The sequence below is a fragment of the Perna viridis genome, chromosome 6, assembly GCF_037379345.1.
Source record: "Perna viridis isolate PV_CMFRI_1.1 ecotype Kerala chromosome 6, ASM3737934v1, whole genome shotgun sequence".
Taxonomy (NCBI): domain Eukaryota; kingdom Metazoa; phylum Mollusca; class Bivalvia; order Mytilida; family Mytilidae; genus Perna; species Perna viridis.
The window spans coordinates 26,016,293-26,278,128 of NC_142450.1; the positions used below are offsets into that span (position 1 = coordinate 26,016,293).

General features: G+C 32.2%; 7 protein-coding genes, 3 long non-coding RNA genes, 1 other non-coding gene and 1 pseudogene across 38 annotated transcripts; 6 read left to right on the plus strand and 6 right to left on the minus strand.

Annotated features, from left to right (window-relative positions):
- Window positions 1–7,149: 7,149 nt before the first annotated feature.
- Window positions 7,150–37,405, minus strand: LOC148614261 (baculoviral IAP repeat-containing protein 7-B-like). 7 transcript variants are annotated; one of them, XR_015923613.1, is made up of 17 exons: window positions 37,252–37,401; window positions 36,709–36,918; window positions 34,961–35,613; window positions 34,051–34,119; window positions 33,556–33,717; window positions 32,735–32,898; window positions 30,211–30,328; window positions 28,257–28,423; window positions 27,858–27,906; window positions 20,424–20,590; window positions 19,943–20,066; window positions 19,462–19,625; window positions 18,888–18,936; window positions 15,757–16,311; window positions 10,168–10,245; window positions 9,692–9,727; window positions 9,410–9,438 (listed from the first exon to the last, which is right to left on the minus strand). XR_015923613.1 is itself a non-coding variant. In XM_088588258.1 (16 exons), the coding sequence occupies exons 3-16, from the start codon at window positions 35,574–35,576 to the stop codon at window positions 9,242–9,244; spliced, it is 2,160 nt and encodes a 719-aa protein (XP_088444384.1). In that variant the 5' UTR covers window positions 35,577–35,613; window positions 36,709–36,918; window positions 37,252–37,400; the 3' UTR covers window positions 7,150–9,241. The 7 variants fall into 7 exon arrangements, 5 of the variants coding, with proteins under 5 accessions (XP_088444384.1, XP_088444385.1, XP_088444387.1 ...); XM_088588258.1 differs by lacking the exon at window positions 15,757–16,311 and having other exon boundaries at window positions 7,150–9,438; window positions 37,252–37,400; XM_088588259.1 differs by lacking the exon at window positions 15,757–16,311 and having other exon boundaries at window positions 7,150–9,438; window positions 36,709–36,824; window positions 37,252–37,392.
- On the plus strand, window positions 37,371–41,125 carry LOC148614262 (uncharacterized). The gene is made up of 3 exons (XR_015923615.1): window positions 37,371–37,527; window positions 37,829–38,006; window positions 39,973–41,125. It is a non-coding gene; the product is annotated as an uncharacterized LOC148614262 (long non-coding RNA).
- Window positions 41,126–58,037: 16,912 nt separating this feature from the next.
- LOC148614263 (putative inhibitor of apoptosis) lies at window positions 58,038–91,340 on the minus strand. 5 transcript variants are annotated; one of them, XM_088588264.1, is made up of 12 exons: window positions 91,320–91,340; window positions 90,651–90,867; window positions 84,559–84,605; window positions 81,464–82,327; window positions 80,765–80,931; window positions 80,409–80,532; window positions 79,408–79,568; window positions 77,276–77,324; window positions 68,649–68,744; window positions 60,238–60,318; window positions 59,922–59,957; window positions 58,038–59,496 (listed from the first exon to the last, which is right to left on the minus strand). In XM_088588264.1, exons 2-12 carry the CDS (start codon window positions 90,749–90,751, stop codon window positions 59,300–59,302), a joined length of 1,923 nt encoding a protein of 640 aa, XP_088444390.1. In that variant the 5' UTR covers window positions 90,752–90,867; window positions 91,320–91,340; the 3' UTR covers window positions 58,038–59,299. The 5 variants fall into 5 exon arrangements, with proteins under 5 accessions (XP_088444390.1, XP_088444389.1, XP_088444391.1 ...); XM_088588263.1 differs by having other exon boundaries at window positions 58,039–59,496; window positions 79,405–79,568; XM_088588265.1 differs by lacking the exon at window positions 91,320–91,340 and adding an exon at window positions 89,436–89,532 and having other exon boundaries at window positions 58,040–59,496; window positions 79,405–79,568; window positions 90,651–90,863.
- On the plus strand, window positions 70,389–75,406 carry LOC148614264 (uncharacterized; annotated as a pseudogene).
- Window positions 91,341–101,201: 9,861 nt separating the features above from the next.
- Window positions 101,202–118,738, minus strand: LOC148614265 (baculoviral IAP repeat-containing protein 7-like). Of its 3 annotated transcripts, none has more exons than XR_015923616.1 (8): window positions 116,121–118,738; window positions 114,236–114,402; window positions 113,291–113,409; window positions 112,881–113,044; window positions 106,118–107,880; window positions 105,142–105,238; window positions 104,510–104,624; window positions 101,202–102,004 (listed from the first exon to the last, which is right to left on the minus strand). XR_015923616.1 is itself a non-coding variant. In XM_088588276.1 (8 exons), the coding sequence occupies exons 2-4, from the start codon at window positions 113,379–113,381 to the stop codon at window positions 107,854–107,856; spliced, it is 282 nt and encodes a 93-aa protein (XP_088444402.1). In that variant the 5' UTR covers window positions 113,382–113,409; window positions 114,236–118,738; the 3' UTR covers window positions 101,202–102,004; window positions 104,510–104,624; window positions 105,142–105,238; window positions 106,118–106,181; window positions 107,741–107,853. The 3 variants fall into 3 exon arrangements, 2 of the variants coding, with proteins under 2 accessions (XP_088444402.1, XP_088444401.1); XM_088588276.1 differs by having other exon boundaries at window positions 106,118–106,181; window positions 107,741–107,880; window positions 114,236–118,738; XM_088588275.1 differs by having other exon boundaries at window positions 114,236–118,738.
- A 5,750-nt stretch (window positions 118,739–124,488) lies between these two features.
- Window positions 124,489–141,007, minus strand: LOC148614266 (putative inhibitor of apoptosis). Its single transcript, XM_088588269.1, has 11 exons — window positions 140,985–141,007; window positions 137,944–137,987; window positions 130,741–131,616; window positions 130,163–130,329; window positions 129,661–129,784; window positions 129,188–129,351; window positions 128,588–128,636; window positions 127,038–127,133; window positions 126,398–126,475; window positions 125,937–125,972; window positions 124,489–125,669 (listed from the first exon to the last, which is right to left on the minus strand). Exons 2-11 carry the CDS (start codon window positions 137,969–137,971, stop codon window positions 125,473–125,475), a joined length of 1,815 nt encoding a protein of 604 aa, XP_088444395.1. The 5' UTR covers window positions 137,972–137,987; window positions 140,985–141,007; the 3' UTR covers window positions 124,489–125,472.
- Window positions 141,008–141,199: 192 nt separating this feature from the next.
- On the plus strand, window positions 141,200–171,675 carry LOC148614267 (uncharacterized). 2 transcript variants are annotated; one of them, XR_015923617.1, is made up of 5 exons: window positions 141,200–141,653; window positions 142,203–142,430; window positions 163,371–163,415; window positions 164,252–164,311; window positions 169,927–171,675. It is a non-coding gene; the product is annotated as an uncharacterized LOC148614267 (long non-coding RNA). The 2 variants fall into 2 exon arrangements; XR_015923618.1 differs by lacking the exons at window positions 163,371–163,415; window positions 164,252–164,311; window positions 169,927–171,675 and adding an exon at window positions 146,856–147,298 and having other exon boundaries at window positions 141,215–141,653.
- On the minus strand, window positions 154,376–174,648 carry LOC148614268 (uncharacterized). 5 transcript variants are annotated; one of them, XM_088588271.1, is made up of 8 exons: window positions 171,078–171,205; window positions 167,757–167,832; window positions 167,180–167,285; window positions 162,691–162,899; window positions 161,725–161,795; window positions 158,029–158,119; window positions 157,391–157,431; window positions 154,376–155,619 (listed from the first exon to the last, which is right to left on the minus strand). In XM_088588271.1, the coding sequence occupies exons 4-8, from the start codon at window positions 162,869–162,871 to the stop codon at window positions 154,954–154,956; spliced, it is 1,050 nt and encodes a 349-aa protein (XP_088444397.1). In that variant the 5' UTR covers window positions 162,872–162,899; window positions 167,180–167,285; window positions 167,757–167,832; window positions 171,078–171,205; the 3' UTR covers window positions 154,376–154,953. The 5 variants fall into 5 exon arrangements, with proteins under 5 accessions (XP_088444397.1, XP_088444398.1, XP_088444400.1 ...); XM_088588272.1 differs by having other exon boundaries at window positions 167,180–167,296; XM_088588274.1 differs by lacking the exons at window positions 167,180–167,285; window positions 167,757–167,832; window positions 171,078–171,205 and adding exons at window positions 171,744–171,926; window positions 174,578–174,648.
- A 5,198-nt stretch (window positions 174,649–179,846) lies between these two features.
- On the minus strand, window positions 179,847–232,485 carry LOC148614269 (uncharacterized). Of its 9 annotated transcripts, none has more exons than XM_088588281.1 (14): window positions 232,368–232,485; window positions 218,602–218,711; window positions 216,503–216,628; window positions 210,761–210,838; window positions 203,101–203,184; window positions 201,188–201,247; window positions 200,524–200,639; window positions 199,648–199,811; window positions 191,298–191,356; window positions 189,596–189,635; window positions 187,571–187,650; window positions 186,998–187,043; window positions 183,828–183,895; window positions 179,847–182,070 (listed from the first exon to the last, which is right to left on the minus strand). In XM_088588281.1, the coding sequence occupies exons 2-14, from the start codon at window positions 218,692–218,694 to the stop codon at window positions 181,429–181,431; spliced, it is 1,656 nt and encodes a 551-aa protein (XP_088444407.1). In that variant the 5' UTR covers window positions 218,695–218,711; window positions 232,368–232,485; the 3' UTR covers window positions 179,847–181,428. The 9 variants fall into 9 exon arrangements, with proteins under 9 accessions (XP_088444407.1, XP_088444406.1, XP_088444405.1 ...); XM_088588280.1 differs by lacking the exon at window positions 232,368–232,485 and adding an exon at window positions 226,952–227,046; XM_088588279.1 differs by lacking the exons at window positions 218,602–218,711; window positions 232,368–232,485 and adding exons at window positions 218,231–218,340; window positions 226,952–227,040.
- On the plus strand, window positions 204,688–204,759 carry Trnam-cau (transfer RNA methionine (anticodon CAU)). The gene has a single exon. It is a non-coding gene; the product is annotated as a tRNA-Met (tRNA).
- On the plus strand, window positions 227,049–229,885 carry LOC148614271 (uncharacterized). Its single transcript, XR_015923619.1, has 3 exons — window positions 227,049–227,211; window positions 228,974–229,093; window positions 229,650–229,885. It is a non-coding gene; the product is annotated as an uncharacterized LOC148614271 (long non-coding RNA).
- A 24-nt stretch (window positions 232,486–232,509) lies between the features above and the next one.
- LOC148614272 (uncharacterized) lies at window positions 232,510–238,126 on the plus strand. 3 transcript variants are annotated; one of them, XM_088588287.1, is made up of 4 exons: window positions 232,510–233,248; window positions 234,130–235,303; window positions 236,039–236,153; window positions 236,618–238,126. In XM_088588287.1, the coding sequence occupies exons 2-4, from the start codon at window positions 235,096–235,098 to the stop codon at window positions 236,658–236,660; spliced, it is 366 nt and encodes a 121-aa protein (XP_088444413.1). In that variant the 5' UTR covers window positions 232,510–233,248; window positions 234,130–235,095; the 3' UTR covers window positions 236,661–238,126. The 3 variants fall into 3 exon arrangements, with proteins under 3 accessions (XP_088444413.1, XP_088444415.1, XP_088444414.1); XM_088588289.1 differs by having other exon boundaries at window positions 236,112–236,153; XM_088588288.1 differs by having other exon boundaries at window positions 234,300–235,303.
- The last annotated feature ends 23,710 nt before the right edge of the window (window positions 238,127–261,836 follow it).

Genomic DNA, 261,836 nt, shown 5'->3' on the forward strand with positions numbered 1-261,836 from the left:
GACAATCTTTTAACATGTGACTGATAAAAACGGCAAATGGTAAAAATCCATGTATTTTCAATTAACATTATAAAACAGAGAAAGTGAGAGAGAGGAGGACAAAAAAAATAATATTCTGCACATTCCATTTTAAAAGTTCAGAATATTTTCTTTTTGACCCTGTTGAAAAGAGAGAGAGAAAAAGAAGGAATAAATACCATACCCTTACCATTTTAACAGCTTGTTTTCCTTCTCAACCTCTATTTTAGGGAATTGTTATAAATGTAAGCACATCTGTAAAGCAAGTTTAGTTGTAGTAGTAATTATATCTAAGGCACATTTACTTATTACTAAAATTATTACATTAGCTTTCAATTTCTTGTTATGTATAAAAAGAACACCTTTTATACATAACTTTTTATAATCTTGAAACTTGTGGAGTTCCCAGTCATTTCATATCTACAAGTCTTTCCCTTTTTCCCATCTTGAATTTTGTATGATTGTAATATAATGAAATCTGTTAATATTTTACAGACTTTCTCTGTTTCCCCATCATGAATTTTGTATGGTTGTAACTTAATGATATCTGTTAATATTTTTTATGGTGAAATTCATTCAATATAAACAAAGTTGTTTCCTTTTAATTTCATTAAGAGTGAAGTAGAGTTTTGCTACACTTAGTACTTAGGGCTTATTCCAGAAAAATGTCTCTGGAGACCAAACTCAGTTGATTTATAAATTTGTTGGTGCAGGTTATTTGAAATTTTTCTTATAAGTCAAATGTATTGCATATTAATTTTAATTTGTTGTTGGTACCCCTAAATATCTTTTGTGTTCTGTCCCCCACCACCCCAGGGAATACACTTTTTTATGGAACCAGTCCTTATTACATACTAATGGTCACATGTCTGTTCTTTGCTTAACTACATTTACTGTAATATAGTAAAGGATCACCCAACCATATTGAAACCAGTTAAAATAAAAAGTTGGCAATTTTATTTTGATCCTTTTTTTTTTTTAATTAAAAATCCCTTTGCTTCAAAGAATTGTGTTTGATAAAGTTTTTGGCTCCAAATGTTTAAAATGAGGAGTGAGTGATAGACATTTATTGATCTAAACAAACAATGATTTCCTAGTAACTACTGATATTTGTAAGTTATGATATTAAATCTATTTTCTGTAACATATGATTTAATGCAATATTGTGATCACACTTCATTCACTGTGATATTAAATAATATTTATATTGAATAGCAGGTAATTTTCATGGGGGCATAGGTATAGTCAAACCTGTCTAGGCAAGCACCTGTAGTCAGCAATAATATGTCTGTAAAGAAAATACTATGATTAAAATGTCCTTAAGTAGTGCATTCTACAGCTGGTATTTACACTCCCTTAGAAGGTTGCATAAGACAGATTTGACTATATTGGTCGTTTCTTCTAAAATCAAAGAATTGATTTTAAGTCTATTTTAGATTCCTAAGTGATTTGAAGTTCAAGAAGTAAAAAAAGCATTTATTTTTGGCATAAGTTGAACATGAAAAAATGTTGAATATTAGAACTTTGTGAAAAATTACCTGCTGCACTGTACATGATGTGTATAAATTTATCGTAAACTACATATTATATTAAACTACATACTGAATATTGCATGCCAAAATCTGTATCACATGCCAAATCAACACGAGACCTCCACAGGCCCACTGGGTGATATAGTTCCAGGGTTGTAGATATTACATGTGATACATATTTTGACGATGTCATGTTCATTATATCATATTGTTTACCTATACATCTAGTGTGTTCTGTGTAGGGGTGTGATAAAGGTCTAGAGGTGTGATATAGATATGGTTTAAACAAACACTTGTAATGCATATACAAAAAAGGTAAATTTTAATCTAAATATATGGTATATTGTAAAAATATCCTAAGATCACAAAGTGATTTTTACTGTGATAGGGTATATTAAGTTCAATTTTATTTATAGATTTTTTAGGGTTAGATTATGTCTTCATGTACATGTATTAAATTAAGCATTTTAAATGCATAGATTTATAACCAAGTAGAATGTAAAATATGTGTCAAGAATATCCTGTTACATCTTCTTTCATTGCTTTGCTTTCATTTTTAAAATTGAGTTCTTCAAAAATATAATTGAGGGGTATGAGTCGTCATTTCTTTATTGAAAGTTCAACAGTTGTAATAAGAATTAGTGAAAGGAATGTAATGAGCAAATATCAAACATAATGATGAAGGTTTGATTAGAAAAAATGATGGTAAATTCTTATGTTAAATGTATGTGATTCATTATTAAAAATATGTTGAAAATCAATTTATTACAAATACATTTATCAGGTGTTGTCTACCTTTGTTCAGTAAGATAGTGCTGTGTTGAATCTTGTGTTATTTCCAAAAAAATGATAAATGTACAAACTGAATTTGAGACTGATAGGCATGCTATTGATATTACATGATATTTTATTTCACTTAAATTATATGAGACCTTTATTCTATCAACATTAAATATTTGCATGGGATATTTACAAGTTTAAGGTTGTTATTTATTATTGTCTACTGTTACTCTTAACATTTTTTGGACTGTTACTTGTGTTGTTTAAAAATTCTGGTTTGATGTCATGTATATTGCTAAGTTTTACAAATGTTGTCTAGTTGTCATTTTATTTTTCACTGGTGGTTTTTTAATTCTTCTACTTGAAATTCTTTTTACCTTTATGTCATGATGTAAAATATGCTTTCATAATAAAAAAATAAGTGTTAACATTGTTCACATTAATGTTTCTATTTATGCTAGAATTTGTGTGAGAAAAGTGTAATATCTTATTACAAAATATATATTCAACCAAACAATTTGCAGTCAAATAATGGTATGGCACTGACATCCCTGTAGTCTGTTCCATAGTCGTCTGTAGATACAGGATTTACATGCAATAACTCAAATACAAGTTTTACAGCAAGGTGCCAAACCACAAAAGAAGGCTGGTATGGAAATTTGGGTTATAGCCCAATTGTTTTGGATTCTGGGGCCAAAAGCAAGGATTTCATAGAATTTCCGTACAGAACTCAAGTATGAGCGTATGAAACTATGATATTGTAGCTAATGTTATATACCACAAATGTCAGTCTGGTATTGATAAAAAGGGTTATGACTTGCAATATTTTTAATTAGGGACTGTAAAGGACCATAAACGATTTTGACTTGATTCCAACAAGAGGATGAGTAAATGTGTGCATCTTTATTTTATTGTACCATTAGGTTCCATACCACAAAAGGAAAGTTCAATTGATTTTTTTTGGGTTATGACTTACTGGTTAGAAATAGGGATAACAAAGGGATCAAAACAATTGTTTTTAACCTTACTTCAAGCTTAAGTAAATGTATGAATCTCTATGCAATTGAATCACAATGTTCCATGCCAAATAAGTCGGGCTAGGACTGATTTTGGGTTTTTTTACAGTATCCATGAAGGTATTAGTGGCTAAAAACAATTATAACATATTTCTATGAATGCAAATTTCGTCTTACAGAAGGATTGTTTTGATGGATTCAAAGGGTTATAGCCCTCGCACTATAGGAATAAGGAACAAGAAGGGCTCTGAGATAAACATTTATTCAACTAACTGCAAACATTTAAGCTCTGTGACTACTTATTTATCTCATGTGTTGAGATCTGTATCAAGGTTTATTGTTGTGTCCATATTTGTCTTAATTGTTTGAGTCGGATTGACATTTGCGGTCCTACGAAGCTACGACCTGTAAAGCATTTTATTACTTTTAATTGTAATTGAGATAGTAAAAGAATATTAAATTATAAGCTCCCAGGTGACTGTCTATGATTATTTAGACAGTCAGTAGATTCTGTTGGGAGGGTGAGGCTTTATAAACCTTAAGTTGAAACTATCACTCTGGATGATGAGAAATTATACATCAATAGAAGTATTAAATATATGATGCACCAGTCGGTTCCAATCATATCCTAAACCTACACCAAACCAACTTGAAGCCACAATTTTTAATCATAAAAAGGTACTGCGCGTTCTCCAACTTGCCGATTTTAAATCCAAATCGCCTGACTGTATCGGCTCCTCTTCGTCCTTTAATTATAATTATCGTTGACAAAGCTGCTTACAAGATATTATTACAAAATGTCCTAAATACCGTGAACCCCAGCACATCAACTGGAAACAAAACATCAGAATTTTGATGGATGCTGTTGTGGAATATGCACGTAAATGGGCTAGGAAAAATGAAGAGTTTGAGAATCTCTCTAAGTGGTTAACTTCTATAAATTCTCTGATAGTCTCCCGAATTCGGCGCTTCAGAACGTCAATGAGTTCCAAAACCAGCTCTATTTTCTTTATTCATATGTCAAGAGAACTTTTTCGGATTTTCATGACGAATTCGTCACCGTTCCAGCAGACAAAACCCATAATAACACAATATATATGTGCAAAAGACACTATATTGACTGTCTGATTGAACAAATGGGTAAAAAAAGTAAAGTACTTTACCTCAGGAAGACATAATTAAAAATCTCATGATTGTACTAACGTCCTTTGGTATTTCTGTAGGTGATGATTATATGACTCTCCTTACTATTTATTTGATATCGTAGTGTCCTTACAAACAGAGTATATTGCTCGGTTTGCCAAATGTACTACTAAACCCCTATCAAAACTCCTTATAACTTTATTCACGACAGTTAAAGATGGACTAAAGAGCTACTATGATAAAGCCTACTATACAAATGGCGTGAACCATATGTGGATTCTCAAGAATTCAAAAGACATACAAGAGTGCCTTTCTTCCAGCAGCCTTATTTTTTTATACAAACTTTTGATTTTTCTACATTGTACACCACAATGCCATGTGACAAAAATTTCTACAAGTGATTTTATACAAAGCAGGGAACTAAATGATATGCTTATCTAGTACTCGACAGTGAAAAGTCGTATTGGTATTTTATGTTAAAAGGAACATACTAATTTTCGTAAGACTTAGCCCAACTGATGTTAAAATGCCGCAATTTCTGGTTGACAACATTATTGTGGAATTTGTGTTCCAGCATTAACATCTTCTGACGTCTTGTTTCCCTTGTATTCGTTTTTTTTTCATCATTTTTATTCGACTCGATACATTGTGTCTGTAGATCGTTCTGTTTCATGTGTTCACTTTGGATATTGACGTATTTGAATCACCCCACTGCTAACGCTTCAGTATTTTTTTTTTCGATTTTTAGAGGATACAGTTTTATTTTTATTGTGATGGGGAGCTTTCAAAGTGACCTAGTTTGAAAGTACGATTTCACAATTACTAATAATATGAAACATTTTGATCTTAGATTATGTTGTGGCCAGATTCACAATGGGACCAATTGTATACCACTTGTTGCGAACCTCTTTCTATATTATAACGAATCACAATTTATGACAAGGATAAACAAAGCCCTTACAAATAACATTTGGTAGAAAAGTATATTTAGACATAATTTTGTCGCTTAACAACAATGACTTCAGTATTTTGATTAAAGATATATAACCTGTTGACCTTTCTATGAACAAAGCAAATACTGCAAAATACACATATCCGTTTTCATATTAATAATGGTAAACTTAATACAAAATTGACAAAGAGGGATGATTTTTCATTCTCTATTGCTAACTATCCGATATTAAATGATGTCGACGTTCTCTTGTCACTATCATATGTGGTGTTTACATATTACAGTTGGTTCGATTTGCTCGTATTGGTAAAAATGCTTCGGATTTTGACGAAAGAAATCCTCATATAACAGAGAAATTACTTCATCCAGGTTTTTGATATCACCAGCTCGTAAACTATTCACAAAATTTATCAACCTTTACAAGATATTCACTCTAAAATACAGATGTACTTGTAAACAATTAATACGTGTAGGTATCTCCCACCCTATATTTTATGATAATATTCTTCACAAAGTATGGAAGCTCAATATTTACATAATAAGTTGACTAAACCGTTAAACAGACTCATTCGTAATGGATATATAGTTATGCAATCAAAACGTTTAAAATCTTTTCCTCTTTTATCATTCCGGAATTTTTATAAGCAAATCGGCGGGTGTTTCTAGAAAAGTAGAGGACGCTAATCCTACCGGTGCACCTAATCTATGCTCCAGTTTTGAGTGGAGTTCGAGTTGCTAATTTACTTTTGTTACTTTGTATGTATTTTTTTAGTGACTTAATGTTCTTTGTTGTGTTTGTCTGTTCTCCATATGCAGTCTTTGTCCTTGGATTACATTCTTTGATTTCCACTGGAATACTGGTGACATTGATTACTCTTTCATCTTTCTTATGGGAAATATACCAATATCACCAGCCTATGGAGTATAATGTCACTGTTAATCCGTAAGTGTAAAGCCTGTTAATGCATTACACGAACTCTTTTTTATAGAGCATGGATACTGTTTTGTTTAATCTACTGAGTCAGATGTATTTTCAGCCTTTGTTGGTTTAACCACTACTTAAGTTTTAATGTCGTAACAATATGATTGACCGACAATATCTTTTTTTTTCACAAATGAGACAACATGTAGTCAGTTAGATTTCCTCTAACTATATGTCAAAATTAAAAAGTAGATTAAAGAAACCCAACATTGATTTGTTGGAAATGGGAACACGAAAGATAGTTTTTTTTATTTGACAAATAAAGTTTTTTTAAAAACGATTTCTACTTTTTCTTTGCCCAGAAAATATTAATCGACTAAGCTGGTCATCCATTACATATCGGTCACAAGTCGAATAATCGAAGTCTTTAGAATTTGATAACACAAAGGTGACTTATTTTCATTAATAGTGATCGGTTATTACCTCATTTCGCACTTTTAAATACTTAGGAATGAAATTAAGATGTCATAAAAACATACTTTTTGTCCATTAAAACGCAGCATTAATTACCATTTGAATGGCAACCGACATGTGATCGACACTTATTTTGTATTATGTTCCTTCCCATCCAAATCTTTTTTATTTAACAAAATTAAAAAAAAAAAACGAAACCTGGAATATTAGCCCAAAAATATTCCATCCCATGTGTTGAAGTGTTGGAAACGACCTGTTACAGCAATGATCTTCGAGCGCTTATTGAAAACGCCCTGATTTAATGCAAGAAAAAACACTTCAAAATTTTTATTTTTGCCCTCGTTCGACAAAAATTACCTGTCCTGTAAAACAAGGCACAAAATTGTGAATACAAGAATATTTCTCACATAGTACAACTTTAAATTACTCAATGTATAATTCCAGATGGTATGCAAATGTAGAAATTCTTGCAACAGTTCCCATGTTAAAGGGATACTACATGTAATATGTATGAAATATGTTTATTTAGATCTTTTTTAAGCAAATGCTTTCATTTCAAATATATCTCGCGATTTTCAAGTGTTCAAGATTTAACTATAATCTGTTGTTTTGACGTTGAAATATGCAAGGTTGGTCGTTTGTTGAACCGGTTTAACGTTACAAAAACAGAGTATTGATAAAATGAATATCGAACGCAAAAGGTAGGAATTTCAAATTAATCCTTGCTTTATGTTTATGCCTAGTGTATTTCATTACAACGTTTTAGCTATAGTCATATTTAGGTGTTATTTCGTTGTCAACTTACATTTATATCGGAAATACAGGGTCGAATGAAATTATTTGACAGATTCAAGATACTTTAAATATTTCATTTCAGTTTTCTTTTCTGAGTTCCTTTATCCAATTCTTTTATTCAAATGGGGTTGAAATCAACCTATATTTTTTATTAAACTATTTTAGAAATAATGTAACGGAAATATATGTAAGTGCAGTGATTTGTGGGTCCGAAGTTGAATCACATGTGGAAACTTGTCACAAAAGGGATCAGGCGGATTTTCAGATTAAACAAATGCATGTAATCATAAATACAACACCTATTATTGTTAATTATATGACAGTGGTGACTTCATATACCATAAAAATTGATTTACAAATTGTAAATCTTCAGCCAACTACCTGAAAACATTACAGCCAGGAATATAACTAATTTGATTTGAATTATATATCTATTTGGCATTACAGTACAAGGTAACCTTTTCCTATCTTGGGAATACTATTACTTGTTGTAACATTTAAAATTCTATTTTTTTTTAAATTTACGATGGCCAATACTGCACGAGAATGATTTACTTTCTTGTATGCCTTTCTGATTAAGGAACAGAACAAGCGCATTTTTTCGATGTACCATGCCAACATGATTGTTACAACATTACCAAGGAAACCAGTAAGTGAAGACAACGATTAAGTACAGTCATGTATTTGGATAAGCTTTGAGTACGTTCTTATTTTACGTAAAAATTCCTTCTATCGCAGAAACTATTTGTTGAAATTGCATGCTATTGTAAGCGAAACATATAGATTATAACTGGTTGAATTAGATACTAATGCATTTGATGTATTTCACCATATCCGTTCTATATTCCAGTAAATAAGCCTGCCATCCATTCTGAATGGCTACAGGCGGACCAAAAACCAATGGTCAATCCATAGTTAAATATTTGTGATTTTCTTTAAGAGAAAATTGCACCACTACAGTCATTTCAATATGCCAAACATGAAGTCTACACTGTTAAATTTGGTTGATTGCTTCAAATTATCTTCATTGATGTGGTTTAATTTCTCTAACTGCTGTTAGAATTTTTGTTCAAGAGGTACACATTTTCGTTATTCGATCAAAAACGTATTTAAGGTCTCCACGAAATAATTTCCAAACAGATAAAAAAAAATTCAGGAATTACCACATCAAAGAAAAAAAAGAAAAAAAAACCAAAATTGATACCAATTAATTTTCAGAAAATATGTTGCATTTTTGCCCGTGTATGGGTAAAATTAAATTCGAATTAGCATAATGTCAAGACATTCTCTAATCAAACTGATATATACAAGTGTGGAACTGTTACAAATCTTTACGCTGTATTCACATTCGAAGAAGGAAAATAGCTTTTAAAACAGAGTTAAGAGTATATGTCTACTATTGGATTAATCGACAAAAACGGTACGCAATTATTACACTACATAGACTTAAAAAAACAAATGAACAAAGATATAATAGAGTGAAGCACTGATCGATCATATTTTCGAAACATAATATAATACAATGCACATCCATGTACATTGTATAAACAAAAGTAAAATAAAGTGGTAAAATTGAGTTTTAACATTCATATGCAACAAGTAATATTTTCTAAGACAGAAATGTTTTTGTTTTGATCTTGACCTTCTTGTTACAGTAAATACAGAAATCCATTTTATCTGCACATGTTTCACATGTTACAAGGTGGCCACAATTAACGAAGAGCATGCACACATCATTAGTCTTGCATCGCATACATTGTAGCCGTTCTTGCAATTTCTTGTTTGTTTCCAGAAGTTTTTGGGGATCTGAAAAAGTTCACGTTATAGAGGCGAATCTTTAGGGGGTACGTTTTCTCGAGAAATCATAAATTAACTTTTGCATAGTACGTGTTCATTTAAAAAAAACATTAATTGTATACAAAATACAAATTAGTAGGACCATTTAAAAGCAATGCATTATACCATGAAACTTCTTGTTCATGTATACAAAGATTACAAATAAGCATGTACCTATTATTGTTACGAGAACGCACAAACAACATATGACACAACATATTACCTTTTTCGCATGGTTGTTCAGCTTTGGTGTTTTCGACTGCAAATAAAACTGAATGTCTAAAATATCGCTAGACAAAGGAAGCAATTTAATATTGTATTAAAATCAAATGTTATTTGTAAACGTTGCGTCATGCAAAAATACTGAAACACGCCTTCAAAAACATAATGAATAAAAAAAAACAATAGAACGTTTTTTAATGTACCTGTACTGTCTCCCTTTTCTTGTCGCGAAAAAACACACACTTTTATCATTTAGCTCTCCGAATAATTTGAACTAAAACAATGTAGGACATAAAACTTAAGTACGAAGTCCAGAAAATCAATGACGCAATTTGATTTCTTATGAAACTCAAAATGCGGCTGCGGCTGTCATAGATAGTAAACAAAATATTTAAGTTATAGGAAACATATGTATGTTAGAGCATTAGTTGACTTTATAAACCATGAGTATTCTGGATTTCAAATACATTCATTTACCTGAAAATGGACTATTTTTCTTACGGTCACTGTCATATATAACAGGAATTGCCCATTCAACTGTCAACTCTTTAATTTCTGAAATTACATCATTGGGCAAAGTAAATGTATTTTGTTGCATACTACCGACAATTTACTGGTTTATGCACAAATACTTCTGAACTGATTTAAAATCTTCAGAGTTTTAACTTTTTTATTCGCAATGATTGTCTCAGATGAAAGGCTGTGTATAACACGTGTTGAATCTGTTTTTGTGATGTTCATGATATAGTATGTAATTTCAGTAAAAAGATATACAAATGCAAGCTGAAATTGCCTAATTCATTTTCCAGTGATTTACATTAACTCGTTTAGTTTAAAATAGATACAATATGTTTTCATTCCTGATCCGCGCTTGTCAACTACCCCAATTATTTTCAACGAATAGACATTTTCTTGAGTTTTTTTGTCAAGGAAAGCTATTTATAGCCTGAACTTGACTTAGAGATCGTCGGCAAGTGGGATTCAACAGGAAGTAGATATTGCCACAAGGAACTGCCTAAATATTTCGCCTATAATTTACATTAGTATATCGCTCCGCCGCCGATCAATATGTGATGCTTTATTTTTCGTAAGAGATGGAAGTATTACGACATCAAAGCTTTTGTAATATTTGTTGAATTGCAATATTTCTATGATTAGGTGCTTATCTTAAACTATTTGAATTTTGTCTTAGCGAGCTGGACTATTTTTTTTTCTAATTGACCTGACAAACACAGTACCTTCAATTACCGAAAACAATATGGCGTCGGAAGGACAAGTGACAAATTTCAAAGTACCCTCATTTTTATGGGAAAATTATAATTTTCATGTGTAAAATTGAGAAAAATGGCAAGTAATGTCCTAGTACCCCCTTTTTTCTGAGAAACCCAAGCTGCCACCCCTCATTTTCAAAGTGTGTGGATCAGCCTCTGCCAGATGGGTCCTGAAGGTTTGAGAAAGCGTTCCAGTGTTTGTAAATTACAGGTATTTTTGTGAACAATTTTGATAAAAAATATCTTTACATATGCTAAAAGGTTTCAAGTTGTTCTATATTTTATACACATTGTACTGTTAAATACATGTAAATCCTATATATATCATGTGTGTTTGATTTGATCCCAGGAATTTAAAATGCAAGCAATGTGTACATGTACATGAATAAACATACAAATGTACATGTAGCAAACAATATCAGTGGCGTAGCACCATTAAAGCAGTGTAAGCATGTGCTTTCAAATTTTTTTGACAATTTTTTTTGGAGTTTTTCACAACCTTGGCTTTACATTTACATTAATTTGCTTGTAACAAACACATCTGGAATTAATATTGATCTCCATTAAACATTCGATCATTTAAATGTAACTGTGATGTTTAACTTCGAATTCTATAGGTTCAAGATCGAGTTCTATTCAAGATCAGTTCAAATAAACAAGCGTCTGTGTATTGCTCGTGAACTTCATAAAACCTAAAAGGATGCCGTTGACGTGACAAACTCATAGAACCTCAAGTTTTGTCGGAGCCAGATATGTCTGCTCGGCATGCTCAACGTAGCACCGAATATGTAGACATGTAGACAATACGCTAGGGCCTAAATCATTACATCCACAAAACTTTGATATTGCATCATACAAGGGGAAGGTTGGCGACAAACAAAAGTTCTTTCTACTGAAAAAATAAATGGGTTGTTCCCGACTCATTTGTATTTCCTCTTACAGAAATTCGGGGACTGAAAAAAGGTTTTAATCGAACATGGCCCAATAAACATTCTTGGTTAACATATTCCGAGTCAGAAAATGCAGTGGTTTGTTTGTATTGTATTCAATAGTTCTGGTAATGCTTTTGTAAGAATCCCTGTAAATGATTGGGCAAATTTGACAACTTTGATAAAACGACACTTGGGCCAACCTGGTCATGACAAGTGTATTGAAATGAGTGAAAAGTTTATGAAAATTGCTGAAGGTAAAAGGGATGATGTTGTCTCAATGTTGATTTGCTCATTTCAAAATAAAATATTAAGAACAATAGCTATCTTGAAAAGTATTTTGAAGACTACTTATTTGTGTAGAAAGCAGAACATCCCCTACGTGGTCATACCGATATAAAAGTAATGCCGTTGCTGTTAACAAATTTAGGACAGAAAATGATAGGATTTTGTCTGACCATCTACAGTCCTCCAAACGCTATATATCTATCAAACCAGGTACAGAATGAGTTAATTCGTATTTGTGGCCAACAGTTAGGACAATATAACGTCGATGAGTGTAATTCTGCAAACTGTTTTAGCATAATTATAGATGAAACTACTGATGTTTCTACCGTCAAACAGGTTTCTTTATGCTTGCGTTATGTCGGTTCAATTTTTAAAGAGGGTTGACAAAAAAAAACAAACAAAAAAAAAAAAACAAACAAATCAGAAAAAAAAACGAAAACAAAAAGAAAACAAAAAGTAAGAAAAACGAGAAAAAAGAAAAAAAAACAAAGCTGGCTGTGATTCTTTTAACTTATACACCTTCCTCTAAACATTTAACAAGTTTTAAAATGGATGGTCAAAGCTGTTACCTTAATGAAAAAACGTTATTCGAATTCGAAAATTATGCTCAGCTTCTGATGGACTAACGCCCCAACCCCCTGCTTACATATCTTAAATTTCCGGCTACGCCGCTGAATATGAAATATTTAAACTAGAAAATAAACATTTGAATCATGGAATTGTTAAATTAATATGATTTCGAAAGCAGAAACATAAACAATGTCTGTTTCAAAGGTAAGAATGAAAGACAATGTAATTAAAATTAGATCGTAATTGCTTCCCCCTTTTTCCATGTCACATGAAGTCATGCGACAACGGAAAAAGGGGGAGCAATTAAAATCTAATCTGAATTAGATTGTGATGAAATGAAGCCATGTGGCATTTTTATCACATTGAGTAGTTGATCTTGATCTATCAAAAAGAGGGATATCTATTAAAAATTAGGTATTTATATGTAACAAACTTCTAGAGCATAAAGAGTCCCTGCTTTTGACATTACTGCTGAAAATTTTCCTAAATACATTAAAAACGATTTGATTACATTTTTGTTGTATTAGAAATTGCCCTATTCTAAAATTTCAACCACTATCATTGTGGATGACATGTGATTTAAAAACCCTATATCACACCCCTAGACTTATATTGCATACCCTAAATTACAAGCCTAAACCTATTTCGCGTACCCCTAGACCTATATTGCATACTGTACAAATGTATATCACACCCCTAGACCAATATGACATACTGTATTTCACACCCTTAGACCTACATGTATATAACATACCCTATATCACACTGCTGGACTATATCACACCCTTAGACCTACATGTATATCACATACCCTATATCACACTGCTGGACTATATCGCACCTTTACTAATAAATAATATGCACATTATATACTGTATATCACTCACCTAGACCTTCATATATTTGGCATACCCTATATCACAATTCTAGACCCATATGGCATACCATATACTACACCCTTAGACCTACCGGGTATATGGCATACCATACATGTATATCACACCCATAGACCTATATTGCATATCTTATATCACACCATACACAGAACACACTTGAAGTATAATAAAAATATATGTTTTGATGAACATGACTTGCCAAAATCTGTATCTGATGGGGTATCAATTCTCGACCTATATCACCCCGCGACCAATAGCCTTAAGTGGGTTGACATACATGTAGGAGACTTGTGTTGATATTGCATGTGATACAGATTTTGGCAGTTAAAAGTCTGAAAGTTAGATACAGGATTTTCATGACACACGAAGGACACAGTCAATGAGGTTAGAAATTGTATGTCCATGAAAGTGGATTGAAAATATGTTGGATATCAAGGCACCCAAAAGTAGACCTTTCCTAACAGCTGATTTTCAGGGACATTCATACATGTACAATGTATTAGGTAAGTGAAGGTATACATAAGTTTGTTCATATACTTCCAATGTACACAATGATTTAAAATTTTCAGAACTGGTGATAGGTCTACTGTAAACATTGCCAGTGTAGAACAGTTGTCATATGTCTTAGCAAAATTTGCAGTTTACATTTGTATGTCTTTGAACAGGAAATTTATACTGAAAACTTCAAAAATACATGTGCATGTACTCTAACAATGGTTACTGGCATATGCAGTACAGTATTAATTAAAGATTTCATGAAACTATGATATTTGTAATATAATAATACATTTATCAAATTTGTTATTTACTTTACAGTGTGACATTAATTGCTCATAAATAAATCAACATACAGGGATGGATCCAGATATTTTGAAATGGGGGGTGGGGGGATCCAGACATCATTATAAATCAACAGGTAACTAGAAACCGTACATGGGAGAAGCCCTAAAGTAATATCATTAGTAAACTTTCCAGTTTCTGTATTTAGAAGTTTTTGTCTAGTACATGAAATGGCTTTAATTTATTGTTTTAAACTCACCACTTCAAACCACTTTAATAATCTTCCTGGTTATGAAGGGATTTTGTTTTAACAATGACCACCTGTCAGTCAGGTGAAAAGTAGCCTATTCTACTCTTACTTATGTTACCTGTTATTAACAGTTATTGAAACAAAGATGTGCTCATGAAGTACACTGTACTACATTTGTGTAAAGTTTATGTTTTATTTAAGATAAACTTGAATTATTTTAGAGAAAGAAGTGTTTATTTTTTCTTAATTAAGAGAGCTGATAGAGATATTTTAAGAATAACATTTCAGAACACTAAAATATAATATATATTTATTTTATTAACTTTCTATAATGTAGGACAGTAATTATAATGCTATAGAAATACTGTTTGCAAAAATTTCAATCAACCAGTACTGACTAGGTGGCTAAAAACAGTAAAAACCTGGGACAATGATAACTGCCCATCCTCTATTTTGTCTGATTTTGCACACAATTATATGTACATGTAAGAATATTTCTCATCAAGAGGAGGTTTCTGTACTTCCATATGATGTGGCTAAAATACATGTATATTTTCACGCATTTACATTTTGTAACATTTTGCAATTATCAAAGGCACTGTTATCATCTTTTCCTTTATTTCTTTTCAGTGGTAATCCCTTTTAAAGTTTCACTAGATGTAGTGAGAAGAAAGCAAAGCAAAATGAACTATTTTTGTGCTGGGACAATGAAACAAAGTTCATGATTCTCAAGTGCTGGTACATGTCAACATTTCTTAATAAAAACTACAAATATGAAGTCTGATTTCGTAGCACTTATTTGGTGGCAAATCGTAAGAGTTACTTGTATTTTAATATAATACATATCGGTGAAACATTCATACAGGAAAAAATGAAAGAAATGCACATACATTATTGAAGGCAGACAGGTATAGAACACTCTGCTTAAGCGCAATAATGATTCATCATAAAAAGTGGTACTCATTGGGTACGGGTTTACTAGTAACCTTTTTGTTTTGGGAAGTAGAAAAGATGGATTTATATTCAATATAATATTTATATGTATTGGTTATAAAGAAAGATAAAATATTTCCTGTATTTACTACATCTCTTTATCCTTGACTTTCCATCTTGATTGGAATCTTCAAATGCTAAAATATATGAGGTGCAACCAACGTTTTTGTCCACAGCCAGAAACACCAAAAACAATAAAAGAAAAGAAGATCCATAGATGCATTAATAAACAAGCAGTATTGATATGCATTCTATTAAAACAGATGGTTTTCTTTAACATGACTAAGTTTTTTTTATCGTTTTTTTAGCTTGCAATTTGGCTACGTGAATATTTATGAGGTCTTCCTTGATGCAGTGCCTCAGCACATTGATTTCTCTACTAATCATGATAGTATTCTACAACTATATTGAAATAAACTAGACAAAGATACGGACAGTTGACATATAATGTATATGTCTTGACGAAATCTTAACATCATTCTGACGATAATATTCTTATATATAACAATACTTAGTTCATAATGTTAAAAGTTATCTTTAACTCTTATCATTTTGCTTTGAAAGCTGATCAATGGCGTAATTGATTTATTCCTTTGCCATACAAAGTTCCTTTAGTTGATCTCGAACGGATGTAAAGGAAATTTCTAAAAGAAAAAAAATAAGTAAAACTAGTTATTATTGTGTTGGACATCAACACAGATGTTCTCATTGTCACAGGAACTCGTAAAACCAATGTCTATGTGTCCATTTTTTTCTCGTTTTAAAAAAAAATCTTTTTAAATTGTCGACCGACAGCCATCTTGGATGGTGGCCATTTTTATTGTTTAATATAGCCGACCCAAAGCCATTGTGGTGACCTATTTGGAAATCGAGAATGAAGGCTCTACGACAAATCCCTATTTTTATGAATTTTGAAATGGTAGCCATGTTTAAAATTTTAAAATCTTTTTGCATGGTGCCCTATTTTTGGTGCCAAGTTAAGTTTAAATTCACTCATTCGTCTCAGAGGAGTTCTGCCGACAAAAGTATACAGGAAATAATTATTGTAAATGTAATGTTAATAAATAAATTAATCTGGTGAAATGGTTTCTTGAAAATAACATTTTTATTTGAGCTTGTATAATTATATTTTTAATATATAAATTTCATAATTAAAAGAGTTCAAAGTGGTCATGTTAATTTAATTCATAATATGCATACATTATTTCGAAGGAAGTTGACAATTTACGTCAATGATGTTTTTTAGAAAAAGAGAGGTCCTCGATTTTTACAAACGTTAACACCTGCATAAAAGACATTTGTAATTTAACAGTACCCTCTTGCTTATCTGTATGTTCAGCTAGTCCACTCATGCGCAGGAAATTGCGTTAGTTGTTGTTAGAAGATTTTGCTCAGTTAAGATTTTATTTTTTACTATTAAAAAGTGTTAATGTTTGTGATATTTTAGTGTTAGCAAAATCATTACAATTATTTATGGCCTTTTTTAATCATTTTTGAGGTTGTATATAAATGGGTTTTCTCTGAAAAAAAAAACCGTCTTGCGAATTATTTTATTCGTGTGTTAATCTGGATGTTGGATTTCTCTACTTAACCACTGGATATAATGCATCATTACTTTTTTTATGCGTAGAACAATTAAAGTTACCATGAATTGCCCATGTGCTTTTGTTACTTTGTATGTATGATTTTAGTTACTTCATGTTCTTTATTGTGTATGTCTGTTTTCCATGTCTGGTCTTTGTCCCCTGATTACATTCTTTTGAATTCCTTATTTTCCTTCTATTACTGTTGGATAACCTATGGGATGATATATACATGTATAATAAACGGTAAGTAATTTACCAATTGCAGTATTGAAAATTTAAGGTACTCTGTAAACTCATTTTTCTTCTTGTTTATAGGCAGTTTGATATGAATTTGGACTGCATATCCAGAATGTTAGTGTTATTGTATCTTCTGATGATAATCTCTACCTTAAAGTTGTGACATTTGATTCTTTCTATTTTGAAAAATGAGACTAAGACTGAATGGCATGTTTTAACCTTGGAACATGATTTTCCGTTTAACTCCCAAGTAGAAATTTAGTTTTTGAATCCATTTTCATGTCCTTTTTACTTCTATATTAAATTCAGCTATTTGCCGCATAGAAAATGTTTTGCATTAATTGTGATGGTCCTGGATGGTTTCATTATGATGAGCGACCTTTACATTAAATCTATTAAGAATATAAAATTGTCATAGGGAGCAACTGTTTTATTTTTAGGGGATAGAATCAAAACATGACAATAATAGATCCTGACTATTTATTTTTCCTCATGGCCTGTTTTGCTTTTTTTTTTACCAAATTTCAGTCCTGCCTTTTGATTTCAAATTTCATCCTACCTCCCATTTTTTACATTAAGAATCATATATCTCGGACACTGCTCTCTGATTAGAATTTGACAAAATTCGGTAAATGCATATTTAGCTCATGGGCTCATGGGTTCAAAAAAATTACAGAATAAATATTGTAAGAGTCTCTGCGGCCATCTTTAAAACGGCCACAAACGCGGTCAATAATTCAAAGTTGTCTATTTTCATTGGAAATTATAATATCTAGGCTGTCCTAATTTAAATATGCTGCTTAATAAATTTATAAAACTCCAATAGTGTCCATACTTGGCTCCAACTTACAGGGTGCAGCTTGTTGCCAGTCGAGGAATTGCTACGCTCGTCGTTTCCCTGGTTTGGGCCACAATATAGAAATATCTGTCCGTCAACGTTTTGTATGTCGTACCACAACTACTATGCTTTCAACGAATTATAATGAAATTTACACTCACCATTAAGCATTACTAGAGTAAGAGCCTAATCTTATTTTAAGTTTTCCGATTTTCCAAATTCAACCTTAACAGCAGATGCCCTTTTATGACGAATCATTTTCGAAGTTTGCCATGATTCTCAAGACTTTTAACATATCCCCTTAGAAGGAATTTAGTAATATTGCTATGTGTAAGCGAGCCCCTGCCCATTTCCCTCCTGGTAGCTTGCACACCTAATTAACATGTAACAACGAAGATAATAGAGAACAAAGGTATTTATGTACATATACGGTCAAACTTGGAATAATAATGATAATAAGAAACCTACCATTTCGTTCGGACAATCGTGTATTTTAACATTCTCATTCTCAGAACTTTTTAAAGTTCTGAACAAAAATCTACAAATAGATATGAGTTACCTCGTGATTCGTTATCGCGACTGGCTGAGACTTCTTCTTCTTGTCTTCGCTGGAGACAAAATGATGAGAAATCGTAGAAGAATAACATTGCAAATCAATCTTTAATGTGTACGAGGAATTTAAGTTCAATTTGATAAAATAAGGTAAGAAAGAATATCGTTCGTTACAGCTTAATTTCTTTTGGGAAACTATGGAGCAAAGAATTCACAGAACAAAAACACACAATCATACAAATTCACAATCCTATGACATCTAAACAACTGAATCCTGCAGTAAATTTATTGCAGAACCTTACTTGTTGAATAGACACTATCCATTTATTTAACACTATTAAACACTAAGTATTTCTACACAAAATCAAATACGAAATGCTTTTTGAAGATAATATAAAAAATGGGGGATTTTAAATTTCACATAAATACCTACCTGCTTATGAGAAGTTAAAACAAAAAAACAAAAAACAAACAAAACAAAACAAAACAAAAAACAAAACAAAACAAACTAAAAAGCAAAAAACAAAAACAAACAAACAAACAAACAAAACGAAACGAAACGAAAAATACACAAGACATACCATTGTCTGTCTCTTTATTTCATCGATGTGTTCTCGTCCTTTCATCTTGATAACATATTTACAGAAAGGAAACCATCTGCTGTGTTCCTCCCAAGGATCATCTTCAGGCTCCCAGTTTCGGAGGCCTCCATCACAGTAGTGGCATCGTACTATATCTTCCTCCCCTTAAGGAAAATGGCCAAATTCATCAATTTAGAATACTTCTAAATGCAAATATGTATTGCATGAAAGACAAAATTTACCGAATAATTTTTAATATACCATAACTACATAAATTTAGCGTTATTACAGTGATACAGAAGAGGAAGTTGAAAGATCTTCTTTGCAGACGAATTTGGTTCTTTTTATTTAATGAAACGTGCATCGTTTCATTAATTATTATCATAGGCGAATGCCGTTTCACAAAAAATATGACGCTTAAAACTCTAATAATAACAGATAAGTTATTCTAAACTGAAAACTTATCATTGTATTTAATTACCAGTGTAGAAAAAACCAGCTTCTGCTAAGAGGTCTGGAGTTTGAGAAATATCCTCTCTCCATCCATCAAATGTGTTTATACGTGACTCTTTGTCATCAAACGCAGCATGTTTTGGATTGTAGATCTACAATTAAAGAATTAGCAAAATAAGATGCCATTTTCTTGAACATAATCAGTATACCATTTAACAAAATGACTTAAACTAATATTACAATAACGTGTATAAAATCATTATTTTATCAAGAAATAACAATTTAAGGCCTAGCTAATTCGAACGCATGTCAATAAAATGTTTTGCTTTCAAAAGTTCTCATCTCATTTAGAAGAGTGGTATCTTATTAGTCGATGATCATGCACATTTTTTAAACAAAAACTCTTTCACGTGATATATGCTTTACTAATATTCACAGTCAGTTGTAACTTGCGAGAGTAATTCAGTAAGTTAAACGTTTAATACATATTAATAACAAAAGATGATTACCCGTTTCCAATCCTTTTGAATATCATGAACAAAACCGTTTCCTCTTACGTGTATGAGGAATCCACAGGTTGGACTATGTCGTGCATGTTCCGTCCAGGGGTCGTCTTTTGGGTCCCATTCAGCAAGTCCAAAGTCACAACAGAAACATCGGACGATGTCATTTTCTCCTAAAAAGATATTACAGAAACGTATTGACTCGAGAAACAGGTACGATAGCAATAAAAATAAAATAAGAATTTTTTTTCAAAGATCGTAACACAATGGTTTAAGAAAATTATTTTTAAAGATATTCAACAGGAGCGCTCTTCAAATTTCAATATATTTGAATGGAAAACAAATAAAGCTTTTTATAAGGGGACAATAAAAATGTACATCTTGCATTCTATATATTGATGTAAAAAGCACATTTGCTCACAATGGATTTCCTACAAAAACAAAAACAAAAACAAAAACAAAACAAAACAAAAAACAAAAAAACTAAATACACAAAAAAACCACGACTTGCCTTCAATATTATACGAACAAACACGTCAAAGAAACTGATCGAAAATGTTAACCTTTAAGGGCATTTATTTTTATACCTGTGTAAAAATATCCAGCTTCAGCTAAGTGCTTAGCCTTTTGCTTTGATTCAAACTTCATATTTTTCTTCCTCATTTTGGATTTTCCAAAATGATGGATCGAGGTTAGCTGGTTGATAACTCATTCGATTAGCCACCAATTTAGGCGAATGTAGCTTAATTAATTTGCCTGCATTTGTCTCCTGGGGTCTAGTTTTTAGAAAACTGCAATTTCTACATAGATAGATGTAATCGTTGCATAGGCAAAAGTTTAAATGTATGAATAATGAGACACAAAACTATCGGCGACAAACAATGAATCCAAAAACAGACCCGCAAAACAGTAAAATTTGCAGTTCCACTTATAAAACGTAAATGTTATTGATTATTATTATAATAATAATTATTATTATTATCTTTAGAAGTTTTGACAATACCAACAATATGGATATTTTGAAGGAAACCCAAGGTGTATATTTACCGTAACATAATAAATGGTTTTATCATTATACATTAGAAATCGTATGAAAAAAACACCTATGGGACTTGTACAAAGTAACTCCACCAGAATATACGGTCACAACATTCACATATGCCTGAAGTATGGGTATATTATGCTCCGAGGCGATCAAATACAAGTAACATGTAACAATACGAATAAAGAACATTCATGAAGCAATCAGAACAAAATTGTGTATGCTAGTAGCACAAAAAAAACTATACTTAACGCAGGAGTTTATCTGAAATACTGATTTTTATATACATTTTTGAAAAACAGTATTACGCAACATTAGAACTAAATTATCTTTGATCTAAAGTTGTTAAGAAGGGAACCAAGATTCTAACAGAATCCAAGATTGTGTTCAGGCGCAAAGACCAGGTATGCTAACAGATACATACATCAAATAATTTCTTTCGCTTCGTTCGTTATGAAAGTACATTTTCTCCACACTTTCAAACGAGTGATTTCAGTGGGGAGGAAGTATTGAAATGAGTCACTGGTTTTTAAAATTCTGTACTACTCACAAGTAGTCACATCAATACATTGAAAAAGGTGAAATGCAAAAACGTTGAAAATGTTAGATTGTTTGTTTGTTTGTTGGGGTTTAACGCCCGAGCAGCAATATTTCAGCTATATTCAGGCGATGAACATGAAGTGGATGATACAATGAACATGAAATGATGATGAAATGAAAAATGGGATGGGACACAAGGAAAATGGGGTCGACAAATTTAAATTGCCACTGGAAATAGTGAGAGGTGGGAAGGGTTGGGCAATTTAGCCTCCTGTGGCGGAGTCCTATGGTTCCTACTCCGGGAGAATACCACAGTAGGGTTCTTTAATGTGCGAGGAACGTGGCATCTTTCCCAACACGGTGCACCACTATGGTTTGCGGTCAGGTTTTCCGTATTATAGCCTGACAAGCCCAGCATGTAACACGCCAGGGGTACACCATTCCACCACCTGGGGCACACATCCCAGTTGCTCTTTGCTCTTTTACGACAAGCTTAGCGCTGCTGTTGTGGTATTCGATAGGAGTAGGAACGTTTGCGCTCCGCCAGAGGCCGCTAAATTGCCTGACCTTGAACATTCCCCTTTTATCTTGTGGCAATTAAAATTTGTCAACCATATTATCCTAGTGTCCCATCCTATTTTTCATTTCATCATCATCATTTCATGTTCATTTTATCATCCATTTCATGTTCGCTGCTCGGGCGTCAAACCCCAATAATCAATCAAATGTTTCCTATTGTAACTTTCCACATTCATGGAAAAAATATTTAACTCTTCTGTCGCTTTTTTAATGCAAGGAAAATTAATGGAAAAACTGGACATTAACAAATTATCATTTTGAGTTACCGCGTTTTGACCGTTCAATTATAATGATATCAGAAAAAATGAAATTCGCAGCATATAAGTAAATTGGTGAATTCGTTATATGTATTCTTGTGTCGAATATAAAACGAAGCATTAATGTCGATACGCAGAATTGTTGTAACGAGATAAAATTCAAGGGAAAGAAATGATGAATAAAATAATGACAAACATTCCACGAAGCAAAAACGTCGTAAAATGGAAAGTATTTGTAATTAGTTGCATATTAAAATTGTTTTACGTTTATATAGAGTAATCAAGGGAACCAAAGTTATAGCGGTAATCAAAAGAATGTAATCCAGGGACAAAGACCAGACATGGAAAACAGACATACACAAAAAAGAACATAAAGTAACTAAAATCATGCATACAAAGTAACAAAAGTAAATGAGCAACTCGGACTCCACTAAAAACTGGGAGCATTGACCGGATGCACCGGTAGGGTAAGCGTCCTCTGCTTTTCTAGAAACACCCGCTGAGTTGCTCATAAAAAGTCAAGTCTCTAGAAAACTAAGATGGAGGTGTATAACATTTACCAAAAATGATAAACACACCACAGCAAGTTCGTTGTATAGTATACAGTACCTAATATCGATTGACAGGTTTTCTATAAAAGTATTAGCTTTTCAAAAAAGCTACTCGTCTCTTAGCGTTAAAATAGAATACATGAATGTCCTTAAATGTTATATTTTTCTTATTTAAAAATTATAAATGATATAAATTTTTAAATATATACGGTAAATAATTCTCGATAAAAAATAAAACTTTTAAGGGCTGTTATGTTTCAAAACATTTTGGATTTTGATGTAATTTTGCAAGTGGGTAGACTTTTCAGTGCTCTACATCATGGCTTCTTAAATTGATTATCTATCTTGTATAGTTTCAGAGCTGCAGCTCTATCAAACTTTATGAATTGTGATGAAATTTTGTAGGAAGGTAGAGCTTTGAATGTTCTACATTAATGCTTCTTACATTGTTTATCTATCTTGATGCTGACAGACTCCCAAAGATATATTCCCACAACTCATTACATCATCCTAGGGTACATAGTTTCTTAGAAATTGACTTTGACATAAAACGTAACCAAAGTCAATCATGCATGATCAAACTTTCTTCTATGTTTACGACAAAATCATTCGTGCGCGAAAAGCCCGCGAAAATAAAACGGGAATACACGATAAATAATGTGGTGAATATTAAATAACATTGATAGTATCAAAACTTTCTTGAAATTATTGTTACATATCAATACCATATTGAATGTATATCGTAACTCTTTTTTTTAAAATTTGATCGTTGCCACTATTTACGAAGTTTACCGAATCTTCTGATTTAAGACTGATTTCCGCTCAGTCAGTATCAGTATAAAGAAGATGCTAAAATAATGATAATATACCGTAAGCCCATACGGTTCTACGTATTGGTTTTAGAGTGTGTTATGTTGACAGCCAATCATGAATAATCGGCGCTTCACTTCTGCGTTATTTGAGATTTTTATCCAATGAGATGATGGTTTTCAATTTCTTCGTGCATGTTATCTGCCTTCAATTTTTTATAATCGTCTCCACGGAGACGATTAATAAGTTAAAATTAAATAAAAGTTGAGTTATTGATTAGCAGTTTCAATAAATATTACATAAAATTTCTAAAAGAAAATACAACACGTTATCGCATTAGTTTCTCTTTTTTTGGTAAATTGTTCACGAGTTATAATTTCCTATCCAAATCTGAGATAAACACCAGGAAGTGTTTGTTTGTTTGTTTGTTTGTTGGGGTTTAACGTCAGAGCAGCAATATTTCAGCTATATATGGGTCACAAGGATAATAGGGTCGACAAATTTTGATTGCCACTGGAAAAAGGGGGGTGGGTAAGGTCGGGCAATTTAGCCTCCTGTGGCAGAGCGCAAAGGTTCCTACTCCTATCGAATACCACAGCAGGGTTCTTTAACGTGCGAGGAACGTGGCATCCTTCCCAACACGGTGCACCACTATGGTTTACGGTCAGGTTTTCCGTATTATAGCCTGACAAGCCCAGCATGTAACACGCCAGGGGTACCCCATTCCACCACCTGGGGCACACATCCCAGTTGCTCTGTGGGCAGAGCGCCTAGCCCCCGGCTAGGTTTCTGAGCACTATTTAGCGCTGCTGCAGGCCTATTCTTTTAACACCCGGACCTGCACGGGGCCACCAGGAAGTGGATAGTGGCCATAACAGTTGACAGAATGTTTATACCTTTTTGGACTTAACATTTTTTTCACCTCTATTTATTAAAATCTAGGAGGAGAAGAGGGAAGTTTTATTTTTGAAGAGAAGGAAATAACTCTGTAGCGAAACATGAGTTTTCTTAGCAGGGTAACTCTGTACCTTCTGAAGCTACACAGATTCATTTAGTATACAACTCAACTTGATTTCTCTCGAAACGACAAAGTCAAAATGTGGCGGAATAAAAAAAAATGATAATGATAGTCATACGAATAGTAGTAATGTTTTCCCTTGACAGGGAAAGAACTTAACTAGTAATAATTGTGTTGGACAACCTTTTTTGCATGGTGCCCTATTTTTGTGCCAAGTTAATTTTAAATCCATCCAGTTGTCTCAGCGGAGTGCTGTCGACAAAAGTATACAAGACAATATGATAATTATTGTAAATGTAATGTTAATAAATTAATCTGGTGAAATTTTTACTTGTGCTTGTATAATTATACATGTATTTTTAATATATAAATTTCATAATTAAAAGATGTCAAACTGATTATGTTGCTTTATTTCATACTATGCGTAAATTATGTCGAAGAAAGTTGACAATTTACGTCAATGAATTTTTTGAGTATTAAATAATCGTAACGTCTTATTTCCTATGAAGTTTTGCTAAAAGAAAAGTCCTCGATTTTTACAAACCTTAACACCTGCATAAAAAAATCTTCTAATTTTACACCTTAACATAAGTATCTAGGCCATGCAAGTTCTGAGCCTAGTTTATTGAAAGAGTCAAAACAATATTACATGTAATACGGGTGTTGGACATTTTAGGTAATTTAATTAGTAGTTATGTATGTTTTATTTCATTTTTTAATCAAAATTTGAAAATGATGCACTTAAAATCAAATTATCAATTAGGATTCTTAGGATTAGTGTAAATGCATTTTAAATTGTTGACATTTGTAATTTAACAGTAACCTCTTGGTTATCTGTATGCTCAGCTAATCAACCCATGCCCTGGAAATTGCGTTAGTTGTTAGAAGACTCTGCTCAGTTAAGAATTTTTTTGCTATTAAAAAGTGTTTAGCAATATAAATGTTTGTGGTATTTTAGTGTTAGCAAAGTCATTACAGTTATGTTTGGCCTTTTGTTATAATTTTTGAGGTTGTATATAAATGGTTTTCTCTGAAAACTGACTTGTGAATTATGTTATTCGTGTGTTAATATTGATGTTGAATTTCTCTTTAGTACTCTTGGATAGCCTATGGGATGACATATACAAAGTCATGTATAATAAACAGTAACTAATTTACCAATTGCAGTATTGAAAAATTAAAGTACTCTGTAAACTCATTTTTCTTCTTGCTTTTAAGCAGATAGGTATGAAATAGGACTGCATCTCCAGAATGTTAGTGTTATTGTATCTTGTGATGATCATTTCTTCCTTAAAGTTATGACATGTGATTCCATTTATTTTGAAAAATGAGACTAAGATCGAATGACATGTTTTACCTTGGAACATGATTTTCCGTTTAACTCCCAAGTAGAAAATTAGGTCTTGAATCCATTTTAAGTCCCTATTACTTCTGTGTTAAATTCGGCTATAAGCCTCATAGCAAATTTTGTATTACATGTAATTGTGATGGTCCTGGATGGTTTCATTATGATGGGCGACCTTTACATTAAATCTATTCGGAATACAAAAATGTCATAGGGAGCAATATATGGAATTTAAGGGGATAGAAACAAAACACGACAATAATGGATCCTGACTATTCAATTTTCCTCATGGCCTGCCTTGTTTTTTTTTTTACCAATTTCAAATTTGATCCTACCTCCCATAAAAATCAAATGGTATATCTTTATGTGCCCTCTAAAATATAGAAAAAGAACGGCAAAATGACGAAACAAGTTGAACAAAATATTGCTACCATTTTAGAGTAACTTAGAGTACCCATTTTTTTACATTAAGAATCATATATCTCGGACACTACTGTCTGATTAGAATTTGCCGAAATTCGGTAAATGCATATTCAGCTCATGGGTTCAAACAAATTTCAGAATGAACATTGTAAGAGTCTCTGCGGCCATCTTCAAAACGGCCGCCAACGCGGTCAATAATACAAAGTCTGTTTTCAGTGGAAATTGATATCTAAAATATGTAGGCTGTCCCAATTTAAATATGTTGCTCAATAACTTTTGAAAACTCCAATAATGTCCATACTTGTCCAACTTACAGGGTTCAACTAGTTGCCAGGCGAGGAATTACTACGTTCGTCGCTTTCCTGGTTTGGGCCACACCATAGAAATATCTGTCGGTCAACGTTTCGTAAGTCGTACCCCAACTAGTATGCTTTTAACGATTTAAATGAAATTTACACTTAACATTAAACATTACTAGAGTAAGAGACTTAACATTTTAGAAGTTTTCCGATTTTCCATATTCATAGAAATTCAACCTTAACAGCAGAGGCCCTTTTATAACGTATTTTCGAAGTTTGCCATGATTCTCAAGGCCTTTAACATACCCACTTAGAAGGAACTCAGTAAAATTGTTAGTAAAAATGTGTAAGCGAACCCCTACCCATTTTCCTCCCGGTAGCTTGCACACTTAATTAAAATATCACAATGAAGATAATCCAGAACAAGGTATTTATGTACATATACGGTCAAACTTGTAATAATAATGATAATAAGAAACCGACCACTTCGTTCGTAGAATAGTATATTTTTATATTCTCATTTTCAGAACTTTTTAAAGTCCGGAACAAAAATATACAAAAATATATTTGTGTTACCTCGTGATTCGTTACAGCGACTGGCTGAGTCTTCTTTTTCTTGTCTTCGCTAATGACAAAATGATGAGAAATTGTAGTAGAATAAAATTGAAAACATTTTTTATGTGTACGAGGAATTGAAGTTTAATTTGATAAAATAAAGTAAGAAAAAATATCGTTCTTTAAAGCTTAATTTGTTTTGGGAAAATATCATCTCCTCATTTATGAGAGAAGTATACCCCTGTGGTATCTTAATAGTCGATGATCATGCACATTTTTCATAAAAACCATCTGTCTTTCCCACTCTATTGATGCTTTACTAATGTTCACAATCAGTTGTAACGTGCAGTGTAAAGTGCCGCTAGAAAAGTATTTCAGTAACTTAATGTTTAATACATATTAATAACAAAAAATGATTACCCGCTCCCAATCCTTTTTTACATCATGAACAAAACCATTTCCTTTCATGTGTTTGAGGAACGCACAGGTTGGACTATGTCGTGCATGTTCCGTCCAGGGGTCGTCTGCTGGGTCCCATTCAGCAAGTCTTAAGTCACAACAGAAGCACCGGACGATGTCATTATCTCCTAAAACGATATAATTGAAACGACAGTCAATGTGACGTTCGTACAGAAACACAAATAATAAATTCGTGAACCCATCAGAAGCTTCATACATTAAATACAATTAAAGAGCAATAACGATTTAGCCTTTAGATGAAAAACTGCAACTATCTACTTAAGCTATTTCAAAATAGATTGTTTCGTATAAGATGAGCGGATGAAACGTATATTAAACGTATTGTTATTTTTCAAATAATAATTTTGAATATACTTTGCGCGTTGCTTATTTCAGAGCGATAATTAAGATTAAGAAAGATTATTTTTACTATTTAAAAGTGTTTAGCAATATTAATGATTGTGATATGTCAGTGATCAAAGTGAGTACAATTATTTATGGCCTTTAGTTATCATTTTTCATGCTTCGTATGCATGGATTTCTCTGAGAACTGATTTGTGATTTATTTTTATTCGTGTGTAAATCTGGATGTTGGATTTCTCAACTTAACCATTTGATATAATGCACCATATACTTTTTTAATGCGAAGAACAATTTCAAGTCACCAAAAAGGCTCAAAGGAAATTGTATGGGTACATGTACTTATAAATGCAAATACTTTTTATTAGCTCCAACATATGAATTGCTTTAGGGTTATGCATAATATAACCTATGGAATGACATACACATGTATAATAAACGGTAAGTAATTTACCAATTGCAGTATTGAAAATTGGTGTACTTTGTAAACTCATATTTTTTCTTGTTTATAAGCAGTTTGAAATTTAAATTGGACTGCATCTTCAGAATGTTAGTGTAATTGTATCTTGTGATGATCATTTCTTCCATAAAGTTATGACATTTGATTCTTTTTATTTTGGGAAATCAGACTAAGACCGAATGGCATGTTCTAACCTTGAAACAAGGTTTTCCGTTTACTCCCAAGTAGAAATTTAGCCCTTGGATCAATTTTCATGTCCTCATTAGCTTCTAAGTTAAATTTAGCTAAAAGTCTCTTGGTAAATTTTGCATTTATAGTGATGGTCCTAGATAGTTTCATTTTGCTGGGCGCCCATTACATTGAATCTTTTAAGAATATGAACAAGTCATAGGGAGCAACTATTTAATTTTAGGGAATAGAATCAAAACACGTCAATAATAGATCCTGACTATTCTTCACGATGGCCTTTTTTTTACCAATTTCAGTCCTGCCTTTTTATTTCTAATCTGATCATACCTCCATAAAAATCAAATGGAATTTTCTTTATGTGTCCTCAAAACATATATAAAAGAGAGGCAAAGTGACGAAGAAGTTATGAGACCACAATTAATTAAGTCGCTGACCATGCAGCAGATCGGAGAATTATTTATTTTACTGCGTATTTGAATTATAATTTTGACTCTCCTGTCCTAAGGATTCTCGAAAGTTCTAGTCTCCCCACGTTTTGGCGGAAGTGACTCATCGGATTGTGATGAAACTTCAAAATAAGTTCGATCTTCTCCTTGATGGACGTGAAGTTGAAAAAATATTGCTAACATATTTTCAAAATAGTTGCTCAATTTTTTTTTTACATAAAGACAAAAAATATTTTGGACACTGTTGTCTGATTAGAATTAGACGAAATACGGTAAGTGCATATTCTGCTCACGAAACAAATTTGTGAATAAAATTGTGAGAGTCTCAGCGGCCATCTTTAAAATGGCCGCCAACGCGGTCAATAATTCAAAGTCGTTTGATATCGAAGTGAAAATTGATATCTTTGATAATTAAAGATAACTTATTCAAAACTGAAAACGTATCATTGTATTTAATTACCAGTGAAGAAAAAACCAGCTTCTGATAAGAGATCTGGAGAAATATCCTGTCTCCATCCATCAAATGTGTTTAAACGTGACTCCCTGTCACCGAACGCAGCATGTTTTGGGTTGTAGATCTACAATTAAAAGAACTAGCAAAATAAGATGCCGTTTTCACGAAAATATACAGTAAATCATTTAACAAAATGACTTAATCTCATTTTATATTTACGTAAATACAAGAATTAATTTTAAACAATTACAAAGAGCGTCAAGTCTTAAAATTGCAATTGACAAGGATATCATTTAAAACAAAAATGAATATTACAGGACTAGCAGTAGTGAAGAGACAAAAGACGAAGCAAGCAAACTAAAATGAAATAAATAAATAAAATTAAATACAAAATATGAGATAACAGCTTGAATGTTAATTCGTACGCATGCCAATAACATATTTTGCTTTCGATAATTCTCATCTCATTTAGGAGAGAAGTAAACCCCTGTGGTATCTTAATAGTCGATGATCATGCATATATGAGAGTAAGATAAACCAGGAAACGAGATCGGTTACGCAAAAAAAAGTACTAAAATGGAATCGAGAACTAGACATAGCTAGATACAAAAAGCAGCGAAACAAAGTTAATAACATGAAAAAATCGCAAAAGGAAATTTTGAAAAAAAAATCGATAATTTTATAATCTAAAACATTTCAAAACCAAAAACTTATTGGAAAATAATAAAAATGCTAATTAAGTAAAATAAAGGGTCCTACGCTATCAAGCCACTTTCAGATATAATGTCGAACAACGAAACAGTAGATATTGTGTACAATGATAAACAAAAGTGTGAGCTATTGAAAAGATATTTCAGTTCAATTCATCAATTAATGACGACGGTATAGTGACACCAGAATTTGTTGCCAAAACTGCGAACCACCTTAGTAATATACTAATTACGGAGAATGAAATGAAAGACGTTGTTCAGATTTTAGACCCCAATAAAGCTACTGGTCCAGACAAAATCAGTCATCGTTTGCTTAAAACAACTTTACAATATGTGACAAAGCCACTTGGCAATATATCTAACTCATCCCTACGACAAGGGAAATTTTCCTTCCTCATTGAAATATAGTGACGTCATTCCTATATTTAAAAAAAGATGGAAATCCATCCCTTCAAATTACCGACCCATATCGCTGTTAAGTTGCATAGGGAAGATAATGGAGCAAGTAATATATAAATATGTGTATAACCATTTAATAAATTACGATCTTCTGTATGAATACCAATCAGGGTTTTTGCCAAAACGATCAACCGTACATCAACTAATCGAAATCTATAACACTGTTTTAAACTCGTTAGAAAAGAGAGACAGCTGCAGTTTTGTACTTGTGATTTTTCTAAAGCTTTTGACCAAGTTTTGCATAAAGGTGTGTTGCACATACTAAACGCATATATAACTATAGGCAATCTTCACAAATTGTTCAAAGATTATTTGAGTGACAGGAAACAAAAGTAATATGCAAATATTCTTCATCATCATTATTGAATATAAGTGGAGGTGTACCCCAGGGTTCGGTATTAGGGCCGCTTCTTTTTCTAATATACACACACACACACACACACACACATATATATATAAACGATATAGGAGAAAAGAATGTTTACAGATGACACTTCCTTAAACTATTCTAGTGATAATCCGCAGGAATACAGAATGTTATTAATAAGGATCTAGAAGCCCTAAATAAATGGTCACAACAGTGGCTTATGGAATTTAATCCAGAAAAAAAACAGAAGTAATGGTCTTTACTAACAAAGAGAAAGAAGATGAAGTATCATTCTCCCTCAACGACAGAACGAACTATACCTTTTTAACAAAATCATAAACATCTCGGAATAACTTTATCACAAGATTCAAAGTGGACGTCTCATATAAATGACATGATAAAAAATATTACAAAATATTCAAACACGTTGCGAAAATTAAAATATAGATTAAGTGGTCATAATATTTTTAAGCCTTATACCGTCTATATTCAGCCATTATGCGAATATACTTGTGAAGTCTGGGATACTTGCGGAGTAATAACTCAACACGTCTTTAGAAGTTACAACTTGAAGCCACAAGAATCATCACATAATTACCTACTTTTACACTCAGTGATAATCTTTATCGCGGGTCTGGCTTAGAACCATTAACAAATAGAAGACATCGAAGAAAACTACAACTTTTTTTTTATAATATTCAAAGCGGAAATGCCCCAAATTATCTCCAAAATTTATGTCCATCTGCAATTCAAAGTACTACTAGCTACCCATTAGGAAATGGTTCTGATCTGATTGTACCGACTGTCACTGACTGCGGATTCATTCGTCCCGTCAACTGTTCGCGAATGGAACATTCTTTATTTTCCACTTTATTGATGTTTTACATTGTACTAATATTCACAATCAGCAGTTGTAACACGCAGTGTAAAGTGCCATAAGAAGAGTTGTCAGTAACTTAAATGTTTAATACATATTAATAAAAAAAATGATTACCCGCTTCCAATCCTTCTGTATATCATGAACAAAACCATTTCCTGTCATGTGTGTGAGAAACGCACAGGTTGGACTATGTCGTGCATATTCCGTCCAGGGGTCGTCTGCTGGGTCCCATTCTGCAAGTCTTAGGTCACAACAGGAGCACTGGACGATGTCAGTATCTCATAAAACAATATAATTGAAAGAACAATTGATTCGCTCTTCTCAAACAGTCAGTTTGAGATTGGTAGAGAAATACAAATAATAAATTCGTGAACCCATCAGAAGCTTCATACATTAAATACAATTAAAGAGCAATAACGATTTAGCCTTTAGATGAAACACTGCAACTATCTACTTAAGCTATTTCAAAACAGATTGTATCGTACAAGATGAGCTGATGAAACGTATATTAAACGTATGGGTATTTTCAACATAATGATTTTAAATATATATGCGCGTTGCTTATTTCAGAGCCATACAGTGAAATGATATCAAATCATCCAGTTCCGATTGCTAAGCAATGGTTTGTTGTTCTAAAATTCCACAATATTTTGGCATATGAAATATCTAACATAATCAAACATAAACCTTCTATCGATAAAAGTTTTGCTTGGCTCATTTACATTGGAAAACAAAATTTAAACTAATTGAATTATTAGTCATTGTCTTGTAGGTGCTAACAAATATTTTACTGTTTTTGTAGCTTTGTATGCAAACCACAGATGCACATCCATATTCCAACAATATTGAATTTGCTGGAATGAATTGAGAGTTAAAGGTTGTTATCTAATACATAACGGAAAGATTCATTCCTTATGCTACAAATTGCACCATACCTATGATGGAAAGTTCGAGATTGTGTGTTCTGTCCGCTTCAATGTCTATACTCTGATCAACATAATTACTTGAGGTAGCTGATTGTTGTACCGACATTTGTCGGTTATTATCACTTTCTTGGCGAAGCATATTCTGTTGGTTTTGATTGTTAGATCGTCCACCTAAAGAAAATACACTTTTTTAATGCTTTTTGATAATTCTCAGACAATAAACACATGGCTATTCAACCCAGAACTTAAGACGGATAATTGTCAGAGAAATGTTCATTTATATTTCATTTACTCGAATGCATTAAATGTTAACAGAAACATGGCAGTAGGAGTTTTAAACAAAGAGTAACTTGAACGTTTTATGAAAAACCTTTCACGGTACATTTAGAGTTTTAAATTGTATCTGTTTTTTATCACGTGCATTTGTGTTTGAAACTGTGTTGAAATAAAATGTTTATCCTACCGTGATACAAAATTACAACTAATTTGTTGATGTTTACTAACAAAGTTTTCTTCCTCGGCTAGTTTCTTGAATTGATGAAGCATAACCATGTTGAGCAACTGCCTGTGATGCTGGAATTTAACGATGATAACACAATTTTAATTAAACATTCATTTTCTGGAATTTGTCATTTCATTTTACGCTCTACTTTTCTTTAACATAATATAACATTCATGTTTTACAGGTATTACCACACTATTTAAGTGTTTATAAAAAGACGACGTAGAAAGTGAAAAACAACAACAAATGGCAAACGAACAGATAAACAAAAGGAAACAAAATAGAACAAAATAAGTGAATAATACATAAGAAAAGATCAAACAACATGGATTTTGTAAATCATATCTACCCTTTGAAAAGATCATGAAAAATTGTTTCTTCCGTTTCTTCTACAGGTGAACGCGACCGTGTCATGGTTAAAATAGCCAATCGCAACCCGTAAAGTAAAAGTAAAATTCAGAGGGCCAATGAATACATTAATCCAACTTTCTGTACGCAGCTCCACATCTTTGTATGACAATGCAGGTTAATATACTTATTTCATATAAAAACTTAAGAATTACTATGTAACGGAATTTTTGGGTTAGTTAATGTAAATCGTGCGAGGTTAATCGGCGCCAAGTAATATGACACATTTTTATGCAAATTACTCAATTACTAAATTGACCTCTTCTTGTAATTCCACACGGAAGAAACGTTCTTATACTTGTCATTTATTGATGATCTTAGATTTCCTCCACTCGTGTGAGAAATGCTTCGTCTTTTCATTCGTTCCGGTGCCCTCCAACTCGGTAAAAGACGGAAATTCTCACACACGAGGAAGAAATCCAAGATCTCAAATAGAAACTCGTGTAAGATCCTTTCCCTTAGTACGTGTTTTATTTTACAGCTCAATCACAGTATTTCATTTACCTGATAACTCACGTTGAATGTGCATCGGAACATTTTCTAAGATAGATGTATTGTTTAAAAACGGACAAGATGGATTGCCTCTTCGATGCACTTCTAACACATCATTCCCCTCTGTCCAGTCTCCTTTTTCAAACCCACAAAAAGCACATCGGCATGTTTTTCGATTAGAATCATAGAAAAATCCATATTTAGCCAATTTTATGTAGTAAACGTTAAGACCAGGATTGCATGCGAAAGATTGCAATCTGTTTATTTCAAAAAGCATCGCGTAAGACTCTGTTTGATAGACAGGAAGGTTGCTAATTAGGCGTTCATAAAATTCATCGAATCCTCCAGGACAAACGATGAACGATTGTCCAAAGTTTCGAATACAAACACATCCAAAATTTAAAATGAACAATGATTTTCTCTTTTCCTTTGAGTACAAAAAGGCTTTTGCTATTCTTGATTCTATATAAGTAACTATTTTATCTAATAATCTCAATAAAGATAAAAACAACAGTTCTGTTGTCTTCTCTAGAACATGCAGTTCGTATTGGTTAGTCAAATACAGTATAACAAATACAAAATCCAAAAGTTGAAGTGCGTGAAAAATAAGATAAAGAATTATATTCATGATGTTGACGCTGCACTTTGTTTTTGTGACACTCAACCTGAAAAGCAAATGGAAATCTGATAATGATTGCGATTTACAAAAAAGGTCAAGGACCTAAAAACGACTCGAAATGAATGTGACATTATTACTGCACTGATCTGGTCATTCAAATAGTTTAATGCACAATTAGAGATAAAAAAAAGCACAACAAGGCTTCATATTTGTTAAACGATTTTTTAACAGTTGTTAACTGTGAATAGGCAGAGCATATGCAACTACAAGTTTTACTTTTGTGACACATATGAAAACATCTCCTGTACTACATCAAGCGCATGAAAACACTCGAACAGCCAGGTTCTATGAAATATAGTTTACACTTACTACATGGTTGCAATTTGTTGCCCATGATTTTATGTAGGAGTGTAACGAAGAATACAATTGATGGTAGTACAGGACAGTACATTTTTGTCATGTAAAATTGTAAGACAGACAATCAAAATAACCAAACGGCTCTGATTAACTAATCCAAATAGAGTAAAGAGCATATGTATAAGTAGGTCAGCATCCTATTTAATAGCTAAACACCCGCTTTCTTCAAACTCGAACTATTCTGTCGTCACATTCTGAGACGTTGCATAATATTGATTTGTTGTGACATGCGTCATTAATTTGATCCTCTATCCTACATAATAACACCTAAATGAACTGTCCTGTACTACCATACATCGTGTACTAAGTTACAGCCCTAGATTACTCCTACGGGGAGGAATGACCCAGCCAGCGAAAGCTATATTTTATATATAGCCTAGCTGGCCGAGTGGTCTAGGGCGCTGGATTTAGTGCAGGCGGTGTTGCCATAGATGTCACAGCGGTACGAGTTTTAGTCCCGCGGAGGGAACGACAAAAAATTTGCATCGCAAATTTGACAGTTCTAACATCGTTGGGAAATTTTTCAGACCTTTCTATACGTTTATATATCTTCCCTGTATCAATTTGATCCGATGGAGCAGAGTAGCAAATAGAGTCGTCACATTCTGAGACGTTGTATACATATATATACTTAGATATCACGTTTTGAGTGAAGAGAAAACGTACCTATGAGTTTTTTAAAGCGATCGTATTACAATTATGCAGATTCACCCATAGAACTTACTTCTTTCGATGTATTCTTTGGTAAACTGTAAATATATCTCTTGGTTAATAACTTTCGTTTCTAAATAATTTCCAAGTCAAACAAGCATGCGCATTACCACTGTCACTTGATATAACCTTTTTGAATAAAGGCAAGAATTTTGTCAATTTTCAGGATGTTGACAGAAAACCGATTAAAGAAACACTTTAGTACAAGGTACGGAAAACAAATCTGAAATATGAGGGAAGTAATATTACGTATTTCGACAACAACAAAAAAAATGTTTTTTTTTTAAATGTCGTTGTTTACTCAAAACTAATAATGCGTACATTTTTTGAAAAGCTGAAACAACTTAACGTGCTTTGATATAAAAATTAACCAAACAACTAAGGGTTGTATTCCTTTACTGAAATAAAAGAAAAAAAATACGCGGCAAAATAAGTTTGTAAACATAATGACCAAAACATTTTAATTCCGCAAATAGACACACATTTAACACTGTAAACAATAGATTACGTATTTTAACAAGATAGATACAACGTTTTGAGTAAGGAGAAAACTTACCTATGAGTCTTTTGAAGCGATCGAATTACAATTATGCAGATTCATCAATAGACCTTGCTTCTTTCGATGTATTCGTTGGTAAACTGTAAATACTTCTCTTGGTTGATCATGTTGATAACTTTCGTTTCTAAATAATTTCCGAGTCAAACAAGCATGCGCATTACCACGAAATGTGTATTTAATCATGTTTACGTGAAAGAGACATTTAGTTCAAATCTATTATTGTTTTTATTTAAACAATGCCGTGGTTGATGCGACAACTCGTTTAAACAAGAGGTTAGTTGAATAAATAGTTTTGTATACTTTATCTACAATCATAATTAAGTTATAGTTTCTTTTCATTGATATTTAATGTAGTGCCTTTCACGCTACCAATATTACGGGGCTGATACGACCCTCTAAAACGATAATATTTAATCTATTTTACCTGCAATTCATTTTGTTTGGATCATGTATATTTTCATGAAATGTCTTTCATGTCTTGATGAGCATAATTTGTTTTAGTAATTGTATAATTTGTTGAACCATTGGAGATTTTTCGACTGATATTGCCACAAGTTTGGAGGTTGTATTTCAGGCATTAGTTCTTGGATGAAAGTCAACTTACCAAAGCTAAACCAGGATAAAATCGAGCTTATCATATTTTCGCCAAAACATCGAGTGAAAGATCTACAAAAGTGTCCGGGGTAGACGAAAGAGAAAAGGAAAACTATGACACGTTGAAATATTGAATCCATTTAGAATTTAAAATTTCAGTAAGTAACGATGATTTCAAAAAGACTATATTTTTCAAATTGAACAAATTCCAAACAGAAGTAATTTGTAATTTTTATTTTTTTTTTTTAGTAGAAATACTAACTAAATTTAAAAAAAGGTATTTCCATTAGAACAAACACTTGCATGGTGAGTTTTTGTTTTGGTTTGACAAATCCGATTTGTGGAATAAATTGCAATACAGTTTATCTTTTAAGAAATAAATCACTTTAGCTCAATTTTATTATTGTTTAACCATGTTGCAGCTCATGGTAAAACAAGGATAAACGGAGTTTCCTTGACTTACTTTTATACTGATATGACTACTTCCTTTATATTTGTTAAAGGGAAATCAAGGGAACCAAGGCTATAGCGGTAATCAAAATAATGCAATCCTGGGAAAAAGACCAGACATGGAAAACAGACACACACAACAAAGAACACAGAACTAAAATCATACATACAAAGTAACAAAAGCAAATGAACAACTCGGACTCCACTAAAAACTAAGAATGGACGAGGTGCATCGGTATGGTAAGCGTCCTCTCTTTTTTTTTTAGAAACACCCGACGAGTTGCCCACCCTGTGTGTTGCACGAAATGGCAACCGTTATGGAGATAAAGTCTGTTGTGATGTCGATAAAATCGAGTACAAATTATCTATGACACTGAAAATAAGTTGTTATCACGGTGTTATCAGGGCTGTGGTCCAAAGCCCTTGAAGCAGAATTGTATATAATGACATGTTGTTGAGTGTGGATACTGACATTAATGAAGTGTACTATTAAGACTAAATATACGGAGAACACACTTATTTGCTCAATTTGCGTTTCGTTAGTAGATTTTCGAAGTATAACAATAACCGAGAAGATTACTTTTAAGGAAAAAAAAGGTATTTTATTTGGTCCCAAAGAAGTTTCATCTCGAGTTTCTGAGTCTTTAATTACACAATAGCTAAACTAAAACATTTGCTCTGTAAATAAATACATACACATGGAAGCAAAAATACGATTAATATTTGATTTCAATTATGTTTGAATTTGCAAAATATTCTATTGTGCATTATTTATTTCCTACTTTGAGCAGCCAGACGGTCCCCCTTTTAAACACAGCTGAACTTAAAAAAAGGCAGAAAACATTTATCGATATCTAGCATGACGCGTACAATTGTTACTTTTTGGTTCATTTCTTTGGAAACTACAAATATGAAACATTTAATGATCATGCTATCCTCAAGTTTGTCTGTTCCAAGGTTAAATCCGCTTATCCTATCAATTTCACAAACTCTTAATCACATGATGTTATTGTGCCCCTCCAATTGTGTTTAACCCGAATAACTCTCTTCGCATTTTTTATCATTGTCGACTAACAGGGAAGGGGCATCATTTAATCTGCAACTCTTTTCAATGTGCTCAACGGAATTCAATGAAACGTTCACACATTCTCCATCTTCTGAAGCAATTGTGTACGTTATCTTTTGATGTTTTTTTTACAGTGATTCGCTAGTATATTGAAGCAAAAGATAAAGGTCGACCGTTGCCTACTAAATTTTCAGCTCTTTTCTTAATAACAGGCTTTATATAGTAACTTTTCTTGATCGTAACAAAATTTTATCTGAGGAACAAAACAAATTTATTAAAGGAAAACGATGAAATTAGAAACATACGTGTGCTTCGCAGACTGATTCCGTCAACTATCTCTACATATGATATAAACTTAACATGAACTATACAAAGCATGTACTCTTATATACAAAGTTGTGTACGACTGAATAGAATAGCGATTTAACGGACTGGTTCTCGATTGAGTCTAAGGTTCGACAAGGAACTAGTATGGCACCTTCATTATTTGCAATTTTTATAAACGACCTCACAACCGAAATAAACTCACTACACTGTGGCGTAAGACTTAGTGACAATGTTTGATGTAAGCATTCTTTTATATACAGGCGATGTTGTTTTGATTGCAGATTCTGAGAAAAAAATATTAACACTGCATCGATGGTCATCGAAGTGGGAACTTTAAGTGAAGAAAGACAAGACTTAAGTAGTGCTTGTACGTAAGACTAACGGTGCCATATAAACTTGAGCAACAAACAATTGGATATACCACTATATATATTTCGGGCTAACCATAACGGAACAAAATAACTTAACTGATAGTGTCGAGGAATTAACAACGACCGGTAGGAGAACTTTCGATGCATTAACGTCGAAATATTAACAAATTTATGTTTTTGATTACAAAAATGTACAAAATTATTTATGAATGATGTGGTATCAGTGATGGGCTATTCGTCAGGAGTTTGTGGGTACAAATGTTACGACGTTATGGAACGACTTTAATACAAAAAAAATAAAATAAAAACAAAACTTATCTTGGAGTAGGAAAGTATGCTACGATTCCTGTAATTTTTGATGATATGAGATGAATTTCAGCATATATCCGACGACATTGTAATATTATTAGACTCTGGAATAATTTATACGGACTTAATTATAGACAATCGTAAAGAATCTGTAAATGGGTAAAATCTGTAAAAAAAATAGATGGTACGATGACTTGAAAGAGTAATCAAGGGAACCAAGGTTATAGCGGTAATCTACAGAATGTAATCCAGGGACAAAGACCAGATATGGAAAACAGACATACACAACAAAGAACATAAAGTAATTAAAATCATACATACAAAGTAATAAAAGCAAATGAACCCCACTTCAAACTAGGAGCATGGATTAGGTGCGCCGGTAGGGTAAGCGTCCTTTGCTTTTCTAACTAATAATGGAAAATTGTGGTTAACTGACTTGTTCAATTCCAAGTGAGAAGTTCTTAGAAACAGTTGTTGAATGCATTCTAATGGGCAATCACCGAGAAAAGTGGAAACGAGAAGTCGACACTATGCCTAAAATTAAACTTAACTTAAAGTAACAATACACAAACTTTTAAGTCTAACCATACGTCACAGCAAATTTAAATAGACAACTCCGATTAATGCTGGCGAAAATGATAGTTGGAACATTTCATTTGAGATAAAGAAAAGACGATATCCCGGCATCCCATCAGATAGACGATATTTTAAGCTTTGCAAAAATGGCTTAATCCAAAATGAAAATCTTTTCTGAGTTTGTTGTTCTTTTTATTGATAGACAGATGTTACAACATGATACAAACAAATTATGACGAACCAACAAAAAACCTAAGTAAGATAAAAATATCTCACGTTAACGAGCCATCTTACACCACAGAAACTTGAATTTTCACGCAGAATTATGTATAAACTGCTCAAAATTGATTTAATATTTGTAATGAGAAAAGTTTGTATTTGATTAATATAAAGATAACATCCACATAATTTAAGATAAAAGTTTCAAGAGTAAAACTTGTTAGACATTAAGGATAATCATTTGAAACATACATTAGTTGAAATCTAATGATCGTCTAAATATTGCCTGTCCATTTCGTGATAATAACCGAACTGTTAATGTATCAATCCTATGGTATATTTGTATTAATTAGATACCAGTTAATGATAGTACTTTTGACACTTCTATTCAAGAAAACAGTCCAAATAAAATTGAATACATAACAAACTGATGATAATGAAAACAAGATGGCACACAAATAAAACTTAATCACCGAAAATCAGGTCTTGAAGCCCTTTAAGCTTTCATTTTATTGAATTGCATGCTTATGAAAGAAATGTCTTTATACGCTTCTTGATTTTCGTATTGCAATAAAGGCAGAAGCCAAATTGCGTGCACATGATCCATATGTTACACGATGACCGCGGTATACAAATAACATACACGTTTCATTTTCTGTACATCGTGTTCAAGTGAATATTTCTTTCAATTTTTTTGTTTGTTTCAAGCAGCGTCTTTGGGTCTGAAAATGGAATCGGGAAAGGTTTTCTCTACACACAACCTTAAGAATTAAGTTTTAAGTACACAAAATACATTGTAAATTCCGGTATGACTGAAAGCAAAACGACACGAAATATCTAAATAGTTAAATTGTATTGGGACTTTGAAGGGACTAACGTGACTGACTTCCGATGACGGCTTTTGAAAAAAAAGTAACATTTTTCACTCAACAACGTTTTACGTTTAAAAGGGAAGAATCAATGACAGCTGTGTCTGGCGTAACACAACGGGAAAATATACAAGTTTTATCATATTACATCTCATTTTTCTTTTCCTAAATCCCCTACAATATCTAAATATTAATCTCTAATTTAGTAAGGACATTTTCCATATAAATTTCAGTACTTGAAACTGAACTGAAAACAAAACTTAATCTACATATCCGACTTCTCTCATTTTAAATATTTGATACTTTAAATTTATTTAAGGCTTTCTACTAGACATACAGAATGTCTTATTCAACTGTGTTTGTAAGTGATATATAAAACCTTAAAATCCAAACTGAACCACTGTTCATACCCTTGCAAATTGTAGGCGTTTCTGTCGAGTGAGAATTTGATTTTCTTAGTAGCACTTATTCATAAAAGTGAAGAATTATAAAAGAAATTATGAAGTATGACAAGACTAAATTATTGACAAGGTCCTTAAAATCAAGGAATAAAAAAAAAAATCATGAAACAAATGTATAACACTATATTTTGGACGAATTTGAAACTCGTGTGATATTGAAAATCTTTTTAGGGCAAGTTTTACAATAAAAAATACTCATTTAGTTTAAAATATTGATTGACTTTATTGAATGAATAAAGGTAGACTTTAATACTCAGTTCTTTATAATAGTACTATTTTCTTACTTTTACCATTCTTTTTTGATAAATTGTTTGAATTCATTCATATTTTTTTTGACATGATGTAAAAGTGAAAAAGTAATCAAGGAATCTAGATTCCAGTGAAAATCAGAAGAATATAACAAGGGGAAAACAGACACACAAAACAAAGAACACGAAATAACAAATAACCAATGTAACACCTACAAAGATACAGAAGAAACTGAGCAACTCAGACGCCCCTAAAACTGGGAGCATAGACCATGTGCATCGGTAAGGTAAGAGTTTTCTGCCTTTTCTAGAAACATAGGCCGAGTTGAAAAACATAGTGGTAGTTTACTTATTTAGTTAAAATGTTTTTGTCAATATACACACTAACATGGATAGCCGATTAAAAAAGATCTATCGAATAATATTTATCTTACCTCTTGCTTTGGATTTTTCCTCCTTTACATTTTCAACTGAAAATTGATAAATATTGGTTTTATTGTATGAAGGTAATTGGGAGTTTTGTTCATGCATTTAACATTCGACAAAATATCATTTGTATATCATGATACAATTTCATATGTGTACACATAATTAATATATATTTTGAAAATAATACTTTTAAAATTAAAAGCATACAGTATTACCGAGTGGAAGGTCTTAAGTTTGAAGCATGTTAAAAATGTGACAAATGTCGCATGTGATCAGTTAAATGCTAGCACTATAGATGGGGCTTTACCTGCAAATGGAATTTTAGTCCTCTCCATTTTATCAGAAACGATACTCACTGCCCATTCCACAGTCAGCTCTTTTGTTTCTGAAGTAACATGAACACATTTGTTTAATTTAACACTGAATATATTGTAAAAGTATTTCGTTTCCTACATTGCCGTCATTTTTATTCATTTCAATTTAAATATTTCTTTTAACAAAAAGGATTGCTCCAGATATTGTTATTGATAAATGTTTTTGATAAAAAAAATGGTATCAGTATCAAACTTTATTTAATTCCTTACTTCCTTAATTGTAGATATAAGCATTTTACATGACAGGTTTATTGATGTTACAAATCCAATGAATTAACATCACTTAACTTATTTAAATTATTGAAAGTGGTGTAAGAGCGTATCGTAACTAGACTTGCACTGCATAAATCTGTGTTGATGAACTTCATAATATGGATGATATTAACTTAGTGCGTTACCTATTTGTCTCCTAACAAATTGGTTTTTTTTAAAAGGTGCTACGACTCTTAAACTATTTATTTGAAATAATTTATAAGACAAAATGTCAACCTTATATAATAGTATTATTATTATATAGAACTGGAATAAACCGTGACGAAAAAGCCAGCTTTTGCTAGAACTTCTGGTGTCTGTTCTACATCAGTTCTCCATTCTACAAATGATCTGAGTCGGGACTGTTTATCAAGAGTGTTTTGGATTGTAAATCAGTAATAATATAATGAATAAGGTTTCAAAAAGAAAGGTGAAAATATGATGATTGATGTTCACTGTAAAGCATATTATTAGATTATTTGATATTTTTTTAAACGAGAATGAGTTTCTCATGCTTATCACGTCGAGCGGCTTAGCCGCGAAATGAGATGAGCATGAGAAACTCTGACGAGTTGAAAAAAAATGATAATCTGTTTATCGCTGTTTTACTGAAGTGGAGGGTATTAGTTTTTTTTTTCATTTTTATTTTCTTGACCTTACTATGTAACTCTTATAAGCGCTGCAAAGTTTCCTTTCGGGACAATATTTCGGCGACGTGCTGCGTGACGTCCCTATGTTGTGCAGCTGTGATACACATCATTCAGAAAAAAATAGGTTAACTATGACGGTTACGTTTAAAATTTGTGGAATAATTTAGGGATTTATTCATTCTTATCGGATTTTTTCCATTATAGGAAAAAAATAAAGCCATGAATTAGCCATTATTTCATACACAGTTAACAAACAGACGGTTATTTGGGTCGTTTTATTATCGTATAGCAAGATCAAAGAGATTTTAAACAAATTAGCGATAATTAAAATTTCTCCTTTTTTAGTGATGAAATTATTTTTAACATCAATCGGTAAAAGGAAATCGGAAAGGACATTAATATTTGAAAATAGCAGAACAAACACATGGGTTGTAAGAAAATAATTTCACAACAAAAAACTAAGCCGAGATAAATAGACACAATAATCTAGTTTAAAACGATAGTAAATGAAGATGGTTGTAGGATACACCAACGTGCTGTTTGGCAAACAGAGGAAAATGCTAGATGTAGATCCTTTGTTTATCATATTGAAAATGAATATATGAATTCACTCAAAATGGTCATGGTGACGGTCTTTTAAGTAAAGACATGTTATCAGTAAAAAAACTATTAATTTCTTACATATATTAGAGTAACACGATTGGAATGGAAAATGTGATATGTCCGACTTTATTGACAACTTCTGAATTTGAATTTTTTTCATGTTTAAGACACCTTAGTTATAAATTCGTCAACTCAAAATCTTTCAAAACAGCTTCAGTAGTCTTGGTAGCATGTTGATTCATTCATGGGAAGTTTTGAACTCGATCAAGGGCCAATTTATACATTATTCAAAAACAATTATAAATAGTAGCTTATACTTCTTAACTAAGCATTCGAAACAAGTAAATACCATAATTTCAATCACTGTCTTCCATTAATGGTACCCCACCTTTTCATGGAGATCTATATACGTTATTCTCAAAACAATGCCCGGACACTAAAATGAAAGCCTACTGCAAACACATTTATTCCCTCATATTTTTTAATTAAAACTCATACGTTCGCGCAAGTCGCATTTATTTTATGATAGTAGTTTTAGAACATTAAATTAATTTCTTTAAAAGAATAATCAAGCTTGGCTTTGTAATGTTTTTTTCTCCTCAAATTTTAATGAAAGTAAAGTAAACATTGTTCTTTTTTAGTGATATTAAACATTTTTATTTTGTCTTTTCAATTACCTTTTCTTCGTTTGGCCTATTCCTACCTTAAATGTATGTTTTACATTTTTGGTGTATTAAGAAAATATCAACCATTAAAATTATGATACACAGAGTATATGAATCAAAAACGTTTTACTCTAAAAAAAAATCCTAAATCGATTATACGAAAAACACTTTTTATTATATAAATAGCAATGATTTACTGAATGTTTTGAATAATTCACACTGTGATAAAATAAATTCTGTAATTTCACTCTCACCGCCAAACGTCACAAAACCTCAAAACACAAATATCAATTTGCCAATTTGCCGTACACAAACACTCGTGCCAGGAAAGCATTGCGATGTATCTCTTGCAGGGAACAAGCTTGCAAAACTAATAAAATAATCTATGATATATACAGTGTACGTATTTTGCTGACTGCTAACATCTTGCATGTAATTTTACATAAATGTTCAATATGCTATAATATACACATTTTCAATGGACTGGGAGTATGACAATTTTGATTTTCATAAAATTGGGGTAAAATATACTCACTTTTTAGACAAAAGAGTATTTTTGACTTATGCGATACCATCTTATTGTTCTAAATGTGAAAAGAAAGTAATTTTTATGTGAAAAATGTCCATATTTGTTGTATATCGATCATTGGGGACACATTTTCCTTGTTCCAGAAGAATAAAAATACCAAAATGTCATTAAGAATTGGTAAAAAATACTCTTTTTTTTTTTTTTTTTAAATAATTTGGTTATTTTAACCAATCCGATACAATATTATTTATATAAAAAAGAAAATATAGCATTGTTGATATGAAAACATTTTCATTTTTATTATACATGGTATAATGTGAAAACATTTTAACTGTTCTTGGAATAAGAAAATATTAAAATTTCATAAAATTGGGGTAAAATATACTCAATGCTTAGATACTAGAGTACTTTTGACTTATGCTATACCATCTTATTGCTCTTAATATGAAAAGAAAGTAATTTTATAAAAGAAAAAATGTCTATATTTTTGTATATGGATCATTGGGAACACATTTTCTTGGTTCTAGTAGAATAAAAATACTAAAATTTCATAAATTATTGGTGAAAAGTACTCTATTTTGAAATAATTTAACTATTTGAGGTAATGTGATACCATCTTATTATTCTAAAAAAGATAATATTGCATTGTTGATATGAAAAATGTCATATACATTATACATGGTATATTGTATTCACAGGTCTGGGAGTACGAAAATATTCCAATTTCATAAATTGGGGTTAAACATACTCAATTTGTATTCTCAAACTAAAAACAAAAAGCTATACGGGAAACTCTACCCTGACCATTTCGGATGGCCCTTCAAATTTCGGCAGTATTTCATTATCAGCTAATTATATGTTCAAATGATGTACGAATGCTTGAAACCAATTATTTCCAACATATATTGATTCCTGATTTTTTTTCAATGCAAAAGGAACACTGATTTTGACACAGAAAACAAAATTACAACGGTATTCCGTAAAATTGATCTAAAATAGGAGCTATTTTTATCATCCAATCAAAATACAGAACCGTTGAACGAAGAACAATGAACGATACTCGAGGAATTGAACATACATACGTTTTGTCCTGAAAGAGTAACCAATGGAACCAAGATTCTAGTGAAAATCAATGGAATGTAATCCAGGGACAAAGACCAGACATGGAAAACAGACAAACACAACAATGAACATTAAGTTACTAAAATAATACAAAGTGACAAAAGTAAATGAGCCACTGGGACTCTACTGAAAACTTGGAGCATGGACCAGGTGCTCCGGTAGGGTGAGCGTCTTCAGCTTTTCTAGAAACATCCGCCGAGTTGCACTTGAAAGGTGAAGTCCGGGGTAGACGAAAGAGGAAAGGAAAATAACCATGACACGTTGTACAAATCAGTTTTCGTGGTGAATATGAATATACCGTCGTAACAATCCACGAGTTCATGATGACGACCATAAAACTGTAGCATTGTGGCAACATAACCCTGTGAAAGAAGCCTAATTGGAAGAAATCTAGCGCGGTACAAAAAGACAACGTACTTTCTGCAAGCTCTGGCATAACGTTTGAGTTGTGACAAGAGAACTCCATACGCAGGTGCTGAAGGGATGTTGCCACATATGAAAGGAAAGTTGACAATTCTGAATAAAAAGTCATCATGTTTATCTTAAAGTTTGATCAATAACCTGTATTGATTTGTTCTTGAAATATGGTGGAAATTTGTCAGTTACGTCTTTGTGATGGAGGATGTTAACCACATTAATTGCGTCTATAGCTTTGTTGACAAACGGTGGTAGAATAAATGATTATTTTTTATCTTGACCTTTTACACAAACTGCTTAAGAGTGAGTGGAAACCTATATCCAAAATGATGGCAACAAGTTTGTAAAATGATGAGGTTAGTTCAGAAACAGGAGTGTCAAGACTTGTTTGGTAAAAAGAGTGTAGTAGAGTGAGAGGTATAGAATAAAGTTGAGTTCGAATGTGAAGTCCAAGATTTTTTTGTATGAAAGAAAGAAGACCATTCAGGGAGACCTCATGCATCTTATGTGACGTATAGTGGCGATGGCCATAACTCCGTTTCCTGTCTTGGAATTTTGTCACATTTATGCTATTGTTATATTGGTTTGAAAGGTTTTCTGTACTTTTTATGTTGCCACTGCATCCGTTATGTATGGCAGTACCTTGTTTTTACTTAGGACGGGACCACATGGGCTACGACAATTTCTAAGCGTTGTTTTAATAAACAAGGTTATTTGAAAAAAGGTTTCAGTTAAAATTTGTATTTTTGCATGCTTATATTACAAAAAAATCCTCAATATGCAATACACGCAACAATGTGAAAGGCTGAGTGTTCTTTACCCCAGACAACAAATTACTGTTATCTATACCAGCAGCAATATTTTTAAGCAGTTTTTTGTGAAGTAAAATTGAGAAATGAGTCAAACTAAGATACCACACGTTCACGTTTCTACAGGGGTCGTGGTCAATGATCATTCATGCTGCATCCCAGCTCATTTACATGTTTAATGTGACCATTGTTATGTAATCGATATAACTAAAGTGCAAAGGCAAGGTAAACATTATTATGCATTGTACCACAAAGAAATTCAGAGTTTATCGTTATATTATACAAAATTCCCGTGTAAGGTTACAAATAATATCCCTGTTTATTTGGATATTCAAACTTGTGAAGGGAAGTTGAATAAAATTCCTATACATGGATAGATTGAGACAACAACATTAGTTGAATACAATGATAATAGTGAATATGTAAATGATAACGGACCAGCTATGGATCAAGTTGATCCTGGTGAAGTAGAATATGAAACTGTATCTAGCATTTTACTGCCAGATCCAAGTATTGATTAAAGTGTAAAAGTTGATAAAGAAATAGATAGAATTGCAGATATCGGATACAACTTGGCAATTTGAAAAAAAATCCAGTGATACCCAGGGCTTCTTGTAAACAACAAGTCAATTCAGTACTTACGACTAATGATTTATTCCATATTTATTTCCTGATAGGAAAGGTTATTATCGCACAAAAAAGAATTAAAATATGATTTGGCAAATCACCTTATTTGGTACAAAGATTGTCGTTTTCTTAAACATGATTTATGGACAAATGCGATCATTTGTGCAAAACGGGAATGTTAATGGAAATGATCGAATATAACCGAATTCTCTAGTTTCAAGTGCACTTTTCTCGAGACATTAACAAGGTGAACTGTGAAGGCCTGGATCAGTAGTTTTCTTGAAACCGGACCCAAGAGGTACACAGAGTTGGCAGATCATCATCACCAGCTAATGTGATATCGGGAGTGCCACAGGGGTCAGTCCTTGACCCCTCTAATTTCCCCAGTACATCATCTATCTGCCTGTACGAATACAATCAATTGCCATTCTTTTTTACAGACGACAACCTACTGTACAGGATAATAAAATCATATGATGATCCAATTATCCAGTAAGACGACCTGCAAGAACTCGCGGAATGGACACAAGACTAGCAAATGTCCCTACCCCATCTAAATGCAAAGTATTAAGGATAACAAAGATGCGGAAACAAATAGGTACCACCTACAATATCCATATTGACAACCCCTTGCACTCTGTAATGAAAGGGAAATTTCTTGGCTTTACCATTTCAGAAAACCTCTCCTGGACCTGTCATGTGGATGCAACATCAAATAAGGCCAACAAATGTCCTTGATTCCTTCTACTCCTACTCCCCCTCCTTCTCTTCCTTCTCCTCCGCCGAAGAAGAAGAAAAAGAAGAAAAAGAAGAAAAAGATGTACTTTTTACTCAATCACTAGAGACAAATATTGAATAAAAAAGTTTTCGCACTCACACATTTTACAAGAACACGACATTTTAAAAGAGGTTTGACTGATATATATTCGTCGCAGTCACCCACATGATAATTATATTGAAACAAATCAAAGCACCCATTTACTGAATATTAATATCGATCGTTTGAACTTTATAGCCTCAACAAATCTTCAAATTGCATTATAATTACCTAGGACATACAAAAAACGCACACCAATTTCTAAATGCATGGTAGCAGTGTGCCAGTTTATAGTTTATAATATTCATGTTCGATGCAGGTTTACATGGAACAGCTCGATGAAAGAACACAAAACTCTCTGACATTATGCGTTATTGAAATACAAACTACTAATTGGCATTTCTAAGTTTCTGAATATTTTCAAGTCGAAATTCAATTTATCGACCTCCAGATTGAAACTGTCTATCAAATCATTCATACTTAGGCCGCCACAATCATTGAAATAAATCATGTCCTTAGATACATGTCCCTCTTAACCAGCTACAATTCTCAGTTGATACGCTTAATTGCTTAAGAGCTACAAGCTTATCTCATAGACACCTATGTGTCATTTAAAGTGCTTAGTTTCTAAGGCATCTAGTTCCGGATACACGTACATTTACAAAAAATGCAAAAGTCTTAGAATACAATTTCAACAATTATGTATGGTGCAGACAACACAATCATCCACTTTTTAGGCCAGCTCTATTGTCTTTACACATGGCCAAGATAGCCCACAAGAATGATTATCACAAAAAGCAAAATTGCAAGACCACAAACTGACACCATTCGCGAGAAATGCATTATCGAAATTCCAATGCCTTCGTCTATGCAAAATTATATTTTTATTTGTCAACTTCGGGCTTCTGATGTCTACGAGGCGGTAACCGAAATAAAAATACAAAATACAGTGAGTGATACATCGGGAGGGTTTCGGGAGTTATGCTAATCTTTTAAAACATTTGACAAAAAAAAGATGGCAAATGATAGCATGGAACCCTTTATTTATATAAGTTTCTTAATCGGTTCCACTACCCCCTTTTTGTAAATATTTGGATTCGCCATGGCCTTCATGAAATATCAGAAGACAGCTTCAGCATTCCGATCATGTATAGCCACGTACGATTTTCATTTCTATCTATATTTTGCGTCTATAAATAAATAGACAACTTGAATATATCGACATTGAACAACTGATTGCATAGAAATAAACAGGTACTGATAAGAGATTACAGGTCATTTATTTTTAATTGGATCGTGGTTGATACAAATATACAATCCTAAATAATCAGCATATTAAGTTCGCTGTAAAAGTTGTTTTTTTTGTTTGTTTATTGTCGTAAACAACATAGAATAAAACTTAATATATTAAAAATACATATAAAATGGACCATACACTCTGAATTTTATTCAATGATTTAATTCCCTTAATGAAATAAAAGTGCTTGCATTCATAAATTTGAAAAAAAATATTTAATTTTAGAAATTTCATAATTAAAAAAGCTTTAAAATTGACTGAAATAAGGTGTGTTGCATTATTGAAATTAAAAATGCTAGCAATGAAATGTTGCGCAAAAGTATGTCTTTTTTATAATTTTGACTGAAATATAGGTGTAAAAATCATTAATATGATAGTAATATTTATAGTTTCTACATTTTATACATTGTTTAAGGCCATAACGTAAGCTGACAGTGCTCACATGAATACATTTGGCAACAAATTGGCATTTGACTGAAATATATGTGTCGCAGTCATTTAAAGAAAAAAATGTGATTTGAGATCATAATGTAAATTAAAAAGAATGTTATTAAGAAATTACTTTATTAAACTTTAACTTTGTAAAAATTACTAAGCATCTGAAAGTTATTAAATACTGTTTTTACACTTTGAATAGAATCATAGACCTGTAATTGAATATAATTTAATATCAGGTCTACGACAGATTGTATAGAATTATAAATGTAAATAATGATTTTGAACGATGACTGACTGAGCTATGAGGGCCGAATGTTGGACAATGATCTACTATCGAGAGATTGTGGGGCGATGATTTCGATGAGGGCTATATATCTAGATATTTTTATGATTCATTGTAAATTTCAAAATAATTTTTTTCTAATCGGATTTATTATTTTAATTACGTCATACAAAAAAAGATTCCCTAATTAGAATTGTTTCCGTTATCAACCGGACTTCTGTTATAAATCACGCCACGCAGAATAGATAGAATTAATGTCAGGAACTGTCCAGTGGTATAAAAGTTTAGAATAGCTTTTTGTATTTATTTCTCACGACTTAGGTCAGTTTCTCTCGGGATCTGTCAGGGAAAAGGGAAAAACGTGTCCTGACCTACGACAGCCCCTGACAGTATTCCTGTTCATTTTGCTGTTATAGAATAGTGTTCCTGACACATTCTGACAGAGTGTAAGAGAGCTTAGAAGGGATTGCAACTGTGCATGGCTATGATCGAGGTTCTAGAGCTGATTGTTTGATATTGGGATTATACTGACAATACAGCAATAACAATTTATTGAGAAAAAATATTTATATGGCATAATGTCCAAATAGTGGCCCTTGAATGAGGTCAGTGGTCGTTTCGAGGGATGACTAATTAGACTTTCGAAAGGTATCACGTGTCATTTACAATACTTTTCCATCAAATAGAAGTCTGATTTTATTACTGGGAATATTTTTTGCTTTGCCTATCGTTTAACTTATATGTATGTGAATTGTATCTGATAATTTGACTCAAGAAACAATTTTAAGCATGTTTGTGACTTCATGTTTGCACCAGATTCGTTTTGCTTTAAGTTTGTTCCGTTTGTCTTCATCATGACCTTTTGACTTGGAAAACACTGTTTGTAAAAAATAATTACATTCCCTTTTTTCATGTGAAATTCGGTGCAACATGCGTGGCTTCGGTATATAGTGCAATCTTTTTCATGAATCTTTTTATTAGTGACATTGTAGCACGAACTATACTCTATACCCGTTATGTAACATGTTGTTGCCTCATGTGAAGTTTTATTTTGACTATCTCGACTGCATATTTGTGTAAAAGATCTCTCTTCCGCAAATATGCAATCGGAACATGGTTCGTATGCCTCATCTGACCCTCATCAATTGCCCCTGGATTTAGTGGATAAATACCACATGCTCGGAATCAGCCTTTTACATTCTTGGGTGTAACAGCATTATCTCAAGCGACTTGGAAATGTTCATTTAACAATATTATTATTAGGATTCTTACTCATGAACTCCGAACATTGTTTATCGTATGATTTGTTCATAGGTCGGTCCAAAAACTGACCTGTCAAGTGGTGAAGCCAATGAATTGTGTAAGAGGGTAATGCCATTAATTGTACTTTCTCCTTCTTTTGCAATATCTAACAAGTCAGTACTTTCATGTGAGGAATAACTGTCCAATAAACATAGTTAGGTCGGTCAGTTCGAACATTCGGCAAGCAAATTCGCCAAAATCACTTTACCATCTTCCATATTTACCTTTTGCTGACAAGTCTAGTATGCTCTATCGGGTCAATTTCTTGTTTTCCAACCCCATAGTGATTTAGATGTTTTCCCTTTAACGAAAACTAGTGGCGGCAATCGTTCCCGAGATCCATTCACTGTAGCTACAACTGCAACACTCTTACGATAATCACTTTCCCTACCCGGTACACCCCTTCTCCCAAGCTTTCCTAGTACATTAATTGGTTTATGTTCCAATTTAAGATGTTTTTCATCCATGTTCCAAATATTTTGTGGCTTAACTTTTAAATGTAAAACTGACATACCGTCTCTAAACCTGCAAATTACTTCTCAAATACAAGTTTGATTCGTTCAAAAGTTTGGTTTCGGAGGTGCTCACTTTCTCGGGTTTTCTGCTGGTTTATACAGAGTAATACCAGTCACGGCTAGGCAGTATTTTCTTTTAAAGTTTCAAAATTTATGAAGACCAAATACAACTTAATATTCCTTCAATTTGTACCATGCAGTAAGTCGGGCAATGAACGGGACATGATAGATTACGACCGGGTTTCATAAGCGGTACACATTATACAGGTTCATCAAAAGTTATGCATGCAAGCTAAACTTTGTAAACATCGACAGCATCTAAAGATGCAAATGTTTATGTGTCTAGGCCTTATAATACATAACTTTACATATTAAAACAATGTATATATGGTATTACATGTGTTAACTTGTTAACTATTGTGCAAGGTAAAAATGACATACGGTAAACAACTGTCCAAAGATTCCCTACATGTACAATTAAAAAGTGGCATATTTTGTACAACAAATTCAGTCGAAAACTTTTATTTAAAAAAAAAGTTTTCGGTGGAAAAGACTTTCAAAACAGCAATTGCATTTTTTTAGCCGTAATAAGCAAGATGCAATCAATTGCACATACGAAAATTCCGAATATCATATCTAATAGTGTTTTTGTAGTGCAGCAATTATGATCTGGTCAATCTGTGCAGACGAATTTTTCGTAAATATGGTGGAATATTTATCGCTATATTTTAAAAAAATTTTTTTTTTAACGTATGTATAGGCTGTAACTATAACTCCGAGATAGGCGTAAACAAAGAACAAAACACATTTATAAAATATTTTGAAAAATTCAAGCAAGAAATACACCAGCTGTCCGAAATAAACATTCCCCTATAGGAAATAGCTACATGCGTAGATTGAGAAATTTTTGTCGTTCCACCACATATCATACTAATTTAAGACTTTATCGTACTGTATTTAATATTCACTTTCGTTGCAAAGGAGGCCTTCCTGTGCCACAGTTAAATCACCAGCGACCAGACCTGTACAATATTTTATCTCCACCAGTTATCATGTTCCTTCAACTTTGTGGCAATGATATCTCCTGTAAATGAGCTGGTAACTGTTTGAAGTGCCATTTTGCATACATCTCACGCGGTAATATCTATTTTGATATAATCTTTATATCATATTTTTCATTGGCGTTTCGCTTATTTTTATGTCTTTTTCTTGTGGCACATGGTGCCTGACATGTACACGGTTCATGTTCTCATATTTGACAGACATCTGGTTACATGATACCCTTTTTTATTGGTACATGATGCCAGTTGTGTAGTGTCTTTGTTAATATGTTAATATGTACATATTATAATTTTTTAACTGCTTCTGGTTTATACTGTTGCTTTAGACATTATTTGCAACAGTATGTTTATATGTCAAGAACAACTTTTAGGAAAAGTTCAAATATATTTGTACATGAACATTTTCAAATACGGTACATGTAATTTTATTCACTTAAACCGCTGATTTTTACAATTTGATCACCCTATACATGTAGCTATATGTACATTTATTTTTATTTCATTTAGGATACTGTGCATCAATATATTTACCAATGTACACTTGCTGTATTGGTACAATGTACCTACCGTTGGCGGTTGTAATTTACTAGAATAATACACATATATCTGCTTACTTGATATAATTCATATTTTATTTTGCAACTTCATTAATTACTAAATTTCAAATGGGTCGGACAAAACGTTTTGACGTTTTGATGACCGTCCCTCTAGGTCTATATCATCCAAATATGTCAGGACCTCAATACCAGATTCAACAACTGTGAATCCTGACTCCCTTGAAGTAAAAAAAATATTAATGAACCATCATCATCTCAGATGTCTTATCAAATATTCTCAATTTACTATACAAGATTAGCAAAAGAAATCCTATATCAGCAAAAATTACAAGACTCATCATTTAAGACACCAAAAAATTCAAGAGATTCACAGAAAGACAGAACCCCCGTATAGACGGGAACATTCCAAAGCGACCTACAGATAAATGTAGCATGTCTCAACAGAACGCCAATACTTCTACAAAAGTATCTAATAACATAAATGCACTTATTAATAATAGTTTAGGTTCTGAACCCTCATCTAGAGAATAATATAACATAAATGCATCTGCACACACCCCAGTAATAAATTTTACAGCAGGTATGTCTATTGATGCCCATTTATCTCAAAATTTGATGATTTTATTGATTAATTTCAATTTTGCCAAAACAGTGAGAATGACTCTAGGGTAGTAACAGTAACACCAGGTCAAATTTCTGTATAGAATCTTTGAATTCCTTTAAGCCAAAACAATCACTGTCTTTCTTGTATTAGAATGAAACCTTACATATTTGTATGGCAATATATTTTAGAATAATACCTATGGAAGCCTTAAATTTACTCAAATACCTGAGTATCATAAAGGAAATACTTGAGAGTTCCATTATTATTATGATTCCTTACAAGTCTTGCGGAGGGTACATTAGCAACAATGGCAAAAAGTGGTAGATGATATATACTGGAAGGATATGTATATGAGGTCTTCTAAAGCCACTCCAAAACAGGGTAACCCATCTATATCCCAGAAAAATCAGCCTTTTTTTGGTACCTCTAGACATGACACATGCCATGTCTACAACAAATATGGTAGTTATGTACGAAAAAAACTGCAATTACACCCATGCATGCAGGCTGTGTAGAGGACCAACTCTGCATCAAAATGCAATTGAATTGTTGGATCAGAGCACAGGGACAATGCTCACCCCGTTCCAAACCTCTCCCAAGCCCAGTAAGCCATATGTAAGATATTGAATTGCAAATGATGTATTGAAAACAGATTTCAGGGTTAACATTTGGTTTCAAATTAGGAATTGGGGGTGTCCAATCATCAAGAATAGCAAAAAACAATAACTAAGCCTTAACCAACTCAAATATTGTTTATGAAAAATTAGCTAAGGAATCTTTGAATCAGAGAATTACAGGTCCCTTTTAAAACCCCCTTTACAAAATTTAGTTTGCTTTCCCTTTGGTTTAGTGCCAAAAAAATGTTCCTGGAAAATGTCGTCTTATTTGTGACTTTTCCTTTCACAGAGATAGTTCGGTAAACTGCAGTACACACAAAGATGCTGCATTTAATAAACAGTTTTGTCTGCTTACCTATATGTACAGGTCTATGTCATTAAAATAAGTGTTTTGAGGTCAGGATTTGCCTACACATGAAGTTATTAAATTTGTGTTGTACATGCTCATGTATGTTTATTTTATTCTCTGTGTACCAGTTTTTTGCTTCCATTTATGAATTTAACATTTCTGTTTGTGTTTTCAATTTCAAGTTGACAACATTTATTTATTTTTTTATTATATTGTATGTTTGAATGTTCTTTTCATATTAAATTATCAGGTGACTGAGGTCCTGCTCTTTGACATTATCTCTAGCTGAGGGTATTTTTTATCACACGTGTATATTTTGATTTTTTTGTTAGATTGTTCACATACATTTATCAAGTTGACACTCTAGCAGTTAGCCCATATAAGGAGGAAAACAAGTACAAAGAGGTATTCATCTTTTATAGCTCTTATTTTGCAACATAAATACAAACGACTATCTCTGTTAATATTTAACAAAAAACAACATTTTAAGATCAATACATATTTTTCTTTTGATCATATAATTTGATAACTAACTTAAAACTCTGCAGTTTATAAAAAACCATGGCCTTACATGCATGAATATTTATATATACTAGTTTACAATAATTTTAACGTCACAGAGAATTAACATTTTTTTATAGAAGTAAGTCACGGTTTAATATAATTACATAGTTCAAACTCATTACAACATGTATAAGGGAGAACTTGATATCCTTATATGATCAACCGGCACATACATAGTGTAATGAACTACATCGTACCTAGGTTCAATTGATTTTATCTTTAGTATGTGTAGTAATCGGACTATATTGGATTTTTCTGAGCTAAAGAATGTCAAATGTGACCAATTTTATTTGCCGGACGTTGTTACAAGACACACACACACACACACACACACACACACACACACACACACACAGATATATATATATATATATATATATATATATATATATATATATATATATATATATATATATATATATATATATATATATATATATATATATATATATATATATAACGTCTCAGAATGTGACGACTCTATTCGCTACACTGCTCCATCGGTTAAAAATTGGTACAGGGAAGATAACGTGTACTTATAGAAGGGTCTGAAAAATTCCCAACGATGTTAAAACTGTCAAATTTGCGAAGAAAAATCATATTATGCCTTACCCATTACATATCTTGTGGATTCGTTTTTTAACCAGGTACCATGCATACAAAAATATGCTAATGAGATTGGAAGAATAATAGCGGTAATCAAAAGAAAATAATCTAGGGACAAAAACTAGACATGGAAAACAAACACACATAACAAAGAACATAAGTAACTAACATCATACATACAAAGTAACAAAGGGAATGAGCAACTCGGACTCTACTAAAAACTGGGAGCATGGACCAGTTGCACCGGTAGGGTAAGCGTCCTTTGCTTTTCTAGAAACACTCGCCGAGTTGCTCATAAAAATTATTGCATATTGAACTGTAAATAAGCAAACTTTAACTGGATAAATTTGAATTATATCATATTGTATATACCTCGACTATGAATGATTGCACAAAACATCCGTCAGAATCTGGTCGAATAGCCGATCCATCCATAAACCGGGCCTGTTCGAATAGCTCACAGGCTATTCAACAGGATGCGGTCGGAAGACGTACACATTATAAATTTGCAATTAAGATAGATCACACCTATTACAAAAAAACTTTATTTTTCTAATATTTTGCAAAATCATATAGACGTAAATATTTCCATTAAATAATTATATTTGAAATGATATAAACATAGTACGTTTAAATTATTCAAAAAAATTATTTGTATGGTAAAATTACAAACAGTAATTCGGTGACCTAAGTTGTTTACATTTACATCAATATATCATCCCCAATTCTCCATTTCCCATTGTCCCATTCCCACTCCCCATTATAAAATTCCCATCCCCCATAGAATACCCATTGCATATTTTTCATCGAATATTTATATGATCAAATTGAATTGTATATTATTAAATTCTTAAACATTTAAGGTTTTAATTTTAACTTAATCTGATATATATTTTCTCATTGATAAATTGTTTAAAAATTATTGCCCCATCCTCCCCATAAAAATCCCCATCCCGCATACACAATCCCTATTCCCAATCCCCCATATATCATAAAATGGGAAGCTTCTTCCATACAAGTACTGTAGTACTATTTGCAATATTTTCAAATTCATCTAGCATCATTCGTCTAAGAAAGAAAGGTTTTCATTCGTTGTTTAACCTTCTTATTACAATAAAGACAAAAATCCATTTTTTCTGCACAAGATTCACATGTTACACGATGACCACAATTAACAAATAGCATACAAGCATCATTGGCCTTACAACGCATACATTTGAGCTGTTCTTTTAATTTTTTGTTAGTCTCAAGAAGTTTCTGTGGATCTAAAATAAATGAAACGTTTCTGAAGTAAATATACTGAAATTTGAAGCAAAAGATAAACTAAAACTCTGCACCTATTTGTTCAACGTGCAAAAGTTTTCCTTTCGTCTATACCGGGCTTGACTGTTTATGTTTCTTAGAAAGCAGAAGACAATCTGATGCATCTGGTGCAGTCCAGGTCGCTCATTTAATTATGTTTCTTTGTACGTATAATTTTGTTAACTATGTTCTTTGCTGTGTTTGTCTGTTTTTCCACGTCTGGTCTTTGTCCCTGGAATACCTTCTTTTAATTTCTGCTAGAATGTTGCTTGGTTCCCTTGAACACTCCACCATGCAATGCGCAGTGTGCAAATAATAATAAAGATTGGCGTCCTGGTTAGAGTAGAAACCAAAACAAACACAACTGACAAAAGGTTAATGATATTACCTTTTTCTACAGGTTTATCCTCAGTGTTGTGGTATACTGAAAGTAGAATGAATATCGCAATGTACAACACGTATTAAAATCAAAATGTTTTATCATTACATGAATTGTTTATATTGAAACCGGATGCCATTTACATGACATAACGAACCTACATATTCCTATAATTCAGACAAGGTTACAAAACTGCAACTATATTTGTCATTGTAAATCAGATCAATGAAAAATAATTGCAAAAAATTATGAAACGATGCCTAAGGAATAAGAACTGACTTTTCACACACTTATGGGAAACATTTTTTCGAATGCTATCACTTACCTGAAAATGGATTAGTCTTGAATTGGCCGTTAACGTCGTATATAATTTGCATCGCCCATTCAACAGTAAACTCTTTCACATCTGAGAAAACAACAAGGGTTTTTTTTTTTATTTTAATCGATGGATATGATTTTCAATTTGTTTTTTTTTTAAACCGTCCCAAACTTAGAGTAAAACGTTTAACGGTATTAAAGAGTTTGTGCAATCACTACCATTATGTTAAAGTGGTTTGTATCTATTAGCAGCATCAGTGTAAAATTCACCATCAAGATCTGCAAGATTAGTGTATGTGAAAGTCATTTCGTTTATTTAATTTTCCATCTCCAAAAATATAGCTGAAAATATTTGCACTGAAGACGAGTGAGATTAGGTTTTACATTGTGGCAATTCACTCAATTAATGTGTGAGATTTTATCCCCACTATCTTTCCTACATTTTCGTTCAAAATGATAAATAATTCTCATCGCTAAACGATCTCTGGAACATCGTGTTTTGGCACAGGTTTCAACATTTAATACAAGACGGGAAACCTGTGTTGGTGTTAAAACTAGATGTACAAGGCATTAGCAATTTGTATTTAATGTAAGTAAACAATTAAGCTAAAACATACAACACATAATAAAATTCTCTCAATAAAACATTCGATGTCTCCAATGGTATACCCAGCCAAACAGCATACAGACGGAAAGAGATATCCATAAAAAAAGATTGCTCGTAGTAACTTGAAGCTAGCTCAGAGTCTGTTACAGTCCGTTGACTATGACTTCGGACCTTCTTGAACTGGAATAGTTCAAGATAAATAACAGTTTTGCTAAGTAATTAGTAACAATGGAGCCTAAATTTTGTGATCATCTCTTTTTATACACATAAATCTGATTAATCTGATAAAGAAAGCATCTAATATTTGCAAATACATATGTGCTAGAATGGTTGTTTACAACGGTACATTCGATATACGAGAGGGCAACAATCGTATAAATATATTTAAAAGGGATGGAGAACATGGTTTCAGCAAATAAAGAGTCAAATCATCTCCATGCATAATTACCGAACATATGCTTGCAATCCATATTCAAAACAAGAAAATCAAATATTCATTTTAGCTAACATGGCCAAAGTCATGCTGACAATTCTTCAAGTTGCCCATTTACTTTTGTTACTTTGTATGTATTATTTTAGTTTTTTGCGTTTGTCTGTTTTCCCTGGATTACATGCTCTTGATTTCCACTAGAATCTCGGTTTCCTTTATTACCCTTTTAAAGTTATTCTCCCCGGAAACTGCTGTACATAACTCAAAGACACAATCGACAACCAAAATTCTTAGTTGGTAACAGCAAAGTAAGATAATGTTTAGCTCAACTGGCCGTCGAGTATGTGAGGTGTTGTAACACTTTACGTCCGTGTCGTCGTCGGTAACAATTTTTTTCAAACATCTTTGGTAACTACTGAATGGATTTGGATGAATATTGTTTGCATGTTTGTTTTTAATAGACCTAGGTGTCCTGCACAAAAAAAAATGACCGTTTTGAATTTTGGCCCCTTGAAAAAGTACGGCCGCCGTTTCTTAAAATAAAACGTAGGCGTCAGAAAAAAGTTGTTCGAATATATCTTCAAAATCGCTAGGTTTAACGAAATTCTGACACGGGGTGAAAGTGTTCAGCATGATGAGAGATCTATCTTTTTGGTGAAACTCTGTTGAGGTTTCACTAACGACTTCTAACGTCTCCATTATTTTACATGTTTAACGTGTAATTTTCATATGAATTCCCAGGACAAATGACAGCTTAAAATGTTGCAAAGATTGAAAAATAAGGCTTTCAAAATAATTATGCCAATGGTACGATGATTGTTATTTTTGTTTTCACAATTGACATAAATAAATAATACTGAAAATCCACATTATGACCTTTTTGCCAACTGACAGCATGGAAGCAAATTTATCACGTATGTTAACTATATTTATACAAGTTTATAGTTAATAACATATATAATTTTGAAATACACTTTCTAAGCTTTATCATGACTCATTTTGATCAACATACACACAGATTATGCTCTTACAATGCATAGATCTAGGTCCAGTGTATTTTGGTACTATATAGGGGTGACCATTTGACCCGGAAATGGCAAGTGAGACCTGACCTATGTTGGAGTTATTGTCCATTTATAAGTTATTTGCTGTTTTTTATGTTATTATTTTAAAAACATCACCTCCTCAGAACCTACTGTGCAGAACTAAATGAATGGTTGGTCCTGAAGATATCCTGCACAATATGACATTTGTGCATGAAAAAGTATGACCGCTTTAACAAGAAATTGTACATAGCTTATAAAAGCAGTCATGCATTTTCACGGCTAAAAATTCCCAAACTGTCATTTTGTGCAGGATATCATCCGGTTTGATAATTTATATTCAATATTCTCTTTGACTGCTTATTTTTTTTTTGCAAAAAATGGAATATAGCTTATCAAAGAAGGTGAGCAATGCAGACCTCCAGAGCCTCTAGTTTTACTTATTTGGAACTTGTACACATTTGGAAAACAAACTGAGAACACATACAAAATGTATTTCCTTTATCTTAACTTGGATGCCAAAAATAACTCAGAAAGTCGATTTAAAGTGTATTAAATTATGCAGTTTCCGTTTCTGATATAATTGAAGATATAACAAAATAAAACAATTTATGCAAATATATGCTTTAAAGTGTACACCATATAACAGGGCAATGTCGGTAGACTGCACGCTGGGTTAAAAAAACTTTTACAAAGGTCAGCTTAAGAAACCATAAAAAGTGCACAACGAACCACTTATCAGTTGTGAAGATTGACCCAAAACAGTCCACTACCAGTCAGAACAAAGATATGCCTGACTCACTCCGCCGTACCAAGGAATGTTTGTGAGGTAAGCGGAATGTCTTAAAGAGTACATAATTTAAGAGATCACCAAAAGAGCTGTACGCGAAGGCAAACAGAATTCAAAATGTGGAACCTTTAACAAATGATTCAACACTTAGCAGGCTTTACTGGCCTACCTAATGAGTGATGTGTGCCTTAGGTCATACATGTATAGATATAACCTCAAGAAGCATAAATTTCAACAACAAACAACGTTATCGTTTTCATGTTCAGTCTGTAATAAGGTGTTAAAAATGCAGTATTACATAAAGCAGCATACCTTATTACACATTGAACCGAAACATCAATGCCATATCTGTGAACTTTTAGGTGGCACACATATGTCCGTAAGCAATTGAAAAGTTGTGACAAGTAAATGACTATAAGTGACTGTTCATTAACATTGTTATAATTATACATTTGTAATATTTGTTGAATTTATTTTGTTAGTAAAAATAACCACAATGTATTAGTCACTTTTTTCTATTGCAAATCCCATTTTTGAGGACCATCAGATCTTTGATTCATTTACATTATATTTTGATCTAACAGGTTTGACGTCTCTTGGTGTATCAAAAGGACTCTTCACTGATCCCTAAATGGATTTTAAATGTCCTTGACATCAAGTATCAAATTCGTGATCGCATTTTGGTAATAATTCAGGTTGATATTTTTGTTCTGCCTTTTGTATCGTTTTCAAGTTTGTCTTTTGTTCAGACAAAATGTACTGCAAATAAATAAAAGTACAATACATTGTACACGTACATTATATCTATGTCCGTATCTTTCTTATTTTAATTTATACGATTGTAAACCTTCCAAATTGCATGTGTATCGAATAAAGTTGGCGAGAGGTTTATTGACATTTAAAACTTATTATATTTTAAAACTTCACAGGCCACAAGCATAAACCGAATCTAAGGAACCTTAGCAATTATATGTTGTGTTACAAATAATTGCCATATCTGTTTACCTAATCGAAGACCCACCCTTTTTTTGCAGATATGCAAGCTAATTAATAGAACGGAAACAGCTGAAATCAAACCACAAACGAATTTTGAACATAAAAACATTTATCTTTCGAATAAACATATTGTTTACAATAACTGAATGGCACAAATAAGACTTTTTTCTTATCTTTTCTGATCAGATTCCCATTGGTAACGTTCACATGTGACCGTATCAGTCAAATAAAAACCGATGCGTTTTGTTAAAGGGCGTGGTGATAGGAAAAAAATTATTTTCTGTAAAATCAGCGTTCAAATAACAAAGTGCACATGTTTCATAAGTTCTCTATAAATTTACACTATTTATAATCACAATTTCACTGAAGAAGATGGACACAAGACACTATGGATAATGTGACCAACCCGTTCCAATTTACAATGTAATAAAAGATGTGCCTAGTTTTTTTTCATATAAGCTGATACATTTCCAAAATCTTTTTGCATTCTATATTTTAAATTTCAACCAAACCTTTACATTTATTAGCCTAATGCGGATTGTACCAATACATTTGTTTGTTCTCAAGTTCGCACGCCAACAGAGTATATGATGTACAGTTATTTTGTAAATCTGATGAAACGTTGGATGCTTCTCATGTCAGCTGGCATATTCAAATATTTAGTGTATATATCGACAGTGTGGAAAAATATTTTGTGATTTATTACACATTTATTCCATTGAAAATGGCATCAACAATAGCAGCTATAGTATGTCAAGTAAAGTATGTCAAGTCACTATCGTTTTTATAACATATTTAGAGGGTTGAAAATTCACTTATTCCAAGTGGATCAAAAAGCTGTGGTAACTTTTTTGCCATTCGGGAACGATTAAAAGGACACTTATCCATGATAATAGTATCTCCGTAGAGGAATATAGCTTATTTTGAAATTTATTTTGGTTTACATCTATAGCCTCAGCACAAATGATCAGTTCAACGCTGTCTGAAGGACCATCAAGGACTTTGAAGTAATCCATATCATACCTAGAGTGCAACAAATTAACTGTGTAGTTTGAATTTGAGGCATAGCGTTGAAATTCAATAGCCTTCTTACCTATGACAGCACTTCCATAACTTTTTTTATTACAACACTTTCCTAAAAAAGGGCAAGGTGTTTTGGTTTTTTAAACAAGAATGCCATAAATTTTTCAAGTAGTACTTTAATATTGGCACTTTCAGTCTCTACATCTTCACGATTTTAACGAACATATTTCCTAACTGAAAGCTAAGTTTATGTACTTTTTTTTCTAGAAATACTTATGAGGAGATTTAACTTCAGTAACCTTTGCCTGATACAACAGTTTTTCTTGTGACATGTCTAAACCTGATGCTATTTTCTATTTTATTTGAATGAAATGAATCCTGATTTAAATTAACTAGTCCTGAAGAGCATTCGTACCAAGTTTGGCTGCACTTGGCAGAGTTGTGTCAGAGGAGAAGATTTTTGAAAGAAATAACATTAAAAATAGCAAAAAACGTTGAGAAAGAGCAATAACTCCAACATGGCTTTATGGATTAAAATAAAAAATTAACCGCTGATAGATCTCATCATGTTAAACACTACAACCTCGTCAGAATTTAGCTAAACCTAACGGTTTTGGAGACATATGTTGACAACTACTGTCTGACCACAATGTTCTATGTTTAGTAACGACGGCCATGTTTTTTGACGGATCAAAAATCCCGAAATTGATTCTATGCAGGATGCACTAAGGAACATTCATACTCATTTTGGTTCCAATTTGTCAAGAAGTTTTAGTAAAGAAGAGTTTAAAAAAATGTTCTTCGGCCAGGTGAGCAAAAAAAAGGAATAAATTGACAGTGATTAATTAAAGTTGTTCTGTAATAAAAATGCACCTACTTGCAAAATTGATTTAAAATGAAAAATCATGTAGATAATATACTTTTTATTTCTTTTAATAATATAATGGTAGAAGTGAGTGCCCTGATACCTAACTAGACCCTGAATTTGAGGCATATGCAGAAACATTTAAAAAAAATGGATCATATGTTACAACAATCTGCATCATGGGATTGTAAGAGTAGTAAACAACTATATATACATATAGGAACTATAAAAAACGATAAATGAAACAATTGCAAATCAAAGAGAGTGCATTACCTGAACCAGAGGGTCCTTACAAATCCCAAGCATCAAGTTCTGTTTGTCATATAAGAGGACATAGATCTGACGGTATTAAGAAATGCTCCTTTTGTGAAAAAAAATCCTTGCTTGTCCTTAAAATTTTTCGAGTACGTACTACCTTTTAAATCTTTACAGTTACTAGCAGAACATTTTTCTTCATTCTCAATATTTCAGAGATCTTTTTTGATAAACAAGTTGAACCAATTTTCATTTCTCTAGCTTTTGTAGGAGATAAATCTAAGATGCTGATTGGAATTTTTTTTTTTACATGTATATGTATTGATTTGTTTCTTTGTATTTTTTTTAATTTCATTTACATTGAAATATATAAACTTAAATAACTTTGAAGGAATTCACAAAAAAAAAAAAAAAAAAAAAAAAAAAATTTAGCCTGGTGTCGCACAAAGGGCGTGACAACTTCAATTATTATTCAAAACGTTGCAATCTGTTGTTCAATGCCTTAAATGGTTAACTGTAGAATTTTTTAAGAGCAAATCAATTGTTATAATCCTGCAAAAATAATTCCTGCAAAAATTTCATGATTAAACCATGAAATGTTATTCTGCATTAAAAAGACTATGACAATGAATTTGTATATTTCATAAGAAATTATAATTCATTCAAGCTCTTATCTAAGTTTATACATCAGTTATAACTTGAAAGCAAAGAGTGAAAAACAATGATAGGAAGACACTTCGAAACATGAGCGCGCGTTGCAGTGCTAAGAATCCCCCACTTGTACATGTTGTCAAAATCGTTTCAAATGTTCATATCGAACCACGTCATCTCAGGAATTATGAGGAGATGTCTCCTTTGAAGTTGACACGAACCAAGTTTGTTTTCGTGTAAGTAAAATATCTTATGCTGTAGGTAAAATTACCCTACATTGTATGAAACTTCTCCTTCATTCAGCTGTTCAACTGCACGAGAGAAGGTACCTACTTAAATGACCATAGAAATTAAGCTCCATTTTTACTATTGCAAAGGAGGAGTTCTAAAACAAGATTAGAAGTCAAAGTCAACCGATTGACAATACAATCAAAACTATCAGAATAAGTAATATTAAGTCATTGCAATTTGAGGGGATAAGGTTTGGAGTTAAAATGCTAAAAAAGCAAGAGTTGATGTAGTGAAATAAAATAAAAATTGATTTTGATAATAACATCGTTTATACCATGCGACTTTCAAGTGTAAGAGTAACAACTTATTGTGAAAATACTTTTGTTCGTAAGGTACCAATTGTCTTGGTTTTCGTGGGTAGGCAAAATTGCGAAATTTGGGTCTCAATGAAAAGGAGATTTTCATTGATGTGTATACTGAAACCTCAAAATCACGAATTTAAGAACTTGTAATCTTTTCTCTAATCCACGAATATTGGTATCTACGAAAAAAGTACTTTCACAGTATATTTGAAATAGCTCCCATGTTCTTGTTTATAAGGGAGATTACTCAAAAATGACTCGTCTACTTATACTGGAGGTAGCTCTTTATTTCAGATGATAATAGAAGTAAAAATATATCTAAACCGATATCCCATGTAAAAATAATATATTAAGTTTAGTAATTGAAACTAAATTAAAAGGTTTATTATAGGACATATTTTAACGGTAATTCTTATATCACTTGATACCCAAACTGTCACAGATAATTAATATGCTATTAATAAGTAAATATTATAAATAACGTCTCAACAGAATTCATTGTGTTTAAACATAACACGTCACATGATTAATTTAGGGATAGGATTTCACTTGTCCTTGTCAATTTATTTTCATAGTCTATATACACGATTATTTATCAATTTGAACATACATATTGTCAAAAACATAACACTACCAAAAATGGGGAAGAACTTATGCATTAATTCATCATCAAACAGTTCAACATTAAGTTCATATTTTTCCAAAGATGCAGAATGAAAATATGATATCCTACAAAACAGACCCTTTCTATATCGTCTCGTAGTAATTTCCAAATTTGAGCGATTTTGAACGGATCTTTGGGGGAGATATTTTTTACAATACAGGTAGTTTAGATTTTCAAAGAAATTATAAACCAGACGCTTGAGAACTAAACGTATTAATTTTTTTCTATACGCGTAATCGAGTACCTGTATGTTTTAACAGAAACTCAATTTTTAAGGAAACCAGGCAGATATGCGTTTTAATCAATTGTAGGAGAGTATTGTATCTACTAATTTTATAATTTGTTTTTAATGATAACCAAAAAAAAAAAAAAAAAAAAAAAAGAAAAAAAAGAAGCATAGTATATGAATAATAATAAAAATAATAAAAACACCAGAAATCGTTCTTTCTGTTTTCTGAACTTTCTAAAATATTAAAATTTCTTTTCTACAAACTATCTTACCTTGTTGCTTTGAAAACTGATCAAAAGCGTAATTGATATCTTTGCTTGGTATTGACAGTTCTTTCAGCTGATCTTTCACGTGTTTGTAAGAAATCTCTGAAAAAGATTCCCGATTGAAAATGTTCATCTTAGAGCAAAGATATCTAAAATACATTTATCAACTAATTTTATCTGAGTTTTTGTACTTTTCCTCTATATGATTTCTCACAAGCTGGTATTTTTAGTAATAGTTTTTTTCCTTATTAATACCATCGGACGTAAAAATGTTTTTTTTTTAAATCAGGCCTTACTTGTGGTCAGAATGTGAAACGTCAGTTGAAGTTGAATGCCAATATTTATTGATATTTTGAAAAAATGTCATCTTTTTTACTTTCTTTTGAATTCCAAAATGTACACATGACACAATTATTTCATTGATAAAAACATATCTTTTGCAAAGGATATTATTTTACTTATTTAACGACAAAGTTCAGTTCAAGGCACCGACCATTTTTAAACTCGGGGGGGGGGGGGGGGGGGGGACTGGGATATTCAATGTTGCTAAATATTTTTTCTGCTCTCCTTGAAATAATTGATTTTTTTTTATACCAATTGAATTATATTTTTTTTTCAGGAATATGGCAGGATTTTGATTTTTGGCTTGTCAAATTTACCACGAAGAACAAATGGAAAATATTATATAAATACCAAGGGAGGACATATGATAGTTAAGACTCACTCAGATATTTTGCTGTTGTAAAGACCAAATAAAATTAATTAAAAGGTTTACAACCCCTCTCGCTCCAAAAAAAAAATGACTTTTTTTAAAAATGGGACGGGAATTTCAAGATTTTTTTCACTTCAGTTTCTTATGTTTAGGCATTATAATACATAAATCTTTCAATTCATGGTGACCAAAATAATGTTTCTTCTCTGAAACTGATATGGCTATGGATTTAGGAAATGTCTATACAGCAAAAAGATAAAAAAAGGCTAGCATTTAATCTGGTAAGGAGTAAAAAATAAAAAAAAAATAAAATCCTCCCCACCACCTCATGCATTTGATGAGGGTTAGATAAAATTTACTTGGGCTAAGCAGGAAATGGCTTTGTCTTTAGCCAGAAATGATGAGGATTCTTTTTCTAAACCATACTGAGCATAAGAAAGTCTGGGACTCGTGCAGGCCGGGATTAGCTTTCCGTGTGATAGCACGAGAAAGTCTAGGACTTGTGAAGGGAAGCAGCCTGAGTCACAATCAATCATGCATAACCAATCTAGAGTCTATAGCCCTTTAGCATACCAAAATATGTCAATTAGACAAGAAGCAATCTATAAGTAAATTCATGATTGTATTTTATATCTAGTTAAAATTCTTGCACACTTATATAGAAAATAATGGGTGACAGGAGATAACCTTGGTGTATTTCTTGTATATTCATTGAAGGACGGCGGTGAGAGTGTTGAATTGTAAATGACTTGGCATTACGTTTTTGTCGAGTACTTGGATAATCTTTACAATTTGACAGGGATCCACAGTGTCTAAGTACCTCCTCCCAAAGTGCATTTTTTTTGCTAAAGCCTTCTTGAGGTCCACGAAGTTTATGTATCTGGCTGATTGCCATTCTATTCATTCCTATATGATGATCCCTAATTAATGTGGCCATTTGGTCAATACATGATTGACCACATCGGAATGTGGAGAGCAGCTAAATTCCTCTCCAGTTTTTGGCAGTTGCTCCGGTCACCCTCTTTGGAAGCATAATGATGAGGCTTAAACTCCTCAGCGATTTCCACTGTTTCCCAGATATTATCAAGCAGCCCATGCAAGGTACTGAAGGGCCCCGTGCAGGTCCAAGGGTACAACAATAGGTAAAATATTGCTGCTTGGGCGTTTAACCCCAACAATCAGTCAATAATTCGAGATGTAGTAGGTTTTTTTTCTGGTTTAAGCTTCAAGACCCAGGTGAAAATTTGATTCAGTCCTGTAACTTTTTCAGTCCTTATTCGTCGGGCTTTTATGATTTCATCCTCCGATATTGGGCCAGTATCAACATCAAGGTCTTCTCCAGGAGGTAGATCACGAGCCTCTGATATATCTTCTCCATTTAAAAGTGGTCAATCTAGGTTTGTGATCACGCCAGTTGGCGTGTGATGTTGTATGCAGTTTTTCGTGACATTTCTCCCATTGCATTTTTTGCCTTTGAAGCCACTTCGTTGTAGTTATTTTATCCTGTTTAGTCCTTTCACTTTACTTCTTTCCTAATGTTTATATGTTCGCTCGTCAATCATTCCTTCTGCAATCTTGTCTTGACCTGGTAAAGTTATACATGTATCTTGACAGACCTACTCTTCTCAGTTGTCTCGTTGTATCGTTAGATAACCATGACTTGTATTCCTTCTTTGAGAATCCAAATTCTTGGCATGTGATGTTAAATACGGATTTAACTCTTTTCCATTGTTTGTTTACTGCACCTTATGTTATACTTTCGCCGTCTAATCTGATATTCTCTAGTTGCCATGGATATCTTGATCTTAAATTTAGCCACCACAATTTGCCGATCGGATGCTGTATCAGCATCTCAATAAGCTCTAACGGCTGTCATACTCTTTCTCCATTTCCTGGCGACTGTAATGTGGTCTATCTTGTTTTTAGTTTTTAAATACCCGGGTTGTTTTGTAAATATCCTTGTGAAGGAGCTAGAATGTCGTATCTCCTAAGACCAGATCGTTCTGGGAGCAAAAATCTGCATTCTGAGTTTTTCGTTGAGGTTACGCATTCATTCTTTCACTGTGATGAGTTCTCTCTCTGTGTGTGATCTTTTCAAACTTTGGCATTTATGTCACCCATTACAATCAAGATGCCCCAAGTGTGGCTAAATCTAGGGTTGCTTGGAGTTGGTTTTAAAACCCTTCTTTGCCTTCTTTCTCTGCTACGTTGGTAGGAGCGAGCATTGAATGAGTATTACTTTTTTTTTATTTGACTAAAATCTTTCCGCGATACATCTTTCACTCACAGGATTCCGTTCGATGAATGATGATTTGGCCTTCATGTTTAAGTGAGATTTCTACTCCATGTTGATGGTTACCATCCTCGTTTGGCTGTCCAGAGTACAGCAGAGTTTGCCCTGAAGATAGCATGACCGCTCCGGATGATGTCCATCTAATTTCGTCCTAAAATATCAAATTTGTAGCGCTTCATTTCTATTGAAACCTGCGCAACTTTTCTGGTTTCGTATAATGTCTCCACACACGCTCCAACTTGCAATCATTGAGCAAGTATTAAGGGAGAAAAGTTTCATCAGCAGATAAAAAAATTATAGTTAGGTGAAATCGAATCTATTTTATAATACATATACACATATCACAAATATATTTCACGAATAGTGCATTGGCTTCAGATAATATAGTGAAAATATTTATTAGTTTCGTAATAAAATATTTTATGTAAATGATGCATATATATATATATATATATATATATATAACGTCTCAGAATGTGACGACTCTATTCGCTCCATCGGATCAAATTGATACAGGGAAGATAACGTAAACTTATAGAAGGGTCTGAAAAATTCCCAACGATGTTAGAACTGTCAAATTTGCCAAGCAAATTTGTGGTCGTTCCCTCCGCGGGACTCGAACTCGTACCGCTGTAACATCTATGGCAACACCGCCTGCACTAAGTCCAGCGCCCTAGACCACTCGGCCAGCTAGGCTATATAAAGATATAGCTTTCGCTAGCCGGGTCATTCCTCCTCGTAGGATTAATCTAGGGCTGTAACTTAGTACACGATGTATGGTGGTACGGGACAGTTCATTTAGATGTTAATATGTAGGATAGAGGATCAAATTAATGATGCATGTCACAACAAATCAATATTATACAACGTCTCAGAATGTGACGACTCTATTTGCTACACTGCACCACCATACATCGTGTACTAAGCTAATGTAGCGTCTGCATGTAGCATTCTACCAACGGAACGATTAAAACGGAAAAGGGACTGGATTTTGACGTTTGAAAATGTTGTCACCATTCGAGATAATTACGGCATTGTTCTTCCTGTTGGAACTCGTAAGTAGTCTTAGCTATGCCATTTTAATATTAAATTAAAGTTTTCTTAAACATTAGCATTAAACACATACATCTGGGAGTAATAAGACCGATAAAGGTTCCGAACATACATGTACTAATAAATATATATTATAATAAGAAAGGCCTAGGTAAAGTTCCAAGGTGGGCTGGTCTGGTAATAAAACATCTGAACATGACTGTACTACACAACACATCAGTACATGTTGGAGGAGGCTGGCAATGGTAGATTTTAGAAATAAATATTCTCTGAAAATAAATAATCTGGCCTGGGGTAGAAAATAAAAAAAAGATAAATACTCTTAATGTTGTCCAGATTCTTTTTTTCACCTGATAACAGAAAAAGAAAAATACATTTTGCCAGAAATAAATGTCTGACCAAAAACATTGTAGCAATTACCTTGATAACTGAAAATAAATTTTCTTACCTGAAAAAATGCCAGTCCCCTCCAAGAATCAAATGGTCAACTCCTACATGTAAATGTTCTGATATGCTTTACTTTCATGACTTTTCAAAAATGAATATTCTAATTTTATTTGGAACAAATACATGTAAAAATAATTTTTATCTGATTTACATACACATGTATGGGTATTACCATATTATATTCCTTGTCCTGCAATATATGTACATGTACATGTACATGTAAATTGGGTTCAGGGTGTATTTGTAGGGCTTACACAGTACAAAATGTACTCCATCTTATCACAGACACAGAGTTTTTCCAGAGTAAATAAAACATGTTGACAAACTAATTTGTATATGAATATATACATGTATCTTCCATTTCAAGAGTGTTTGCGTCTCTGAGGTTCATACACATTTGTCTCTAAGAGGAAGGGCGGTGTTGCAACCCTAGATTATGTATACCTTGATGCGCAGCACACTTGAAAAGAGTCTTTATTATACACGTACTTTAATGTTTTGAGTTTGTGTGTATGAGAAAAAGAAGTTGTGAATGAGTTTTGAAAATAATTGTTTTGACTCAAATTAATATTCCAAGCCCCCTCATACATGTCAGAGTCTAATGGTCGTCCTAGAAAGTTTCAATGATACAGCTGTTTATGTTCATGTAAAACGCCAGGCACAACTTAGTTTTGCAGTTTGATGATGATTGGATACATGACCATGTACATTTATGTTCATAGTATCATGTTTGTTTTTAGGATTTTTATAAATGTAAGCGGTCATGGATGTAAACCTTTTTAAATAATTTTACAAATCACTAAACAATAAAATAAAAGTTTATGATGACAAACTTCACTAGACATGTTATTATGCAAGGTTACAATTGTATATCACTCTAGTACTAATATTTACGAATTTGATAGGGCATAAAGTGATAGACCAAGCTCGGAATGAATGTACATTTAAACAAGTCAGGTAATTGTGAAATACATGTATGACTAAGTGAAAAGTTGTTGCCTGAACAACTTTCAGTTTAGTGAATCTGGAATTAGAGTATAGAAACATTACAAAATTGGGCCAATTCATTATAATTGATTAATGTACATGTATGTGTCAGTCTTAAATGGAGGTCCGATTCTAGGCTGAATTTTACATTATTAGATATTCAAGTAGTGAATTGTAGCAACTCATGTTTACCTAATCATGGGTATATCTATGGTAGTTTTCAGCTTCCACATGAAATCAAGTCAACATGTTATCCTTTCCAAATAGCATGAAGGTAATTAAGTTTGCCACCTGCTTTGGCAGGGAGACATTATTTTTGTCAGTCTATCAGTCACAAAGTTTGTCAGCGCAACTCCACATACACTACTGAACAGAAATTTACAAAACCAGGTATGTAGCAAGGATGTCATATGAAGTTTTGTATATTACCTGGAAATCTTAATTCACTGGTTTATGTGAGATTTATAATTATGACCCTTTGAACTTAGAAATGAGCAAGACAGTTTGAGACATATGTCTTTCTAAAAAAAAAATTAATTTGAGTTAACTCTTGTATTTTCATATAACATTGATTAATTTGGAAACAACATTTTCAGATAAATTGATACAACATTCCCAGGATGAGACACAAATCAGCCATCTCTGAAAGTTAGAGACACGAAAGAAGTGGTTGACTTCCACAGCATTAGTCATCCATCTTTCCAACAAAACCAGGGAATACATGTATTGACCTGTTCCAATAAAGGCTTTACATCGTCATCTAACACATTTACAGAACTGAATGACCATGCAATAGTTGATAAATGCGTCATTCAATCGGTACGTGTGAAAAAAAACTGACATACTAAAGACGGAGTATGTTAAAAAACTGTCTGATGCTCAAGTCCTTACAAAAGACATTATGATTACAAATTGTTCAGAACAGGAAAGCAACACAACGCTTACCCAAGGTTGGGGCATCAAATCAGAAAGAAAAAAAAGGTTCAATGAAAATCAAAAGACATGTTGATTGACCGTTTTAATATTGGGGTAATAAAAGGACGTAAAGAGGATCCTGAAAACGTCTCTGTATTGATGAGAAGTGTTCCGAAAGCTAGTGGTTCAAGACGATTGTCCATTTAAGAATTCCACAGCAGATTACTAGCTTTTTTTTCTAGTCACTGTCGCAAGAATGAGGCTGTGAGAGAGACGACAATTTCTGACATTCAGAACATTTACTTAGCAAGGCATAGAAAGTTGGATCATGTGGAGAGAAGAATACTATACACTTGATAGGAGTAAATGAGAGTTTGATCACTATGAGAAAGTTAAACATTGAAATGTGATAACAATGGTATCTTTTTATCTCATTTTTCTTATAAACAGTGATAAATGTACCATGTCTATCCAGAACTTGCATCTATATAGAATATAATATACTGTTAGCTGAACTGTATGTTTACTAAACTTCATTCAATGAACAATTATGGTTAGTTGCTAATGTTTTCCATAGTCATCAAGCTCTAATTTATTCTTGTCATAGAGGAGTGTAACACAAATTATCAATAGGCCATACAAAGCAAATTATGATTTGCTTTTAGACCTTTATTCTTAGAAAACTAGACTTTGTATAAACTGTAACTTATATCACATACACTTTCACAGTAATTTAAAAAAATATTAAACATGACAGATTACAGGTAATTTATTACTTAGTTCCGATAAGAGAGTAAGACAGACATTACTAAATTATTTCAATTTAATCAATAAGCAATCTTCTTCAAACACCTTTACCCCTCTCAAGAATCCCCCCCTAATTTCTCATTAATTTGTGGATTCTTTGGTGGTTACATAGAATTGCTCTTAAGTCTTAAGTGTCGTAAGGTTTCACCCTATTCCATTTGGATTTAATTGCTTTTTCTCTAAGAAATTTACCGAGGACTTAGATAACGTATAAGTAAATTTGAGTAGTTCAGGTTCTTATAAGCAATGCTAAATAACATTAGAAGTTGAAAGTGAACGTTTTCAGCCGTCTTAATTAGTTCATTACTGAACATGCTTGTATATATGCTTGACATAATTACATAGGAAATTTGTTGTCATTTAGAAGCTGTAAAAGTTCCCAGCTGTCTCGTTCATAAATCCTTGGTCTTTAACTTTAGGTTTAGGTAGCAAAAATAGTCACACAATGGGAAATAGTCGGACGGCATGGTATTCTTATCTTTTCTCTATTGTGGAAATAAAATTAAATTGGTTGTAATGTTTAGTGGTAGTTCATGTATTTTTCTTTGTATCTTTCTAATAGTTTGTTTAACATACTGGATTAATATAATACAACAGTTACTGGATATTGATATCCATTTAGTTGCTCACTATAACATTATGAATGAACATTTCGACTATAGACTGTAAAATGTTAATATTAAAGTTTGTTACAAACTTCGTCATACATAATTTAATATGTTGAATGACAGTTTATGGTACATTAATTATATGAACATGAGATTCCTCTCCTCTCCTCTCTTTTCTTTTTTTTTTTTTTTCGGTTTCCTTTCCGCCTAAACTTTTTTTTATGAAAAACAGAAAACATTGTTTTTTTTTCACCATCAGGGAACATAATTTATGTTTGTCTTGCAAAAATATTCTTTGCACTTTTCTTCAAAGTGAAATGAATATTTTTTTTTCAAAAATATTCTAGCCCCCCCCCCCACCCCCCTTCAATATAAAAATGGTCGGTGCCTAAGAAACAAGCACGTTTCTTTTACCCATAGATTTCTACGTGTTCAACTACCATTACACGCCTGTGTGTAAAATTACTTTGTGGATTGGTCAGGTTCAAATAAAAAAAAAGGCTTGAACCAGAGTTACCTGGGATGTCCTTTCAAGGTAATATACTCAATTTGACAAAATAAACCCTTTACTCACATCTCACCAACCGGTGCACTTGGTCAATGCTCCCAGTTTTAAGTGGAGTTCGAGTTTGTTTATGTTACTTTGTATGTATGATTTTAGTTACTTCATGTGCTTTGTTGTGTTTGTCTGTTTTCCATGTCTGGTCTTTTTGCCTGGATTACATTCTTTTGATTACCGCCATAACCTTGGTTCCCTTGATTATTCTACCGAACTGATTGGCGTATATTTTTATGTAAAAATTCATCCTACCTCTTGCTTCACTAGTTCGACGGGATGCGTCTTCTTCTAGTTGGCGTCGCTGCAACAAACACACACAATTGTAAAGTAAAATGTTCTAACACGGTTTGTTTGGTTAAAAAGTTATAAATATTAGTCAACAATCACTCGTACGGGGTGATTGATCGTTAAAAACGATGCGAAACATAACAATAAATTAAATAAACGTCTAAATATGTTTAACATCACCAGAAGATGGTAAAATTTACATTGAATATTTCGAATAACTGATATCCTTCTTTAGCATAAAACTCATAAAACTATATAGGAAGGATATCAGTTATCCGAAATTTTCAATTTTAGATTTTACCATCTTCTGGTGATGTTAAACATATTTAGACGTTTATTTAATTTATTGTTATGTTTCGCATATATATATATATATATATATATATATATATATATATATAGAAGGGTCTGAAAAATTCCCTACGATGTTAGAACTGTCAAATTTGCCAGACTCGGGACTCGAACTCATACCGCTGCGACATCTATGGCAACACCGCCTGCACTAAGTACAGCGCCCCAGACCACTCGGCCAGCTAGGCTATATAAAAATATAGCTTTCGCTGGCCGGGTCATTCCTCTTCGTAGGATTAATCTAGGGCTATAACGTAGTAGACGATGTATGGTAGTACGGGACAGTTCATCTAGGTGTTATTATGTAGGATAGAGGATCAAATTAATGATGCATGTCACAACACATCAATATTATACAACGTCTCAGAATGTGACGACTCTATTCACTATACTGCTCCATCGGATCAAATTGATACAGGGAAGATAACGTAAACTTATAGAGGGGTCTGAAAAATTTCCAACGATGTTAGAACTGTCAAATTTGCCAAGCAAATTTTTGTCGTTCCCTCCGCGGGACTCGAACTCATACCGCTGTGACATCTATGGCAACACCGCCTGCACTAAGTATAGCGCCCTAGACCACCCGGCCAGCTAGGCTATATAAAAATATAGCTTTCGCTAGCCAGGCAATTCCTCCTCATTTGATTAATCTAGGGCTCTAACTTAGTACACGATGTATGGTAGTACGGGTCAGTTCATCTACAACGGGCCAGTGTCGACCATGTGAAGATAAAAGACTTGTACCCAGATACTGCACACCAAAGCATTTAGAAGCTATTGCACTGGAAAGGAATTTGCCATTTTTTGCGACGTGACCATCGAAACCGAAAATACCATATAGAGTCCATGAACCGATCCGCGCAACGTTTTGACGGATTGATGACCAATGACTGGTGACCGATCTGATCGCAGTTTTGTAATGTAAAATGACGAATGAATCGTTAAAAATAAAACAAATGTAAAAAAGTTATTACATAATGTAAATATGTGTAAAATTGACAGGGAAAACACTGGAAATTGTAAAATATATTGACCGCTATGAGATCGGTTTGACGGATTGATGACTGATCGGAAACTGATCAGTGATAAATGACCGATCACAATTTTTGTTGCACGGATCGGTTCAGGTACTGTACCTTCTCCAGTGCCGATGTGGTATGCAGTACGTTGGCAAACCAGGCGCAAGAATGCAAACCTGATCTCCCTCTAAGTCCCCATCTTAGATCTGCCGGACACACCCAAGAGGATCTCCACAACATTGTTGTTATGATCATAGAACATAATAAAAACTTGTCAAAATGTAAAAGAGTGTCTCGGGAAAGCTTTTGGATGAAAAAATTACAAACAACTTCTAAACATAGAATAAACGAGAAAAAAATATTCATTTCTAGGTCTTGGTCTAAGGCTGGTACAACACTACATGCTATTCATCAATACGCCGTTCTACTAGATTTTGACTTTTCCTAATTGTATTCAACAATACATTCATTTCTTAATTTTGATTAAAACATCCACTTTGTTATTTTTATTCAGATTCCTTATCATTTGCCTATGTGTGCATTTGATAAAGGTACAATCACCCACAGCGTACGTGATTCAGCTTCTGAATCTATGTTTTGATCTTGAACTTTATTAGTTTCATGCTGAAGAAGGATATCGGTTATCCGAAATATTCAATGTTAATTTTACCATCTTTTGGTGATGTTAAATATATTTAGACGTTTATATATGATTAATATTACCACGGTCAGTCGTTTTATCTCTTCAATATATTCACGTCCTTTCATCTTTATAACAAATTTACAGAAAGGGAACCATCTTGTGTGTTCTTCCCAAGGATCATCTCCTGGTTCCCAGTTACGGAGACCCCCATCACAGTAGTGGCATCGCACAATATCTTCATCACCTGGAATATATTTTTGTCATGAAAAAAAAAAATTATATAGCCCCTATAACTGAAATACGATATCATTGAATAGGAAAGTTCAAACAGGTTGCCATGACCGACCAATATGAATTTTCCCTTTTTGAATATGATCCGACTGTCATAGATGTCCTCCCTTTTGAATGTCACAGAGAAGTAAGATTAGAAGTTCGTATCTTACACTAAGAAGTAACTGTTAATCGTTTCTAATTTTCCGAGTTTCTCCGAGTTAAATGGGTTTCATGCTCTTCGCTTTTCGGTTACAAAATTGGTAAAATATAGTAAACTGTGCAATCCAAATCTCCTGACCTACACAAAAAGTCGTAAATTATTGGTAAAATGAAAACTTTACCTCTGGCTATATGTTAATAAACCTTCGCACACATCGAGAAAACAGCTCTGCTGTTTCCTTCAAATTCACTCTACTCATTTATGGATGCTGCAGTCATAATTTTTTCCCCAAATGATTAACATATTCACTTTATCAGTCTGTTTTTTTTTTGGAAAAATTTGTATTAAATAAATGTTTGTAAATGTGAAAGGGTTGAAAAAGAATGTCACGTCGTTATAATTTCTAGTGTTGTCTTAATTCTTCTCTAAATTATGTAATCGTTTATACATTCAAATTTTGAGCGTACACATTTTTTTCCTGTTTGTCTCTATCATATGATGATATTTCCCCCAAAAATATAAACTATATTTTACTCTATAACACACCCAACCGTTTGTATGGTATTTCATTCTCACTCTCATTTTGCTATTTTGTTACAAATACAATGGTAAAGTTTCAAAAAGTACTCAATATATCAGTAATTTTCATACCAGTGAAGAAAAAACCAGCATCAGCTAGAATGTCTGGTGTTTGTTCAATATCTTCTCTCCAACCAATGAATGTACTCTTCCGAGATTTTTTGTCATCCAAAGCAGCATGTTTAGGATTATAAATCTACAAAGCAAAGATTTAATACAATCGTTGACTAAATAAATATTTATACATATTAAAATACCATCTTGTGTTCTATTCCAATTATGTAAACAAAACCAGACGTACTGTCCAAGCTGTACATAATTTTCCAAACTTTTTATCGTTTAAGATGAATTAACTAAATGCAGCAAAAATATTGATATGTAATGAAACTGGCAGAGGTAGAATGTTGTCCGTTAACTTATTTTATTACCCGTTTCCATTCCCTCTGAATCTCTTGAACAAATTGATCTCTTTTCATATGTAGAAGGAACCGACATGTTGGGCTATGTCGAGCATGTTCTGTCCATGGATCGTCTTTTGGATCCCACTCAGCAAGACCAAGGTCGCAACAGAAACATCGAACAATGTCATTCTCTCCTAGTAGATACGATAAATTTTAAAATGATTGACGTAAGTAAATACATGTATGAAGCATTAAAAAAATCTGCGAATTAAAAAGTTTGTTACGTTTAAATAAAGAATTCGACATTTCAAACTTTAAAAGCATTTGCATTAGCCGTTCTGTGCTTTGTCAGTATTTACAATACAATTCTAATATTGGCACTGTTTTTTATAGCATTAGCTGAAGTGATAAAATATTATGATTTCATATTAAAGCTCAATATTTAGTAAAGCACCGTAAATTTATTTATACTCTACTTATCGTTCTCATTCTCTTATTAAAATCATTGCCACTACTTACCTGTACATAATATAAATGCGAAGAACAACAAAAGGAACTAAAAAAAACGAAAAAAAAAAACAACAAAAAAAAAAAGCACACACACACACACACAACGAAAACAAATAAAGAAACAAAAGCATATTGACCATAAAGCATATGAACAACTTACTAACTGTTTAAAAAAAAGATTCAAGAAATAAGTAACGAATAAAATAATTTTAATACCTGTATAAAAGAAGCCAGCTTCGGCTAAGAAACTAGCTCTCTGTTTTGATTCATATTCCCACTTTGTGAACGTGAGTATACGTGACTGTAAGTCGGCGAAGTCCTTATACTTAATATTCTCACAATTAAAAGAAGGATCTGTTATTTGATTATTCATTGCATCGGTTGTGTCCAACGCAGACAAATTTGAAGGAAACTGGCTATTAGTCGCATTAACAGGAGAGTTTTGCATGGAGCTATTATCAGCTTCAATTTCTTTTTTTTCTGGCCGCGGTTCATCAATATTGTTATTTTTTGACTTCAAAAATATTTCTTCAGTACTAATGTTTTTTTTACTTTCTATGCCAATTGTAGGCATGAGCTTAAAGTTGTTATCTTTTACATACTGACAGTCTTTGTTTAGTCTCGCGTGAGCTTGATTTGGATTTTCTCCATCAAACCATTTCTCTACATCAGTTTCCAAACCACACTCAAAACAATGTACAATACTCTTTCTTCCTCGAAAATAGAATCCTGCATCTGCTAAAAACCTTGGATACTGTTTCTTGCATTTCCAATTTGAAAATGTAGGGATTCTTGAAATTGGGGTAAAAATGTTTAAAACATTTTCCCCTCTCTCATAATAATATTTTAATTTCGAAGGGTCAAGATGAAGTGGTTTATAGCTCATTAAGTTTGGTTTCAAGTCATACGAATGCAGATTTATTAATTTCCCAGCGCTAATTTCCTGTGGTCTAGTTGTTGGAAAATCATTTATGTAGGATAAGGAAATACAAATCAAGGAAACCTCATAATGCTCTGACTTATTTATATATCTGTTGTCCATCCCGGTATTTTTTGAAACGAAACTCGTCTTGTGTTTACCTGATAAGAAAGCAATGTCATGTACATTCATAATAAAAAGCGCAGAGCGCCGCATGATATGACACAATCATTTTGACTTCTGTTCACTGCGGGCAAGTGTGAGTTTTGACACGCTTAAGAATATGGATATATTAAAATTCAGTATGGACACAACAACTGCTATGACACATTATAGATCAAAATCATTAATTCAATTAAAGGTAAGACAAAGTTTTGCTTTACTGTAGAGGCCCCTTTAACCCCTTTTAACTCACAAACTGTAAGATGAATTCAATTGAAAAGCAGTATTTTTTTATTAGGAATTAAAAAACAAAAATTCGAAATCGAACAAAATATCAAAAAGTCGATCTGTAAAAGGTGTGACCCCATTCACCTGTTTTGACTCATAAGTTGTAAGAGATAACTGAAATCTGTTTGAAAAATGCGTTCTTTAAAGATTTTATTCAGAAATGCAATAAAAATGATTTTGAACCACAAATTAAAATTCATCTTCCAAATAAACAGACGAAGATGTGTACAAAATGCTGATTTTATAGCTGATCTGATCTGAAAGAAAGAATAGCGTCTAGCAAGATCTTTTTATCTCAGTTTTCGCTATATAGATGACGTATTATCTTTAAACAATCTTAATTTCGGGGATTTGATGCATCGCATCTACCCATAAGAACTAAAGAGATAAAGGATACTACAGACACTGTTAGGTCAGCTTCATATCTTGACCTACACTTTAAAATTGATGGTAAAGGAAAACTATTGACCAAACTGTACGACGAACGTGATGACTTTTCATTCAAAATTGTCAACTTTCTTTTCATCTGTGGCAACATCCCTTCAGCACATGCGTATGGAGTGTTCATTCCATAACTCGTACGATATACCAGAGCTTACCGAAACTACCCTGACTTTTTTGTATCGCGCTAGACTTCTAACAAATTGGCTTCTGGAACAGGGTACTGTTGCTACAAGATCGAAGTCATCAATACAGAAGTTTTATGGTAGTCATCATGAACTCGTAGATCGTTACAGTCTATCCATCTACGCCATGAACACTGATTTGTTTAACGTGTTATGGTTTTCGTGTCCTCTTTCATCTACCCCGAACTTTTTATGAACAACTCGGCGGATATTTCTAGAGAAGCAGAGGACGCTTATCCTACCAGTGCACTTGGTCCATAGTCCGAGTTGCTCATTTGCTTATGTTATTTTGTATGTATGGTTACTTTATTTTCTTTGTTGTGTATGTCTGTATACTATATCTGATCTTTGTCGATAGATAACATTCTTTTAATTACTGCTATAAGTTTGGTTGCCTTAATTACTCCTTCAAAAAGGAATATATAGACGAAGGGACTACAAGAAACTTTCCTTATGAATTCTAATGATAACACTAATTTTCCCCCTTTTAGCCCCGTATTTCCTAATAAAGGTGAGGCAGACTCAAATGTCCATAGAAATAATGTGTTGATATTTAAATAAAAAGATCGGATACGTTTTCTCAAGTTATTGTAAATAAACGAACGTTAGCGAACACAGACTTTTTTTGCGGTCGTATAAAATCGCCAAATGAAATAACGCCCTACAGATTTTTTTACTCATATCTTTTACTCTATTTACTACTTAATTACTCAGTTGAAAACCTGATTTGAATTGACAAAATTTCAAATCTGTATAATATAAAGGAGTTTTTCATGCAAGGGCAGAGTTTGTAAATGAAACGGGTAATGCCTAATAAATGTAGCTTCCAAAAAAACACTGTTCATCTTATCAATGCAAATTATGCATAACCTGTTTAAAATAACAAATAAAATTTTGGAAGTTTGATAAAGAACGAAAGAACGACATAAACAAAAAAGTTAACACAGAAAAAAAAACTCGTGTGCTTCTAAAATGTACGCAATTCTGCTTGTATTGATACATCTTGCGTGTTGCTCGTTGTAACACAAGTCTTATGGCAAAGAGAATGATAATTGATGACAGGTGGAATACGCAAGTCGTATTGTAACGGCCATGGGAATTTTTTTAAATGACCAATAAAATGAGATATATTTTTGTCCTAGTACCAATTTCCAGAGAAAAAGTGTTTGATCTGAGAAAAGAAAAAAATCTACTGAAGAAAAATACTGCAGAACCAAGGAAGGAGACATAATTTTATATTGCACTGATTAATCAAAACGTTTGAAGTACATATGTTATTTACTTTTCAAAATGATTTAGTATTTAAAACTACTAACCGTTTTGAATATCTACATCGGATGACATGGTTATTTCATACTTGTATCTGCAAAAATTCAAAAAACGAATTATTTTTTAAAACATAAAATGTAGTGTAGAAAAAGAACTGGTATAGTGAAATTTAACTAATGCACGAGAGTATAACCTAAATACAAAATATTAAATATCTTCAGAAATGACCAGAAGGCCCCGACAACAAAGTTATCAACGATGACAACTCTTAAAAATCAAACTGAAGAGTTATATAACGCGCAAAGATACATTAATGACCAACAGTTCCTTACTGAAGACAGGTGACGGGGTAAATCTAGTTTTATAAGACCTTCACAATCCTCCTTTAATATAAGGTCAAACATGAACAAAAACAACATACAAACACACCATAAAATTCATGCAATAAAACATCCAATTCTTTCTATGAAATATACCACAACATAAAGCATATAGACAAAATAATATATCCACTTAAAGAACGCTCTTAGTTACTGAAAACAAAATGTATTTACTTAAAGACCGCTCTTAGTTACTGAAAACAAAATATATCCACTTAAAGAACGCTCTTAGTAACTGAAAGCAAAAAAACGCTCTTAGTTACTGAAAACACAATTCCATTTAAAAACGCTCTTAGTTACTGAAAATAAAATGTATCCACTTAAAGAACGCTCTTAGTTACTGAAAACAAAATATATCCACTTAAAGAACGCTCTTAATTACTGAAAACAAAATGTATCTACATAAAGAACGCTCTTAGTTACTGAAAATAAAATGTATCCACTTAAAGAACGCTCTTAGTTACTGAAAACAAAATATATCCACTTAAAGAACGCTCTTGGTTACTGAAAACAAAATATATCCACTTAAATAAAGCTCTTACTTACGGAAAACAAATATATCCACTTAAATAAAGCTTTTAGTTACTGAAAACAAAATGTATCCACTTAAAGAAAGCTTTTAGTTACTGAAAACAAAATGTATCCACTTAAAGAACGCTCTTAGTTACTGAAAACAAAATATATCCACTTAAAGAACGCTCTTGGTTGCTGAAAACAAAATATATCCACTTAAATAAAGCTCGTAGTTACGGAAAACAAAATATATCCACTTAAATAAAGCTTTTAGTTACTGAAAACAAAATGTATCCACTTAAAGAAAGCTTTTAGTTACTGAAAACAAAATGTATCCACTTAAAGAACGCTCTTAGTTACTGAAAACAAAATATATCCACTTAAAGAACGCTCTTGGTTGCTGAAAACAAAATATCCACTTAAATAAAGTTCTTAGTTACGGAAAACAAAATATATCCACTTAAAGAACGCTCTTAGTTACTGAAAACAAAATGTATCCACTTAAAGAACGCTCTTGTAGTTACTGAAAACAAAATGTATCTACATAAAGAACGCTCTTAGTTACTGAAAATAAAATGTATCCACTTAAAGAACGCTCTTAGTTACTGAAAACAAAATATATCCACTTAAAGAACGCTCTTGGTTACTGAAAACAAAATATATCCACTTAAATAAAGCTCTTACTTACGGAAAACAAATATATCCACTTAAATAAAGCTTTTAGTTACTGAAAACAAAATGTATCCACTTAAAGAAAGCTTTTAGTTACTGAAAACAAAATGTATCCACTTAAAGAACGCTCTTAGTTACTGAAAACAAAATATATCCACTTAAAGAACGCTCTTGGTTGCTGAAAACAAAATATATCCACTTAAATAAAGCTCTTAGTTACGGAAAACAAAATATATCCACTTAAATAAAGCTTTTAGTTACTGAAAACAAAATGTATCCACTTAAAGAAAGCTTTTAGTTACTGAAAACAAAATGTATCCACTTAAAGAACGCTCTTAGTTACTGAAAACAAAATATATCCACTTAAAGAACGCTCTTGGTTGCTGAAAACAAAATATCCACTTAAATAAAGTTCTTAGTTACGGAAAACAAAATATATCCACTTAAATAAAGCTTTTAGTTACTGAAAACAAAATGTATCCACTTAGTGGCAAAAGAACGCTCTTGTAGTTACTGAAAACAAAATATATCCACTTAAAGAAAGCTTTTAGTTACTGAAAACAAAATGTATCCACTTAAAGAACGCTCTTAGTTACTGAAAACAAAATATATCCACTTAAAGAAAGCTTTTAGTTACTGAAAACAAAATGTAGCTACTTAAAGAACGCTCTTAGTTACTGAAAACAAACTCATCAAAATTAACAGCATTAGAAAGATTGGTCACTAAAACTCAAGTGGAATTGAAGTAATAATGTCGAGAATTAAAACGCAAGTTTGGACGTATTGCAAAACTAAAACATGTACGTAGGAATGCAATTAGGGGTCGACTATCTCTTTTTGCGATAAAATGGTTCAAATATTAGACAATTAACTGCTAGTAGTCCTAAATGTGTACATTGGTATAATTTATATCAAGTTTCTTTGTTTTCGTTGTTACAAGGGACTCGGGCCTTTTTGAAATTTTAGTTGTGTTTAGTCATGTATTATTTTTTTTACATTGGTCAAATTTTAAAGGTGGAGGGTGGTAATCACGCCAAACTACTTAAATCCCGCTGCATTTTGTGCCCTTTTTAGGAATGTTTGATCTCCGTTTGTCTCGTTTTCAATATAGTTTATTTTTTTATGTTATTTTATAAAGAATCTGCACCTGCTTATAATGATGTTTTTAATTTTTTTTAATTATAGTGTTTGAAATCGATAACCCCTTGTTCTGTTAGAAATTAATTGCGTCACAAACTTCTGACACTTTATTACAAATTCGAACAAAACCGACCAGTTGTGAAATAGAAATACCATAAAAGATTCGAATAATTTTAAAAGAATAAAATCCAAGCGTTACGACTAGACAAAAAAACATTTCTGTTGTCTAGGTGTCGATCATCTTGCAATAAATGCATTCAAGATAAAAAAAGTCAGTTTAATGATTATATTTGTGACACGTTTAATTTGAACTAGGATATTAATGTAGTTAAAATACGTGAATAAAATTTTCCCCGTAGTTGAATTGCGCGAAAACATTAATTTCGCTCAGTGAAATAGACTTATAAATGCTTACAATCTAACTACAAGCAAATTTGTCCCAACATTAAATTGTCCCATAACTAAACTCTACAAATACATTTACCGGTTCAACACATTTAAAAAAAACTATTAACGGATCTCTCCACTCCCAAACATTACATGAGTTTGGGAGCTCCGAGATCTGTTCATACATGCATGAACGACCGAAAATAGCTAATAAATCCTATAATATACATTCATGAATCAGTTATCTGGAAATGAGTACACATGTAATAATACAGTTACATGATATTTCTCTCATCTGACCGCATGGATATAAGTTACATCGATCTATTTTCAAATTTACCTCAAAATAACTATAGTTCACGTTAAAAAAATGTCACTATAATTGGAATCATATTAATCATCTAATGGAAAATAAACAAGCTAGATAAATGTCGACTAGAAAAGACTATTTGTCGCGATTTAAGATGGATATCTTTCTAGAAAAAAAAAATAAAGAAAAATCTACGAAAAAAGCGGTAGATCATACCAAGCATATAATGAATTATATGATAATGGTCTCACTAACCACTCCTCTTGTTTCCATTACTTTATATATTAAAAAGATAATTTCTAGAATTCCCAAGACAAATGACATCTCAAAGTTGCATACCATTGCGAAGCTGGGAAAATAAGGCTTTCACGATCATTCTTCACAAAATGTTCTTGAATAAATAATACTGAGAAAACACATTTTTACCTTTCCTGCTAACTGACAGCACGGAGACAAATTACTCACACATGTAAACAATATTCATACACTTTTGTAGTAAATTACATATATGGTTTTAAAGCACACATTCTCAGCTTTATTTTGACTACTTTTAATCAGAATACACACAGATACTGCACTTACAATGCATAGGTCTAGGTTCAGTGTGTTTTTTTTGTACTACGTAGCGGATGGCCATTTGACCCGGATGTGGTTAGTGAGACCATAAAAAAAATAATGATTTTTTTATGCTTTTCTTTTTTATATTTTATGAAAGCCTGTGGTATTGCAATCCTAATAAGACCACAATTGTCAAAATCAGACATTGGATTACAAAGAATGATATTTTCCCTAAATTACTTAAAATGGCAATTTTAGGCAACTTGTCATACCATTTTGATTTCTATGATAATTTAAGTAGTTGTAGAAGTTAATATCATTGAAAAAGGGACAGATAACAACAATTAGTATCATGCACTTTTCATCACTGTGTGATTCTTAGTCTGTGCTGTATGACAATTTGAGTACTTTGAATATCCAAAGCAGTGACGTTAGATATTTCAGGGATTATGTCCAGTAATGAGTCAGTTTTACTGATAAAAATGTGAATTCCGAAGCCAAATTACATCTTCAAATCGCATGCCATTGCGAAGCTGGGAAAATAAGGCTTTCAAAATCATTATGCTAATGGTAAAACGATTGTAAAAGTTCTTCACACGATTAACTTGCATAAATAATATTGACAAAAACACACTTTTACCTTTTCTGCTGACAGCTTACAATGCATAGGTCTACGCTCAGTGTGTTTTTGGTACTACATGAGGAAGGAAGGAGTGGTTATTTGAGCCGGAAGTGGTTAGTGAGATCAATATCATAACACGACTAAAGAAGAATTGATTCATTCATAATCAATTAATTATTCACCGAGAAAAAAAAAGAGTACACAACAGGAAAAGATCAATAATGTAATTATGTTAGACTGAATACAAACTGTATTTTAGGGTTAAATGCAATTGAAACAATACAACTTAATGTTTAAACAAATAGACAACTCCCTCCTGTACATATTCTGCGATATATTCACCGTGTTGTAGGTACCAGTATCGTATTGCATATCCCTGAGTGGGTGTACGTCAAAACATGGATGCTATAAAAATATAGTGCATTTCCTTTTTGCCTCTCTACAAAATAATATTTTGTCAGAAGATATGAACAATGACTTATAAAATAGAGAACATCACACTGTAAGATGAAGAACTTTCTTAAAAGAAAATCTAAAATAATAACATAAAAATGTTCCACTGAAAAGGTCTGTTTGGTGAGTGCAAAACGAAAGTGAAAGTAGGGAAATGGCTATTTATAGTTCATGTCTTTTATGTCCGGTCTTCGTGGACTCACCCTATTTTCTTTGCTGGAAATAGTTTTTTCACATGTCCTTAGAAACGCTACATAAATGAAAGTTTTACTGAATCAATTTACATATTTTTTTTAAAATCCTGAAAATATGCACTTTACAATAGAAGTCTATGGGAAAATTAATACGATACTGAGACCTGTAACCTGTACGTCGGTACAATTTGAGTCATTTCCAAGATTGCGTGGTCTGTAAGATCGAATAGACAAACACCTATTTATATACTAATTCGTCTGCGTTATTCTCAATATATTTTGATAATTTTGTAATATGTAAAAAGCTGTTTAAATAATGTTATCTCGGTGATATCTGTTTACAGTATAAATGCGAGTATAACGTTGCAATTAACTGACGAACTGACCGCGGTGACGAACAATCATACTAGAGGCGGGAAAGAAACTTTTCTTTTGCAAATTATCGTTAATCGATAACATTTGTTCAATGATGTACAGTTGATATAAGGGTATTTTTTAATCAATTTTCCGGCTGTGAACTCTATTTTTCTACATTTGCAGAGTAAATGCCCAAAATATACGTCATTTCAACATGGCTCTAAACCCGCCCTGTGCAGTTGTGTCCTCATGTAAACAAGAACAATTACCGATATCCGTATAACTGTGAATACTACAGATATTGTTCTTAACGCTCTACCAATAACTTAAGCTAGAGCCTCTGTATGAAGGTCAAAAGTCGTCACTCCTCGCTTTTTCTTTTTGTGACATTTGTTGACATGTACGCATTTCGATTTGCTTGTATTAAGGATGACAATTTACTTTTGCACTAAACATAAAAAGTGGTCAACATAAATTGCAGATCATCTTGAAATTTAACAAATAAAATGAAATACCCCGCATAAAACAAAATAAATAAAAGGCGATTACCAACCTCAAATCAGATGGTTTGATCGTTTCGAAATTTTGAGAATGGAACAGCAAAAATGTTGTCGTCTTTTTAATACTCGTCGTACAGTTAAACAATTTTGACATCTTATTGTTGACTCGCCGAGATCCTCATATAACGTCCGAGTAAACAAAAGAGGAAAGGAATTAATTTCACTTCTCTTCTTCCTATTCTTGATTTGGTAACCACCTCAATCTACACCCTTCACGAGACCATATAATGTTTATTATCATGTAGGCAGGTGTTTACTTTCCAAACAATGAAAACGTGATAGAATTCAATGGAACGTTTTTAACAACTAAGTTTCATACAAAATTTAAATATCTTTCGTTTCGATGTGTTACTGACTGATTGAAAGTTTAAGCATTTGACCCTTGTTTTGCACGAAATAATGCCAAATGGCAAACGCCTGAAAAATTAAAGTAGGCATATTTTAATAAAATGAAAATAATATTGAACTTTCTGTTGATAGAAATAGCTTTCATTTGTCTAACCTTTGATTTGAACACAATGAGTCAGCATACAAATAGATATGTTTTGTGTGTAATAGACACAGAACTTTCTTTATACACACACAGATACACACAGGAGAGATAATTTGTGAGATCCAAAGATTTACAAAACAAAAGAAATAATTACTAGATTTAACCCTACCTTTCGCGTCCAATTTTCTCCTGAACTTTGCACCCGGAAGTATAAAATGAATAGTGTATTTCTATATATAAATATAATTAGTAGAATTTAAACTCTGAAATAGTGAAAATAAACTGACGACTCTTTAATTCAAAAGAGATTTGAGGATCAGAGACGGATCCCTTAAGATGAGACAAATAATCGGTTTTCCTGCAATCAGGCAGTTTAATAGATGTACCAACAATTAAAATGCTGTTGAATGGTGTCAATTACTACAGGACATTTGAAAACACCATACTGAATTTCATCTCGTCCACTTGCGGAACGAGTTCTTGCTTTCATCTCAATATAACTAATCTTCTTTGTAGTAATGATTCTATTGTAGATATTTTTTTATTGATCTCCCATGGTATATTTTTTTATAAATGTACGTGAACATTTGATTGATTGTAATGATCATTATCAAAATCGACACTTTCTGTCCCGTTATTCATATTTTTGAAGTCCCTTCAGCAGCGATTCAGTGCGTAAATTAAAATTTCCTGCAACTAAGATAGAATCACAACCTACGTGAAGATATATTTGGGACAGTAAATAGGCTAAAGAGCTTGACCTCAAGATGAGTTTTCGGATGGTAGGTAACATACAAATATTTTGGAGGAAAAGTTTTCTGTTAAAGTAAGACATTTGAAGCTCCTTTAAAGGAACGTAAATATTGGTCATTATAACTTCACTCTGTGATATTGCTATTCAATTTATGGTTACCGATAATTCTGAGCCATTCTCATTTACTTGGCCAATGAATACAGATCTTCGTATCCAATGGATACGATTTGTGTTGTGATTTGATTTGTACGGTTCATTTAATTTTCATTGATTACAACAGGTAATGGTCTAATTTTCCTATCAACACTAGGCAATTGAAATGTTCTAATTTTATCAAGTTTCACCGCGAGCATACTTTAAATGTTTTGGTAACTTGGGATTTTGGTTTTCCACAGTTTAAGAACTATATATAATCTTGATGACTTTGAATTGTAACTCACATTAGATTTATTACTTCACTTTCTGTGACAATGGACTTTGTTAAGCCATAAATCGAATGGTCTGCTTTAAATAAGTTGTTTGCGTTTATACTAGGTAAATCACTACTGCTATGTACTGCGGCCCTTTGTTCCATTTGATTTCTCTTCTTATTGTAATTATTCCTATTATTGATTTGGTCATTTTAGTCAGGTATTGCCAGATAGTGTAACTTTACTTTGGTATTCATAGAAATTTCCAATAATGTTCTACTTGGAAAAACACACCACAATCTACACCATTCACGTGACCATTAAAATGTTTATTCTCATATAGGCAAGTGCTTACTTTCCAACAAATAAGTTTCATACAAAATGTAAACATCTTACTAGTACGTGGGCTGAGATAACTCCCGTGCACACCCAACTCATAAACCAAAATATGATTTTTTAGGTACCCTTACACCTCCCATTTCAGATTTTTTTTGCCGCCAAAAAATTCACTGAAGCATTTTTGTATTTTTCGGCTACTTTTTATACCTCGTATAAAATATTGATTCTACAAACTTCTTTCTTCAAAACGAAGTAAACTTACACATGTATGTATCATCATATAGCCCAATGTCTTAGCTTTACAATGGTACCAATTTCGTTGCAGTAACACTTAGGGGTTTGGGGCAGCATTAACAAAATATACCCTTACCCCGTCGACAAGTTGCTTAAATTGACATACTTTTCCAATGTCAAAACCCCTTGAGTATTTAAACGTAAGTGAAAAACTGTTTATTTTATATTTTCTGTTTAGTATTATCACATCCCTATTTTTGGGGTTCTTTTGATGAATTTTGCCGTTTTTCGTAGTCAGATTTTACCCAAAAATGCAAAATATGGGATTTTCGAATTCGACAGTCAGATAAATTCTAATCAACAAGTTATTGCTCAACTGAAACGTCTAAAAGGTGGTATCATTCGATAGATAAGTCTATTTTCTACATAAATAAACCACAACAAAAAACTAATTTTCAAGGAAGATTAAAAAAAAATAATAAAAATATTACCCCTACCTCTAGAAAACTGGTCACAGTACCAAACTGAATACTCATTCACATCATACCAAGAGTGTAGAAGTCATATTTTAAGCTTTAATAATTAAGATAAAGATGTATAAAGCATATCTGATTAATTCAGGCGCTTATATTATAAAATCGGAAAAATGGGAAATTTCAGATTTTCAGAATTTTCCTCTATATCACCCGATATTGTCTTTTTTTCAGGCGCCATTTTTTTTCCGTTTCAATGTGACAATAATGATTTTTTCATAAAAAAGAGGAAATTTCCGGAATTTAATATTTTCTTCAATTTCATCAATAGTTGTCATTTTTCAAATACCGTACTTCAAACAAGTTTTTTCTATATTTATACACACTTATATAATGTCTAAGCTTTCTAATGAGCCCTAGTAATAAATAACTGAACATTTCCAAGACCAATTAGGTAAAACATTTCCACGCCTACATCAACAAGAACACATCAACTTGGACCAAAATAATAATTTTAAGCATATAATCGATGCAAAAAAGACATGTTGCGAACATGTTTTATATATCAATGTATAATATATTATATATTCTCATCCTTTTGCTTAAATGGTCTGGAATACGTTACAGTATGCATTGCCTAGGCTCATTAGAAAGGTAAGTAGCTCCATAAATGTGTCTGAATACACAAAAGCTTGTTTGAGGTGGGATACTTGAAAAACATAACCCATTACATGTGAGATGGAAGATTATATGAAATTCCGAAAATTCCCCATTTTATGAAAAACTAATTAATGTCAGCTTCAAACTAAAAAATACACAGAACTTTCTTTACACACACGCAAATACACACGGGGGAGATCACTTGTGAGAACCAAAAAAAAGGTCAATAAAATAATGAACCAAATTCGAAGTCAACCAGGGGGACCAAGGTCTATTAGTCCGTTAGGTCAGGGACTGAGATTTTAAGCATACTTAAGGAATATCAATATTTGGAATTTCGATACCTTTCTTTGTCCTTTAGACAATTGTGATAAAAATATTCGCCGAACGCTTCATGATTCGGCCATAGTGTTTGATCCCTGAAAGATTGAGGCAAGTGTGGACACTACATAAGTTTTTGACACACTTACGCATAAGGACTTACAATTTATATAGACACATGGTTTTGACACTATATTGTAAAAAGATTTAAAGTTAATTATTTTTTTTTTTCAAATCAGACCAAATAAAAAGTCGATTCTTGATGTGTGGCTTCCTTGGCCCATTAAAACTGGAAAAAAAAACATAAAATATTTCTATGCTAATTGCAGGCATCCAATAATATTTTTCTCGAAATCAATCCAAAAACAAAACAAAAATCGATTGTTTTTCTGGTGTGGCCTCTTTTGTCTCTCATGATACACCGTACAAGATAGTTAAAATCTTATTGAAAAATTTTGGCTTGGATTTTTTAGGGATTCAATATTTTTTTTCGAAATCAGACAAAAATGTTTTAAAAAGAAGATTTTTTTCGGATGTGTCATCCTTTGATTCCTTATAGTTCGAAAATAGTTAGAGATATCTTAAATCTGATTGTAAATGCAGTCAGGGGTTTGTATGAGGAATTCAATTATTTTTTTTAAATCGAACAAAAAATGAAAAATATGATTTTTTCCCGGATATCGCCTCTAAAGCCCCGTATCACGTTGGCAGGTAAGAATTTTTATAAGGAATCCTGTTAAAAAAAGGATTTTAAAATCGGATTTGAAAAAAAGTTGAGTTTTTTCTATAACTTAAAAATGTTCCAATATACATGGAATCAGCTGCAACATTTGTTTACAATGATTCAATAAGGAACACAAAAAAGAACAATTACATTCGGAATAAAACAAATATTTTACATGAGTTTTAATAACAAAAAAAAAAAAACATTTTTGCTCTTTTTGGTCCCTTTTGCAAAAACATTAGGGGACACAAAGTCCACATTAAATAGGAACCTTCCATTTGTGGTTAGTAAAATCATATCAAAATTTCAGAACAATTGCTCATACACAACTAAAAGTATTGTATGCTATCTAAATGTCCCAAAACGACGACGACAAAACTGCGCCATAACATTATACAGTGAACGACCGAAAATTATTTGCAGTCGTATAAAAAGGAGGCCCTTGCCACTGATGTACCAATTTTTGAAGTCGGTGTCTTGGAGTCAATTAGTCCATTTGGAGACTGGGAATTGTCATATCTTCATCTGTATTTGAGAAAATTTAAAAAAGGGGCCCCTTCCCACTTTTGTACAAACTTTGGTGTCGGTGGCTGGGATCAAGGTCCATATTGGGATTGAATGAAATTTAAGGCCTACATAAGGACTATCGACTCAAAAAATATTGGAAATTTCCATATCTTCCTCTGTCGTTGAAAAAAATTATAAAGAGGGGGCCCCTTTACCATTTATGTACCAACTGTGGTGTCGGTGGCTTGGACCAAGGTTTATTAGTCAATCTTGGGACTAGAATAAGATTTTAGGCCTACTTAAGGACTATCGATATCCAAAAAAAAAAAATAGAATTTCCATATCTTCCTCTGTCGTTGAAATAAGTTTGGTGTAGGTGGCCTGCCCAAGGTCCATTAGTCCATCTTGGGATTGGGATGTTTTTGGCCTATCTAAGGATGTCAATCCCCAAAATATTAGGAATTTCCATATCTTCCTCCGTTGTTGAGAACAATTTAATAGGAGGTCCTCCTTACCATTTATGTACCAACTTTGGTGTCGATGGAATGGACCAAGGTTTGTTAGTCAATCTTGAGACTGGAATAAGATTTTAGGCCTACTTAAGGACTATCGATTCCAAAAATATTTAAATCTTGAGAAAATTTAAAAAAAGGGGACCCTCTTACCAGTTATCTGGGGCTGGGAACAAAGTCCATCTTGGGACTGGGATGAGATTTTAGGCCTACTTAAGGACTATCGATTCAAAAAATATTGAAAATATTTATATCTTCCTCTGTCGTACAGAAAATTTACCACTTATATACCAACATTTTCATCATTTTTTCAACGACAGAGGAAGATATGGAAAACAAGGGAAATTAAATCTTATAGTGAGTAGAAGATCCACAGGGCGGAGTCGAATCTCCTTTTTGTTGGAGATTTTTTTTTAATTCAGTGTAAAATTTGGCCAAAAGTGAGCAAATAGCCTGGAACACCCCCTTTCTTCCGGAAACCATCCAGAACCCCCTTTTAAAAACTTCTGGACCCGGTCCCGTCATTGATAGTTCTATTGAAGACAAAAGTTAAAACAATATTGAGAAAATCTGCTAATTTATATTCCTATTAAACGTTTTCATTATATGAATAACTTAATTCAAATTTTGAACGCACTGCTCATGAATATCATTGACGGCTAAGTTATTGATGGCAAGCTTCCATGCGGGCTGGTATTGACGGTTAAATTCACTTTAATCGAAAATTAGGAATCAATACTATTTTCCCAGTTTCTGCTCTAACAGACATTTGGTTTACCAATTGTACAATATTCTCAATGAACTAGTACTTTAATCTGACTCTGAACATAAATAGTTCTATTCCAATCGAACTCGCTTGTGATGCTGGAATATCAGTTATATCAATTACCCAGATTGGAATGTGCTGGAGAGATCAATCTATTTAATGACTGTCAAAAATGGGAAAAAAATAAGATATGTAATAAAGAATAAGTTAAAGATATAACCACGTCCCAGAGTCAAAGATTATTCTGGTGTTGCGGACATTAAGCTATTATACTTTTATAAATCCCGGAGTTTAGAGAATAGCGAAAAAATAATATTACTTCGTCTCCTAATATATAAAGTGGAGTGTCTCATAAGTATTCAAGTCATTTTGAGTTGTTTCTTATATCCAGGTAAACAATATGGCCTAGGCCACAACAGAACATGACAGAGAAAATGTATAAAAGCTTATGGAATCAATAATGCAGATTCTTTTGACATGTTGACTAGAATTGTTCGCAATTCTTAGCCAGTCTTTATCATTGATACTTGTTTTTAAATGTCAAAAAAAAAAAAAAAAAAAAAAAAAAAAAAGAGAGAACTGAATGTAAAATGACAAATATCTTTAATAGAAAGGTTTTTTTTCTTATTAAGAAGGTGCAGAAATTAAATATTGCCAAAAAGACATATTTAGAAATCCAACCGTTCGAAGTTATTTATGGTGTTTTGAAACGCTGGCTAACAGTTTAGTGTTTATGAATTGCAATATATCTATTAGCAGAGTCAATAAAAGGACTACACGAAATAAATCACTTCAATTTGTTTTTTTCAGTTTTTTTTTTAGTGTAATAAATAAATTTAAAAATAACTTGATTTATAATAAAGCCCTCATAATTGGGCCGTCCGTGTGATACTCGTAAAAACAACCTTAGTTAACTCACTTCAATATACAGTGAAGTTAATCTTATCTGTCTTGACTACAGATTCTCGTCATATCTAAGTTTCTGTTTTGGATACATTGCAACATAAACAAAAATACGGAAATAAATTTGTTGACATTGTAGTAACAAATATTCGACTGAAATTAAAAAAAGAAGCCTCTAAAAATATGGATTTCTAGATAGACTCAATAGAAATGTTATAAAGTAATTCGTCGGGAAAGTAAAATTGCATATGTGAAAATGGTTTCTTGAAAAATAAGTGGGGGGCAAACATTTGTACCCTTGGCAATACAAAAATGCCATTAGTACGAATAGATAACTTGTTGAATGAAAATTGTAGACATCAACTTATCCTGATTATGTACCGTAAAACATATTTGAATAGAAATGATTGACGACAAAAAAATGCACTAAAATGAGTGCTTGACTTATATTTGTCAAATGAAATGATATTTGACCAATAACAGACCAATTACACTTTTTCGTTATACACAAAAAAAAAAAAAAAAAAAAAAAACAATCAAATGACATTAAAACAAAATACAATTGATAACCCGTTCGTCTATACTTAATTATAAACCAAAATAATACAAGGACATTATGAATAGTTATGATAGATGACAGATGGCTTTATGAAGTTCTTTTCAATTTGGCATGTCTCCCAAATTCATCGTCCTTTAATATATTATCAGAAAAGTTCTGTATTTTCTATAAAACCTATTGTTCGATTATATGAGATAAACCAGGTAAATACCTCCGTAGTACAGGAAGTTTAAAACACGACCATTTCTATATCTTGTGGATTAGTCAAGGTATCAGTCTTGTGCTACATATTCCTGATCGGGTGTACGTCAAAACATGGCGGCTAAAAAGTATAGTGCGCTTCTTTTTTGCCTTTTCCTGTTTTTGTTTCTTGGCAAATGACTATCATTTTTCATCACAAGTACAGGGTTAATATGAATCTATCACACAAAAAATTGTTTTTGAGAAAAAACAGTATTTTCATGAAAAATAATGCTTCAGAAAAGGGGTCTATTTTATGAACTCAAAATAAAAGTGAAAGTAGAAAAAGTCTATTTTTAGTTGACCTGTCCTGGTGTACCAACGTCCGTGCCTTTTTTTCTAAAATGGACCTAAAAATTAATTTTGACATTTCCTTCATTGAAAAACATGATCAAGAGTTAGATTGAAACTCCATGCCTATTTTTTAAAAAAAATCATGAAAATCTAAGGTATACTATAGAAGCCTATGGGGCAAAGAAAACAAGACTAAGACCTGATAACCACATTTTCAGTGGAAAGTGAGATTTTTAGTAAGTGAGTTTCAATTATCCTAGAAGCTTTCAAACACCAATATATCATACTTTATACTAAATGGAACGACCTTAAATGGAATAAATTGACGCAAGGCCTCATTTTTTACTTTTATGGCATATTTTTAATTTGGAAATCAGCAATGTTTTTATAGATTAAAAGATGACCAATGGATTGCAATTCTTATTATTAAAAGTTTTCTCAGCACAACTACATAAGATATAAATAGAGTGACTTAAATTGCTGAATTATAAACAGTTTTGATTTTTTGACATTTTAATACTTGGAGTAGAGACTTGAAAATGGTTGAATTGCACTTGTTACATATGGCATATAAAAACTGAAATATTTTTTGCATTTTCTTTTTTATTCTACTTTAACTGCTAAAGAAGTGCGGTACTACAGTCATTTGATTGATTAAAAGTGAAAAGTGACCAATAAAATATTTTTTATCTCATAAATGACCATTTCTAATGGTACTTCCACTCAAATTCTAATGCGGCTTATGACAAATTGGAGGTAATAACATATAAAAAATGAATTTTCTTCAATAGTGTGTGAAGTAAGTAGATAATTTCATGTTTTCTATGTATGTTATCTACTGTTCTTGAAAAATTATCTATCTGTGTTTGTGAGATATTTCTCCTTTTGTAATTACCGATTACATTTATACATGCCCTGGGTACCAAATTTGACTGAAAATCAGCATTTTTGGGAACTAAGATGTCTTTTTCATTAAAATAATGATAATTATACAACATTTTGACTCTATTTTACCTGTGTGTAAACAAGAACTTCAACTTAGTGCAATTGGCCGTTTCAGTAAGCAGATTTTAAATTATCAAGAGGCTTCGTTGTGTTAAAGCTAAAAAAAAAGGGGGTCCTGACTTGACTTTTTGTAAATATGGGCCAAAAAAATTGAGATTTTGAAACAATTTGGTATTCATAGAATAGTTAAGGCATTTGTCTTATCAATACAGACCACATTTAATGTTTAAATAGGTAACTAAATTATTTGTTATCAAAATTTGTCTTTTTTGCCAAATTTTAGATATTTGACTTAATACTGTTAAAGGGTACCTATATGAAAATTGGAATAAAAATTCATAGGAAAGCAGGAGGACGGAGCTATTTTGTCTTAAAGTTGGAAATTGAACACAGTTATAGAAAAACAACATTTAAAAATATCTTAGAGTCTTTATTAGTAAAATTACACGTAGACTAAATTGAGCACAACTTTCACGTGATGTTCTATTTTAAAATTTGTATTGTCTGCCCTTGGTTTTAAAAAAAATGATATGATAGACAATCCTTCTTCAAACACAGAAATCCTAGTTAACTACAAGTCCTTTATTATTTTAAAATTCTAAAACTAGTTATTATTTTATATTTTTAGTCAGATTTGAAAATACTAGATTGAATGTGCAGATTTAATAATTTTTTCTTTGTTAAAGTTTAATAATTTAAATTTTTGATTAAAAACTAAGAAAGACCCTTAAAATGTAAAAAAAACCAACTTAATCATGATTGCGCTTGCTAGATTTTAAGTAGGCGTTTTATGCGACACATCAAATGGCTGCATTGGAAAATCATGAAGATCATGAATCATGAATTTTGAATTAAATTCGCATCATATGTAGGTTAGCGTTTGTTCCAGATAAAGTGCCAATTTACTAATGCGTGTGTTCAAATGTAATTGGATGAGTATTTTGTCCAAATGGACTTTTATATAGCAAAATTTACACAATTCTATCTTTCAACAAAATGGGAAAATGTTGCACAAATAAAAACAAAGGAAACTGTTGAGATCTATTAAATCTAAAAAAGATATTTAGATGCTTTCTGTCATTTTTGATATTATTTTAAAGTAATACTGTAAAAGTGGAAATTTTCGCGTGGGGGTTATTTTCGCTACTTTCGCGATCAAAAAATATTCGCGAAAATATCCCCCACGCGAATTATTTGGAATTTATATGTATTATTTCAGGTCTTAAGTTAACACCGACAATATATCCATTATTATTTTGGGTGTCCTAGTTTGGTTATTTTCATTGATTATGCAGGTTCATATGTTCAATTAATAGAACGTTGTTCATTTGTAAGTTGGAAGACTTGTAATTTAATTTCATGTATCAATTTTATTACAATTTACAGCAACAAATCAAAATATTATCAAGGATGCATGTCAGTCGTCAAAATATTGCTGTTTACAACATTCAGAAACTTTCACTGGGCATGTGCAGAATAAGAGGTTCACATGGGGATTCCAATGGCCACAAACGATTGCTGAATATATTCTGTTTCTTTTTCAAACTTCTTGTGACATTTAATAACCCATTTGGCGTGTAGCGGCTTTACAACGGATGTTCGTAAGTCAATTTTCGCGTGTTCGCGTGTTTAGCAAACTCATCGGCGTACAAAGTTGAAATTGTTTTTTAATGTCATCCTTTTAACGTTTGTTGATCGTTTGATCGAGAGGCTGCAGTTGGTCAGTACAACTTGCAGGCACAAAAACATAACGGATCCCCGACTTTCTCAACAGTGATAGTAATGTTTCACTTCTGTGTGCCTTGAAAATATCAAATATGGCTAAAGCTGTTTAGTTGTATTTAGTCACAGGTAAAGACTTTCTAACCGACTCGACGTACGGAATTATGACTTTTTTGTGAAGCGAACCATCGTTTCTTCTGTACTCCAATGAGATTCAGTATGAGTTACATCCCAATCCTCCGGGAATGTGACTTTCGGATGGCAAGCATCGTTTTTACCGGGATATATCAACTGCGGCGGCAGTAGTCGGCCTGATTTAGTTACGGATAATAAAGCAGGTATTTGTCTTTTGTCACCCAATCCAACCATTTTCACTTGTTTAGAACCCTTTAAATCCATTGTCCATTCACTTGTTGGTACAATGTTGAGACCTGAAATTTAATTAACGGTCAATGAAATTCTAATCAGACATATTTACTGTTATAAAAAAACATACACCGGGATAGGTGACACTTCAAACAGCTGATTAGAGGGATTAACAATAAAACCAATCACCTTTAAACATTTGACAATAGTAAGGTATCAGAGAGTGGGCTAGATCAGCGTGTGACAATGTTTTAATAGTATTTTGACAGATGAACACAAATTATTGCAACAGAAAATTTTCATTGATTTGCTTTGCCATTTTGTTTAAATATTGTATTTTTTCTAAATATTAAAATGCCTATCAGTTTGATATTGTAATATTTCTAAATATTAAGATGCTATAGTCGTTTCCCAGATTATCGCAGATAATTGCTATCTGAACCTTGCTAATGACAAGACCAGGCACAATTTTTCTACCTATTTTCGGGACTAGACCAGAGAGCTTTTCCGGGATATTAATGGGATCAATATGAAAATCACTCTTTATAATAATGTGTTATGTTTTAAAGATACCAAACATATGCCGGATTTGTACAATCAGAATATTTTATTTTTAAAACATGTATGCAAAAAGTATTCCAAAGTGGCTTTTATCATTGCAAATTCTTTGCAAGTATTTAAGATATGATCATAATACCTAACACACATCTAAGTTATCTTTTGTCTTGGGTAGTACTAGTCACTCAGAAAGAACGTGGAATCAAATGAGTTGCACTAGATACATGTATAAGTAAATGCTATTATTATTCTAAGGCACACAAAATATATGTGTTTCCGGTAATACACCTTTCAAAAATTATGGTGGTATGTAGGGATTTTTTTAAATACTTTTTTACATTGCATCTACGGGAGAACCATTTGGACTTGAACAGTGTTTATTGAAAGTTAGGATAAAGTATATTTAGCTGAAAGAGTAATCAAGGAAACCAAGGTTGTAGCTGTAATAAAAAGAATGTAATACAGGGACAAAACCAGACATGGAAAACAGACATATACAACAAAGAAAATAAAGTAACTAAAATCATACATACAAAGTAACAAAAGCAAATGAATAACTCGGGACTCCATTTAAAGCTGGGAGCATGGACCAGGTGCACCGGTAGGGTGTCTGCGTTTCACCCACCGACATAAAAAGTAACGCCCGGGGTAGACGAAAGATAAAAGGAAAACTGTGACCCGTTGAACAAATCAGTTTTCATGGCGCAGATGGATACACAGTACCGATCCACGAGTTCATTATGACGACCATAAAACCTCTGTAGTGATGACTTAAACCTTGTAAGAACATAACCCTGTTCCAGAAGACTATTTGTTAAAATTCTAGCGCGATACAAAAAGTGTGCATAGTTTCGGCAAACTCTGGCATAAAGTATGAGTTGATATATACACTCCATATGCAGGTGCTGAAGGTTGCCACCGATGAAAGGAATGTTGACAGTTCTGAATAAAAACTCATCACGTTTGTCGTAAAGATTGGTCAATATTTTTTCCTTTGCCCTTGATTTCTAAGTGTAAGTCAAGATATGAGGCTGACTTCACAGTGTCTGTAGTATCCTTTACATCATGTCATTTGGGGTAGACGCAATGTATTAAATTCCCCAGATTAGGATTGTAAAAGATAATACGTCATCTATATAGCGGATATTTTTCAGGATCCACTTTGAATTAATACCACTACGGGAGTAACAAGTGTTGGAGCCATTTAATCACATAAAATATGTTGTTGGACTGGACTATTGGACTGCAACGTCAGATTTCAACGACCAATGAAATATCGTGTTTCAAATGATGATCTCTTGTATTGGAGGTAATGAAGTTTACTGAGGTTAATATAAAGAACGGCACTTAGTATGTATACTAGCATAATAAATAATAAATAATATTTAACTTGTTATAAAAATACAAATATTCACGGTCAAGGGACGATCACTTTTTTGGGGGAGTGGGTCATAATTGCTTTTTACAGTTGATTATTGCCTGGTACTATTGAAATATTAAGAGATAAATAATCATCTTTTGAAGTCACTCCTATCCTATCATAGCTAATTCAGGAAAAAAAATATCCAATAAAATTCCAAATTTATATGAAACTTCTTTTATAGAAGTCCTTGACCTTTCAAAACCAGATAACCATATTTGATTGGTTACTTTCAATAAACAGATATCTCCATTTCTAATTATAGCAACATGTAAAGTTTTCCAAAAGACATAGATTTTAAAATTACTAACAAAGAGAGATAACTCAAACTTATTTTAAGGAACTTATTGTGGTTAATTCAAAATCAATGAACTAAAATCTGTTTCACCAATTCAATTATTTCTGAAAAAATAAGAAGAAAATACACATTTAAGAAGCATAATTATTTGATTTTAAATACACAAAATTAAAAAAAAAGAAATACAAAGTATTAGGTCACACTTAATTTTAGTTTTCTTAAAATAAGTTTCTATAAAAGTTAAAACAAAGACATGTGCATTAAAAAATTCTTGTTTAAGCATATATTACTTACATTTCAGTTTAAGAGTGCCTTTCAGAAGATCATTATTAAATTCGTCAACTGTCAGTTCATATTTGTCCAAACTTTTATTTTCTTTTCCTTCAGTTTTAGGATTCCAATATATAATCTGTAAAATAGTAATATAACATGTTTTAAGTACTATATTTATAATTATTGAATGCAAAATTAAAAACATAAAATGCAACTGATATAATGTACCAACAATAGCAATTCTAAAATAACTTAAAATGCTAAACAAAAATTAAAAGCATAAAATACAACTAAAACAATGCTTTAACCAAATCAAATACTAATACAACTAATACAACAATTACAGTCACATGGGTGTGTGCTTGGATCACCAATAATTGTGTCCTATATTGACATCTTGCCATTTTCTGTAAAATTAACATCTCATCAAATTTTCTATAAATCTATGTAAAAGTATATATTTTCTTCACGATTCTAGTTTAAAATCTATAATGTTTGGATAAAATTAAAGCCAAAGACGACAGATGGAATTAATAAATGATTTTAGAGTATGATTGTTTTCATAACTAGTCTAGGGCATAAAGAAGAGAGCTCTTTATATGTTAGCCCAAGCAACTGCACAATGTTTCTAATAATACTAAATAAGTACATACCAAGTAAGGTGTGTTATACAGGAAATGTATCGTGTTATACAGGAAATGTATCGTGTAGTACAGGAAATGTATCGTGTAATAGAGGAAGTGTATCAATCTACAATAAAGACTGTAATAAAAACATCACCAATGGAAAGGAGAAAAATACTATATTGTACTGTTTTAATATAAAATACAAAAAATTATATCAAACATGATAGAGTTATTGGTTGCATGATGAAATTTATCACTTTAAAACTTGTCAAACAAGAGAAATTCAGTTGTACATATATTTAAGTTGTTTTAGCTGTCAGAATAAAGTTTAACCTTACACAAATTGTTGTAATTGAAATTCATAGAATTTTGACCCAAATTCATAGAAGAAAAGAAATAAATGGATGTTAAAATTCAAAAGAAAGTTACATTTAAAAAGGGGGATTACTCAGTAAAATTCTTGTTTTGTTATTGTCAGTTTTTCCTTTTTTTTGTTAATTTGCAAAATGTTTTAATAAGTAAATGATTTTTTAATAAATGCTGACATATCTAGTATTTCTAAATTTAGTTTATCATATAAGGCATTGTTATGAGTTTCTATCAAGTTAATAGGTTTTAGAGTTATCACCCCTTTCCAAAGGAAATCTGAAATATTTATGGTAAACCCAAAATAGATTATGCAAGACTATATTAGGTTTCTATTTTTGCTATAAATTAGAGCTTAAAAGTATTTTGTTGCAATCTATGGTAAAAGTTGCCTATATTGATTAAACTATGTATGCACAACAACAGAAATATATTCAAAATTTAGAAAGTAATTGACATACAAAATCATTATTAATTGGTCAACAAAAGTGTGAGAAGCTGAGCCTGATTGTTTTTGTGCTATTGTTTTTGTGCTATACTAAAGAAGAAACAGTCCAAAGGTAGGCAACCCAACCAGACACATTATTTGGATTCTTTAATCTCAATTTTCAGATAACATCAAAATATTTAACCTTACCAAATGACTATAGAGCAAACATTTTCAAGTAGAATCTCTGTGTACTATGTAATGTGAAGTATTTCTGAAAAAAAAAGATAGTTTCACTAAGAAAAATAGCCATACTTAATTTTGATGATAATTTGTATATATACATACTAGGGATTCTTAATTACCTCTTTTTGCATGGCACTGCGCATGTGTTACTTTTCTTTCGCCATGAATTCAAAACAAGCGCCATGTATTCAACAATTTGCGTCACACATTACAAATCGACAATGTATTTCCTAATTACGCTTACATGTTAATCGCCTTTACCTGTCATAAGTTACTGTGGTTAAATTATAAAAAAAAACTTTAATAATGGCTACAGCACAATGGCTACACCTACTTTAATTCCTCTAGAGTTGTAGACCTGTGGTCAAGCCTGTAGGGAAGGAAAAACTTAGCAAATAGATGTACCATAACTGTTGTTTATAAATGTCTATGTTGAAGCTTGTGCTATTAAATACGTCTCGTTCAGCCTTGTTATACTTTCTTTGGCAGTTTATTTTCTGTGTTAAAGGACATGCGCCACAATGAAAATGTGTCCAACTAGCGATTGGGCCATGTGTTCATTTTGATCCATGGAGATCCCTGATACTTAGTTTAATTGAAAATGAATATCTATTTTTTTAAATTTCACTGTGTATTGACAGTAATATTTTATCATTATGTTTAGTTCACATCAGCTTGACATCTATGAAAAAAATGGATAATTGTTGATAAAAAATGTTTTCTGTAGTCTACATGTATTATATGCAGTTGATGTGTGCACCATGGATATCCAATTAAATCAACCATGTGGTATGTTATCATTAAGGTAATATTTGTTTACTATATTTTTTCGAAATATTTTCAAAACTTCAGATATAATTGAAAAAACAGATTGTCATGAAGGTATAACTAGAAGTATGTTTATCTTATAAAATTTTACTAGTAATCTTCTTTATATACAATTTAAATAACTTATTTCTAATAATTTTTGCTAATAACAAGGGAAGCAATGTAACAAAGGAAATGCAATTCTAGTTGAAAACCCCTTAATTGCATAAATAACATACACTCTGTAAAACAGCATTTATTTAACATGCCAATGTATGTTTCAATGAAGATGTATACTTATGCTAGTTGTCAACTGTTATTTAATATATTGATATGATTTTCCAATTTTTGTACCCCCCTTTTCTTTGTGTTCAATTTGTATATGTAATGTTTTCAAGTGTATGTTAAAGCATATTTATATAGTTATTTTGATGATTTGTAGCAAAAAAAAGTTTTTAACAATACATAGAGAAAGAAAAACTATAACCAATGGAGTTAACTCTTAACCTCATATTTCCCAAATCAATTTTTCACACGTATTCACATAATAGTATATTTTAATGTAACACTCAATCGGGATTTTGTTTACTAAAATTATCGTCTATTGGAAGTGCGTTGAATGCCAGCGCATATTACAAAAATATTTGCAAAAGAGAAGAAACCCTGCTTATTTGATATCCTTGTTTAATGCACGTATCTGTTCAAGCTGTATATTTGATCTACTTCTTATCTCCAATTCAAAATGTCAACCTAAAAAAATATTCCACAACTGAATCATACGATTATGTCCTGCACGTGAAACACGAGGAAGACCAGTGCAGGAAGTCAATTTTCATCTAGAGTTGTCTTTCCCTTTCCGGTGCATATAAATTCCGGTAGTATTTCTGAAGTAGCTACCTCCTATCATAATGCTTTAACGACTGAAAAATAAATAATTTAATAAGAATTGTATCTGTTAAAGTAGTGGAAAACTGGTTATGGTCATAATTTCAAAAGTCAAAATCAGCCTAAACGTTTTGGAATTGAATCTAATGGTACAATATTTAATAGATATTATGTTATTAAGTTATAAAATTGTTATATATATATATATATATATGTTTTTATTTTTAGGCTCTGTTTGCCCGTAATTCCTGGAAGGTTCAAGCACCAAACCCTAAAATCAACCCAAAACCTTTTCTTTTATAGTCTACCGGAACCTTGTTTTATAAATTTATAAATTACTATAAATATTTGTAAATCTATTATAAATATTCATAATAAAAATAATGATATTCATAATTCAATAGTAAATATTTATAAATCAGTTAATGATATCTATAATTCAAATAATAATATTAATAATTTATATATTAATATTCATTAATATGGCAGTTATTAACAATATTAAATCAATTATAAATATTTATAATTTAAGCCATTGTGGATTAAAATGCTTATTAATAAATGTTTTAGATAATTATTAATAATTATAAGTCATCTATAAATATTTATAAATACACTTTGCTGCTATTGTTTATACTACAAATAGCTATTACATGTAATTAACATATTCTCTGCTGCAATATCAGGGGCGGATTCAATAATTCAGGTAGGGGTGTAAAGTATGGCAAGTCGCTTACATATTTATTCCATATTTTAGATACCTCACACATGTATAATAAATCAGGTAAATAATAAATGTATAACATATCATATATATCTCATATACTATATAAGATATCTTATATAATACAATAATATTCTAAAATATGGAATAAATATGGAAACGGCTTGCTTGCCTAACATAAAGCTAACTAAATTACATGCATACGAAGACAAGAAGATTGAGTTTTTAAAGATGAGATTGAGAATTTGTTTGCATCAATCTAGAAACACAACAGCATTCTCACATGATTAGTTCTTCAGAAGATGGATTTATACATTTTATTTGTTGTTTTCAATAGATAGAACTTGCTCTTTTTTATTTGTTGGGCTGAAAAACAGTTTTTTTTCAAAGCTTATTTAAGGCACACAAAAAAAGAATATAATCCAGGGATAAAGACTAAACATGGAAACAGATACACAATACAGAGAGTATCAAATAACAAATTGCACGTGCAAAGAAACAATGTAAGCAAATAGTCAACTCAGACTTTACCAAATGCTGGGAGCATAGACTAGATGCATAGTAGGGTAGGCATCCTCTGCTTTTCAAGGAACACCTGCCATTTTATTTTCAAGAACATTTTACATTCTATAAGTTAATTTGACAGTCTCTAAGCCAAAATGTTAAGGGTATGCACAGACATAACGTGAGTTAGGTAGCATGAACTGTACATTTGAAATGTGAAAAGGTTTCTGTGTGGCATTGGATATTTCAAAACAGAATGCTTTTTACTTTATGACACACAGAGAACAGTTATATCAATGGGACAGATATGATAAAGATGTACATAAATCACCGGTCACGGGACAGTTATGATATAGGTGTAGACCAGTCATCAGTCCAACATGTACATTATATGATCATTAGACTGATCTGTTTCTGTTCTTTACGTTCCAATTTGTATTCCTGATTTTGTTGTTCTATTTTACTTTCATGTTTGACCAGAGTTTGATTTAAGGCAATTTCAATGCTTTTCTCGTGGTGTCCGTTCATGAAATTATCTATAACAAACTGACAATCTTTATTGAATCTAACATGAGCTTGCCAAGGAGTTTCTCCATCAAACCAATCATCTACGCTAGTTTTTATTTTACATTTAAAACAATGCACATAATTTTCTTCGTCCCTATAATAAAAACCTGCCCCCGCCAAGTGCATTGACAAATACTTGACGTTTTTTTTATATTTGTGTGATAACAGTCGATGTCCTGGAATCTACAGTATTTTTTACAATCTCAACAGGGTCATTGATTTGTGGCTTCGAAAGCGTTGCTACTTTATAGCTTTGCATGTTTGGCACTTTCGCGAGTGGGGTATAAATTCCTTTCCGTTGTGTGGGTCCTGAGGTTCGGTTATAGTAAAGTTATTATCGTACGTACGAAAGATCAATAATATCCGTGTGAGACTTGGCTTTGTTTCCACCAATGTTTTCGTGTTGGTTAATACATTCTTGTAAAGGACGAAGCTAAACGAGGTGTGTAGAATTAAAATTAAATATAATTACGCAAAATAGTAACACAAAAACGTTACCAATTTCCCCATATTTCAAAGACAAATCCATATCAATTATTTCATATTCCTATACTTCACCCATTGCATCCAAAATTTTCAATTATAAAAGGCTATTGCAGAACCTCGAGATTGAGGACTTCAAGGCTAAACCACCTGACTGTTCTTTCAAAACCTCCCATTCAAATATGGTCGTTCTGGTCACGTCCTTACCGGAGATTTAACCATTATCTAAAACGAATCTCTACGTAATATCCTTTCTAAAGGTCCCAAGTACCATGAACCACACTCAATTAATTGGAATTATAACTTTAAAGTTCTTATTGATGCTGTCGAGGACTATGCAAGGAAATGGATAAAACGAGAACAAGAAGACATTGATTCTCTGTCAGAGTGGTTGAAGGCCGTGAGGTCTTTAATTTTGAAACGAATGAAAGTTTTAAGTAGGTCAATGAGTCCCAAGGTTACATCAGTTTTCAAAGACCCCGATGTAGCAAAAACATTGTCTACTATACAAGACAAATATGTTGTCGTACCAGCAGACAAAGCCCAAAACAACATTGTTTTTGTCTGCAAAACGTTTTATATCCATTGTTTATTATCAGAGGTAGACGTAGAAAATAATAGCAGTGATAAGATCTATACTGCTACCACTTTCTCCAAAGAAGAGATTGTGGAAAACTATAAATCTGTGTTATCCTCTTTTGGTCTCTCTACCAAGGACGATGATTGTGATTTACCGTCTATGTACTGGATTCCTAAACTTCGCAAGAATCCATACAAACAACGTTTCATAGCTGGATCTGCAAAATGTACCACCAAATCTCTTTTAAAACTTTTAACTTCTATACTCACACCTGTAAAAGAGGGTCTGCAGTCCTACCACAACACTTAAATATAGCATTAAAACCTATGATTTTTCAACACTGTATACTTCTATTCCCCATACACAGTTAAAATCCCGACTTAAAAACATTATACATCGTTGTTTTTTTTCAAAAAAAGATGGTACACCTAGATACAAATATATAATTCTTGGTAGAGATTCCTCATACTTTGAAAGAAATAATTCCAAATCATCTTCCAAACATACAGAGGAAAATGTTTACAAAATGTGGAATTTTTAATCGACAACATATTTGTGCAGTGGTGGACGTGTTTTTCAACAAACGGTCGGCATTCCAATGGGAACAAATTGTGCTCCTTTACTTGCTGACCTATTTCTTCACTCTAATGAGGCTGACTTTATAGCTGATTTGATCAGAAAGAAAGAATATCGTTTGGCTAGATCGTTCAATCTCAGTTTTCGCTATATATATGACGTATTTTCTTTAAACAATCCTAATTTCGGGGATTTGATACATCGCATCTACACAAAAGAACTTGAGATAAAGGATACTACAGACGCTGTGAAGTCAGCCTCATATCTTGACCTACACTTAGAAATCGATGGTAAAGGAAAACTATTGACCAAACTTTACGACAAACGTGATGACTTTTCATTCAGAATTGTCAACTTTCCTTTCACCTGTGGCAACACCCCTTCGGCTCCTGTGTATGGAGTATTCATATCACAACTCAAACGTTATGCCAGAGCTTGCCGAAACTACGCAGACTTTTTGTATCGCGCTAGAAATCTAACAAATAGGCTTCTGGAACAGAGATATGTTGCCACAAGATTGAAGTCATCACTACAGAAGTTTTATGGTCGTCATCTTGAAATCGAGGACCATTATGATATATCCATCAACACCATGAAAACTGATTTATTCAACGGGTCATAGTTTACCTGTCCTCGTTTGTCTACGCCGGACTTGACTTTTTATGAGCAACTCGGCGGGTGTTTCTAGAAAAGCAGAGGACGCTAATCCTACCGGTTTTTAGTGGAGTCCGAGTTGCTCATTTACTTTTGTTATTTTGTATGTATGATTTTAGTTACTTTATGTTCTTTGTTGTGTATGTCTGTTTTCCATGTCTGGTCTTTGTCCCTGGATTACATTCTGTTGATTACCGCTATAACCTTGGTTCCCTTGATTACTCTTTGAGACACCACACCGATGGATGTTACTTGAATTGTTATCATTTTACTTTGTCGTGTTCTAAATAGATAAAAAAGTAAATAAAAAGCTATTGAAGTGATAATGAAAGATTCTTGTAATTGTTTACGGTAGTCCAGAGTTAGATGTTGTAAAGTCAAATAAAGCAATTTAAAACACTTGACAATTGCTAACTCTCTAATTAACGTTGAAAGGAAATTTGATATTATAATGGTTTTCAGTTGCTTTTTATTCGATAAATTACGCCATAAACAGAGACATTTTTTTACGTTATAACTTTAGACACACACACACACACACACACACATATATATATATGTATATATGAATATATTTATATAGAAAAAAGGCGTCTTACTCTCACTGTTAAATATGATATCCATAGCAAATTCTGCCGTTAGTTTTTTTCTATTTCCCCTGGAATGTGATTAAACCTGTCAATTTAGAAATTAAAAAACGCTTCTCTTTGGCGTTTGTCAAGTAAAACGGCCCAAATTTTGACAAAACAAGAAATTTAATTATATATTGTGGCCGTTTCTCCAGTTACATATCCTTTTCAGTTGTTTTTCGGTATTTGAAAAACAACAGTATAATCAAAGAGAATATTTGATATTCTATATTGCTTTAAACCAACATAAAGTTTATGGTATCATATATGATTATTTGTCCTACAAAAATTTAGTGTGGAGCACAGTATGAAAAGTACCATTGTTTGTCTTCGTATTTCTTCAATAAAGACATGTCCTTTTATTTTAAGCACGACTTTACAAAAAGGAAACCACCTAGCGTGTTTCTTCCATGGAACATCACCTGTCTGCCAGTTCCGGAGTCCTCCATTGCAATAATGACAGCGTATACTGTCGTTCTCATCTGAATTATAAATTTAAACATGCATCTGTACAAACATGTTAATTTGATGTTTAATTAAAAAGGAATGTATTATATTCCCGGTGATGCGTTTTCTCTTTGATATGAGCGTAGCAGTTAGTAAAAACCATTTTTAGTGAAAAGTCAAAACTTGTTTATTATCTAAAACAGCTTTATTTTAAACAGACATATTTTAATAACATATCTCTGACATCACAACTTCATTTTAAAGGGATAATTTAAACATACCAGTGAAGAAAAGGCCAGCATCCGCTAACTGTCTTTTGATTAATACCATTTCCAAATTTTTCAAACTTGCTGATTTAAGACTCTGTGTCATCCAATTCGGGATGTACAGGATCTTAAATCTATAATGACACGTACTTTTTTTGTTAAATGTTGTGACAGAGTCTGGCACGGACAATAACTCCAAGACGTGCACACTGACTGCTACGTTTATTACAATAGTAGAAGCGAGGATCACAGAATATACAACATGTTCCGAATATATATTATTCACTTATATAAGACATATCCTTAATTCAATGTACATATGGACATAAATCTGAACATAAACATTCCATGTGTCCAGTTAAGTATTCACTTATATAAGACATAATCTTAATTCAATTAAAATCTGGACATAACTCTGAACATAAACATCCCATGTGTCCAGTTAACCTGCCTTGCATATGATTTACTGACTCATTTATTATTTGTGTATAATTAATTATTTTGTATGTGCCTTTGCTTACACTTTAATTGTTTAGCCTTAGGTATTTTTGCTATTGTATAGTTACTTGTTTTTATAATACGTTCTTTTAATTCCCACTTTTTGGTTGTTCCATACCCCCAAGCATATATAATTCAATTTATAACTAACATGAACAATACTAATTCTTAAAGTCACCAACACATTCCTCCCTTTCTCAAAATAACAATTTAATCATTAATGTTAATGTCTAAGTACTGTTCTATCACATTGTTTTTTTGTTTGTTTGTTTGTTGTTTTTTTTTTTTTTTTGTTTTTTTTTTTTTGTTTAAAAGTAAAATGCTATTTGTATTGAGAATTAAATAAAATTCAAAATTCATAAAACGAGAAAATGACTTTCATGGATATTTTCAATACATACAAAATATACAATAAAATATTCGATTCTGTAATAACAGATATTGTATTAATCTTACTGATACCTTTTTCCATTCTTTTTGGATCTTTACAACAAACTTTTCGCCCTTTTGATTAATAAGTAAATTGCACTTTGGGCTATGTCGAGCATGTTCCATCCACAGATCATCAGATTTATACCAACGAATAAGTCCTATGTTACATCTAAAACATCGAACAATCTCATTTTCACCTACAATATGTACAATAATGCTCATTTATAAAATATTAGAATCTGAATAGTTAATAAATCAAATTATAAATATTTTAGATATATGGGATAACAGATGTACTCAGTTTGTTGTCAGATACGTTAGTATCAATTTTCGTGGTTAGAGCAAAAGACATCTCGTTGAATCCTTGAATTCATGGATCGGTGAAAAATAAATAAAAAAACGTCTCTACATTTCCCTTCACATTTTCACAAAAGCAAAGTTACTTTTGCTCAAGATTTAAAAAGGAAAGTTTTGTGAATATGTAGATTTTATGTGGACACTTGTTTTTCATCAAAAAATTAAAAAGCGTTCATTGATACATAAATTCAACATTTACGTTGAATAACCTGATTGAAAAAACTCTGCTTCTGCCAAATATGTAATTTTCTACTTAGGATTTCCTGGTCTCTCTGTTGTTTTTACTACATTATGATTATTGTCATTTAGGGTTGTTTGCTCTAAGTGTTGCATTGAATTCAGATCAACCACTATTCATGGCATTGATTCAAATGGTTTGAATTCATTAATTCTGAAAGTTTTAGCCTTGACAGGCAAATATATTGTTTTGAAAGAATTTTTTGATGAACTAATGCCAGCGGACATTTGATATTTGCTAAGCAACTTTATCTTAGTGGGTATATCAAGATTTTTTTTAACTTTCCTCAAACCTACAATACAACAATTTAAATCATTGTGCATTATCTTTCGAATTCATGAATAATCAAATTCTTCATCGCTCAAGTGCATTGAAAATTTAAATTACAAAAAAGCTTGTTCCTAATTGATTTTGAATTCATTAAATTTATGTTAAACACCAGTATCTAAATGGCAATAATAAGATTTTCTTCAGAATGACATTATTTAGCTATCACAACTTACAAAAAAAAAGTATACAAAGTTCTCTTTAACTTCTTGGTAACGTGTTATAAAAATAGCACATATTCACGAATTATAATCTTCAACGATAATTAAAGACTAATCAAGGGAACCAAGGTTATAGCGGTAATCAAAAGAATGTAACCCAGGGGCAAAGACCAGACATGGAAAACAGACATACACAACAAAGAACATAAAGTAACTAAAATCATACATACAAAGTAACAAAAGCAAATGAGGAACTCGGACTCCACTAAAAACTGGGGGCATGGACCAGATGCACCGGTAGGGTACATTACATACTTCGATTAAAATACACGTTTATATTTATGCATTACTGTTTAAAGCTAAATCGTTTTACCTTATATCGCATGACATATATTACACCCCAAGACCTATATGACTTACCCTATATTACAATCCTAGACCTATATAACTTACCGTATGTTACAGCCCTAGACGTATATAACTGACCCTATATTACAGCCCTAGACCTTTATCACTTACCCTATATTACAGACCTATACTTATATCACTTACCCTATATGACAGCCCTAGACCTACATCACATTACCAATATCGCACCCCTACTAAAATCACGACTGAAGTTTAAAGTATATAATACGATGAACAAGAAATGTCAATATCTGCATCCCATACGAAATCATGATCTATATCATCATTCGGGCCGGTGGCCCTTGGGTGATATAAGAGTACAAAATAGGTTTCGTGGGCACTTACAGACTTCCATTTTCTATCTTTTTATCTTGCCGCGTCATGGGTAAAGAAAACAGGAATGTAAAATGGATTACAGACTTACAGAACAGAAAAGATAATGTTAATTATGGTTGTTTTCTTTCAATGTATAATTTGATAATTCTTTTTTTTTTCGCATGCAGTTTTTCCTTTTACATCTGGATTCATTCTTGACTGTATTACACTTAAAAAAAAACAATTTGTTAAATTATATTATAAAATCAAGTCAGCAAAATGTTCAATCAATAGCAGTAGGTACAACGATGTCTCATCAAAAGTTGTCGCAGTTAAAATATATTAGATAAGCATGTTTCAATTATAAATAATGTGTAGATACTTCACAACAAGATGACACGATTTGGTATCAAACATTGATACAACAGTCTATTAAGTAGTCGTTACAGAGCATTTTTAAATAGTAATCCGACAGTCGATAATGTGGAGATTTATCGTCTAAACAAGAAGATACTTTGTCTTTGAATATTTGCAACTCTACAATTCTAAAGCTTAGAAAAGTTGTTAATTACAATAATTTCATGATTTATTCAACGGGTCATAGTTTTCCTTCCCTCGTTTGTTTACCCCGGACTTGACTTTGTATGAGCAACTCGGCGGGTGTTTCTAGAAAAGCAGAGGACGCTTACCCTACCGGTGCACCTGGTCCATGCTCCCAGTTTTTAGTGGAGTCCGAGTTGCTCATTTACTTTTGTTACTTTGTATGTATGATTTTAGTTACTTTATGTTCTTTGTTGTGTATGTCTGTTTTCCATGTCTGGTCTTTGTCCCTGGATTACATTCTTTTAATTACCGCTATAACCTTGGTTCCCTTGATTACTCTTTCAGAAAAAAATATAAGGAGTATAACATACGCGAATAAAATCGTTAAGGTATAAGAATATTTACACTGATTTGATTTTCCCAACCAGGTTAAAACCCGTTTAATATGAGACTAAATATTATATAGTAAACATATCAGTAGCATTGGGGTTTTTATAGGAATCCCCCAGGTATAGTGCGAGATTGACATTTTATTTTCTTTTCAACCATGATTCAATGATTTTTGAATTCCAGATAAAAACATGCTTATGATGATATGAAGAACCGACTTTTGACTTACCTCTGAAATGAATATAAAATTATGATTGAAATTCTTATACATTAGTTCTATTTTCATACACATACATAGTTGTTTTTAAACTATAACCGGTTATGTATACTCTGTCATTACATTGCACTTTATAAATGTATAAATCTTGTTAGTCATCTATTATTAAAATTGAATAAGTAAATGGTACTTACATCAAATATTTTTTTTACCTTAACTAAATTTCAACTCTATATGGCTAGTACAATACTTACTGAATCATACACAAAAAAGCACAAAAAAATTTCTTTTAAAATTGTTTCTGTTTTTTTTTCCATAATATGTCAAATTAAGAAAGTCTAGTTAAGGACTCTTAAATTGTAATGTGTGCTATTTTATCTAAGGAATGGCTGTTATATTTTTTCAGGCCATGAAGAAATAATCGCTATCACGTGATCAAGTGTGCGCCACGGGTATTGCGGTTATTTTGAATAGACCGAAAATATATAAAATTATTATATAGCAGTGTTTTAACGAATGTTCCCAGTGTAATAAATTCCGATAACTCACATTGTAAAATAAATTCGGTAATGTCACTCTCGCGCTTTCTCCAGCCAAGACGTCACAACTTTGATATCAATCCCGCCAAACACAGAATTTAAAATTCATGTTGAAAATATCGATAAATTATGAAGAAAATCTACATAATAAATAGGATCACAAATTGGTTATCGTAAACAACCAAAAATTATCACTCGTGCCAAGAACTCGTTAAATCTAGGCGTTCTTCGGCATTAATTCAGCATTTACCGAGACATGCCAGACAAGGGCCACAACAAATCAGAAATGAAATAAATATCATATTTCCGCTTAAGTACGAAGTAAAATTGATTTTGAAGCTTTTGGTAGCGTAAGTAAGGGCACCGATGGTACATGAAATGTTATCCTTTATAAATGCATTCACATACAAAGATGTACGGTCTTCTTCATATAGAAAACATAGCCTGGATAACTTGTGATGGTAAACATAGATAAAGTTCAATTATTGTGTCGAATTAAAGATTTGATGACCAAAACATGTTACAAATTGTCCTTTTGTCATACATTCTACCCACAAAATTCTGTATGTAAAAGAATATAGTATGGCATGGACTTTTGTTTGGATTAAGGATTATTCTTTTTTATTTCACGACCCCAATGTGTACAGAAACCACAATTTAAACTTTATGACCGATTTTCAAGTTTTCAAGTATTTTCAAATATTTACCTGGTTTCTTTGAATGAATTAACAATTTTATAATGATATCTTAATAAGGCACACATTTATCATCCAGGAATATTATATATATGATCTGGTTTACGATGCTATATTTTAGCTGACAAGCGGAAGCCGTGCATAGCATTACTATACTAATTCATTTTGTATTTCATTATTTTATCGGCAATATGTATGAGTCTTAAACGCGATACATTTAAGAATGATAAATATTGTATAACACCAAAGAGTAATTGTCTTAAGTATCTGAAAACACAAACCAACTATCGGATTTCTTTAATCCAGTTAATACCGAACTTAAAGAGATAAAATATAAAACATTACTCACAATCTCGATCTTTACATTATTTAGGTCCAAAACCTAAAACAAAAGGTCCCAAACTTTAGCTTAAATGACTGAAAATATACATTACCAGGTAAAGCCGATCAGTATTAAAAGTCCTGCGACCTAAATCAAACGTCCAGTGGAAGAAAATATCAGGTTCAGTGATCAAATTCGTATCCTGTAGATTCACCGCCAGAGGTAAAGGTGCAGTCACCTAACAAAATATAATATAAAACAAATATCATACATGTTTAGCACATGATCTAACGTCCAGTACCGTCCCTTTGACTCTGTCATTAGCAAATAGAGTCCTTATTGTTGCCTGCAACAAAAATCCTTGCAGGTTCGTAAAACTCAAATACGTCAGTAACGTCGTATGTGCATTTACTTGCGAGAGATACAGGTGGGACGACCCAATTGTTCTGGTTATCTGTATACAAAGTAACTGTACTGTTATTCAAAAATGTAACAAAGGAAGCAATACACAGTATTATAGCTTTTATCTATCTCTCCAAGCAGAGTTTTTACTAGTACTGATCTGAAAGTGACCCCATATGGTGAGTCACCATGCTATACTTTTGAACGTACACAAAGGCACCAGTAGCGCTTGCATCTGAAACCACTTTATAATTAGAACTTACTGTTTAATTCGCTTAAATTGTCACTCCAAAATGAATGTTCAAGCGTGCAGTTATTATACCAACCAATGTTAACAAACTGGTTCCAGTTATCTCTCTGGTTTATACCAGACAATAAGCATCAGATCATAATCTAAATTACATTTCCTATTGCGGGGGTCAAAGAAATAATCTTACCACATATACTGGGTAGCACTCTGATTCTAACTCTATATTCTAAGGACTCTACTTGGAATAAGCAGTTTACAGTTAATTAAATCCCAATCAAACCCCTGCCATCAAAAGTTCTGAGAGGGTTCCCACATGCATTTATCCTTATTAGGAACAAACCTTGAAGCTATTAAATCTGAATTAAGCATGTCTGATTGCCTTTTACGACTCGGAAACCGTCATCTAAATAGTCTTTCGACTTTCGTAAATATTAAACAAAACTTATATTTAACAAAAATGGGAGGACTAAGTATATATACCATTGCCCTAACAAATAAAATCCTAAATATTTGTGTTAAGTGGGTAAAATATCTATGTGATGATAACATGGTTAAAGATCAAATTGAAATCCAAACTTGAAGCAACATTTACAAACAAACCGCTTAAAAGTACACTATTCACCAGTATATGTTTGTTTACATGTCATAAATCAAGGATCAATCGTTTCTTACCTCTGCCACTGACTGAAACGGACAAAGGGATATTTACATGGGGTTGACATTCTGTTAGCTTTAAGAGTCCATGTTTTACCATGCAGTTCATTAATAACCTCTGTAACGAAATCATTCTGTACTAATGCGGACTTATTATTTTTCAATTTTGTTTCAAAATTACACTTTCTGGTTACGACACAAGAAGCGATTAATATACAAATTTGATAACGTCTAAAACAAAATAAGAAACTCCAGTTTAAACCGGAAAAAAGAAAAAAAAACAAAAAAAAAACTGAGGATTAAGTTAATCTACCTTTAACATTAATATCTGCGTCATTTTGTTCATATCTAAAGTAAGATTTTTGAGCAAAACTATAAAGTAACCGAAACGTATCGTCGATTCTGTCGCTAGTTGGTATTCTTGTCCCTGGCAACTGTGATACCTGCTCCTTTTTTACAGTCAAGGGTCCAATGTCCACAGCATCTACAGATAGTACACTCTTCATGGTGCTTTAAGCGTTTACCCTGGAAAACGAAGGCTGCCCACTGATCCGAAAGGGCTGCTAATTACCGAAAATACCAGAACCACCAGCATTAGTTGGAGCTTGGTATGCAAAAACTGCTGCTTCTGCTGGACATTTGCAGACACTTTGCTTATCATTGTTTCGAACTGTGAGCTTCTTGACTGCCCATGAATCGGCGGTGCGGATTCTTTACTGGTCCTAAGAGTTGCTGGCGAGCTCATCGGTGAGGTACTCCTCAACTGTTTTCCTACCACATTCGGATTCGTCTGCTATACGGATTTACATGTTCCTCTTTTTGATTAGCCATAACGATTCATCAAGAAGTCAAGCGTGTGTTTTATATTTTCCTCTAAACCAGAATTAAATTCAAATTGTGATGTAGATTGACCAAAATCATATTTTTGTTAAGTGTTTTTTTCTAAACTGTGAATCACATCTACCATAACAAATCACCGTTTCATTTTTATATTGTCGTCACTTGGTAGTAAATAGAAAATCACATAAGAATCTTCCGTGAGACAAAGAAAATAAATATAATTTATTTCACATGAAAAGAAACAGGATCTTATTCATATACATGTAGCATATTTTATCTCTACTTTGTTTGCACTAATAACAACTATAATGCATTAATTCAAACAAATTTCTATTATTATTATTTAAAAAAGATGGCTGACAATCGAGACGGTCGAAAATTATATCCCTCAGATAATGGAAATAGGCTGTTCTAATTCTTTGGATGGTTTCTTCTTATACGGTGATCACACATTGTAAGAGTTAGATGTGCATTCGAAATCAGGTGGCAGTATGTTCGCAAACACACCAAGTCGAACACACTCGATGATAAACTTTAGTAATTCTTGTTTTGAAAAGTAGAACGTTCAAAATGGCGACATGATTTCCAATCAGAAAAGTCCCAACTATCTGTTATTCCAAGTTCCTAATCAAAGCTTTATTGAGAATTTAGACAATGAACTATTTAATTGACCCAAAGAAATGTAAATGTAAGTACAATGTGAATTGTGATATGAACACTCCATAAGCAGGTGCTGAAGGTGTCCTAATGGAAAATTGTAGAAATAATGAAAAGTAGTTTCAAATATTCTAGAGATTGCTATATCTTAACACATATTATTCTTTGTGATAATACCGAGATAAACGAGGCGATGTTCTAGATAGACCGAACGTTTGCATTCTCCAGTTGACAGAATGGAAAGTCTTAAAAGGGAATTACATAAAATGAAGAGGGTTGAAAATTCAGTTAAATACAAGACTTAGTAAAGCAAAGAAAGTAATTTCCGAGATTCAAGGAAAGCTCATAGCTTAAATAAATCCAAAAGTGACCAATTTGGGTCCATAAAAGAAAATCGTAGATCTAAAACTAAAATCGTTTCGTGAATTTGACTATGAAATATAGACCAGAAAGATCCAAGCTTAGACGAAAATGTCAAGCGAGAAATTAAAAGTCACCATAACAACAGTTATTGAAAATCAATCGCAACAAATAAGGCCTACGTAGAGCATCCAATCACCGAAGTAAATCTGACATAATGGAACTCGTTTACCAAAGGAAAGTGTTCCACCAACGCGTGACTGACATTACCATGAGATCAATATAACGTTCCGCATGAAATTGAGCGGCGGTAATGCACACGAGTTCGGAGGTACATGTACGCCAACGGTCCGGAAAGTTCAATGTAATCAACCGACTTAACTACAGGATACCTGTCTGTATCGATCGAAGTGCATCAGAACCAATATCAACAAATAAAATTACGGACGTTTTCATTAAGATTTAAGCGACATAACCAAATCGCTATCTTACATATAAGGAACATTGATAGTAAATTCAAAAAGTCTTGAGGGGTAAATTACATTGAAGCAAGTAAGTCAAAGTTACGCACATCGCAATATTAATCGACAACATATTTGTCCAGTGTGGTGGACGTGTTTTTCAACAAACGGTCGGCATTGTGCTCCTTCACTTGCTGACCTATTCCTTCACTCTTATAAGGCTGACTTTATAGCTGATCTGACCAAAAAGAAAGAATATCGTTTGGCTAGATCCTTCAATCTCAAATTCCGCAATATAGATGACGTATTATCTTTAAACAATCCTAATTTCGGGGATTTGATACATCGCATCTACACAAAAGAACTTCAGATAAAGGATACACCAGACACTGTGAAGTCAGCCTCATATCTTGGCCTACACTTAGAAATCGATGGTAGAGGAAAACTATTGACGAAACTTTACGAAAAACGTGATGACTTTTCATTCAGAATTGTCAACTTTCCTTTCATCTGTGGCAACACCCCTTCGGCGTATCTAGTGTTCATATCACAACTCATACGTTATGCCAGAGCTTGCCGAAACTACGCAGACTTTTTTTATCGCGCTAGAACTCTAACAAATAGGCTTCTGGAACAGGGTTAGTTGCTACAAGATTGAAATCATCACTACAGAAGTTTTATGGTCGTCATCATGAACTCGTTGATCGTTATGGTGTATCCATCAGCACAATGAAAACTGATTTATTCTACGGGTCATAGTTTTCCTTTCCTCGCTTGTCTACCACGGACTTGACTTTTTATGAGCAACTCGGTGTGCATACTTACCTGTTTCTGGACAGTTCATGATGACGACCATAAAACTTCTGTAGTGATGACTTTAATCTTGTAGCAACATATCCCTGTTCCAGAAGCATATTTTTTTAGAGTTTTAGCACGATACAAAAAGTCTGCGTAGTTTCGGCAAGCTCTGGCATAACGTATGAGTAGTGATATGAACACTTCATACGCAGAAGCCGAAGGGATGTTGCCACAGATGAAAGGAAAGTTGACAATTCTAAATGAAAAGTCATCATGTTTGTCGTTAAGTTTGGTCAATAGTTTTCCTTTACCATCGATTTCTAAGTGTAGGTCAAGATATGAAATTAAATCATGAAATGTGAAACTCTATAAACTAGTTGCAAAATATCCTGCAAAACACTGCTAAAATATACTTCCGTTGTTAATAACACTCGGGTTAAGATTAATCATTGTAGCGAAGCATGACATTTTATCAATAACTATATCTGCTGCAATCCTTTTTGTTTGAATAAAAAGTATAAAAGTGACTGACGGCAACTTAAGAAACGGGATATTATCGGTGTAATCCTTAAAATAAACGTGTTCATGTTATTTCAGAAATTGAGTGCTTCTTTTGATAGATCGTGATAATCTATTGATGTTGAAATGAATTCCTTGACTATTATCTGATTGTCTTTTGTATTATCAGCCCGGAGTTTTTTTGTAAAATTTAAAATCTGAGAGTTGAAATCCTTATCTGAGACATAGCATTGAACATTCCAGGCAACTACAGCTCACCCTTTGTCTACAGATTTGATGCCAATGTCTAAATGCATCTTGAGATGGCGGAGGAAGGCCTGCTCAGTCAATGTCTTTAGGTCAAAAGATAGTTTCAACGGTACCCCAGGAAACGTTATTTACGCTATTGTTTGGCAACTGTCAGTCTTCTTTTCGATACATTTTGCCCCTGACGAAGACTGAAACAATTCGACGCATATTCTTTATATTTTTTTTTAAATCTTATTTATATTTTATATGTATGTAGTTTATTTTTACCTTTCAAACGTGGCTATTGTTCACTCATTCATTATTCTTATTTACTATTAATTTAAGCCACTTTACAACACATATTATTGTTAATTATATGACAGTGGTGACATTCCATAAAATATTGCTTTACTATTTGAGAGTCTTATGCCAACTACCTGAAAACATTAAAGCCAGGAATATCATTAATTTGATTTGAATTGTCTATCTATTTGTATCGATTTGGCATTGCAGTACAAGATAACTTTTTTCCTATCTTGGGAATACTATTACTTGTTGTAACATTTACAATTCGATTTTTTACGAATTTACGAAAGCCAATACTGTACGAGAATGATTTATTTTCTTTCTGATTAAGGAACAGGACAAGCGTGCTTTTTGCGATGTACCATGCCAACATGATTGTTGCAACATTACCAAGGAAACCAGTAAGTGAAAACAACCACTAAGTATAGTCATGTATTTGGATAAGCTTTGAGTACGTTCTTATTTTGCGTGAACATTCCTTCTATTGCAGAAACTATTTTTTGAAATTGCATGCTTTTTGTAAGCGAAACATATAGATTATAATTGCTTAAATTAATCATCATTGATGTGATTTAATTTCTCTATTATTAGAACTTTTTTGCAAGAGGTACACATGTTCGTTATTCAATCAATCAACACACAAAAATTGATACCAACAAAAAGTTCATAAACAGTACTTAATTTTCAGAAAATATGTTGCATTTTTGCCTGTGTATGGGTAAAATTAAATTCGGATTATTTTAATGTCAAGACATTCTCTAATCAAACTGATATATGCAAGTGTGGAACTTTTACAAATCTTTATGCTGTATTCACATTCGAAGAAGGAAAATAGCTTTTTAAACAGAGTTAAGAGTATATGTCTACTGTTGGATTAATCGACAAAAATGGTACGCAATTATTACACTACATAGACTTAAAAAACAAATAAACAAAGATATAATAGAGTGAAGCACTGATCGATCATATTTTCGAAACATAATATAATACGATGCACATCCATGTACATTGTATAAACAAAAGTAAAATAAAGTGGTAAAATTGAGTATATGTCTACTATTGGATTAATCGACAAAAAACGGTACCCAATTTTTTACACTGCATATTCATCAAATTACTAAACAAAATGTTAATAGAGTGAAGCAATGATCAATCATATTTTCAAAACCTAGTATAATACAATGCATATCCATGTATTAACAATGGTAAAATAAAGTGGTAATATTGGTTTAACTAGATAATTGACAGTTTTACCATTCATATACAGCAAGTAATTTATTCTAAGACAGAAAGGTTTTCATTCGCTTCTTGACCTTCTTGTTACAGTAAAGACAGAAATCCATTTTATCTGCACATGTTTCACATGTTACACGGTGGCCACAATCAATGAAGAGCATGCAAGTATTATTAGTCTTGCATCGCATACATTTCAGCTGTTCTTTCAATTTCTTGTTTGTTTCCAGAAGTTTTTGGGGATCTGCAAAAGTTAAAAAAAACTCACGTTATAGAGGCGAATCATTAGGGAGAACGTTTTCTCGAGAAATCATAAATAAACTTTTGCATAGTACGTACTCATTTAAAAAAAAAATATATTAACTAGATACAAAATACAAATTATTAGGACCATTTGAATGCAATGCATTATACCATGAAACTTCTTGTTCATGTATACAAATATTACAAATAAGTATGTACCTATTATTGTTAGGAGAACGCACAAACAACATATGGCACAACATATTACCTTTTTCGCATGGTTGTTCAGCTTTGGTGTTTTCGACTGCAAATAAAACTGAATATTTAAAATGTATATCGCTAGACAAAAGAAGCAATTTAATATTGTATTAAAATTAAATGTTGTTTGTAAACGTTGCATCATGCAAAAATACTAATACACGCCTTGAAAAACATAATGAATAAAAAAAACAATAGAATGTTTTTAAATGTACCTGTACTGTCTTCTTTTTTTTATATTTTTTGTCGCGAAAAACGCACACTTTATCATTTAGCTGTGTAGGATATTAAACTTAAGTACAAAAGTCAAGAAAATAAGTTACTCAATTTGATTTCTTATGAAACTCGTGAATGCAGCTGTCATAGATAGTAAAAAATATTAGATTTAAGTTAAAGGAAACATATGTATGTTAGAGCATTAGTTGACTTTATAAACCATGAGTATTCTGGATTTTAAATGCACTCATTTACCTGAAAATGGACTATTTTTCTTACGGTCATTGTCATATATAACGGTCATTGCCCATTCAACTGTCAACTCTTTAATTTCTGAAAGCACATATTCGAAACATGTTATTTCTTTGGATCTATGGCAAAGTAAATGTATTTCGTTGCATACTACCGACACATTACTGGTTTATGCATAAATAATTCTGAACTGATTTAAAATCTAAAGTTTTAACTTTTTTATTCGCAATGATTGCATCAGATTAAAGGCTGTGTATAACACGTGTTGAATCTGTTTTTGTGATGTTTATGATATAGTATGTAATTTCAGTAATAAGATATACAAATGTATTCTGAAATTGTCTAATTCATTTCAGCCATTTACATTAACTCGCTTAGCTTAAAGTAGATACAATATGTTTTCATTCCTGATCCTGCTTGTCAACTACCCCAATTATATTTCAACGAATAGACATATATAGTTTTTTTCACTGCTAATCATAATAGTATTCTACAACTGAATTGAAATTAACAAGACAAAGATACGGACAGTTGACATATAATGTATATGTCTTAACAAAATCTTAACATCATTCTGACGATAACATTTCTTATATATAACAATACTTTGTTCATAATGTTAAAAGTTATCTTTAACTCTTACCATTTTGCTTTGAAAACTGATCAATTGCGTAATTGATTTCGTCCTTTGCTATACAAAGTTCCTGTAGTTGATCTCGAACGGATGTAAAGGAAATTTCTAAAAGAAAAAAAATAAGTAAAACTAGTTATTATTGTGTAGGACATCAACACAGATGTTCTCATTGTCACAGGAGTTCGTAAAACCAATGTCTATGTGTCCATTTTTTTCTCGATTAAAAAACAAAATAAATTGTCGACCGACAGCCATCTTGGATGGTGGCCATTTTTATTGTTCAATATAGCCGACCCAAAGTCATTGTGGTGACCTATTTGCAAATCGAGAATGAAGACACTACGACAAATCCCTATTTTTATGAATTTTGAAATGGCAGCCATGTTTAAAATTTCAAAATCTGTTTGCATGGTGCCCTATTTTTGTGCCAAGTTAAGTTTAAATCCACCCATTCGTCTCAGAGGAGTTCTACCGACAAAAGTATACAAGAAATAATTATTGTAACTGTAATGTTAATAAATAAATTAATCTGGTGAAATGGTTTCTTGAAAATAACATTTCTATTTGAGCTTGTATAATTATATTTTTAATATATAAATTTCATAATTAAAAGAGTTCAAAGTGGTCATGTTAATTTAATTCATAATATGCATACATTATTTCGAAGAAAGTTGACAATTTACGTCAATGATTTTTTTTAGAAAAAGAGAGGTCCTCGATTTTTACAAACGTTAACACCTGCATAAAAGACATTTGTAATTTAACAGTACCCTCTTGCTTTTCTGTATGTTCAGCTAGTCCACTCATGCGCGGAAAATTGCGTTAGTTGTTGTTAGAAGACTTTGCTCAGTTAAGATTTTATTTTTTACTATTAAAAAGTGTTAATGTTTGTGATATTTTAGTGTTAGCAAAATCATTACAATTATTTATGGCCTTTTTTTAATCATTTTTGAGGTTGTATATAAATGGGTTTCCTCTGAAAACTGTCTTTTGAATTATTTTATTCGTGTGTTAATCTGGATGTTGGATTTCTCAACTTAACCACTGGATATAATGCATCATTACTTTTTTTATGCGTAGAACAATTAAAGTTACCATGCTTTGCCCATGTGCTTTTGTTACTTTGTATGTATGATTTTAGTTACTTCATGTTCTTTATTGTGTATGTCTGTTTTCCATGTCTGGTCTTTGTCCCCTGATTACATTCTTTTGAATTCCATATTTTCCTTCTATTGCTGTTGGATAACCTATGGGATGATATATACATGTATAATAAACGGTAAGTAATTTACCAATTGCAGTATTGAAATTTAAGGTATTCTGTAAACTCATTTTTCTTCTTGTTTATAGGCAGTTTGATATGAAATTGGACTGCATGCTATGGATTGCCATGAAGACAATCCAGAACAAAGGTATTTATGTACATATACGGTCAAACTTTGAATAATAATGATAATAAGAAACCTACCACTTCGTTCGGACAATCGTGTATTTTAATATTCTCATTCTCAGAACTTTTTAAAGTTCTGAACAAAAATCTACAAATATATATGAGTTACCTCGTGATTCGTTATCGCGACTGGCTGACACTTCTTCTTCTTGTCTTCGCTGGAGACAAAATGACGAGAATTCGTAGAAGAATAACATTGCAAATCAATCTTTAATGTGTACGAGGAATTGAAGTCTAATTTGATAAAATAAGGTAAGAAAGAATATCGGTCGTTAAAGCTTAATTTCTTTTGGGAAACTATGGAGCAAAGAATTCAAAGAACAAAAACACACAAGCATACAGATTCACAATCCTATGACATCTAAACAACTGAATCCTGCAGTAAATTTATTGCAGAACCTTACCTGTTGAATAGACACTATCCATTTATTTAACACTATTAAACACTAAGTATTTCTACACAAAATCAAATACAAAATGCTTTTTGAAGATAATATAAAAAATGGGGGATTTTAAATTTCACATAATGACCTACTTGCTTATGAGAAGTTAAAACAAAAGACAAAAAAAAAACAAAAAAAACAAAACAAAAAAAACAAAACAAAACAAAACAAACAAAACAAAACAAAACAAAAAAACAAAACAAAAACAAACAAACAAACAAACAAACAAACAAAACGAAACGAAACGAAAAACACACAAGACATACCATTGTCTGTCTCTTTATTTCCTCGATGTATTCTCGTCCTTTCATCTTGATAACATATTTACAGAAAGGAAACCATCTGGTGTGTTCCTCCCAAGGATCATCTTCAGGTTCCCAGTTTCGGAGGCCCCCATCACAGTAGTGGCATCGTACTATATCTTCCTCCCCTTAAGGAAAATGGCCAAATTCATCAATTTGGAATACTTCTAAATGCAAATATGTATTGCATGAAAGACAAAATTTACCGAATAATTTTTAATATACCATAACTACATAAATTTAGCTTTATTACAGTGATACAGAAGAGGAAGTTGAACGATCTTCTTTGCAGACGAATTTGGTTCTTTTTATTTAATGATACGTGCATCGTTTCATTATTTTTTATCATAGGCGAATGCCGTTTCACAACAAATATGACGCTTAAAACTCTAATAATAACAGATAAGTTATTCTAAACTGAAAACTTATTTAATTACCAGTGAAGAAAAAACCAGCTTCTGCTAAGATGTCTGGAGTTTGAGAAATATCCTCTCTCCATCCATCAAATGTGTTTATACGTGACTCTTTGTCATCAAACGCAGCATGTTTTGGATTGTAGATCTACAATTAAAGAATTGGCAAAATAAGATGCCATTTTCTTGAACATAATCAAGTGACCATTTTACAAAATGACTTAAATTAATATTACAATAACGTGTATAAAATCACTATTTTATCAAGAAATAACAATTTAAGGCCTAGCTAATTCGAACGCATGTCAAAAAAATATTTTGCTTTCAAAAGTTCTCATCTCATTTAGAAGAGTAGGAGAGAAGTGTACCCCTGTGGTATCTTATTAGTCGATGATCATGCACATTTTTCAAACAAAAACTCTTTCACGTGATAGATGCTTCACTAATATTCACAGTCAGTTGTAACTTGCAAGAGTAATTCAGTAAGTTAAACGTTTAATACATATTAATCACAAAAGATGATTACCCGCTTCCAATCCTTTTGAATATCATGAACAAAACCATTTCCTCTTACGTGCATGAGGTATCCACAGGTTGGACTATGTCGTGCATGTTCCGTCCAGGGGTCGTCTTTTGGGTCCCATTCAGCAAGTCCTAAGTCACAACAGAAACATCGGACGATGTCATTTTCTCCTAAAAAGATATAACAGAAACGTATTGACTCGAGAAACAGGTACGATAGCAATAAAAATAAAATAATAATTTTTTTTTTCAAAGATCGTAACACAATGGTTTAAGAAAATTATTTTTAAAGATATTCAACACGAGCGCTCTTCAAATTTCAATATATTCGAATGAAAAACAAATAAAGCTTTTTATAAGGGGACAATAAAAATGTACAGTTTGCATTCTATATATTGATATAAAAAGCACATTTGGTCACAAAGAATTTCCTACAAAAAAAAAACAAAAACAAAAACAAAACAAAACAAAACAAAAAACAAAATACACAAAAAACACGACTTGCCTTCAATATTATACGAACAAACACATCAAAGAAACTGATCGAAAATGTTAACCTTTATGGGGATTTATTTTTTATACCTGTGTAAAAATATCCAGCTTCAGCTAAGTGCTTAGCCTTTTGTTTTGATTCAAACTTCCATGAAATGAAAGTTTGCATTCGCGATTGTAAGTCTTCATATTCTTTGTACTTAATGTCTATAACATTCACTGATTCAGTTGCTTGACTATTCATTGCATCAGTAGTATTTATTTCATGTATACCAGGAGTGATATGTGAATCCGTCATAATAAGATGATTTTGCATCGAGCTACCGTCAGCCTCTGTTTCTTTTTTGTCTCTTGATTGTTTTAGTATGGGGCTGTTTTTTAATTCGGTTGAATTATTTTCAGGACTCATTGTTAGTTGATTGACAATAACTGTTGTAGGCTTAGGCTTAAAATTGTTATCGATGACAAACTGACAATTTCGTTTTAGTCTAGCGTGAGCTTGATTTGGATTTTCGCCGTGCAACCATTCTTCTACATCTGTTTCTAAACCACATTCGAAACAATGAACAATACTGTTTTTGCCCCTGTAATAGAAACCTGCTTCCGCTAAAAACTTTGGATATTGCCTCTTTGATTGCCATTGTAAAAAAGTATGAATTCTTGCACATGCTGTTAAAATTTTCGAATCGTATTTTTCTTCCTCATTTTTGATTTTCCAAAATGATGGATCGAGGTTAGCTGGTTGATAACTCATTCGATTGGCCACCAGGTTAGGCGAATGTAGCTTAATTAATTTGCCTGCATTTGTCTCCTGGGGTCTAGTTTTTAGGAAACTGCAATTTCTACATAGATATATGTAATCGTTGCGGGTCTGTTTTGGATTCATTGTTTGTCGCCGATAGTTTTTTGTCTCATTATTCATACATTTAAACTTTTGCCTATGCCTATAGCTCGTCTTCTGAAAACCTGCAAAACATGTTTCAAACACAACAGTAACCAACAAAAAAATTTAAAGGTATTTAGGTTATGAATTAATGTCATTATATCAATTACTTTGTGTATACGCAATGCGTGTCTCTTATCATAAACCTTCTGGTGACTTTTGCAAGCAAGCAAGGATAATTAGATTTTGTTTTTGTTATTAAGTTGCATAAGTTACCAAGGATTAAAGGTCAAATTATGATTATGAATAGGCATCAAATTTGAGTGCAATTTAAGAGATAACCTAATATTTATATGCTGCACACAGTCATAAATCCATATAATATCGATAATGAGTAACATGTGTGAAAGTAAAGTAAGTAAAAATCATGTCGTTTTACTGCCATTTTTTTTTATCTTCGTTATATACATAAACTAGTAAGAACATCTATATTATCCACTAAATACATCGTTTTTTATAAGTTAAATTTGTAAACTTTGGACAATGTGTACTTGTGTTTGTATCAAGAATGATTCTATCATTATTCACTTTTGAACAATTAAATAAACTAGAGGCTCTAGTGAGCCTGAATCGCTCAGCTGGTCAAAAATAGTCGTTTTAGCTGCATCTTGACCCTACCGTATGTTTTTTTTTTATATTTTAACAAAAATTATTTAATTAATAGAGAGCATCATATTTGTCCGTCCGGTTTTCATTTATAAAATAATCTCTTATAGTTTTTTTTTACTCTTCAGGGCCAATAACCCCAACATTGGCCAATAAACTTAATAAGAAATTCGACATTCGTCTATCTCACCATGCTGATCCATTTTACCCCGTGAATATTGCTAAACTCATTGATTTTCGAGTTTTTTTTCCACAAATCCCCAATCTTGGTTCACGACTGCCATGTTTTTCGACAGTTCCAAAATCTCCACTCAAAGACTGTAAAGGAAATCCTAACAGACATTCACTTCATGTTTGGTTACAACCCATTCTACTCAAAGGAAAATATTTTCAAAGTTGAATATGTAGAATTCGAGGGAAAAAATCCATTTCAGTACTCATATACCTCAAGGAGAATTTGCATAATTTTGCAATTTAGGCCAGGTGAGCTAAAACAAGTTTCATCCTTTATATCATAGTTATATGCCTTAATCTTGTTGGAGAGTGCCCTGATATCTTCCAGTTTCCACGCTAAGTAAAAGTGCAGATATTCTTAATTTGTTTAGGTTTTCCTATGTTCAAATTCGTCATTAGAGAAAGATGTTTTTTCATCTCAAAGTTGTTTTTAAATTAATATGTAAATTATGTACAAAGTTTCCCATTTAACTATTCAGACTTTTGTTTGTACCACTGATTAATATAGTATGTTCTAGTGATATCTTTATATATTTTCTTGAAACAGTTTTCATTACATTGTCATTATAATTAAGGTTTGGTTTAGTGTAATTTATGTCCCATATAAAAATGATAATTTTCATAAATCAGACTTGAAATTAGATCTGAAGAAATAGTCAAACAGCTGGAAGTGTCCACCGTGAACCCCCACCCCAACTCAACAACAAGATACCTCTATGCCTCCTATTGCCTAATAGATTTGTGATTTTATTGGAGTAGAGATACCATTCTTTGTAAATGAATTTGAATAAGTTATTTTATGCATTACTTAGATTGATTAAAATGCTAAGAATGTATATGGATGTACTGACTATAAACAAAAGCTGCCCATTACATGTGAAATGGATTATAAAATATGAAATTCAAAAATTCCCTTTTTCATGAAAAGGTCATTATTGTCACCTTAAAGCTTAACTTAATCGCCTGAAATGAGCAGATATATTGGATACATAGAAAATAACAACAAAATTATCCAACACGCCTTTTTTTACATCAATAAGAAACAGAAGTATGGACACAGTATTAGTGTATGACACAGTCAATCATTAGGGCTTAAAAGTAATTTGGACACTATGTTATCAAAAAAAAAAATAATAATAAAAAAAAAATAAATAAATAAATAAATAAATAAATAAATAAAAATAAAAATCGAATAAATATTTTAAAAATGAGACCAAAAATAAAAATAGTCGTTTTTTTGTTGTGATCCCTTTGCCTTCTTATGACTCGAAAACCAAAGAGGTATCTAAAATGTTATTGAAAAACCAAATTCTAATTGAATTCATCTTTTATACTATTCGATCATGGCATATCTTAAATATTACATTTATGAATGCACAGATATTTGTACGTTCATACCAATTTTTGAATGTTTATCACATTTCTTATACGAAATGGTTCCCAATTATACGAATATATCGATTAAGTAGAAAATAAATCGAATTATTAAAAATGCAAATTCTAATCGCTTTAATTTATACTTAATTTTCGGTAAATCATGCGTTTCATTAATTCAAACAACAAAAAAAAAAACAAACAAAAAACAAAAAACAAAAACAAAAACAAAAACAAAAACAAAAACAAAACAATAAATACATAGATCTGAATCTAATTCGAATCAAATTCATGCAACGTTTTGATTTGTAATACATATAGTTCATGGCTATTGTTTTTGCACTGTCATCTGTGTCGTTGATCTTAAATTTAATTCCCTAAGAATTTTACCTCAATCGTGTCCTCCCTCGGTTGTGAAGCTGCAGTAAGTTTGTTTACGCTCCATGACCGTAAACTATCGATTAGTATAATAATATTGCTAAATGTAATGTATTACAGTATAAATATTGCAAATAAGCACCCAATTATGATTAGACATAATTTATATTATGATGAAATTAATCACAAATTAAAAAAAAATTATTTACAATTGTAAAAATCCTACTATTAAATGAGCCCAACTTTGGTATATTGACTAAAGACAATGTAAAATGACAAGATTCATTTGGTTATTCCATTTCTTTATATCTTCAAGTATAAGTCTTAAATGGACTATTTATATCGATTGTGGGGGTTATAACATGAACTGTTTAGGAATGATGGGCGAAACCAATTGGTCAGAAACAAGCAGTTTCTTGATGTTCTGTTAATAACTTGAGTAAGTGAATGGATCTCTGTAAGATTTTATCACAATGCGTCAATCCAAATAAAAAGCTTCGTCGAACGCAGAATGATACGACTGCAGCCAGTTAAACTCTGTTCATTTGAGGCAAGTGGGAACACAATATTAGTTTTTGACACACTTAAAATGTGACTTACAGTTCATTATGGACACAACACAACTCTTATATACTCAATACTACACAATGTTTTGACATTCAATTTAAGTACAGATGTCTGCTAAATGGTGTATTCGTGGATTTCTTTGTACCTCATTATCTCATAGATAGCATATGATAGGGTTAATTTGGTAAGCATACTTCTGAAAGCTCTTGGATCGAGGCCGGGATTTCTTTATAAAATCCGATAAATCAAATTTTCAAAATCGCACCAAATATTAAAAAGTCTAGTCCATTCAGGCATTTGATTGAAAAAAGCAGGCAAAATTTTTTTCATGAGGAATTTCGACAAAAACAATTCAATTTCAGACCAGAAAAAAACAAGCTTTATCAAGAAATAAAATGTTTCTGACCCTTTTGTGTCCCTTGATTTTACTTGCCTCTAGTCACAACCCAAAACATCAGACCGAGTCTAACTTTTGTAGCATGGTACATGTACCTTATAATAAATAAAATGAAAACAAATTCATTCACTAATAGTAACTAAAGTTATGTATGAACTTCTGGAAAATGCATATTTCTGCTCCCATGTGGCCCCTAAATTCTTAAAAGTACAAGTCTCTACCCAACCAAAGTCTGACCATTGTGGTTTAGGACATTGTTGAATAATATCATAGACATTCCTATGCTTCATATAATAAAGTTCCAGGAAATGCGTCTTAAAGGCCATGTTTTGCCCCAGTGCTAAATTGAATGGGGTATAACCCATCATATCGATACCAAACTTTCGTATGTGGTTTGGAACTCTGTTATAAAATTTTACGAAGATCAACCAACCAATACGCAAATTATCGCATGAAAACCAATTGTCTACGAAAGACGATGACGACATAGACGACGACAGAACCATAACAATACATTATCCCATCATTAGTTGTCGTATAAAAAAACCCAATGGCATTATTGCCACAACAGTCTGTTGTACCTGCATATTTTGGGTCAAATGTCGACACACGATTCATATTGGACTTTTATTAGGGATAGATTAAGAACTTCTGGCACACATTTTTGCTGCCATTCTACAAATGCAACTCCAAACAGAAACACGTAATATATTTTAGTTGTTGACAACACAATAACATAACTGCAGATTCACTATAGTAAATTCCTGACAATATGCACAGTGCAATATGGAATCTAACAATCCTTCATTTTTTCAGGAGGAGTTGCGAACAACGCATCAGTTAAAGTTTTGCTGAAAAACTATTTAATTCAACCACTTCATTTCTACATTTGTGTACAAACCATAATTCTTGACAATATGCACATACCCACATGGTAATTTAACACCACATCAAGTTTCGTTCCAATCCTAAAAGTCTTTGAGGAGTTGTGGACAACCTATTTGTCCAAGTTTCGCAGAAAACCGCTTAGTTCAGCAGCCGTCATTTCTATATTTTTTTCTTCAAAAAGAAATAAAGTATGCACGTATCCATGTGGCTTGTTGCATCCAACTAAGTTTCATAACAATGTTGGAAGCTGCTTCGAAAATAATTTGGACAGACAGACGGAAAGACAGGATAAAACCTATTTACCCCAAATTTGTTTTGCAGGGTTTAATAAAGTTGGGATTGAATTTGGGGGTTGTGAAGTGAACGGTATGGCAAAGAGACAATAATTTGAGACGACATTGAAATTATCCACAAAGTGCCATACGCTAATAGGAAGACAAGGATTGATTTTAGTGCATGTACTGATCAGGATTTACGGACCACATCATTTTTGATCAAATTCATATCCTGTGTCAAAAATTTCATCACAATCCTAATTCAGAGCTGTTTCAATTGAACATGAATGACTCCATTGCTTGTTGAAATGTAAAAAATGTGTTCAAATCTGTATCGGTAGTATGTATCATTTTATTATATTTGTCCATGAGATGAATTAAAATTATTCGGTTGGAATTGTTTTAAATTTGCATATAGACTACTAATTGATTTAAAGGCGTTTATCGTTTGAGCTGAAGTGAGATTAGTATGTTGTAATATGTTTAAGAAAAAGGTTCGATGAAATAAACTTGAAATATATTATAAACATATATTTATTGTTTACTATGCGGTGAGAAATATTTCCTTTTCTACAACCAGCTGAGTAATTAACAAATTTATATAAATAAGAAAATAGCATACCATCGCCAATATTTCAAATAAGGCTTTAAAAATCTAAGCTAATGGAACGATGATCATAAAAACTCATCACAAAATTCACCTTAATAGAGAATAAAAAAAATCCACATTTTCCTCTTTTCTGCTAACTGAAAACATGGAGGCAAATTACTCACACATGTAAACAATATTTATACACTTTTGTAGTAAATTACAAATATGACTTTAAAGTACACATTCTTAGCTTTATTTTGACTATTGTTGATTAGAATACACACAAAGAATGTACTTAAAATGCGTAATGTTTTTTGGTATTACATAATAGTAACCAATTGACTAGGAAGTGGTTAGTGAGACCTTTACATGTTGAAACCTCGAAACGAAATTCCCTCCAAAAGAAATTTTGATGAAAGTTTTGGAAGATTGATAGGCATAGATGAAAAATGTTCCTGTCGAAAGATTCCAAAAGGAGATAATTGAGCGCAAAGGCTAACTCCATTTGAAGTGTGCGTATTTTCTCTTTGTGAGTTTGCTCAGATCATTTCTTCTTAACACTATATTCGCAGATATGATCATAATATCAAAACTCGTCCGTAATGGCCTTACATAAATAAAACCAAGGATATTCTTTGACTTTTTTATTTATTTTTTAGTTTTGAATACTGAAAAATAAGGAAATGTTCAAATTGAATTTTTTTTAGTTCTTTGAACAATTTTAATTTGTGTCAGAATCATCCTGTGTCAAACCTTAACCATAATCCAAACTCATAACTGTAACACACTACCATGTTTCTGCCCGAATTATTCTGGGTTCGACCAATGCGGTCGTATCAAAGTGCGCCCTGTGAAGCATTATATTTTTAATATATGATATAAATATAATATCATTATTGATTTTCACATTACTTTTTTCCTTCGTTTGAGTTTTGAATCAGGTTGATCGATATTATAATACAATGGCCACGTACAAAAACACGCAATATGCCAGTCATAAGGTTTAAGTGCGACATTTGTTTGGAAAATAAAAACTTACCGTTTGGGATATAAACATCAGATAACATGGTAGTTTCGAAGACTCTACAAAACAAATTTTATAAAGGTTAATAAATTGACCTTATAAACACAAAATAATGACTGTTTTCAATTGTTGGTAAGGTTTGGGATAAAAACGGTTTTTGGTTCGTTTACGCATAATAAACCGCGAGGCGTGCAGTGTAACCCGACCCAAAGTCGTATATATAATCCATGATCTAAATAACAATTGAACGTAATTCTTATTTTGAATCAAAAACAAAAACAAAAACAAAAACAAAAACAAAAAAAACAAACAAAAAAACAAACAAACGAAAATAGAACAAAAAGTAACCGTCTTTATAATATAAAATTAATACTTTTGAACGTAATGGAAAAGAAAAATGTTGCTTTATGTCACTGAACTATTACGAATTTCACAAGAATTAAACTATTTACCTAAAAGTAGATATAACTATATGTTTATTATCAAATTATAGATGTACCACTATATACATGTATATAGATTTTTTTGCTGGTTTAAGTAAATTTTAATTAAGGCAATGGCAAAGTATATAATATTCTTCTATTTTAAAAAAAATATTTATCAACTATACATATATATGTTTCGCGATCTGGAAACAAGTTAATCGCACATAATAAAAAAAACCAAACAAATATTTAACAGAATCAAAATGTTCCTTGTTTAAATGTATGTAAGTCTTTCGTAGATTTGAACAAGGCTTTTTTGTTATTTTCTGTGCCAATGGGCTGTTATACAAACTGATTTTATAAGGCATTGATGAATATATGGAAAAAAAACAAACCTTTTTAAAAATAAATTAAGAATAACAATATCTGATATTACAATTACATCTTGATTTTTCCAGTCACACGAAGGTTTGAGTCAAGGTGTGTTTTTTTTGTAGGTTATTGTGAAAAAAAAGATTTGTGTCAGAGACGACCACAAAAGTAAGACAGTCGTTAACCAATCTTACACACTAATAAGACATTCAATTTGTCACAATATTCAAAGATATATGACACAGTTGAAAACATGTGGATCGTTACAGTGCATGCATCTGTACCATAACTTATTCGTTCAACGTGCCATAGTTTTCCTTTCCTCTTCGGTCTTCCCTGGACTTGACATTTTTGATGGGCGATTTGATGGGTGTTTCTAGAAAAACAGAGTAAGCTAACCTTACCTGTGCACATGGTACATGCTCCCAGTTTTCACTGGTGTCCGAGTTGCTCATTTACTTTAGTTATTTTGTATGAATTATTTTGGTTATAATTGTTCTTTGTTGTGAATGTCTGTTTTTGTTTCGAGTCTCGCTCGATTCGTAGTTCCCTCGAATACGTTTTCAGATAGTCAAGGGCACTTTAAAAAGTTACTGAAGTAATTAATCTAACATATATTATTAATAGGGAGGTTGATAAGATTAGAGGAGATTCAGATTGATTTGGACAACAGACATACACAACAAAGAACAAGAAGTTCCTGAAATAATTCATACAAAGAAACAAAAGCAAATGAGCAACTTGGACTCCACTTGAAACTGGGAACTTGGAACATGTGCACCGGTAGGGTAAGCGTCCTTTGATTTTCTAGAAATGTCTGCCTAGTTGCTTGTAAAAAGTCAAGTAAAACAATGACACGTTGAACAAATCAGTTTTCATGGCGCACTGTAACGAGTTCATAATGACGCCCATAACACTTCTGTAGTGATGATTTCAATCTTGTAGCAATATAACCATGTTCCAAGAGACTACTTGTTAGAAGTCTAGCGCGATACAAAAAACATTCGGCAAGCCCTGGCATAACGTATGAGTTGTGATATGAACACTCTATACGTAGTTGCTGAAGGAATGTTGCAATAGATGAAAGTAGTTAACAATGCTGAATGAAAAGTAATCACGTTTTTCGTAAAGTTTGGTCAATAGTTTTCTTTCACCGTCGATTTCTAAGTGTAATTCAAGATATGAGGCTGACTTCACAGTGTCTGTAGTATTCTAATAGCATCCTTAAGACAGAAAAAATAAAGCCGTTCTTATGCCAGACCATGTCGAAAAAAGAATGATATTTAATAAAAAATCCAGCCCGTGCAATCATGAGACGTTTGATAGCTTAGAAGTTTTGTGGGCACACATGAACATATCTTTAAGCATTTTATATTATATTAACGTATTTTAAAAGTTCGAAGCTTGTATATAGGAAGATATCACCTTGCATAGATGTACTGTATTGTGCTAAAACATGCTTAATGTACTTTCAACTATTCAAAACCAACCAATCTAAAAAGGACGCAAAATCAAAGAGTTCTGTTGTATGCAAGAACAAAAATCAACTATCGTTGATTTAGAACTTTGAATATTTCAACTTATCGCAGATTATCTACAAAACGTAGACATAGTTCAAAAACTCTTGAGGGAACAACAGTCGCAAGTTCGTGTGTTAACTGTTTACAAACACAAATTCAATGTTAATCAAGACCATTTGGATTGTTTTTGGGTAAAGGTAGTTTCAAATGCACAATGTTTAAACATACGCGACGTAACTGATAGTTTCTTGAAAGGTCATAGATTTAATTGCATCTTTATACATGCACCTAAGTAGGCCCGTTTTCTTCGTAGAATTTTGAATAATCACAAATAAGATTTGAAATATTTGCCGAGGTATAAATCAAATATCTAAAGGCATGAAATGTATTACATCAGTTCTTTATTTTGGGCGACGAAGTGATTAGTAAAGAAGAGGTATAAAGGTGCCAGAAACTAAAATCGGAGTTGAAGCGATGTAAAAGGAAGGGTTTACACAGTAAACGTGTTTACAAATACCAAATCGACACATCACACGAAAATAATGAGCCTCAAATTAACTGAAAAGGAATACAAACACAAATGTTCGATAGAATAATAATTAATGGCCATATTTACTACACTAAGAGGGTTCCTACTTTATTTCGAAGATTTAGTAGTATACTAACAGATCAGGAAAAAATGAACATAAACAACAATTGTGACGAGATAGAAGAAAGAAAACGAACGACTATGTCCTACCTTTTCGTGGAAAAGAAACAGGAAGTGATAAACAAGATATATAAGCTATAAATAGAAGTTTATTTCATACTGGCTCATTAGTATATCTCTATATTAAATATGTGCTTCGAGAGATACAACGTCAAATTAAATCGATAATCATCAGATAAAACAGTTAAAAGATTTTGTGGGAAGTTATATATACATATTTATCTCTGTTTATTTTTGTCATTCAAAATTTTTTAAAGCGCGTGACTTTCAATGTGAATTGTCATTGCACCCACTTCATATAAATCTATATCATATATCATTCGCAATTTGAACTTTCCGAACATGCCGATCGCAAAACAAAGTTTAATGAGATTTTTTATTGTGGACAAGCTGATTTTTTTATTAGTTTAATAATTATGTTTTCCATTATATTTCATTTCGTTAAATTTGATCTGTTCTCTACAGTGGTCTGAGCTACTATACGCTTCATTGCATTTTGCATTTATTTCACATTGTGCCTAAAATCTGCTCACTGACTGTTACTTGTCAAATTATACTTAGGGGTTAGATGTCCTAAATTTTCCACTCGTGAGTAGTATTTTATTTTGGTATAAATACTCAGAGTTTTGTACAGTAGTTCAATGTGGACTTAGAAGGCCAAGATGTACATATTAGAAAGCAGTATAGCCAGCAGATAAGGTATGTATGATGTTCATCTTTTCCATGAATTTTTCATTTTTCGTACTGGTATTTTGCAAGTTAGAGCTTTTAGCAAGTTTCATTTTAATTTTTTTATTATTTTGATTTTGAATATCATTGAGTCAGTTTAATTGATTTGATGCTAAGGTACCTTGTTATAGTGAGTACTTATAACGAACTTGAATAGTCATTTTGTGTAGTATTATAGTTATCAGTGGGTATTACATTTAACTGCTTGATTGTTGAGTTATGCTCTATTTATGTGTTCAATCTGTTTTGGACATGCAAATGCGATCTGATTGATGTTATTTGTTTGAATATTTGCAATAATGTTCTATAATTTGCATATATTTGATAATTAAATTGTTTAGTATGCGTATTTATATGTCTGTTTGCTCTTATTTTTTTAGATCTTTTCAATGTCTTCTGAATCCATATTCAAGTTTTCTTTGGGCCATTAATTGCTATCGAGCCCCATTTGCTCACATTAAGGTGATCAAAGGTCAAAATTATGTTGGTTTTAAACTCTTTTGGATCTCATTTTAATAGGATATCTTAAGACCGAAGCCAGTTGAAGTCCGTCCACTTATTACATGTGCGGACATAATATTAGATTTTGACACAAAAAAGAAGATTACAGTTCATAATGGACACAACAACGCCTATGTTGCACATATTTTGAAACTTGATTTAAGTATAAAAATCTGCTTCATTGTTCATTCACGGACCACTTTGTACCTGATTATCTCAAAAACAGTAAATGATAAGATTAATTTGGTAAGTATACTTCTTAAACCTCTTGTATTTAGGCTTAGAATCCACTAACAAAAATTCAAAATCACACCAAAAAAGTATATTTGTTGGAGCATGGTCCACATTGGCCGCTAATAACTTGAAAACCGTAAGAGATATCTGAAATCTGATTGAAAATGCAGGCAGGGATTTGCATGAGGAATCTGATATTTTTGTTTTCAAAATCGCACCAAAAATTAAAAAGATTTGTTTTGCATGTGTCCCCTCTCCTTAGCCTATTGTATTAAAAAAGACAGTAAAAGATATTTAAACTATGATTAAATTTTCATGAGGAATCCAATGTTTTTTTTAAATCAGACCAGAAATTAACTTACTATCGTAAAGAAATATAAAAAAAACAAGATACTTGTTTCTTGCCCCTTGTGGTCCCTTATTCTAGGCACGTTAATGTCAGGACATCAGGAAAATGCATGTTTCCTGTCCCAATGTTTGATGTTCAAGTCTTTAACCCACAAAAATCAAAGCAAGCCTGACCATTGTGGTATAGAATATTGTGGGAAAAAATATCAATATGAATAATCTTCTCGTGTTTGTACAAAAGCGTATTTTCTTTCATGTTTTATTTCGTTCTGTTCCGTTGGATTTGCGCCATATCTATAAGCTTTACATATAAGTTTGAATCTCACTTTGGTAAAAGGGGTCTCGACTATGGATTTAGGTTTCACACTGGTGCATTTGTTGGTTTTCCCCTATCCGTTCTTTTTTTGTAAAGAAATTAAAAAAGAAGAATGCCGGTTTGATTATACAGATAACAATTTTACCTTTTCATACGGGTACACGTTAATGAGTACAAAACCAATTTTTGAATATTTGACGCCAATCCCCACTGTGATTTACAAACATTTGATCTAGTAGATGCTGACCAAAGGACGTTTTGATTGAAATTGAATTGTCACATGGCGACTTTGAATTAACTGTTGAAATATATTAAAAAAATCGAAAATTAAAGCATTCCCTATAATAGAAAATATGAGGAAAAAATTTGTAGCCTAAGCATTCTTGATAATTTGAATTAAATACTTTTTTCTTGGTGAAGGGGTTTATTTTACTTTGTGGAAGTTTAATGCATACCAGAATGTTTAAGTGGTCGATAGTTTACCTTTTGGCCATTCTTTTAAAAGTTCAACGATATATTTGCCTATCTTTACATATACAAAAACATCAGCTGCATGTTAGATGCGTGGAATCACTTACTACTAATGATAGGAATGTTTGTGATCCCTTTCCGTTTTAGAATAAGTGACCAAAAGGGGTATAAGTAAGTGATTTATTTAAACCAAAGTAGAAAGTCAGTTTTTCATGCATTTTGATTATTCCTTTTATTTGTGTTCCTTTTTTGTTTTTTGTTGAATACATATATCAGCAGATTTGATAAATTTAGGGCCGTTGTCGAGTGATAAAAGGTCAAAGGGGCCACATAAAAAATTCTATTTTTTGTCCGATTTCAATTTTTTTCCTTGATTCCGTATGGAAATCCCTGCTTCCATTTAAATCAGATTTCAGATCTCTTCAGATCCAACCTACCAACCGTTTATGACCATTTACAAAGAGTACAAAAAGGAGTCATGTAAACAAAAAACTCATGAGAGACATGCAATTCATAGATAGATTGTTCTTCCTTCTTCCTCTTTTATCCTCAAAACCCCAATGGTACAAAACTTTAAAAAATAACTTAAGTCTGAACTACTGTTCAGGACGTCGTCAATTTCATAGATTTTGATTGGAGTTAAGAAGACTATCAGACTGAAGTATATATTTTTTTTTAATTTTGGTGGCGCTGGGGCCAATGATTATTTAACACTGCAAGATAATCGTTATTTTTTTATTTGCGGAAAACGCAGACAACGACACCGACTTGTCATTATACGATCACAAATTTCTTGGGCTGTTGTAAAATATTTATTTTGATTCTAATAGGAACTAGTTTTCATGCTTTTTATTAAACGCAACCTAAGTGGTGCACACAATGTTGACCATGAGTTTCAATTGATTAAAACAATTACAATAATAAATACCAATCAGGTTATAAAATACTGTTGTTTACATCTCGACTAAATATAGATTATATACATAAATGACTTCGTTTCTGCGAAGACAATTATGACGTTATCATCTCAACATTATCGTCTCATCAATTCAGTAACATTTAGCATGTTCTCAATATATCGGTTACCTGGTATTGAATATAAAAAACACTTTTAATAGATAAACAAATATGTTTAACAAGTACTAACCTTCAAGTGAACAGGAAGTTTAAAATGAAATAATTTTTTTTACTTAATCTTGTTGGTTTGTCAATATGACGTATTTCCTAAAATAAACATTATATTGTTAGTGATTACGGTAATTTTTGTTCTTTGTAAATTGGATTTACCCCACTAAATAAGGTGAAGGTGTTATGCTAGGAGTATGTGTGCATCATTAACAATTTGCAATACTCTCCTGATTTTTCATGACATTTTAATCATTATTTTATTCACGTTTTATTACTAAAATAAATTAGATCATTAGGCCTGGTTTTTGTACAACCACAGATAAAATTGTTTGTATTGACTTTGGGGTATCACCCAAACTGTTTTAGAATTAAGGGCCAAGAAGGGACATAAAACAAGTATTTCATGGAATTAAAAAATATAACTCCAATAAAAGAGTAGGAATGTCTCTGATATTATTCCACAATACTCTTTACCACAAAGGTCAGACTTTGATTAACTTAGTTTTACTTTTAAGAAATGAGGGAACAAAACATATATTATCGTCATGTCCAGACATTAAATCGACTATTAATGAAAGAATCGTTTTGACATTGTATATTATGGTATCATATCACAAATGGATGATTTCATGGCAATAGCTTTATTTATATCTAGTTTGATTTAGAAAATGTCTTTTATTAGATTCCTCATGAAAATCTTTGCCTGCGTTTTTAAATCAGATATCTTTTACAGCTTTTTGAATTATAAAGAGCCAAAGGTTGCAACGCCCTCAGATTTTGTTTTCTCGTCTTGAAGCGATTTTGTGAAAAAATATCTTCCTTCGTGAAAATTCCTGCCTGCATTTTTATGTCAGATTTCAGGTATCACTTACAGATTTTGAGTTATAAGGAGCCAAAGGGGACCATGCCCCCAAATATAAACTTTGTTTGACGTTGCGATCCAAACCACAACCTAAATACAAGAGCTTCAAGAAGTATGCTTACCAAATTAACCCTATCATTGACTGTTTTTTTTTTAGATAATGAGTTACAAAGTGATCCATAAATGCCTCCTAAAAGAGTAAGAGTAATCAAGGGAACCAAGGTTATAGCGGTAATCAAAATAATGCAATCTAGGTACAAAGATCAGACATGGAAACAGACATACACAACAATGAACATGAAGTAACTAAAATCATACATACAAAGTAAAAAAGCAAATGAGCAACTCGGACTTCACTAAAAACTGGGAGTATGGACCAGGTGGACCAATACTGTAAGCGTCCTCTGCTTTTTCTAGAAACACTCGCCAAGTTGTTCATAAAAAGTCAAGTCCGGGGTAGACGAAAGAGGAAGGGAAAACTATGACACGTTTAATAATTCAGTTTCATGGCGCTGATGGATACACCGTAGCGATCCACGAGTTCATGATGACGTCCATAAAACCTCTGTAGGGATGACTTCAATCTTGTTACAACATAACCCTATTCCAGAAGCCTATTTGTTTAGAATACAAAAAGGCTGCGTTGTTTAGACAAGCTCTGGCATAACGTATGAGCTGTGCTATCAACACTTCATACGCAGGTGCTGAATAGATGTTGCCACAGATGAAAGGAATGTTTACAATTCTGAATGAAAAGTCATCACGTTTGTTGTAAAGTTTGGTTAATAGTTTTCCTTTACCATCGATTTCTAAGTGTAGGTCAAGATATGAATGTCTGTAGTATCCGTTATCTCAAGTTCTTTGGGGGTAGATGCAATATATCATCTATATAGCGGGAACTGCGATTAAAGGATCTAGCTAAACGATATTCTTTCTTTCGGATCAGATCAGCAATGAAGTCAGCCTCATAAGAGTGAAGGAATAGGTCAGCAAGTAGAGTAGCATAATTTGTTCCCATTTGAATGCCGACAGTTTGTTGAAAAATGCGTCCACCATACTGGACAAATATGTTGTCTAATAAAAATTATAACATTTTGTAAAGTATTAGGAATCTCTAGCAAGAACTACATATTTGTATCTTGATGTACCATTTTTTTTTGAAAAACAACGATGTATAGTGTTTGTAGGTAGGAATTTTAACTGTTTGGGGAATAGTAGTAAACATTATTGAATAATCATAGGTTTTATCGCTATTATATTCTGATAATAGTCTTAACTTGATTGTCTCCAAAAGATCTTTCAAATTTTTCAGGATCCACATTCAATCAATACCACTACGGGAGTAACAAGTGTTGTGATAGGATTGCAGACCCTCTTTGACAGATGTGAATATAATAGTAAAAAGTTTTGAAGGATGTTTAGTGGTACATTTTGCAGATCCAGCTATGAAACGTTGATTGTATGGATTCTTGTTGAGTTTAGGAATCCAGTACATAGACGGTAAATCACAATCATCGTCCTTTGTAGAGAGACCGAAAGAGGATAGCGCAGACTTATAATTCTTTTCTTTGGAGAGTGTGGTAGGAGTATAGGTCTTATCACTGCTATTATTTTCCACGTCTACCTTTGATAATACTCATTGGATGTGAAATTTTTGCAGATAAAAACATTGTTGTTTCGGGCTTTGACTGCTGAAGCTCACCTTTATACTTAAATTGAATTTCATAATATTATTCAGTAAAGTTTCCAAAATGAGTTTTTGTTGATATCCCTATATTTTGTTTGTCAAAAACTAATATTGTGTCCACACTTGGCCCAAGTGAGCAGAGTTCAACTAGCTGCGGTGGTATTATGTCGGACTGGGCGAAGCTTTTGATTAAGTACCTAGTTTACAATTTGAACCTTTCTTCACTAAGATCATGTATCAAGTTGTGTCTAAACAAATGATTCACAAGTGAAAAAATGCATAAGTTTAAGTGTACCAGGAGCTGCTAATATCTGTTAAATCTAATTACGTAAAGTTATTGGCGACAATTGTCTATGTAGTTAAACAACAGTGTGTAACAGAGGATGAATTTGTGTTTTGTCTTGATCTATTAACTAAGCAATTACAGAATAAAAAATCTGAACACAACCTAAAGCACAAATAAATATTGTCAGAACATATCTTTTTGGGTGCAGTCTGAAACCTTTTTTGAAACCACAATTGGCAAAAGCACTAACAATTTCTTGGATAATTCTAAGAGAATCTTGCTCAGAAGTTTCATTGAGCAAATTTAAATATACCAATCTTGTATCTTGGTTAAGAAAGATTTTTTAATAAAATATCCTTCTTATACTCTTAACTAGAACGTTTTTATTCCAATGAAAGTCATACCTATATGTGGTAGAAGTATTAAGATTGCGGATCAATGTACATTAGAAGTACTGTATTGGATCCCACTAAAAGTCATCCAACCAAGGAATTAACTAATGTAATAGATGCTTGAAAGGGATCCGAAATAAGGGAAAGACATTACCAATCATGCCGTTACATGATTGGATCAGGACATTGTAAGCTACTCTGCTTATGTAAACTGATAAGCTCTGATTTTTACTGTCCGCAAGCAGGTCTTTATTGCAAGTATATTTTTTTCATTAAATCTGAAAATACTATGGACTGTAACTTCAATCTGTTATAATCCTGATAATGAAGATAATTCAATTTTCGAAAAATGAGATTTATTTTGGACCACCAACGCCAAAGGTATAATCGTAATTGATTACAATGGTAAGACTTAATCCCTCCATTGTGATTGAAAAAGGCTCAAGTCGTAGTGTTGTCAGTTTGAACCAATACTTCCAAATTTCTCTTGTCTTTGAAAAATGCCCTGTGCAGGTCCTGGTGTTAAAAGAATAGGCCTACAGCAGCGCTAAGCTTATCGTAAGAGGCGACTAAATAGTGCTCAGAAATCTAGCCGGGGGCTAGGCGCTCTGCCCACAGAGCAACTGGGATGTGTGCCCCAGGTGGTGGAATGGGTACCCCTGGCGTGTTACATGCTGGGGTTGTCAGGCTATAATACAGAAAACCTGACCGCAAACCATTGTGGTGCACCGTGTTTGGAAAGATGCCACGTTCCTTGTACGTTAAAGAAAACTGACGTGGTATTCGATAGGAATAGGAAACTTTGCGCTCCGGCCCAGGAGGCTAGACTGCCCGATCTTACGCATTCATCCATTTTTCTTGTGGCCATCAGAATTTGTCGACCCTATTGTCCTTGTGTCCGTCCCATCCATTTTTTTATTTCATCATCATCATTTTCAAGTCATCCCTTTATGTTCATCGCCTGAATATTGCTGAAATATTAATGCTGGGGCGTTTAACCCAAACAATCAATAAATATATCAATCAATCTTTGAAAACTATTTTCACTACATATGTAACAGCGGGCGAGGTCAGCCTGAATAGATGCCGGTTTTGCCCCTATTAATAAAGAGAACTTCCTTACTGGCATCATGTTTGACTCTTTGACCTTCTTTTCATTCAACGTGTCATTGTTTTCCTTTCCTCGTTTGTCTATCCCGAACTTGACTTTTTATGAGCAACTCGGCGGATGTTTCTAGAAAAGCAGAGGATGCTTACCCTACCGGTGAACCTGGTCCATGCTCCCAGTTTTTAGTTGAGTCCGAGTTGTTCATTTGCTTTCGTTACTTTGTATGATTTAAGTTATTATATGTCTTTGTTGTGTGTGTCTGTTTTCAGCGGGTGTTTCTAGAAAAGCAGAGGATGTCTGTTTTACATGTCTGGTGTTTGTCCCTGGATTACATTCTTTTAATTACCGCTATAATCTTTGTCCCTTGATTATTCTTTCAGGTTTTCTCTTGTTTATTTTGCTGAAAACTTTTCTAATCGAATCAGCCCTGTGCCATAGACATCCCATCTCCTCAGAAATGACAGTTTTTATCATGTGTATCCTCAATTCCAGGGCCTCCAAACGATACATAACTTTCTATCCATCCAAAAGACAATTCACCTTCGACAGATTCATGATTAGAATACCGACTAAACGAATGTCCAGCCACCTCTGTAAAGTCTAGACTAGTGAAGCTAGCCTGCAATTCTTTCCCTGCAATTCGTGTTTCATGCATTTTTATCTTCCTGCAATTCCCATCCTGCAATTAATTTATGAAAAATAACTATGTATTAGTCAAACTCCCTGTTCATGTCAATGTTACGATTGATTCATTATGTTTATTTCCTCCCTTTTAATTTGTCATTTATTCATTGATATTACCCTCTTAATTGTAAATGAACCTGTACAACTACCATTTTCCTCATGCACCTTTTTCATCTTAATGGTTGTTTATGTATATGGGTATGTCATGTGTACATGTAACACCTTTTTGATTTGTACAAGTATGTGGTTATAATTTGTTTTATTATCTGTTGTCCATATTGCAGTTTCATTATGTATTGGGAGTTATTTTGTACCTGTTCTCATGTTTTGTATAGTTGTTTTACCCCTTATACATATTAATTCAATTAAAAGTTCACATGACAAAATATCAGTAATAAGTCGCAAAATGTCCATACACTCTCCTCCCTTTCTCAAAGACTAACATTATTTAATCAAGAATGTCTAACCACTGTCCTATCACATTTCCAGTAAGGATACTTTTTAGGTTATAAAGATTGCACTTAAGTGTAATTTGCCAATTTTCAACACAAACATTTTTTTTTCATCAAATTAAGCTTTTCTTCTATGACTTCCGCGTCTAAATATAATGTAGAACACGTAAAGCATATTACCGGCGCTTTACGGCTGTGCATGAGACAATTGAATATTGTTAACGAAATTATATTGTTAAAAATGTTAAAAATGCTTGCCTGTGGTGTAAATGTTTCCTCGTCGTTCATTAAAAACCAATGGATGCCTTTGCTTGGACTGACTTTTTTTTATCCAGGTGGCATTACTAACTCCTTGATTTATTCACCATACCTTTTCTCGTTATAAGAATTCAAAATATTAAAAGAACCACAGTGTTTAGGGTGATCAAGGAACAGTCTGGTTACCATCTGAATCGCAATGTATGCACGGTTCAGGTCCATAGCCATGGAAAAGTTTAAAGGGGAATTTTTGACAACGTTTTCTCCATATTAAGAACGCTCAATCAGCATTAAGCGTCCAAAAATGTGCGTTGACCCGACGTAAACATTCGACCCAATAAAGCAGGGACCCGTGGATGCTTTCCAAATTCCGATTCATACGAATACTATGTTTGATTTTGTTTCACATCATTACTCAGATGAAGAAAAGTTCGGTCACTTTTGTAAAAAAAAATGATTCAAAATGTTCTGATTCCTCAATACCTTTCTAACATTGCCGATCTCCTAAATAAACTAATTTCATCAATTGTAATTATTATATCATGGTGGATATGAGAATGGCAAACTCATTGATACAATATAACGGAAATGAAAAATCATTTAAGGTATTAGCAGAAAAAATCTTTTAAAAGTGACAATCGACATCCCGGACCTAAACTAATGTTTTGATAAATTTGTGGATTTTTTTTCTCTCAAGGTACATAAAATCAGACCCATTCGTAAAATTTCCGTTTGAGATAGAAAAAGCCTCGTTTTGAAAACCCCTACTTAGAATAGTAACAACGCATGTTTATAAGTAAAAAGTTAGGTTTGGGGGAGGTCTCTTCCACACTGTGTTCCTAGGGTCAAGGGGTTTTGTACCAGGGCTAATTCTAGTCTTTATATATATAATTTTTTCACCATATAGTGTGCCGATGAGGGTTAACTACTGTGGTATTCTGAGTCAAGACTTAACCTTACACCAAGTATGTGAACAATTAGGTGGAGCGATTGAGACACTTTGCAGTAGGTTCCTAGGGTATATGGGTTTTGGACCAATGCTTATTCTAGTCCTTATATACACGTATTTACCTTTTTACTATATATAGTAACATATATGTCAAGTTTCTGTAAGTGTGTGTTATTTCCAAGAACAAATGAAAAGGATTAAACTGGTATGAAATTACAATTATGAAGTGAACCAAATGGATTAATATGGGACATTTCATTTTTTTTCAGGACTTAAAAAAAAAGTTCATTTATTCAACTCCTTTTTGTCAACAATGGCATAGATGCCATTAATTATGCTATAATCCTCAATCATTAAACTATCACAAACATAATTCCATCGTATTTTAAAGACAATTTCATATTATTCTACTTCACAGAATGCATTCACTTATGAGCAAAACCCATACCAAAATGCAAGCTGTAAAAGACTGTAAAATGCCAACGTACTTTCAGCAAGTTACTGCATAACATATATGGTGTGAAATGAAAACTCCTCCCTCAAGAGATGTTGCCATAGTTAATAGGAAAGTTGTCAATATGGAATTGGAAGCCATGGCGTATAGTTTGGTCAGAAATTTTGTTTTCCCATAGATCTCTAAGATGTGAAACTTACATCAACGTGGCTGTAGTGTTCTGTATCATAATTTATTTAGGGTAGACGCGGTGTATAAAATCCCCGACGCTCTGATTGTTAAAATAAAACATGTCATCTATAAAGCGCAATCTGAGTTAAAAGGATGTGGCTAAACGATGATCCTTCATTTGGATAAGATCAGCTATAAAAATCAATCTCATGTGATTGAAACAATAGGTCAGCGCGTAGTAGATCACAATTAGTTTCCAATGGAATGCCGATCATCTGTTGAACAAACTCGTCCCACACATAAGAGTAATATGTTGTTTATCATGAATTCGAGCATTTTACACCATATGCTTAGGTATATTTAAAAGATGATTCAGCATCGCTTTTTACAAATATGAAGAATCCCCATCAAGTACTACGTATTTAAATTCAGGGGTTATTTTTTGTTTCCAGTAACACCGATGTATTTGGAATAGTTCAATCGATACCACTGTAGGAGAAACAAATCTCATGGTAAGACTGAAGGACCTCATTGACAGGTTACATTTTCGAAAGTGGCTTGGTAGTACATTTTGCGGATCCGGCAATGAAGCGTTGTTCGGATGGATTCTTGTAGATTTTGGAAATTCACTATATGGACCGAATATCACGATAATTGTCTTTGTGTTTGACTTATTTTTCATTTGCTCTGTTTCGACATTTAATTTGTTTATAGGAGGCAAGTGCACATTACAAAAATTTACAGTTAGAAAGTCAACGTATTATCCGGAACACACACAGATAAATAAATAAATAAATATATATATATATTCGGAATTGTTTCGTTGTCTTTGTCGGGTATATCGTTTTTAAAAATAACATAATATACAAGACAATTTAAACTGATAGCTATCCTGAATTTACTATATAAATGTACTTATCTTGAACACAATTTAAAAAAAATTCTCCATGTGTAAGTTATAATCATATTTTTTATATGTCAGCCTCATATCTAGATCTGTACTTAGAGATCGATGGTAAAGGAAACTATTGACCAAACGTTACGTCAAACGTGATGATTTTTCATTCAGAATTGTCAACTTTCCTTTCTGTGGCAACATCCCTTCAGAACCAGCATATGGAGTTTCCATATCACAACTCACACGTTATGCCAGTGCTTGTCGTAACTACGAGTTTTTGTATCGCGCTAGACTTCATACAATTTGGCTTCTGGAACAAGATTGAGGTCATCACTACAGACGTTTTATGTTCGTCATCATGAAATCGTGGATCGTTACGGTGTATCCATCTGTACCATGAAAACTGATTTTTTCAACTTGTCATAGTTTTCCTTTCCTCTTTCCTTTACCCCAGACTTGGGTTTTTTATGAGCAACTCGATAACTGTTTCTAGAAAAGCAATAATAACCTTTTCAAAACAGTTACATCTACAAGCATCTATATTACAGTAGTTCTAATGTAATGCTTAACATATTGATTGACATGTGTACGACAAATTCTAAAATAACATTCTACAAACTATTCCCTCCTACCCTCATAAGTTTGGTTTGCCCTTCTAAGAAAAATAACTAAAAGACTAACATGATTGAATTTATCGATATTTTTCTAAAACAAAACACTCCAAAATTAATTGTTACGAAATCGGTGATCCAGTCATTGTTAATCTATATCAATATTGGAAAGAAGGTGCTGGAAATAAAATATAAATTGTACTATCTAAATGCACATTTTAGGAACTTTATTTTTTTCGGTGTTGTTAATAAGTGAATGTCTATAATTACTTTATTAAAGATCTTTTACGTATTTAAATGTTATCAACCTATGAAAAACCAAATACGACATTGAGAGTACGTGACGCCAGAATGACTGAAATAACGTAACGAATTATCGATTCCTTCCAAAAGTTAAGTTTAAGACATTGAATGATATGTTTTTTGTCTGTAACGACAGTATTTCATAAAGGTCCTAATAGCCCTGCATGATTAAAATATAATTAGCTAGATGCATTTTGCAGACATATCGACATCATTTTATGTCAAAAAATCTAATGTTTTCGGATATGACCTTTTGGGTTAATGAAAATTGTTATTTTTTTTTCAATTTCTTATATCATTAGCTAAAATGTCTTTTTTCACTGCATTGGATAGCATTGCAGTATCGGTTCAATAATTGTGCATTTATCAAATCAAGGAAATAATTTGGTTAGATTGACCTATTGATATATAAAATAATCGACAATCACTTGAAAATCAAGTTAAAAATCAATTTGTTTGTAAGGAAAGGTCGTCATGTTTTTTTTAAGGAATATTATATATATATATATATATATATATATATATATATATATATATATATATATTCGTATAAACAAATGAAAGCTACAAAAAAAAAGAATTTTAATTATTTACGCGTGATAAAAAATAACATGTTTGGGTAGTTTCAGTAGTAATGAGACGACGTATAATTGATATAAAACCCTTGTTTTATTTGGTTATCTATTATATTTGAGTGAGTTGTAATGCAAATTCGATATAAAATATACCGAATAGTGAAAAAAAAAAAAAAAAAAAAAAAAAAAAAAAAAAAAAAGCGGTTTGACACCAACAATCTTTGCTCCCGTTTTCCAAGTAATATTTTGAGTGTTTGCGGACTTTCATTATTGTTGTGGTTTATCGTATGATTCTGATTGTTAAACATAAAAAATCTTATAATAATATTTAATATGCTCTTGTTATGTTAATTTTACTTTTGGAAATACATGGCTAAAAAAGGAATGTACATTGTCCAATAAAAGAAGGTTTTTTATGATATTTGCAAATAAATGTTACTTTATCGTCATAATAACATAATTGTAACTGAAAAAGTTTAACTTTGGTTACAGTTAACAATAAGAAAAAGTATAAAATATTTTTGGGTCAGTTTGAAGAGTTATGATATCCTTAAATTACTTAACACTTGTTATCATAAATGATCACCCCAGATTACGTAAAGAGTTCTTGTTTTTGTCCCCATCCTGACTCGGTAAACCATTTTGGCACGATCCACAGCTATCATACAACTCAAGAAATTGGCAATGTTTCTTTTGTCCATTTTTGTGCATCTGGAAAGCATATGTTTCATCATTGTCTCTCCATTTTGACGTATCACTTTTACAGTCACAATGTTTGCAAACTACGATGTCATCTTCCCCTTCGTAGCAAAACCCAGCATCCGCAAGAGGACCTGCCAAGACCATTTTATCATTACTCCAATGCTTTTTGCGTTCATTCCGTCCATGTAAGAAAGACTGCAATCGTCGAAGATACTCCCCAAAGTCTTCCGTTTTTTCTCGTAAATATCTTCTTTCAGGCAAAAGAAGGTCAAAGCTAGAAACCCATGTTATTGACAATTTATGTAATATCTGTTCAATAGCGATTTCTAGATCTGCCAAAGACACCACGACTTGTGAAGTTACCCTCTTAAGATTACTGGCGAACTGAAAGTTAGTAGTAACAACTTTTGAATTACTTATATTTTTGAAACGTTGCACTTGATACGTCACCTCGCCAACATCGGTTTCTTTGTCATGTGCATCTGCTTCATCATTTTTGTTATTCGGAGAAGTTGTAGTTTGTTCTACATTTTTATCCAAAGATATCTACAAAAATTACGTTAACGAAGAAATAATTACAAATATTTGGCATAGAGAAACATAAAAACATAACTGACAATAAAGTGCACTGAAATTTAAAAAAAAGATAACTTTGTCAGTATACACTGTGATATTATCACATTGTCAATTTGTTTGATTTGAAAAGATTGTTTGCTAGTGACTTGTAAAAAAAACATAGCTGTTACTAATAGTACACAGGTGTTGAAAGGACAGGTTCTTTACAAAATTGTCGAAACAAAAAACGAGTAAAATTATTGAACATTCTGGCAAGCAAACCTGTTTTATGAATATACAGTTTGTGACCGCATACTGGGATAGTTTTGGTTTTGAAACTTGTCAGGTTGTGAGAAAACTTGGCGGGAAAGAAAGGATAGTTCAAGCTCATTGCTACGGCCTTTTGGAGGAATAGCACTGAATGCAGCGACTTGTTCTATGACTTTTGTATTCTAACCTGACCTATTTCATATTAAAATAGTTTTTGTAATCAATGTCTTTTTAGTTTTCCGTTTCAAATAAACAAAAACAAATAAGGGAATTCGGGCAGGCAAGTGAGTATGAGAACACTTCCAAACATAAGTTATATAGATATAAACACTATTTGCTTGACTGTGAGTTAACATGATGGACATGTATATCTAAAGTTAATAGTAAAGCAAAATGTCGCTAAGTGAATAAGAGACTTCTTCGGATAAACAGAAAACTAAAAATAAATCATCAATTTTTCTCTTATACCTTAAGCATAACACCACAATGAATATACCGTTGCAGTCACTCATTCTGAAATAATTGGACTTCCAAATAAGACTTGAATTACATTTATAAATTCATCGTTTTATAAATAATAAAAATTTCTAGTTTTAGTGTTTTGATGTAAAAATTACATGATGAAATTAACGCAAAATAAATTTGGTTACGTTCTAAAGCATGTGTAGCACCATCCTAAACATTGATGGTACACTGAACTACTGCTTCGTTATTTAAATTTTCGCATTTCTTTACTTTTTTCATTTCTTTTTCATTTAAGAGCCTGTCCATGAGAATACCATGCAAAACCGTCCGAAAGTGATATTGGCAATGACATATAAACTTTAGTGCATCTGGTAGGACCAAATGAGAAACTTGTAATTGCATTTTTTTTTTCGAAAAATTAAAGATGGCGGAGAAATTCTCTTGAAAAATGGTAACTTTTCATGGTTGAGATATGCAAAAGAAGAACTAAAGTTAGGTATTAAGCCTATAATTGCTCTTTTCTGAGCCAATGTTTTTTTTTTCAGCTAAGTGTATTCAACTCTATTAAACATAACGCATATATAGGTTCTAATAAGGACCTTGAAAAAAATAATTGACCCTGAATTTTGGCCAAATGCCAACATTTAGAAAATTGTCATTTTTACCACTTTTCAATGCCCTCTATTTCCTAAAATAACACTTTTAGCAAGCTGGCTTGTTTATACACCCTTATATATTAACTAGACAGACTTCATCTTTTTTTGGTGATATTAACAGTCAAAGTACTTATACTGCTTTTAGTTGAGAACTTATAAATCCTGTAAGAATGTCACTTGCTTCTTTAGGATGTATATTTGTTCTATGTTTTTGACTTATATTAATTTCCGTTCAAAATTAAAATCAAGCATTTATGTCAAATTCTTTATAAATTATTAAGTGAATTCGTAAAACACATTTATTACCAAAAATTAATTTCTGCAACAAATTTTGTACATAATTACATATTATACAGGTTTCATATATATACCTTTTGTTGTTCTTTTTTTAGATTTCTATGCAATTTTATGTCTGAAATACAAAATATGAAATAATGAACTTCACATATCATATTCATTGATAATTTCGCAGTAATGCACTCTTGCATTGGTCATTTCTTGAACGTCAAACCTCAAAATGGCATAAGACAAAGCAAGAAAAAGGACACAAATAAAATAGTTATAGAAATGTCAAATACATTGTAGTTTTTTTTAACAAAACGTAACGGTCTCTTTGTGACAAACTTGCAATTTAGTTTAAAAATGATTATACGAACGCTATGTTATAGGAAACCGCTTCAGAAATTGTTTTGAATTCCGGAAATTACAACTGTTTATGACCTCCTTCATTGGTAAAAAAACCCATATTTTTACGAGGACGCTGTGACGACACAAAGTTGATTACGAGGACGGAAAATGAATTTCTGAATTGGTCCATGTTAAATTTAGTAGAAATAACTTGAGTCATCTTGTTTATTTCATAACATAATTCTTAGCGTGACCGGAAATACATATTTGTAATATATCAATTGATATTAACTGGTGGAAAAGTCATGTAAAATTAATTTATTACAATTTCACTGTAGTACAAATAGGATGATCAGGCACATAACATAATCTACAAGCTTACCTAATAAAATGTAGTTTTCAAAATATTTATTTAATACACTGTTTATTAGTTGACTGTGCTCCTTTAACTTCTTCTTGTATTGATAAAGATTCTGTAAGTAATCATTATAATCGAACAAAATGAGAAAGAAGTGAAACAATGAAAGAAAGAAATGTCAATTTGAAGCGTGTATTAATTTATAAGTATTCTATGTTTTTTTTTTCTTTTAGTGTTTTTTTTTTTTTTTTTTTTTTTGGTTTTTGTTTCAAGGACCTCATATAAAATGTCGATGACTGACATTAATTGTGCCTAAATAGGAATACGAACACTATAATATTTTGACTAAACTTAATTAAATTTGTCATTTTTATCTAATTCTCACAACCCCCTTCAAGTTTCTTCGAAAATAGAAATTAACTTCTTTCACACGTTTTGCAACAAATTTCATCCATTACATCGTTTACTGGATAAAGTTCAGCGACTCTCTCGTTGTTTTAATTAGGCCAATGGTGTCAACTCACAAATGTGGGTATTTCTAACTTTCATTTTTTTTTTGTCTTTCTGATGGTTACATTTCGGTATTTGTATATATTCTATGCATATGGATTCATATTCCCAAGTTGTTAAGGCTTGACAGAGCTAGTATTATGGCTTCTTAAAATACTATTTCCGATGGCGAAATTGAGAAGTAATCTCTTTCTAAAAAAAGTCATTGGGTGTTTTTTTTTTCATAATATTCTCAATATATCCTTTGTATTGCTGATTTCCCCGGTTGCAATTTTGCGTTGCCTCTTTATCTTGCAAAAGACAAGAAAACATTAACCATAATGGAGGCGAGTGATTAACCGCAGTATAAAATCTGGTTTTACCCAACAATTCATGTTGACTATTCCTTTTAACTATTGAGTTTATCAGTTCGGTTAGTGCCTTATTACCAATTTTCTGTTAAAAATACATTTCAAAATTGAATGTAAAACTATTGTCAATAGAAAAATGTAAGTAAGTATATCAAATTCGTAATGTTATGAAGAAGAAATTCCTGTATAATATTATGTAATGCAGACAATCATGCATATTACCCAAATCAGAGTTTTTTAATTTAATTTATGATAATAACGTTTCAACTCTTGTTAAAGCAAAACTGTTTTGCCTCTCCAAACAACCAATACAGAAATGATTTTTATGTTTTCGTACCAGCGAACCTGACTAAAGAGGGTGAATGACAGATAAACGACACTGATGGTTGAAGATTGATTAAATGAGTGAAGTTCAGAACCTCAATCATTAAACGTAACACGTTCTGAACAAGTGGTAATCTGTTATCACCACAAAACAGGTCCCCCCCACAAAAAAAAATTAAAATAAAAAAATAAAAATAAAAAAAATAATGTTGAAAAAATCCCTCATTAGCTATATTAAAAATTCTAATTCAAATTAGTTTGTTTTTGTTTCCATTACAATACATATGTACTTCAAATTCACTTTCATATCTAAATATTCGTTTTGCATTAAATACACATAAAAATGAAGTTTGAGTTTCACCTGCATCTTTCCTTTCAACAACCTTTTACAACGACTGCAAATAGTCCCAGCTAGAAAGAGGTGCATAAAAACAATAGTATTGGACCTTCTATATTGGTCAATTGGATCAAATTCAATGTCCAAGTTTTCACATGCCAAGAAAAGTGCATTAAGACTTACGGTTTATGAGGAAAATGCAAAATCATTAATCCTACGCACCTACAAACTGTTCAACTGATATATTTCAATGTCAAAACCCTAGAATATTTATGCTTACTTTAAAGACACATATTTGGTATTTTCTCTTAGCACAGTCACAATTAATACTTTTTGTATAGCACTAGAACTCTAACAAATAGGCTTCTGGAACAGGGTTATATTGCTATAAGATTGAAGTCATCACTACAAAAGTTTTATGGTCGTTATCATGAACTCGTGGATCGTTATGGTGTATCCATCAGCACCATGAAAACTGATTTATTCAACAGGTCATAGTTTTCCTTCCCTCGTTTGTCTACCCCGGACTTGACTTTTTATGAGCAACTCGGCGGGTGTTTCTAGAAAAGCAATGGACACTTACCCTACCGGTACACCTGGTCCATGCTCCCAGTTTTAATGGAGTCCGAGTTGCTCATTTACTTTTGTTACTTTGTATGTATGATTTTAGTTACTTTATGTTCTTTGTTGTGTATGTCTGTTTTCCATTTCTGGTCTTTGTCCCTGGATTACATTCTTTTGATTACCCTTGATTATTCTTTCAGGAGACTTTCGTTCATTTGAAAGCTAAGTTGCTATACAATTGTGTTAGAATATGTAAAAATGTGTTTGAAGCATGATATTTACAAAATATGCCCATTACATTGGAAAGTTATAGTTCAGAAAAATCCCTTTTTTATGGAAAGGTCATTATTGTCATTTTTAAACTAAGAAATAAGCGCTTGAAATGAGCAAATATATTGAATACATCGATAATTCAAACAAAAGTATCCAACATTCCTTTTTTTACATCGATAAAATGCTAAACATTAGCAAAATGGTTAATGTCGAGGTATTTGTTAAGGGAAAGCGGTGGTAATTTTTACCAAAGTAGACTTGAAATGTTAAATATTCATCACTTGGGCATATGTAAACGCTACCATATAATACCATATACATTTAATGTATCATCGAAAGGCTTATTTGAAGGAAGGTATTTTGGAGAGAAAATTACAACAATTGAATAATATAGAAGAAAATCTGAACTCTGCAAATCCCCCTTTTTACGATTTTACAACAGCTGTAACCCCAAAAGGGAAATCTGAGCGCAAAGGTTGATCAGATATATTACATCATCATTTCTTTGATTATGAATACCAAAAATATCAGTCTCACAGCATTGGTATGCTGTGAATGGTAGGGGTAATATTTTCATTTATTTAATGGAAAATCCTTTCATAAAAAGTTTTTTTAAGTTAAAATGACGTAGAAAATTGAATCATTAATCGATGATGCCAAATTTGAAACGTTTTGGTTGAGCAATAAGAGTCGAATTATATCGAGTTTTCATTTCCATTTCTTGTTTATTGCTACAAGTCATCAAAATAACTTTAAAATTGCTAATTATGATAGTGCTAAGCAGAAAATACCAAAAATCAATTTTTACCGAAGCATAAATATACTAAAGAATTTGCCACTGACAAATATTTCAATATACAAATGTACAAAATTTTCCAAAGGAGTTAGTGTACATTTTTTTTCTTTTTTACGTAAATGTTGTTGCAACTTTGTTTGTACATGTACTATTTTTTGGCCAACAAATTTATTCGCAAATGGGAGGAATAATGATGTCTAAAAGTCTTTTTTGTTTGATGTGGGTTCACGGGGGAGGGGTATCTGATCTCACGTACTTTGCTTTGTTCAAAACGTATGATCTATTTCTCGTTTTTATAATATCAAAATGTGTTAAATGCTTACATTTCTTAAAACAGAGACTATAAATTTCTTATGGTAATTAAATCAGATATAGTGTGTTGATTCCTAAATGCAGATTTCCCTGTATTTAATCAAATTTACTTTTTTCTCAGAAACTCATGAAAAAATTCTGATTGTACTACATTAAACTTACGAAGGTTATTAATATGAACTTAAAACTAAATTTCAAATTCAAAATGCAACATATTTTATTATTTAACAATTCAAGTTGTTTTTGATACAAACCTTGTCTGTCAGAAAATCCATATTAAAATCCTCGTTGAATAAATCTACACCATAATCTTGAAGAATCAAATCTGAAAGTTAAGTACAAATATTTCTCAAGTACAAATGAGATTCAGAGAAATAATAATTATCAATCGTGGAAACAATTGCAGGCAACATAAAAAGAACAATATGTGTTTGTTAAAAGTATGATTTCTTTTTTTCTCGGATGTCATAAAACCTTGTGACATCGGCCACCAGACAAACTAATGAAAAATAAAACGGCCACCTGATCTATGCTTAGATGCAGAATTTGTTTCAATATTTACAATAATCAATAATAAGTAAATAAGCTACAAACAAACAAACAAGCTAGAGGTTTAAAGATATAACATCTCATTAGAAGCAATTGAACCAAATCCATAGGAAGATCTAAATCCAAAAAGAAGTTATTGAAAATGTACTCACAACAAAGAATATAAAAAAATGCTAAATACAGCACCACTGAGTAGTTCGTTTATGTGCAATACAAGGAATCACGCCTCCGTAATTGTCGGCTTTGATAATTTATAATAATGCAGGTTTTTGTCCATAACCTAAAGCGGGCCATACAAGACTACAGAAAAGTTCAAGAGGTCAATAAATACTTTTGGTCCAACAACAGAGGCATCGATCTAGTGGTACAGAAATTCCATTCATTTTAAAATTGCAAATTTCGGTTTAACATTTTATATATAGAATGCGTTATTTACTTTTATTTATTTCAAATAACGCAAAGTACTTTTTTTTTTAAATATCTTTTATTTTAGAATTTTATGTTTAACTTGTTACTTTTTCTGAAAGTAATTAAAAATTCTATATACGATTTGTGTTGTTGATAAATGCATCACATTTATTTAGGTTTAGTAAAACGTTCGATTTTTGCCTCTGCACCAAAGTACATATACTATGTATACCTTTTATAGTTATTTTTTTTTGAGTGCTTACATATATATTTCTTTACTGTCATTTGTCTTCGCCTGGCCGTTTCTCTAATGGTATCACCTTCATTCAAATTACACTTCGATACGGAATGTTGTAGTTCATTACAATTATCATCAACATTATCATTATATAATATAGATTTGGTTTGTGACAAACGTTTGATTTCGATAATTGTTGGAATCATACTGTAAATTTCCAGACGTGCCTGTAAACTGTGAAACAATACATTTCAAGGAATATATAATCATTAAAACTGTTTTAAAATTACACCACATTGTAATATCTGAAAAACATATTTAATATTATAATATTGTTTCAAAAACAAAATATATATAGTAAACACAATCTGAACAAACTAAGCACAGTTAGTTATGAGTTTCACACAATACAATAAGGGGTTTATGAGTAAGAGGACATGAAAATAAAATAGTGTTTGTCAATTATATTTCATCAAATTTGGTAGATTGGTCAATTAAAGAATATTCGTCAATTAACTGCATTCAAACATGTTTCTGTCCGACTTCGTTTCTAAACAATTCAATGTTTAATGTAATTACTTTACAGCGGATTGTTATAAAAGTTACTTTGTAAACACCAAACCTTTTTGATTGAAAAAAAAATCAGATAATACATATCTCTCATATTGTGTTATTTGTTAAAATATTTTATTTTTTACAAACTAGAATAAAGAAAAATGAGGCAGATCTGAACAGTACATAAATAAAGAGGTAATGCTCAACAATAATTGTGGAATATGATCAAATTATCTCCCTCTACAATACCTCAACCTTATAATGCATGTATCATTTGAACAAAAAATCAGATGGTTTTGCATTTATAGACTTTTTGTTAATTTAAAAACATCCAAACAAAATTCTAGAGACTTGTGTACGTTTCATGTTTTTTCCTTTTTTTTGTTCTGCTTTATTAAAGTCATACGGTTATTACCTTCATCCACCTTAATGCCTTTTACATTTTATAACTTTTAAAGCCCTACAATTGCATCTGCATTAGTTGGTGATTTATATTTAAAAACCCATTTATTGTAATAGGTTTGTTCGGGTTGACAAAGTGTTCTGTTTACAAAGGCACATATATGATCGTTTCTATGAATTAAGAAACGATCATGTGCAGATAAAACTTTGGAAGAAAAGCACACTGTGCTATAAACTAAAAAGAAAGGCTGAAATTACTTTTGGAAGTTGTGCCTCAGAAATAAGGGGTCACATGAAATACTCTGACTCTGTTTAATTCTTTTCCTGTGTCATATGTTTAATGACAATCAAAATTTACAGCTGTATAAAGTTTGCAAGTTATATCCATACTTGTTCCAACTGGTTCGACATTTGCAATCGTATTAGGTTGTTCCCTGTTTAACATAATTATGTGTTATTTAAATCATACACTGTCTTGACACACCGAAAAGTCGTTAGTACATTCATGGATTAAAATGTGATTAAAAAGCCTCATTTAATGTTATGTATAAATGATAAAAAATAATAAAAAATCGATCGATACGTTAGATGTGGCAGCGATTAAAAATTGTCTTCTAAATATATTCCAGGTGTTCTATACATTGCATCTACCACAAAACTGCGATGAAGGATTCTACAGACACTCTCAAGTAAGCCTCATTTCTTAAACTTATTTTAGGGATTGGTGAAAAGGACAAACATATTACCAAGAACTATATATTTGTATCTAGGTGTACCATTTTTTGGAAAAAAAAAACGATGTATAATGCTTTTAAGTCGGGATTTTAACTGAGTATTAGGAATAGAAGTATACAATGTTGAAAAAATCATAGGTTTTAATGCTATTATATTCTGATAATAGTCTTGAACTGATTGTCTCCTAAAGATCTTTCGAATTTTTCAGGATCCACAATGATTTAATACCACTACGGGAGTAGACTTAGCTTATAACGACATAGCTAACTCCATATAACGACCTAGTATCTCGTCGTTATAACGACTTCGGTAACTCGTTTTAGCGACTTCAGTAACTTTTTTTATAACGACTTAGTATCTCGTTATGACGACTTGGCCATTTCATTCTTTCGACTTAGCTACGTTGTCATCAATAGTAAATTATCCGTTAGTTGTTTTACTGTGGCAAGCGAAAGTGTACAAATAGTTTTATTATAAAACACTCACTTGATTAGTGTGGCAGGATGGCCTACCTGAGTTGTAGTAGGTAGTGAGATTTAAATAGCCAGTTAACTGGCTTGACTAAAGGATTAATCGATTTGTCGCTGGCTTATCACCGAGCGGTCTGGGGTTCGATCCTCGGTGGCGGAGTATAATTTTGTAAGTCAATTCATGCTCTCCCGTTACATTAGAAATTGATTTATCAGAAATTTCAATTTTTAATAATATATAAATATAACTTGAATCAGTAGTTTTAGAAAGCTCATTTCTAATTTTAGAAAAGGAAACGTGGCATTAAAGGCTCTAATTTACCGGAACAAAAAAAAATTGAAAATTAATCCAGAAGTTTTGAAAGTGTTTTTTATGAATTTTGAGAGTTGAATAAAAAAAACTTATAAAATGTTTCTGAATTCTAACGCGACAAAAGAATGGCTCTAAATTTGTCACATTTCACTTATGTTATTTGTTTATAATTTTCTGGCACAACAATTGTGTTCATATCCAAAAACAATTTCATATTCAGTGCATACGTTCATTATTTAACAGTGTTTCAAAGAGTAATCAAGGGAACAAAGGTTATAGTGGTAATCATATGAATGTGATCCAGGGACAAAGACCAGACATGGAAAACACACATACACAACAAAGAACATAAAGTAACTAAAATCATACATACAAAATAACAAAAGCAAATGAGCAACTCGTACTCCACTACAAACTGGGAGCATGGACCAGGTGGACCGGTAGGGTTAGCTTCGTTTGCTTTTCTAGAAACACCCGTCGAGTTGCTCATAAAAAGGCAAGTCCGGGGTAGACATATGAAGTTGTTCTTAGGGTTTTGATATAGCTAATTACAATAAACGGATGCCATGAAGCATTAAGTTTTCTAATATTTATATTTATTACTAAATTTGATTTTTTTTTTTTTTGTTTAAATTACATGTAATGTTTTTACCATAATCATGGCCTAATGATCCTATATTAATAAAATGATTTTGGTGTTATGTGTTTATATAAGGAAATGAATATCTAACTTAAAAAGTACTTTTCTTAAATTAGGGAATCGTTTTCACAATCTAGTTTGGTACATTTGGTTTGCCATATCCTTTCAAATAAGCGAGGGTGTCATAACAAGATACTAAGTCATTATCAGAAAATCCCAATCGGTTATTGTAAATCCCAACTTTGTGCCATAAGGTATTTGACCTTATCCATAGCCTCTTATCTCTCAATTAACAAGAAATGTATGTATGCATTACACTAATTTCCCCTTTTTTAAATCCATTAACCCGTTTTACAGAATCAAAAATCAAATTCATTTTGTTTTGAGATAAGTCAATTTCATCAAGTTTGTTGCCAATATTTTTACATAAAAAATTCTAAAGAAATAACAAGAATTGGTAAAGTTTGTTCATGTCGGGTCAATTTTGAGGAACAAAAAAACTAGGAACATTTATCTACTAGAAATATAAGGTATGACTTATCTTAAACAGCTGATGTAACATATGATCAAAGATAAAACGAAGTGTAGTATCTGTTCTGTATGTGAGGTTAATAAAGAACTTTAAAAAAATTTCCTCGAGCGTGACTATAATAATTCTTAGGAATACAACAACAATAAATTAACAGTAGGTAATCATGTGTTTTTAAAATGAGATATTAAAGGAAAATAATCATTTTTATTCAAACAACTGCTTGAAAGGCAAGTATGGACGTACAAATCCGTTTTGTCATGCATGTGTTTGAGAAACCAAAATATTGTGGTATATAATAGCAATTGATGCATCATTTATATACATTATTAATGTTAATGTTATAAACATTTATTGATAATATCCTCAACATCAGCCACTATTGTGTTTATTACATTGAAAAGTATGAAGCAGGCATTATTTAGCATGTATTAGTGAATACTACATTACGATATGGTTTAAGCAAATAGAAAAGATTATTCTTCTCTGATATGAAACATTTTTTTCAAAATATTCAATTTTGCTAGTAAACGATTGTTTGAAAGTCTCATTGATACTGGGTAGTGTAGGAACAGTAAAATTTAGATATGAGAACTCTGCGTAACGGAAAAAAGGAAGGATGAACACCTCTATCACTATAAATCCCTCATTAAATTTAAGAGGTGAAATCATAATGGATATTGTCTCTGCTATGCACAGAGGATAAGGAGGGTACTTTTTTTTAAGTTGACGTTCTATGTCCCGAAAACTAAGTTTTTAATTTATATATCATAAGATAGGTCATACAAATAAATTATAGTACTTCTTTCGAGAATTTGTACTGCCATTAATGTGTTGAACTTTGCCATGTCATGATAAGAATTTATTTACCATTTCACTTAATGTAGATTTGAGGCTCTATTTCATGACTTTCAGTTTTTCAAAGTGCTGTATCTACATGTTGTATTAGTTACATGGAATAAGGATGTACCATACTCTGAAAGGAATCTGCAAAGTTGGTGACATTTTCATGATATTTTACATCTTTAGGAGAAAGAACGCAAACACAACTTCTTGCAGGCAATAATTTATTTCTAGCAAAAATTTCCTGTGCATTTCGGCAGTATTGACTCTTCAAAGAGTGTATACTGATAATAAAATTTGAGTAAGATGGTATATTAAATGTGTAAACTATGGGACATTCAATGGGTTCACACAATTTATTTCAGTATGTTGTAGATATGTGTTGAAATGTTAAGATCGTTTTGTGTTATAATTTTCCCATATGCTTGGTGCCAATTTGACAAGTAATATTATGCAAGGAACAAAATAAAAACTTAACATAAATTGAAATTAATACACAATATATAGTTACAAATATAATTTTGATTTTGTGGAAAAATTTAGTTCAAAATGTACTTTAATAAATTGAAAATATGAAACTGCCCTGGCATAAATAGAATCATACCTCTGTAGGGCTCTATTTTAGAATTAACTTCTACTCAAATGACCTGTCAGTACTGTGATAACTACGCTGTTATTTCCTGCAAAATAATCCATTCATGCAAGGCTTGCTTTGGCCCTTTATTCCCAAACGGTTGATGTCATATCACCACAAATCTATACCAACCTTCCTATTGGTAACTTGAGCAGTCACCTATTGATATTTATTATCTATAATACATGTAATTTTCACACGAAAATGATTGTCTATGGAAAATCATTGACATAAGGGATGATAGTTCAAATCATTAAGTGACCGCAAATGTATTTAATTCGAATAAAAAGACAATAAATCAAATTTTATTCAAATTGGTGGAAGAGATTGACGTAATTGCGTTTAGTGTGAACAACAACAGGTTTCTTCAACTTTAATCTTGCAAACCATGGATAATGCTTCTCCAGTATATTAGGATAGGCATCTAGATCTGTAAATATAAAACAAATCTGCTGGAACAAGTAAAATAGTACATTGCACCTGGTCCATGCTCCCAGTTTTTAGTAGAGTCCGAGTTGCTTTTGTTACTTTGTATGTATAATTTTAGTTAATCCATGCTCTTTGTTGTGTATGTCCGTTTTCCATGTCTGGTCTTCGTCCCTTGATTACATTCTTTTGATTACCGCTATACCCTTGGTACCCTTGAATACGCCACGAAACCAGATTGTTTATTTGTTGTCTGTCGGAAGAGGTTTTTGGGCATTTTATTAATGCTTGTTTATATGTCTGCTTGACAGACATGCTAAATATCAGATATAACTAAATCCTTATAATGACTTAACTAATCCATTTTCTTGTGGAACCATATTAGACCATTTTTTTTTGTTATTCTTGTAAAATTATAAACATGCTTCTATTTGGTTCTGTGTAAATGATGAAATTTTCTAAACAAACAGGAAACAAAACAACAACTAATGTCCTGCAAAAATGAAACATATAACTATATATACACATAGTGAATATAATATATGTGCATATCAGTTAAACTTGTATTGGTTAAAAATGATTTGTTCCACGTGTTATGATATTCCTCTCCTCTTTCATCTACCTTGGACTTGAATTATTATGCCAAATGATTAATCTTTATACATGCTTCCTAACGCATGCATTTTAAAAATTCTTAAATTAATGATCTAACGTGGAGAAATAATTCAAACCTCGCATTACTACAGATAATCCATATTCTACAGTTTTGATTGACGCAAACGCATGTACATGTATACAGAAACCCCAAACACATGTTTGTCAAGGTAAGATGTTGTCCATGTTTAAATCTTAGCGATTTGATTAAACACTTATTGGAATGTGTAATGGAGTAACCATTTGATTTGTTTTAGGGACAGACCATTTCTGAGGGGGTGCCAATTTTTGGGGATACATATTCTAGCCCTGAATTGAATAATGTGGACTACATCTCACTTCGTAGAAATTAAATTTCTGACATCAGTCCAAATACGTCACACAGTGGAATGGAAATAATAGTGCTCCAGCGTGGTTGAAAATTAATTTTCTCAAATCTAACTCACAAAATTTCGAAAATGAATATTCTAACCCCCCAAAAACTGCCCTTAAAATTAAATGGTCAGCATCCTGTGATGACATAGCATTCATAAAAAACAATTCCAATTATGAAAAAGATATAATTTGAGAGAACTTGTCAATCAGTTGAAACTTACCTTAAATATGCGTTGATTTATAGTCAAAAGAGTATTCTGCTTGGTCGCTGCTTTAGTACACATTGCTCACAATTTAACTATCGTTCCGGCGTCATTTCACTCGTATTTTTGTTTACGCAACATAAAAAAACTCGCACAAATTGGATCACGTGATGTATGTACATCTATTTTATGAATGGACGTGATAACATGACAACAAATTCTGATGACCACACCATGATCAACATAGTACTTTTGTGTATATGTATTTTTCTTATTTAATAGATAAAAAAACGTTGATAAAAGTGCATATTGTGCATAGATGTACAACACTATTTTGATTCGGTTCACTTTAAAAGTAATTGCTCGACATTAAAAAAAAATGTCAAATAAAGTGTAGTCCCTCCCCCCCCCCCCAAAAAAAAAAGAAAATAAAAAATGATATGGAGATTATATCTCGCATATATACCCCTTTTTACTTTCAGATTCAAATTGACATAGACGGAGGGTACCGCATGGGCACGGATATTTCATTACATTTTTATAAAGATTCTACTGATAAGATATGAAGGTATCGCTTACAAAAGGACGTGGATATATACGTACATGTATTGAATAAAAGTCAACTTTAAGTTTGCTCATCATGTAATGTATTAACCGCTTTATAGTACAAACTGCTTATAAATGCCTATGGATTTTACTTAGCAATATCAAACCTTCCTTATGTATAAGTCAATCAGATCGATTTGTAGCATCAAGTCTTTATTTGTTTGACTGTTATACGATATTCCCAAGTATATAAGTGAGTTTCATTTAAAAAAGGAGGTCACTTCAGTGCTTTTAGTAATTCAACACAACATTTTAAAAAAGCTTGCATTGACAGAGCTATAGATGTCAATGAGTAACAGATTTACGGAAAGTGCTATCTTTTCAACTTATTGTTTTTGAGTAATTTAGTAAGATTGTAAACACACAGAAAACTGATAGAGCTGATAGAAATATAGTAAAGAAAATGCGTTATCAAAATCAATGTGTTCGTTGCTCTCTTGTCAAACGTGTCATTGGTTTAACTGCAATGAATATCATGATGACTCAGTGAAATAATTCATTATATTAACAATATGATACAGAGAGATATAATATGAAAAAATATATTTTAAGAGCTTTCATATAGATATCAGTATTTCGGTAATCTCACTCTCAGACTTTCTCCAGCCTAAACGACAGAAAAATCACAACACGAATATTAATCCGACTTTCCCAAAATTTAAACTTTATATTGAGAATAGCAACGAATTATGGATAAAATCTATATAATAAATAGGATAATCAATTAGTTTTCGTGAATAACAAGAATATTATCACTCATGGAAAGAACGCTTGAAAATTTAACCCCTGCACGAAACAAGATCCGTGCATTCGTCTAATCTGGGCGTTTTTCGGCACTCATGATCACATTTTGGCAATTTACTCTTTCCAATGAATTATCGTTAGAACATTCATCAAGCAAATTATTTCAACCAACACAATTGGTAATTTGTATTCTATTTTCAACATTTAATATTGTGTGCTACATATATTTTTATACGGAAGTAAAAAATGATTCCGATGCATGTAGCAAATTTAATATTCTTACCTTTTATCTGCAGCCATAGCTTCCTAGATTTCTATTTTTCCAAACAAAGTTCCAGCCTCTGCCGATTTCAAAAACTATTACATCTTACTCAAGGGTGTCTGAGTTATCCCAATCTTTCATGAGAAAAGCGGAAGTTTGATTCGTTTTTCTCACTTTAAGTTAGTTTTCCAAAAAAGTTTGAATTGCAATGATCTGTATTCAACATATGGTCGTGACGTTTGACGCCAGTGAGGATAAATTTAGATCATATCTAAAAATAGCACATTGGGTTGTCCAGTTTTATAACATTTACTGAAACTGAAATATTTTGATGAATTCTTAATGATAAATTTACATTGTTAAAAATGGATGAAAAAGAGTGGTAGACGCTGTAAAACAGTGAATACTGGAATCAATTCATGCAAATAAAAAGCTATCATGAACATTTTTTATTTGAAATTTTGTGCATGCACGATTAGGTATTGGATCTGGGGGACGCCTAATATGTTTTCTATTAATCTCTTTTCTTTAAATGTGTATACAATATCACACTATATGTAACTGTAGTAGAAATTAATCGTACACTGTTTGAGTAAAATAAAGAAAAAAATAGCTGTTTTCTTAGAAATCTGTATCATTCAGCAAAATGAACAACATCTTGTACTGTAGCAAAGTTAATATTCTTACCTTTTATCTGCGGCCGTAGCTTCCGAGATTTTTTTTCCAAACGTAGTTCTAGCTTCCACCGATTTCAAGAACTATTACATCTTACCCAAGGGTGTCTGAGATATCCAAGTTTGAATTTCAATGACCTGCATTTAACATCTGGTCGTGACGTATCAGGCTAGTGAGGTCAAATTTAGATCATGTCTACAAATAGCACATCGGGTTGTCCAGTTTTATTACATTTATTGAAACTGAAATATTTTGATCAATTGTTAATGATAAATGTATTTACATTGTTAGGAAGGGATGAAAAAGGGAGGTGGTGTTGAAGAAAATGAATTTTTTGACACTTTTAACGATTATGTATTTATGAAATCATTACACATGTCATCAAAGGTTTGCGTCGTCTTAAGATACCCAACCGGTGCACCTGGTCCATGCTCTCAGTTTTTAAAGGTATCCGAGTTGCTCATTTACTTTTACCACTTTGTATGTATTATTTCCGTTGCTTTACGTTCTTCGTTGTGTCTGTCTGTTTTCCATGTCTGTTCTTTGTCCTTTGATTACATTCTTTTGATCATGATGTCCGCTAGAACCTTGGTACCTTGATTACCCATAGCACAGTTGACCTAATAACTATTCAAACAAATGATCACCTATCCGTCGTGTTCTTTTTATACAACATGTAGGTAAGAAAGTAGAAGATAAAGTCAGATCAGTAAAAAAATATTCCTAAGGTGATATGGATACTAGAAATTCAAATAAAAAAAATGTAAAAAAAGTGAATACTCAAATTAATTTATGCAAATAAAAAGCTATCATGACAAATTTTGATTTGTAATTTTGTGCATGCAGGATTAGGTATTGGACCTGGGAGTTTTCTAATAATTTTCTATGAATCTCTTTTCTTTAAATGTGTATATAATATCACACTATATGTAGCTGTAGTTGAAATTAACCGTACATTGCTTGAGTAAAACAAAGAAAGAAAAATGACAGTTTTCTTAGAAATCTGAATCATTGAGCAAATAGAACAACATCTGGTACTTCAGGGTCATTTTTACAATATATTTAAATATGACAACAGAATATATAGTCAAATACATTCAAATTTATAAAGATTTAGCATTTGAAATTTGACATCATAACTATTTATGCTGTAGAAGAGTTACTGGGCTTTTGTTTACCAAAATAACAAAAAAGGAAGCAATTTTCAGCTATTTGGCTTTATGAAAATAAAAAAAAAAATAATAATAAAAATAAAAAAACCAACACATTACAAGCTTTGTATAATTGATATAATAAAGACCATTCATATGCAGTTTGTTGAAAAGATTACTCTGTAGGTTTTCTAATGTTTAAAAAACTTGATGTAAGGCATTTGAATATTCCTTTTTCAATCAATAATGTATGTATTCAATAAGATTATCCACAATCAAATGATAATGACTTGTATTAATAATAGAGATGTTGCTGTACATAATTCAAATAAAAATGCAAAATGAAAATCTCACACAAATATTAAATTTCTACATGAAGGGGTAAATTTATATAATGGACATGGTTACATAACCGTGGATGGAGTGATTTGCTTAACACAATTTGATTATGAATACAGAAGATTTTGAATAACATTAGACATTGTAACAAGAATCTTTTCTCATCTCAAGATTTTGAATACAGAAGACTTGGAATAGCATAAGAAATTGTAAACAGAATCTTTTCTCATATCTCTAGAGAAAACGTACAACGAAGTCATAAAGCTGCAAAATTATTGGTAGGCAGCACGATTTTATGGCACAGAACATTTCATATTTCAGATCCATATTTTATTTAAAGGTATATTGGTACGCAATAGGAGCCGTCATTTGAAACACTTTCCCACCTAATTAAAGATAACATACCAATTTTAAACATGTAATCCAATTTAACATTCCTATTTTTCCAAGAAAAAAATTGTAGGAGACTGATACGCTCCCGCAGTCAGCGTGTATGGCTATATTATGAACTTGGTTCTGTATACTTATGGCTAGAAAAAGTATAAATATCCGGTTTGTACCTTCATTTTTAGGAGCCAAAAAAATAGCATAATGGCAGCTTTCATTTGCGTATACTTGTATATATGCGATTGAGAGACAACCCAGTCTCGGAAAAGATTCGCTAGTTAAGAATTAAATACAAATCGAATCATAGCTTTCCCAAGATAGGGTTAGCCATAATGGCACTATGGCACCCAGATGTTTACGAAAATTACGTAATCAATATTACCAATAATATTCGGGTCATAAAAATTGGGAAACAAAAACGAAACAAAACGAATCGAAAATAATCGATAAAAAAGAATCGAAACGAAACAATTCGATAGAAAGAATAAACAAGGGAGCAAATGTTATAGCACTAATCAAAAGAATGTAATCCAGTGACAAAGACCAGAAACGGAAAATAGACATACACAACAAAGAACATGAAGTAACTAAAATCATACATACAATGTAACAAAAGCAAATGAGCAACTCGAACTCCACTAAAAACTGGGAGCATGGATCAGGTGCACCGGTAGGGTAAGTGTCCTCTGCTTTTCTAGAAATACCCGCCGAGTTGTTCATAAAAAATCAAGTTCTGGTTAGACAAACGAAGAAACGAAAACTATGACCCGTTGAATAAAACAGTTTTCATGGCGCAGTTTGATACACCACAACGGTCCACGAGTTCATGATGACGAGCATAAAATTTCCGTAGTGATGACTTCAATTTTGTAGCAACATAACCCTGTTCCAGAAGCCTATTTATTAGAATTCTAGTACGATACAAAAAGTGGCGTTTACCATATATGAGTTCTAAAACAATCCACATACATTTAACAATATCTTATGTTTCGGACATTCCCTTAAGTTACATCCATCAGATCCTTTTCTACTCTATAAACTACCTTGCAACACGATAAATTAATTTAAACGAATGAAATATTTAATTTTAAATGCCTTTAAAATAACACAAAAAGCACCTTTATTCGTTTCGTTGTATTTGGTTACAATCATACACATTTTTTCACATATACATTTAAGTATATGGTGAAACGTGCTACACCAAAGGTGACCTACTCAGTAAGCGGAAGTTTCCTATTGATCATATTTGTGTCTCATTTGAAGGTTTTTTTTTCAATAGTTTGTTGGCATTCCAATATGCCTCAACTAAGTGCCTCCAATATGCCTCCTTGAAGAGTTATTCCTTATATTTTAAGAGTGCCTTTCGAGAACAGCGGTTCTATTTCACAAAAATATATATTGATAATGTTATTGTTTATCAGTAACCCTTAGTTTTCTGAAAGGACCTGACTGATATACTGTAAAATGCACCTTTTTGTTGATTAGTCTGCTCTCGCACAATTGAAAATTCGCGATTTTTTTCCTTTGTTTGTTTTATAATGTCATTTGAAAAGATTTTCCCGGCAGTCTGATATTCGCGTTACGGGTCTTACCGGGAAAATAGCGGAAAAAATCGCATTGAAAATTTTACGGTGAGAAGCATCCTGAGCTGAAAATAAACAAGATAACATTCTTCTTCCTCAACCTAATTTCAGACATACTTTGACAACATTGGTCATCACATTACAGTATTTATGACAAATGAGATGGATTTTATTTCCTACCTTTTAACTTTTCTTTCGGAACATACCTTAACAAATTTGTTTTTCACTAAACCAGTTGTTTAGTTTAAGATTTAATTGACTACTGCTTTATAACATTTTTGTGTACAATACAAAATAATAAAGAATTCTTATGGTTATCATGGAGTGGGAGGTTTGGCTAACAATACAACATATGTTAGGCTTCTTCTCCATTTTGATACTAATACTCATCTTAGTACAAGACTAAATTAGAATTTATACTTCAGCATAAAGACAGTCAAAATCACTCGAATGTGTTTAACTAGTACAGACTTTGTCTTATCTTGTAGTTAAACACATTCGTGTGATTTTGACTTTATGCTGAAGTATACAACATATTAATATTTCATAAAGTAACATGGTAAACATTCTATATTATTTCAAATGATATAGCAATTCGAATGATGCAGTTTATTTTGGTTGGTCTTAAAACAGAAACAAACAAACACACAAAATAGAAAGAAAAAAATGTGTTTTACAGGCACCCAAAAGTCATCACGAAGTAAATGACTGGGTTTGCATCGCGAACCCTTCAACCCTAAAGACTATATCTAAGAGCAATCAAATGAATCAGGATTCTACCGAAAATCAAAAAGTAATCAAGGGAACCAAGATTCTAGCAATAATATAGATTGTAATCAAGGGACAAAGACCAGACATGAAAAACACACACAACAAAGAACATAAATTAATCAAAATAATACATAAAAAGTAACAAAAGCAAATGAGCAACTCGTACACCACTAGCAACTGGGAGCATGGACCAGGTGCACCGGTAGGGTATGAGTCCTTTGCTTTTCTAGTAACACCAGCCGAGTTGGTCATAAGAAATCAAGTCTGGGGTAGTCGAAAGAGGAAAGGAAAACTATGACACGTTGAAATAATCCGTTTTCATAGCGCAGATTGATATACCGTAACAATCCACGAGTTCAAGTTCATGATGGCAACCATAAAATTTCTGTAGTGATGACTTCAATCTTGAAGCAACATATACTTGTTCCAGAAGCCTATTTGTTAGAATTTTAGCGCGATACAAAATGTCTGCGTAGTTACGACACGCTCTGTGGTATGAACACCCCATACACAGGTACTGAAGGGATATTGAAGAAATGAACGCAATCTAGGGGCAAAAACCAGACACGCACAACATAGAGAATAAATTAATCAAAATAATACGTATAAATAACAAAAGAAAATGAGCAACTCGGAATCGCTAAAAACTAGAAGTATGGACCATGTGTTCCAGTACGGTAGGGGTCTATTGCTTTTCTAGAAATACCCGCCGAATTATTCTTACATATTTCAAGTCCGAGGTAAACTAGAGAGAAAAAGCAAACTATGAGACGTTAACCAAATTGGTTCCCATTGTGCAGATTGGAATACCGTAACTATCCTTAATGGCGACAATGAAACTTTTGGAGTGATGACTTCAATCTTGTAGCAATATAATCCTGTTCTAGAAGCCTTATTGTAAGAAGTTAAACATGGTTTGAAAAGTCTGCGTCCTTGTGGCAAGCTCAAGCGTAACGTGTGAGTTGTGATACGAAAAATCCATCAGCAGATGCTGAAGGGATGTTGCCCAATATGAAAGGAAAGTTGGCAATACGGAATGAAAAGTCATATGTTTGTCGTATACTTTGATCAATACTTTTCCATTTTCGTCGATCTCTTAGTTCAAGATATGAGACTGGCTTCACAGTATTCTTTATCTTAAGATCTCTGGGGTAGATGCGATGTATAAAATCCTCGAAACTAGGATTTTTTAACGATAATATGTCAACTACATAGCGGAAACTGGGATCAAAGGATTTGGTTAAATGATGTTCTTTCTTTTGGATCAGCCCCGCGCAGGTCTGGGTGGCAAAAGAATAGGCCCATAGCTACGCTAAGCTTGTCGTAAAAGGCGACTAAATAGTGCTCAAAACTCTGGCCGAGGTCTAGGGCGCTCTGCCCTCAGAAAAACTGGGTTGTGTGCTGCCCCAGGTGGTGCAATGGGGTACCCCTGACGTGTTACATGCTGGGGTTGTCTGGCTATAAAACCGAAAACCTGACTGCAAACCACTGTGGTGTACCGTGTTGTGAAAGATGCTACGTTTCTCGCAAGTTACAGAACACTGCTGTAGTATTCGATAGGAGTAGGAATCTTTCCTCTCCACCACAGGAGGCTTAATTGCCCAACCCTGCCTTTCCCTCCCTTTTTTTAGAAGCAATCAAAATTTGTTGATCCTATTATCCTTGTTTCCCATCCCTTTTTTCATTTTATCATCATCATTTTATGTTCATGTTATCACCCGTTTCATGTTCATCGCCTGAGTAAAGCTTCACGGGCGGTAAACGCCAATAATCAATCAATCTTTTTAATCAAATCAGCTATAAACTTAGCCTCCTACGAATAAAGGAAAAGGTCATCGAGGAGGGGAGCACAAATTGTAACCATAGGAATGCCGAACTCGTTCAACACAGTGGACAATGAAGTTGTCAACAACAAAAAAATCCAAAAATTTGAAAGCATTTTCTTCCGTATATTTGGAAGATTATTTAGAATTATCATTTATATCTTTATTTTTTTTTTACAAAGTATGGTGAATAATACCAATTATTTTTCTGAAATAACAGAGATGGTTTAGTCGAAATCTGAATTGAGTATGGGGAATAAAAGTATAAAGGGCTGACAAATCATAGGTTTTGATGCTAATGTAGTCTAAAAATAACCTTGAATTGATATTTTTCAGAAGATCGTTTGAGTTTTTTCATGGTCTACATTGAATTAATCCACTACGGGAGTGACGTGTCGTGGTAAGACCGGAGATCCTCTTTGACAGCTGTGAATATAAAATTTTAAAATTTTGAAAGGGATTGGTGGTACATTTTGCGGATAGATCTATCTGTGAAGAGTTGTTTGTGTGGATTGTTGTGGAGTTCTGGAAGCCAAGCACATAGACGGTAGATCACAATCATTGTCGTCAGTGGAGAGGCAAAAAGAGGATAGCACAAATTTGTAGTTTTCTATTTTCTCTTCTTCTGAGAGTGTGGTAGCAGTATGTGTCTTATTACTATTATTATTTTCTACCTACGATAATGAACACACAATCCGTACGAATTTTGAAGTTTTTACTCATATTAATGGAGCGTGGTTTTAGAAAGGATCTTACGGAGAGATTCGTTCTAAAGATGTTTTAATATTCCTTACCGTATTTGAATGGAGAGTTTTGGAGAAAAAAAAAAAAACAATCAAGTGGTTTAGCATTGAAATCTCTAATCTCGAGGTCCTGTAATACCCTTTTATAATTGAACATTTTGGATACAATAAATGAAGCATAGGTAATCGGTATTGATTTTTCTATGACGTTTTAATGATAGAAAGTTTACGCCAAATTAATTGCATATATACCTTTGTTGACATACGATAATGGAAGAAATGAACGTTTTTCTTCAAGTTGACCTAAACAACTAGTTTAAAGAGTCTATGGAAACCAATATCCAAACCTTTGGCCACTAGCCTGTAAGGTAGGCTTAGAAACTTGATTGTCGTGTATTGGCGATGGACATTGACCTTTTTCCGTCTAGAATTATTGTCGAATACTTTCCTTACATTTAAGTTGTTGTTATATTTTTATATGGCCTTTTTCTTCCAGTTTTTACTGGAGTCTGAGTTCCTCATTCGCTTTTGTTACTTTGTATGTATGATTTTAGTTATTTTATGTTCTTTGTTGCGTATGTCTGTTTACCATGTCTGGTTTTTTTTGTCCCTGGATTACCGCTATAACCTTGGTTCCCTTGATTACTTTTAAACATTTTTATTGCAAAAAGTCTCAATTGATAAAGGACTTTGTACGCTAAGGCCCGTTTTTGGCCCCCTTATTTCAGAAAAAAATAATTTTCGACGAACATAACGATTAAAAGAAGAAAACGATGGCCAAATATCTCAATCGTAGGATCACCTAAGTCCATCTTTTAAGACGTCAAAACACCATAGAAACGGAAAATGAGGATAAAAAAAGCGATTTTCGTCACAAACTTCTTTTTTTTTAAAATGCCTCCGCCAACGTGACCCACAGAAAACAAATTACATTGGACACTTTTCGTAACGCAGAATCATTTTCAAAAGACATCATCGTGGGTCACATTGGCGGAGACCCTCAAAAATTGAAAAAAAACTGGAGCTGAAAAATGGACTTTGTTTACCATTATAATAATATCGGAACGTAATCGGTGACGGTATGGCACTTTTCCGAAGCGATGTCAACATATACGTCTGATTGGTAAGTGACTAAAATATTAACTGATTAATGATTTTCACCGCCAGAATTGATTAATATTTCATGAAATCCATATTCAGGTAGTTTTTAGCATGTTAACAATTTTAATAAAATGTAATAAAATGTAATAAAAATACATTGTTTAACACGCAATAACAATATATAGGCAACATGAAAGAAATGATAGTTAAAATAAAAATATATCATAAAGCTTTATTCATTTTAGAATATGCGAAAATATATCACAATAATGGTTTGTTGCTATGATAATTAATGGTTGCTGTGTAATCTTATGGGTAACCATGAAACACTTTGTTCCTAGGAATAGTTTTTTTTTACAGTACAAATTAGAGTTTATATTATTTTAGTAAGACTGATGTAATAAAAATACATTGTTTAACACGCAATAACAATATATAGGCAACATGAAAGAAATGATAGTTGGTTACCATGTGAATGAATGGTTGCTATGCAAAACAAATGGGTTTTCGGGGGGAAAAGTTAATTCTCTGTTTTAAATGTCATTTACAAAATCCATTTAATCACTCCACATTAAGGTAGTTGCCATATATTCTCATAGCAAGACGTAATCCATTGATATTGGCCAATATCTGAAATTAAGAAGGATTTTTCTCCAAGTGTCATGGTATACATTCAAATCCGTTACTAGGCAACCAACGATTTTCATAAACAAGAAACAATTGTCATTTTGGAGGGCTGCTATACCTTGCCTTTTAATATGGAATATATGAAGTTATTTGAAGAGGGACAAAAACGGCCCTTATTGTACCTTGTCCTTTTATGGTGGATACTAGAGCGTTGTGATCTTCATCACAACTCTGATGACTTATGAGGATAGGCCAGTGAATGATAACTTGTTTGTGCCTACTTACTTTTCCTGGTGTTTTCTGGCATTGCTTTGTCCCTGTATACCGCAAATAATAACCAATGCAGCATATAATACTTTAATTACAAATACATAATTCTGGCACAATACCTGATCCAAGCTCCTTTTCAAAATACTTACAAATGCTTACATCATTAGACAAATTACAAAGTTAAAAAGACCGTTTGTGTCGAAATATAATAATGTTAATAACGTTTTAATCAGATTGTAATTTGTAAAACAGAATTTAGAAGTGGATTAACTAAAACCGTTGAAATATTCCGAGTCGAAAATACTTTTACTCAGTTATATTTTTAATGACACACATAATTTAAGTTTTAGCCATTTTTTTGTCTTATGTACATTTTTTTTTCATTTTTGTTCCGGTTTGTCTTAGTTGTTTTAATTACTATTTATAAAAAAAACCACCGTTTTTTTCTGTGCCTTTGAAACATTTTTCTATGCCGAAAGTGTGATTGAATTTATAATGTGTTTATGCTCGGTGGCTATGTAACTTATTTAGTATTTTACTTTTAATTTTAATTTCTGTTTTGTTTCTTAGCATAAGTTGCAATAAATAACATTTTCAGAGTGTTCTGATCTTGTTTTTATTACAAAAGCTACCGTCTCTACAAGTTCAATTGGTCAACAAACACCCTAACTTGCATATTGTTTTAATGAATGAATGTGTGCATCACTACTTCTGCAAAATTGCAATGACTACCTTTTTATGTCTAAAATCATCTCCAAGAAGAGACAAGTTTAACATTGTTTGTAAATGTATGGTAAAAAAAACTTATTTATCAAATTGGGGAGGGAGGTGTCACTAGTTGTAATACAAAAAAGATATATCATTCAAATTCACAAAAGTACAATTCACAAATAACACATTTTTTAAATTTCATGTCCTTCTTTCCTCTGATGGTCTTTCATGTCATGTTCTTCCACTTGTTCCCCTGGAAAGCCACTATATGTCTGAAGGAAAGGACAATTACCATTACATCCCTCTCTGTGTTTTTGAATGGCGTACGCTTCGTCATTATCTTCCCATTGTGTTGTGTCACTTCTACAATTACAATGTTTGCAAACGACTTTGTCACCTTCCCCGTCGTAACTAAATCCAGCAGCCACAAGAGGTCCTGGCCAAACAAAGTTTTCACTGTCCCAAACCCTACGGCTTTTATTGTGTCCAAGCAGAAATGAATGCAATCTGTCAAAATAATGGCCAAGATGTCTTGCTTTTTGTTGAAGCAACCTTTCTTCCGGTAAAAGAGCATCGAAATTTGGAGCCCAAGTTACTGACGGACATTTGTTCATCGCCACTAATATTTCGTTTACGAGATCTATGTCGAATAAAACTCTTAGAGCTAAAACTTTTGCGTTTTCCAAAGGTTTAGACACATGCTTAAATTTAGATGGTTTTTGTTTTGTCATTTCTTTATACATCTTTTTTTCAGCATGTGTATCGGAAACTTTCTTTTCACGTAATACGTTTTCATCATATGGAAAGTTACTTAATGCTTCTAAGAGAGATATCTGAAATTGAAAGTAAGGATTACCACACAGTTTGTTTCCTTTGCTAACGTTGCTTCAAGTTCAAAATAAGATGAATTTTGCTGCTATGTTACTATTATAAACATAGTTATAGTAATGTGTAATCGGCTTTCTGGTTCGTTGAGTCTCTTTGGCAGTTTCGATAATTTTGTAAATTTGGTACAGTCACGTGATTAAAGTCTATTGGTCAACAATCCGCAAATAAATTTTCGTCTCCAAAACGAAATATTTTGTATTGCACTTCGATTGTTTTTAACATATTTTTGCTTTCAGCTTGTTCTTTTTACTGATTACACAATAATTTTATTTGCATCATTGTCGAAGTTTTATTCTCTGCAATGATGCTGTGCTGGAGAAACTGAATGACAGTGTCCTTAATAATCATTTATTGTGGGTATTATATGTCAAGTATTTTCATGGTTAAATTGAGAACCTTAATTGTTCCAGTTTGCTTTTTTTCATAATAAGTTCATTAAATGAGATTAACGAAAGGACGATTTATCTTTTTTTTAATGACATTAATGTTTCTAACAAAAAGCAATTTTTAAATATTTGTCATGGTGTTAAAGTTTAGGAATCCTGAATTTTCTAAAGCATCACAATTTGTTTATTGACATGATATTCGAAAGATTTTGTTCGCAAAGTTACGTGACATGTGTTACCGCATACATGCACAGACGGGTTCTGCATATAACAGTCAGTGGGCATCAACTGTTAGTTTGCATTTTCATTGGTATAATTATGGATGTATAAAACATTTTGACAGATCAACCCATATTTAATCTGAACACCAAAAAATGAACTTACAGCAGAGGACACTAACCCTTTCGGTACACCTGGTCCATGCTCCCATTTTTAGTAGGGTAGAGTTGCTTATTTACTTCTGTTGATTTGTACGTTATATTTGGTTCATTTGATGTTCTTTGTTGTGTGTTCTATGTCTGGTCGTTGTCCCTGGATTGCATTCTTTTGATTTCCGTTAGAATCTTGGTTCCCTTGATTATTTGATATATTCGTTGCAATTTTAATACCATTTACATTATTTGTAATCCGATTTACCGAGTTGAATAATTTTGTTTTTGTTTTCATTTTAGTAGTACACAAATTTAGATATTGTTACGAATAAGATTTGAAATACTAATTGTTATCAAGCATAATAAAACAGACGGCAAAATAAAGAATATATAGAATATACCTTTAATATCTAAGAAAGTAAAATATCGATAGTATGTTTTAAATAAAGACTTTCGAAAAAAAGAGACCAACTTTTCTGGTTTAAATTTATAAATATATACCCGTACAAATTAATGTACAAGCATATATGAAAAAAAAAAAACAGTAGTTACTTTTCAGTTAAGATTGTCGATATTATTATTGTTGCAAACAGTACTCAGTTAGAATCCAAAATACTTATAAATATGTAACACATTTTGAATGTTCCACACCTTGTATCATGAATTCTTCAAAAACATGTAAGCCTGGTGGGAATCTTATGTTGCCTTTTCACTAAATAGATATGAATATCTCTGTCTATTGGTTTGAAATGTAATACAGTTCAGAACAAAAAATCAACATGATGTTTACTTAAATAAGCAACAATATTAATCTTTACAAGAACGACAAAAAATCTTCCATCGAAACATTCTCAAAGTTAAAAAATCAAGCTTAAGTAAGTATGATTATATTAAAAAGGAATGCCTTTTTGATTTGGCGATACTGAATATTGGTGATATTCTTACTTTATTTTCTATGTTCACTATCCATTCGTTGAGTGAATTTACATGTATACATTTTTGGGTGCTAAATTCTGAAATAAAAAAAAATACTTGTATTTTATTTAAATACGCGTGTCGAAAATTCAAATCTACAACATCTAAAACATAGGAGTGATAATGACGGATAAACTAAATTAAAGAAAATAATTAGATCAATAAGTAAATGAGCAAGCCGGGTATTACACAATAGACAGTGTAACATTGTTTCTCGTCCTCTTCTGACAGGAGTCCTTATTATGTAACAATTTCAAAATTAGGTTTTAAACAGATAAGAAAGGTGTGCATGAAGCGGAGAAATGTATCATTATGGAAGAGTTATCAAGGGAACCAAGGTTATAGGGGTAATCAAAAGAATGTAATCCAGGGACAAAGACCAGACATGGAAAACAGACATACACAACAAAGAACATAAAGTAACTAAAACAATACAAACAAAGTAACTAAAACAATACATACAAAGTAACAAAAGCAACTCGGACTCCACGAAAACAGGGAGCATGGACCAGGAGCACCGATAGGGTGAGCGTCCTCTACTTTTCTAGAAGCAATTGCCTAGTTGCTCATAAAAGGTGCACCGGTAGGGTATGAGTCCTCTGCTTTTCTAGTAACACCAGCCGAGTTGCTGCTCATAAAAAGTCAAGTCCGTGGTAGACGAAAGAGGAAAGGAAAACTATGACACGTTGAACAAATCATTTTCATGGGGCAGATGGATACAACCGTTAGTTGAAAAATACGTCCACCACACTGGACAAATATGTTTCGGAATTATTTCTTACAAAGTATGAGGAATCTCTACCAAGAACTATATATTTGTATCTGGGTGTACCATCTTTTTTGGCAAAACAACGATGTACAATGTTTTAAATCGGGATTTTAACTGAGTATGAGGAATAGATGTATACAGTGTTGAAAAATCATAGGTTTTAATGCTATTATATTCAGATAATAATCTTGAACTGATTGTCTCCAAAAGATCTTTCGAATTTTTCATGATCCACATTGAATTGATACCACTACGGGAGTAACAAGTGTTGTGGTAGGACTGCAGACCTTCTTTGACCGTTGTGAGTATAGAAGTTAAAAGTTTTGAAAGAGGTTTGGTGGAACATTTTGCAGATCTAGCTATGTAACGTTGCTTGTATGGATTCTTGTGGAGTTCAGCAATCAAGCACATAGATAGTAAATCAAAATCATCGTCCTTGGTAGACAGACCAAAACAGGATAGCACAGATTTATGGTTTTCCACAATTTCTTCTTTGGAGAATGTGGTAGCAGTATAGGTCTAATCACTGCTATTATTTTCTACGTCTACCACGTTAATATACATTGGATGTAAAATGTTTTCAGACAAAAACAATGTATTTTGGACTTTGTCTGCTGGTATGAAAACATATTCGTCATGTATAGTTGACAATGTTTTTGCTACATCGGGGTCTTTGAAAACTGATGTAGCAATGGCATTCATTGATGTACTTGTGGATATATCAATGATTAAACATAGTGTTTGTCGGGTGATAAGCTTTTTCACGATAGCAGATCGATGCAATCAGCATGAAATAGTAAAAATAAGGTTAAGGCTTTGTCTCACTTTGTTTCAATAGCTGATCATGCCCATGACCATTATTATATGAAAGATTATTACTGAATAAGAATAAAAATTCATTCTTCTGAAAGAGTAATCAAGGGAACCAAGGTTATAGCGGTAATCAAAAGAATGTAATCCAGGAACAAAGACCAGACATGGAAAACAGACATACATAACAAAGAACATAAAGTAACTAAAATCATACATACAAAGTAACAAAAGTAAATGAGCAACTCGGACTCCACTAAAAACTGGGAGCATGGACCAGGTGCACCGGTAGGGTAAGCGTCCTCTGCTTTTCTAGAAACACCCGCCGAGTTGCTCATAAAAAGTCAAGTCCGGGGTAGACAAACGAGGAAAGGAAAACTATGACCCGTTGAATAAATCAGTTTTCATGGTGCTGATGAATACACCATAACGATCCACGAGTTCATGATGACGACCATAAAACTTCTGTAGTGATGACTTCAATCTTGTAGCAACATAACCCTGTTCCAGAAGCCTATTTGTTAGAGTTCTTGTGCAATACAAAAAGTCTGCGTAGTTTCGGCAAGCTCTGGCATAACGTATGAGTTGTGATATGAACACTCCATACGCAGGAGCCGAAGGGATGTTGCCACAGATGAAAGGATTCTGAATGAAAAGTCATCACGTTTGTCGTAAAGTCAACACAAAAAATGAAACATCTATCTTCTTGTTATATATAAAGATACAGTAAATGAATGCAAATGTGACGTATGAAGATGTACATGTAGCAATACCGAATACAGAAGCAAAGGGAAATTATTTGATAAAACACAACAACAAATCGGATACATCAAAGGAAAAAAGGCAGATGGCATCATAAGCTTTATAGATGAGTCATGCTTATTTTTTATCCTTTGATCTGTGGTAAAAAAAATTATAAAATATAATTGGAGGATAATCTTTTAACATTCAAAGTCACAGTATCGTAATTTATTTTAAAGGATAAAAAAGAGACAGAAACAACTCGCAAGCAGAGAAAACAATTGCTAAGATAAACGTGGTAACAAGATTTCCGACTTTGATCGGTTGACATAATGCAATGTAGCATGACACACGAATTTCACATGATTTTACTCGAACTGAGTAAATAAACTTTGTGACAGAGTTCATGTGATATTCGGGCGAGATGAGCATTCATGAGAAATTCATGTGAATTGTTACATGCAATTCATGTTAAGTGATTTTCACAAGAAAATTACATTCATTTCAGCTCGATTAAAATGAATTTCACGTGAAAAATCTTTGCTTGTGTGTATTACTTTATTTAAAAATTTTACCTTCTGAACACTACTGGAAGTCAAATAGACAATTATACGAACATGAACATCGTAATGATAGATTAGTGTTAAAAACTGGGTCGAAATGAGCAAAAATTTACCACCAACCTTATTAAGGCCTATCCGGTATATCGATTTTTTAACATGTACAATTGATTTGCTATTAGTGTACTGCTAATATAAGAAGCAGGAGACAAACAAGTATTTTAAAGAAATATGTTGCCTGAAAGATTAAATATACAAACCAATAGAACTTTGAATGAGGCCAATCTGATTGATGTTTCTGTCAACCTATTTGATAAGTAAAAAACAAAGCTTGAAAAAAACATTTTGCACAATCATCAATCATTAATTAAGTATTTTCTCTCAAGATAGGTTTAACTTAGACTGCATTGAAAAATAAAATGTGTAATATCCAATAATTGTGATGTTCTGTGTATGACATGCAATGTAATGGAATGAAGGCATTTACTTTGTCCTGTCATTAAGTTCAATTGATACGTAGTTGTTTTTCATTTGAGCAAGGCTAAAATCATTCGTTTTGGTTTTTATATGAAAAAAAAAATATAATATTGTTTCATAAATGTTTATGTCCTAGCAATTTCACAATGTATGCAGTATTATGTGCAATGACTGTGTATCAGAGCTATACATATAGATTTATGAATTAATTATGATTAAAGAATATTTTGTCCCAGGTTATAATTATTATTAGTTTTATCGATCTAATTTGTTTTGAATAAGATACGAGCAATAATAATTGCTAAATAATTCAAAGACTTAAAACAAAGACGAGACATTCAATTTTTGTACTTTACCATGACATCCTGGGTTAAAATATCCACCAGATCTCTCAAGTAATCTTGTATCTGTTTTTCCGACCACATATTTGAATAATCTAAAACATAAAGACAATTATGTGTCGGGAACAAAATAAAACGCAATACAAAAAAACTATAAGAAATCAACTGGATCATCATTGTCTTAAACACATTGTAAAATATTAATAGTGATGAAATTATGTCAAAAAACGCATCACTGATAAAAACTGTAATAACAGTTATTTTGGAAAGCATAACTCCCAAAAAGTAATACCTCGGTAAATATGTCCAATGAAATATATACATAAAAATGAAAATTAGAATCAACAAGTCCCCTACAATATGCTCATGTTTTTTTTGTTTTTTGTTTTTTTTTTGTTTGTGTCGAATGTCATAACAAATGTCTGTAAAATACTGCTTTTCGTGTAAATTTATTTTTGTGTATCACTACTGTCTAATATTTTCATTGCATTAATTTAACAAATATATAAATAAGTCAATAATCAAACTAAATTGTTGAATGATAATACGTTTACTTTATACTTTTGAGCCCCGTGCAGGTCCGGGTGTTAAAAGAATAGGCCTGCAGCAGCGCTAAGCTTGTCGTATAAGGCGACTAAATAGTGCTCAGAAACCTCGCCGGGGGCTAGACGCTCTGCCCACAGAGCAACTGGGATGTGTGCCCCAGGTGGTGGAATGGGGTACCCCTGGCGTGTTACATGCTGGGGTTGTCAGGCTATAATACGGAAAACCTGACCGCAAACCATAGTGGTGCACCGTGTTGGGAAAGATGCCATGTTCCTCGCACGTTAAAGAACCCTGCTGTGGTATTCGATAGGAGTAGGAACCTTTGCGCTCCGCTACAGGAGGCTAAATTGCCCGACCTTACCCATCCCCCCTTTTTCCAGTGGCAATCAAAATTTGTCGACCCTATTGTCCTTGTGTCCCATCCTTTTTTTTCATTTCATGTTCATTTTATCATCCATTTCATGTTCATCGTCTGAATATAGCTGAAATATTGCTGCTCGGACGTTAAACCCCAACAAACATTATACTTTTGAATAAGAATTTATACATACGTCGGTAAGAAACGTATTCAACAATACTAGGAAATAAAATGAAGATCTTGAACTTTGTGTGATAGACACATGTTGAATGTTGATCTTGAACTATAAAACTAAAACTAGTTACAAACACTGTAATAAAAAACTACAAAATAGGAAGAACTTAATGTTATTTGTTAATTCCGTGTGGGTGTAAATCACGGAGTTCTTTGTCCAAAATCCCTTCTGCTTCACTCTCTGTAGATCGCTCCAGACCTTGTTTTGTTTCACGATGAAGATTTTCATTTTGTTGAAATCATCAAGGCAGTGGTTTGGAAGTGTTGACTCACTGGGAGTAAAGGCTTTTTTGTTAGGTCGCTCCTGTGTCCGATCAAGCGCTTGCCAAAAGGCTGTTTAGATTTATCAACATATTGAAGGCCACAGATGGGACAGTGGAGCAAATACATTACATTAGCAATCTTGCAGTGCATGTTACAAAATATTTTGTAGCGTTTCCCTGTGACTGTGCTGGTGAATGATGACGAGTGGTGCATTTGGTTGCAACATGTGCACCTTTTGTCACCACAGGAGCGACTCTCGCCCTCACAAGCAGGTGTTTCTAAATATCTTTAGTTTTATATTTCAGTATTCAAGATCAAAACACAACATGTATCCATAACACAATGTTCAATATCTTTGTTAACTGTCAATAAAATTTTATTCGTCACAGGTATTTACCTGTTTAGGTAATGAGTTGTGTTCACAGACCATTTACTTTCATACACACTCAGTTTATTTAAGGCACTAAAGAAGGTCATTTGTTGACTGAAAATTTTGCTCATTATATATTTTATTATAGTGAATTAACATCTTTATCGGTATCGTTGTACAATCCTTTAGACATATATTTCTGTTTGTTTGTGATGCATCGTCATGACTCGACGATATAGATATATATAAACATTATATCTGTATCTACCTTGTGCGTCCGCTCCTACTTTCTCATTGAATTTCTCTATCTGCAACGATTCGTGCATTTTGTTAATATTTCTCTTGTTGATTAGCGAATTGAAAACAATGGAACTATACAGGTATATGCAACAATTCTAAATCGGTGTTTATAATATCTAATTTCAATGTTGATTTCCGTAATTCATACCTCCAAGTAGCCTTACTTCGAACCTTGTGTTATCAAAAATAGTAAAAGAACCGAAATGATAATTCTCTTCAAACTTCACCAGGTGCTAGTTGAATTAAAAAAAAGACTTACTCCAAAACGTATCTTAAAACATTCATTCTACTTTGGATAATACATCTTTAGTTTTAGAACTCAATTGTGTTTTAGCTATCATCAAATAAAAGACACCGATCAGTCTCCACTTTGCTTTACATTTGCAAGAATTTATTTAAGTAAAGAAAAAATATGCATTTCAAGGTAGATCATTATTATTACACGATTAATTATTTTTGTCACCCTGCAAAATCATAGAGACGTGTGTAATTTAATTAACTAATGTCATTTGATTTAATGTAAAATAACTTCTAATACATCTTATTTTAAGACGGGATTTATGCGTGAAAGTTATTACGAGGGGTGATTATTGTTGGGAAAATGTTTTACAGAAAAGCAATTGCAATATTAGTTTTTTTTAATGTTTAAATAAAGAGTTTATTGACACCCATTTGTCGTGAATTTCAGATAAATGATCTGATCTAAGGTGAATGTACCAGTTTTATGTACCAGTTTTATAATACCTCGCAACACAGGGAAAATTCCCAACATATCAATCCATATAAAATGTAACAATTTGCCTTCTATGTCGACGAATACAAAAAAAGAATAAATAAAACAATTCCCACATTAGGTCTGAACAGGATACTCTAACATAAAGCAATGTCATACCAAGTTTAGTTCCAATCTGGTTGGCAGTGTCTGGTGAGAAAAAATGAAGAAACTAGGGGCTTCAAAGAGACTGCTATTTTTTGTTAAAGAAACCATGTTTTTCTTGGATAAAAACAATTGCTCGGCCAAGGCTGAACGAAATATAACGGAAATTTGACTACAAATAAATCTTGATTTGGAACAAGTATTTTTTGTCACGATTTTGATGAACCTAACGGTTTTGAGTTACATGGGAAAACTGTCTGACCCTTTTATTATTTTCATAGTTACTGTGACAATATTTTTCGGCACATCGATAATATCCCATCAGTCCTATGCGCAATACCCTAAGGAACGTTCACACCAGGTTTAGTTCTAAAAGGTCAAGTAGTTTCAGATGAGAGGAGTTTTGAAATGACGCTCAACAACAGACGAAGACAGACGACGACGGACACCACGTGATGGCAATATCTAACAAGGTATTCGGCCAGGTGTGTTTGAATATACCTCATTAACATTTATACTTTCACAGTATTTGTTTTTCTTTTTTGTAATCTATACAAAAAATTTACTTAACAGCCAGGAACTACCAGTCATGACTCGGATCAAATATTTTTAGTTTGTTTTTTTTTTAGATTTTCAGTTTGATTGACACAAAACTAAAACATATTTAAGATTAATAAAGGCTTGTAGTAAATTATATTGCAAATTGTATATAACAGCCATACACCCAACATTCTTGAAATCCCTTTCTTCACATAAACAAATTCTTATAGTTACATAAATAAGATTGCCTTACGATAAAATCTTCTGCCTCAAAATTCGAGTAATCCAGTGAATCTGTCTCCACACCATCCGCTGCAAAAAAATAACATGAATATAGTTTTGATTAAACAATTCATGCAGAAACCTACCCGGGTCAAATTATCCCCCATTTCATTGTGATTTTCGTTTGTCGTGAGAGAAAATGGCTGCGATAAGCCGTTGTTGGTTCTGATACGGAAAATGTACGAATATGAAAGACATTCGATGTTGATAACACATGACTTGTAAAAAGTGCTTTCTACATGCATTGTAAATAGGAAACAGCTAGTGTGGATCGTACCGTTTGCTCGACAGATATGGAAAACGAGGATTTTTTGAGATGAACAATTTTGAATAAAATCATAATCTGGTGGTAAACTTTGGTGCACTGATGATATTTCTTGGTTTAAAATTGGATCATGTACATTTATGTTATGGTAAGTGTTTCTTTTTTCCTAAAAAGTAAAAATTATTTTCATTCGGTGTCGCATTTAGAAGTAGTCCATTTAAAACATACAATTTTACTTGAAGACAAAACAAACGTACATTATTAAGTATACATGTGAATGTAAACAAAAAGGGTCAAAGGTGGTGATGTAGAACGTACAATAAGTCATGTATTGTCCTATAGCTTTATTCTTAATTTCACTGTTCGTACAGCAACCGTGTATTACAATTTGAGTAGGATATGATAGTAACTAAAGAAGGGTTCTCATAAGATGATAAGTTACGAATTTGGGAAAAATTCTATGCAAATTTTATGCCAAGACACTATATGTTTTATTGCGAACATAAGACACCCAGAAAGCTAGTTTTGAATTTGTCACAAGGTTTGGTAAGGCACCATTTTATATAAGTGAGGTGTGGGCATTTTTAAAATAAAAAAGGAGTTCCAAATACTGTGATTGTTTTAACCATTCATTCATTAAATTAAAATATTATATTCTGACATCAACTCCAAGCTCCAATCCATAGTTTTTAGAAAAGCAGAGGACGCTTACCCTACCGGTGCACTTGGTCCATGCTCCTAGTTTTTAGTGGAGTCCGAGTTGCTCATTTGCTGTTGTTACTTTGTATGTATGATTTTAGTTACTTTATGTTCTTTGTTGTGTATGTCTGTTTTCCATGTCTGGTCTTTGTCCCTGGATTGCATTCTTTTGATTACCGCTAAAACCTTGGTTCCCTTGATTACTCTCTCACAGACCAAGTGTTATTTCAGGCAATTCAACAGATTTGAAAAGAATCATGATAAAACAGATGATAGCATAATTTGCATTTTTTGACGGAGAAAAAACATCTGCGAACGGAGACGTTTCAAATAAAAGCCATGGTTTACACTACCACGGACACCTTAAAAGCAAGAATTGATATCATTTGAAAATAATATTAATTACTCAAATAATATTCGAGAAAATAGATGTATATTTGTAGTAATTTTGATAAAGCACTTCCGGTCTATAATCACTTTGCCGATATACAAGTACATGTAACCTTGAAATTGATTGTTGACAAGCTTATTGACGTGATCATACAGGTAAACTACAGTAAATGTATGTCATGTGTACATCGATAAGCATTCGAGGTCCCGATTCACTTAAACGTTTTTTTTTCTTATTTTTATTACAGCTTGAAAAAATCCAAAGATACAAATTTAACGGACTTGTCTATTTTTTCCTGATTTTTGTGACCAAACACTAGGTATAATCCATTTGTGATTGAACGTATCTCCACTCAAAAAAATTTTTATTAAAGGTCGTGGCTTTGTCTTATTATCATTTGATACAGTTTTTTTTTTTTGATAATTTAATGTTTAATAATGATATTCCTATTTTAAATTGAAAATAATAAATTTTTTGTCTTAAAGTAAATTTTAAAGTCATCAACAACGGCAATAAACAACAGGATTAACTTTTCCGCCTCAACTAAACGAGAGCGCGATTTCTATTGTTCTCATAGCGGTAGGTTTCTGCCTGAATCGCTCCAATCTAAAATATTGTTGTTACAAAACATAATAATTTGAGGAAGCTAATTGTACTTCTCTATGAAATTATTGTTTTACCTACTTCTTAGACGGTCAGATATTTTGCGATATCACATCACGGGGCAATGTGATATGAAAATTGGCGTTGCGATAGATTTTTGTTATGGTGATGCACAGTGGTAAAATCTGATTGATTGAAAGCAATGTTGTAACTTGTCTTATGTTGTTCTTTTGTAAAAAGTGTTGAAGTTATAAGTGTTCAAATATTGCAAAATATCAAATTGCCTCGGCTCATTTATTATCAAGCTAAAATAAAATAATTTGAGTTAATGTTTTACAATATTCATCTTACACTTACTATGAATCCTCTGATTAAACTACATATCTTTTCTCAGTCATGATTCAATCTTGATTTTATTAAAAAAACAAAGAATATGAATAACACATATTGAGTGAATAATTTGACAAAATATCTGTAGACAGCACTAAAGACAAACAATTATTATTTGTCTAAGTGTCCAAAAAAATGATTTGATATTCTAATGATTGTTATCACATGATTGGAAAAAGTACATTACAAAAAATGTCAAATCACAAACAACTCCCTGCAAAGTTGAGGCAGGACATGGCATACGAGACTAGTTTTTCTCCGCTGCAAAGATGAGAAGGGACATGTGTAATCCAATGTCTTACCTCTTAATTGTTCATTTAATATGCATGAAAATAGGTAAAACTGCCAAAATAAAATTGTAACAAACAGTTTACAGAACAGATTATCTCTTTTACATAGTCACTTTCAATATGGTTTATTGCTATGGAGAATACTCTATTTTCTATTGCTTTGTGTGGTGCACCTTGTGGTCTCACTGCAATATGTGATAACTTCTGTAAATGAGTGTCCAATTCAATCCCTGAAGCCAATCATTCAGTTTTTATAAAAGTGAAAAAGACCTACATGACCAATCCCCTGCAAAAAGGTACATTAGTCCATGGGCTGGGACGGTCCTTTGTGCCCACCCCACCCCCTATTTCCTCAACAACTTCATAGTGATTTCTTTGTTTCTTATTCTGTATAAGCCTATATTTTTGACCACACTAAAGCAAAGATTTTTATGACTCAATTATTTGTGCGTCTAAGCCTTTCTGCGATACCATTTGTAAACAAACTAAATACTTTAAGGTACTATCGTATAGTCCAATGCCGTAGCTTTATAATGGTATCCAGAAAGTTTCGGTAACACTTAGGGTTTTGGAGTAAAATGAAACAAATATACCGCTACCCCACCGAAAAATCTCTGAATTTGACATATTTTTTCAATGTCAAACCTCCTAGAGTATTACTGTTTCAGTAAAAAAACAATGACTTATTTGATATTTTCTGTTTAATATTATCACAAATTATACTTCTGGGTTTTTTTAATGAAAATTAGCGAATTTCGTAGTCAGAATTTATCAAAAAATGCAAAAACATGGGATTTTCGATTCTTCTGTCAAAAGTCACATAATTTCGACTCTTCAAGTTATTACTCAACTTACATCGTAGAACTCATATTTTAGGCATTCATAATTAATATATTGATATAACCTGAATATCTTATCAATGTAAGCGCTGAGTTTTACTTTTGGCGTGACAATAACTATAAAATCAGAAAAATGGGAATTTTCAGAATTTTCTTCTATATCATCCGATATTGTCTTTTTCCAGTGAAGCTTTTGTGTGATACGGTAAATCAATATAATGTCTTAGCTTCAAACTGAGCCCAGGTAATAAATATTTGAACATTTCCAAGTCAAGTTTGGGGTAAAATTGCCAAACTTACCCATGATGAAAATGCCTAAGCATGAAACAAAATATTTATTTTCAGCACATAAAAACATGAACTGAAATGTTGATTTTTGGCATATTAACAATGTACAATAGATATTTTAGGTAAATAAATTTAATCATCGATGTATTCAACATATCTTCTCATTTCAGGCGCGTTTTTTCTTCAGTTTCAATCTGACAATATCGAGTTATTCATAAGAATAGAAATGTTCGCAGTTGCATTTAAAATAGGCAGTTTCTTTCAAATGGCGTACTTCGAACAAGCTTTTGTACATTTAAATACAATTATATATTGTCTTCAATTTGTAACGAGCCCAAGTAATAAATATTTGAACTTTTCCATGTGTAATAAGATGAAAAGTTGCCACCCATACCCATGAACAAGTACCTCAACATGAACCCAAATGTTAATTTTCAGCTTACAGTCGATGTAAAAAAAGCAAGTTGTGTTCTAGTGTTTTAATTTTAGATGCATTTAATATACCTGTTCATTTCAGGCGCGTATTTTTCAGTTTCAAATTGACAATAGTGAGTTATTCATAAAAAGGGGAATTTTTGGAATTTCAGATTTCCGTCCATTTAACTTATAATTGGTATTTCTTTTTCAAATACTGTACTTCAAATAAGCTTTCCTATATTAAAATTCAATTATATAGTGTCTAATCCTTGTAACAAGCCCAAGTAAAAATATTTAAACTTTTCCCAGTCCAATTAGGTGAAAAATTGCCACCCCACCCATGAAACAAAATGTTTATTTTCAGCACATAATCGAAATGAAAAAAGACGTGTTGGGTACTGTTGTTTTAATTATAGATGTATTCAACATATTTTCTTATATCAGGCGAGTTATTTTCAGTTTTAAGGTGAAAATAATGAGTTTTTCCTAAAATGGGGAATATTCGCATTTTTCATAATTTCTTCCATTTCACCTATAATGGGCAATCTTTTTTCAAAAACCCTACTTCAAACAGGTTTTGTATATTGAAACACATTTATGTAACATCTTAACTTTCTAATGAACCAAGGCAATACACCATTAAACGTATTTCAGGCCATTTGGGCGAAAGAATAGTACCACTACCCACTTAAATCTGTCCCAAGGTGAAAGAATATGATCGTTTCAAGAATACACGAACTGTACGCAATAGGTGTCTGCATTGTCAAGCAAAATTATGTTTTTTATTGTCCAGAAGACGACTAAATGTTTAAAAAAGGTAAATTTAGGAATAAAACAGATTATGCTTTTAACTTGTATATTTTTGTTTAAAATATCACAGTTTTTACACGAATTGACTTTGTTTTTATTTTCATAAATATAAGGTTTCAAAGAAGCAACTTCGATAAATGGCTGGCATACATTTATCCAACCCCATTGCAAAATGCAAATTTACCATGCACATTTATTACTTGAGCTCGTCAAAAAGCTGAGACACTTTATAATTGTATTTGATAATATAAAAGCTTGTTTGAAGTATGCCATTTGAAAGAAATTGCCAGTTACAGGTGAAATTAAAAGAAAATATGAAATTTCGAAAATTCCTCTATTTATGAATAACTCAATACGTCGATAAATAAAACAATAGTACCAAACATGTCTGTTGTACACTATTTATATGCTATTTTATAACATTTTAGTTCATGTTGAGGCATTTTTATCAAGGGAAGGGGTTGCAATTCTCCACCTAACTTGAGTTCGAAAAGGTCAATTTTTTTACTTGGGCTCATTTTGAAGCTAAGACACTATATTATTGTGCCGTATCACATAATTTGTGATAATACTAAACCGAAAATACCTAATAAGCCATTTTTACGGAAGCATGTAGTAACAGTCTTTCTAAAAATAAAACAGAAGGTGATTCGTGTATGTCAAAAACCCACCGAATTCATTTTTATTTCTTGTTCAGAAACAGTTACTGATCACATGACCAGTCTTCGTTTTTCATTTGATTATTGCTCTTTTGAGATTTATATAAATTGTACATGAAATTTGCACTTTTCAAGGATAATCGTTCCTGATTTGTCTTCATTTGATTGATTTTAGTGGGAGATGATTGCTTGATTATCTAAAATGTGTAGATCTGAATGATTGTCGTTGTGTGAAAGTATAGCATATGTAGACTAAAAAACTTTTGTTTGTTTGTTGGTTTTTTTTCACCATAAATCGCGTTGCCATTGGCTGTGTCTGAATTTTATGTAGACTGCTACTTAATACGCTTATGGTTTTGACATTAAAAAATATGTCGATTTCGGCGGGGTAGGGATGCATTTTTTTTATTTTACCGCAAAGCCCTTATAGTCCAATTGTCCAATTCACCTCAGATTGTTTACGGTTTTTTGCGTTTATTTTTGTAATTACTCGACGGTTCTTTTCAAAAACTTGCCATTTTATTTATGTCGTTCTGTACTACGATTCCCTTACAATTATTTTTCGTTCTTACCTCCGAGATTGAAAAAATTCAAAATTTATTTTTCCTACGAGAATTTTGCATTGAATGTATTGTTTATCCGCCATCTTGTTTCTATGGATATTTTGAAATGTTCCCTATTATCTCACAATTGAAGAGCTGAAATACCATGATTTCCCGCCATATTTCTGCTCTTTACCTTTAGTAAAAGACAAAACCAGAAGTTCCGAATGAAAATGTTACAACTGGTACTTAATAAGAGTCTTACCACATAAAGTTATAAATTAGCAGGGAACCAGAAATATGGCGGGAAATCATGTTATTTCACCTCTTCAATTGTGAGATAATAGGGAACATTTCAAAATATCCATAGAAACAAGATGGTGGATAAACAATACATTCAATGCAAAATTCTCGTAGGAAAAATAAATTTTGAGTTTTTTCAATCTCGGAGGTAAGAACGAAAAATAATTGTAAGGGAATCGTAGTACAGAACGACATGAATAAAATGGCAAGTTTTTGAAAGGAACCGTCGAGTAATTACAAAAATAAACGCAAAAAAACGCAAACAATCTGAGGTGACTTGGACTATAGTGTTACTGCTACTTGGTACCTTTGCAAAGCTTAAACATTGGGCTACATGATAATACATACATATGTCAGTTTAAGTTCGTAGAATAAAAAAAACTTTTTGCCTTAACGAGGTATAAAAAGTAGCCAAAAATACAAAAAATGCTTCAGTTTAGTTATTAACGACCAAAAGATTCGTTAATGGGAGGTATAAGGGTACCTGAAAATCATATTTTGGTTGATTAGTGGGGGTTGCATGTGGGGGTGTGTTATCTAAACCCACGTTCTACATGTATAATTGATATTTCAATGATTTTAAACTTTGCCACAATCACTAATTAACCTCAACCTTTTTATGTTAATTAGTGTAGACTATGGACAACAGCTTTGCAGATTCATGGGTATAGTGCTAATTTCACACCCTGTATAGCAGAGCTAATACATTAAGATATCAGAGTAATACATATTAAATCAGGAAAAGTTTATGAAGTCTGCAGAGGAGATTGTTACCTAACAAAAGAACTAAGTACACTTTATTTTTATTGTGCTTTTAACATAGTCAATGCTAAAAAATACAGTATTTTTATAATGAATCAAAAACAGAAATGTGGTAAGAATGCCGTAAAGGTCGTACACAGAAAGTAGGAATTTGACAGACATGCAAATTGCCTCTTACGATACGGGAGCCTATACTTAAGTTGCATACCAACTATCTACTTTCAAGTGGCCGAGATTTATATATCTTAATTGTTACGGAAATATGTTGCCCGCAGCCTAATGGACATGCACCATTCAATAAGCATATTTGAATGAGTGCAATCCAGCTAAAAAGTATTATTAATTCTGAGATTTCTATAAATCAATTTCTTTCTTTAAATTCAAATTAGCGGATTTTTTTTCAATCATTGTAACATTTCAAAGGAAAATAAATTTTAATATTTGGATAAACCAAACAATAGAATTGGATCCCAATGAACATTTTTTGGTCACACAATATATCGTCAACGTAATTCGAATGTGTGTAACATCAACAATAACAACCTTAACATTTTCCCGTTGTTTAAGGCCAAAACAAAACAAATCATAGCTCTTTAATCCAAACACCCCAAATGTTCGCACCCGCCCCGATATCTTTTTTTTTTCAAAATGTGTTGTAAAAAAAGAATCCAGATTCAAATTTCCAGAAACATTACATGTATTGTCCGGACTCGATTTATATTAATTGATATTCGTTATTCAGTAACTTCCAGTCTATTGATTATAGATTTGGGCTGCTATTTCTTTGTAAAAAAAGTTCCAAATTTATGAAAACTATTATAGGTGTAGCAGCAGAAAATATACTTTAATAGAGGTGTTTCAATACGTTTGTAGTGATAAAATCAATTTCCAAACACACATATACGATGATAACAACAACGCCTTATTTTTCGGAACAACTCAAAAATACTGTAGGAAAATAAATTTAAAAAAATAACAATTGCCATCTCCCGCCCATTTTTTTTTGCAGAAAAATTGGATGAAAATCTAGGATTTTTTTTTATAATGGCCTAAAATAAAATACCTCTAGCAGCAAATTCTTTCCTTTTTCCTTCAACTTCTACACGATTCATATCATAGTCCCCTGTTTTCTGTTGGTTTATATATATTTTGTTCATCGACATTTCTTTTTTATTTTCATACTCATCCGCATTTTTATCGTCTTCAAACGGAGTCAGACAGCTATTCCTGAAAATACAGGTATAGATGAATTTTTGAAAGCAAATATTTTTAATTTGATCAATTTATTTAAGTAAATAATGTTGAATCTCTGCCCATTTTTGTTTTTTAAAAGACTGAACAACATGTTTATTTAATGCTTAATAGCATCTTTCTATTTTCTATTACATCAATAATGATTTCTGAAAAAAATAAAATACTGTAAACGACAAGTGTAAAACATAACAGAAGTTGACAAAAATATTAATTCTATATAGAAATTAACAACAGAATTTTGCTCACTACATGTGTAATACCAATGCGTACCACCAGCTCTTTGGAAGCACCCAACAATGTTATCTTAATTTTGCTCATCTACACATGACCCCCATCCTTCTTAGATAGATTTATTAAAATCCATCAAAAGGTTCAGGAGGAGTTACTCTTACAAGGAACATCGAAAAGTACAGACCGCGATTATCATAAACCTTGTTTTTTTTATAAAGAGGTGTCTTTTCCTGTAAGTTTTAGAGAGAAAATTTGCAATTTATGTAAAATCTGAAGTTAACTGGATGATCTTTTTGTTTTTTTGTTTTTTTTATTTTTGTTTTATTTTTATTTTATTTTTTTTTTGGACTGGTAGAGTTTCAGAAAAGTGTTGCTAGATGAACTCCACTACTATTGGGGAATTCTAGGTGATTTTGAATTACAGAACCTTACAGTGATCACATATATAACCTACCTTGGCACTTTCAAATCTTCAATCTTTCTGATATTTGAATATTTTTTTCCTAGATCTTCTTCTTCTTTCAATTGTCCTGGTATTGAATCAGCTGCTTCTCTTTTATGTCTTTCGGGCTAAGCATGACAAAATCGAAATATGTTACTTGTCTAACATACTGTCCCAAATAGTTCCATAACTGTACCAATCAAATATACAATATTTTCTTTACTTTTCAGTTCTTACTATGTATCTAGTTATTTATTTCTTTTGTCTTGAAATGGATTTGCATTTTGAATTTGCTTTACCTTTAATATGCTCGATATGAAGCGAAATTAAAGAGAAATCCAAAACTGTTCAAATGAAAAATCAAAGATATGAAAATCAATTAATATATGCCTCCCAAAATAATTCTGCAAAATGGTAGAAAAGTTGTTTCCAGGCATATGAGTTTTCCTCCTATTGATTAGATGCATTGGAAGCAGAAAACTTCAATAACAGTTTTTGTTACCAAACAACTCCTGCGATATCATGATGTCACTACAAAACGTTCAAATATCGCATGGAATCAAGCAGCTCTCAGGTAAATCACGATCATAGAATTATTGCCTATTGGGAGTGTTTCAGGTTTCACAAGTCACATATTATGGATGATTAGACAAAGACTTATGAATACTTCTCTTACAAGAAATTTTTTATCTAGGTTCACTTTTCTGCGGTCATTATCCAGCTGTAAAATAGCTCTCTACAACGATAAGAGTAATCAAGGAAACCAAGGTTATAGCGGTAATCAAAAGAATGTAATCCAGGGACAAAGACCAGACATGGAAAACAGAAATACACAACGAAGAACATAAAGTAACTAAAATCATACATACAAAGTAACAAAAGCAAATGAGCAACTCGGACTCCACCAAAAACTGGGAGCTATGGACCAGGTGCACCGGTAGGGTAAGCGTCCTCTGCTTTTCTAGAAACACCCGCCGAGTTGCTCATAAAAATGCAAGTCCGGGGTAGACAAACGAGGAGAGGAAAACTATGACCCGTTCAATAAATTAGTTTTCATGGTGCTGATGGTTACACCATAACGATCCACGAGTTCATGACGACCACAAAACTTCTGTAATGATGACATCAATATTGTAGCAACATAACCCTGTTCCAGGAGCCTATTTGTTAGAGTTCTAGCGCGATACAAAAAGTCTGCGTAGTTTCGGCAAGCTCTGGCATAACGTATGAGTTGTGATATGAACACTCCATACCCATGTGCTGAAGGGATGTTGCCACAGATGAAAGGAAAGTTGACAATTCTGAATGAAAAGTTATCACATTTGCCGTAAAGTTTGGTCAACAGTTTTCCTTTACCATCGATTTCTAAGTGTAGGTCAAGATATGAGGCTGACTTTACAAGTTCTCTTGGGTGGATGCGATATATCAAATCCCCGAAATTAGGATTGTTTAAAGATAATACGTCATCTATATAGCGGAAACTGAGTTTGAAGGATCTAGCCAAACGATATTCTTTCTTTCTGATCGGATCAGCTAGAAAGTCATCCTCATAAGAGTGAGGGAATAGGTCAGCAAGTAAAGGAGCACAATTTGTTCCCATCGGAATGCCGACCGTTTGTTGAAAAACACGTCCACCACACTGGACAAATATGTTGTCGATTAAAAATTCCAGCATTTTGTTAACATCTTCCTCTGTATATTTTGAAGATGATTTGGAATTATTTCTAACAAAGTATGAGGAATCTCTTCCAAAAACTATATGAAACATGCGAATACACAAGGGAGTGGAATTAAAAAAAACATTTACATTGGCAGAAACCTTTCGAATAAATGCATCAATCAACTACTAGTCGGAAAATGTCTTTCCTGTAACCAATTCTACATTGTACCGACCAGTGACCATAGATTATTATTATTGATAGAATAAGGGTGCAAAAATAAAAAATAAGGTCTCCCCTGTCATTAACTCACCCTGAGATTAACATTACGAGATATGTGGAAAATATTCCCATTTTTTAATAAATATTCTTAGACAGCAAGACAATGCGTCTAAACAAAAGAAAACAATTTTATTAAAAAAAATTCAATCCTTTGAAAGTGAAATTACATTACTTTCTATTTTGTTTTGACGTTGCATGAAAATTTGAATGGTCGCTTCGTTGCCGTAAACGATGTTCATTAATTGTCTGAGGAGCCAACAGGCTTAAAGCGCTGACAGTGAATAATGTGATTTGATGTGTTGTCCCGTTGTTATTTATTCTACAATTTAAACTGTATCATGGAACTTGTTTATATATATAAACTTCCATATTGTAATTTGCGCCAAAATTAATTACTTCCAATTACATTGTTTGTTAATCCAACTCCGCAGACGGTGTATACTCAAATATAAATAATGTGTTAATAGCTATCAATGTCATATATTTATTTTTTTTATTTTTTTTTCGTATTATAAAGACGACAAATCTAGATGATCAATGGTAGAATTAATTTAATTTCAAAGTGATACGTAAAACTTGTACATAGGCTTACACCATGACAACTTAATAGAGGAATAATTAAAGCTAATAAATATATATTAATACTTACGATTTGTACGTTGTTTATTACACTCGAAAGTTGGAAGAAAAAACAGGTAAAGGTATCGAAACAAAATCTTTCAATATATTTCCACTGTAAATAAATAATACATTCTGTCAGGATTCTCTTACCAATTTGTTTGACTTGTTTGGTCAAGCTTTTCAGTATTATCCCCAGTCAAATCCAAACGCAACGTCAATCTGTAGCAACATCATTCAATGACTGTTAATACTATAACAGTTTTCAAAGACCCCGATGTAGCAACATTGTTGTCTACTATTCACGATACCTACATTTTCGTACCAGCAGGCAAAGCCACAAACAACATTGTCTGTGTCTGCAAAACGTATCACATCAAATCTTTATTATAAGAGTTAGACAATAGCAGTAAAAAGAACTATACTGCTACCATACTCCTAAAAGAAGAAATAGTCGTAAACTATAATTCTGTGTAGCTCTCTTTTGATCTCCCTACCGAAGAAGGTGATTGTGATTTACCGTCTACGACTGGATTTCTAAACTACACAATAATCCATACAAACAACGCTTCATAGCTAGATCTGCAAGTGCATCATCAAATCTCTATCCAAACTTGTAACTTTTAAACTCAGCGCTGTCAAAAAGGGTCTCAAGTACTACTACGGCACTTGTTACTCCCGTAGTGGTATTAATTCAATGTGGATCCTCAACAATTCGAAAAATCCTCTGGAAACCCTCGATTCAAGAATATTAGAATACAATAACATTAAAACCTTTGATTTTTCAACTCTTTATACTTTGTTTCCAATACTTTGTTAAGATCTCGACTCATAACATTAAACATCGTTGTTAGTAAAAAAAAAAAAAAAAACGTACAGCATGATACAAATATGTACATTCTTTATATTTTATAAAAAGTTTACTCCAAATCATTTCCATATATACCGCAGAAGATGTTTTCAAAACGCTGGATTTTTGTTTATCGACAACATATTTGTCCAGTGTGGTGTACGAGTTTTTCAACAAGCGGTCGGCATTCCAATGGGAACAAATTGTGCTCTTCTAATTTCTGACCTATTCCTTCACGTTTATGATTGGTTAGCTCCTTTGATCTCTGTTTCCGCTATGTAGATGATGTATATTCGTTAAACAATCCTTTCTTCGGGGATTCTTTACATCACATTTGCCCCAAAAAAACTTTAGAAAAAGGATACTACAGATACTGTGAAATCAGCCTCATATCTTGACCCAAACTTGAAGATTGATGATGAAGGAAAACTATTGACCGAACTTTATGACTGAAAGATTAAAAGTCTGATGCTCTACCGACTGAGCTACGCGGGCTGACGAAGTACTAAGCGGTAAATATGATTTTTTTGGTGTGATATGGCGGGAAACGCTTTCAGCATGTGTATCATATGCAACGGTATAATATTCTACTAAAGCGAAAACAGTGTAAATTAATAGTTGATTTTAAAATGACAATGACAGTTGGAAATGCAGACAAGAACACTATATCAGACCATTGATAGACCATTGATAATATATTTTTAAATGATGCAATATATTGGTGTCCTTGCCATATTAAATAGTTAAAATATGCCATTAGGAAGTATGAGCAGAGTGGCGCAGTGGAAGCGTGCTGGGCCCATAACCCAGAGGTCCGTGGATCGAAACCACGCTCTGCTAATCATTTTTTTTTATCTTTATTAATTTGTTTTTTACGCTTATCCAAAAGAAATTTAGTATGTATATCTGTAACATGTTTTACCAGTGAGTATTTAGTTTTATATGAACCAATCAAGCACTTAGATATATGCTGATAGTCGACTTGTGTAGCAAATTTTTTTTTTTTCAAATAAATACTGTTGAACACGTGCACGTATTGTCACCTTTCCATTCATCTGTGACAACATTCCTTCATCACGTGCGTATTGAGCTTTCATATCACCTCTCAAACATTATGCCACACTTTTTGTATTGCGCTTGCCTTCTTACAATAAGGTTCCTAGAACAGGGATATATTGATAGAGTCTAATCTTGATTATAATGTATTGTCAAGATTAATTGTTTTATTAGCAACTCGGCGGGCTGTCCTGAAAAGCAGAGGATGCTTGCCCTACCGGTGCACATGATCCATAATCCCAGTTTTTATTTGAATGCGGGTTGCTCATTTACTTTTATTTCTTGGTACGTGCAGTTTTGGTGGTTTCGTGTTCTCTAGTATGTGTGTCTATTTTCCCTGTTTAGTCTTCGTTCTTGGATTTTACCTTTTGGTCACTATTCGAATTTCGATTACTTTTCTTCAACTGATTTACAAGCAGTACCTTTCAATTATGTAAACACAAATTTGATATCACCTATCATATGACACCTTTATACTTAACCAATTAAACTAAATAGCAATCGAAAGAAGCTAGGAGTACGTATGCATTATACCAGATTCTTACAATTACGCGTGTTTCAAGTCTTTAGAATATTCCAAATATTTAATAGTTTGATATGCTTCATATCTTTTAAAACCGAGTCTAGTGAAAGATAACGGTACATTTAATTATATACAATATAAAATTGTAAAACCTTTTTCATATGACAGATATATAGCATACTTTGCACAGCAGCTATACATTTATAATTACCTGACACTATGACAAGCTGCAGGGTCAATTTAGTTACATTCGTATCCGATTTATTAATTTTAATATTTTTGGACAGGAAATCAATGTTTTTTTACTGATTGCAGTGTTTCAGTAACTTTCATGAACATTCCCAAGGAAGTTAGAAGCATGTACCAGAACTTTCTTTTTTAAAAAAGGGTCATTATGTCTAAATTTAGAGAAACGGTATTGTCTCGTTGAGGATTATCTGAGAATTTTTTTAAGACGAATCAGAACTTATTTCATCTATCTGAAATATAAATTCTGTTTTTTGTTATAAATATTTAAGGAATATCACTCTTTCGCTGTTTGAACTAAGAAAGTCTAGACGCTGTGATTTTTTTTTCTGACAAAAAAATGTTATAAAAATAAAAAATAAAAACAAAAATAAAATTTACAAAATTGTATTTTTATTTCCTTTCATGTCATTAATTTATTGTCGTCAACCGCCTACAAGCTGAGAAAATATGTTTGAAAATGTACCCTTTTTTCTTACCAAGACTTTAAGATTTTAAGGTTTACCTAACCTCCTGAAATATTACATTTTTCAAACAGTTATTCTGTTTGACTATTTAAGTAATGAATATCGAAACTAATTTGAGAAATGTTCATAAAAATTAAATTGAAAAAAAATAGTTTCCTTTTCTTGAGTGGAAATAAATTGGTAATTGGTTACGATGTCCAAAGAAAGCACACATTTTGGACTTCTAAGCAAATTTCAGAAAACGGCGAACGATGATATTTGCAGCTAGAACAATAGTATTTCTGAGGAAAATCTTCTTTCGGAAAGTTTATGTGTTACCGGTCGAAAAACGTGTTTGAATATTTATTTTTTTATTATTTGTGCAATCATAAGCTTTACAAGACAGCATGATTTTGGTTATCAGAAAAAAAACAAGATCGTAGAATTATCTGCGGAATATTTTTGTTCATTACATATATGCAATACTTGCATCGGTACCAAACCGACTAAGTGATGTCACAAGCAAATCGGACGCTATTGGTGAAAATCAATAACGTCTATAAAAACTATCGATTTTTTTCAGATAGAAGAGTTTTGCAAAAATGCTATTCACATACATCTCACAGATTTCGAATTTTGTATAGCCTTGTGCATTTTACCAAAGCGTATTTTGCATTAAAGTTTAATCATTCGTTGTTGCACGTGCATAATTTTTCATAATAATCTTACTAAATGCATAGGTGGTATTTTTCTTTAAATTTTCCGATTATTTTTATTAGTTAATTTTTATGTCAATATGCTTAAATGATACATATCAAATGATAAGAAAAAAACAAGTGCCAAAAAGATATAAGTTAGTTAATCAATACCATAGTTTTAAAAGTATGTTTTCGTTGTTATTTGTGAACAAAAATCTCATAATAGTTAATTTACGCTTGTCGAGTTCATTGATTATCGATTAAACTGTTCTCCTTTTATACCTGACTTAAACAAACTTTTAAAAAATTGTTAAAGTTGACCAAATGCATGATATTACAACTGCTTGTTGTAATATGAAAAAAAAATAAAATCAGAAACTATCTTAAATAATCGTATTTGCTTGAAATTATTAAATTGGGACACACATTATCTTCCTGAAATTGATTGAAACCAGTTACACCCGAAAAATACTTTACATGCATATTCAACAAATGTGTATATTGTTTTAATGTTTTTAATCTGATAGTCAATACGTATATTAACAAGAGGCCCCTAATAGCCTAAATCGCTCAACTGGTTCAACAGATAGATCTCTTCATGCTGAATAATTTTACCCCGTGTCAGAATTCAACTAAACCTAACGGTTATGGAGATAAATGCTAAAAAAACTACTATCTGACCCCTATGTTCTATTTTTAGTAAAGGCGGCCATGTTTTTCAACGGATCAAAAAATCATCACATCAGATCTATGCATGATACCCCAAGAAACTTTCAAACCAAGTTTGGTTCCAATTGGTCAAGTGGTGTCAGAGAAGAAGATTTTTGAAAGAAATAACATTCAAAATAGCACAAAAAGTCGAAAAAGGGCAATAACTCCAACATGGTATAACGGATTAAAACCAAAATTTCACCGCAGATAGATCTCATCATGTTGAACACTTTCACTCCGTCAGAATTTGGCTAAACCAAACGATTTTTGAGATATATGTGAAATAAACTACTGTCTGACCCCAACGTTCTATTTTTCAGTAACGGCGTCCATGTTTTTCGATGGATTAAAAATCTCCACATCAGTTCTATGCAGGATACCCCAAGGAACATTCATACCAAGTTTGGTTTAAATTGGTCAGAGGAAAAGAGTTTTGAAAAATTGTTAACGACCACGACGACGGACGCAAAGTGATGGCAATAGCTCACTTAGCATTCGGCCAGGTGAGCTAAAACAAATGAGAAGCTTAGCTTTATACAATCAAGATAATCTGAACAGTTGGGTCAAGTCTTAATTGGAAGGAGTGAATAACCCAAATATGATCATGAGTGTCGAAGAACGCCTGGATTTAACGAGTGTGTGGAACTGGTTGCGCGCACGAGTTAAATCTTGGCATGAGTGATCATATTTTTCTTATTTCCGCTAGCAAATTGATTATCCGATTTATCATATAGATTTACTCAATTATTTGTTGTTATTTTCAACATTATTTTTTTATTTTTTTGAACGGTGGATTGATTTCAAAGTTGTGACGATTTGGTTGGAGAAAGTCCGAGAGTGAAATTATCGAATTTATTACACTTGGAACATTCGATTAAACACCTCTATCTATAAAATGAAATAATTTATTATTTGAAATTACACTGTGGTGATTTTTGTTTTTAATTGCAATGTTACATGACTTTGGTGATTAAAGTTTTATTCTCATTTTCTTTCATAAATTGTCTAAAGGGCAGTAGAAAAGAACACCTGAAAGATTTCAATACTCTATTTCATTTTATCTGATACAGTACCTAAACCGATCCGTGTAACATAAATTGCGATCGGTCAGTTTCCGGTCAGTCATCGATCCGTCAAACCGACCCATTTAACTGGTGATCGCATCACATGACCTCAGAGCGTTTAATGTATTTTTCGTTTTTGTTGTTTTCTTTGTCAATTTTACACATATTTACATAGTTTTATATGTCTAAACACAAATTTATACTTTTATTTTCAGTTTCTTTTATTCAAAACAGATCTTACGTCATTTTACATAACAAAACTGCGATGTGATCGGTCACCGGTCATCGATCCGTCAGAAGTCAATCAGTCAACGGTCATCGATCCGTCAAATCGTTGCGAGGATTGGTTGAAGGACTCTACCCTTAATAAACTGAAAAGTATGTCTCCCCTGAAAGCCATTCATCATCCTTATCAAAATCATGTCATCACTTATAAACACGAAGCTATAAAAATCAAGCCCATAATTTGCATCAGAAGGCGCAGAATCATACAAAATAAATAGAGATATATTTAGGAGTATGTTTTGTGATATTAACAAGATCAGACAGCCGGCGAGATCAATTCAAGGAAGAGCACATTAAACAAGAACGAACTCATAACAAAGGACAATCTGATGTCACAGTCCGACCTTGCATTGAAAATCAAAAAAAGACAACTATCATTTAAATATTTTTTTGGTGTCATTGACTATTGTTCACGGTTTTGATATTATGTTTCTGTACTTAAATATAAAGTACAGTACTTCAAATTCCAAACGAAACAATATTACAACACAAAACCCCAGATGTCGTCAAAAAAATAACCGGGTCATTGGATAACCGCAGCGGGCAACTGGACAACATAATTGGAACCGGATAACATCATTTCATAATTAGCTAATACCAACGGATAACCTAATTACACCGCGGAAAAAAAAAGAATATATGTACACATCGACACACAATGCCTCCGATGAAGATCCAATCAAGGACAGAAACCAATCGGCCTTATATGAGCAAATTTAGAAGCAATAGCGATCCATATCAAAGTCAAGGGGAGTACTACTTTCCATTTATACTTATTCCTTCCTCTGGATCGATATGGATAACAGTTCAACTTGATTGGCATTCATTAATAGTCTGTAGTCCATTACGAAATACTAACTTGGAGGGTTCAAAAAATCAGTTGCAGAAATCTACTTAACCAAATCTATCAAGTGGTAAATTTATAAGATGTCTAAACATTGTAAATCACGCTTTATGTCATATAAGTAAACGAATACATCAAAGTTACGCATATATTAATACTTCCGAGAAATCTATTATTGCTTTTGTCACATGCGCCTTCAATTTGGCGAGTAATCACAAGTAATCACAATTTCCAAACGACAAATACTGGGATATTGGGCCTATTATGACAAAATAATGTATCATTACAGGTATTTTAGATGGTTTCTCTCTCGTGAATGGTAAAGAGTTGATGCTTTGTGTGTTTGAGTTCGAGTTCCACATATTGGGAATTTTTCATACCTTTCTATGACGACTAGGTGCTGTTATGTAGGATAGAGGATCAAATTAACGATGCATGTTACAACATTCAATACTATACAAACGTTTCAGAACGTGACGACTCTATTTGCAACACTGCTACTTTGGATCAAATTGATACAGGGAAGATAACGTTGTTAGAACTGTGTTTGTCGTTCCAACCGCGGGACTCAAACTCGTACCGCAGATACATCTATGGCAACACCGCCTGCACAAGTCCAGCGCTTTAGACCACTCGGCAAAATAGGGTATAAAAAATAGCCCAGCTGACCGAGTGGTCTAGGGCACCTGTGGGTAGAATACTAGCACAATATATCGAATTTTATCGAATTGAAGTACGTAACACTTCAAAAAGATACTTTTAATATTGCATGAATGACAGACCAAAGTGTTTATTTTTGTGTTTTATTTCTGACAGTGTTGGACTCTTTATAGTCAGTAAGATAAAGACTGACCAAAGACTTTTTGGTTTTAAGCAATGTTACAACCATACCAACAACGATTATTTAGACAAGTATATGTCATAGGAATAGAATAATTCCGATTAAAATAAATGATATTGATACTTACAATTAACATGTAAGTCCTTTGAACTGTTAAAAAACTCCAAGTCACAGTGTCAAAAATATTACTTCTGACGTCTTGTTCCTGTAAATAGTGTTTATCAATAATATATCGGCAAAATTCTGGTACATCAAAACAATATGACAATTCAGAATCACCAGGTAAAACGTGACTAAACACTGTAGATAACAGAATAAATTACCTTTTATATATCAAAACTGAATATAAAGGCAAACAAGACAACAAACAAAAACAAAAACTCGGTAAGACATGGAAGCATAAGAATTTGCTAGTCTGCAAACAACACCCATACACCGTAATAAAGTATACCCTTGTAAACGTCAAAGTTTGGTAGGTTGTCAATCCGGTAGGACTTCAAATCTACCTTAAGATATCTTTTTTTCTCGAGATCGTCTCTGAGATAGAAACTACGCATCTGTCAAATAAAACATACCTCGCTCATTTACCCTTTTTTGACAGTGTCATTGTTTACTAAGATTTCATCATTAAATCACAGTAATTGTAGTCGATGTCTATAGGTTCCAAGTTGGTATTTCGTAACTTATAAAAGAGCAGTTTTTTTTTTAAATTTGATAGTCCAGTCCATATCATCACGTTTTACATTGAATTCATTTAATCACTCATTAATACCAAAGCAAAATATCAATTCATATCTTGATACAAGAAAAAAAATATTGAATTGCTCGAAGTAAGGATTATAGGATAAATATAGATTGAACTTCATGAAAAATGAAATAGAAAGATACATTATATTACATGCATGACCAAAATGTGTATTGTTTTGTCGACCCATTAAACAGTAAATCCAGAAGATGTTTTTTTTTTTCATTTTCGTGGAAATGTTTTACAAGAATCAGATTTTCAGTTGGACTTTGCTACTTCTACAATGAAACCCTATTTATATTTTTTTGAAATACTAATTCTGGAAACATGATGTCTAACTGTTTTACGTTTAATCCTCATGACGTTAAGTGGCTCCGCCTCATTGAAAAAAAACTCTTGCAGGTGCATCTTACCAAAGGGTGTCTGAGATTTCCGAATCTTTCGCGGTAAAAGCGGTGTTTGATTCTTTTTTCTTAATTCGATTTAGCTTTCTGATTTTAACAGCTGATCGTGCTGTGATACGTCACGACCAGGAGTAAAATATAGGTCACCTACCAAACATATGGCTAATTTTTGTATGGATTGAAATAAACGCCCTCATAGCATAATATTTGAAACTGTTGGTGGTAAAGTATATTTCTCCTAAATAGAAATATTAAACATTTTTATGATAGGAAAAATCTTAATAAAAAGGATATTGAAACATAAATAATCAAATGCAACAACATTATAATGAACCCCACTTAAACAGCACAAAACTTTATATTGCATTAGATTTCTTATAACAATAAATTTTATGAACTTCCACAAGTCGTTTTATTCCCAATACTTAGTTAAAATCCCGAATCAAAAACATTATACATCGTTGTTACTCCAAAAAGACGATACACCTAGATAAAAAATATGGTGGAGATTCCTCATGCTTTGTGAAAAATAATTTAAAACCATCTTCAAAATACTGGAATGTATGTCCAGCAAAACCGTTTTTTAACAAACTCTTTAGCACCTGCGTATGGAGTATTCATATCACAACTCATACATTATGCCAGAGCTTACCGTAGACTTTTTGAATCGCGCTAGACTTATTTTACTTGTCTCCTGCAACAGGGTTATTTTGCTACAAGAATGAAGTCATCACTACATAAGATTTTTTGTCGTCATTTTGAACGAGCGGATCGTTATGGTGTATCCATCTGCACCATGAAAATTGATTTGTTCAACGTGTCATAGTTTTCCTTTCCTCTTTTGTCTACCCCAGACTTGTCTATTTATAATCAACTCGTTCGGTGTGTTTCTCCAGTTTCTTAAAAAAACATAGGACGCTTATCTTACCGACGCACCTGCTCCCATATTTTACTGAAGTCCGATTTGCTCATTCACTTTTTCCTTGGTATGAATTATTTTATTTATTATATGTTTTTTGTTGCGTTTGTCTGATCTCCATATCTGTTCTTTGTCACAGGATTGCTTTTTTGTTATTTCCGCTAGAATCTTGATTAACTTGATCAATCTTTAATGATATTGTGAAAACACTGAATTCATGTATTCACTAAATGAAGATCAATGATGTGATTTTATATTTTACAAGCATTGCAGCTGTGGCCGGATTTTGTTCGGGTTTATCAGTTTATCCATTGCTTAAACATGAATGTTCCTTAATACAACATAATAGTTGCGCATCATAACTGAGTTTTAGTTCCGTTGAATGCGCACCCGCCTCCAAAATGTGTGCCAAACACACGAATTGGTATCGTTGCATTATATTCTAAATTGTCACAAAGCAGAAACTAACCACATCAACTGCTAAAATGTTCACCCTTTTTAATAATGCTTCAAGGAATGTACAGATGATGTAAGTAGAATTTTATTTATTGAACTTGAGGCACCCAATAATATTCCGTTGAAAATTTAGGTATCAAAAAGTTGAGTCGAAACCTTCAATTTTAATCCAGTCTTTCATGAGCAGTTAAAGTAAAAAAAAGAAAAGACTTGAGAAGAAACTACGTAACAGGATATATGTCCAAACAAATTCCCTATATCTAAGACATAACACAATTGGTTGCCTTCATTTTCTGTAAAACAAAACCATCAAAAAGATCAGAAACTCCGTCGTATTTATTTGCATGTCAAAGTACAATGTGTCTTTAGCGTGAAAAAGATTAAACAAATAATATGAGAATATGTTCCTGTAGTATTTGCGAAACACATCACCTATTTATTCTATAAGTGAGGAGTTATTCCATATGAAAAAAAGTTTTTTTCATGCTGAACAAAATATCAATCATTTCTTCAAAACAGACAAATCATTTGAATACGATTCTTTTAGAATTCAACTGTATTCTTTTTTAAAAATGTTTTGGAAACAAGATAGTTGTTGATGTGAATCATGGTCAAGTGACGTCAAACTTTATATAAAGTTTTCTCATGTTGTCAAAGGTACTCAGAGTTGTTACTTTAAAAGCTGAAAAAGGAATGATTAAACTACGGATGTTTGCGTCAACTTCACAAAGACATCATACTAACGAAACCAATATACTGTAGTTGGACGCTTCTGTTCTGAGAGGGGAAATTAGAAATGCTGTTCTTTGTTGTGTATGTCTGTTTTCCATGTCTGGTTTTTGTCCCAAGATTACATTCTTTTGATTACCGCCTTGGTCCCCTTGAAAAAAAACTGTCAATGCAATTTACGTAAAAAATGAAGGAATTTAAAAATGGACATTGCTAACTTGCCTTTAACGTCTTGAAGCATTGAAAGGTTTTTTCTCAAATTAATATCCGAGTGAAGAATGAAAAGAAGACTGTAGGATTGACATTTATATTTGTTATACTCAATGTATACGTAACCTTACTTTTTTGCTTGCAACAAAATATCACCCCGTGGACCCCTGTCGTCTTGCAAGATATGCTTTAATCTGACAGATGAGGCATGGACCCTCGATCTTTCATTCTTGCGTTAGGTTATCATCCGAAAAAGATACTCGAATTAGTGTGATTGACTGACTAAAATGGGATATGAATAAATTTAGTGAAGATGCTCACAATACCAAATACGCAAATATTTACACACTTAAAAAAAACTCAATCCTTATATTCCCAAATAAAATATTCAGAATTGACCGATGTCTGTGAAAAGCGTCTTAGATTTAATTGCTACTAACCTTTCACCAAAATTTGAGTGAGGCGTTACCAAGGCTACAAGACGTAGGGACGGACTCACGGGCATACGGACAGGCAAACGATGGGATGGACGTAAGAACTGATACATGAACAGATAAAAAATCAAAGCCCTGCAACTTTGTGTTGGATATAATAAACAAGTTACTTCAACTGTTATACATGAAAGGAAACGTCTCTTAACTGTTTTCCTTCTTTTCTTTTTATGGGGTAATAATAAGACAGCATTTCAAGAAATATAGGAGCGAAATCAAACGCAAAGTATGAGGAATCTCTACCAAGAACTATATATTTGTATCTAGGTGTACCATCTTTTTTTTGGAAAAACAACGATGTATAATGTTTTTAAGTCGGGATTTTAACTGAGTATGGGGAATAGCAGTATACAGTGTTGAAAAATCATAGGTTTTAATGCTATTATATTCAGATAATAGTCTTGAACTGATTGTCTCCAAAAGATCTTTCGAATTTTTCAGGATCCACATTGAATTAATACTACTACGGGAGTAACAAGTGTTGTGGTAGGACTGCAGACCCTCTTTGACAGTTGTGAGTATAGAAGTTAAACGTTTTGAAAGAGGTTTGGTGGTACATTATGCAGATCCAGCTATGAAACGCTGTTTGTATGGATTCTTGTGAAGTTTAGGAATCCAGTACATAGACGGTAAATCACTATCATAATTTGGTAGAGAGACCAAAAGAGGATAGCACAGATTTGTGGTTTCCCACAACCTCTTCTTTGGAGAATTCGGTAGCAGTATCGGTCACAGGATGCTAAATTGCTATTTAAAAAAACAAATAAAAAAACCAGAATGTGTTAATTTAATGTTAATTCGATGTCTCGCCATACTCAGAAAACAAAACTACTTCTCAGTTGGGTCTGATCGGGTCATAATAATTCTGTGCATTATTTTGTTGTTTTGCAAATTGTAAGTACTAATATATTCAAAAGAGTAATCAGGGGAACCAAGATTCTAGCGGAAATAAAAATATCGGACATGGAAAACTGACCCGCAACAAAGAATACAAAAAAGTCAGAATAATACGTACAAAGCAACAAAAGTAAATGAGCAACTCGGATTCCGCTAAAAACTTGAGGCATAGACCAGGTACACCGGTGGTGTTGTCGTCCTCTGTTTTCTCTAGAGCACCCGCCGAGGTGTGCCCAAAAAAGTCCGTGGTAGACGAAAGAGGACAAAAAAGCTATGGCATGTTGAAAAAATCTGTTTTCATGGTGTTGATGGATACATCGTTGCGATCCAAGAGTTCATGATGACGACCATAAAACTTCTGTAGTGTATACTTCCATCTTGTAGCTAACATAACATGTCCCTGAAGCTTAAAGTTCTACGCAGTACAAAAAGTCTGCACAGATTTACGGCAAGCTCCAACATAACGAATGAGTTGTGATATGAAAAATACATACGCATTTTCTGAAGTAATACTAACACAGATGAAAGGGTAGTAGACAATACGGAATGAAAGGCCATTCCGTCTATCACATAGTTTGGTCAATAGTTAATGTCGATACTACCAATGAAAGATGATTCATGGTGCATAAAACATCGAATGATTGATGCTTTTCAGTCTAAGTATGCCACATTACACTTAGCTATTGTTCAGTTTGTATACATATCGGTGTTTTGGAGAAAATTATACATTTCCTTCATAAATAAAAAAAATAAATATTTAAAAAAATAGTGTGGCAACATGGTCAACATTTGTATCACTTCACTTCAGCGTGAATTAGAGGACCATAAACCTCCTTTACTTAATACGAATATTTCACCTTCATGTTTAGAACATAAAACAATTTCGTGACGCATTATAAATTATTTACAGTACATTGACACAGTGGCTATATTGAACATTAAGATGACTAAATATCGGACCTAAATGGTCAAAATATATTTTTTTTCTATTTAATACGTCTTAATGAATATGACTTACCATCATTCCAGTTTGAACACAATTCAGTTCTATGTTTCGCCATTCGTTCCTCCGGGACAATATTATTTCTTTGAAATTACTATATAAGTCCTTGATATGTAATGAAGCTCTTTTCAAGCTATAAGGCTGGAATAAAAATATTATCATTTAGAAATGAGTAAAACTTGGCGTTTTTCTACTGTCCATTTAATCATGTATGATCTAATAATTCTTTAAATGTTTTATGGTTACTTTACTATACTTTTTGTGCTGATACATATGAGTTACGCTATTACATGTATAATATCATAATGGCTAAAATTTGAAAAAAAGACATTAAGTGGCATTTCGCCCATTTCATGCACAAAAAAGCACCTGTAGTTTTATAAAAGAATATTACATTTAATAAATCGGATTTCAAAAGATTTATCCGGAAATTCTGGGTAAAAATTTGAGTTGATATATTTTCCTTAAATTAAAAAGTACACATTCATGTAACTTTATAAAAAAAACATCTAATTGAAAGCGGTAGCTGAAAATGGATATATTAGATTTTTTACATTTTTTTCATCTTTTGACATTCGCCCCGTGCAGGTCCTGGTGTCATAAGAATAGGCTTGCAGCAGCGCTCAGCTTGTCGTAAAAGGCGATTCAATAGTTCTCAGAAACCTAGCCGGGGGCTAGGCGCTCCTCTGCCCACAGAGCAACTGGTATGTGTGCCCCAGGTGGTGGAATGGGGTACCCCTGGTGTGTTACATGCTGGCCATGGGGTCGTCAGGCTATAAGACGGAAAACCTGATCGCAAACCATATTGGTGCACCATATTGTGAAAGATGCCACGTTCCTCGCATGTTAAAGAACCCTGCTGTGGTATTTGATAGGAGTAGGAACCTTTGCGCCTGAATGTAGCTGAAATATTGCTACTCGGGCGTTAAACCCTAATAATTAATCAATCAATCAATCTTTTGATATTCTGCACCATGAAAACTGATTTTTTTTCAATCTGTCATTTTTTTTCCTTTCTTTTTTCGTCTTACTCGGACTTGACTTTTTATGAGCAACACGGTGGGTGTTTCAAGAAAAGCAGAGGACTTTGTTCATGCTCCCAGTTTTTAGCGGAGTCGAGTTGCTCATTTACTTTTGTTCACTTAAATGTATTATTTTAGTTACTGTATGTTCTATTTTGTAATTGTCTGTTTTTTCATGTCTGTTTTTTCTCCCTGGATTACATTCCTTTGATTTCTGGACGAATATTGATTCGCTTGATTAAACTTGCACATCCGTCGAAGCACTTTGCCCATAGGCGTAGTGTTGACTTCTTTAGCGGTATTATCAAACAGCTTTGTTACAACGCTTCTTTTTTACAACTTACGTTGGAACCAACTGCATAATTTGATATATTGTTTTTAAATTATGTCGGCGGTCTTCAATTCTTGAAAACTTATATAAATAAGTATGTTTCATGCATCATAAATTTGATCCTCTATCCTACATAATAACACCTAGATGAACTGTCCCGTACTACCATACATCGTGTACTAAGTTACAGCCCTAGACTAATTCTACGAGTAGGAATGACTCGGCCAGCGAAAGCTACATTTTAATATAGCCTAGCTGGCCTAATGGTCTAGGGCGCGGTACGAGTTCGAGTCCCGCGGAGGGAACAACCAAAAATTTGCTTCGCAAATTTGACAGTTCTAACATCGTTGGGAATTTTTCAGACCCTTCTATAAGTTTACGTTATCTTACCTGTATCAAATTGATCCGATGGAGCAGTTTATCGAATAGAATCGTCACATTCTGAGACGTTGTATCATATTGATTTTTTGTGACATGCATCATTAATTTGATCCTCTATCCTACATAATAACACCTAGATGAACTGTCCCGTACTACCATACATCGTGTACTAAGTTACAGCCCTAGACTAATTCTACGAGTAGGAATGACTCGGCCAGCGAAAGCTACATTTTAATATAGCCTAGCTGGCCTAATGGTCTAGGGCGCGGTACGAGTTCGAGTCCCGCGGAGGGAACGACCAAAAATTTGCTTCGCAAATTTGACAGTTCTAACATCGTTGGGAATTTTTCAGACCCTTCTATAAGTTTACGTTATCTTACCTGTATCAAATTGATCCGATGGAGCAGTTTATCGAATAGAATCGTCACATTCTGAGACGTTATATCATATTGATTTTTTGTGACATGCATCATTAATTTGATCCTCTATCCTACATAATAAAACCTAGATGAACTGTTCCGTACTACCATACATGGTGTACTAAGTTACAGCCCTATATTAATCCTGCGAGGAGGAATGACCCGGCCAGCGAAAGCTATATTTTAATATAGCCTACCTGGCCGAGTGGTCTAGGGCGCTGGACTTAGTGCAGGCGGTGTTGCCATAGATGTCTCGGCGGTACGAGTTCGAGTCCCGCGGAGCGAACGACCAAAAATTTGCTTCGCAAATTTGACAGTTCTAACATCGTTGGGAATTTTTTAGAACCTTTCTATACGTCTATATATCTTCCCTGTATCAATTTGATCGATCCAATGGAGCAGTGTAGCATCTATGACAACACCGCCTGCACTAAGTCCAGCGCCCTAGACCACTCGGCCAGCTAGGCTATATAAAAAATATAGCTTTCGCTGGCCGGGTCATTCGTCCTGGTAGGATTAATCTAGGTCTGTAACTTAGTACACGATGTATGGTAGTAATATATATATTAAATAAATAAATAAAATATTTAAAAAAAACACGTACCATATAATTCAAAACATACAAGTTATAGTTATCTTTAAGATTCGAGCACATTATCTCATTTATCTTTTTTTTTTTTTTCGAAACGAAATTGGACAGAGGCGACAAAATTAATATAATGTGAATACCACTAACTACATTTTTGTCATGAAAAAATGGTAGAGGCTGTGAAATAAAATTTTGACGGTATTTAATTTTTTTTTCTAAACTGTCATTCTACAATAAAACCAGGTAATATTGGAAAATATTAATTTCTGCAGTATTTGCAAACCCCAAAGTTGTGATAGATTTTAAAAGTATATGTGCTTTAAAGGATAAAAATGCATGTCATATTGTCTTATGTTTATTTGCTATAATTTTAAAAGGGGGTATTGAAATGCATAAAAATGAGTGAAAACTATCGAGCCAAAAATGACAAAATAAAATGTAAAAAGAACGAAAAATAGTTCTGTGATTGTTATTTCCACAACTTGCGCAAACATTGGCATATTGTACCAAATGATTCTGGTAAATAAAAAATACATGTATACTATGAGGCAGATGTAACATGTAAAAACATGAAGTAGAGTAAACTGAATTTTTAAAAAGTGTCTGCCTTTTACAGCTTTATATCATCTTCAATTTATCTTTCTTCACAAATTACACAATTTGGTAAAACTTTGTAAGTTGAAATTGTATCAGTCCTTATCTGCAAACATGTAGCCATTGAGGTTGTTCATTTATTATGTTTTTTTTACATTTACTAGTTCAAATTACTTAATATAAAAAAACAAACTGGCAGTAGCTATGATTTTGCAGCCATTCAGAGCACCAGTCTCAATGGAGACAAGACAAAAGGTAGTGACAAAATATCCACTGGACATTGCATTTGGTATCTGATTCTATTGCTATTGATTACCGTTATGGGGACTTCATCCTCTATAAATTACAGTTTAAAAAGTTATAATTTTCAAAGGTACAATGTAGCAAATTATATTCTACATGGTCATGCCATGGTGGACTACTAAGCATAATATTAAAGCACACACCCCATTACCACACAAGAGTGGTAGTACTTAGGGAGCAAGGCTCTGTCTGAAGTGGGGGCTTCTGTTTTCAAGGCATATTGAAGTTGATAGCTAGCTTTTCATATTCTCCTGTCACTTGAATAATGTCCATTTCAATCTAATTTTTGTTGATTGTGATTCATTATCATCCATTTTGTCATGCATTTAAGGAAGAGAATGTTTGACCATTCAAGTTGACCTTTCCTGGTACTTGACTTGACAGTAGTAACAACCTTCAGGTAGGCAGTTAGACTCATTATGCTGTTTCCCTGCCTACCATTTATAATTCAATCTGTCAATTGGCACAGACAAGGCAGAGAAGCAATACATGACTACCAGTTTTATATCCTGGTGTGTCTCAGCCAGGTATAAAAGCCATGAACTGCCACAATGATGTAAGCATGAGGGGTTGTTAATTTACATGTACAAATGTAGGTCATGAAAAATATGTCACTGGCACCTTTGTTCTCAATTGCACTTACACATAATTTCTGAAGTTGTTTAATATTTCAGAAAGCTACCCTGTACTAAAATGAGGTGATATTAAATGGGTAATATCATATTCCAAAGAATTATTTAATGACATCCTTGCATGTTTTATTATAATGATTTACAGGGGCGGATCAAGGACTTTAGATTAGGGGAGGGGCGCAGTTTTTAGGTTAATTTTTTGAGATGTTCTTCTAGAGTGGGTGATATATATATATATCTTTTGTGGTAAAATTAGCAAGAAATTAAAGTTTCAACCTAAAATAGCCTACATATACCCCTGACAACCCATGCTTTGCAATTTTAGGGGGTGCATGCCCCGGCCAAAATCCGCCCCTGATTTAAAATCCCAAAATAGTTCAAGATAAGTCGATATCCCCCGAACTTATTTTATTTTCAGGACATAAACCATCAATATATATCTTTTTTCGGTTCTAATTATACATGTACAATATGGTTTTAATTAGCTGTTATGATAAGCTACACTGCATTATACTCTGTACATACCAACCATAAATGATAAAAACAAAACAGAAAAAAATGTTAATATGGGTCTACATTGAGTGGTGCAAGAATTCCAAAACAACAGCATGCCTTTGACTTGCCCCAAAAAGACAAATGCAAGTTTACAGCAAACTGGGCATTATGCTGCACCCTTCTCATGCATTCATATAAGAAATAGTCTCAGTGTTAACAATATCTAGCAGTTAATCACATTAAAATCCCTTGGATTATGTATAAACTGTCAATAAGTTAAGAAGACATTTAAATAAAAAATTTTCCTCCTTATTTATAGTAGAAGTTTTATTGAATTTTCACTTAATGTAGGCGTATTAATAGTAAACATGTATATCAGTGTTATGCAGTTAAGTGTACAAAACACAGAACAAATCATTGTCAAATGGTCCACATTGTACTGAAAACCCTTGGCATTTGTGTCCAAGACCGTTTATCAATACCAGATGTATGAAAACAATATTTTCTGTATCATAAACTAAATAACAGTATTCATTAAAAGAGTGATATGTTGTTTGTTTGTTTGTTTTTTGTTTTTTTTTTCAGTATAGTTGCTTACAAGTGAAAATATTTGTATAGATTATTATGTGGTCTCTACATTTCAGGTTTTAAAAGAACCATGTGAAATATAGCTACATGTATGAAATGCACATCTCAAGAGAAATGTATTACTGAAAATGGAGGTTTAGTTGCTCACAACCTAGCTGTGAAAGGTTATTCAGAAAGTAGTTTCCTCTTGAAAAACGCAGTGTTTGCCGAAAACGTTTTTCACCATGGGGCAACTAGCACTACAGATGTTGCAATGTACATATGTATTTGTTGGCAAGTACCACAGACTCAATAACCTATAACCAGTCAAATGTATTAGACAATCAATCTAATGAGAGTAATTACAAATCACAGAAAACAAAAACAAAAATAACTGGATGGGCCCTTATCAGACAAAGATGTTAAACAGTATGTGATATACATGAACTTGTATTTGAGGAAAGAGAAACCTCGGGTAGTAAGCAAATTCTTTTGAAATTATTTATTCCAAATATTCAATGGCTGTGATTAGTGTGGGAAACATACATTTTGCCCAAATGATTGGATTTTTGTATAGAAAATGAAAAGTCTCTAAGCTTATCGTACTTTAAAGATAATGGAGACTTCCAGTAAAGTCCAAAACAAACAGAGTGGAATTGTCTATGAAAAGCAAGAAAAAATGTAGAACTGAGTGAGATTTGTGAACTAGCATACTACACTATATATTATGTAACTAAAATATGCTAACTGTGAATTTGTATGAGTGACTTGAAAGAGAATAAAAATAAAAATGTACACAGTTTTAAAAATTGATATTTATTTATTTATCCAAACTTGCAAAACCAGTTTTAAAATGGAAGTTTAGAATGTAAATAATAAATCCACAACAGGCAGTATTACGGACAGTGCATGTCTGTTTTATTACCCCCATTTGAAAAGCATGACTATACATGTACATGTATATTAATCATTCTTTGTGTCGGTCTATTTGCTACTCCTCAGAAAACTATATATTTTTACTGTATGTTGTGTTTTAGATTAAAACATTTGCTAATTTCTTGAAAAGTAGTTTTAAATTAAGATATATATGAAAACTTATGCTTACAATACATTTTTATTCAAATCGTCTCCCCTTTTAAAGAGAGAAGACAATTTTTCTCTGAAGTTTAGAGAAGTTATCTACAAAACAGATATAAAATCTTGTGGTGTTATTTCCACAAGATTTTTAATCCAAATGTTCTTGTTATGAATTAAGTAGAAGTTGAAATTCATCCATGTGTATGGGAGTACTGGTACATAAACCCCCCCTTTTTTATTTAATTTCAACATTTTAAGTAAGCTAACCTATTTGAATTGTGGTATTGCATAAAACTAAAATAAAAAAAACTGTAAATGAGCACTAATATAAAAAAAAATACATTTTATATAAGACATGCTTTTGAAGAGAGATAATTCTTTGTTCAGTGATTTTTATCCTTTTTTTTAAAATATGCAATTTTAAAATTTACGAAAAAGTAATTAATCCTCAGAACCCCAATAAATCCTTGATGAAATGTAAAAAGTAAGTCAAAATCGTTAAATAGAAACTATTCTATGCGTCCATTCTGTTTTTAATTTTTGTTTGAAGATTGGCACTATTTGGTAGTTTTTTTTCCAATTCGAAAATTTATCATACGCCAATAGTTATTTCCCTTAAAGTGTATCTTAAAATCAGTTAAATTTTTTGTTCAGACGTAAAGATATTTGCTACAATTGTATAGTTATAATCTTTTTTTGCCTTGTTTTTCATCAGGAGCAATTCCATATGGTGTCGCAATTAGGTGATTTTTAGGAATTTTGATGAATTTCAGGGGCCAAAAAAGGGGATCTAGAGATGGTCCTCATTTCAGCCTCTTATTATTGAGAAAAATAAAAAATGAAATGTTACCCAAGCGTTTCTTCATTTAGGTACTATTTGGTACAAATTTTGTGAAATTCTGTATACCATGATGTATTGACTTCTGCCTAGGTCCATCATAGAATGACAGTTAAACGTTTTGAAACTGTTATGCATTACAGTATCGAAGGCGAGGTCGTTTAATTTTTTCACTTGTAAATTGTTTGCTTAGCAATATATTAAGTGTGGTCTAAAGCTTCTTAGACCTGTAATACAAAAACTACTTCATATGAGTTATGCCTTTCTAAGTTTGATAATTAGCTATACATGCAACAAACAAATTACATGACAAACATTGTAAATGTACATATAAATAGTATAGGGAATTCTATTGTTGCCTATTTGAATATTTTGAACGTGGTGTGTTTCATGAAAAGACAGGATATATTATATGTTGTTTCAATATAGACGTAGCGTCAGCGACGTTGTATATATGTAGATTGGAAAACCAGAACTATGAATGACTGAAAAATATTCTGACGGAAGTGAAGAAATTTGTCGACACAGGAGTATACGATTGCGCAAGTGCGAAGGCACTGTTTCATTTGAATATGTCCATTATGGCCAAGGCCTAAAATAATACTATTTTTTACTAAAAAACTAAATTGAAGCAGAGAAAAATAAAATTGGAATGTCGCAAAGGTAAAATACGTGAGAAAAGATGTTCAAGACACACAAACTTTAGCGCTTCCTGTTTCTTGCGTCACTTCCATTGTATTGTCCAATGTATATTTGTAATATCATATAATACATTATAAGCATACTTTGCATATACTGCCTTGCGTAGTTCAAGGTGAAAGCAGCAGCTCGTACGATTTCTAAACAAATGTCATTTTTGAAAATTTTAACATAATTTTGTGTTCGAGACACTCGCATGATTTCAATATTGACAAGCATATTGAGCAATATCAACAAGACCATTTAAAAAATAATAGAATGCTGACTCCCTTTCAATTGGCAGAAATATGTTATTTGTCGCAACATTGAAAAAGATAATGATATTCTTTTTTTTATATTTGAAACAATCATATTGGACCATTATTGAAATTAAAATTGTTCGCATCTTACAATCTGCAGAAATATGTCATTTTGTGAGAAATTTAACTGAAATTCATGTGTCACAGCCACACATAATATGCTTCTCTTGACAAATTTAACATTTTATATAATAACATAAGACCATAAAGGTATCATAGCCATTAACGTAAAACTGATACTGACAATTTTAATATTTTTGCAAATACTTTTAGACAAATCGGTATATCAAAAGTGTTTGCGCACATACACTTTACAAAAATATGCCATTTGAAGATTTTTGACTGCAATATAGGTGTCAAAACCATCAACTGAATACTAATATTGCTATTTGTTAATATTTTAAGCAATAATTTTTGACCATTTTTTTTAAAATTAAAATTCTTCACACTCTTACGATCTGCAGAAATATGTCATTCTTGTGAAATTGGACTGAAATTAATGTGTCACAGCCACACATATGATGCTTATTTTGACAATTGTAACATTTTAAACAATAATATAAGACCATTATGGTAATTTCATGTGTTCGCACTCATTCAATTTGCAAAAAAATATCTAATTTTTTAAGAATTTGGTCTGAAATATATGTATCACAGCCATCAACTTAAAACTGATGAAGACAATTTTTTACATTTTTTTAAAAGAATTTTAGACTAACAGGTATATTAAAAGTGTTCGCACACATGCACTTTACAAAAATGTGTCATTTTTGAGAAATTGGACTGAAAAAATACATCACAGCCACACGTATGATGCTTATTTTGACATTTTTTACATTTTAAACAATAATGTCAATCCATTATTGAAATTGAATTTGTTTGCAACCATATAATTTACAGAAATATGATATTTTGTGGAATTGGGACTGAATATGTATACATTTGAAAAAGTGTTTCCCTATTCTAAATTTGAAATAAATTAAGAATATCAATTATTTTAGAGATAAAATTCATTCACAATTTATATATATCTATAGTTTTAAGAATATTTTGCATGATTATTTCTCATGCAGCTCGGTGAGGCGAAAATACATGTAAACAATGCAAATATCGCGTGATTTCGGTAATTCTCGAACTCGGCGAGAATGGGGGAATGGGGTATGAGGGAATGGGGGATGGGGCAATTAGAAATGGGGCTATGGGAAATCGGGCATAGGGGAATGGGGTATGGGGCAATTGGGAATGGAAGAGTAATCAAGGGAACCAAGGTTATAGCGGCAATCAAAAGAATGTAATCCAGGGACAAAGACCAGACATGGAAAACAGACATACACAACAAAGAACATAAAGTAACAAACGTAAATGAGCAACTCGGACTCCACTAAAAACTGAGAGCATGGACCAGATGCACCGGTAGGGTAAGAGTTCTTGATGGGGCAAAGGGTATGGGGCAAGTGGGAAGTTTAACCCATACAGGAACTGTACTGTCAATAAACCCGAAGAAAATATTTCGAGAAAAGTTCGTGCTACTTAGGCGCATTTAAGGAACGTTATTGTAACACACAGTGAACAAATTTGTATCAACGTTTGTAATGGTGATTTGTTTTCTCTGTTTATTAATGTTAGTGTGTTGAAAACTGATAAAGAAAAAAAATGCTTTTTCATATTTGTGAAAAAGAGACGAATTAATGCATGGGATATTTAACAAAATTAAAACTTTCGTTTATAAATGGGGCGAGTAAAATCTACGTTTTATCAACTTGTACATATAATTATATTCCCATTTTTCATAAACAAACAAAACGAAGCAATTTAGTGTGAAAGATTTTATTTTTGTTTCTCTTATCTATATGTGCTAAATATATAGTACATTTTATGTAGAGTGAAATGTCCGGAAAGATTAAATACTATAACGCCATATATGCAAATGTATGTACAAAAAGGAAGTGTTTGTGACAATAAGTCAATTACGACTTAGATTACTAAATAATATTTATACACCCTAGACCTATATGCATTAGATAATACCCCAAGCAATAATTCCTGGTCATCAAGTTTTATCCTGTCATTCGTTTATGTTTTGTTTTTCTCGAGAAGTTTATTTAAATACGAAAGTAGAAACACACTTAGACTAAAATATACAGTGTATATATCTAAAAAAAACATTTATAATTCTAATATAATGTAAATATTGATATGAGAAACAAACTTGGCTTACCAGAAAAATTGACAAAGGTGTCTTTGGGAATCTAATGGACACTAACAAACCGTATGTGAATGTCTCGTGTGTAATAAATAGCAAATCGTAATACATATTGATCTAAAAATAGTATCTGAATGTAATGTTTATACATGATTATTAATGTTTGCGCGTTGCGTAGCTACAAATGTTTGATAATATAGACGATAAAAAGAAGAAATGTTATGAAGTATTGAGAATTTAACACCTCTATAAAAGATTAAAACGGGCAAATATCGGTAAGATTGTAACTTCTCTCGAAATGGACTGTCAAGTTAAATTGATTCCCAGGGTTTATTATGAGTTTGATTTTCATAAGAGATGACGAGCTTATAATCTTGATTGTGGGTTGTAATTTGCTTAATTACATAGATTACAAGGACATCACAAGAAACTTCATAATGATTGGACACAAGTCTTTGATCTCTTCGCAATTTTACTCACTTGTTTGGGAGATCTGAACATATATTCTCAGTCATCCAATTTTGATAGTGAAACATCCCTGTATTTCCTTATATCATTATAAGTTTCACATTAAATTGAAAGAAAAACGTTAATAGGATATCACTTACTCTGTATCGCCCATATAATATAACATGTCTTGTGTCTATATAAAAAGTGTCTTAATTCTAAAGCATTATAAAAACAATTCGAAGACTACTTATTTCCCTGTCCATATGCTTCCTCCTTTTTATGCTAAACAATGATTTGTTTAGTCTTTAAAAAATGTAAATATATGATTAACGTAAACAGTAAAAAAGAACACTGGATATTTTAACCATATTTGCTATAGCAAGGAGCAAATACAATATTTTTGTATGTTTAGGAATATTTTTTATTGGAAAACAACAAACAGTAACCATATTTTTAATCTAAAATTAATCAATGAATGAAGTCAAACGGCTTACTTAGTCACTGCACACTGACTATGTTTTAAAGGATTAATCTTTTTCTTTAGTTCTAAATTCTACACACACAGGTTGCATTATCAACAATAACCTCACACATAAACCAGCACAAGCATAGAATAGTATGCATACACAAATTATTCGGACATTAAAATCTGTCAGAAAGAGACTTATTTTTATTTCGTATTTTTTCTCTCCAACATTTCAATATAGAAAATGGAAAATCAAATTAAATGTAAGCAGTCATTCGAAAAAGTTAGCTAAATACGAAACAAAAAAAAAGAAATTGACAAACCATTTTATCAGATCAAACATTTTAAAGTGACAGAGATCCTTCCCAATAAGTTACTGAACCAAGATGGCAATCATCTGGTAAATTGCGTTTGTATCGATTTGCATGACACACTGACAGACACAGCCTATATTTGAATGTTTAGTACATCGGTCGATGCGTTTAACATAACATCATCATGCTAATTGATTTGATACGATTAAAACAGTTGATGACATTTTATATGACAAGTAAATGCAATTGCGAAATGTGTGTATTGTGATATATGGCATGCAATGATCCAGTAATAATTATAACGAAGACATTGTATACCAGAGCTGTTTTGGATGTCAACATAAACACATTTAATGATATGCAAACACTAAATATAACAAACTTTTCTTCAAGAGTAATAAAGTCTTTTTCAATATTTCATATTAAAGAAAACAATACACAAATTATGTAATAATTGATATGATGCAAGATTGGTAATAGGTGTGTTAAAATATGCGCATTGTGTTGAAAATATCAACAAAGCAAAAAATAGCAATGCAATTTATTTAGCATACTGATATTTAAGCTCAAAATTGAATTTTGATCCCTTTAAAGTTGTCTGCACAAAATAGTTATCTTAGATGAATATGATAGAATTAGATAAACAATGCATGTAACCATTGTCATGCACTAATTAAAATTTGTGTATGTTTATAAATTGCAAAATTGAAAATCAATATCGAATAGGGTATATAACTCTTATATATATCATAAATTAATCACACATATCATTACGTAATATTTGCTCTTACATTGTGTCTTTTGAAGGTTTTGTTTGCGCTTAAATGGAATACCCCTTTTCTGCGCCTTGTGTTATCAAATTAAACGGACGTTAACCCCCACCACCAGCAGAAGTAAAATAAGAAGAAAGTTGAAACGACACTGAGGGTATATGATTTCATTCGATTCTTTAATTACTTTTTTGTTTATTTATATCTGTTAATCTTGAAAGGAAGGCATGTTTTGTCATCATGTCAACATTAATTTTCGTCATGCACCTAGTTATTTAAACTTCTTTCCTTGGATTTCGATTTTAGTGCACAATAATTGAAAATTCCCGTCCTGTTTACCTATTCATCTGTTCAAAAGGTTTAAAAAATATCCACTGATATGTATAATTTCTGACGATTCAATAGTAAAGAAAGAAATTATTGTATTAAAGATTCCATATAAATGAGTTATGATGCAGGTATTATATTGGTTACGTGACTACGTGCACATATAGTTCGCGGGAAGTATTTCTATGTTGTTTCTCTTCCTAGTTCTCTACCGACAGGGCAACAATTTCATTTACAATATCATATATCGTATTAAAACTATTTAAATTTTTTATTGTTTTAATTTTTCATGTGAATATACAGGTCAGGGTATATCCTTTGAAGCGATTTGTCGATTTTGCTTTAGATACTAGTTTCCACTATATATTTGGTTGCTTTTGTTATAGGGATATGCTGATGATGAGGAAAATATTTTTCTTTCTGGACGGCGGGATTACTGATGATGAGGAAAGTATGTGTATGATGTTGCATATGAATATTGGATTTAGATTTTTTGAATTTATGAAATGAATATCATGATGTTTCAATTGAATTTATTTTTATGTATTGTCTATAACGCTATTGTTCAATATATTCATATTAATAAGTTAATAGTTTAAAATAAACCGAGGTACAAAATTTGTATTTTTGTAGTTATTTATCTTCAACAAAACTACAACAGGCAAACAAGATATACTGTTTGAAAAGAAAACTTTCATGTAATATTATGTTAACATACTTATACTAAAAATAAGATATAAAGTCTCAAGAAAGCCAAAAATGTACCGGATCATTGAGTCATGACAAATTTGTGAGTACAGCACAAATAAAAAAGTCACACCTTTATCATAATAGCAAATCTTTCAAATTGTAAAATGTCGTGTTACTTAAATCTATTTTTTCATCAGGCAAACAAGCAATCGGGGATATTTAAAAAAAAGTCCTCGTATTTTACAAGGATATTGATGTTAATCATATAAGTATGGTTTCATTGTTTAGATCTCCATATGTATTTGGTTTTAAAGCTGCTTATGTGAATTTGCACTTTGAAACAGTATAAAATGATTGTTATTTTTATATATATTGACATTATTATTTGATGATAAAAATTTGGTTTTTTTTAATAACGCGATTGCTATTGTCCGAATAAAGTTACAATTTATACTTATGTTGCTATTACATGTATATAAACTTAACATGTAAACATTTTTTCCCATTTTACTTGCTGATTCTTAACCGTAGGTAAATATTTTTTTTAAAGTGTAGTCCTCCTGTTTTGATTTGTTCATCCTTTGTGCATTTGGAACTTGACTACCCATTCTTACATGTATGATATTTTGGTAAGAATCAATAAGTATATTATTATTATCATTATTGTTATCATGTTTGTATTAAAAATAGAGTAAAGAGTAACAATGCCATCTACATTTTGTAGCTAATAATAAAGTTACGGACAACTGAATTATTTAGATTTTAAAAAATACAAAGCTTACAATGTTTTCGTTGCTTTTATATGGACCTCCTCAAACACCAAAGATAATTTCTAAATTTACTTTTTCAAGCTACCATTTGAGGTGTCATATAAAACAAATAGCATTTGGAAACTATTACTCATGTAAACAAACACAATTGAGCCCTGACAAGTGCAAGAACCGTAGGTGCCTTTAACACATGTTAAGCAGAACAAAAGATTCGGTGTATATGCTCACAAAATATGTAATGACTGACATTATGTTGTACGTGACTGTTTCCATTTTCAATAAGTTTCCCTTTTCAGCTTAATTAATTTAATAATGTAGGTCACTCCGGAAAACAATTTTTTGATTGAAATTATTTCGGACTTATGCAGTGCAATAAATGTAGGTCATAGTAGGTACTAGATTTCGTAGTACTGTCCTGTTCACGTCACTTTACAATTGACATGGTTTTGATTCGCAAGAATACTACATAGATGAAATTTATTATTATCACAACTTTTCAACACACGTTTATTTAAGTTTTAATTTGAAACAAAATCCCTCAGAATAAGTACATGTTGTGTCAACTTCGGCATAGTGTGATGCCTGTATAATAAGTAAAGGAAACACACCGCCAGTATTTCAAGCATCTTAACATAATGAATGTTTTCTCCAATGATTGTGAAACAAAAAAAAGTAAAAAAATAATTCAGGTATATTCTCTTCAATAATATAATATCAAAATTAAAATTAAAAAAAGTCCGGTTGTATTTATGTAGATCATTTTAAGTAAGTAGTAATTTATGAAAATAAATTAAATGTATGGAATAACATGAAAACTAATAAAAACAGGAAATGTACTCCCCAATATTTTAAACTAAATATTCATCATGAATAAATAATGCGGTCTGAGCAATGAAGCAGGTAACCGAAATTTTAGTTAATTCTAATTGATTTAATATTACATCATAATGACACAGTGACGCACAAATTCGATTACAAGTATGGTCCATGAGTAGAAATCTCGATGTTTCCGTCTTTGTAACACTTTTGAGTTAACTCATAATATACCATTTAAATGCTTCGAACATTTACTTGCGTAAATGTTACAACTGTGAAGAGGATGTATTGGATACTTATGCAGATAAAAATAGTTACTCACTTTATGATTGACACATATAATAAATGTTCATAACGAAAAAGACACAAAGCTAAATATAACACAGGTATGCGATAGTAAACAAATTGAAACTTTTCTTCCTGTTGTAAACTGAATGACTAATTTTTAAATGTAAAACACCATATTTGATAGTCTTTCGTCAAAGGTTAAGGATTTGTACCGTCTACACGTTGAACTTGAAATTCATACCCTATGTGAACGCAGGTAAGTCTATGTAGACTTTTTACGGCCAGAAGATTGTTTTAAACATGAAAATAGATACAAAGGTGTGCAGGTAAACACAATTTAGACATGTATCAATAATTTAATTGATCAAATTAATTTATAGACTTTACATGACAAGCACATTTTAAACGCATCAAAGATTTAAGTAGGTAAATAAGTGACAATACTATCTTTTTTTGTATTCCCTACAAATGAGAATGTTTGTTATTTATCTCTTTATACTAGATTTCTAAACTCCACAAAAAACTTACAAACATACATACCTGGATCGTACAAAAAGTGCTTTTCAAAAGTTTTATCTCATCTACTCACAGCTATCAAAAAGCGTCTCCAGTCTCAGCACGACATTAACGTTACTCCCGCAGTGGTATTAATTCAGCGTGGATCCGGAAAAATCGAAAGATCTGAAAACTTTCAATTTAAGATTATCATCAGAATACAATAGCTTTAAAACATGTGATATTTAAACCCGCATACTTGTTTTCCATATACCAGTTAAAATCCCGACTAAAACACATTATACATCGTTTTTATTCAAGAAAAGATGGTACACCTAGATGCAGGTACAAGTACTTGACATTCCAATCGGAACAAATTGGTACCTCTACTCGCTGACTAATTCCTTCACTGTTATGAATCTATATGTACAGTGGATTTCCCCTGTCTGGTCATTGTCCCTAAAATGTTTTCTTTTTTATTTCCGAATAAAAAATAATAGAATCTTGTCTTCGATTTGTTGTGACATGCATCATAAATTTGATCCACTATCCATTATAATAACACCTAGATGAGCTGTCCGCACTACCGTACATCGTATATTAAGTTACAACCCTAGATTTGTCCTACGAGGAGGATTGAGCCGGGCAGCGAAAGCTACATTTTTATGTTGTTTAGCTGGCCGAGTAGTCTCTGGCACTTGACTTTGTGCAGTCGGTTTTGCCATAGATATCACAGCGGTACAATTTGGAGCCGACCAAAGTGAACGACCAACTATTTGTTCCGTAAATTTGACAGTTCTAACATCGTTTCGAATTTTTGAGATCCTTTCATGCTTACGTTATTCTCCCTGTACCCATTTGAGCCGATGGAGCAGGTTAACGGCAACATACTAACAACAATGACTTTTGGAAAAGAAAACTTAGAGGTAACGTATGTTAACATCTGTATAGATTGAAAAATAATTAGACAAAAAATGTACCTTCAATGTATGGATTGAAAAATCACTACGTTAGGCAAAAACTGTAACTTCAATGTACAGCCATACCTTAAAATGTTTTATAACTAAATGCCTTCGTTGAATTAAAGTAAAAAAAATAGAGGAAAATTATTGATTTTTTACTGAATATTACATGTCAAAATATGTACAGTAATTGTTTGGGAAAGCTTACTATTCTATGGTATACCGGGATAGCAAATATGAGAATGGGGGATGAGAAATAGGGATGGGGTTTAAGAATGTTTTATGGTGGGAGAGGGAAAGTAGTTCTAAAATATTTACTGATATGAAAAAAAATGTTAAATTTAATTGAAAATGACAGCTAAAACGAATTTGAAAAAATACAGAATATAACTTGATAACGTAAATATTTGATAAAAATATACAATGAGGATAGCATGGAGGATGGAATTTTTTCTTTTGGGAACTAGGAATTATCAATGGTGAATAGGTGATTGGGACAATGGGGAATGGGGAATGTAATATGGTATAAGTAGGATGTTTATACCATTCAAGAGCTGCTGTATTACATTCGCATGCTTTATCTACACGAGACCACTATATTACAACTCCAAGGGCCACTTTTTCGAAGGTTGTTAAAACGGCATGTTAGACAGATTTTGACATGTAATGCATTTTATTTATTCATTGTGTTTTAAATTACGGTGTCTAATATAGAGTATGTAATATAGGCTTATGATTGTGATGACAAACATGCACTACTGGTAAATAACATAAGGTAAAACAATTAATTATTATGCATAAACCTATTCATTAATCTAAATATGTGGTACAAAATGTTTCGTTAGATGGCAACATATTTGAGAATGCAGTATTATTTGGATGGCAGTGCTATAAGCTATAAAATATCAATACATAGCATATCGCGTGCGATAGATATAACTTATTACCGGTCATATTCAGTATACGCTGTTCCTGTTGATTATCCATTTGACGGAGGACGTCGTGTTATTCACAGGCATAACCAACAACAAACATATTCACTGGATCATTCGTCAATTGTACGAGATATTGAAGAGAGACAGTTCTTTAGTATTATATGAGGACATTGAGGCTAATCGTACAAGTCCATGGGACAACTACAGATGACGTTCTCGATTATCTAGCATTCAGAGGTTTGATTAGTATTCAGGTTTCCAGAGTATTGGGTCCTCTTCAAAAGGACTCTACTCCAGTTTTCATCTTAATGCTAGAAACCACCAACATTCATCAAACCCGATAAGTTTAAGAGGGATCCACAGCTTTTCAGATGTATCTTACACGGGTTATGTCTCGTCTCGTTTTTCAAATAATACCAATGCAAGTCATACACAACCATTTGAAAGCACAACCATATCAAATGTTGGACACAACATACCTATTATTTTAGACAGATCTGAGACAAGAACATATCCAATAAATATAAAACATGAAAGAGAAAGTCGGAATGATATCTTTTCAAGTCATCGAATTAGAGGTTCTTCCAGCATACAAGTTGTAGATAATAATGTTCCAAATATTGATGAAACAATTGGTAAAACGCATTTTCAAACCAACAGTCAACGAAATATGTCACAATTTGATAAAACTTAACTCCAAATTTGTTCTGGTATACACAACATATCTATCAAGGACGAGGCACTTTTTGATGAATTATCATCTTATAAAGGAAATGAAAGTATGCCAAAGGAGAGTCAATTGAGAGAGTCCATAACTGTCAACGAACAAATAGATGCTAAACAAAATGTGAATCGATAAGATGCTTTCAAGAGAAAATGTTTAGTGCAGTTGGAGGAGTTGAATTTTCTCATATCACAACGAATGAGTCTGTATTTAAAGAAAATAACAACGTTAACAATGATGTCAACTGTAGCCACGATCTGATGCATCCAGTAACCGAAAGAAGAAAAGTTCGCAGCACAACATTTGATTCAACAAACGAATGCTTTTCTCATTACAGTCGGCCACCGTATGATAATGATGGTATGATAATTAAGTCTCATTGCAATTGCTGAAGCTAGATATTAACACTATGCGTTTGACAGTGTCGAAAATACATTAATACGGGATGACAAAATACATTTAAAAAAACGCGAGATAACTTGTTTTTACATATAGTATATATAAACTGAAATGGTCACTTGTTAAAAGTCGAGGGTAGACTGTTATTTCGTGTGGACGGTTTAATTATTTAGAACTTCTAATGTATTTGATTCCAAAGCTAGTTATGAGAGTGTACGCCTCGAAACAGTTCAAAGTGACTGTTATCAAAGAAAATCATATTTCTAAATTTATAAGTTGGTTTATCTTTAGAAATAACCAATTATTTGCTGAGTAAGTGTCTTTATGTTTATTTTTATGATACATATTCTTGCATTAATAAACATAATAATTTGATGATGGATGTGGTTTTAAAAAAAGGACCTTTTTTGTGAAATGCAAACATTATAGTAAGAATAAAGTTGCAATTTAAACGTATGTTGCTAATGTATCAATTGAACATGCTAACACAATTTTTTCTCGAGTAATTTGTTGATCTTTAAACATCGGTAAAGTGTATTCATCTTTTGATTTATTCATCAATTTTGAATTGAGAACTTGATTTCGTATCCCATTCTTACATGTATATTATTTTGGTAAAATCAATTAGTGTATCGGTATTATCGTTATTATCATAATGTTTGTATTAGGAAAATGAAAATGTGCTTACTTTCTTAGGTAATTATGATAATCTAACAAGATGTTTTGTCACTAGAGGTCATAACCAGATACTCTTTGTCGTGCATTACAGATACTCTTTGTCGTGCATTACAGATACTCTTTGGACTAAGAGGTAATTACATTTAAAAAATTAATACAGTTACTCTGCTTTTAACACTCATACAAGTCGATGTCTGGTTGTGTATGAAAAAAAAGCCAATCAAGTAGTTATTTTTATATAATTTTGAAACGAAACACTCTGCCATATTCAGCTATGGAAAGTTCTGACATGAAATTTATCTTAAGATAAAACCAACATAAACAATACATATATAGCACAATTACAAAAAATACGAAAAATAACGAGCGTATATACGTTTTATTCTGAAATTCCCATAATATTCCAATTGGTTAGTAAGTTATTTTATTAATATTCCTCCAACTCCTGCAAATCATAAATCAATTATGTAAGCTTGTACACCATAGACATACAGCTTTCGGAAGTCTTATTTTATGAAACAAGTATTTTTTAAGTAATTTAATATTAAATATTTGCAATTACATAAGCAAACACATATCACACTAATTATATTAAAGGGAACTACAAAATGCATTTATTGGAAGTAGAAAAGGTGATTAAAAAGATCATGGACAAATAAGAAGACTTGACGATTGATGATCGTAAATGGATCACAGAGTGGACACTCCCCATGTATGTGCACATACATAGAGATGAAATAAGGTTACGTGTTGCGTGTCAAATGTCCAGATGACTGTGTATTTCATATGTTTTGTGCATTGATAAACCTGTACTTGAAAAAAAGTAATCTGCGTTATGACACTTAATCTTTGGTTTGGTTGCTTGTTATAGACTGACGATAAAATAACTCTTTTCAACATCAGTCGAATATTACTGTTTTAACATATTTTACTATTTTCCATCAAGGGAACGTCAACGCTTCTGCTTTGTTTTTAGAATTGTATTAACTTTCTTTAATTTAACAGCAGTATCTGCACATGTAAATATGGATATGTGGTTACATATACATAATTTATGTCTAAAAAAATTGAAAAAACTTATATCTCAATTGTATTGGTATACAATGGAAGTATCGGATACATTTAAAACAATAGTTTTTGGACACTTGCTCCCGTAGATAAGGATGTAATATATGTACAATAAGGGCGGTCTAAGGGAGATAATAACCAAAAAGATAGCAAAATCATAAAAATGTGAATTTATATTTTAATGAAGTTAAGGAATCGCTAGGTGATCAAATGCAATTGAAACAGAAGATTTTGTCATAGCGGGAAAGTGAACGCAAAGCATTTGACGGTGTTTATTTTATGATATTAGCTGTATGGCTAACTACTGTAAACTTTTACAAAAATATAAAAGATGTTCAGTAGTTTACAGTTAATACAAATTATAATTACAATACTTCATACAAATCAACACGGTATAGAATGAAAAGATATTTATAACTCCACAAAAACGATGTGATCTAATAAATAAGTCTTATGAAAATTAATGAATTAGAAATCTAAAATTAATCAGATTCATATCATACAGGGGCAGGAGAAATAACTTTCGATTATCTCTTCATAGTACTAACTTCCTGCTAATACATATAACACATATATTCCTGCTTTCCACTCCTGATAGATCGGAACGTCGCCCAGAACAACGAAGCACCTTGATATGACAAGTTACCATCAAAAATTAAAAAAAAGAAAGGTCTTTAATATCATTTTCATATACAGTTCCAGTAAATTATGGCTTACAAAACAATGTGTAAAATATTCATTTAACTAACTTTAATAACATTCCATAGCCAAAGGAAATAAACCTCGTGCATATAGACTAATCATGTACAGTTCAAATCCCGTCCGTTCATTCTCAATCTTAATCTCAAAACCTCCATGTATATTGTGGAACATTACTTGAAAACCAACTACCTAAAACTATCAAATGAAATAATCTTCCGATTTAGAGACAACGATACCATGACTTAAGCAAAATACGTTTATCTAAACATGCTATAATATATCATGAAAGTATACAACCCCATTTTCTCTTCATTTTCAAGTTTGACTCCTTTCTAATTTGGCATTTTCTTTTCCGAACTTATCATTTCTTACAAGTTGTTGAATCGGGAAATTTCCGATGTAATAAATGTTTTGTTTGTTTTTATTTTATTTTATTTTTTGTTGTTGTTAGTTGTTGATGTTTTTTTTTTTTTTTTGATGTTTGATTTTAATGTTTTTTCTTTTGGTTTTTGTTTTGTCATTTTGTTTCGTTTTTGTTTGCCTTTTGTTTTTCTCGCTGAATTTCTGAAATCGATATCCTTATTTTATATCATAAGTACAGTTGCTTAATTCCAGCTAAAAGATAAATTTCGTTTGTGTATACGGCTTATTTTAATCCTACAGTGATGTGCATATGCTCATTATATTGTTATTTATTTTTGTTTTTTTTCAAGACATAAAGATTTTTAAAAAATGTGCTATATCCAGATAGAGAATGATCTTCCGTGGTAATCATAACAACTTGTAAGTTCACAATCGTTTTCTGATCTAACTTATAAGTTATAAAGTATTTGTTATTGAATGGTCTTTTAAATTAAACGACGGTCAGATATAAGCCCTTTCTTTGGTTAAAACAAGATATTTAAAGAATTCTATGAAACAATATGCTTTAATATTCATAACAAGCTCTTATTGATTTTAGTATTACTTCATTCTATTACAATCACGTGTTTTTTGTTTTGTTTTGTTTTGTTTTGTTTTTGTTTTTGTTTTTTGTTGTTTTTTGTTGTTTTGTTTTGTTTTTTTTTGTTTTGTTTGTTTGTTTTTTTTAATGGCAATCATGTGTGTGAGTCATTATGCGTAGTTATATAGAGGTCTGACATGAAAATAGGTCAATCATTTTCTATATTCATATATCGCGGTTACTGTGTAAGCAAATTATGCATTCACCAGTCCTGTAGCCTAACTTATCTGATCCAATATTGTTCACAGTTATTTAACAAAATATTAAAACGTGATACAACGCTGAAACTTTCGTCCATCACTAAGTCGAACTTCCGGGTGCTGGATTTGGCTTTTTGTTTTCATATTTTTAGTTTTAAGTATTCTTTGTATATACCTTATCTTTGATATAAATCTTCCTATGTATTTGGTCATAATGCTGCTGATGGGAGGTGACTTCTTGAAGTATGTGTCCAGGTTATTGGAATTTTCAATATTAATATAATTGATAAATGTTTGCAATTTGATACCTGTTTTAAAAAAGGTAGAAGAAATCCCTGAAAAGATTTCCAATGACCAATTTTTCTGGTGTAATTAAATAAATGATGGGTAATAACCAAAATTCCGAACTGATCAAATCAAGCTAGTAGTCAATAAGAATACTACAAAGTCCAGGTAAAAATGGCAATATCAGGGCAAAACCAGATTTCCACACCTTTGTATCCCAAGGACATGCAGCTTATTGACTTAAGTATTGAATGCATTATCATTAAAAACAAATAACAAAATCATAAATGTTATTTGCATTACCCTTTTTATGTACAATTTAATGCATTTAGTACATACATTTACCTTCATTTATGTACGTCGGTGAAGAATTTTTTTGTATTTTCTTTTAATAAGAGCAAATGAGCAAATCTGACTCCAATAAAAATTGTAAACATGGACCAGATGCACAGGTAGGGTAAGCGTCCTCTGCTTTTCTAGGAACACCCACCGAGTTGCTCATAAAGAGCAAAGTCCGGGGTAAACGAAAGAGGAAAGGAAAACTTTGACACCATGAACAAATCAGTTTTCATGGTGCAGATAGATATACCATAACAATCCACGAGTTCATGATGGCGATCATGGAAAATAAGATTAAGTAGTTGTGAAAAGATTTCTTACGACAAATGTACGTATACTTTAATGACATACACGTTTTGGAAGTTTGCATAGATCAGGTCTTGGCATAACAATTTCAAACAAATATGTGTACAATTTATTTTAGAACAACGGTTAGTACACATGTCATAAAAAGTCCCGTCATAACTGAAAAAGATATTCCTCTGATTACAATTAATAAATACTTTTCAGTTACATGCAAAAAAAACTTATTATTAAATTATAGCCTAAAGTGACAGCTAACAATTTGATTTGACTGTGTAATAATTAGAAAAAAAATTATGAATGAAATGGTTTAATTTACATATTATGCTGACTGCAGATATATATATATACTTATATAGAGAAAACACAAGCTGCTTGTAGAATACTTAATTAAGTACCCATTAACCAGGTACACACTATTATCCTACATTGAATGATGAAATATTGAATTTAAACATGCATATTAAATTACTATATATCGATATTATTAGAAGTCAAGCACGTTGACAAAAAAGTAAACATAGTTTCGGCAAGCCCTGGCAGAACGTTTGAGTTATAATACAAAAAGTTGCTGAAGGGATGTTGCCACAAATGAAAGAAAACACGTCATGCAAACAGCTTAAACAAGACGTAGTGTATTATTTCAAAATATGACATCACCACAAACATGCGACCTTTTTCCCTTACATTCTTAAGACATGTCAATTCACAAAGTATAATGATAAAGACAATAAGAATAAACTAAACGATATCGCAATGAACCTTCCCTTACATATGAAAAATATCAAATGTGGATGTCTCTAATGATGAAGAAGTAAGGCATTGCGCGGTCAATTATCAAAAATACCTAATAGTCGAATTAGAATAAGAATAAACACTCTCATTTTTCTCTTCGAACATTATAAAATGATGAACAGGTAGGCTTCCCCATACGTTTTGCAGTACTACTGGTATTGGTATCTACTTCTGCTTGTTCAGAAAATCAATTATACAAATGAATACATAGTTCTATTAAAGGCATTTTATTCTCTCTGATTAAGACAAGAATTTAGCACGAATTGTGTGCCACTCTCTTCTTACCGTATGAGAGCTAGGTGTTTTCAAGGGTTACAACAGACAAAAGCAGAATCAAGTCATTTAATTGCAGTTTTCGTTGCTTTGATGATGTATTATCTAATAATCCTAATTTCAAAATTACTCACATTTTGACCTACCAATGTAAACTTGATGTTTAAAACACAACAGCTTCATACATAGACCTAACCTAAACATAAATAACACAGGATTTTTACAATTGTAAATTTATAACAAGACTTTAATTGTATGTATCTCTTTTTAGTGTATTGTACACACATCCCCAGTTTATGGAACATTTACATTTCACAGTTACTGTCGTGTTTGCACATAAATTCTTAGTATACCAAAAATACTGTATAATAATAGAAATCACCAAAATAATTCATTAAACAAAACAATCATAAGTATGATTTCTGATAAATCTAACAATCACAATGTCTCGAACAAGGAATTGATAAATGTCTATGCCAGCCATCTGAAAGCACTATTGTGTTAGTTCTTGTCGATCACGTACAGTTGAAATATACAGAGCATGTTAAGAAACATCAGTACAAATGTTCCTGTCCTTCCAGTATATAAATAATACATCATAATGATGAAACAACACTAAAAACTAGTTATCTACAGATGATCACATTGTCTCGAGTAAAATTCTTTCTAGGTAATATCCCTCTTTCAATTACAGTCAGTATGTATGATGTATGTTTGTTTGTTTGTTGGGTTTTAACGCCCGAGCAGCAACATTTAAGCTATATTCAGGCGATGAACATGAAGTGGATGATAAAATGAACATAGATGATGATGAAATGAAAAATGGGATGGGACACAAGGATAGTGGGGTCGAGAAATTTTGATTGCCACTGGAAATAGGGAGAGGTGGGAAGGGTCGGACAATTTAACCTCCTGTGGCGGAGCCCTATGGTTCCTAATCCTGGAGAATACCACAGTAGGGTTTTTTAACGTGCTAGGAATATGGCATCTTTCCCAAAACGGCGCACCACCATGGTTTGCGGTCAGGTTTTCCGTATTATAGCCTGACAACCCCACCACCTGGGGCACACATCCCAGTTGCTCTGTGGGCAGAGCGCCTAGCCCCCAGCTAGGTTTCTGAGCACTATTGAGTCGCCTTTTACGACAAGCTGAGTGCTTCTGCAGGCCTATTCTTTTGACACCCGGACATGCACGGGGAATGTGTGATGTATAATAGAGGATTATATGTTTTCGGGATTATGCGACTTCTAAGATAATAATTCCAAAATATATTTGTTAGCTAAATGGTATTGAAATATAGGCGTTCATATTCAACCCGACATCGTTTTAACTGGGAATGTTATTATTCTGCATTTATAAACATAATATAAAGTATAATATATTGTCATGTCATTATATATGGTTCACCCGAGTGCAAAATTAGAGGCACTTAATGTTTTGGTGGTTTAAATTTCGGGATCTGAAATTGTATCTATTTTTAACAGAAGGTCGCCGTAAAAATTCTGGGCCAAAACAGTTATCATGTTCAACAGATAAAATTATCCATTTTTGGAGTGTGTGAAGGCTGTAAGATTAAAACCGTGTTACGTATCATTCCATCTTTGATTTGCAAACAAACAAGAACTTAAAAGAAGATAATTGTTTAGTTTTGATTGGTTAAATGCATAGGTTAATGTCTCTTCAGCAACATTGTGAATGTTATTAGGAAATGAGGAGGAAGTATATCAGTACATTAAACTTATCAATGACTTGGCAGTGTGTTGAGTTATTCATTTCTTATATATTTACATTGACAAACAACAGTATTGCTTAAACCACGAAATTATGCTTTTGACATTATTGGAAAATGTAACATTAAATGTAGGCCTTAATGTTCACCAATAAGCTTTTTGAAACAGATAACATTGATTATATGATGAACACAAAATTACATCTCAAAAATAGTATCGATGTAATCTAAATTTAAATATACGCATTATACTTAAATGGACAAGTACAAAGACACATCATTCAACTATGCACGAAACATGACAGACAAAAATGATAACCAATGAAATAAACCCTTTTAAAATGGTACGATTGATATTCATTTTACTATTTATAAACGGGTGTTCTTTAAGACACATTGGAGTAATACCAGCTTCTATATGTAGGCCACACTACTTCATTCAATATCAACATCTATATATATCTAGGTCACACTACGTCATTAAGCTAAGCACAGAACATGGCAGAAAAATGATAATCAACGAAATAAACCCTTTTAAAATGGTAATTGATAATCATTTTACTATTTATGAACAAGTCTTCTCAAAGAAAAAGTATAAGATCAGATTCACACGCACACTCAACAATTATCTAACCAGTTGAGTTGATGTTTTTTATAGGTTTTTCGTTCTCGATTAATTTACAGTGCTAATGAATCAAGCAAATGTGTATTACAAGATGTATTTTATCGAAATGTCATTAGTCTACCTTGCACATTTTACACATTGGGCCATTTCACAAACCATCCGTATATGTAAAGGTGGATCGCATGTATAAGACGTTGTGCATACAGAAACTTGACTTAGGTTACTAAACAAATATATATTAAATTAAATAAATTAAATTAAATATAAATTAAAGGTAAACACGTTTCTTTTATGTCGAATGTAAGAATTGTTGTATTATCATTTAACATTTTTTTTATCTTTATAACTCGATAGCCATTTAATGAAGTCAGGTTTCTTTTATTGCATATATTCCTTTAGTATCAAGTCGTTCAAACAAGACATTCATTTCCATTTCTCCTGTACCCGCGATAACTTCAACCAACCGAGTTCATTTATTTAATAAATCCTACGTCTTTGTGCCTTGATTATCATTATTTCAATGGGCATTCATTTTTTTTGTATATACATTTTGAACATCTTTAACATTTTTTTTTCAAATGAATGACTTTTATATCATGGAAGTAATGAACAATTCTTTGGTAAAAACTGAAAGGTGTTTTGAAACATTTTCCCTGAACTTTCTTATTGCACCGTACTGTGTAGGAGTAATCAAGGAAACCAAGGTTATAGCGGTAATCAAAAGAATATAATCCAGGGACAGAGACCAGACATAGAAAACAGACTCACACAACAAAGAAATATGAAACACTGCACACGTAAGGTTAAAAGCCTTACGTACACATCATTTGTGCGTCCGATCGTAGAGTACTCCTCCTCGCCAGTTTGGGATCCATATAAACAAAACTGAACTGCCCAATTTGAGCAGATTCAGAGAAAAGCCGCAAGGTTTGTCTTCAATGACTACACAACTAAAACACCAGGTGCTCTTTTAATTGGGAGAGTCTTCAATCTCGGAGAACAAAAGCCAGGCTTGTTTTACTTTATAAGATAAATGGGGGGTAGTGGAAGTTACAAATAATATGCTCATACAATCAGATAGGCGCACTAGAGGCCAACATAAATGTAGGCAAGTTTATACTAACAAAGAATTCTATAAGTATTCCCTCTACCCAAACACTATAACAGATTGGAACAATCTCAAAGAAACTATCTGTATGTCGCCTTCCCTAGAATCCTTCAAAAGTGATATCTCCATGTTAACATTTGAAGGACGTTATCTAGCTAAATAATAAAATAAAATAACCCCAACCACTGAACATAATGTAAATATGTTTAACTTTTATGTGATATATTTTAACATTAATGTAAGGAATTGCGAACTTGTCTTCTAACGTTAAATTTCCGACCCCCATTTTTTATGTATATAGCACGGCAAGTTCCAGGAGGTTCCACACTCCTTGGGGAGTCTACTTCCATACCGGAAGATGATGATAATGATGATGATGAAGACATATGCAACCAAGTTCTAAAACATTCACTAATGATTAAAGACGTAAGGTGATCTTGTTTTCTGTCCCTCAATGCATGTGTTCATTTGACTATCCATCTGTACTTCCGTTATTCTGTCTACACAATGTTTATACTATAGCTCTTACGTTATAGCTGACATTTACCATGATAACGTTCATTACAGTCATTTTTATACGTTAATGTGTAAAAAAATACATTCAAGGCAATGGGCCATCTACTTCCTGCAAACCAATAGGAATTAGAATTTTTATAATAGTCATTATTTCTCAGCTTCATTACAAAACAGCTGTCGGTTGATTCAACAAGTTTCACTTCATGCAAAACAAACGCTCATGTTGAACGTGTTTTTTATTCCAACGGACGTTTTCTTCGTGTTTGTCGCCGTATTGAGAGGTTATTTTTTGTAAAATTATTCACAAGATATTTTAATTAACAGCTAGTGCTAGATTTCCATTATACTAAACAGATGTCAACTGATATACACTTGACTTATTGACAGATTGACTTTTGTTAAGCACAGGAAATCGAAAGGAGAAATGGGGAATATATTCTAGAGACAACAAGTCAGAAAGTACTTAAAGTCTTTACAAGACGGGTCGGTCTTTGGGTTTTCAAGGAACAATTCTCCCATTCATAAATAATAACTTACTTCTCGCAAATGTCATTTCCTTATTCGTAGTATTGAATGCGTAATCGGTTTTCTTTTATGGAGAATCACTATAATGCTGGTCTAAATAGTTAGGGTTTCCATGTGTTACTCTGTTCACAGCACTTAATGCTATAGCTCAACGTTATTGTTTGTTTCGCTTATATGTTTGGTTTTTTTTTTATTTTATTTATTACTGACTTAAACCTTGAATTTAGTCATTCCTTATTTTGATTTTTAAAACGTTTTCTCTTTTATCTTCTCAAAACCAATTTTTTTTGCAAATGTTAAATTGAATATATACACAAATATCTCAAGCGAAATCATAACTTTTGACAATTGATACTTTATATAAAGCACTCGAGTACATATTCATAGAGGTACTCCCGCAAATAAAGTTTTGGGTATTATTAATCATTCGTCTGTTTATCTGAATGTCTGTCCGTCGTACCGATTAACTGATCACATTCTTATAATTTTATCTTCTGGTTTACCGCTCAAAGGATATTTATGTAGTTTTTATACGAAAGTTTGGCAACATATGTAAATGTGCGTAAGGGGTTATAATGGCGGTGGAAGGACTCCAGAGGGAGATAATTTAATCAAGTGTATCACATATAAAACCTCGGAAGCACAACTTATCCTAAACTATTCTAGAAAATTAAGTAAATGAATGACATTTCATAGGAATGTTTGGCATCATAAGTAGATGCGCATGAAGGAATTTAACTTTTTTCGAAGGATTTCAAAGGAAAATAATCCACCCTTAACGTTTTCGTGTTAAATGCCTCCTTAACCGCTAAAGGGGTTTCGGTGAAAATTTAAAGAAAGGCTACGATAATGTAAATGTCCTTTAAAGAATATTACTGCTATTTAGGGAAACCTAAATGAGTTATTGAAAATCTTCAGAATTAATATACAGAAATGTGTGTAATATCCTGTGAAAGATGTAGATCATAACAAAAAAAGATGGAATCTATGATTAGCAGGGGGGACTAATTTACTATAATCTAGATATATTGGCTGGACCAAGACATAACCAGACTTTGCATATCACAGATGCTCCAGGCAGCGGCAGATGTTCGTTTCGTACTTCTCTTACTATAACCGCTGCACACAGGCCTTTTGAAATTCTTCGTGTAATTAAAGAGTAATCAAGGGAACCAAGGTTATACCAAAGTTCTAGCTGTAATCAAAAGAATGCAATCCAGGGACCAAGACCAGACATGGAAAACAGACATACATGACAAAGAACATAAAGTAACTAAAATCATACATACAAAGTAACAAAAGTAAATGAGCAACTCGGACTCCACTAAAAACTGGGAGCATGGACCAGGTGCTCCGGTAGGGTAAGCGTCCTCTGCTTTTCTAGAAATACCCGCCGAGTTGCTCATAAAAAGTCAAGTGCGGGTTAGACTTAAAATCATACGTCTTTTGACAATCGAATAACATCGCGTTAAATCATTCAATTTTTCTCGACTTTGCAAGATTTTTGCATTTTCTGAGAGGGCTAGCTGCAGCATCTAGAGTGAATTTTCGGAACTTGGCATATTACAATTACGGGGACATTTAGGGATAATAGGGCGTCTATCGGAATATACAAATTGATGGAGCGTCAATATGAATAAGACATAATAATTCATTGTGCTCTAGAGATAATGATATTACATAAACAGTGTTTAACCATAGTCATTTTTTACAATATAGATGACAGATTAGGTAATAATATTAACAGGATGGTGCAATGTCTTGTCAACAGAGGATACAGTGAACATTTGGTCAAGAAAGCAATTGAAAAACTTCACACAGAAGTAGTGTCCATTAAATATTTTATCGGCAATTATATAGCAATGATCGTTTCATGCATTCGTTGTCACGGATTGTAAAACATTAACACAAAAAAAACAGGAAATCTGATGATGTGCTGATGAAACAGACGTTTTGAAACAATATATCCTTGTTCCAGTAGATTTTGTATAAGCTACTGTGCCGTTTGTATAAAAGACCATATTATATGAGTTGAGATACATCTATCTATGCTATCTTTCAGAGTCTGTTTCCAGTTGAGTTCGTGAATACAAATACAAATACAAGTAAGTAAAAGAGTAATCAAGGGAACCAAGATTATAGCAGTAATCTAAAGAATGTAATCCAGGGACAAAGACCAGACATACACAACAAAGAACATAAAGTAACTAAAATCATACATACAAAGTAACAAAAACAAAAGCAAATGAGCAACTAGTACTCTATTAAAAACAACGCTGTATAATGTTTTGAAGTCCCGAATTTATCTGAGTATGGGAAATAGAAGTATAAAGTGTTGAAAAATCATAGGTTTTAATGCTGTTATATTCTGATAATAGTCTTCAACTGATTGTCTCCAAGCCTATATTTAAGTCAACTTCAGATTTTTTTTTCAAAAATATAAAACACATTCTTTCAAACAAAATTCGATGGATTTAATAACTGCTATTAATAGATGTATTCGTAAAGGATACGATTTTCAAATCATTATTCATTGAACCTTGTTTTCACAAATATTTTTTTTCCGCCCCTAATTTCAGCCCTAGTAGAAAGTAAGTCACCTTTTAAGTGTTGAAGTACATCTAATCTTACCTAATTAGTACTTGATGTTACTACTTCAAATTCAGTGTGCTGTAATTGTAGTAACGGAATATTTTTTATGCTGGTTAATTGTGATAGTATGGTCATTCTTTAATATTTTCTGATCTAGCTTTTAGTAACTGTGAGGTTTCTCTGATTGGATATTTCATTTTTGTCTATATGTTGTATGTTGGGGAATTCAACTAATAAGAGTTAGATATATCACTGAATGAATTTCATCGTGTGCTTATTTATTTTTTATTTTTTTTTCATTTTCAGTTCATGTTGACTTTTCATGAAGTAAGGTTGGTTAAGGCCTTATAAAACTAGTTTTATACTTTGCGTTGTTGTGTTAGTACATTCACCGATTGATTGATTAGTGTTTAACGCAAAAGCAGCAATGTTTCAGCTATATCCGGTCGATGAACATGCCATAGATGATATATTAAATGAACATGAAATGATGATGGAATGGAACAAAAAGATGGGACACAAGGATAACAAGGTCGACAAGTTTTCATTGCCACGCAAATTAGGGAGAGGTGGGTACGGTCTCCTGCAGCGGAGTCAAGGTTCCTACTCCTGTTGAATAGTACAGCAGATTTTGTTAACGTGCGAGGTATGCGGCATCTTTTCCATCACGTTGCATCATTATGATTTACGGTCAGGTTTTCCGCATTATAGCCTAACGACCCCAGTATATAGCATGCCATGTTTCTTAGCGCTATTGAGTCACCTTCTACGACAGGCTTAGCGCTGCTACGGTTAGTTTCACTGATGTATATATATATATTATTTTGAAATCCTCGAATAAGTTTTTGACAGTTGGTTTTTATTGCATGATTTATTGCTTTCTGATTTCGAGTTTCAGATAAAATTCAAAAATTATAAAAATAGCTGATAACTGGTGCATTATTTGTTGTGATATTGAGTTGTCTTCATCGAACTTCGTTGATTTTGGATATTGTCTGCTGGGTTTGCAACATAATACTTGATTAGAAATGAATGAATTCGCCCTAATGTGAAGCGCATTTGACAATGTTGGTCATCAGTTCGTATTAGTGTTATTACATTGTTATCTTTACTGTAAAAATATAAATAAAAGCGAGAGTCAAAAACAGATGTTTTGGTGCAAATATTGTAAAAGGTGTCATCTACTTTTTGTGCCAAAAATATAATTTAAGTCAACATCCCTGTTTAGTTCTTGTTATAATTATATGCCATTCATCCAAGTGATGGTCACTGTTTTGGATAGAAATGACTGAATAGTATAAGTCTCACAGTTAATTCAAGATAAATATATTTGTTTTTAGATTTTACAGTGTCATTGTCTACATGTTTTTTGTGTTTTTTAGTTGTTTATAACAGTTTTAATATGTTATTAATTCATAATAATGAATTGTTAAATCGATGTCTTTAATCGAGAAAATTTTGAAATATTTATACTTTTTTTATACATGATGAAATTTATATTCACCGGTCACGTGATAGAACAATAATAGTATTTTGCCTTTGAAGTTTATGTCATCGAAACGAAAGGTCTGATTCATTTTTTATCGGATGATAAAATAAAGCCAATTATATACCCTTTTTCCCATGTGTATGGTCTTCTTGGTAAATGCACTAAGATCATTACTTGTATATGATGTAAAAGTGTAGCTGCTATTGACAGTTGGTAAACAATTAAATTTACAAATAAAAAACGAAATACAAATAAGATCCCATGACAATTATAACCAAACTTCCTTGTCTCACTTTCGGAAGAAGCGTAAAAGTCCATGACGAGTTAATAAAATGAATGAGGTTATGAAGTTATGAAGGTATTAGACTACAATCCTAAAGGACAATGTTTAAACGTTTGATAAATAATCAAAGTAGTAGTACTTGTATGAGAAAACTTCCCATTTTATGGTATATGGGGAATGGGGAGGATAGGGAAAGTAGTTAAAAGATATATTGATATGCAAAAATGTATTACATTTCATTAAAAACAGCTAAAATGTTAAAAGATTTAAAAATATACAATTCAATTTGAAAATGTAAACATTTTATAAGAAATGAGCAATGGGATTTATATTGGGATGGAGATTTTTCACTTCAGATTACCTAACCACTGCCTCGATGATTTCAACAAAATGAAAATCTTCATCATGGAACAAAACACGATCTGGAGCGATCTACAGAGAGTGAAGCGGGAGGGATTTTGGATAAAAGAACTCCGTGTTTTACACCCACACGGAATTAACAAAAAACATTAAGTTCTTCCTATTTTGTATAGTTTCTTATAACAGTGTTTGTAAATATTTTTAGTTTATAGTTCAGTATTCAAGATCAACACACAACATGTGTCTATAGCACAATGTTCAAGATTTTTGTTACTGTCGGTAAAATTTTATACGTCACAGGTATTCACCTAATTAGGTAGTGAGTTGTGTTCACAGACCATTTACTTTCATACACACTCAGTTTATTTAAGGCACTGAAGAAGGTCATTTGTTGACCCATTATATATTTTATTATAGTGTGGTAACATCTTTATCGGTATCGTTGTAGACTTATATATATAACATTAGGTATGGCAATAATTTATTAGAGTAAAGGACCAAATAGTGATTTCGTCGAGGTCAGCCTTAGTTTCTGTGAAACATTGCCTTATGTTAGTGTAGAAAACATATAATGATTGTTGTTTATCCTAAACCTAACAATATATCTTATGTTTATAATTTGAATATACAGTAGAAAGGTAAAAACACCACGTCATCATCTGCCAGTATTTTATTTTGAAGTGACCTTTACACTTCCACTCACTCAAATAGATGTTGTTGTTTTAATAAGGGTAACAACAGTATTACCGAACACTAATCCGATACATAATCAATTCTTGTCCAAAAAAAATCTGACAAGATAGAAATTACACCACCTGAACAACTAGTAAACCTATGCTTTACAGCACGTGAAAACACAAAAACATCAGTGAGTCATATTATTCCTTGTTTATTTAAGGTTTGTATTAAAGTACTTAAACAAGAACTAATTATAATTACTATTAAGAAAAAACCCACATGACGAAATGAATAATAGTGAGTATTGCAAAAAGTATCCTTTGTTCTAATAACGTACAATTGTTCATAACATAGTAAAACATATTCTGTGAAAATACTGTTGTTCGTGGCGTCACAATGTTGCCATAACTATACCTATTTAGTAACAAATACTGAAAATTGTCAATTATGATGTTTTTTGACACATCTATGTCCACATCTAAGAGACAACTTTGTATTTTCATACATGATATGTTGTATTCACTAAATATTAATTATCAGAACTTTTTTATGGTTTCTCCTTTTTATGGATTCAAGTCTTCAAATTAACAAAATCTTTCAACACTTTACGTATTTTTTTGGTCGTATTTAAGGGGAAAAGTCATACAGTATCGAAACAGTACCTACTACTTGATTATTTCAAGACACAATAACAAATTCAACATTTGGTTATTATAGTCTATATATGATGACTAACCTTACCATAAAGTTTCGTCAAGTTACATTAATTTATGGAGTTTAGGAAATGAAGTTTACAAGTTTAAACATACCTACATCAGTTGGATCATTTCTAACAGAAATCAACCATACATATCTACAAATGCTACATCTTATTCCCCTGATTAAATGACATATTCAGATATCTTGTTTTTATAATAGATTGCATAAGTTGATTAATGAAAAATAATGAACTCCTTTTGTGATTTTAAGATTATTCTATTCTTTTTATCCAACTCTGGATTTGTGCGTTTTTGTTTTAAATGAATAAGCAGTGAATATGGGTTCTGGTTGTGAATAAGAAACCCTTATATGCTTACATCTTTGTACAAATGTATTTTTAAATATCAGCTAACTCTTAACCATCTAACTTTTGAGTTATGTTAATCATTTAGTTAACTTCATTAAGCAAGCAATAGATGTAATTTTCCATGAAGGCGTATTCAGTCAATGTAAAAGTATGATGTTTTGAGTGGCAAAAATAGTCTACCAACTCTTATCCTTTTACACCTTGGTTTTTAGGTTTGGTATAACAAATCTCCTCCAAAATTAAGTTCACAAAAATGGCATACATGTAAAGAGCAGTATAAAAGAAAATAACCTCTAGCAGAAGAAAGGACTTCACATATAATTGTATTATCAAACTTGTTATCAGTAACATTCTTAATTCTCTCACAAATAAGTTTATTGGTAACCTCAATAGACAAATGCTTATCTTTACCATTTTCCAGAGTTTGAGTTAAAAGATTTTCCAAGGAGTTCATCATTTTGCTCGATTTCACTAGTAGCATCATGAAAAATGTCACAATTTTCATCATTTGGGGAGCCAAATTCAGATCCTGGCACAGGTTTCTCTGCAATATCATGAATATTATACAAATGAAAGTATTTGCAGGAATCGATTTTTGCGGTTAAAAAAATATACAAATGTATAGTAGTTAAGTAGTTAAAAAATTAAATTTGCCTTCTGTCCACCCTGAAAATTAGTCAAATGTTCTTGAACTGAAATGCATGGAATATTATAATTACACATTGTAAAAATTATATCTGTACCTCTTAATTTTATCCCAGCGCTTCAGAATATCAGGTCATCCTTGAAATTTGAACGGAAATCGTTCGAATCTGATAAAATGTTTTCAACAACAGATATCATTTACGTTTTTGTTGACATCCAGTTTTCCATTCGGAATCTGTCAGGCGAATTGTCCCAATGTCTTTATCTATAGTTGAAACCTAACTCTAATAAAAAAGTTTTAAAGCGTGCTTCGTTAGAAAACCTCGTCATGTTTTGTTGGAAAAGCAACGTTATTGTAAATAATGAATACAAAATGGCTAAAAATGTATTTTGAAATAGTAATATACACGTGAATGGATATAGGGGCGTGTTATGTTTATCCATTCACCCTACGAACAAACTGCAAGTAAGTGTTGTTGAGTTTTTTCTTTGATGTTGTTTTCTAAATAATAGAGTTACATAGAATTGATTTTATTAATCTTCTTTTTTTTCAAGAAAACTTTGACACAAAAGAAAATATGTCTTACTGGTGAAACGTAAAATTAAGCATTGTTCAATATCAAAAAATAAATTTGGTTCGATTACAAATTTAAACATTCGTGTTGATGAAGATTATCGAAAATAGCAATGCATGTGGAAACGGACTCTTATTTTGAGTGTAATCAAGGGGATCAAGGTTCTTTCGGAAATCAAAACATTGTAATCCAGGCACAAAAGCCATACTTGGAATACAGACACACACAACAACGAACACAAATTAGCCAAAATAACACATACAAAGTAACAAAAATAAAAGTGCAACTCGGACTTCACAAAAAACTGGACCCACGAACCAGGTACACCGCATTGTAAGATTCACTTCATAAAAAATGCAACCCTAATCGAAGGGAATGAAAATAATGTTGTTAACGGTGGTCTTGTCTGTCCTCTAGCCAATCACGATAATCTCATAAATATTGATAATTTCATAGACTAATTTAAAAAAGTTTCTTTTTTCTTTAATTATAGACATTCATACAATACTTCGAGATTTACCTCGATACAAATATTAATGCCGAAAAGTATGACGTGTGTGATACACATGCGCATTATGGTAGACTAAATATTATGGTGGTTGAACCGGATTGCCCTAGTATAAAGGAAGCTAAACATGTATACTTACTCAGTCAGAGCTACATTCTGGCAAAATAACTTTGACATTGTAGCTATTCATTTATGTAGAAGTTTTTTCATTCATATTGGAATTATTGAACGGTACGAAACTAGTCTTCGAATCGGAAATCCAAGTAAATGCATTGTTCGTGGATTTGATGTACTAATAAACAGTTTCTTCGAGATGGGTATAATATGATTTGCATTTTAAAGAAAAAAAAACAATTGAGTTGAAGTTTTATGTGTTTATATTTTTCTTTGTTTAAAAAGTATATCATTTATCTGTCGATCTATAAAACACCGACGATGCGCATTAGTGAGGTTGATCTATGTAGAACAATGGCATAAGTTTCATGAGATTCCAAAAACACCATTCATTAAGACATTTGTTTAGTTGTACGTCGAAAAACATCATAAACGAAACATTCAATTCTTAATTGATAACTGCTTTCGGATGTTTTGAACTTCCTTGTTTGTCTCTGTTTATTTTGTTTTGTCATTCGTCCCTTACGATGTGACCGAGTGTCTACATATTGCAGTATCTGTGATAAGTTCCCTATAGATTAATGAAACACATTTTTGCATAGTGATTACATTGATACAAAATCATATGTTTTATTTCTGTTTTTATAAATGATTAAAACTTTTACTGTCACGCATGCCTGAAAGAATGGGAATCAGTGTATATTAAATCAACCAATCACAGAAATGTAGGTTACGTATACACACAATGCTTTGACACAATATAGGATGGAAATTCTATATGATTGTACATTTAAACACACACATTATAAGAGGCCATGCCAATCGGTAGGTAAAATATTTCAAACAATGTACTTAAGATTTCATGCTAATATTTATTTTTTTATAAATGAATGAAATGCATGTCGGCTTCAATGAATAAAGGTGGGAATATTTTTAACAGAAATGCTAATTGTCACTTTCTAATTATTAAGATATGACGGTAATTTACTCTTTGTATTTTACTTGTTTAATGAAAATCAGTTTGAAACCACTGAATCAGAAATATAAATATATTTAAATTATTATTTACATACATAGATTCACAACTTCTTGTCTGCAAAATTTATAAAACAATGTATATATTTGTCATATGTACTGATGTAGAATTGTAGATAGAAATATAATATTTATAATATTTATTTTGTGCAGTAATCTGCATATTACAGGGTAATACTGAAAACGCATAATCACGTTGAGATGATACTAATTCCATATTAAAAACTTACCAGATAAATGAACCCTTAGTTTTATAACATTGTACCATGTAAAAGAGTAATTGCAGTGCAACAATCATACTGAAAGGAATTTGTGTGCTTGAAAATAAAAATGTTTCATTTAACTTATGCACCACCTTTACTTGCAGAAATGACAGAATAATTATATATTTTAAACCTAAGTTTTATATAATGTATAATCATTCATTTTCGTGACAATACAATTTCGTGGATTTGTCCTTTAAACTAATTTCGTTGCGACAAATTTTCGTTGATGATCGAATATTTTGTTAATGGGAATGCACTTCGGATTCAATCTCTGTGATTTGCCGTTTTCTTCGGTATGAATTGCACAGTTCCTACACTTTCTTGGCAATACATTATTATTTGAAATGGTACGATGTTTGTTCCTCTTAGATCAAGGGTCTAAAAAATGACATCGGTACCTAAACCAGCATAGTTACTTAAAACGATATTTTGAATGGTTCATGCTCATTAATTAAAGTTTTGACATCTGTTAACAGTTAATCAAGTGGACTAAAGGAATATTGAGAATTTTTTTATGTTTGTAAATCTTCTTTTATCATCTGCTAAATAAATGACAAAGGGATCGATGACAGCTTAGCATCCCGTTATTGTGTATTACACTCTATCGAACGCAAGGGTGAAGTAAATAATGACAGCGTGTTTTGAGGGAATAATTATGATTTTATTTTATATACAAATGTTGGTTCATAGACCTGTAATTTTCTGCTTTGTTTAAGTAAACTTTAAGTGCATTTGAATTCAGAATAATGTTTTATTTAAAGTTAAAATATAAATTTTCAGATTTATTTTCTTGGCGGACTTGCAAGATTTGCAAAGAGAAATTAGAGTATTTAATCATTTTCTTTTTACATGAATATTTAGGGAAAGAAATTATGTTCCAAACGTTTCTATATATACGGTAGCATATAAATATTTCAATATTCATCAAGCTACAATCACTGATAATATGTCTCTCAAAACATCTTTTCCGCGTTGCCCAAGAAAAAAACGGAAAGAGGACATAATTCTTTACTTTTTTTATTGACGTCATTATGACAGAGTGACACATATTTTCTAGATTTGAGTGTATGAATTAGAGGTCATTGCGTGGAACATTTATAAATTTCAAATAAATTACAAGTACATTTTATATGTTTATAGTTACTGAATATTATAAAAAGGAAAGGAGTTACATATAGTTAGACAAAGAATCTTCTAAAGAAACCCTTTATAAATTTTAGGTGATAATTATTGCGCAACAAACAATGTAAATACATGAATTTGTAAAAGCTTTCATCTATGTCATACACATAAGAGTTTTCCTTTCTGTTCAAATATATGTGTTCAAAAATATACCACCTGTTTAAGTGAGTCAAGGTTTTGATATCTCCATATGATAGACTATTTTCTATAACTTGAACCATTTCCAGACAATTATGCTTATGTACGTACATGTATACGTTCTCCACAATGACGCTTCTTTTGAGATGTTTTGTATTTTTTTTATGTGTGCGAATGCACACGATTTTTACACATAAATAGTGTTGTTTTGTTACTTTTACAATAATTCAACAATAAGGAGGCTTAACATTTACTCTAGTACATAAGATGATCTGAATTTTTGGCTCCTTCTCTGTTGTTTTGCATCGGGGTACGTTAGTACTATAGAACGGATTTTTCCTGATTGAATTTCACTGTTTTGGTAAAGAAGAACTCTGAAAGAAATCTAAATTCTGAGTACGGAACGGTTGAGATTAGAATATTGACCTACAGATGGAATGGTTAATCTGTTATTATATGCTCTATTTCTTAAAATATCTCAGAATCAAACAACTGTGTAAATCATATTACAGAAAAGAGAAATAAAGTTTCAAAAGTTTTGCTAAGTTTTTGAATTACTTATGCTAGTTATTATATACCTTTCTGATTATAAAGCATGGTTTTTTTTTAGCAAATAGTGAAAAAAGTTCTCATCTCATTTAAAAAATGTAAACAGTTTCTGAAAGGAAAAACATTTCTGTACATTTTATAGGTGCATTTTGCTTCTTGTGATTCGAAGCCTAATCTCCATAATGATTTCTAAATATACCCCTATCTTGTGAAAACACTGGGATTTCCCATGCTATTTATAGACCCTTCACTTCCGGTGACCAGTACTGCACTGCAAGTCTGCTAACCCCAGATGCCATTCTGAGGATTGTGAGCTGACATATTTAGAATCATGCTGATATATAGTCCTCTGCAGGTTAAAGTTAAGGTAAAGTCCAGAGAAGCCATTGAATATTGTGAAATTAGCATAGAAGCCTATGGGAAGTGGAATTAGTGGTTTTTAGCCTTAAACACTGTAACCGGTGATGTAAAGGATGTTTATAACCAGGGTAAAATTAGATAGATAATTACATCACCATCACGTGTGAGTATATATGAAATATAGCAGATAGTCAAGTGCATTATTGTACTATAATTTTGAAAACACCACGTGCAACACTGGAATGTAACGTTTCAATTTTATGAGAGTCACATCTTCAAGATTATCATAACGATACAATAAAGTCGAGGTCATATTTTCAAGTCAAAGATAACGTAAATACATATGTTTTTATTATTATTATTATTATTCATTAATTGCACATATTTGTATATACGCTGTGTTTTGACTAAAAAATAATGTTATTGGAGCATCTTAAAATTGCTTGCAAAATATTCTTTTCCGAATAAAATCATGCATAAATCCTGTAACATGTTATAATTGCAAAGCTTTTTAGCCAAAATAACGATAACATAAATGTGATGAATTTATTTTACAAAAATCCAAGACTGATAAGGAGTCAAAGCCATAGATGCATCACCTTAGATGCATGATGTCTCTATACCTTATGTCAATTTTAATATGATTATTCTAATGAACAAGCTAGAGTCTAGCTACAGATGGTTCCTTTACTGATTACTTTAAAACCTGATAAAATAGTTATGCACATTTTGATAAATGGAAGTACCATACCTTAAACAAACAGCAGTTTATAGATACACTATCTGTTAAGGCCAATTTCAGAATGTAATTCCGTTCAAACGATGACATTTAATAATACTATATTGATTTGTGTTTGTCCCTTCGTGTTCTTTTTTTTTTCTTTTTGGTCTTTTGCCCAATGTAACGATAAAACTTTTTTAAAATACATTGAATGATTCCTTAATGAACACACAAAGACGAAAGGTTTTTGGTATGATAAAGACATGTATATAAAATGTAAATTCAGTTTCTTTAACATTTTTATATTGTTTATGCACTACTTCATTTGTGATGAAGAATTCTATGGTAATTCATTAAGATGTCTTTATGCTTAGTGTATTTTTCAAGGCCTGTCATTTGCGTTGTGATAAATCCATCCAATCAAGAATGCGAGTTGCATTCACTTTATTTTATTTATTTATTTATTTTTTTTTTTTTTTTATTTATTTATTTTCTTTTATTATTATTTTTTGTGTATATTCTTACTGCAATTAAAAAGAGTTAATACAACACATTCTGAATCTACTATCTGTGTTTGCTTCACAAAATGTTAATATGCATCTTTCTATGAATCTCAGTATTAAGTACATAATTTAATCAAAAATAAAAATGGCAAACTATTTGCTCTTCATCTGTCAAGTTCACCATTGGAATAATACTCACTATTAACATTTGTTTTTGACTTTTTATGAAGAACTCATCGGATGTTTTTCGAAAAGTAGACGACACTTGCCCTACTGGTGAACCTGGTCCATGCTCCCAAGTTTTAGTTTTAAAACTTCTGTAGTGACTTCTATCTTGTAGCAACATAACACTGTTCTAGAAGCATATTTGTTAGAGTTAGTACAATGTTGAAAAAGAAAAAAAACAGCATTTGGAAAATACTACTTAACTAAACATTATATCTATGCATCACAATTGACATGATTCACCACTACATAGATAAAATACATCGATATCAAGGTTAACTTGACACCACATGTTTATTTAACTTTACAGTGTAATTTTACCAAAAAAATATGATCACTGTGAGGAGATAAAAACAATTACACGTCCTGTAGTATGTTCACTACATTAATGATTACATTGCAATTTTTAATAGTTACATTTACTGAAATAGAAAAAAAAATGTAATTGGAAAATACTACTTAGGAAAACATCATACCTATGCATCACAATTGAGACCTGAAAGGTGCACGATCATTGGAGCCTTTTAAAACATGTTAAGCAGAACAATAGATTAAAAGTATATGCTCATGAAATGTATAATGATTGACTTTATCTTGTGACTGTTTCTATTTTAGTTAGTTTCCCATTTTAGCCTTATTCATTTGATAATGTAGGTCACTCCGCCAAATAAATATAGGATTGTAATTATTTGCGGACCAAAGTTGTCCAAAAATTGTAGGTGATAGTATGGAGGAAATTGTGTACCTTCCTTCCATTTTGTGTTACATTACAATTGACATGGTTTTGATTCACCAGAACTCTACATGGATGAAATACATCATTTTCACTACAGATTTACTTGACATCACAAGTTTATTTAATTCTACAGTCTAATTTTACCAAAACACACGTGTATTAGTATTTTTACTTCGTCATGAGTTACATTACAATTTCTTATTAGTTACAATTGCTTTTTCTTCTTATTTATGAACAGTAACAGTTAAGCTTGTTTTCATTTGCAAATACATTACCTAAGTGAAACACACCATTATCACTATTGGTGTTGGATTTACATTAGGTTAAGATTATGTCTGTCAAAATTGATAAAAATTGAAGATATCAACATAAATTTATAGCTCATAAAATGGATTTTCATAAGGGCATTGAGCAGTTTTTTCCCCTAACTAATCCGGCGGTCGTACAATTACAAATCCCCAAGCATAAGCCCGTGTTGTGTCAACTTCGGCATAGTGTAATGCCTGTATATTAAGCAAAGAAAACACACAGACAGTATTCTAACAATATCTCCACATTAAGAATGTGTTCTCCAATGATTTTTAGGAAAATGAAATTAAACTTCGCTATATTTTCTTCAATGTTATTCAACTGTGTCCGGTCGATTGTATATAAAATTATAAGTATGCAGTAATTTATGACATAACTTGTATGGAACAATATGAAAATTTATAACAAAACAGGAAATGTACTCCCCAACATTTGTGGACGAAACTTAATGGTCATTATGAATAAAAAGTGTGTTTTATGTGAGCAATCAAGGGAACTTATTTATTTAATTCTAATTGATCTGGTGTTATTTCATCACGACACCGTTCCACACAAATTTTACATTTAAATGTTTGTAATAAAAGTCGATGGGTGGAAGTTTCGAGGTTTCCTTTCATCTAAGGTAAACACTACTGAGTTAATTCCTGTACCGTTTAAATGCTTCGAACGCATGCCTGCGATGTTACAAATTAAATGATGTGGGCCAGAAGATGGTTTCAAACATGCGAATAGATATAAAGACCCCTTTCTGCAGTAGTTTTTGCAGTTATATTGTGTGTATTAACTTAAAAAAATACTACTGAAGCATTTTAATTTTCTTTACTACAAAAATAATAATAATAATAAACCCCCCTTTTTCCTGGATTCTACTGAGTCCCCTTGTTAAGTTATTTATATAATCAAGTCTAAACTACATTCCAACTCTAGAATCGATACGAGGGTGCAAATTTGCGATGCAAATTTTGTCGCTCCCTCAGCGGGATTCGAACCTCTCCTCTTCTCTGACATCTATTGCGACACCAACTGCAATAAGTCCAACGCTCTAGACCACTCAGCCAACTAGTATAGCTTTTGCTGGCCGGGTCATTTATCCTCGAAGGATTAATCTAGGGCTGTAACTTAGTACACCATGTATGGTAGTACAGGACAGTTCATCTAGGTGTTATTATGTAGGATAGAGGATCAAATTAATGATGCATGTTGAGTCGTCATATTCTGAGACGTTTGTATAATATTGATTTGTTGTGACATGCATCATTATGTCGCCTAGACGAATGTCTGGGCGACATGTTGTTATTGTACTGTTTCTTATTATTATTATTGTTATTATTATTATTATTATTATTATTATTGCAATATCTCGGAAACCTAGGTGGCTAGAAATTTGAAATTTGGTATTTATGTAGAACTCAATGCGCCTTAAAACATTAAGCAAGAAAAAAAGTGAATCGATATGTTGTTAGTTGCCATGGCAACGCAAAAAACTAAAAAAAATCATGGATATCAAAATCCACTTTTTTGTTACACCTACAACTTTTTTATTTAGTAGGCAATTTTGATGAAACTTTGTTGTATGCTGCGTCTCATTAATAACTCGGAATTTGTATTAAAAAATTTCTCAATTATGCCGCCATTTTCAAAATGGCCGCCAAAGTTCATAATGTAGGATATTGCAATATCTCATAAACCGAGGTGGCTAGAAATTTGAAATTTGGTATGGTTTAAAGAGCCTAATAAAATAATGCAAAAAAATAATTAATCGATATATTGTCTGTAATCATGGCAACAAAAAACTGAAAATTTCATGGGTCATTAAATCCACTTTTTTCCCACGGCCATAAGTCTTTTATTCATTTAACAAATTTGATGAAACTTAATAATATAATGCGTACCAGTCAGACTTCGGAATCCATATAAAATTCTGACGAAAAGTTGTCATCTTCAAAATGGCTTCCGTAGGTCACAGTCTAGGACAATACATTATTTCAATAACATAATTAGCTACCAATTT

What these genes read in the sequence shown, in the direction of transcription:
- LOC148614261 (XM_088588260.1), bottom strand. Translation starts at nt 35,576, where the DNA reads ATGAATATAATTCTTTATCTTATTTTTCACGCACTTCAACTTTTGGAT. An exon ending in TCTCGAACTTTCCATCATAG is followed by an intron (nt 32,899 to 33,555) that starts GTATGGTGCAAT and finishes TTGTTTTATGAG; the next exon opens with ATACTGACATCGTCCAGTGC. An exon ending in TAAAAAAGGATTGGGAGCGG is followed by an intron (nt 27,907 to 28,256) that starts GTAATCATTTTT and finishes TTTTGTCATTAG; the next exon opens with CGAAGACAAGAAAAAGAAGA.
- LOC148614263 (XM_088588263.1), bottom strand. Translation starts at nt 90,751, where the DNA reads ATGTCAAAATTGTTTAACTGTACGACGAGTATTAAAAAGACGACAACA. An exon ending in TTCAGAGGGAATGGAAACGG is followed by an intron (nt 80,533 to 80,764) that starts GTAATAAAATAA and finishes TTTGCTTTGTAG; the next exon opens with ATTTATAATCCTAAACATGC. An exon ending in TCAGTTTTCAAAGCAACAAG is followed by an intron (nt 60,319 to 68,648) that starts GTAAGATAGTTT and finishes TTGTTTTCTCAG; the next exon opens with ATGTGAAAGAGTTTACTGTT.
- LOC148614265 (XM_088588276.1), bottom strand. Translation starts at nt 113,381, where the DNA reads ATGACACAGAGTCTTAAATCAGCAAGTTTGAAAAATTTGGAAATGGTA. An exon ending in TGCTGGCCTTTTCTTCACTG is followed by an intron (nt 113,045 to 113,290) that starts GTATGTTTAAAT and finishes TTTATAATTCAG; the next exon opens with ATGAGAACGACAGTATACGC. An exon ending in AAATACGAAGACAAACAATG is followed by an intron (nt 107,881 to 112,880) that starts GTACTTTTCATA and finishes TTTATTTTTCAG; the next exon opens with TCGTTAAAGCATTATGATAG.
- LOC148614266 (XM_088588269.1), bottom strand. Translation starts at nt 137,971, where the DNA reads ATGTTATCTGATGTTTATATCCCAAACG. An exon ending in TGATGTTTATATCCCAAACG is followed by an intron (nt 131,617 to 137,943) that starts GTAAGTTTTTAT and finishes CATGTTTTGCAG; the next exon opens with GTTTTCAGAAGACGAGCTAT. An exon ending in TTCAAAAGGATTGGAAGCGG is followed by an intron (nt 129,785 to 130,162) that starts GTAATCATCTTT and finishes CTTTAATTGTAG; the next exon opens with ATCTACAATCCAAAACATGC.
- LOC148614268 (XM_088588270.1), bottom strand. An exon ending in TGAAAACTACATTTTATTAG is followed by an intron (nt 157,432 to 158,028) that starts GTAAGCTTGTAG and finishes TTTGTATTTCAG; the next exon opens with ACATAAAATTGCATAGAAAT. An exon ending in TAAAAAAAGAACAACAAAAG is followed by an intron (nt 155,620 to 157,390) that starts GTATATATATGA and finishes TAATTTTTGTAG; the next exon opens with ATATCTTTGGATAAAAATGT.
- LOC148614269 (XM_088588278.1), bottom strand. Translation starts at nt 227,047, where the DNA reads ATGTATTACGATTTGCTATTTATTACACACGAGACATTCACATACGGT. An exon ending in TAATAAACAACGTACAAATC is followed by an intron (nt 201,248 to 203,100) that starts GTAAGTATTAAT and finishes TTATCGTTGTAG; the next exon opens with AGAGCTATTTTACAGCTGGA. An exon ending in TAGTGAACATAGAAAATAAA is followed by an intron (nt 182,071 to 183,827) that starts GTAAGAATATCA and finishes TTTCAATTTCAG; the next exon opens with ATATCTCTCTTAGAAGCATT.
- LOC148614272 (XM_088588287.1), top strand. Translation starts at nt 235,096, where the DNA reads ATGTTTAGTGCAGTTGGAGGAGTTGAATTTTCTCATATCACAACGAAT. An exon ending in GCCACCGTATGATAATGATG is followed by an intron (nt 235,304 to 236,038) that starts GTATGATAATTA and finishes TTACTTTCTTAG; the next exon opens with GTAATTATGATAATCTAACA. An exon ending in GATACTCTTTGGACTAAGAG is followed by an intron (nt 236,154 to 236,617) that starts GTAATTACATTT and finishes ATTATATTAAAG; the next exon opens with GGAACTACAAAATGCATTTA.